Genomic DNA, 288,358 nt, shown 5'->3' with positions numbered 1-288,358 from the left:
CAAATACTTCATGAAAATTTTCAACTTTTTTGAATCCGAAATACTTCATGAAAATTTTCAACTTTTTTGAAGCCGAATTCTTTTCATGAAAATGTTCAACTTTTTTGAAGCCGAAATACTTCATGAAAATTTTCAACTTTTTTGAAGCCGAATTCTTTTCATGAAAATGTTCAACTTTCTTGAAGCCCAAATACTTCATGAAAATGTTCAACTTTTTTAAAGCCGAAATCCTGTCATGAAAATTTTCAACTTTTTTGAAGCCTAAATCTTTTCATGAAAATGTTCAACTTTTTTGAAGCTGAAATACTTCATGAAAATGTTCGAATTTTTTAAAGCCGTAATCCTGTCGTGAAAATTTTCAACTTTTTTGAAGCCCAAAGACTTCATGAAACTTTTCAATTTTTTTAAAGCCGAAATCCTGTCGTGAAAATTTTCAACTTTTTTGAAGCCGAATTTCTAAATGAAAATTTTCAACTTTTTTGAAGCCGAATTTCTAAATGAAAATTTTCCACTTTCTTGAAGCCCAAATACTTCATGAAACTTTTAAACTTCTTTAAAGCCGAAATCCTGTCGTGAAAATTTTCAACTTTTTTGAAGCCCAAATCTTTTCATGAAAATGTTCAACTTTTTTGAAGCCGAAATACTTCATGAAAATGTTCGACTTTTTTAAAGCCGAAATCCTGTCGTGAAAATTTTCAACTTTTTTGAATCCGAAATCTTTTCATGAAAATTTCCAACTTTTTTGAAGCCCAAATACTTCATGAAAATTTTCAACTTTTTTGAAGCCGAATTTCTTCATGAAAATTTTCAACTTTTTTGAAGTCGAATTTCTTCATGAAAATTTTCAACTTTTTTGAAGCCCAAATACTTCATGAAAATTTTCAACTTTTTTGAATCCGAAATACTTCATGAAAATTTTCAACTTTTTTGAAGCCGAATTCTTTTCATGAAAATGTTCAACTTTTTTGAAGCCGAAATACTTCATGAAAATTTTCAACTTTTTTGAAGCCGAATTCTTTTCATGAAAATGTTCAACTTTCTTGAAGCCCAAATACTTCATGAAAATGTTCAACTTTTATAAAGCCGAAATCCTGTCGTGAAAATTTTCAACTTTTTTGAAGCCTAAATCTTTTCATGAAAATGTTCAACTTTTTTGAAGCTGAAATACTTCATGAAAATGTTCGAATTTTTTAAAGCCGAAATCCTGTCGTGAAAATTCTCAACTTTTTTGAAGCCCAAAGACTTCATGAAACTTTTCAATTTTTTTAAAGCCGAAATTCTGTCGTGAAAATTTTCAACTTTTTTGAAGCCGAATTTCTAAATGAAAATTTTCAACTTTTTTGAAGCCGAATTTCTAAATGAAAATTTTCCACTTTCTTGAAGCCCAAATACTTCATGAAACTTTTAAACTTTTTTAAAGCCGAAATCCTGTCGTGAAAATTTTCAACTTTTTTGAAGCCCAAATCTTTTCATGAAAATGTTCAACTTTTTTGAAGCCGAAATACTTCATGAAAATGTTCGACTTTTTTAAAGCCGAAATCCTGTCGTGAAAATTTTCAACTTTTTTGAATCCGAAATCTTTTCATGAAAATTTCCAACTTTTTTGAAGCCCAAATACTTCATGAAAATTTTCAACTTTTTTGAAGCCGAATTTCTTCATGAAAATTTTCAACTTTTTTGAAGCCCAAATACTTCATGAAAATTTTCAACTTTTTTGAAGCCGAAATACTTCATGAAAATTTTCAACTTTTTTGAAGCCGAATTCTTTTCATGAAAATGTTCAACTTTTTTGAAGCCGAAATACTTCATGAAAATGTTCGACTTTTTTAAAGCCGAAATCCTGTCGTGAAAATTTTCAACTTTTTTGAAGCCCAAAGACTTCATGAAACTTTTCAATTTTTTTAAAGCCGAAATCCTTTCGTGAAAATTTTCAACTTTTTTGAAGCCGAATTTCTAAATGAAAATGTTATACTTTTTTGAAGCCGAATTTCTAAATGAAAATTTTCCACTTTCTTGAAGCCCAAATACTTCATGAAACTTTTAAACTTTTTTAAAGCCGAAATCCTGTCGTGAAAATTTTCAACTTTTTTGAAGCCCAAATCTTTTCATGAAAATGTTCAACTTTTTTGAAGCTGAAATACTTCATGAAAATGTTCGATTTTTTAAAGCCGAAATCCTGTCGTGAAAATTTTCAACTTTTTTGAATCCGAAATCTTTATATGAAAATTTCCAACTTTTTTGAAACCCAAATACTTCATGAAAATTTTCAACTTTTTTGAAGCCGAATTTCTTCATGAAAATTTTCAACTTTTTTGAAGCCGAATTTCTTCATGAAAATTTTCAACTTTTTTGAATCCGAAATACTTCATGAAAATTTTCAACTTTTTTGAAGCCGAATTCTTTTCATGAAATTGTTCGACTTTTTTAAAGCCGAAATCCTGTCGTGAAAATTTTCAACTTTTTTGAATCCGAAATCTTTTCATGAAAATTTCCAACTTTTTTGAAGCCCAAATACTTCATGAAAATTTTCAACTTTTTTGAAGTCGAATTTCTTCATGAAAATTTTCAACTTTTTTGAAGCCCAAATACTTCATGAAAATTTTCAACTTTTTTGAAGCCGAATTTCTTCATGAAAATTTTCAACTTTTTTGAAGTCGAATTTCTTCATGAAAATTTTCAACTTTTTTGAAGCCCAAATACTTCATGAAAATTTTCAACTTTTTTGAATCCGAAATACTTCATGAAAATTTTCAACTTTTTTGAAGCCGAATTCTTTTCATGAAAATGTTCAACTTTTTTGAAGCCGAAATACTTCATGAAAATTTTCAACTTTTTTGAAGCCGAATTCTTTTCATGAAAATGTTCAACTTTCTTGAAGCCCAAATACTTCATGAAAATGTTCAACTTTTATAAAGCCGAAATCCTGTCGTGAAAATTTTCAACTTTTTTGAAGCCTAAATCTTTTCATGAAAATGTTCAACTTTTTTGAAGCTGAAATACTTCATGAAAATGTTCGAATTTTTTAAAGCCGAAATCCTGTCGTGAAAATTCTCAACTTTTTTGAAGCCCAAAGACTTCATGAAACTTTTCAATTTTTTTAAAGCCGAAATTCTGTCGTGAAAATTTTCAACTTTTTTGAAGCCGAATTTCTAAATGAAAATTTTCAACTTTTTTGAAGCCGAATTTCTAAATGAAAATTTTCCACTTTCTTGAAGCCCAAATACTTCATGAAACTTTTAAACTTTTTTAAAGCCGAAATCCTGTCGTGAAAATTTTCAACTTTTTTGAAGCCCAAATCTTTTCATGAAAATGTTCAACTTTTTTGAAGCCGAAATACTTCATGAAAATGTTCGACTTTTTTAAAGCCGAAATCCTGTCGTGAAAATTTTCAACTTTTTTGAATCCGAAATCTTTTCATGAAAATTTCCAACTTTTTTGAAGCCCAAATACTTCATGAAAATTTTCAACTTTTTTGAAGCCGAATTTCTTCATGAAAATTTTCAACTTTTTTGAAGCCCAAATACTTCATGAAAATTTTCAACTTTTTTGAAGCCGAAATACTTCATGAAAATTTTCAACTTTTTTGAAGCCGAATTCTTTTCATGAAAATGTTCAACTTTTTTGAAGCCGAAATACTTCATGAAAATGTTCGACTTTTTTAAAGCCGAAATCCTGTCGTGAAAATTTTCAACTTTTTTGAAGCCCAAAGACTTCATGAAACTTTTCAATTTTTTTAAAGCCGAAATCCTTTCGTGAAAATTTTCAACTTTTTTGAAGCCGAATTTCTAAATGAAAATGTTATACTTTTTTGAAGCCGAATTTCTAAATGAAAATTTTCCACTTTCTTGAAGCCCAAATACTTCATGAAACTTTTAAACTTTTTTAAAGCCGAAATCCTGTCGTGAAAATTTTCAACTTTTTTGAAGCCCAAATCTTTTCATGAAAATGTTCAACTTTTTTGAAGCTGAAATACTTCATGAAAATGTTCGATTTTTTAAAGCCGAAATCCTGTCGTGAAAATTTTCAACTTTTTTGAATCCGAAATCTTTATATGAAAATTTCCAACTTTTTTGAAACCCAAATACTTCATGAAAATTTTCAACTTTTTTGAAGCCGAATTTCTTCATGAAAATTTTCAACTTTTTTGAAGCCGAATTTCTTCATGAAAATTTTCAACTTTTTTGAATCCGAAATACTTCATGAAAATTTTCAACTTTTTTGAAGCCGAATTCTTTTCATGAAATTGTTCGACTTTTTTAAAGCCGAAATCCTGTCGTGAAAATTTTCAACTTTTTTGAATCCGAAATCTTTTCATGAAAATTTCCAACTTTTTTGAAGCCCAAATACTTCATGAAAATTTTCAACTTTTTTGAAGCCGAATTTCTTCATGAAAATTTTCAACTTTTTTGAAGCCCAAATACTTCATGAAAATTTTCAACTTTTTTGAAGCCGAAATACTTCATGAAAATTTTCAACTTTTTTGAAGCCGAATTCTTTTCATGAAAATGTTCAACTTTTTTGAAGCCGAAATACTTCATGAAAATGTTCGACTTTTTTAAAGCCGAAATCCTGTCGTGAAAATTTTCAACTTTTTTGAAGCCCAAAGACTTCATGAAACTTTTCAATTTTTTTAAAGCCGAAATCCTTTCGTGAAAATTTTCAACTTTTTTGAAGCCGAATTTCTAAATGAAAATGTTATACTTTTTTGAAGCCGAATTTCTAAATGAAAATTTTCCACTTTCTTGAAGCCCAAATACTTCATGAAACTTTTAAACTTTTTTAAAGCCGAAATCCTGTCGTGAAAATTTTCAACTTTTTTGAAGCCCAAATCTTTTCATGAAAATGTTCAACTTTTTTGAAGCTGAAATACTTCATGAAAATGTTCGATTTTTTAAAGCCGAAATCCTGTCGTGAAAATTTTCAACTTTTTTGAATCCGAAATCTTTATATGAAAATTTCCAACTTTTTTGAAACCCAAATACTTCATGAAAATTTTCAACTTTTTTGAAGCCGAATTTCTTCATGAAAATTTTCAACTTTTTTGAAGCCCAAATACTTCATGAAAATTTTCAACTTTTTTGAATCCGAAATACTTCATGAAAATTTTCAACTTTTTTGAAGCCGAATTCTTTTCATGAAAATGTTCGACTTTTTTAAAGCCGAAATCCTGTCGTGAAAATTTTCAACTTTTTTGAATCCGAAATCTTTTCATGAAAATTTCCAGCTTTTTTGAAGCTGAAATACTTCATGAAAATATTTGACGTTTTTAAAACCGAAATCCTGTCGTGAAAATTTTCAACTTTTTTGAAGCCGAATTTCTTCATGAAAATGTTCAACTTTTTTAAAGCCGAAATCCTGTCATGAAAATTTTCAACTTTTTTGAAGCCTAAATCTTTTCATGAAAATGTTCAACTTTTTTGAAGCTGAAATACTTCATGAAAATGTTCGACTTTTTTAAAGCCGAAATCCTGTCGTGAAAATGTTCAACTTTTTTGAATCCGAAATCTTTATATGAAAATTTCCAACTTTTTTGAAACCCAAATACTTCATGAAAATTTTCAACTTTTTTGAATCCGAAATACTTCATGAAAATTTTCAACTTTTTTGAAGCCGAATTCTTTTCATGAAAATGTTCGACTTTTTTAAAGCCGAAATCCTGTCGTGAAAATTTTCAACTTTTTTGAATCCGAAATCTTTTCATGAAAATTTCCAACTTTTTTGAAGCCCAAATACTTCATGAAAATTTTCAACTTTTTTGAAGCCGAATTTCTTCATGAAAATTTTCAACTTTTTTGAAGCCCAAATACTTCATGAAAATTTTCAACTTTTTTGAATCCGAAATACTTCATGAAAATTTTCAACTTTTTTGAAGCCGAATTCTTTTCATGAAAATGTTCAACTTTTTTGAAGCCGAAATACTTCCTGAAAATGTTCGACTTTTTTAAAGCCGAAATCCTGTCGTGAAAATTTTCAACTTTTTTGAAGCCCAAAGACTTCATGAAACTTTTCAATTTTTTTAAAGCCGAAATTCTGTCGTGAAAATGTTATACTTTTTTGAAGCCGAATTTCTAAATGAAAATTTTCCACTTTCTTGAAGCCCAAATACTTCATGAAACTTTTAAACTTTTTTAAAGCCGAAATCCTGTCGTGAAAATTTTCAACTTTTTTGAAGCCCAAAGACTTCATGAAACTTTTCAATTTTTTTAAAGCCGAAATCCTTTCGTGAAAATTTTCAACTTTTTTGAAGCCGAATTTCTAAATGAAAATGTTATACTTTTTTGAAGCCGAATTTCTAAATGAAAATTTTCCACTTTCTTGAAGCCCAAATACTTCATGAAACTTTTAAACTTTTTTAAAGCCGAAATCCTGTCGTGAAAATTTTCAACTTTTTTGAATCCGAAATCTTTTCATAAAAATTTCCAACTTTTTTGAAGCCCAAATACTTCATGAAAATTTTCACCTTTTTTGAAGCCGAATTTCTTCATGAAAATTTTCAACTTTTTTGAAGCCCAAATACTTCATGAAAATTTTCAACTTTTTTGAATCCGAAATACTTCATGAAAATGTTCGACTTTTTTAAAGCCGAAATCCTGTCGTGAAAATTTTCAACTTTTTTGAAGCCCAAAGACTTCATGAAACTTTTAAATTTTTTTAAAGCCGAAATCCTGTCGTGAAAATTTTCAACTTTTTTGAAGCCGAATTTCTAAATGAAAATGTTATACTTTTTTGAAGCCGAATTTCTAAATGAAAATTTTCCACTTTCTTGAAGCCCAAATACTTCATGAAACTTTTAAACTTTTTTAAAGCCGAAATCCTGTCGTGAAAATTTTCAACTTTTTTGAAGCCCAAATCTTTTCATGAAAATGTTCAACTTTTTTGAAGCTGAAATACTTCATGAAAATGTTCGATTTTTTAAAGCCGAAATCCTGTCGTGAAAATTTTCAACTTTTTGGAATCCGAAATCTTTATATGAAAATTTCCAACTTTTTTGAAGCCCAAATACTTCATGAAAATTTTCAACTTTTTTGAAACCGAATTTCTTCATGAAAATTTTCAACTTTTTTGAAGCCCAAATACTTCATGAAAATTTTCAACTTTTTTGAATCCGAAATACTTCATGAAAATTTTCAACTTTTTTGAAGCCGAATTCTTTTCATGAAAATGTTCAACTTTTTTGAAGCCGAAATACTTCCTGAAAATGTTCGACTTTTTTAAAGCCGAAATCCTGTCGTGAAAATTTTCAACTTTTTTGAAGCCCAAAGACTTCATGAAACTTTTCAATTTTTTTAAAGCCGAAATTCTGTCGTGAAAATGTTATACTTTTTTGAATCCGAATTTCTAAATGAAAATTTTCCACTTTCTTGAAGCCCAAATACTTCATGAAACTTTTAAACTTTTTTAAAGCCGAAATCCTGTCGTGAAAATTTTCAACTTTTTTGAAGCCCAAAGACTTCATGAAACTTTTCAATTTTTTTAAAGCCGAAATCCTTTCGTGAAAATTTTCAACTTTTTTGAAGCCGAATTTCTAAATGAAAATGTTATACTTTTTTGAAGCCGAATTTCTAAATGAAAATTTTCCACTTTCTTGAAGCCCAAATACTTCATGAAACTTTTAAACTTTTTTAAAGCCGAAATCCTGTCGTGAAAATTTTCAACTTTTTTGAATCCGAAATCTTTTCATGAAAATTTCCAACTTTTTTGAAGCCCAAATACTTCATGAAAATTTTCACCTTTTTTGAAGCCGAATTTCTTCATGAAAATTTTCAACTTTTTTGAAGCCCAAATACTTCATGAAAATTTTCAACTTTTTTGAATCCGAAATACTTCATGAAAATGTTCGACTTTTTTAAAGCCGAAATCCTGTCGTGAAAATTTTCAACTTTTTTGAAGCCCAAAGACTTCATGAAACTTTTAAACTTTTTTAAAGCCGAAATCCTGTCGTGAAAATTTTCAACTTTTTTGAAGCCGAATTTCTAAATGAAATTGTTATACTTTTTTGAAGCCGAATTTCTAAATAAAAATTTTCCACTTTCTTGAAGCCCAAATACTTCATGAAACTTTTAAACTTTTTTAAAGCCGAAATCCTGTCGTGAAAATTTTCAACTTTTTTGAAGCCCAAATCTTTTCATGAAAATGTTCAACTTTTTTGAAGCTGAAATACTTCATGAAAATTTTCAACTTTTTTGAAACCGAATTTCTTCATGAAAATTTTCAACTTTTTTGAAGCCCAAATACTTCGTGAAAATTTTCAACTTTTTTGAATCCGAAATACTTCATGAAAATTTTCAACTTTTTTGAAGCCGAATTCTTTTCATGAAAATGTTCAACTTTTTTGAAGCCGAAATACTTCATGAAAATGTTCGACTTTTTTAAAGCCGAAATCCTGTCGTGAAAATTTTCAACTTTTTTTAATCCGAAATCTTTTCATAAAAAATTTCCAGCTTTTTTGAAGCTGAAATACTTCATGAAAATATTTGACTTTTTTAAAACCGAAATCCTGTCGTGAAAATTTTCAACTTTTTTGAAGCCGAATTTCTTCATGAAAATGTTCAACTTTTTTAAAGCCGAAATCCTGTCATGAAAATTTTCAACTTTTTTGAAGCCTAAATATTTTCATGAAAATGTTCAACTTTTTTGAAGCTGAAATACTTCATGAAAATGTTCGAATTTTTTAAAGCCGAAATCCTGTCGTGAAAATTTTCAACTTTTTTGAAGCCCAAAGACTTCATGAAACTTTTCAATTTTTTTAAAGCCGAAATTCTGTCGTGAAAATTTTCAACTTTTTTGAAGCCGAATTTCTAAATGAAAATTTTCAACTTTTTTGAAGCCGAATTTCTAAATGAAAATTTTCCACTTTCTTGAAGCCCAAATACTTCATGAAACTTTTAAACTTTTTTAAAGCCGAAATCCTGTCGTGAAAATTTTCAACTTTTTTGAAGCCCAAATCTTTTCATGAAAATGTTCAACTTTTTTGAAGCCGAAATACTTCATGAAAATGTTCGACTTTTTTAAAGCCGAAATCCTGTCGTGAAAATTTTCAACTTTTTTGAATCCGAAATCTTTTCATGAAAATTTCCAACTTTTTTGAAGCCCAAATACTTCATAAAAATTTTCAACTTTTTTGAAACCGAATTTCTTCATGAAAATTTTCAACTTTTTTGAAGCCCAAATACTTCATGAAAATTTTCAACTTTTTTAAAGCCGAAATACTTCATGAAAATTTTCAACTTTTTTGAATCCGAAATCTTTTCATGAAAATTTCCAACTTTTTTGAAGCCCAAATACTTCATAAAAATTTTCAAGTTTTTTGAAGCCGAATTTCTTCATGAAAATTTTCAACTTTTTTGAAGCCCAAATACTTCATGAAACTTTTCAACTTTTTTAAAGCCGAAATCCTGTCGTGAAAATTTTCAACTTTTTTGAATCCGAAATACTTCATGAAAATTTTCAACTTTTTTGAAGCCGAATTCTTTTCATGAAAATGTTCAACTTTCTTGAAGCCCAAATACTTCATGAAAATGTTCAACTTTTTTAAAGCCGAAATCCTGTCATGAAAATTTTCAACTTTTTTAAAGCCTAAATCTTTTCATGAAAATGTTCAACTTTTTTGAAGCTGAAATACTTCATGAAAATGTTCGACTTTTTTAAAGCCGAAATCCTATCGTGAAAATTTTCAACTTTTTTGAATCCGAAATCTTTTCATGAAAATTTCCAGCTTTTTTGAAGCTGAAATACTTCATGAAAATATTTGACTTTTTTAAAACCGAAATCCTGTCGTGAAAATTTTCAACTTTTTTGAAGCCGAATTTCTTCATGAAAATTTTCAACTTTTTTGAAGCCGAATTTCTAAATGAAAATTTTCCACTTTCTTGAAGCCCAAATACTTCATGAAACTTTTCAACTTTTTTAAAGCCGAAATCCTGTCGTGAAAATTTTCAACTTTTTTGAATCCGAAATCTTTTCATGAAAATTTCCAACTTTTTTGAAGCCCAAATACTTCATGAAAATTTTCAACTTTTTTGAAGCCGAATTCTTTTCATGAAAATTTTCAACTTTTTTAAAGCCTAAATCTTTTCATGAAAATGTTCAACTTTTTTGAAGCTGAAATACTTCATGAAAATATTTGACTTTTTTAAAACCGAAATCCTGTCGTGAAAATTTTCAACTTTTTTGAAGCCGAATTTCTTCATGAAAATTTTCAACTTTTTTGAAGCCGAATTTCTAAATGAAAATTTTCCACTTTCTTGAAGCCCAAATACTTCATGAAACTTTTAAACTTTTTTAAAGCCGAAATCCTGTCGTGAAAATTTTCAACTTTTTTGAAGCCCAAATCTTTTCATGAAAATGTTCAACTTTTTTGAAGCTGAAATACTTCATGAAAATGTTCGATTTTTTAAAGCCGAAATCCTGTCGTGAAAATTTTCAACTTTTTTGAATCCGAAATCTTTTCATGAAAATTTCCAACTTTTTTGAAGCCCAAATACTTCATGAAAATTTTCAACTTTTTTGAAGCCGAATTTCTTCATGAAAATTTTCAACTTTTTTGAATCCGAAATCTTTTCATGAAAATTTCCAACTTTTTTGAAGCCCAAATACTTCATGAAAATTTTCAACTTTTTTGAAGCCGAATTTCTTCATGAAACTTTTCAACTTTTTTAAAGCCGAAATCCTGTCGTGAAAATTTTCAACTTTTTTGAATCCGAAATACTTCATGAAAATTTTCAACTTTTTGAAGCCCAAATACTTCATGAAAATGTTCGATTTTTTAAAGCCGAAATCCTGTCGTGAAAATTTTCAACTTTTTTGAATCCGAAATCTTTATATGAAAATTTCCAACTTTTTTGAAGCCCAAATACTTCATGAAAATTTTCAACTTTTTTGAAGCCGAATTCTTTTCATGAAAATGTTCAACCTTTTTGAAGCCGAAATACTTCATGAAAATGTTCGACTTTTTTAGAGCCGAAATCCTATCGTGAAAATTTTCAACTTTTTTGAATCCGAAATCTTTTCATGAAAATTTCCAGCTTTTTTGAAGCAGAAATACTTCATGAAAATATTTGACTTTTTTAAAACCGAAATCCTGTCGTGAAAATTTTCAACTTTTTTGAAGCCGAATTTCTTCATGAAAATTTTCAACTTTTATGAAGCCGAATTTCTAAATGAAAATTTTCCACTTTCTTGAAGCCCAAATACTTCATGAAACTTTTAAACTTTTTTAAAGCCGAAATCCTGTCGTGAAAATTTTCAACTTTTTTGAAGCCCAAATCTTTTCATGAAAATGTTCAACTTTTTTGAAGCTGAAATACTTCATGAAAATGTTCGATTTTTTAAAGCCGAAATCCTGTCGTGAAAATTTTCCACTTTTTTGAAGCCCAAATACTTCATGAAAATTTTCAACTTTTTTGAATCCGAATTTCTTCATGAAAATTTTAAACTTTTTTGAAGCCCAAATACTTCATGAAACTTTTCAACTTTTTTAAAGCCGAAATCCTGTCGTGAAAATTTTCAACTTTTTTGAATCCGAAATCTTTTCATGAAAATTTCCAGCTTTTTTGAAGCTGAAATACTTCATGAAAATATTTGACTTTTTTAAAACCGAAATCCTGTCGTGAAAATTTTCAACTTTTTTGAAGCCGAATTTCTTCATGAAAATTTTCAACTTTTTTGAAGCCGAATTTCTAAATGAAAATTTTCCACTTTCTTGAAGCCCAAATACTTCATGAAACTTTTAAACTTTTTTAAAGCCGAAATCCTGTCGTGAAAATTTTCAACTTTTTTGAAGCCCAAATCTTTTCATGAAAATGTTCATCTTTTTTGAAGCTGAAATACTTCATGAAAATGTTAGATTTTTTAAAGCCGAAATCCTGTTGTGAAAATTTTCCACTTTTTTGAAGCCCAAATACTTCATGAAAATTTTCAACTTTTTTGAAGCCGAAATCTTTTCATGAATATTTCCAACTTTTTTGAAGCCCAAATACTTCATGAAAATTTTCAACTTTTTTGAAGCCGAATTTCTTCATGAAACTTTTCAACTTTTTTAAAGCCGAAATCCTGTCGTGAAAATTTTCAACTTTTTTGAATCCGAAATACTTCATGAAAATTTTCAACTTTTTGAAGCCCAAATACTTCATGAAAATGTTCAACTTTTTTGAAGCCGAATTTCTTCATGAAAATGTTCAACTTTTTTGAAGCCCAAATACTTCATGAAAATGTTCAAGTTTTTTGAAGCCCAAATACTTCATGAAACTTTTCAACTTTTTTGAAACCGAAATCCTGTCGTGAAAATTTTCAACTTTTTTGAATCCGAAATACTTCATGAAAATTTTCAACTTTTTTGAAGCCGAATTCTTTTCATGAAAATGTTCAACTTTCTTGAAGCCCAAATACTTCATGAAAATGTTCAACTTTTTTAAAGCCGAAATCCTGTCATGAAAATTTTCAACTTTTTTAAAGCCTAAATCTTTTCATGAAAATGTTCAACTTTTTTAAAGCTGAAATACTTCATGAAAATATTTGACTTTTTTAAAACCGAAATCCTGTCGTGAAACTTTTCAACTTTTTTAAAGCCGAATTTCTTCATGAAAATTTTCAACTTTTTTGAAGCCGAATTTCTAAATGAAAATTTTCCACTTTCTTGAAGCCCAAATACTTCATGAAACTTTTAAACTTTTTTAAAGCCGAAATCCTGTCGTGAAAATTTTCAACTTTTTTGAAGCCCAAATCTTTTCATGAAAATGTTCAACTTTTTTGAAGCTGAAATACTTCATGAAAATGTTCGATTTTTTAAAGCCGAAATCCTGTCGTGAAAATTTTCAACTTTTTTGAATCCGAAATCTTTTCATGAAAATTTCCAACTTTTTTGAAGCCCAAATACTTCATGAAAATTTTCAACTTTTTTGAAGCCGAATTTCTTCATGAAACTTTTCAACTTTTTTAAAGCCGAAATCCTGTCGTGAAAATTTTCAACTTTTTTGAATCCGAAATACTTCATGAAAATTTTCAACTTTTTTGAAGCCGAATTCTTTTCATGAAAATGTTCAACTTTCTTGAAGCCCAAATACTTCATGAAAATGTTAAACTTTTTTAAAGCCGAAATCCTGTCATGAAAATTTTCAACCTTTTTAAAGCCTAAATCTTTTCATGAAAATGTTCAACTTTTTTGAAGCTGAAATACTTCATGAAAATGTTCGACTTTTTTAAAGCCGAAATCCTATCGTGAAAATTTTCAACTTTTTTGAATCCGAAATCTTTTCATGAAAATTTCCAGCTTTTTTGAAGCTGAAGTACTTCATGAAAATATTTGACTTTTTTAAAACCGAAATCCTGTCGTGAAAATTTTCAACTTTTTTGAAGCCGAATTTCTTCATGAAAATGTTCAACTTTTTTGAAGCCGAATTTCTTCATGAAAATTTTCAACTTTTTTGAAGCCCAAATACTTCATGAAACTTTTCAACTTTTTTAAAGCCGAAATCCTGTCGTGAAAATTTTCAACTTTTTTGAATCCGAAATACTTCATGAAAATTTTCAACTTTTTTGAAGCCGAATTTCTTCATGAAAATTTTCAACTTTTTTGAAGCCCAAAGACTTCATGAAAATTTTCAATTTTTTTAAAGCCGAAATCCTGTCGTGAAAATTTTCAACTTTTTTGAAGCCGAATTTCTAAATGAAAATTTTATACTTTTTTGAAGCCGAATTTCTAAATGAAAATTTTCCACTTTCTTGAAGCCCAAATACTTCATGAAACTTTTAAACTTTTTTAAAGCTGAAATCCTGTCGTGAAAATTTTCAACTTTTTTGAAGCCCAAATCTTTTCATGAAAATGTTCAACTTTTTTGAAGCTGAAATACTTCATGAAAATGTTCGATTTTTTAAAGCCGAAATCCTGTCGTGAAAATTTTCAACTTTTTTGAATCCGAAATCTTTATATGAAAATTTCCAACTTTTTTGAAGCCCAAATACTTCATGAAACTTTTAAACTTTTTTAAAGCCGAAATCCTGTCGTGAAAATTTTCAACTTTTTTGAAGCCCAAATCTTTTCATGAAAATGTTCAACTTTTTTGAAGCTGAAATACTTCATGAAAATGTTCGATTTTTTAAAGCCGAATTTCTTCATGAAAATTTTCAACTTTTTTGAATCCGAAATCTTTTCATGAAAATTTCCAACTTTTTTAAAACCGAAATCCTGTCGTGAAAATTTTCAACTTTTTTGAAGCCGAATTTCTTCATGAAAATTTTCAACTTTTATGAAGCCGAATTTCTAAATGAAAATTTTCCACTTTCTTGAAGCCCAAATACTTCATGAAACTTTTAAACTTTTTTAAAGCCGAAATCCTGTCGTGAAAATTTTCAACTTTTTTGAAGCCCAAATCTTTTCATGAAAATGTTCAACTTTTTTGAAGCTGAAATACTTCATGAAAATGTTCGATTTTTTAAAGCCGAAATCCTGTCGTGAAAATTTTCCACTTTTTTGAAGCCCAAATACTTCATGAAAATTTTCAACTTTTTTGAATCCGAATTTCTTCATGAAAATTTTCAACTTTTTTGAAGCCGAAATACTTCATGAAAATGTTCGACTTTTTTAAAGCCGAAATCCTATCGTGAAAATTTTCAACTTTTTTGAATCCGAAATACTTCATGAAAATTTCCAGCTTTTTTGAAGCTGAAATACTTCATGAAAATATTTGACTTTTTTAAAACCGAAATCCTGTCGTGAAAATTTTCAACTTTTTTGAAGCCGAATTTCTTCATGAAAATTTTCAACTTTTATGAAGCCGAATTTCTAAATGAAAATTTTCCACTTTCTTGAAGCCCAAATACTTCATGAAACTTTTAAACTTTTTTAAAGCCGAAATCCTGTCGTGAAAATTTTCAACTTTTTTGAAGCCCAAATCTTTTCATGAAAATGTTCATCTTTTTTGAAGCTGAAATACTTCATGAAAATGTTCGATTTTTTAAAGCCGAAATCCTGTCGTGAAAATTTTCCACTTTTTTGAAGCCCAAATACTTCATGAAAATTTTCAACTTCTTTGAAGCCGAATTTCTTCATGAAAATTTTAAACTTTTTTGAATCCGAAATCTTTTCATGAAAATTTCCAACTTTTTTGAAGCCCAAATACTTCATGAAAATTTTCAACTTTTTTGAAGCCGAATTTCTTCATGAAACTTTTCAACTTTTTTAAAGCCGAAATCCTGTCGTGAAAATTTTCAACTTTTTTGAATCCGAAATACTTCATGAAAATTTTCAACTTTTTGAAGCCCAAATACTTCATGAAAATGTTCAACTTTTTTGAAGCCGAATTTCTTCATGAAAATGTTCAACTTTTTTGAAGCCCAAATACTTCATGAAAATTTTCAACTTTTTTGTAGCCCAAATACTTCATGAAACTTTTCAACTTTTTTGAAGCCGAAATCCTATCGTGAAAATGTTCAACTTTTTTGAATCCGAAATACTTCATGAAAATTTTCAACTTTTTTGAAGCCGAATTCTTTTCATGAAAATGTTCAACTTTCTTGAAGCCCAAATACTTCATGAAAATGTTCAACTTTTTAAAAGCCGAAATCCTGTCATGAAAATTTTCAACTTTTTTAAAGCCTAAATCTTTTCATGAAAATGTTCAACTTTTTTGAAGCTGAAATACTTCATGAAAATATTTGACTTTTTTAAAACCGAAATCCTGTCGTGAAAATTTTCAACTTTTTTGAAGCCGAATTTCTTCATGAAAATTTTCAACTTTTTTGAAGCCGAATTTCTAAATGAAAATTTTCCACTTTTTTGAATCCGAAATCTTTTCATGAAAATTTCCAACTTTTTTGAAGCCCAAATACTTCATGAAAATTTTCAACTTTTTTGAAGCCGAATTTCTTCATGAAACTTTTCAACTTTTTTAAAGCCGAAATCCTGTCGTGAAAATTTTCAACTTTTTTGAATCCGAAATACTTCATGAAAATTTTCAACTTTTTTGAAGCCGAATTTCTTCATGAAAATTTTCAACTTTTTTGAAGCCCAAAGACTTCATGAAAATTTTCAATTTTTTTAAAGCCGAAATCCTGTCGTGAAAATTTTCAACTTTTTTGAAGCCGAATTTCTAAATGAAAATTTTATACTTTTTTGAAGCCGAATTTCTAAATGAAAATTTTCCACTTTCTTGAAGCCCAAATACTTCATGAAACTTTTAAACTTTTTTAAAGCTGAAATCCTGTCGTGAAAATTTTCAACTTTTTTGAAGCCCAAATCTTTTCATGAAAATGTTCAACTTTTTTGAAGCTGAAATACTTCATGAAAATGTTCGATTTTTTAAAGCCGAAATCCTGTCGTGAAAATTTTCAACTTTTTTGAATCCGAAATCTTTATATGAAAATTTCCAACTTTTTTGAAGCCCAAATACTTCATGAAACTTTTAAACTTTTTTAAAGCCGAAATCCTGTCGTGAAAATTTTCAACTTTTTTGAAGCCCAAATCTTTTCATGAAAATGTTCAACTTTTTTGAAGCTGAAATACTTCATGAAAATGTTCGATTTTTTAAAGCCGAATTTCTTCATGAAAATTTTCAACTTTTTTGAATCCGAAATCTTTTCATGAAAATTTCCAACTTTTTTAAAACCGAAATCCTGTCGTGAAAATTTTCAACTTTTTTGAAGCCGAATTTCTTCATGAAAATTTTCAACTTTTATGAAGCCGAATTTCTAAATGAAAATTTTCCACTTTCTTGAAGCCCAAATACTTCATGAAACTTTTAAACTTTTTTAAAGCCGAAATCCTGTCGTGAAAATTTTCAACTTTTTTGAAGCCCAAATCTTTTCATGAAAATGTTCAACTTTTTTGAAGCTGAAATACTTCATGAAAATGTTCGATTTTTTAAAGCCGAAATCCTGTCGTGAAAATTTTCCACTTTTTTGAAGCCCAAATACTTCATGAAAATTTTCAACTTTTTTGAATCCGAATTTCTTCATGAAAATTTTCAACTTTTTTGAAGCCGAAATACTTCATGAAAATGTTCGACTTTTTTAAAGCCGAAATCCTATCGTGAAAATTTTCAACTTTTTTGAATCCGAAATACTTCATGAAAATTTCCAGCTTTTTTGAAGCTGAAATACTTCATGAAAATATTTGACTTTTTTAAAACCGAAATCCTGTCGTGAAAATTTTCAACTTTTTTGAAGCCGAATTTCTTCATGAAAATTTTCAACTTTTATGAAGCCGAATTTCTAAATGAAAATTTTCCACTTTCTTGAAGCCCAAATACTTCATGAAACTTTTAAACTTTTTTAAAGCCGAAATCCTGTCGTGAAAATTTTCAACTTTTTTGAAGCCCAAATCTTTTCATGAAAATGTTCATCTTTTTTGAAGCTGAAATACTTCATGAAAATGTTCGATTTTTTAAAGCCGAAATCCTGTCGTGAAAATTTTCCACTTTTTTGAAGCCCAAATACTTCATGAAAATTTTCAACTTCTTTGAAGCCGAATTTCTTCATGAAAATTTTAAACTTTTTTGAATCCGAAATCTTTTCATGAAAATTTCCAACTTTTTTGAAGCCCAAATACTTCATGAAAATTTTCAACTTTTTTGAAGCCGAATTTCTTCATGAAACTTTTCAACTTTTTTAAAGCCGAAATCCTGTCGTGAAAATTTTCAACTTTTTTGAATCCGAAATACTTCATGAAAATTTTCAACTTTTTGAAGCCCAAATACTTCATGAAAATGTTCAACTTTTTTGAAGCCGAATTTCTTCATGAAAATGTTCAACTTTTTTGAAGCCCAAATACTTCATGAAACTTTTCAACTTTTTTGAAGCCGAAATCCTATCGTGAAAATTTTCAACTTTTTTGAATCCGAAATACTTCATGAAAATTTTCAACTTTTTTGAAGCCGAATTCTTTTCATGAAAATGTTCAACTTTCTTGAAGCCCAAATACTTCATGAAAATGTTCAACTTTTTAAAAGCCGAAATCCTGTCATGAAAATTTTCAACTTTTTTAAAGCCTAAATCTTTTCATGAAAATGTTCAACTTTTTTGAAGCTGAAATACTTCATGAAAATATTTGACTTTTTTAAAACCGAAATCCTGTCGTGAAAATTTTCAACTTTTTTGAAGCCGAATTTCTTCATGAAAATTTTCAACTTTTTTGAAGCCGAATTTCTAAATGAAAATTTTCCACTTTTTTGAATCCGAAATCTTTTCATGAAAATTTCCAACTTTTTTGAAGCCCAAATACTTCATGAAAATTTTCAACTTTTTTGAAGCCGAATTTCTTCATGAAACTTTTCAACTTTTTTAAAGCCGAAATCCTGTCGTGAAAATTTTCAACTTTTTTGAATCCGAAATACTTCATGAAAATTTTCAACTTTTTTGAAGCCGAATTTCTTCATGAAAATTTTCAACTTTTTTGAAGCCCAAAGACTTCATGAAAATTTTCAATTTTTTTAAAGCCGAAATCCTGTCGTGAAAATTTTCAACTTTTTTGAAGCCGAATTTCTAAATGAAAATTTTATACTTTTTTGAAGCCGAATTTCTAAATGAAAATTTTCCACTTTCTTGAAGCCCAAATACTTCATGAAACTTTTAAACTTTTTTAAAGCTGAAATCCTGTCGTGAAAATTTTCAACTTTTTTGAAGCCCAAATCTTTTCATGAAAATGTTCAACTTTTTTGAAGCTGAAATACTTCATGAAAATGTTCGATTTTTTAAAGCCGAAATCCTGTCGTGAAAATTTTCAACTTTTTTGAATCCGAAATCTTTATATGAAAATTTCCAACTTTTTTGAAGCCCAAATACTTCATGAAACTTTTAAACTTTTTTAAAGCCGAAATCCTGTCGTGAAAATTTTCAACTTTTTTGAAGCCCAAATCTTTTCATGAAAATGTTCAACTTTTTTGAAGCTGAAATACTTCATGAAAATGTTCGATTTTTTAAAGCCGAATTTCTTCATGAAAATTTTCAACTTTTTTGAATCCGAAATCTTTTCATGAAAATTTCCAACTTTTTTAAAACCGAAATCCTGTCGTGAAAATTTTCAACTTTTTTGAAGCCGAATTTCTTCATGAAAATTTTCAACTTTTATGAAGCCGAATTTCTAAATGAAAATTTTCCACTTTCTTGAAGCCCAAATACTTCATGAAACTTTTAAACTTTTTTAAAGCCGAAATCCTGTCGTGAAAATTTTCAACTTTTTTGAAGCCCAAATCTTTTCATGAAAATGTTCAACTTTTTTGAAGCTGAAATACTTCATGAAAATGTTCGATTTTTTAAAGCCGAAATCCTGTCGTGAAAATTTTCCACTTTTTTGAAGCCCAAATACTTCATGAAAATTTTCAACTTTTTTGAATCCGAATTTCTTCATGAAAATTTTCAACTTTTTTGAAGCCGAAATACTTCATGAAAATGTTCGACTTTTTTAAAGCCGAAATCCTATCGTGAAAATTTTCAACTTTTTTGAATCCGAAATACTTCATGAAAATTTCCAGCTTTTTTGAAGCTGAAATACTTCATGAAAATATTTGACTTTTTTAAAACCGAAATCCTGTCGTGAAAATTTTCAACTTTTTTGAAGCCGAATTTCTTCATGAAAATTTTCAACTTTTATGAAGCCGAATTTCTAAATGAAAATTTTCCACTTTCTTGAAGCCCAAATACTTCATGAAACTTTTAAACTTTTTTAAAGCCGAAATCCTGTCGTGAAAATTTTCAACTTTTTTGAAGCCCAAATCTTTTCATGAAAATGTTCATCTTTTTTGAAGCTGAAATACTTCATGAAAATGTTCGATTTTTTAAAGCCGAAATCCTGTCGTGAAAATTTTCCACTTTTTTGAAGCCCAAATACTTCATGAAAATTTTCAACTTCTTTGAAGCCGAATTTCTTCATGAAAATTTTAAACTTTTTTGAATCCGAAATCTTTTCATGAAAATTTCCAACTTTTTTGAAGCCCAAATACTTCATGAAAATTTTCAACTTTTTTGAAGCCGAATTTCTTCATGAAACTTTTCAACTTTTTTAAAGCCGAAATCCTGTCGTGAAAATTTTCAACTTTTTTGAATCCGAAATACTTCATGAAAATTTTCAACTTTTTGAAGCCCAAATACTTCATGAAAATGTTCAACTTTTTTGAAGCCGAATTTCTTCATGAAAATGTTCAACTTTTTTGAAGCCCAAATACTTCATGAAAATTTTCAACTTTTTTGTAGCCCAAATACTTCATGAAACTTTTCAACTTTTTTGAAGCCGAAATCCTATCGTGAAAATTTTCAACTTTTTTGAATCCGAAATACTTCATGAAAATTTTCAACTTTTTTGAAGCCGAATTCTTTTCATGAAAATGTTCAACTTTCTTGAAGCCCAAATACTTCATGAAAATGTTCAACTTTTTAAAAGCCGAAATCCTGTCATGAAAATTTTCAACTTTTTTAAAGCCTAAATCTTTTCATGAAAATGTTCAACTTTTTTGAAGCTGAAATACTTCATGAAAATATTTGACTTTTTTAAAACCGAAATCCTGTCGTGAAAATTTTCAACTTTTTTGAAGCCGAATTTCTTCATGAAAATTTTCAACTTTTTTGAAGCCGAATTTCTAAATGAAAATTTTCCACTTTTTTGAATCCGAAATCTTTTCATGAAAATTTCCAACTTTTTTGAAGCCCAAATACTTCATGAAAATTTTCAACTTTTTTGAAGCCGAATTTCTTCATGAAACTTTTCAACTTTTTTAAAGCCGAAATCCTGTCGTGAAAATTTTCAACTTTTTTGAATCCGAAATACTTCATGAAAATTTTCAACTTTTTTGAAGCCGAATTCTTTTCATGAAAATGTTCAACTTTCTTGAAGCCCAAATACTTCATGAAAATGTTCAACTTTTTTAAAGCCGGAATCCTGTCATGAAAATTTTCAACTTTTTTAAAGCCTAAATCTTTTCATGAAAATGTTCAACTTTTTTGAAGCTGAAATACTTCATGAAAATGTTCGACTTTTTTAAAGCCGAAATCCTATCGTGAAAATTTTCAACTTTTTTGAATCCGAAATCTTTTCATGAAAATTTCCAGCTTTTTTGAAGCTGAAATACTTCATGAAAATATTTGACTTCTTTAAAACCGAAATCCTGCCGTGAAAATTTTCAACTTTTTTGAAGCCGAAATCCTGTCATGAAAATTTTCAACTTTTTTAAAGCCTAAATCTTTTCATGAAAATGTTCAACTTTTTTGAAGCTGAAATACTTCATGAAAATGTTCGACTTTTTTAAAGCCGAAATCCTATCGTGAAAATTTTCAACTTTTTTGAATCCGAAATCTTTTCATGAAAATTTCCAGCTTTTTTGAAGCTGAAATACTTCATGAAAATATTTGACTTTTTTAAAACCGAAATCCTGCCGTGAAAATTTTCAACTTTTATGAAGCCGAATTTCTTCATGAAAATTTTCAACTTTTATGAAGCCGAATTTCTAAATGAAAATTTTCCACTTTTTTGAAGCCTAAATACTTCATGAAAATTTTCAACTTTTTTGAAGCCGAATTTCTTCATGAAAATTTTAAACTTTTTTGAAGCCCAAATACTTCATGAAACTTTTCAACTTTTTTAAAGCCGAAATCCTGTCGTGAAAATTTTCAACTTTTTTGAATCCGAAATCTTTTCATGAAAATTTCCAGCTTTTTTGAAGCTGAAATACTTCATGAAAATATTTGACTTTTTTAAAACCGAAATCCTGTCGTGAAAATTTTCAACTTTTTTGAAGCCGAATTTCTTCATGAAAATTTTCAACTTTTTTGAAGCCTAAATCTTTTCATGAAAATGTTCAACTTTTTTGAAGCTGAAATACTTCATGAAAATGTTCGACTTTTTTAAAGCCGAAATCCTATCGTGAAAATTTTCAACTTTTTTGAATCCGAAATCTTTTCATGAAAATTTCCAGCTTTTTTGAAGCTGAAATACTTCATGAAAATATTTGACTTTTTTAAAACCGAAATCCTGCCGTGAAAATTTTCAACTTTTATGAAGCCGAATTTCTTCATGAAAATTTTCAACTTTTATGAAGCCGAATTTCTAAATGAAAATTTTCCACTTTTTTGAAGCCTAAATACTTCATGAAAATTTTCAACTTTTTTGAAGCCGAATTTCTTCATGAAAATTTTAAACTTTTTTGAAGCCCAAATACTTCATGAAACTTTTCAACTTTTTTAAAGCCGAAATCCTGTCGTGAAAATTTTCAACTTTTTTGAATCCGAAATCTTTTCATGAAAATTTCCAGCTTTTTTGAAGCTGAAATACTTCATGAAAATATTTGACTTTTTTAAAACCGAAATCCTGTCGTGAAAATTTTCAACTTTTTTGAAGCCGAATTTCTTCATGAAAATTTTCAACTTTTTTGAAGCCGAATTTCTAAATGAAAATTTTCCACTTTCTTGAAGCCCAAATACTTCATGAACCTTTTAAACTTTTTTAAAGCCGAAATCCTGTCGTGAAAATTTTCAACTTTTTTGAAGCCCAAATCTTTTCATGAAAATGTTCAACTTTTTTGAAGCTGAAATCTTTTCATGAAAATTTCCAACTTTTTTGAAGCCCAAATACTTCATGAAAATTTTCAACTTTTTTGAAGCCGAATTTCTTCATGAAAATTTTCAACTTTTTTGAAGCCCAAATACTTCATGAAAATTTTCAACTTTTTTAAAGCCGAAATCCTGTCGTGAAAATTTTCAACTTTTTTGAATCCGAAATACTTCATGAAAATTTTCAACTTTTTTGAAGCCGAATTCTTTTCATGAAAATTTTCAACTTTTTTGAAGCCGAATTCTTTTCATGAAAATTTTCAACTTTTTTGAAGCCTAAATCTTTTCATGAAAATGTTCAACTTTTTTGAAGCTGAAATACTTCATGAAAATGTTCGACTTTTTTAAATCCGAAATCCTGTCGTGAAAATTTTCAACTTTTTTGAATCGGAAATCTTTTCATGAAAATTTCCAGCTTTTTTGAAGCTGAAATACTTCATGAAAATATTTGACTTTTTTAAAACCGAAATCCTGTCGTGAAAATTTTCAACTTTTTTGAAGCCGAATTTCTTCATGAAAATGTTAAACTTTTTTGAAGCCCATATACTTCATGAAAATTTTCAACTTTTTTGAAGCCGAATTTCTTCATGAAAATTTTCAACTTTTTTGAAGCCGAATTTCTTCATGAAAATTTTCAACTTTTTGAAGCCCAAATACTTCATGAAAATGTTCAACTTTTTTGAATCGGAAATCTTTTCATGAAAATTTCCAGCTTTTTTGAAGCTGAAATACTTCATGAAAATATTTGACTTTTTTAATACCGAAATCCTGTCGTGAAAATTTTCAACTTTTTTGAAGCCGAATTTCTTCATGAAAATGTTCAACTTTTTTGAAGCCCATATACTTCATGAAAATTTTCAACTTTTTTGAAGCCGAATTTCTTCATGAAAATTTTCAACTTTTTTGAAGCCGAATTTCTTCATGAAAATTTTCAACTTTTTGAAGCCCAAATACTTCATGAAAATGTTCAACTTTTTTGAAGCCGAATTTCTTCATGAAAATGTTCAACTTTTTTGAAGCCCAAATACTTCATGAAAATTTTCAAGTTTTTTGAAGCCCAAATACTTCATGAAAATTTTCAACTTTTTTGAAGCCGAATTTCTTCATGAAACTTTTCAACTTTTTTGAAACCGAAATCCTGTCGTGAAAATTTTCAACTTTTTTGAATCCGAAATACTTCATGAAAATTTTCAACTTTTTTGAAGCCGAATTCTTTTCATGAACATTTTCAACTTTCTTGAAGCCCAAATACTTCATGAAAATGTTCATCTTTTTTAAAGCAGAAATCCTGTCATGAAAATTTTCAACTTTTTTAAAGCCTAAATCTTTTCATGAAAATGTTAAACTTTTTTGAAGCTGAAATACTTCATGAAAATATTTGACTTTTTTAAAACCGAAATCCTGTCGTGAAAATTTTCAACTTTTTTGAAGCCGAATTTCTTCATGAAAATTTTCAACTTTTTTGAAGCCGAATTTCTAAATGAAAATTTTCCACTTTTTTGAATCCGAAATCTTTTCATGAAAATTTCCAACTTTTTTGAAGCCCAAATACTTCATGAAAATTTTCAACTTTTTTGAAGCCGAATTTCTTCATGAAACTTTTCAACTTTTTTAAAGCCGAAATCCTGTCGTGAAAATTTTCAACTTTTTTGAATCCGAAATACTTCATGAAAATTTTCAACTTTTTTGAAGCCGAATTCTTTTCATGAAAATGTTCAACTTTCTTGAAGCCCAAATACTTCATGAAAATGTTCAACTTTTTTAAAGCCGGAATCCTGTCATGAAAATTTTCAACTTTTTTAAAGCCTAAATCTTTTCATGAAAATGTTCAACTTTTTTGAAGCTGAAATACTTCATGAAAATGTTCTACTTTTTTAAAGCCGAAATCCTATCGTGAAAATTTTCAACTTTTTTGAATCCGAAATCTTTTCATGAAAATTTCCAGCTTTTTTGAAGCTGAAATACTTCATGAAAATATTTGACTTTTTTAAAACCGAAATCCTGCCGTGAAAATTTTCAACTTTTTTGAAGCCGAAATCCTGTCATGAAAATTTTCAACTTTTTTAAAGCCTAAATCTTTTCATGAAAATGTTCAACTTTTTTGAAGCTGAAATACTTCATGAAAATGTTCGACTTTTTTAAAGCCGAAATCCTATCGTGAAAATTTTCAACTTTTTTGAATCCGAAATCTTTTCATGAAAATTTCCAGCTTTTTTGAAGCTGAAATACTTCATGAAAATATTTGACTTTTTTAAAACCGAAATCCTGCCGTGAAAATTTTCAACTTTTATGAAGCCGAATTTCTTCATGAAAATTTTCAACTTTTATGAAGCCGAATTTCTAAATGAAAATTTTCCACTTTTTTGAAGCCTAAATACTTCATGAAAATTTTCAACTTTTTTGAAGCCGAATTTCTTCATGAAAATTTTAAACTTTTTTGAAGCCCAAATACTTCATGAAACTTTTCAACTTTTTTAAAGCCGAAATCCTGTCGTGAAAATTTTCAACTTTTTTGAATCCGAAATCTTTTCATGAAAATTTCCAGCTTTTTTGAAGCTGAAATACTTCATGAAAATATTTGACTTTTTTAAAACCGAAATCCTGTCGTGAAAATTTTCAACTTTTTTGAAGCCGAATTTCTTCATGAAAATTTTCAACTTTTTTGAAGCCGAATTTCTAAATGAAAATTTTCCACTTTCTTGAAGCCCAAATCTTTTCATGAAAATGTTCAACTTTTTTGAAGCTGAAATCTTTTCATGAAAATTTCCAACTTTTTTGAAGCCCAAATACTTCATGAAAATTTTCAACTTTTTTGAAGCCGAATTTCTTCATGAAAATTTTCAACTTTTTTGAAGCCCAAATACTTCATGAAACTTTTCAACTTTTTTAAAGCCGAAATCCTGTCGTGAAAATTTTCAACTTTTTTGAATCCGAAATACTTCATGAAAATTTTCAACTTTTTTGAAGCCGAATTCTTTTCATGAAAATTTTCAACTTTTTTGAAGCCGAATTCTTTTCATGAAAATTTTCAACTTTTTTGAAGCCTAAATCTTTTCATGAAAATGTTCAACTTTTTTGAAGCTGAAATACTTCATGAAAATGTTCGACTTTTTTAAAGCCGAAATCCTGTCGTGAAAATTTTCAACTTTTTTGAATCGGAAATCTTTTCATGAAAATTTCCAGCTTTTTTGAAGCTGAAATACTTCATGAAAATATTTGACTTTTTTAAAACCGAAATCCTGTCGTGAAAATTTTCAACTTTTTTGAAGCCGAATTTCTTCATGAAAATGTTCAACTTTTTTGAAGCCCATATACTTCATGAAAATTTTCAACTTTTTTGAAGCCGAATTTCTTCATGAAAATTTTCAACTTTTTTGAAGCCGAATTTCTTCATGAAAATTTTCAACTTTTTGAAGCCCAAATACTTCATGAAAATGTTCAACTTTTTTGAATCGGATATCTTTTCATGAAAATTTCCAGCTTTTTTGAAGCTGAAATACTTCATGAAAATATTTGACTTTTTTAATACCGAAATCCTGTCGTGAAAATTTTCAACTTTTTTGAAGCCGAAATTCTTCATGAAAATGTTCAACTTTTTTGAAGCCCATATACTTCATGAAAATTTTCAACTTTTTTGAAGCCGAATTTCTTCATGAAAATTTTCAACTTTTTTGAAGCCGAATTTCTTCATGAAAATTTTCAACTTTTTGAAGCCCAAATACTTCATGAAAATGTTCAACTTTTTTGAAGCCGAATTTCTTCATGAAAATGTTCAACTTTTTTGAAGCCCAAATACTTCATGAAAATTTTCAAGTTTTTTGAAGCCCAAATACTTCATGAAAATTTTCAACTTTTTTGAAGCCGAATTTCTTCATGAAACTTTTCAACTTTTTTGAAACCGAAATCCTGTCGTGAAAATTTTCAACTTTTTTGAATCCGAAATACTTCATGAAAATTTTCAACTTTTTTGAAGCCGAATTCTTTTCATGAACATTTTCAACTTTCTTGAAGCCCAAATACTTCATGAAAATGTTCATCTTTTTTAAAGCAAAAATCCTGTCGTGAAAATTTTCAACTTTTTTAAAGCCTAAATCTTTTCATGAAAATGTTAAACTTTTTTGAAGCTGAAATACTTCATGAAAATATTTGACTTTTTTAAAACCGAAATCCTGTCGTGAAAATTTTCAACTTTTTTGAAGCCGAATTTCTTCATGAAAATTTTCAACTTTTTTGAAGCCGAATTTCTAAATGAAAATTTTCCACTTTTTTGAATCCGAAATCTTTTCATGAAAATTTCCAACTTTTTTGAAGCCCAAATACTTCATGAAAATTTTCAACTTTTTTGAAGCCGAATTTCTTCATGAAACTTTTCAACTTTTTTAAAGCCGAAATCCTGTCGTGAAAATTTTCAACTTTTTTGAATCCGAAATACTTCATGAAAATTTTCAACTTTTTTGAAGCCGAATTCTTTTCATGAAAATGTTCAACTTTCTTGAAGCCCAAATACTTCATGAAAATGTTCAACTTTTTTAAAGCCGGAATCCTGTCATGAAAATTTTCAACTTTTTTAAAGCCTAAATCTTTTCATGAAAATGTTCAACTTTTTTGAAGCTGAAATACTTCATGAAAATGTTCGACTTTTTTAAAGCCGAAATCCTATCGTGAAAATTTTCAACTTTTTTGAATCCGAAATCTTTTCATGAAAATTTCCAGCTTTTTTGAAGCTGAAATACTTCATGAAAATATTTGACTTTTTTAAAACCGAAATCCTGCCGTGAAAATTTTCAACTTTTTTGAAGCCGAAATCCTGTCATGAAAATTTTCAACTTTTTTAAAGCCTAAATCTTTTCATGAAAATGTTCAACTTTTTTGAAGCTGAAATACTTCATGAAAATGTTCGACTTTTTTAAAGCCGAAATCCTATCGTGAAAATTTTCAACTTTTTTGAATCCGAAATCTTTTCATGAAAATTTCCAGCTTTTTTGAAGCTGAAATACTTCATGAAAATATTTGACTTTTTTAAAACCGAAATCCTGCCGTGAAAATTTTCAACTTTTATGAAGCCGAATTTCTTCATGAAAATTTTCAACTTTTATGAAGCCGAATTTCTAAATGAAAATTTTCCACTTTTTTGAAGCCTAAATACTTCATGAAAATTTTCAACTTTTTTGAAGCCGAATTTCTTCATGAAAATTTTAAACTTTTTTGAAGCCCAAATACTTCATGAAACTTTTCAACTTTTTTAAAGCCGAAATCCTGTCGTGAAAATTTTCAACTTTTTTGAATCCGAAATCTTTTCATGAAAATTTCCAGCTTTTTTGAAGCTGAAATACTTCATGAAAATATTTGACTTTTTTAAAACCGAAATCCTGTCGTGAAAATTTTCAACTTTTTTGAAGCCGAATTTCTTCATGAAAATTTTCAACTTTTTTGAAGCCGAATTTCTAAATGAAAATTTTCCACTTTCTTGAAGCCCAAATCTTTTCATGAAAATGTTCAACTTTTTTGAAGCTGAAATCTTTTCATGAAAATTTCCAACTTTTTTGAAGCCCAAATACTTCATGAAAATTTTCAACTTTTTTGAAGCCGAATTTCTTCATGAAAATTTTCAACTTTTTTGAAGCCCAAATACTTCATGAAACTTTTCAACTTTTTTAAAGCCGAAATCCTGTCGTGAAAATTTTCAACTTTTTTGAATCCGAAATACTTCATGAAAATTTTCAACTTTTTTGAAGCCGAATTCTTTTCATGAAAATTTTCAACTTTTTTGAAGCCGAATTCTTTTCATGAAAATTTTCAACTTTTTTGAAGCCTAAATCTTTTCATGAAAATGTTCAACTTTTTTGAAGCTGAAATACTTCATGAAAATGTTCGACTTTTTTAAAGCCGAAATCCTGTCGTGAAAATTTTCAACTTTTTTGAATCGGAAATCTTTTCATGAAAATTTCCAGCTTTTTTGAAGCTGAAATACTTCATGAAAATATTTGACTTTTTTAAAACCGAAATCCTGTCGTGAAAATTTTCAACTTTTTTGAAGCCGAATTTCTTCATGAAAATGTTCAACTTTTTTGAAGCCCATATACTTCATGAAAATTTTCAACTTTTTTGAAGCCGAATTTCTTCATGAAAATTTTCAACTTTTTTGAAGCCGAATTTCTTCATGAAAATTTTCAACTTTTTGAAGCCCAAATACTTCATGAAAATGTTCAACTTTTTTGAATCGGAAATCTTTTCATGAAAATTTCCAGCTTTTTTGAAGCTGAAATACTTCATGAAAATATTTGACTTTTTTAATACCGAAATCCTGTCGTGAAAATTTTCAACTTTTTTGAAGCCGAATTTCTTCATGAAAATGTTCAACTTTTTTGAAGCCCATATACTTCATGAAAATTTTCAACTTTTTTGAAGCCGAATTTCTTCATGAAAATTTTCAACTTTTTTGAAGCCGAATTTCTTCATGAAAATGTTCAACTTTTTTGAAGCCCAAATACTTCATGAAAATTTTCAAGTTTTTTGAAGCCCAAATACTTCATGAAAATTTTCAACTTTTTTGAAGCCGAATTTCTTCATGAAACTTTTCAACTTTTTTGAAACCGAAATCCTGTCGTGAAAATTTTCAACTTTTTTGAATCCGAAATACTTCATGAAAATTTTCAACTTTTTTGAAGCCGAATTCTTTTCATGAACATTTTCAACTTTCTTGAAGCCCAAATACTTCATGAAAATGTTCATCTTTTTTAAAGCAGAAATCCTGTCATGAAAATTTTCAACTTTTTTAAAGCCTAAATCTTTTCATGAAAATGTTAAACTTTTTTGAAGCTGAAATACTTCATGAAAATATTTGACTTTTTTAAAACCGAAATCCTGTCGTGAAAATTTTCAACTTTTTTGAAGCCGAATTTCTTCATGAAAATTTTCAACTTTTTTGAAGCCGAATTTCTAAATGAAAATTTTCCACTTTTTTGAATCCGAAATCTTTTCATGAAAATTTCCAACTTTTTTGAAGCCCAAATACTTCATGAAAATTTTCAACTTTTTTGAAGCCGAATTTCTTCATGAAACTTTTCAACTTTTTTAAAGCCGAAATCCTGTCGTGAAAATTTTCAACTTTTTTGAATCCGAAATACTTCATGAAAATTTTCAACTTTTTTGAAGCCGAATTCTTTTCATGAAAATGTTCAACTTTCTTGAAGCCCAAATACTTCATGAAAATGTTCAACTTTTTTAAAGCCGGAATCCTGTCATGAAAATTTTCAACTTTTTTAAAGCCTAAATCTTTTCATGAAAATGTTCAACTTTTTTGAAGCTGAAATACTTCATGAAAATGTTCGACTTTTTTAAAGCCGAAATCCTATCGTGAAAATTTTCAACTTTTTTGAATCCGAAATCTTTTCATGAAAATTTCCAGCTTTTTTGAAGCTGAAATACTTCATGAAAATATTTGACTTTTTTAAAACCGAAATCCTGCCGTGAAAATTTTCAACTTTTTTGAAGCCGAAATCCTGTCATGAAAATTTTCAACTTTTTTAAAGCCTAAATCTTTTCATGAAAATGTTCAACTTTTTTGAAGCTGAAATACTTCATGAAAATGTTCGACTTTTTTAAAGCCGAAATCCTATCGTGAAAATTTTCAACTTTTTTGAATCCGAAATCTTTTCATGAAAATTTCCAGCTTTTTTGAAGCTGAAATACTTCATGAAAATATTTGACTTTTTTAAAACCGAAATCCTGCCGTGAAAATTTTCAACTTTTATGAAGCCGAATTTCTTCATGAAAATTTTCAACTTTTATGAAGCCGAATTTCTAAATGAAAATTTTCCACTTTTTTGAAGCCTAAATACTTCATGAAAATTTTCAACTTTTTTGAAGCCGAATTTCTTCATGAAAATTTTAAACTTTTTTGAAGCCCAAATACTTCATGAAACTTTTCAACTTTTTTAAAGCCGAAATCCTGTCGTGAAAATTTTCAACTTTTTTGAATCCGAAATCTTTTCATGAAAATTTCCAGCTTTTTTGAAGCTGAAATACTTCATGAAAATATTTGACTTTTTTAAAACCGAAATCCTGTCGTGAAATTTTTTAACTTTTTTGAAGCCGAATTTCTTCATGAAAATTTTCAACTTTTTTGAAGCCGAATTTCTAAATGAAAATTTTCCACTTTCTTGAAGCCCAAATACTTCATGAAACTTTTAAACTTTTTTAAAGCCGAAATCCTGTCGTGAAAATTTTCAACTTTTTTGAAGCCCAAATCTTTTCATGAAAATGTTCAACTTTTTTGAAGCTGAAATACTTCATGAAAATGTTCGATTTTTTAAAGCCGAAATCCTGTCGTGAAAATTTTCAACTTTTTTGAATCCGAAATACTTCATGAAAATTTTCAACTTTTTTGAAGCCGAATTCTTTTCATGAAAATTTTCAACTTTTTTGAAGCCGAATTCTTTTCATGAAAATTTTCAACTTTTTTGAACCCTAAATCTTTTCATGAAAATGTTCAACTTTTTTGAAGCTGAAATACTTCATGAAAATGTTCGACTTTTTTAAAGCCGAAATCCTGTCGTGAAAATTTTCAACTTTTTTGAATCGGAAATCTTTTCATGAAAATTTCCAGCTTTTTTGAAGCTGAAATACTTCATGAAAATATTTGACTTTTTTAAAACCGAAATCCTGTCGTGAAAATTTTCAACTTTTTTGAAGCCGAATTTCTTCATGAAAATGTTCAACTTTTTTGAAGCCCATATACTTCATGAAAATTTTCAACTTTTTTGAAGCCGAATTTCTTCATGAAACTTTTCAACTTTTTTGAAACCGAAATCCTGTCGTGAAAATTTTCAACTTTTTTGAATCCGAAATACTTCATGAAAATTTTCAACTTTTTTGAAGCCGAATTCTTTTCATGAACATTTTCAACTTTCTTGAAGCCCAAATACTTCATGAAAATGTTCATCTTTTTTAAAGCAGAAATCCTGTCATGAAAATTTTCAACTTTTTTAAAGCCTAAATCTTTTCATGAAAATTTTCAACTTTTTTGAAGCTGAAATACTTCATGAAAATGTTCAACTTTTTTAAAGCCGAAATCCTATCGTGAAAATTTTCAACTTTTTTGAATCCGAAATCTTTTCATGAAAATTTCCAGCTTTTTTGAAGCTGAAATACTTCATGAAAATATTTGACTTTTTTAAAACCGAAATCCTGTCGTGAAAATTTTCAACTTTTTTGAAGCCGAATTTCTTCATGAAAATTTTCAACTTTTTTGAAGCCGAATTTCTAAATGAAAATTTTCCACTTTCTTGAAGCCCAAATACTTCATGAAACTTTTAAACTTTTTTAAAGCCGAAATCCTGTCGTGAAAATTTTCAACTTTTTTGAAGCCCAAATCTTTTCATGAAAATGTTCAACTTTTTTGAAGCTGAAATACTTCATGAAAATGTTCGATTTTTTAAAGCCGAAATCCTGTCGTGAAAATATTCAACTTTTTTGAATCCGAAATCTTTTCATGAAAATTTCCAACTTTTTTGAAGCCCAAATACTTCATGAAAATTTTCAACTTTTTGAAGCCGAATTCTTTTCATGAAAATGTTCAACTTTCTTGAAGCCCAAATACTTCATGAAAATGTTCAACTTTTTTAAAGCCGAAATCCTGTCATGAAAATTTTCAACTTTTTTAAACCTAAATCTTTTCATGAAAATGTTCAACTTTTTTGAAGCTGAAATACTTCATGAAAATGTTCGACTTTTTTAAAGCCGAAATCCTATCGTGAAAATTTTCAACTTTTTTGAATCCGAAATCTTTTCATGAAAATTTCCAGCTTTTTTGAAGCTGAAATACTTCATGAAAATATTTGACTTTTTTAAAACCGAAATCCTGTCGTGAAAATTTTCAACTTTTTTGAAGCCGAATTTCTTCATGAACATTTTCAACTTTTTTGAAGCCGAATTTCTTCATGAAAATTTTCAACTTTTTTGAAGCCGAATTTCTTCATGAAAATTTTCAACTTTTTTGAAGCCCAAATACTTCATGAAACTTTTCAACTTTTTTAAAGCCGAAATCCTGTCGTGAAAATTTTCAACTTTTTTGAACCCGAAATACTTCATGAAACTTTTCAACTTTTTTAAAGCCGAAATCCTGTCGTGAAAATTTTCAACTTTTTTGAATCCGAAATACTTCATGAAAATTTTCAACTTTTTTGAAGCCGAATTCTTTTCATGAAAATTTTCAACTTTTTTGAAGCCGAATTCTTTTCATGAAAATTTTCAACTTTTTTGAAGCCTAAATCTTTTCATGAAAATGTCCAACTTTTTTGAAGCTGAAATACTTCATGAAAATGTTCGACTTTTTTAAAGCCGAAATCCTGTCGTGAAAATTTTCAACTTTTTTGAATCGGAAATCTTTTCATGAAAATTTCCAGCTTTTTTGAAGCTGAAATACTTCATGAAAATATTTGACTTTTTTAAAACCGAAATCCTGTCGTGAAAATTTTCAACTTTTTTGAAGCCGAATTTCTTCATGAAAATGTTCAACTTTTTTGAAGCCCATATACTTCATGAAAATTTTCAACTTTTTTGAAGCCGAATTTCTTCATGAAAATGTTCAACTTTTTTGAAGCCCAAATACTTCATGAAAATTTTCAAGTTTTTTGAAGCCCAAATACTTAATGAAAATTTTCAACTTTTTTGAAGCCGAATTTCTTCATGAAAATTTTCAACTTTTTTGAAGCCGAATTTCTTCATAAAAATTTTCAACTTTTTGAAGCCCAAATACTTCATGAAAATGTTCAACTTTTTTGAAGCCGAATTTCTTCATGAAAATGTTCAACTTTTTTGAAGCCCAAATACTTCATGAAAATTTTCAACTTTTTTGAAGCCGAATTCTTTTCATGAAAATGTTCAACTTGCTTGAAGCCGAATTCTTTTCATGAAAATTTTCAACTTTTTTGAAGCCTAAATCTTTTCATGAAAATGTTCAACTTTTTTGAAGCTGAAATACTTCATGAAAATGTTCGACTTTTTTAAAGCCGAAATCCTGTCGTGAAAATTTTCAACTTTTTTGAATCGGAAATCTTTTCATGAAAATTTCCAGCTTTTTTGAAGCTGAAATACTTCATGAAAATATTTGACTTTTTTAAAACCGAAATCCTGTCGTGAAAATTTTCAACTTTTTTGAAGCCGAATTTCTTCATGAAAATTTTCAACTTTTTTGAAGCCGAATTTCTTCATGAAAATTTTCAACTTTTTTGTAGCCGAATTTCTTCATGAAGATTTTCAACTTTTTTGAAGCCCAAATACTTCATTAAACTTTTCAACTTTTTTAAAGCCGAAATCCTGTCGTGAAAATGTTCAACTTTTTTGAATCCGAAATACTTCATGAAAATTTTCAACTTTTTTGAAGCCGAATTCTTTTCATGAAAATGTTCAACTTTCTTGAAGCCCAAATACTTCATGAAAATGTTCGAATTTTTTAAAGCCGAAATCCTGTCGTGAAAATTTTCAACTTTTTTGAAGCCCAAAGACTTCATGAAACTTTTCAATTTTTTTAAAGCCGAAATCCTGTCGTGAAAATTTTCAACTTTTTTGACGCCGAATTTCTAAATGAAAATTTTATACTTTTTTGAAGCCGAATTTCTAAATGAAAATTTTCCACTTTCTTGATGCCCAAATACTTCATGAAACTTTTCAACTTTTTTGAATCCGAAATCTTTTCATGAAAATTTTCAACTTTTTTGAAGCCCAAATACTTCATGAAAATGTTCAACTTTTTTGAAGCCGAATTTCTTCATGAAAATTTTCAACTTTTTTGAAGCCGAATTCTTTTCATGAAAATGTTCAACTTTTTTGAAGCCGAATTTCTTCATGAAAATTTTCAACTTTTTTGAAGCCCAAAGACTTCATGAAACTTTTCAATTTTTTTAAAGCCGAAATCCTGTCGTGAAAATTTTCAACTTTTTTGACGCCGAATTTCTAAATGAATATTTTATACTTTTTTGAAGCCGAATTTCTAAATGAAAATTTTCCACTTTCTTGAAGCCCAAATACTTCATGAAACTTTTAAACTTTTTTAAAGCCGAAATCCTGTCGTGAAAATTTTCAACTTTTTTGAAGCCGAATTTCTTCATGAAAATTTTCAACTTTTTTGAAGCCCAAATACTTCATGAAAATTTTCAACTTTTTTGAATCTGAAATACTTCATGAAAATTTTCAACTTTTTTGAAGCCGAATTCTTTTCATAAAAATGTTCGACTTTTTTAAAGCCGAAATCCTGTCGTGAAAATTTTCAACTTTTTTGAATCCGAAATCTTTTCATGAAAATTTCCAACTTTTTTGAAGCCCAAATACTTCATGAAAATTTTCAACTTTTTTGAAGCCGAATTTCTTCATGAAAATTTTCAACTTTTTTGAAGCCCAAATACTTCATGAAAATTTTCAACTTTTTTGAATCCGAAATACTTCTTGAAAATTTTCAACTTTTTTGAAGCCGAATTCTTTTCATGAAAATGTTCAACTTTTTTGAAGCCGAAATACTTCATGAAAATTTTCAACTTTTTTGAAGCCGAATTCTTTTCATGAAAATGTTCAACTTTCTTGAAGCCCAAATACTTCATGAAAATGTTCAACTTTTTTAAAGCCGAAATCCTGTCATGAAAATTTTCAACTTTTTTAAACCTAAATCTTTTCATGAAAATGTTCAACTTTTTTGAAGCTGAAATACTTCATGAAAATGTTCGACTTTTTTAAAGCCGAAATCCTATCGTGAAAATTTTCAACTTTTTTGAATCCGAAATCTTTTCATGAAAATTTCCAGCTTTTTTGAAGCTGAAATACTTCATGAAAATATTTGACTTTTTTAAAACCGAAATCCTGTCGTGAAAATTTTCAACTTTTTTGAAGCCGAATTTCTTCATGAACATTTTCAACTTTTTTGAAGCCGAATTTCTTCATGAAAATTTTCAACTTTTTTGAAGCCGAATTTCTTCATGAAAATTTTCAACTTTTTTGAAGCCCAAATACTTCATGAAACTTTTCAACTTTTTTAAAGCCGAAATCCTGTCGTGAAAATTTTCAACTTTTTTGAACCCGAAATACTTCATGAAAATTTTCAACTTTTTTGAAGCCGAATTTCTTCATGAAAATTTTCAACTTTTTTGAAGCCGAATTCTTTTCATGAAAATGTTCAACTTTTTTGAAGCCGAATTTCTTCATGAAAATTTTCAACTTTTTTGAAGCCCAAATACTTCATGAAACTTTTCAACTTTTTTAAAGCCGAAATCCTGTCGTGAAAATTTTCAACTTTTTTGAATCCGAAATACTTCATGAAAATTTTCAACTTTTTTGAAGCCGAATTCTTTTCATGAAAATTTTCAACTTTTTTGAAGCCGAATTCTTTTCATGAAAATTTTCAACTTTTTTGAAGCCTAAATCTTTTCATGAAAATGTCCAACTTTTTTGAAGCTGAAATACTTCATGAAAATGTTCGACTTTTTTAAAGCCGAAATCCTGTCGTGAAAATTTTCAACTTTTTTGAATCGGAAATCTTTTCATGAAAATTTCCAGCTTTTTTGAAGCTGAAATACTTCATGAAAATATTTGACTTTTTTAAAACCGAAATCCTGTCGTGAAAATTTTCAACTTTTTTGAAGCCGAATTTCTTCATGAAAATGTTCAACTTTTTTGAAGCCCATATACTTCATGAAAATTTTCAACTTTTTTGAAGCCGAATTTCTTCATGAAAATGTTCAACTTTTTTGAAGCCCAAATACTTCATGAAAATTTTCAAGTTTTTTGAAGCCCAAATACTTAATGAAAATTTTCAACTTTTTTGAAGCCGAATTTCTTCATGAAAATTTTCAACTTTTTTGAAGCCGAATTTCTTCATAAAAATTTTCAACTTTTTGAAGCCCAAATACTTCATGAAAATGTTCAACTTTTTTGAAGCCGAATTTCTTCATGAAAATGTTCAACTTTTTTGAAGCCCAAATACTTCATGAAAATTTTCAACTTTTTTGAAGCCGAATTTCTTCATGAAACTTTTCAACTTTTTTGAAACCGAAATCCTGTCGTGAAAATTTTCAACTTTTTTGAATCCGAAATACTTCATGAAAATTTTCAACTTTTTTGAAACCGAATTCTTTTCATGAAAATGTTCAACTTGCTTGAAGCCGAATTCTTTTCATGAAAATTTTCAACTTTTTTGAAGCCTAAATCTTTTCATGAAAATGTTCAACTTTTTTGAAGCTGAAATACTTCATGAAAATGTTCGACTTTTTTAAAGCCGAAATCCTGTCGTGAAAATTTTCAACTTTTTTGAATCGGAAATCTTTTCATGAAAATTTCCAGCTTTTTTGAAGCTGAAATACTTCATGAAAATATTTGACTTTTTTAAAACCGAAATCCTGTCGTGAAAATTTTCAACTTTTTTGAAGCCGAATTTCTTCATGAAAATTTTCAACTTTTTTGAAGCCGAATTTCTTCATGAAAATTTTCAACTTTTTTGTAGCCGAATTTCTTCATGAAGATTTTCAACTTTTTTGAAGCCCAAATACTTCATGAAACTTTTCAACTTTTTTAAAGCCGAAATCCTGTCGTGAAAATGTTCAACTTTTTTGAATCCGAAATACTTCATGAAAATTTTCAACTTTTTTGAAGCCGAATTCTTTTCATGAAAATGTTCAACTTTCTTGAAGCCCAAATACTTCATGAAAATGTTCGAATTTTTTAAAGCCGAAATCCTGTCGTGAAAATTTTCAACTTTTTTGAAGCCCAAAGACTTCATGAAACTTTTCAATTTTTTTAAAGCCGAAATCCTGTCGTGAAAATTTTCAACTTTTTTGACGCCGAATTTCTAAATGAAAATTTTATACTTTTTTGAAGCCGAATTTCTAAATGAAAATTTTCCACTTTCTTGATGCCCAAATACTTCATGAAACTTTTCAACTTTTTTGAATCCGAAATCTTTTCATGAAAATTTTCAACTTTTTTGAAGCCCAAATACTTCATGAAAATGTTCAACTTTTTTGAAGCCGAATTTCTTCATGAAAATTTTCAACTTTTTTGAAGCCGAATTCTTTTCATGAAAATGTTCAACTTTTTTGAAGCCGAATTTCTTCATGAAAATTTTCAACTTTTTTGAAGCCCAAAGACTTCATGAAACTTTTCAATTTTTTTAAAGCCGAAATCCTGTCGTGAAAATTTTCAACTTTTTTGACGCCGAATTTCTAAATGAATATTTTATACTTTTTTGAAGCCGAATTTCTAAATGAAAATTTTCCACTTTCTTGAAGCCCAAATACTTCATGAAACTTTTAAACTTTTTTAAAGCCGAAATCCTGTCGTGAAAATTTTCAACTTTTTTGAAGCCGAATTTCTTCATGAAAATTTTCAACTTTTTTGAAGCCCAAATACTTCATGAAAATTTTCAACTTTTTTGAATCTGAAATACTTCATGAAAATTTTCAACTTTTTTGAAGCCGAATTCTTTTCATAAAAATGTTCGACTTTTTTAAAGCCGAAATCCTGTCGTGAAAATTTTCAACTTTTTTGAATCCGAAATCTTTTCATGAAAATTTCCAACTTTTTTGAAGCCCAAATACTTCATGAAAATTTTCAACTTTTTTGAAGCCGAATTTCTTCATGAAAATTTTCAACTTTTTTGAAGCCCAAATACTTCATGAAAATTTTCAACTTTTTTGAATCCGAAATACTTCTTGAAAATTTTCAACTTTTTTGAAGCCGAATTCTTTTCATGAAAATGTTCAACTTTTTTGAAGCCGAAATACTTCATGAAAATTTTCAACTTTTTTGAAGCCGAATTCTTTTCATGAAAATGTTCAACTTTCTTGAAGCCCAAATACTTCATGAAAATGTTCAACTTTTTTAAAGCCGAAATCCTGTCATGAAAATTTTCAACTTTTTTAAACCTAAATCTTTTCATGAAAATGTTCAACTTTTTTGAAGCTGAAATACTTCATGAAAATGTTCGACTTTTTTAAAGCCGAAATCCTATCGTGAAAATTTTCAACTTTTTTGAATCCGAAATCTTTTCATGAAAATTTCCAGCTTTTTTGAAGCTGAAATACTTCATGAAAATATTTGACTTTTTTAAAACCGAAATCCTGTCGTGAAAATTTTCAACTTTTTTGAAGCCGAATTTCTTCATGAACATTTTCAACTTTTTTGAAGCCGAATTTCTTCATGAAAATTTTCAACTTTTTTGAAGCCGAATTTCTTCATGAAAATTTTCAACTTTTTTGAAGCCCAAATACTTCATGAAACTTTTCAACTTTTTTAAAGCCGAAATCCTGTCGTGAAAATTTTCAACTTTTTTGAACCCGAAATACTTCATGAAAATTTTCAACTTTTTTGAAGCCGAATTTCTTCATGAAAATTTTCAACTTTTTTGAAGCCGAATTCTTTTCATGAAAATGTTCAACTTTTTTGAAGCCGAATTTCTTCATGAAAATTTTCAACTTTTTTGAAGCCCAAATACTTCATGAAACTTTTCAACTTTTTTAAAGCCGAAATCCTGTCGTGAAAATTTTCAACTTTTTTGAATCCGAAATACTTCATGAAAATTTTCAACTTTTTTGAAGCCGAATTCTTTTCATGAAAATTTTCAACTTTTTTGAAGCCGAATTCTTTTCATGAAAATTTTCAACTTTTTTGAAGCCTAAATCTTTTCATGAAAATGTCCAACTTTTTTGAAGCTGAAATACTTCATGAAAATGTTCGACTTTTTTAAAGCCGAAATCCTGTCGTGAAAATTTTCAACTTTTTTGAATCGGAAATCTTTTCATGAAAATTTCCAGCTTTTTTGAAGCTGAAATACTTCATGAAAATATTTGACTTTTTTAAAACCGAAATCCTGTCGTGAAAATTTTCAACTTTTTTGAAGCCGAATTTCTTCATGAAAATGTTCAACTTTTTTGAAGCCCAAATACTTAATGAAAATTTTCAACTTTTTTGAAGCCGAATTTCTTCATGAAAATTTTCAACTTTTTTGAAGCCGAATTTCTTCATAAAAATTTTCAACTTTTTGAAGCCCAAATACTTCATGAAAATGTTCAACTTTTTTGAAGCCGAATTTCTTCATGAAAATGTTCAACTTTTTTGAAGCCCAAATACTTCATGAAAATTTTCAACTTTTTTGAAGCCGAATTTCTTCATGAAACTTTTCAACTTTTTTGAAACCGAAATCCTGTCGTGAAAATTTTCAACTTTTTTGAATCCGAAATACTTCATGAAAATTTTCAACTTTTTTGAAACCGAATTCTTTTCATGAAAATGTTCAACTTGCTTGAAGCCGAATTCTTTTCATGAAAATTTTCAACTTTTTTGAAGCCTAAATCTTTTCATGAAAATGTTCAACTTTTTTGAAGCTGAAATACTTCATGAAAATGTTCGACTTTTTTAAAGCCGAAATCCTGTCGTGAAAATTTTCAACTTTTTTGAATCGGAAATCTTTTCATGAAAATTTCCAGCTTTTTTGAAGCTGAAATACTTCATGAAAATATTTGACTTTTTTAAAACCGAAATCCTGTCGTGAAAATTTTCAACTTTTTTGAAGCCGAATTTCTTCATGAAAATTTTCAACTTTTTTGAAGCCGAATTTCTTCATGAAAATTTTCAACTTTTTTGTAGCCGAATTTCTTCATGAAGATTTTCAACTTTTTTGAAGCCCAAATACTTCATGAAACTTTTCAACTTTTTTAAAGCCGAAATCCTGTCGTGAAAATGTTCAACTTTTTTGAATCCGAAATACTTCATGAAAATTTTCAACTTTTTTGAAGCCGAATTCTTTTCATGAAAATGTTCAACTTTCTTGAAGCCCAAATACTTCATGAAAATGTTCGAATTTTTTAAAGCCGAAATCCTGTCGTGAAAATTTTCAACTTTTTTGAAGCCCAAAGACTTCATGAAACTTTTCAATTTTTTTAAAGCCGAAATCCTGTCGTGAAAATTTTCAACTTTTTTGACGCCGAATTTCTAAATGAAAATTTTATACTTTTTTGAAGCCGAATTTCTAAATGAAAATTTTCCACTTTCTTGATGCCCAAATACTTCATGAAACTTTTCAACTTTTTTGAATCCGAAATCTTTTCATGAAAATTTTCAACTTTTTTGAAGCCCAAATACTTCATGAAAATGTTCAACTTTTTTGAAGCCGAATTTCTTCATGAAAATTTTCAACTTTTTTGAAGCCGAATTCTTTTCATGAAAATGTTCAACTTTTTTGAAGCCGAATTTCTTCATGAAAATTTTCAACTTTTTTGAAGCCCAAAGACTTCATGAAACTTTTCAATTTTTTTAAAGCCGAAATCCTGTCGTGAAAATTTTCAACTTTTTTGACGCCGAATTTCTAAATGAATATTTTATACTTTTTTGAAGCCGAATTTCTAAATGAAAATTTTCCACTTTCTTGAAGCCCAAATACTTCATGAAACTTTTAAACTTTTTTAAAGCCGAAATCCTGTCGTGAAAATTTTCAACTTTTTTGAAGCCGAATTTCTTCATGAAAATTTTCAACTTTTTTGAAGCCCAAATACTTCATGAAAATTTTCAACTTTTTTGAATCTGAAATACTTCATGAAAATTTTCAACTTTTTTGAAGCCGAATTCTTTTCATAAAAATGTTCGACTTTTTTAAAGCCGAAATCCTGTCGTGAAAATTTTCAACTTTTTTGAATCCGAAATCTTTTCATGAAAATTTCCAACTTTTTTGAAGCCCAAATACTTCATGAAAATTTTCAACTTTTTTGAAGCCGAATTTCTTCATGAAAATTTTCAACTTTTTTGAAGCCCAAATACTTCATGAAAATTTTCAACTTTTTTGAATCCGAAATACTTCTTGAAAATTTTCAACTTTTTTGAAGCCGAATTCTTTTCATGAAAATGTTCAACTTTTTTGAAGCCGAAATACTTCATGAAAATTTTCAACTTTTTTGAAGCCGAATTCTTTTCATGAAAATGTTCAACTTTCTTGAAGCCCAAATACTTCATGAAAATGTTCAACTTTTTTAAAGCCGAAATCCTGTCATGAAAATTTTCAACTTTTTTGAAGCTGAAATACTTCATGAAAATGTTCGATTTTTTAAAGCCGAAATCCTGTCGTGAAAATTTTCAACTTTTTTGAATCCGAAATCTTTATATGAAAATTTCCAACTTTTTTGAAGCCGAATTTCTTCATGAAAATGTTCAACTTTTTTAAAGCCGAAATCCTGTCATGAAAATTTTCAACTTTTTTGAAGCCTAAATCTTTTCATGAAAATGTTCAACTTTTTTGAAGCTGAAATACTTCATGAAAATGTTCGAATTTTTTAAAGCCGAAATCCTGTCGTGAAAATTTTCAACTTTTTTGAAGCCCAAAGACTTCATGAAACTTTACAATTTTTTTAAAGCCGAAATTCTGTCGTGAAAATTTTCAACTTTTTTGAAGCCGAATTTCTAAATGAAAATTTTCAACTTTTTTGAAGCCGAATTTCTAAATGAAAATTTTCCACTTTCTTGAAGCCCAAATACTTCATGAAACTTTTAAACTTTTTTAAAGCCGAAATCCTGTCGTGAAAATTTTCAACTTTTTTGAAGCCTAAATCTTTTCATGAAAATGTTCAACTTTTTTGAAGCCGAAATACTTCATGAAAATGTTCGACTTTTTTAAAGCCGAAATCCTGTCGTGAAAATTTTCAACTTTTTTGAATCCGAAATCTTTTCATGAAAATTTCCAACTTTTTTGAAGCCCAAATACTTCATGAAAATTTTCAACTTTTTTGAAGCCGAATTTCTTCATGAAAATTTTCAACTTTTTTGAAGCCCAAATACTTCATGAAAATTTTCAACTTTTTTGAATCCGAAATACTTCATGAAAATTTTCAACTTTTTTGAAGCCGAATTCTTTTCATGAAAATGTTCAACTTTTTTGAAGCCGAAATACGTCATGAAAATTTTCAACTTTTTTGAAGCCGAATTCTTTTCATGAAAATGTTCAACTTTCTTGAAGCCCAAATACTTCATGAAAATGTTCAACTTTTTTAAAGCCGAAATCCTGTCATGAAAATTTTCAACTTTTTTGAAGCTGAAATACTTCATGAAAATGTTCGATTTTTTAAAGCCGAAATCCTGTCGTGAAAATTTTCAACTTTTTTGAATCCGAAATCTTTATATGAAAATTTCCAACTTTTTTGAAGCCGAATTTCTTCATGAAAATGTTCAACTTTTTAAAAGCCTAAATCCTGTCATGAAAATTTTCAACTTTTTTGAAGCCTAAATCTTTTCATGAAAATGTTCAACTTTTTTGAACCTGAAATACTTCATGAAAATGTTCGAATTTTTTAAAGCCGAAATCCTGTCGTGAAAATTTTCAACTTTTTTGAAGCCCAAAGACTTCATGAAACTTTACAATTTTTTTAAAGCCGAAATTCTGTCGTGAAAATTTTCAACTTTTTTGAAGCCGAATTTCTAAATGAAAATTTTCAACTTTTTTGAAGCCGAATTTCTAAATGAAAATTTTCCACTTTCTTGAAGCCCAAATACTTCATGAAACTTTTAAACTTTTTTAAAGCCGAAATCCTGTCGTGAAAATTTTCAACTTTTTTGAAGCCCAAATCTTTTCATGAAAATGTTCAACTTTTTTGAAGCTGAAATACTTCATGAAAATGTTCGACTTTTTTAAAGCCGAAATCCTGTCGTGAAAATTTTCAACTTTTTTGAATCGGAAATCTTTTCATGAAAATTTCCAGCTTTTTTGAAGCTGAAATACTTCATGAAAATATTTGACTTTTTTAAAACCGAAATCCTGTCGTGAAAATTTTCAACTTTTTTGAAGCCGAATTTCTTCATGAAAATTTTCAACTTTTTTGAAGCCGAATTTCTTCATGAAAATTTTCAACTTTTTTGAAGCCGAATTTCTTCATGAAGATTTTCAACTTTTTTGAAGCCCAAATACTTCATGAAACTTTTCAACTTTTTTAAAGCCGAAATCCTGTCGTGAAAATGTTCAACTTTTTTGAATCCGAAATACTTCATGAAAATTTTCAACTTTTTTGAAGCCGAATTCTTTTCATGAAAATGTTCAACTTTCTTGAAGCCCAAATACTTCATGAAAATGTTCGAATTTTTTAAAGCCGAAATCCTGTCGTGAAAATTTTCAACTTTTTTGAAGCCCAAAGACTTCATGAAACTTTTCAATTTTTTTAAAGCTGAAATCCTGTCGTGAAAATTTTCAACTTTTTTGACGCCGAATTTCTAAATGAAAATTTTATACTTTTTTGAAGCCGAATTTCTAAATGAAAATTTTCCACTTTCTTGATGCCCAAATACTTCATGAAACTTTTCAACTTTTTTGAATCCGAAATCTTTTCATGAAAATTTTCAACTTTTTTGAAGCCCAAATACTTCATGAAAATGTTCAACTTTTTTGAAGCCGAATTTCTTCATGAAAATTTTCAACTTTTTTGAAGCCGAATTCTTTTCATGAAAATGTTCAACTTTTTTGAAGCCGAATTTCTTCATGAAAATTTTCAACTTTTTTGAAGCCCAAAGACTTCATGAAACTTTTCAATTTTTTAAAAGCCTAAATCCTGTCATGAAAATTTTCAACTTTTTTGAAGCCTAAATCTTTTCATGAAAATGTTCAACTTTTTTGAACCTGAAATACTTCATGAAAATGTTCGAATTTTTTAAAGCCGAAATCCTGTCGTGAAAATTTTCAACTTTTTTGAAGCCCAAAGACTTCATGAAACTTTACAATTTTTTTAAAGCCGAAATTCTGTCGTGAAAATTTTCAACTTTTTTGAAGCCGAATTTCTAAATGAAAATTTTCAACTTTTTTGAAGCCGAATTTCTAAATGAAAATTTTCCACTTTCTTGAAGCCCAAATACTTCATGAAACTTTTAAACTTTTTTAAAGCCGAAATCCTGTCGTGAAAATTTTCAACTTTTTTGAAGCCCAAATCTTTTCATGAAAATGTTCAACTTTTTTGAAGCTGAAATACTTCATGAAAATGTTCGACTTTTTTAAAGCCGAAATCCTGTCGTGAAAATTTTCAACTTTTTTGAATCGGAAATCTTTTCATGAAAATTTCCAGCTTTTTTGAAGCTGAAATACTTCATGAAAATATTTGACTTTTTTAAAACCGAAATCCTGTCGTGAAAATTTTCAACTTTTTTGAAGCCGAATTTCTTCATGAAAATTTTCAACTTTTTTGAAGCCGAATTCTTTTCATGAAAATGTTCAACTTTTTTGAAGCCGAATTTCTTCATGAAAATTTTCAACTTTTTTGAAGCCCAAATACTTCATGAAACTTTTCAACTTTTTTAAAGCCGAAATCCTGTCGTGAAAATTTTCAACTTTTTTGAATCCGAAATACTTCATGAAAATTTTCAACTTTTTTGAAGCCGAATTCTTTTCATGAAAATTTTCAACTTTTTTGAAGCCGAATTCTTTTCATGAAAATTTTCAACTTTTTTGAAGCCTAAATCTTTTCATGAAAATGTCCAACTTTTTTGAAGCTGAAATACTTCATGAAAATGTTCGACTTTTTTAAAGCCGAAATCCTGTCGTGAAAATTTTCAACTTTTTTGAATCGGAAATCTTTTCATGAAAATTTCCAGCTTTTTTGAAGCTGAAATACTTCATGAAAATATTTGACTTTTTTAAAACCGAAATCCTGTCGTGAAAATTTTCAACTTTTTTGAAGCCGAATTTCTTCATGAAAATGTTCAACTTTTTTGAAGCCCATATACTTCATGAAAATTTTCAACTTTTTTGAAGCCGAATTTCTTCATGAAAATGTTCAACTTTTTTGAAGCCCAAATACTTCATGAAAATTTTCAAGTTTTTTGAAGCCCAAATACTTAATGAAAATTTTCAACTTTTTTGAAGCCGAATTTCTTCATGAAAATTTTCAACTTTTTTGAAGCCGAATTTCTTCATAAAAATTTTCAACTTTTTGAAGCCCAAATACTTCATGAAAATGTTCAACTTTTTTGAAGCCGAATTTCTTCATGAAAATGTTCAACTTTTTTGAAGCCCAAATACTTCATGAAAATTTTCAACTTTTTTGAAGCCGAATTTCTTCATGAAACTTTTCAACTTTTTTGAAACCGAAATCCTGTCGTGAAAATTTTCAACTTTTTTGAATCCGAAATACTTCATGAAAATTTTCAACTTTTTTGAAACCGAATTCTTTTCATGAAAATGTTCAACTTGCTTGAAGCCGAATTCTTTTCATGAAAATTTTCAACTTTTTTGAAGCCTAAATCTTTTCATGAAAATGTTCAACTTTTTTGAAGCTGAAATACTTCATGAAAATGTTCGACTTTTTTAAAGCCGAAATCCTGTCGTGAAAATTTTCAACTTTTTTGAATCGGAAATCTTTTCATGAAAATTTCCAGCTTTTTTGAAGCTGAAATACTTCATGAAAATATTTGACTTTTTTAAAACCGAAATCCTGTCGTGAAAATTTTCAACTTTTTTGAAGCCGAATTTCTTCATGAAAATTTTCAACTTTTTTGAAGCCGAATTTCTTCATGAAAATTTTCAACTTTTTTGTAGCCGAATTTCTTCATGAAGATTTTCAACTTTTTTGAAGCCCAAATACTTCATGAAACTTTTCAACTTTTTTAAAGCCGAAATCCTGTCGTGAAAATGTTCAACTTTTTTGAATCCGAAATACTTCATGAAAATTTTCAACTTTTTTGAAGCCGAATTCTTTTCATGAAAATGTTCAACTTTCTTGAAGCCCAAATACTTCATGAAAATGTTCGAATTTTTTAAAGCCGAAATCCTGTCGTGAAAATTTTCAACTTTTTTGAAGCCCAAAGACTTCATGAAACTTTTCAATTTTTTTAAAGCCGAAATCCTGTCGTGAAAATTTTCAACTTTTTTGACGCCGAATTTCTAAATGAAAATTTTATACTTTTTTGAAGCCGAATTTCTAAATGAAAATTTTCCACTTTCTTGATGCCCAAATACTTCATGAAACTTTTCAACTTTTTTGAATCCGAAATCTTTTCATGAAAATTTTCAACTTTTTTGAAGCCCAAATACTTCATGAAAATGTTCAACTTTTTTGAAGCCGAATTTCTTCATGAAAATTTTCAACTTTTTTGAAGCCGAATTCTTTTCATGAAAATGTTCAACTTTTTTGAAGCCGAATTTCTTCATGAAAATTTTCAACTTTTTTGAAGCCCAAATACTTCATGAAAATGTTCAACTTTTTTGAAGCCGAATTTCTTCATGAAAATTTTCAACTTTTTTGAAGCCGAATTCTTTTCATGAAAATGTTCAACTTTTTTGAAGCCGAATTTCTTCATGAAAATTTTCAACTTTTTTGAAGCCCAAAGACTTCATGAAACTTTTCAATTTTTTTAAAGCCGAAATCCTGTCGTGAAAATTTTCAACTTTTTTGACGCCGAATTTCTAAATGAATATTTTATACTTTTTTGAAGCCGAATTTCTAAATGAAAATTTTCAACTTTTTTGAAGCCGAATTTCTTCATGAAGATTTTCAACTTTTTTGAAGCCCAAATACTTCATGAAACTTTTCAACTTTTTTAAAGCCGAAATCCTGTCGTGAAAATGTTCAACTTTTTTGAATCCGAAATACTTCATGAAAATTTTCAACTTTTTTGAAGCCGAATTCTTTTCATGAAAATGTTCAACTTTCTTGAAGCCCAAATACTTCATGAAAATGTTCGAATTTTTTAAAGCCGAAATCCTGTCGTGAAAATTTTCAACTTTTTTGAAGCCCAAAGACTTCATGAAACTTTTCAATTTTTTTAAAGCCGAAATCCTGTCGTGAAAATTTTCAACTTTTTTGACGCCGAATTTCTAAATGAAAATTTTATACTTTTTTGAAGCCGAATTTCTAAATGAAAATTTTCCACTTTCTTGATGCCCAAATACTTCATGAAACTTTTCAACTTTTTTGAATCCGAAATCTTTTCATGAAAATTTTCAACTTTTTTGAAGCCCAAATACTTCATGAAAATGTTCAACTTTTTTGAAGCCGAATTTCTTCATGAAAATTTTCAACTTTTTTGAAGCCGAATTCTTTTCATGAAAATGTTCAACTTTTTTGAAGCCGAATTTCTTCATGAAAATTTTCAACTTTTTTGAAGCCCAAAGACTTCATGAAACTTTTCAATTTTTTTAAAGCCGAAATCCTGTCGTGAAAATTTTCAACTTTTTTGACGCCGGATTTCTAAATGAAAATTTTATACTTTTTTGAAGCCGAATTTCTAAATGAAAATTTTCCACTTTCTTGAAGCCCAAATACTTCATGAAACTTTTAAACTTTTTTAAAGCCGAAATCCTGTCGTGAAAATTTTCAACTTTTTTGAAGCCGAATTTCTTCATGAAAATTTTCAACTTTTTTGAAGCCCAAATACTTCATGAAAATTTTCAACTTTTTTGAATCTGAAATACTTCATGAAAATTTTCAACTTTTTTGAAGCCGAATTCTTTTCATGAAAATGTTCGACTTTTTTAAAGCCGAAATCCTGTCGTGAAAATTTTCAACTTTTTTGAAGCCGAATTCTTTTCATGAAAATGTTCAACTTTCTTGAAGCCCAAATACTTCATGAAAATGTTCGATTTTTTAAAGCCGAAATCCTGTCGTGAAAATTTTCAACTTTTTTGAATCCTAAATCTTTATATGAAAATTTCCAACTTTTTTGAAGCCGAATTTCTTCATGAAAATGTTCAACTTTTTTAAAGCCGAAATCCTGTCATGAAAATTTTCAACTTTTTTGAAGCCTAAATCTTTTCATGAAAATGTTCAACTTTTTTGAAGCTGAAATACTTCATGAAAATGTTCGAATTTTTTAAAGCCGAAATCCTGTCGTGAAAATTTTCAACTTTTTTGAAGCCCAAAGACTTCATGAAACTTTACAATTTTTTTAAAGCCGAAATTCTGTCGTGAAAATTTTCAACTTTTTTGAAGCCGAATTTCTAAATGAAAATTTTCAACTTTTTTGAAGCCGAATTTCTAAATGAAAATTTTCCACTTTCTTGAAGCCCAAATACTTCATGAAACTTTTAAACTTTTTTAAAGCCGAAATCCTGTCGTGAAAATTTTCAACTTTTTTGAAGCCTAAATCTTTTCATGAAAATGTTCAACTTTTTTGAAGCCGAAATACTTCATGAAAATGTTCGACTTTTTTAAAGCCGAAATCCTGTCGTGAAAATTTTCAACTTTTTTGAATCCGAAATCTTTTCATGAAAATTTCCAACTTTTTTGAAGCCCAAATACTTCATGAAAATTTTCAACTTTTTTGAAGCCGAATTTCTTCATGAAAATTTTCAACTTTTTTGAAGCCCAAATACTTCATGAAAATTTTCAACTTTTTTGAATCTGAAATACTTCATGAAAATTTTCAACTTTTTTGAAGCCGAATTCTTTTCATGAAAATGTTCAACTTTTTTGAAGCCGAAATACTTCATGAAAATTTTCAACTTTTTTGAAGCCGAATTCTTTTCATGAAAATGTTCAACTTTCTTGAAGCCCAAATACTTCATGAAAATGTTCAACTTTTTTAAAGCCGAAATCCTGTCATGAAAATTTTCAACTTTTTTGAAGCCCAAAGACTTCATGAAACTTTTCAATTTTTTTAAAGCCGAAATCCTGTCGTGAAAATTTTCAACTTTTTTGACGCCGAATTTCTAAATGAAAATTTTATACTTTTTTGAAGCCGAATTTCTAAATGAAAATTTTCCACTTTCTTGATGCCCAAATACTTCATGAAACTTTTCAACTTTTTTGAATCCGAAATCTTTTCATGAAAATTTTCAACTTTTTTGAAGCCCAAATACTTCATGAAAATGTTCAACTTTTTTGAAGCCGAATTTCTTCATGAAAATTTTCAACTTTTTTGAAGCCGAATTCTTTTCATGAAAATGTTCAACTTTTTTGAAGCCGAATTTCTTCATGAAAATTTTCAACTTTTTTGAAGCCCAAAGACTTCATGAAACTTTTCAATTTTTTTAAAGCCGAAATCCTGTCGTGAAAATTTTCAACTTTTTTGACGCCGAATTTCTAAATGAAAATTTTATACTTTTTTGAAGCCGAATTTCTAAATGAAAATTTTCCACTTTCTTGAAGCCCAAATACTTCATGAAACTTTTAAACTTTTTTAAAGCCGAAATCCTGTCGTGAAAATTTTCAACTTTTTTGAAGCCGAATTTCTTCATGAAAATTTTCAACTTTTTTGAAGCCCAAATACTTCATGAAAATTTTCAACTTTTTTGAATCTGAAATACTTCATGAAAATTTTCAACTTTTTTGAAGCCGAATTCTTTTCATGAAAATGTTCGACTTTTTTAAAGCCGAAATCCTGTCGTGAAAATTTTCAACTTTTTTGAATCCGAAATCTTTTCATGAAAATTTCCAACTTTTTTGAAGCCCAAATACTTCATGAAAATTTTCAACTTTTTTGAAGCCGAATTTCTTCATGAAAATTTTCAACTTTTTTGAAGCCCAAATACTTCATGAAAATTTTCAACTTTTTTGAATCCGAAATACTTCTTGAAAATTTTCAACTTTTTTGAAGCCGAATTCTTTTCATGAAAATGTTCAACTTTTTTGAAGCCGAAATACTTCATGAAAATTTTCAACTTTTTTGAAGCCGAATTCTTTTCATGAAAATGTTCAACTTTCTTGAAGCCCAAATACTTCATGAAAATGTTCAACTTTTTTAAAGCCGAAATCTTTTCATGAAAACTTTCAACTTTTTTGAAGCCCAAATACTTCATGAAAATTTTCAACTTTTTTAAAGCCGAATTTCTTCATGAAAATTTTCAACTTTTTTGAAGCCCAAATACTTCATGAAAATTTTCAACTTTTTTGAATCTGAAATACTTCATGAAAATTTTCAACTTTTTTAAAGCCGAAATCCTGTCGTGAAAATGTTCAACTTTTTTGAATCCGAAATACTTCATGAAAATTTTCAACTTTTTTGAAGCCGAATTCTTTTCATGAAAATGTTCAACTTTCTTGAAGCCCAAATACTTCATGAAAATGTTCGAATTTTTTAAAGCCGAAATCCTGTCGTGAAAATTTTCAACTTTTTTGAAGCCCAAAGACTTCATGAAACTTTTCAATTTTTTTAAAGCTGAAATCCTGTCGTGAAAATTTTCAACTTTTTTGACGCCGAATTTCTAAATGAAAATTTTATACTTTTTTGAAGCCGAATTTCTAAATGAAAATTTTCCACTTTCTTGATGCCCAAATACTTCATGAAACTTTTCAACTTTTTTGAATCCGAAATCTTTTCATGAAAATTTTCAACTTTTTTGAAGCCCAAATACTTCATGAAAATGTTCAACTTTTTTGAAGCCGAATTTCTTCATGAAAATTTTCAACTTTTTTGAAGCCGAATTCTTTTCATGAAAATGTTCAACTTTTTTGAAGCCGAATTTCTTCATGAAAATTTTCAACTTTTTTGAAGCCCAAAGACTTCATGAAACTTTTCAATTTTTTAAAAGCCTAAATCCTGTCATGAAAATTTTCAACTTTTTTGAAGCCTAAATCTTTTCATGAAAATGTTCAACTTTTTTGAACCTGAAATACTTCATGAAAATGTTCGAATTTTTTAAAGCCGAAATCCTGTCGTGAAAATTTTCAACTTTTTTGAAGCCCAAAGACTTCATGAAACTTTACAATTTTTTTAAAGCCGAAATTCTGTCGTGAAAATTTTCAACTTTTTTGAAGCCGAATTTCTAAATGAAAATTTTCAACTTTTTTGAAGCCGAATTTCTAAATGAAAATTTTCCACTTTCTTGAAGCCCAAATACTTCATGAAACTTTTAAACTTTTTTAAAGCCGAAATCCTGTCGTGAAAATTTTCAACTTTTTTGAAGCCCAAATCTTTTCATGAAAATGTTCAACTTTTTTGAAGCTGAAATACTTCATGAAAATGTTCGACTTTTTTAAAGCCGAAATCCTGTCGTGAAAATTTTCAACTTTTTTGAATCGGAAATCTTTTCATGAAAATTTCCAGCTTTTTTGAAGCTGAAATACTTCATGAAAATATTTGACTTTTTTAAAACCGAAATCCTGTCGTGAAAATTTTCAACTTTTTTGAAGCCGAATTTCTTCATGAAAATTTTCAACTTTTTTGAAGCCGAATTCTTTTCATGAAAATGTTCAACTTTTTTGAAGCCGAATTTCTTCAAGAAAATTTTCAACTTTTTTGAAGCCCAAATACTTCATGAAACTTTTCAACTTTTTTAAAGCCGAAATCCTGTCGTGAAAATTTTCAACTTTTTTGAATCCGAAATACTTCATGAAAATTTTCAACTTTTTTGAAGCCGAATTCTTTTCATGAAAATTTTCAACTTTTTTGAAGCCGAATTCTTTTCATGAAAATTTTCAACTTTTTTGAAGCCTAAATCTTTTCATGAAAATGTCCAACTTTTTTGAAGCTGAAATACTTCATGAAAATGTTCGACTTTTTTAAAGCCGAAATCCTGTCGTGAAAATTTTCAACTTTTTTGAATCGGAAATCTTTTCATGAAAATTTCCAGCTTTTTTGAAGCTGAAATACTTCATGAAAATATTTGACTTTTTTAAAACCGAAATCCTGTCGTGAAAATTTTCAACTTTTTTGAAGCCGAATTTCTTCATGAAAATGTTCAACTTTTTTGAAGCCCATATACTTCATGAAAATTTTCAACTTTTTTGAAGCCGAATTTCTTCATGAAAATGTTCAACTTTTTTGAAGCCCAAATACTTCATGAAAATTTTCAAGTTTTTTGAAGCCCAAATACTTAATGAAAATTTTCAACTTTTTTGAAGCCGAATTTCTTCATGAAAATTTTCAACTTTTTTGAAGCCGAATTTCTTCATAAAAATTTTCAACTTTTTGAAGCCCAAATACTTCATGAAAATGTTCAACTTTTTTGAAGCCGAATTTCTTCATGAAAATGTTCAACTTTTTTGAAGCCCAAATACTTCATGAAAATTTTCAACTTTTTTGAAGCCGAATTTCTTCATGAAACTTTTCAACTTTTTTGAAACCGAAATCCTGTCGTGAAAATTTTCAACTTTTTTGAATCCGAAATACTTCATGAAAATTTTCAACTTTTTTGAAACCGAATTCTTTTCATGAAAATGTTCAACTTGCTTGAAGCCGAATTCTTTTCATGAAAATTTTCAACTTTTTTGAAGCCTAAATCTTTTCATGAAAATGTTCAACTTTTTTGAAGCTGAAATACTTCATGAAAATGTTCGACTTTTTTAAAGCCGAAATCCTGTCGTGAAAATTTTCAACTTTTTTGAATCGGAAATCTTTTCATGAAAATTTCCAGCTTTTTTGAAGCTGAAATACTTCATGAAAATATTTGACTTTTTTAAAACCGAAATCCTGTCGTGAAAATTTTCAACTTTTTTGAAGCCGAATTTCTTCATGAAAATTTTCAACTTTTTTGAAGCCGAATTTCTTCATGAAAATTTTCAACTTTTTTGTAGCCGAATTTCTTCATGAAGATTTTCAACTTTTTTGAAGCCCAAATACTTCATGAAACTTTTCAACTTTTTTAAAGCCGAAATCCTGTCGTGAAAATGTTCAACTTTTTTGAATCCGAAATACTTCATGAAAATTTTCAACTTTTTTGAAGCCGAATTCTTTTCATGAAAATGTTCAACTTTCTTGAAGCCCAAATACTTCATGAAAATGTTCGAATTTTTTAAAGCCGAAATCCTGTCGTGAAAATTTTCAACTTTTTTGAAGCCCAAAGACTTCATGAAACTTTTCAATTTTTTTAAAGCCGAAATCCTGTCGTGAAAATTTTCAACTTTTTTGACGCCGAATTTCTAAATGAAAATTTTATACTTTTTTGAAGCCGAATTTCTAAATGAAAATTTTCCACTTTCTTGATGCCCAAATACTTCATGAAACTTTTCAACTTTTTTGAATCCGAAATCTTTTCATGAAAATTTTCAACTTTTTTGAAGCCCAAATACTTCATGAAAATGTTCAACTTTTTTGAAGCCGAATTTCTTCATGAAAATTTTCAACTTTTTTGAAGCCGAATTCTTTTCATGAAAATGTTCAACTTTTTTGAAGCCGAATTTCTTCATGAAAATTTTCAACTTTTTTGAAGCCCAAATACTTCATGAAAATGTTCAACTTTTTTGAAGCCGAATTTCTTCATGAAAATTTTCAACTTTTTTGAAGCCGAATTCTTTTCATGAAAATGTTCAACTTTTTTGAAGCCGAATTTCTTCATGAAAATTTTCAACTTTTTTGAAGCCCAAAGACTTCATGAAACTTTTCAATTTTTTTAAAGCCGAAATCCTGTCGTGAAAATTTTCAACTTTTTTGACGCCGAATTTCTAAATGAATATTTTATACTTTTTTGAAGCCGAATTTCTAAATGAAAATTTTCAACTTTTTTGAAGCCGAATTTCTTCATGAAGATTTTCAACTTTTTTGAAGCCCAAATACTTCATGAAACTTTTCAACTTTTTTAAAGCCGAAATCCTGTCGTGAAAATGTTCAACTTTTTTGAATCCGAAATACTTCATGAAAATTTTCAACTTTTTTGAAGCCGAATTCTTTTCATGAAAATGTTCAACTTTCTTGAAGCCCAAATACTTCATGAAAATGTTCGAATTTTTTAAAGCCGAAATCCTGTCGTGAAAATTTTCAACTTTTTTGAAGCCCAAAGACTTCATGAAACTTTTCAATTTTTTTAAAGCCGAAATCCTGTCGTGAAAATTTTCAACTTTTTTGACGCCGAATTTCTAAATGAAAATTTTATACTTTTTTGAAGCCGAATTTCTAAATGAAAATTTTCCACTTTCTTGATGCCCAAATACTTCATGAAACTTTTCAACTTTTTTGAATCCGAAATCTTTTCATGAAAATTTTCAACTTTTTTGAAGCCCAAATACTTCATGAAAATGTTCAACTTTTTTGAAGCCGAATTTCTTCATGAAAATTTTCAACTTTTTTGAAGCCGAATTCTTTTCATGAAAATGTTCAACTTTTTTGAAGCCGAATTTCTTCATGAAAATTTTCAACTTTTTTGAAGCCCAAAGACTTCATGAAACTTTTCAATTTTTTTAAAGCCGAAATCCTGTCGTGAAAATTTTCAACTTTTTTGACGCCGGATTTCTAAATGAAAATTTTATACTATTTTGAAGCCGAATTTCTAAATGAAAATTTTCCACTTTCTTGAAGCCCAAATACTTCATGAAACTTTTAAACTTTTTTAAAGCCGAAATCCTGTCGTGAAAATTTTCAACTTTTTTGAAGCCGAATTTCTTCATGAAAATTTTCAACTTTTTTGAAGCCCAAATACTTCATGAAAATTTTCAACTTTTTTGAATCTGAAATACTTCATGAAAATTTTCAACTTTTTTGAAGCCGAATTCTTTTCATGAAAATGTTCGACTTTTTTAAAGCCGAAATCCTGTCGTGAAAATTTTCAACTTTTTTGAAGCCGAATTCTTTTCATGAAAATGTTCAACTTTCTTGAAGCCCAAATACTTCATGAAAATGTTCAACTTTTTTAAAGCCGAAATCCTGTCATGAAAATTTTCAACTTTTTTGAAGCTGAAATACTTCATGAAAATGTTCGATTTTTTAAAGCCGAAATCCTGTCGTGAAAATTTTCAACTTTTTTGAATCCTAAATCTTTATATGAAAATTTCCAACTTTTTTGAAGCCGAATTTCTTCATGAAAATGTTCAACTTTTTTAAAGCCGAAATCCTGTCATGAAAATTTTCAACTTTTTTGAAGCCTAAATCTTTTCATGAAAATGTTCAACTTTTTTGAAGCTGAAATACTTCATGAAAATGTTCGAATTTTTTAAAGCCGAAATCCTGTCGTGAAAATTTTCAACTTTTTTGAAGCCCAAAGACTTCATGAAACTTTACAATTTTTTTAAAGCCGAAATTCTGTCGTGAAAATTTTCAACTTTTTTGAAGCCGAATTTCTAAATGAAAATTTTCAACTTTTTTGAAGCCGAATTTCTAAATGAAAATTTTCCACTTTCTTGAAGCCCAAATACTTCATGAAACTTTTAAACTTTTTTAAAGCCGAAATCCTGTCGTGAAAATTTTCAACTTTTTTGAAGCCTAAATCTTTTCATGAAAATGTTCAACTTTTTTGAAGCCGAAATACTTCATGAAAATGTTCGACTTTTTTAAAGCCGAAATCCTGTCGTGAAAATTTTCAACTTTTTTGAATCCGAAATCTTTTCATGAAAATTTCCAACTTTTTTGAAGCCCAAATACTTCATGAAAATTTTCAACTTTTTTGAAGCCGAATTTCTTCATGAAAATTTTCAACTTTTTTGAAGCCCAAATACTTCATGAAAATTTTCAACTTTTTTGAATCTGAAATACTTCATGAAAATTTTCAACTTTTTTGAAGCCGAATTCTTTTCATGAAAATGTTCAACTTTTTTGAAGCCGAAATACTTCATGAAAATTTTCAACTTTTTTGAAGCCGAATTCTTTTCATGAAAATGTTCAACTTTCTTGAAGCCCAAATACTTCATGAAAATGTTCAACTTTTTTAAAGCCGAAATCCTGTCATGAAAATTTTCAACTTTTTTGAAGCCCAAAGACTTCATGAAACTTTTCAATTTTTTTAAAGCCGAAATCCTGTCGTGAAAATTTTCAACTTTTTTGACGCCGAATTTCTAAATGAAAATTTTATACTTTTTTGAAGCCGAATTTCTAAATGAAAATTTTCCACTTTCTTGATGCCCAAATACTTCATGAAACTTTTCAACTTTTTTGAATCCGAAATCTTTTCATGAAAATTTTCAACTTTTTTGAAGCCCAAATACTTCATGAAAATGTTCAACTTTTTTGAAGCCGAATTTCTTCATGAAAATTTTCAACTTTTTTGAAGCCGAATTCTTTTCATGAAAATGTTCAACTTTTTTGAAGCCGAAATACTTCATGAAAATTTTCAACTTTTTTGAAGCCGAATTCTTTTCATGAAAATGTTCAACTTTCTTGAAGCCCAAATACTTCATGAAAATGTTCAACTTTTTAAAAGCCGAAATCCTGTCATGAAAATTTTCAACTTTTTTGAAGCCTAAATGTTTTCATGAAAATGTTCAACTTTTTTGAACCTGAAATACTTCATGAAAATGTTCGAATTTTTTAAAGCCGAAATCCTGTCGTGAAAATTTTCAACTTTTTTGAAGCCCAAAGACTTCATGAAACTTTACAATTTTTTTAAAGCCGAAATTCTGTCGTGAAAATTTTCAACTTTTTTGAAGCCGAATTTCTAAATGAAAATTTTCAACTTTTTTGAAGCCGAATTTCTAAATGAAAATTTTCCACTTTCTTGAAGCCCAAATACTTCATGAAACTTTTAAACTTTTTTAAAGCCGAAATCCTGTCGTGAAAATTTTCAACTTTTTTGAAGCCCAAATCTTTTCATGAAAATGTTCAACTTTTTTGAAGCCGAAATACTTCATGAAAATGTTCGACTTTTTTAAAGCCGCAATCCTGTCGTGAAAATTTTCAACTTTTTTGAAGCCCAAATACTTCATGAAAATTTTCAACTTTTTTGAATCCGAAATACTTCATGAAAATTTTCAACTTTTTTGAAGCCGAATTCTTTTCATGAATATGTTCGACTTTTTTAAAGCCGAAATCCTGTCGTGAAAATTTTCAACTTTTTTGAATCCGAAATCTTTTCATGAAAATTTCCAACTTTTTTGAAGCCCAAATACTTCATGAAAATTTTCAACTTTTTTGAAGCCGAATTTCTTCATGAAAGTTTTCAACTTTTTTGAAGCCCAAATACTTCATGAAAATTTTCAACTTTTTTGAAGCCGAAATACTTCATGAAAATTTTCAACTTTTTTGAAGCCGAAATACTTCATGAAAATGTTGGACTTTTTTAAAGCCGAAATCCTGTCGTGAAAATTTTCAACTTTTTTGAAGCCCAAAGACTTCATGAAACTTTTCAATTTTTTTAAAGCCGAAATCCTGTCGTGAAAATTTTCAACTTTTTTGAAGCCGAATTTCTAAATGAAAATGTTATACTTTTTTGAAGCCGAATTTCTAAATGAAAATTTTCCACTTTCTTGAAGCCCAAATACTTCATGAAACTTTTAAACTTTTTTAAAGCCGAAATCCTGTCGTGAAAATTTTCAACTTTTTTGAAGCCCAAATCTTTTCATGAAAATGTTCAACTTTTTTGAATCCGAAATACTTCATGAAAATTTTCAACTTTTTTGAAGCCGAATTCTTTTCATGAAAATGTTCAACTTTTTTGAAGCCGAAATACTTCATGAAAATTTTCAACTTTTTTGAAGCTGAATTCTTTTCATGAAAATGTTCAACTTTCTTGAAGCCCAAATACTTCATGAAAATGTTCAACTTTTTTAAAGCCGAAATCCTGTCATGAAAATTTTCAAATTTTTTGAAGCTGAAATACTTCATGAAAATGTTCGATTTTTTAAAGCCGAAATCCTGTCGTGAAAATTTTCAACTTTTTTGAATCCGAAATCTTTATATGAAAATTTCCAACTTTTTTGAAGCCCAAATACTTCATGAAAATTTTCAACTTTTTTGAAGCCGAATTTCTTCATGAAAATTTTCAACTTTTTTGAAGCCGAATTCTTTTCATGAAAATGTTCAACTTTTTTGAAGCCGAAATACTTCATGAAAATTTTCAACTTTTTTGAATCCGAAATACTTCTTGAAAATTTTCAACTTTTTTGAAGCCGAATTCTTTTCATGAAAATGTTCAACTTTTTTGAAGCCGAAATACTTCATGAAAATTTTCAACTTTTTTGAAGCCGAATTCTTTTCATGAAAATGTTCAACTTTCTTGAAGCCCAAATACTTCATGAAAATGTTCAACTTTTTTAAAGCCGAAATCTTTTCATGAAAATTTTCAACTTTTTTGAAGCCCAAATACTTCATGAAAATTTTCAACTTTTTTAAAGCCGAATTTCTTCATGAAAATTTTCAACTTTTTTGAAGCCCAAATACTTCATGAAAATTTTCAACTTTTTTGAATCTGAAATACTTCATGAAAATTTTCAACTTTTTTGAAGCCGAATTCTTTTCATGAAAATGTTCAACTTTTTTGAAGCCGAAATACTTCATGAAAATTTTCAACTTTTTTGAAGCCGAATTCTTTTCATGAAAATGTTCAACTTTCTTGAAGCCCAAATACTTCATGAAAATGTTCAACTTTTTAAAAGCCGAAATCCTGTGATGAAAATTTTCAACTTTTTTGAAGCCTAAATGTTTTCATGAAAATGTTCAACTTTTTTGAACCTGAAATACTTCATGAAAATGTTCGAATTTTTTAAAGCCGAAATCCTGTCGTGAAAATTTTCAACTTTTTTGAAGCCCAAAGACTTCATGAAACTTTACAATTTTTTTAAAGCCGAAATTCTGTCGTGAAAATTTTCAACTTTTTTGAAGCCGAATTTCTAAATGAAAATTTTCAACTTTTTTGAAGCCGAATTTCTAAATGAAAATTTTCCACTTTCTTGAAGCCCAAATACTTCATGAAACTTTTAAACTTTTTTAAAGCCGAAATCCTGTCGTGAAAATTTTCAACTTTTTTGAAGCCCAAATCTTTTCATGAAAATGTTCAACTTTTTTGAAGCCGAAATACTTCATGAAAATGTTCGACTTTTTTAAAGCCGCAATCCTGTCGTGAAAATTTTCAACTTTTTTGAAGCCCAAATACTTCATGAAAATTTTCAACTTTTTTGAATCCGAAATACTTCATGAAAATTTTCAACTTTTTTGAAGCCGAATTCTTTTCATGAATATGTTCGACTTTTTTAAAGCCGAAATCCTGTCGTGAAAATTTTCAACTTTTTTGAATCCGAAATCTTTTCATGAAAATTTCCAACTTTTTTGAAGCCCAAATACTTCATGAAAATTTTCAACTTTTTTGAAGCCGAATTTCTTCATGAAAGTTTTCAACTTTTTTGAAGCCCAAATACTTCATGAAAATTTTCAACTTTTTTGAAGCCGAAATACTTCATGAAAATTTTCAACTTTTTTGAAGCCGAAATACTTCATGAAAATGTTGGACTTTTTTAAAGCCGAAATCCTGTCGTGAAAATTTTCAACTTTTTTGAAGCCCAAAGACTTCATGAAACTTTTCAATTTTTTTAAAGCCGAAATCCTGTCGTGAAAATTTTCAACTTTTTTGAAGCCGAATTTCTAAATGAAAATGTTATACTTTTTTGAAGCCGAATTTCTAAATGAAAATTTTCCACTTTCTTGAAGCCCAAATACTTCATGAAACTTTTAAACTTTTTTAAAGCCGAAATCCTGTCGTGAAAATTTTCAACTTTTTTGAAGCCCAAATCTTTTCATGAAAATGTTCAACTTTTTTGAATCCGAAATACTTCATGAAAATTTTCAACTTTTTTGAAGCCGAATTCTTTTCATGAAAATGTTCAACTTTTTTGAAGCCGAAATACTTCATGAAAATTTTCAACTTTTTTGAAGCTGAATTCTTTTCATGAAAATGTTCAACTTTCTTGAAGCCCAAATACTTCATGAAAATGTTCAACTTTTTTAAAGCCGAAATCCTGTCATGAAAATTTTCAAATTTTTTGAAGCTGAAATACTTCATGAAAATGTTCGATTTTTTAAAGCCGAAATCCTGTCGTGAAAATTTTCAACTTTTTTGAATCCGAAATCTTTATATGAAAATTTCCAACTTTTTTGAAGCCCAAATACTTCATGAAAATTTTCAACTTTTTTGAAGCCGAATTTCTTCATGAAAATTTTCAACTTTTTTGAAGCCGAATTCTTTTCATGAAAATGTTCAACTTTTTTGAAGCCGAAATACTTCATGAAAATTTTCAACTTTTTTGAATCCGAAATACTTCTTGAAAATTTTCAACTTTTTTGAAGCCGAATTCTTTTCATGAAAATGTTCAACTTTTTTGAAGCCGAAATACTTCATGAAAATTTTCAACTTTTTTGAAGCCGAATTCTTTTCATGAAAATGTTCAACTTTCTTGAAGCCCAAATACTTCATGAAAATGTTCAACTTTTTTAAAGCCGAAATCTTTTCATGAAAATTTTCAACTTTTTTGAAGCCCAAATACTTCATGAAAATTTTCAACTTTTTTAAAGCCGAATTTCTTCATGAAAATTTTCAACTTTTTTGAAGCCCAAATACTTCATGAAAATTTTCAACTTTTTTGAATCTGAAATACTTCATGAAAATTTTCAACTTTTTTGAAGCCGAATTCTTTTCATGAAAATGTTCAACTTTTTTGAAGCCGAAATACTTCATGAAAATTTTCAACTTTTTTGAAGCCGAATTCTTTTCATGAAAATGTTCAACTTTCTTGAAGCCCAAATACTTCATGAAAATGTTCAACTTTTTAAAAGCCGAAATCCTGTCATGAAAATTTTCAACTTTTTTGAAGCCTAAATGTTTTCATGAAAATGTTCAACTTTTTTGAACCTGAAATACTTCATGAAAATGTTCGAATTTTTTAAAGCCGAAATCCTGTCGTGAAAATTTTCAACTTTTTTGAAGCCCAAAGACTTCATGAAACTTTACAATTTTTTTAAAGCCGAAATTCTGTCGTGAAAATTTTCAACTTTTTTGAAGCCGAATTTCTAAATGAAAATTTTCAACTTTTTTGAAGCCGAATTTCTAAATGAAAATTTTCCACTTTCTTGAAGCCCAAATACTTCATGAAACTTTTAAACTTTTTTAAAGCCGAAATCCTGTCGTGAAAATTTTCAACTTTTTTGAAGCCCAAATCTTTTCATGAAAATGTTCAACTTTTTTGAAGCCGAAATACTTCATGAAAATGTTCGACTTTTTTAAAGCCGCAATCCTGTCGTGAAAATTTTCAACTTTTTTGAAGCCCAAATACTTCATGAAAATTTTCAACTTTTTTGAATCCGAAATACTTCATGAAAATTTTCAACTTTTTTGAAGCCGAATTCTTTTCATGAATATGTTCGACTTTTTTAAAGCCGAAATCCTGTCGTGAAAATTTTCAACTTTTTTGAATCCGAAATCTTTTCATGAAAATTTCCAACTTTTTTGAAGCCCAAATACTTCATGAAAATTTTCAACTTTTTTGAAGCCGAATTTCTTCATGAAAGTTTTCAACTTTTTTGAAGCCCAAATACTTCATGAAAATTTTCAACTTTTTTGAAGCCGAAATACTTCATGAAAATTTTCAACTTTTTTGAAGCCGAAATACTTCATGAAAATGTTGGACTTTTTTAAAGCCGAAATCCTGTCGTGAAAATTTTCAACTTTTTTGAAGCCCAAAGACTTCATGAAACTTTTCAATTTTTTTAAAGCCGAAATCCTGTCGTGTAAATTTTCAACTTTTTTGAAGCCGAATTTCTAAATGAAAATGTTATACTTTTTTGAAGCCGAATTTCTAAATGAAAATTTTCCACTTTCTTGAAGCCCAAATACTTCATGAAACTTTTAAACTTTTTTAAAGCCGAAATCCTGTCGTGAAAATTTTCAACTTTTTTGAAGCCCAAATCTTTTCATGAAAATGTTCAACTTTTTTGAATCCGAAATACTTCATGAAAATTTTCAACTTTTTTGAAGCCGAATTCTTTTCATGAAAATGTTCAACTTTTTTGAAGCCGAAATACTTCATGAAAATTTTCAACTTTTTTGAAGCTGAATTCTTTTCATGAAAATGTTCAACTTTCTTGAAGCCCAAATACTTCATGAAAATGTTCAACTTTTTTAAAGCCGAAATCCTGTCATGAAAATTTTCAAATTTTTTGAAGCTGAAATACTTCATGAAAATGTTCGATTTTTTAAAGCCGAAATCCTGTCGTGAAAATTTTCAACTTTTTTGAATCCGAAATCTTTATATGAAAATTTCCAACTTTTTTGAAGCCCAAATACTTCATGAAAATTTTCAACTTTTTTGAAGCCGAATTTCTTCATGAAAATTTTCAACTTTTTTGAAGCCCAAATACTTCATGAAAATTTCAACTTTTTTGAATCCGAAATACTTCATGAAAATTTTCAACTTTTTTGAATCCGAAATCTTTTCATGAAAATTTCCAACTTTTTTGAAGCCCAAATACTTCATGAAAATTTTCAACTTTTTTGAATCCGAAATACTTCATGAAAATTTTCAACTTTTTTGAAGCCGAATTCTTTTCATGAATATGTTCGACTTTTTTAAAGCCGAAATCCTGTCGTGAAAATTTTCAACTTTTTTGAATCCGAAATCTTTTCATGAAAATTTCCAACTTTTTTGAAGCCCAAATACTTCATGAAAATTTTCAACTTTTTTGAAGCCGAATTTCTTCATGAAAATTTTCAACTTTTTTGAAGCCCAAATACTTCATGAAAATTTTCAACTTTTTTGAAGCCGAAATACTTCATGAAAATTTTCAACTTTTTTGAAGCCGAATTCTTTTCATGAAAATGTTCAACTTTTTTGAAGCCGAAATACTTCATGAAAATGTTCGACTTTTTTAAAGCCGAAATCCTGTCGTGAAAATTTTCAACTTTTTTGAAGCCCAAAGACTTCATGAAACTTTTCAATTTTTTTAAAGCCGAAATCCTGTCGTGAAAATTTTCAACTTTTTTGAAGCCGAATTTCTAAATGAAAATGTTATACTTTTTTGAAGCCGAATTTCTAAATGAAAATTTTCCACTTTCTTGAAGCCCAAATACTTCATGAAACTTTTAAACTTTTTTAAAGCCGAAATCCTGTCGTGAAAATTTTCAACTTTTTTGAAGCCCAAATCTTTTCATGAAAATGTTCAACTTTTTTGAAGCTGAAATACTTCATGAAAATGTTCGATTTTTTAAAGCCGAAATCCTGTCGTTAAAATTTTCAACTTTTTTGAATCCGAAATCTTTATATGAAAATTTCCAACTTTTTTGAAACCCAAATACTTCATGAAAATTTTCAACTTTTTTGAAGCCGAATTTCTTCATGAAAATTTTCAACTTTTTTGAAGCCCAAATACTTCATGAAAATTTTCAACTTTTTTGAATCCGAAATACTTCATGAAAATTTTCAACTTTTTTGAAGCCGAATTCTTTTCATGAAAATGTTCGACTTTTTTAAAGCCGAAATCCTGTCGTGAAAATTTTCAACTTTTTTGAATCCGAAATCTTTTCATGAAAATTTCCAACTTTTTTGAAGCCCAAATACTTCATGAAAATTTTCAACTTTTTTGAAGCCGAATTTCTTCATGAAAATTTTCAACTTTTTTGAAGCCCAAATACTTCATGAAAATTTCAACTTTTTTGAATCCGAAATACTTCATGAAAATTTTCAACTTTTTTGAATCCGAAATCTTTTCATGAAAATTTCCAACTTTTTTGAAGCCCAAATACTTCATGAAAATTTTCAACTTTTTTGAATCCGAAATACTTCATGAAAATTTTCAACTTTTTTGAAGCCGAATTCTTTTCATGAATATGTTCGACTTTTTTAAAGCCGAAATCCTGTCGTGAAAATTTTCAACTTTTTTGAATCCGAAATCTTTTCATGAAAATTTCCAACTTTTTTGAAGCCCAAATACTTCATGAAAATTTTCAACTTTTTTGAAGCCGAATTTCTTCATGAAAATTTTCAACTTTTTTGAAGCCCAAATACTTCATGAAAATTTTCAACTTTTTTGAAGCCGAAATACTTCATGAAAATTTTCAACTTTTTTGAAGCCGAATTCTTTTCATGAAAATGTTCAACTTTTTTGAAGCCGAAATACTTCATGAAAATGTTCGACTTTTTTAAAGCCGAAATCCTGTCGTGAAAATTTTCAACTTTTTTGAAGCCCAAAGACTTCATGAAACTTTTCAATTTTTTTAAAGCCGAAATCCTGTCGTGAAAATTTTCAACTTTTTTGAAGCCGAATTTCTAAATGAAAATGTTATACTTTTTTGAAGCCGAATTTCTAAATGAAAATTTTCCACTTTCTTGAAGCCCAAATACTTCATGAAACTTTTAAACTTTTTTAAAGCCGAAATCCTGTCGTGAAAATTTTCAACTTTTTTGAAGCCCAAATCTTTTCATGAAAATGTTCAACTTTTTTGAAGCTGAAATACTTCATGAAAATGTTCGATTTTTTAAAGCCGAAATCCTGTCGTTAAAATTTTCAACTTTTTTGAATCCGAAATCTTTATATGAAAATTTCCAACTTTTTTGAAACCCAAATACTTCATGAAAATTTTCAACTTTTTTGAAGCCGAATTTCTTCATGAAAATTTTCAACTTTTTTGAAGCCCAAATACTTCATGAAAATTTTCAACTTTTTTGAATCCGAAATACTTCATGAAAATTTTCAACTTTTTTGAAGCCGAATTCTTTTCATGAAAATGTTCGACTTTTTTAAAGCCGAAATCCTGTCGTGAAAATTTTCAACTTTTTTGAATCCGAAATCTTTTCATGAAAATTTCCAACTTTTTTGAAGCCCAAATACTTCATGAAAATTTTCAACTTTTTTGAAGCCGAATTTCTTCATGAAAATTTTCAACTTTTTTGAAGCCCAAATACTTCATGAAAATTTTCAACTTTTTTGAAGCCGAATTCTTTTCATGAAAATGTTCAACTTTTTTGAAGCCGAAATACTTCATGAAAATTTTCAACTTTTTTGAATCCGAAATACTTCTTGAAAATTTTCAACTTTTTTGAAGCCGAATTCTTTTCATGAAAATGTTCAACTTTTTTGAAGCCGAAATACTTCATGAAAATTTTCAACTTTTTTGAAGCCGAATTCTTTTCATGAAAATGTTCAACTTTCTTGAAGCCCAAATACTTCATGAAAATGTTCAACTTTTTTAAAGCCGAAATCTTTTCATGAAAATTTTCAACTTTTTTGAAGCCCAAATACTTCATGAAAATTTTCAACTTTTTTAAAGCCGAATTTCTTCATGAAAATTTTCAACTTTTTTGAAGCCCAAATACTTCATGAAAATTTTCAACTTTTTTGAATCTGAAATACTTCATGAAAATTTTCAACTTTTTTGAAGCCGAATTCTTTTCATGAAAATGTTCAACTTTTTTGAAGCCGAAATACTTCATGAAAATTTTCAACTTTTTTGAAGCCGAATTCTTTTCATGAAAATGTTCAACTTTCTTGAAGCCCAAATACTTCATGAAAATGTTCAACTTTTTAAAAGCCGAAATCCTGTCATGAAAATTTTCAACTTTTTTGAAGCCTAAATGTTTTCATGAAAATGTTCAACTTTTTTGAACCTGAAATACTTCATGAAAATGTTCGAATTTTTTAAAGCCGAAATCCTGTCGTGAAAATTTTCAACTTTTTTGAAGCCCAAAGACTTCATGAAACTTTACAATTTTTTTAAAGCCGAAATTCTGTCGTGAAAATTTTCAACTTTTTTGAAGCCGAATTTCTAAATGAAAATTTTCAACTTTTTTGAAGCCGAATTTCTAAATGAAAATTTTCCACTTTCTTGAAGCCCAAATACTTCATGAAACTTTTAAACTTTTTTAAAGCCGAAATCCTGTCGTGAAAATTTTCAACTTTTTTGAAGCCCAAATCTTTTCATGAAAATGTTCAACTTTTTTGAAGCCGAAATACTTCATGAAAATGTTCGACTTTTTTAAAGCCGCAATCCTGTCGTGAAAATTTTCAACTTTTTTGAAGCCCAAATACTTCATGAAAATTTTCAACTTTTTTGAATCCGAAATACTTCATGAAAATTTTCAACTTTTTTGAAGCCGAATTCTTTTCATGAATATGTTCGACTTTTTTAAAGCCGAAATCCTGTCGTGAAAATTTTCAACTTTTTTGAATCCGAAATCTTTTCATGAAAATTTCCAACTTTTTTGAAGCCCAAATACTTCATGAAAATTTTCAACTTTTTTGAAGCCGAATTTCTTCATGAAAGTTTTCAACTTTTTTGAAGCCCAAATACTTCATGAAAATTTTCAACTTTTTTGAAGCCGAAATACTTCATGAAAATTTTCAACTTTTTTGAAGCCGAAATACTTCATGAAAATGTTGGACTTTTTTAAAGCCGAAATCCTGTCGTGAAAATTTTCAACTTTTTTGAAGCCCAAAGACTTCATGAAACTTTTCAATTTTTTTAAAGCCGAAATCCTGTCGTGAAAATTTTCAACTTTTTTGAAGCCGAATTTCTAAATGAAAATGTTATACTTTTTTGAAGCCGAATTTCTAAATGAAAATTTTCCACTTTCTTGAAGCCCAAATACTTCATGAAACTTTTAAACTTTTTTAAAGCCGAAATCCTGTCGTGAAAATTTTCAACTTTTTTGAAGCCCAAATCTTTTCATGAAAATGTTCAACTTTTTTGAATCCGAAATACTTCATGAAAATTTTCAACTTTTTTGAAGCCGAATTCTTTTCATGAAAATGTTCAACTTTTTTGAAGCCGAAATACTTCATGAAAATTTTCAACTTTTTTGAAGCTGAATTCTTTTCATGAAAATGTTCAACTTTCTTGAAGCCCAAATACTTCATGAAAATGTTCAACTTTTTTAAAGCCGAAATCCTGTCATGAAAATTTTCAAATTTTTTGAAGCTGAAATACTTCATGAAAATGTTCGATTTTTTAAAGCCGAAATCCTGTCGTGAAAATTTTCAACTTTTTTGAATCCGAAATCTTTATATGAAAATTTCCAACTTTTTTGAAGCCCAAATACTTCATGAAAATTTTCAACTTTTTTGAAGCCGAATTTCTTCATGAAAATTTTCAACTTTTTTGAAGCCCAAATACTTCATGAAAATTTCAACTTTTTTGAATCCGAAATACTTCATGAAAATTTTCAACTTTTTTGAATCCGAAATCTTTTCATGAAAATTTCCAACTTTTTTGAAGCCCAAATACTTCATGAAAATTTTCAACTTTTTTGAATCCGAAATACTTCATGAAAATTTTCAACTTTTTTGAAGCCGAATTCTTTTCATGAATATGTTCGACTTTTTTAAAGCCGAAATCCTGTCGTGAAAATTTTCAACTTTTTTGAATCCGAAATCTTTTCATGAAAATTTCCAACTTTTTTGAAGCCCAAATACTTCATGAAAATTTTCAACTTTTTTGAAGCCGAATTTCTTCATGAAAATTTTCAACTTTTTTGAAGCCCAAATACTTCATGAAAATTTTCAACTTTTTTGAAGCCGAAATACTTCATGAAAATTTTCAACTTTTTTGAAGCCGAATTCTTTTCATGAAAATGTTCAACTTTTTTGAAGCCGAAATACTTCATGAAAATGTTCGACTTTTTTAAAGCCGAAATCCTGTCGTGAAAATTTTCAACTTTTTTGAAGCCCAAAGACTTCATGAAACTTTTCAATTTTTTTAAAGCCGAAATCCTGTCGTGAAAATTTTCAACTTTTTTGAAGCCGAATTTCTAAATGAAAATGTTATACTTTTTTGAAGCCGAATTTCTAAATGAAAATTTTCCACTTTCTTGAAGCCCAAATACTTCATGAAACTTTTAAACTTTTTTAAAGCCGAAATCCTGTCGTGAAAATTTTCAACTTTTTTGAAGCCCAAATCTTTTCATGAAAATGTTCAACTTTTTTGAAGCTGAAATACTTCATGAAAATGTTCGATTTTTTAAAGCCGAAATCCTGTCGTTAAAATTTTCAACTTTTTTGAATCCGAAATCTTTATATGAAAATTTCCAACTTTTTTGAAACCCAAATACTTCATGAAAATTTTCAACTTTTTTGAAGCCGAATTTCTTCATGAAAATTTTCAACTTTTTTGAAGCCCAAATACTTCATGAAAATTTTCAACTTTTTTGAATCCGAAATACTTCATGAAAATTTTCAACTTTTTTGAAGCCGAATTCTTTTCATGAAAATGTTCGACTTTTTTAAAGCCGAAATCCTGTCGTGAAAATTTTCAACTTTTTTGAATCCGAAATCTTTTCATGAAAATTTCCAACTTTTTTGAAGCCCAAATACTTCATGAAAATTTTCAACTTTTTTGAAGCCGAATTTCTTCATGAAAATTTTCAACTTTTTTGAAGCCCAAATACTTCATGAAAATTTCAACTTTTTTGAATCCGAAATACTTCATGAAAATTTTCAACTTTTTTGAATCCGAAATCTTTTCATGAAAATTTCCAACTTTTTTGAAGCCCAAATACTTCATGAAAATTTTCAACTTTTTTGAATCCGAAATACTTCATGAAAATTTTCAACTTTTTTGAAGCCGAATTCTTTTCATGAATATGTTCGACTTTTTTAAAGCCGAAATCCTGTCGTGAAAATTTTCAACTTTTTTGAATCCGAAATCTTTTCATGAAAATTTCCAACTTTTTTGAAGCCCAAATACTTCATGAAAATTTTCAACTTTTTTGAAGCCGAATTTCTTCATGAAAATTTTCAACTTTTTTGAAGCCCAAATACTTCATGAAAATTTTCAACTTTTTTGAAGCCGAAATACTTCATGAAAATTTTCAACTTTTTTGAAGCCGAATTCTTTTCATGAAAATGTTCAACTTTTTTGAAGCCGAAATACTTCATGAAAATGTTCGACTTTTTTAAAGCCGAAATCCTGTCGTGAAAATTTTCAACTTTTTTGAAGCCCAAAGACTTCATGAAACTTTTCAATTTTTTTAAAGCCGAAATCCTGTCGTGAAAATTTTCAACTTTTTTGAAGCCGAATTTCTAAATGAAAATGTTATACTTTTTTGAAGCCGAATTTCTAAATGAAAATTTTCCACTTTCTTGAAGCCCAAATACTTCATGAAACTTTTAAACTTTTTTAAAGCCGAAATCCTGTCGTGAAAATTTTCAACTTTTTTGAAGCCCAAATCTTTTCATGAAAATGTTCAACTTTTTTGAAGCTGAAATACTTCATGAAAATGTTCGATTTTTTAAAGCCGAAATCCTGTCGTTAAAATTTTCAACTTTTTTGAATCCGAAATCTTTATATGAAAATTTCCAACTTTTTTGAAACCCAAATACTTCATGAAAATTTTCAACTTTTTTGAAGCCGAATTTCTTCATGAAAATTTTCAACTTTTTTGAAGCCCAAATACTTCATGAAAATTTTCAACTTTTTTGAATCCGAAATACTTCATGAAAATTTTCAACTTTTTTGAAGCCGAATTCTTTTCATGAAAATGTTCGACTTTTTTAAAGCCGAAATCCTGTCGTGAAAATTTTCAACTTTTTTGAATCCGAAATCTTTTCATGAAAATTTCCAACTTTTTTGAAGCCCAAATACTTCATGAAAATTTTCAACTTTTTTGAAGCCGAATTTCTTCATGAAAATTTTCAACTTTTTTGAAGCCCAAATACTTCATGAAAATTTTCAACTTTTTTGAAGCCGAATTCTTTTCATGAAAATGTTCAACTTTCTTGAAGCCCAAATACTTCATGAAAATGTTCAACTTTTTTAAAGCCGAAATCCTGTCATGAAAATGTTCAACTTTTTTGAAGCCTAAATCTTTTCATGAAAATGTTCAACTTTTTTGAAGCTGAAATACTTCATGAAAATGTTCGAATTTTTTAAAGCCGAAATCCTGTCGTGAAAATTTTCAACTTTTTTGAAGCCCAAAGACTTCATGAAACTTTTCAATTTTTTTAAAGCCGAAATCCTGTCGTGAAAATTTTCAACTTTTTTGAAGCCGAATTTCTAAATGAAAATGTTATACTTTTTTGAAGCCGAATTTCTAAATGAAAATTTTCCACTTTCTTGAAGCCCAAATACTTCATGAAACTTTTAAACTTTTTTAAAGCCGAAATCCTGTCGTGAAAATTTTCAACTTTTTTGAAGCCCAAATCTTTTCATGAAAATGTTCAACTTTTTTGAAGCTGAAATACTTCATGAAAATGTTCGATTTTTTAAAGCCGAAATCCTGTCGTTAAAATTTTCAACTTTTTTGAATCCGAAATCTTTATATGAAAATTTCCAACTTTTTTGAAACCCAAATACTTCATGAAAATTTTCAACTTTTTTGAAGCCGAATTTCTTCATGAAAATTTTCAACTTTTTTGAAGCCCAAATACTTCATGAAAATTTTCAACTTTTTTGAATCCGAAATACTTCATGAAAATTTTCAACTTTTTTGAAGCCGAATTCTTTTCATGAAAATGTTCGACTTTTTTAAAGCCGAAATCCTGTCGTGAAAATTTTCAACTTTTTTGAATCCGAAATCTTTTCATGAAAATTTCCAACTTTTTTGAAGCCCAAATACTTCATGAAAATTTTCAACTTTTTTGAAGCCGAATTTCTTCATGAAAATTTTCAACTTTTTTGAAGCCCAAATACTTCATGAAAATTTCAACTTTTTTGAATCCGAAATACTTCATGAAAATTTTCAACTTTTTTGAATCCGAAATCTTTTCATGAAAATTTCCAACTTTTTTGAAGCCCAAATACTTCATGAAAATTTTCAACTTTTTTGAATCCGAAATACTTCATGAAAATTTTCAACTTTTTTGAAGCCGAATTCTTTTCATGAATATGTTCGACTTTTTTAAAGCCGAAATCCTGTCGTGAAAATTTTCAACTTTTTTGAATCCGAAATCTTTTCATGAAAATTTCCAACTTTTTTGAAGCCCAAATACTTCATGAAAATTTTCAACTTTTTTGAAGCCGAATTTCTTCATGAAAATTTTCAACTTTTTTGAAGCCCAAATACTTCATGAAAATTTTCAACTTTTTTGAAGCCGAAATACTTCATGAAAATTTTCAACTTTTTTGAAGCCGAATTCTTTTCATGAAAATGTTCAACTTTTTTGAAGCCGAAATACTTCATGAAAATGTTCGACTTTTTTAAAGCCGAAATCCTGTCGTGAAAATTTTCAACTTTTTTGAAGCCCAAAGACTTCATGAAACTTTTCAATTTTTTTAAAGCCGAAATCCTGTCGTGAAAATTTTCAACTTTTTTGAAGCCGAATTTCTAAATGAAAATGTTATACTTTTTTGAAGCCGAATTTCTAAATGAAAATTTTCCACTTTCTTGAAGCCCAAATACTTCATGAAACTTTTAAACTTTTTTAAAGCCGAAATCCTGTCGTGAAAATTTTCAACTTTTTTGAAGCCCAAATCTTTTCATGAAAATGTTCAACTTTTTTGAAGCTGAAATACTTCATGAAAATGTTCGATTTTTTAAAGCCGAAATCCTGTCGTTAAAATTTTCAACTTTTTTGAATCCGAAATCTTTATATGAAAATTTCCAACTTTTTTGAAACCCAAATACTTCATGAAAATTTTCAACTTTTTTGAAGCCGAATTTCTTCATGAAAATTTTCAACTTTTTTGAAGCCCAAATACTTCATGAAAATTTTCAACTTTTTTGAATCCGAAATACTTCATGAAAATTTTCAACTTTTTTGAAGCCGAATTCTTTTCATGAAAATGTTCGACTTTTTTAAAGCCGAAATCCTGTCGTGAAAATTTTCAACTTTTTTGAATCCGAAATCTTTTCATGAAAATTTCCAACTTTTTTGAAGCCCAAATACTTCATGAAAATTTTCAACTTTTTTGAAGCCGAATTTCTTCATGAAAATTTTCAACTTTTTTGAAGCCCAAATACTTCATGAAAATTTTCAACTTTTTTGAAGCCGAATTCTTTTCATGAAAATGTTCAACTTTCTTGAAGCCCAAATACTTCATGAAAATGTTCAACTTTTTTAAAGCCGAAATCCTGTCATGAAAATGTTCAACTTTTTTGAAGCCTAAATCTTTTCATGAAAATGTTCAACTTTTTTGAAGCTGAAATACTTCATGAAAATGTTCGAATTTTTTAAAGCCGAAATCCTGTCGTGAAAATTTTCAACTTTTTTGAAGCCCAAAGACTTCATGAAACTTTTCAATTTTTTTAAAGCCGAAATCCTGTCGTGAAAATTTTCAACTTTTTTGAAGCCGAATTTCTAAATGAAAATGTTATACTTTTTTGAAGCCGAATTTCTAAATGAAAATTTTCCACTTTCTTGAAGCCCAAATACTTCATGAAACTTTTAAACTTTTTTAAAGCCGAAATCCTGTCGTGAAAATTTTCAACTTTTTTGAAGCCCAAATCTTTTCATGAAAATGTTCAACTTTTTTGAAGCTGAAATACTTCATGAAAATGTTCGATTTTTTAAAGCCGAAATCCTGTCGTTAAAATTTTCAACTTTTTTGAATCCGAAATCTTTATATGAAAATTTCCAACTTTTTTGAAACCCAAATACTTCATGAAAATTTTCAACTTTTTTGAAGCCGAATTTCTTCATGAAAATTTTCAACTTTTTTGAAGCCCAAATACTTCATGAAAATTTTAAACTTTTTTGAATCCGAAATACTTCATGAAAATTTTCAACTTTTTTGAAGCCGAATTCTTTTCATGAAAATGTTCGACTTTTTTAAAGCCGAAATCCTGTCGTGAAAATTTTCAACTTTTTTGAATCCGAAATCTTTTCATGAAAATTTCCAACTTTTTTGAAGCCCAAATACTTCATGAAAATTTTCAACTTTTTTGAAGCCGAATTTCTTCATGAAAATTTTCAACTTTTTTGAAGCCCAAATACTTCATGAAAATTTCAACTTTTTTGAATCCGAAATACTTCATGAAAATTTTCAACTTTTTTGAATCCGAAATCTTTTCATGAAAATTTCCAACTTTTTTGAAGCCCAAATACTTCATGAAAATTTTCAACTTTTTTGAATCCGAAATACTTCATGAAAATTTTCAACTTTTTTGAAGCCGAATTCTTTTCATGAATATGTTCGACTTTTTTAAAGCCGAAATCCTGTCGTGAAAATTTTCAACTTTTTTGAATCCGAAATCTTTTCATGAAAATTTCCAACTTTTTTGAAGCCCAAATACTTCATGAAAATTTTCAACTTTTTTGAAGCCGAATTTCTTCATGAAAATTTTCAACTTTTTTGAAGCCCAAATACTTCATGAAAATTTTCAACTTTTTTGAAGCCGAAATACTTCATGAAAATTTTCAACTTTTTTGAAGCCGAATTCTTTTCATGAAAATGTTCAACTTTTTTGAAGCCGAAATACTTCATGAAAATGTTCGACTTTTTTAAAGCCGAAATCCTGTCGTGAAAATTTTCAACTTTTTTGAAGCCCAAAGACTTCATGAAACTTTTCAATTTTTTTAAAGCCGAAATCCTGTCGTGAAAATTTTCAACTTTTTTGAAGCCGAATTTCTAAATGAAAATGTTATACTTTTTTGAAGCCGAATTTCTAAATGAAAATTTTCCACTTTCTTGAAGCCCAAATACTTCATGAAACTTTTAAACTTTTTTAAAGCCGAAATCCTGTCGTGAAAATTTTCAACTTTTTTGAAGCCCAAATCTTTTCATGAAAATGTTCAACTTTTTTGAAGCTGAAATACTTCATGAAAATGTTCGATTTTTTAAAGCCGAAATCCTGTCGTTAAAATTTTCAACTTTTTTGAATCCGAAATCTTTATATGAAAATTTCCAACTTTTTTGAAACCCAAATACTTCATGAAAATTTTCAACTTTTTTGAAGCCGAATTTCTTCATGAAAATTTTCAACTTTTTTGAAGCCCAAATACTTCATGAAAATTTTCAACTTTTTTGAATCCGAAATACTTCATGAAAATTTTCAACTTTTTTGAAGCCGAATTCTTTTCATGAAAATGTTCGACTTTTTTAAAGCCGAAATCCTGTCGTGAAAATTTTCAACTTTTTTGAATCCGAAATCTTTTCATGAAAATTTCCAACTTTTTTGAAGCCCAAATACTTCATGAAAATTTTCAACTTTTTTGAAGCCGAATTTCTTCATGAAAATGTTCAACTTTTTTGAAGCCCAAATACTTCATGAAAATGTTCGAATTTTTTAAAGCCGAAATCCTGTCGTGAAAATTCTCAACTTTTTTGAAGCCCAAAGACTTCATGAAACTTTTCAATTTTTTTAAAGCCGAAATTCTGTCGTGAAAATTTTCAACTTTTTTGAAGCCGAATTTCTAAATGAAAATTTTCAACTTTTTTGAAGCCGAATTTCTAAATGAAAATTTTCCACTTTCTTGAAGCCCAAATACTTCATGAAACTTTTAAACTTTTTTAAAGCCGAAATCCTGTCGTGAAAATTTTCAACTTTTTTGAAGCCCAAATCTTTTCATGAAAATGTTCAACTTTTTTGAAGCCGAAATACTTCATGAAAATGTTCGACTTTTTTAAAGCCGAAATCCTGTCGTGAAAATTTTCAACTTTTTTGAATCCGAAATCTTTTCATGAAAATTTCCAACTTTTTTGAAGCCCAAATACTTCATGAAAATTTTCAACTTTTTTGAAGCCGAATTTCTTCATGAAAATTTTCAACTTTTTTGAAGCCGAATTCTTTTCATGAAAATGTTCAACTTTTTTGAAGCCGAAATACTTCATGAAAATGTTCGACTTTTTTAAAGCCGAATTTCTTCATGAAAATTTTCAACTTTTTTGAAGCCGAAATACTTCATGAAAATTTTCAACTCTTTTGAAGCCGAATTCTTTTCATGAAAATGTTCAACTTTTTTGAAGCCGAAATACTTCATGAAAATGTTCGACTTTTTTAAAGCCGAAATCCTGTCGTGAAAATTTTCAACTTTTTTGAAGCCCAAAGACTTCATGAAACTTTTCAATTTTTTTAAAGCCGAAATCCTTTCGTGAAAATTTTCAACTTTTTTGAAGCCGAATTTCTAAATGAAAATGTTATACTTTTTTGAAGCCGAATTTCTAAATGAAAATTTTCCACTTTCTTGAAGCCCAAATACTTCATGAAACTTTTAAACTTTTTTAAAGCCGAAATCCTGTCGTGAAAATTTTCAACTTTTTTGAAGCCCAAATCTTTTCATGAAAATGTTCAACTTTTTTGAAGCTGAAATACTTCATGAAAATGTTCGATTTTTTAAAGCCGAAATCCTGTCGTGAAAATTTTCAACTTTTTTGAATCCGAAATCTTTATATGAAAATTTCCAACTTTTTTGAAACCCAAATACTTCATGAAAATTTTCAACTTTTTTGAAGCCGAATTTCTTCATGAAAATTTTCAACTTTTTTGAAGCCCAAAGACTTCATGAAACTTTTCAATTTTTTTAAAGCCGAAATCCTTTCGTGAAAATTTTCAACTTTTTTGAAGCCCAAAGACTTCATGAAACTTTTCAATTTTTTTAAAGCCGAAATTCTGTCGTGAAAATGTTATACTTTTTTGAAGCCGAATTTCTAAATGAAAATTTTCCACTTTCTTGAAGCCCAAATACTTCATGAAACTTTTAAACTTTTTTAAAGCCGAAATCCTGTCGTGAAAATTTTCAACTTTTTTGAAGCCCAAATCTTTTCATGAAAATGTTCAACTTTTTTGAAGCTGAAATACTTCATGAAAATGTTCGATTTTTTAAAGCCGAAATCCTGTCGTGAAAATTTTCAACTTTTTTGAATCCGAAATCTTTATATGAAAATTTCCAACTTTTTTGAAGCCCAAATACTTCATGAAAATTTTCAACTTTTTTGAAACCGAATTTCTTCATGAAAATTTTCAACTTTTTTGAAGCCCAAATACTTCATGAAAATTTTCAACTTTTTTGAAGCCGAATTCTTTTCATGAAAATGTTCGACTTTTTTAAAGCCGAAATCCTGTCGTGAAAATTTTCAACTTTTTTTAATCCGAAATCTTTTCATGAAAATTTCCAGCTTTTTTGAAGCTGAAATACTTCATGAAAATATTTGACTTTTTTAAAACCGAAATCCTGTCGTGAAAATTTTCAACTTTTTTGAAGCCGAATTTCTTCATGAAAATGTTCAACTTTTTTAAAGCCGAAATCCTGTCATGAAAATTTTCAACTTTTTTGAAGCCTAAATCTTTTCATGAAAATGTTCAACTTTTTTGAAGCTGAAATACTTCATGAAAATGTTCGACTTTTTTAAAGCCGAAATCCTGTCGTGAAAATTTTCAACTTTTTTGAAGCCCAAAGACTTCATGAAACTTTTCAATTTTTTTAAAGCCGAAATCCTTTCGTGAAAATTTTCAACTTTTTTGAAGCCGAATTTCTAAATGAAAATGTTATACTTTTTTGAAGCCGAATTTCTAAATGAAAATTTTCCACTTTCTTGAAGCCCAAATACTTCATGAAACTTTTAAACTTTTTTAAAGCCGAAATCCTGTCGTGAAAATTTTCAACTTTTTTGAAGCCCAAATCTTTTCATGAAAATGTTCAACTTTTTTGAAGCTGAAATACTTCATGAAAATGTTCGATTTTTTAAAGCCGAAATCCTGTCGTGAAAATGTTCAACTTTTTTGAATCCGAAATCTTTATATGAAAATTTCCAACTTTTTTGAAACCCAAATACTTCATGAAAATTTTCAACTTTTTTGAATCCGAAATACTTCATGAAAATTTTCAACTTTTTTGAAGCCGAATTCTTTTCATGAAAATGTTCGACTTTTTTAAAGCCGAAATCCTGTCGTGAAAATTTTCAACTTTTTTGAATCCGAAATCTTTTCATGAAAATTTCCAACTTTTTTGAAGCCCAAATACTTCATGAAAATTTTCAACTTTTTTGAAGCCGAATTTCTTCATGAAAATTTTCAACTTTTTTGAAGCCCAAATACTTCATGAAAATTTTCAACTTTTTTGAATCCGAAATACTTCATGAAAATTTTCAACTTTTTTGAAGCCGAATTCTTTTCATGAAAATGTTCAACTTTTTTGAAGCCGAAATACTTCCTGAAAATGTTCGACTTTTTTAAAGCCGAAATCCTGTCGTGAAAATTTTCAACTTTTTTGAAGCCCAAAGACTTCATGAAACTTTTCAATTTTTTTAAAGCCGAAATTCTGTCGTGAAAATGTTGTACTTTTTTGAAGCCGAATTTCTAAATGAAAATTTTCCACTTTCTTGAAGCCCAAATACTTCATGAAACTTTTAAACTTTTTTAAAGCCGAAATCCTGTCGTGAAAATTTTCAACTTTTTTGAAGCCCAAATCTTTTCATGAAAATGTTCAACTTTTTTGAAGCTGAAATACTTCATGAAAATGTTCGATTTTTTAAAGCCGAAATCCTGTCGTGAAAATTTTCAACTTTTTTGAATCCGAAATCTTTATATGAAATTTTCCACTTTCTTGAAGCCCAAATACTTCATGAAACTTTTAAACTTTTTTAAAGCCGAAATCCTGTCGTGAAAATTTTCAACTTTTTTGAAGCCCAAATCTTTTCATGAAAATGTTCAACTTTTTTGAAGCTGAAATACTTCATGAAAATGTTCGATTTTTTAAAGCCGAAATCCTGTCGTGAAAATTTTCAACTTTTTTGAATCCGAAATCTTTATATGAAAATTTCCAACTTTTTTGAAGCCCAAATACTTCATGAAAATTTTCAACTTTTTTGAAACCGAATTTCTTCATGAAAATTTTCAACTTTTTTGAAGCCCAAATACTTCATGAAAATTTTCAACTTTTTTGAAGCCGAATTCTTTTCATGAAAATGTTCGACTTTTTTAAAGCCGAAATCCTGTCGTGAAAATTTTCAACTTTTTTTAATCCGAAATCTTTTCATGAAAATTTCCAGCTTTTTTGAAGCTGAAATACTTCATGAAAATATTTGACTTTTTTAAAACCGAAATCCTGTCGTGAAAATTTTCAACTTTTTTGAAGCCGAATTTCTTCATGAAAATGTTCAACTTTTTTAAAGCCGAAATCCTGTCATGAAAATTTTCAACTTTTTTGAAGCCTAAATCTTTTCATGAAAATGTTCAACTTTTTTGAAGCTGAAATACTTCATGAAAATGTTCGACTTTTTTAAAGCCGAAATCCTGTCGTGAAAATTTTCAACTTTTTTGAAGCCCAAAGACTTCATGAAACTTTTCAATTTTTTTAAAGCCGAAATCCTTTCGTGAAAATTTTCAACTTTTTTGAAGCCGAATTTCTAAATGAAAATGTTATACTTTTTTGAAGCCGAATTTCTAAATGAAAATTTTCCACTTTCTTGAAGCCCAAATACTTCATGAAACTTTTAAACTTTTTTAAAGCCGAAATCCTGTCGTGAAAATTTTCAACTTTTTTGAAGCCCAAATCTTTTCATGAAAATGTTCAACTTTTTTGAAGCTGAAATACTTCATGAAAATGTTCGATTTTTTAAAGCCGAAATCCTGTCGTGAAAATTTTCAACTTTTTTGAAACCGAATTTCTTCATGAAAATTTTCAACTTTTTTGAAGCCCAAATACTTCATGAAAATTTTCAACTTTTTTGAAGCCGAATTCTTTTCATGAAAATGTTCGACTTTTTTAAAGCCGAAATCCTGTCGTGAAAATTTTCAACTTTTTTTAATCCGAAATCTTTTCATGAAAATTTCCAGCTTTTTTGAAGCTGAAATACTTCATGAAAATATTTGACTTTTTTAAAACCGAAATCCTGTCGTGAAAATTTTCAACTTTTTTGAAGCCGAATTTCTTCATGAAAATGTTCAACTTTTTTAAAGCCGAAATCCTGTCATGAAAATTTTCAACTTTTTTGAAGCCTAAATCTTTTCATGAAAATGTTCAACTTTTTTGAAGCTGAAATACTTCATGAAAATGTTCGACTTTTTTAAAGCCGAAATCCTGTCGTGAAAATTTTCAACTTTTTTGAAGCCCAAAGACTTCATGAAACTTTTCAATTTTTTTAAATCCGAAATCCTTTCGTGAAAATTTTCAACTTTTTTGAAGCCGAATTTCTAAATGAAAATGTTATACTTTTTTGAAGCCGAATTTCTAAATGAAAATTTTCCACTTTCTTGAAGCCCAAATACTTCATGAAACTTTTAAACTTTTTTAAAGCCGAAATCCTGTCGTGAAAATTTTCAACTTTTTTGAAGCCCAAATCTTTTCATGAAAATGTTCAACTTTTTTGAAGCTGAAATACTTCATGAAAATGTTCGATTTTTTAAAGCCGAAATCCTGTCGTGAAAATGTTCAACTTTTTTGAATCCGAAATCTTTATATGAAAATTTCCAACTTTTTTGAAACCCAAATACTTCATGAAAATTTTCAACTTTTTTGAATCCGAAATACTTCATGAAAATTTTCAACTTTTTTGAAGCCGAATTCTTTTCATGAAAATGTTCGACTTTTTTAAAGCCGAAATCCTGTCGTGAAAATTTTCAACTTTTTTGAATCCGAAATCTTTTCATGAAAATTTCCAACTTTTTTGAAGCCCAAATACTTCATGAAAATTTTCAACTTTTTTGAAGCCGAATTTCTTCATGAAAATTTTCAACTTTTTTGAAGCCCAAATACTTCATGAAAATTTTCAACTTTTTTGAATCCGAAACACTTCATGAAAATTTTCAACTTTTTTGAAGCCGAATTCTTTTCATGAAAATGTTCAACTTTTTTGAAGCCGAAATACTTCCTGAAAATGTTCGACTTTTTTAAAGCCGAAATCCTGTCGTGAAAATTTTCAACTTTTTTGAAGCCCAAAGACTTCATGAAACTTTTCAATTTTTTTAAAGCCGAAATTCTGTCGTGAAAATGTTATACTTTTTTGAAGCCGAATTTCTAAATGAAAATTTTCCACTTTCTTGAAGCCCAAATACTTCATGAAACTTTTAAACTTTTTTAAAGCCGAAATCCTGTCGTGAAAATTTTCAACTTTTTTGAAGCCCAAATCTTTTCATGAAAATGTTCAACTTTTTTGAAGCTGAAATACTTCATGAAAATGTTCGATTTTTTAAAGCCGAAATCCTGTCGTGAAAATTTTCAACTTTTTTGAAGCCCAAAGACTTCATGAAACTTTTCAATTTTTTTAAAGCCGAAATTCTGTCGTGAAAATGTTATACTTTTTTGAAGCCGAATTTCTAAATGAAAATTTTCCACTTTCTTGAAGCCCAAATACTTCATCAAACTTTTAAACTTTTTTAAAGCCGAAATCCTGTCGTGAAAATTTTCAACTTTTTTGAAGCCCAAAGACTTCATGAAACTTTTCAATTTTTTTAAAGCCGAAATCCTTTCGTGAAAATTTTCAACTTTTTTGAAGCCGAATTTCTAAATGAAAATGTTATACTTTTTTGAAGCCGAATTTCTAAATGAAAATTTTCCACTTTCTTGAAGCCCAAATACTTCATGAAACTTTTAAACTTTTTTAAAGCCGAAATCCTGTCGTGAAAATTTTCAACTTTTTTGAAGCCCAAATCTTTTCATGAAAATGTTCAACTTTTTTGAAGCTGAAATACTTCATGAAAATGTTCGATTTTTTAAAGCCGAAATCCTGTCGTGAAAATTTTCAACTTTTTTGAATCCGAAATCTTTATATGAAAATTTCCAACTTTTTTGAAGCCCAAATACTTCATGAAAATTTTCAACTTTTTTGAAACCGAATTTCTTCATGAAAATTTTCAACTTTTTTGAAGCCCAAATACTTCATGAAAATTTTCAACTTTTTTGAAGCCGAATTCTTTTCATGAAAATGTTCGACTTTTTTAAAGCCGAAATCCTGTCGTGAAAATTTTCAACTTTTTTTAATCCGAAATCTTTTCATGAAAATTTCCAGCTTTTTTGAAGCTGAAATACTTCATGAAAATATTTGACTTTTTTAAAACCGAAATCCTGTCGTGAAAATTTTCAACTTTTTTGAAGCCGAATTTCTTCATGAAAATGTTCAACTTTTTTAAAGCCGAAATCCTGTCATGAAAATTTTCAACTTTTTTGAAGCCTAAATCTTTTCATGAAAATGTTCAACTTTTTTGAAGCTGAAATACTTCATGAAAATGTTCGACTTTTTTAAAGCCGAAATCCTGTCGTGAAAATTTTCAACTTTTTTGAAGCCCAAATACTTCATGAAACTTTTAAACTTTTTTAAAGCCGAAATCCTGTCGTGAAAATTTTCAACTTTTTTGAAGCCCAAATCTTTTCATGAAAATGTTCAACTTTTTTGAAGCTGAAATACTTCATGAAAATGTTCGATTTTTTAAAGCCGAAATCCTGTCGTGAAAATTTTCAACTTTTTTGAATCCGAAATCTTTATATGAAATTTTCCACTTTCTTGAAGCCCAAATACTTCATGAAACTTTTAAACTTTTTTAAAGCCGAAATCCTGTCGTGAAAATTTTCAACTTTTTTGAAGCCCAAATCTTTTCATGAAAATGTTCAACTTTTTTGAAGCTGAAATACTTCATGAAAATGTTCGATTTTTTAAAGCCGAAATCCTGTCGTGAAAATTTTCAACTTTTTTGAATCCGAAATCTTTATATGAAAATTTCCAACTTTTTTGAAGCCCAAATACTTCATGAAAATTTTCAACTTTTTTGAAACCGAATTTCTTCATGAAAATTTTCAACTTTTTTGAAGCCCAAATACTTCATGAAAATTTTCAACTTTTTTGAAGCCGAATTCTTTTCATGAAAATGTTCGACTTTTTTAAAGCCGAAATCCTGTCGTGAAAATTTTCAACTTTTTTTAATCCGAAATCTTTTCATGAAAATTTCCAGCATTTTTGAAGCTGAAATACTTCATGAAAATATTTGACTTTTTTAAAACCGAAATCCTGTCGTGAAAATTTTCAACTTTTTTGAAGCCGAATTTCTTCATGAAAATGTTCAACTTTTTTAAAGCCGAAATCCTGTCATGAAAATTTTCAACTTTTTTGAAGCCTAAATCTTTTCATGAAAATGTTCAACTTTTTTGAAGCTGAAATACTTCATGAAAATGTTCGACTTTTTTAAAGCCGAAATCCTGTCGTGAAAATTTTCAACTTTTTTGAAGCCCAAAGACTTCATGAAACTTTTCAATTTTTTTAAAGCCGAAATCCTTTCGTGAAAATTTTCAACTTTTTTGAAGCCGAATTTCTAAATGAAAATGTTATACTTTTTTGAAGCCGAATTTCTAAATGAAAATTTTCCACTTTCTTGAAGCCCAAATACTTCATGAAACTTTTAAACTTTTTTAAAGCCGAAATCCTGTCGTGAAAATTTTCAACTTTTTTGAAGCCCAAATCTTTTCATGAAAATGTTCAACTTTTTTGAAGCTGAAATACTTCATGAAAATGTTCGATTTTTTAAAGCCGAAATCCTGTCGTGAAAATGTTCAACTTTTTTGAATCCGAAATCTTTATATGAAAATTTCCAACTTTTTTGAAACCCAAATACTTCATGAAAATTTTCAACTTTTTTGAATCCGAAATACTTCATGAAAATTTTCAACTTTTTTGAAGCCGAATTCTTTTCATGAAAATGTTCGACTTTTTTAAAGCCGAAATCCTGTCGTGAAAATTTTCAACTTTTTTGAATCCGAAATCTTTTCATGAAAATTTCCAACTTTTTTGAAGCCCAAATACTTCATGAAAATTTTCAACTTTTTTGAAGCCGAATTTCTTCATGAAAATTTTCAACTTTTTTGAAGCCCAAATACTTCATGAAAATTTTCAACTTTTTTGAATCCGAAATACTTCATGAAAATTTTCAACTTTTTTGAAGCCGAATTCTTTTCATGAAAATGTTCAACTTTTTTGAAGCCGAAATACTTCCTGAAAATGTTCGACTTTTTTAAAGCCGAAATCCTGTCGTGAAAATTTTCAACTTTTTTGAAGCCCAAAGACTTCATGAAACTTTTCAATTTTTTTAAAGCCGAAATTCTGTCGTGAAAATGTTATACTTTTTTGAAGCCGAATTTCTAAATGAAAATTTTCCACTTTCTTGAAGCCCAAATACTTCATGAAACTTTTAAACTTTTTTAAAGCCGAAATCCTGTCGTGAAAATTTTCAACTTTTTTGAAGCCCAAATCTTTTCATGAAAATGTTCAACTTTTTTGAAGCTGAAATACTTCATGAAAATGTTCGATTTTTTAAAGCCGAAATCCTGTCGTGAAAATTTTCAACTTTTTTGAATCCGAAATCTTCATATGAAAATTTCCAACTTTTTTGAAGCCCAAATACTTCATGAAAATTTTCAACTTTTTCGAAACCGAATTTCTTCATGAAAATTTTCAACTTTTTTGAAGCCCAAATACTTCATGAAAATTTTCAACTTTTTTGAAGCCGAATTCTTTTCATGAAAATGTTCGACTTTTTTAAAGCCGAAATCCTGTCGTGAAAATTTTCAACTTTTTTTAATCCGAAATCTTTTCATGAAAATTTCCAGCTTTTTTGAAGCTGAAATACTTCATGAAAATATTTGACTTTTTTAAAACCGAAATCCTGTCGTGAAAATTTTCAACTTTTTTGAAGCCGAATTTCTTCATGAAAATGTTCAACTTTTTTAAAGCCGAAATCCTGTCATGAAAATTTTCAACTTTTTTGAAGCCTAAATCTTTTCATGAAAATGTTCAACTTTTTTGAAGCTGAAATACTTCATGAAAATGTTCGACTTTTTTAAAGCCGAAATCCTGTCGTGAAAATTTTCAACTTTTTTGAAGCCCAAAGACTTCATGAAACTTTTCAATTTTTTTAAAGCCGAAATCCTTTCGTGAAAATTTTCAACTTTTTTGAAGCCGAATTTCTAAATGAAAATGTTATACTTTTTTGAAGCCGAATTTCTAAATGAAAATTTTCCACTTTCTTGAAGCCCAAATACTTCATGAAACTTTTAAACTTTTTTAAAGCCGAAATCCTGTCGTGAAAATTTTCAACTTTTTTGAAGCCCAAATCTTTTCATGAAAATGTTCAACTTTTTTGAAGCTGAAATACTTCATGAAAATGTTCGATTTTTTAAAGCCGAAATCCTGTCGTGAAAATGTTCAACTTTTTTGAATCCGAAATCTTTATATGAAAATTTCCAACTTTTTTGAAACCCAAATACTTCATGAAAATTTTCAACTTTTTTGAATCCGAAATACTTCATGAAAATTTTCAACTTTTTTGAAGCCGAATTCTTTTCATGAAAATGTTCGACTTTTTTAAAGCCGAAATCCTGTCGTGAAAATTTTCAACTTTTTTGAATCCGAAATCTTTTCATGAAAATTTCCAACTTTTTTGAAGCCCAAATACTTCATGAAAATTTTCAACTTTTTTGAAGCCGAATTTCTTCATGAAAATTTTCAACTTTTTTGAAGCCCAAATACTTCATGAAAATTTTCAACTTTTTTGAATCCGAAATACTTCATGAAAATTTTCAACTTTTTTGAAGCCGAATTCTTTTCATGAAAATGTTCAACTTTTTTGAAGCCGAAATACTTCCAGAAAATGTTCGACTTTTTTAAAGCCGAAATCCTGTCGTGAAAATTTTCAACTTTTTTGAAGCCCAAAGACTTCATGAAACTTTTCAATTTTTTTAAAGCCGGAATTCTGTCGTGAAAATGTTATACTTTTTTGAAGCCGAATTTCTAAATGAAAATTTTCCACTTTCTTGAAGCCCAAATACTTCATGAAACTTTTAAACTTTTTTAAAGCCGAAATCCTGTCGTGAAAATTTTCAACTTTTTTGAAGCCCAAAGACTTCATGAAACTTTTCAATTTTTTTAAAGCCGAAATCCTTTCGTGAAAATTTTCAACTTTTTGAAGCCGAATTTCTAAATGAAAATGTTATACTTTTTTGAAGCCGAATTTCTAAATGAAAATTTTCCACTTTCTTGAAGCCCAAATACTTCATGAAACTTTTAAACTTTTTTAAAGCCGAAATCCTGTCGTGAAAATTTTCAACTTTTTGGAAGCCCAAATCTTTTCATGAAAATGTTCAACTTTTTTGAAGCTGAAATACTTCATGAAAATGTTCGATTTTTTAAAGCCGAAATCCTGTCGTGAAAATTTTCAACTTTTTTGAATCCGAAATCTTTATATGAAAATTTCCAACTTTTTTGAAGCCCAAATACTTCATGAAAATTTTCAACTTTTTTGAAACCGAATTTCTTCATGAAAATTTTCAACTTTTTTGAAGCCCAAATACTTCATGAAAATTTTCAACTTTTTTGAAGCCGAATTCTTTTCATGAAAATGTTCGACTTTTTTAAAGCCGAAATCCTGTCGTGAAAATTTTCAACTTTTTTTAATCCGAAATCTTTTCATGAAAATTTCCAGCTTTTTTGAAGCTGAAATACTTCATGAAAATATTTGACTTTTTTAAAACCGAAATCCTGTCGTGAAAATTTTCAACTTTTTTGAAGCCGAATTTCTTCATGAAAATGTTCAACTTTTTTAAAGCCGAAATCCTGTCATGAAAATTTTCAACTTTTTTGAAGCCTAAATCTTTTCATGAAAATGTTCAACTTTTTTGAAGCTGAAATACTTCATGAAAATGTTCGACTTTTTTAAAGCCGAAATCCTGTCGTGAAAATTTTCAACTTTTTTGAAGCCCAAAGACTTCATGAAACTTTTCAATTTTTTTAAAGCCGAAATCCTTTCGTGAAAATTTTCAACTTTTTTGAAGCCGAATTTCTAAATGAAAATGTTATACTTTTTTGAAGCCGAATTTCTAAATGAAAATTTTCCACTTTCTTGAAGCCCAAATACTTCATGAAACTTTTAAACTTTTTTAAAGCCGAAATCCTGTCGTGAAAATTTTCAACTTTTTTGAAGCCCAAATCTTTTCATGAAAATGTTCAACTTTTTTGAAGCTGAAATACTTCATGAAAATGTTCGATTTTTTAAAGCCGAAATCCTGTCGTGAAAATGTTCAACTTTTTTGAATCCGAAATCTTTATATGAAAATTTCCAACTTTTTTGAAACCCAAATACTTCATGAAAATTTTCAACTTTTTTGAATCCGAAATACTTCATGAAAATTTTCAACTTTTTTGAAGCCGAATTCTTTTCATGAAAATGTTCGACTTTTTTAAAGCCGAAATCCTGTCGTGAAAATTTTCAACTTTTTTGAATCCGAAATCTTTTCATGAAAATTTCCAACTTTTTTGAAGCCCAAATACTTCATGAAAATTTTCAACTTTTTTGAAACCGAATTTCTTCATGAAAATTTTCAACTTTTTTGAAGCCCAAATACTTCATGAAAATTTTCAACTTTTTTGAAGCCGAATTCTTTTCATGAAAATGTTCGACTTTTTTAAAGCCGAAATCCTGTCGTGAAAATTTTCAACTTTTTTTAATCCGAAATCTTTTCATGAAAATTTCCAGCTTTTTTGAAGCTGAAATACTTCATGAAAATATTTGACTTTTTTAAAACCGAAATCCTGTCGTGAAAATTTTCAACTTTTTTGAAGCCGAATTTCTTCATGAAAATGTTCAACTTTTTTAAAGCCGAAATCCTGTCATGAAAATTTTCAACTTTTTTGAAGCCTAAATCTTTTCATGAAAATGTTCAACTTTTTTGAAGCTGAAATACTTCATGAAAATGTTCGACTTTTTTAAAGCCGAAATCCTGTCGTGAAAATTTTCAACTTTTTTGAAGCCCAAAGACTTCATGAAACTTTTCAATTTTTTTAAAGCCGAAATCCTTTCGTGAAAATTTTCAACTTTTTTGAAGCCGAATTTCTAAATGAAAATGTTATACTTTTTTGAAGCCGAATTTCTAAATGAAAATTTTCCACTTTCTTGAAGCCCAAATACTTCATGAAACTTTTAAACTTTTTTAAAGCCGAAATCCTGTCGTGAAAATTTTCAACTTTTTTGAAGCCCAAATCTTTTCATGAAAATGTTCAACTTTTTTGAAGCTGAAATACTTCATGAAAATGTTCGATTTTTTAAAGCCGAAATCCTGTCGTGAAAATGTTCAACTTTTTTGAATCCGAAATCTTTATATGAAAATTTCCAACTTTTTTGAAACCCAAATACTTCATGAAAATTTTCAACTTTTTTGAATCCGAAATACTTCATGAAAATTTTCAACTTTTTTGAAGCCGAATTCTTTTCATGAAAATGTTCGACTTTTTTAAAGCCGAAATCCTGTCGTGAAAATTTTCAACTTTTTTGAATCCGAAATCTTTTCATGAAAATTTCCAACTTTTTTGAAGCCCAAATACTTCATGAAAATTTTCAACTTTTTTGAAGCCGAATTTCTTCATGAAAATTTTCAACTTTTTTGAAGCCCAAATACTTCATGAAAATTTTCAACTTTTTTGAATCCGAAATACTTCATGAAAATTTTCAACTTTTTTGAAGCCGAATTCTTTTCATGAAAATGTTCAACTTTTTTGAAGCCGAAATACTTCCAGAAAATGTTCGACTTTTTTAAAGCCGAAATCCTGTCGTGAAAATTTTCAACTTTTTTGAAGCCCAAAGACTTCATGAAACTTTTCAATTTTTTTAAAGCCGGAATTCTGTCGTGAAAATGTTATACTTTTTTGAAGCCGAATTTCTAAATGAAAATTTTCCACTTTCTTGAAGCCCAAATACTTCATGAAACTTTTAAACTTTTTTAAAGCCGAAATCCTGTCGTGAAAATTTTCAACTTTTTTGAAGCCCAAAGACTTCATGAAACTTTTCAATTTTTTTAAAGCCGAAATCCTTTCGTGAAAATTTTCAACTTTTTGAAGCCGAATTTCTAAATGAAAATGTTATACTTTTTTGAAGCCGAATTTCTAAATGAAAATTTTCCACTTTCTTGAAGCCCAAATACTTCATGAAACTTTTAAACTTTTTTAAAGCCGAAATCCTGTCGTGAAAATTTTCAACTTTTTGGAAGCCCAAATCTTTTCATGAAAATGTTCAACTTTTTTGAAGCTGAAATACTTCATGAAAATGTTCGATTTTTTAAAGCCGAAATCCTGTCGTGAAAATTTTCAACTTTTTTGAATCCGAAATCTTTATATGAAAATTTCCAACTTTTTTGAAGCCCAAATACTTCATGAAAATTTTCAACTTTTTTGAAACCGAATTTCTTCATGAAAATTTTCAACTTTTTTGAAGCCCAAATACTTCATGAAAATTTTCAACTTTTTTGAAGCCGAATTCTTTTCATGAAAATGTTCGACTTTTTTAAAGCCGAAATCCTGTCGTGAAAATTTTCAACTTTTTTTAATCCGAAATCTTTTCATGAAAATTTCCAGCTTTTTTGAAGCTGAAATACTTCATGAAAATATTTGACTTTTTTAAAACCGAAATCCTGTCGTGAAAATTTTCAACTTTTTTGAAGCCGAATTTCTTCATGAAAATGTTCAACTTTTTTAAAGCCGAAATCCTGTCATGAAAATTTTCAACTTTTTTGAAGCCTAAATCTTTTCATGAAAATGTTCAACTTTTTTGAAGCTGAAATACTTCATGAAAATGTTCGACTTTTTTAAAGCCGAAATCCTGTCGTGAAAATTTTCAACTTTTTTGAAGCCCAAAGACTTCATGAAACTTTTCAATTTTTTTAAAGCCGAAATCCTTTCGTGAAAATTTTCAACTTTTTTGAAGCCGAATTTCTAAATGAAAATGTTATACTTTTTTGAAGCCGAATTTCTAAATGAAAATTTTCCACTTTCTTGAAGCCCAAATACTTCATGAAACTTTTAAACTTTTTTAAAGCCGAAATCCTGTCGTGAAAATTTTCAACTTTTTTGAAGCCCAAATCTTTTCATGAAAATGTTCAACTTTTTTGAAGCTGAAATACTTCATGAAAATGTTCGTTTTTTTAAAGCCGAAATCCTGTCGTGAAAATGTTCAACTTTTTTGAATCCGAAATCTTTATATGAAAATTTCCAACTTTTTTGAAACCCAAATACTTCATGAAAATTTTCAACTTTTTTGAATCCGAAATACTTCATGAAAATTTTCAACTTTTTTGAAGCCGAATTCTTTTCATGAAAATGTTCGACTTTTTTAAAGCCGAAATCCTGTCGTGAAAATTTTCAACTTTTTTGAATCCGAAATCTTTTCATGAAAATTTCCAACTTTTTTGAAGCCCAAATACTTCATGAAAATTTTCAACTTTTTTGAAGCCGAATTTCTTCATGAAAATTTTCAACTTTTTTGAAGCCCAAATACTTCATGAAAATTTTCAACTTTTTTGAATCCGAAATACTTCATGAAAATTTTCAACTTTTTTGAAGCCGAATTCTTTTCATGAAAATGTTCAACTTTTTTGAAGCCGAAATACTTCCAGAAAATGTTCGACTTTTTTAAAGCCGAAATCCTGTCGTGAAAATTTTCAACTTTTTTGAAGCCCAAAGACTTCATGAAACTTTTCAATTTTTTTAAAGCCGGAATTCTGTCGTGAAAATGTTATACTTTTTTGAAGCCGAATTTCTAAATGAAAATTTTCCACTTTCTTGAAGCCCAAATACTTCATGAAACTTTTAAACTTTTTTAAAGCCGAAATCCTGTCGTGAAAATTTTCAACTTTTTGGAAGCCCAAATCTTTTCATGAAAATGTTCAACTTTTTTGAAGCTGAAATACTTCATGAAAATGTTCGATTTTTTAAAGCCGAAATCCTGTCGTGAAAATTTTCAACTTTTTTGAATCCGAAATCTTTATATGAAAATTTCCAACTTTTTTGAAGCCCAAATACTTCATGAAAATTTTCAACTTTTTTGAAACCGAATTTCTTCATGAAAATTTTCAACTTTTTTGAAGCCCAAATACTTCATGAAAATTTTCAACTTTTTTGAAGCCGAATTCTTTTCATGAAAATGTTCGACTTTTTTAAAGCCGAAATCCTGTCGTGAAAATTTTCAACTTTTTTTAATCCGAAATCTTTTCATGAAAATTTCCAGCTTTTTTGAAGCCCATATACTTCATGAAAATATTTGACTTTTTTAAAACCGAAATCCTGTCGTGAAAATTTTCAACTTTTTTGAAGCCGAATTTCTTCATGAAAATGTTCAACTTTTTTAAAGCCGAAATCCTGTCATGAAAATTTTCAACTTTTTTGAAGCCTAAATCTTTTCATGAAAATGTTCAACTTTTTTGAAGCTGAAATACTTCATGAAAATGTTCGACTTTTTTAAAGCCGAAATCCTGTCGTGAAAATTTTCAACTTTTTTGAAGCCCAAAGACTTCATGAAACTTTTCAATTTTTTTAAAGCCGAAATCCTTTCGTGAAAATTTTCAACTTTTTTGAAGCCGAATTTCTAAATGAAAATGTTATACTTTTTTGAAGCCGAATTTCTAAATGAAAATTTTCCACTTTCTTGAAGCCCAAATACTTCATGAAACTTTTAAACTTTTTTAAAGCCGAAATCCTGTCGTGAAAATTTTCAACTTTTTTGAAGCCCAAATCTTTTCATGAAAATGTTCAACTTTTTTGAAGCTGAAATACTTCATGAAAATGTTCGATTTTTTAAAGCCGAAATCCTGTCGTGAAAATGTTCAACTTTTTTGAATCCGAAATCTTTATATGAAAATTTCCAACTTTTTTGAAACCCAAATACTTCATGAAAATTTTCAACTTTTTTGAATCCGAAATACTTCATGAAAATTTTCAACTTTTTTGAAGCCGAATTCTTTTCATGAAAATGTTCGACTTTTTTAAAGCCGAAATCCTGTCGTGAAAATTTTCAACTTTTTTGAATCCGAAATCTTTTCATGAAAATTTCCAACTTTTTTGAAGCCCAAATACTTCATGAAAATTTTCAACTTTTTTGAAGCCGAATTTCTTCATGAAAATTTTCAACTTTTTTGAAGCCCAAATACTTCATGAAAATTTTCAACTTTTTTGAATCCGAAATACTTCATGAAAATTTTCAACTTTTTTGAAGCCGAATTCTTTTCATGAAAATGTTCAACTTTTTTGAAGCCGAAATACTTCCAGAAAATGTTCGACTTTTTTAAAGCCGAAATCCTGTCGTGAAAATTTTCAACTTTTTTGAAGCCCAAAGACTTCATGAAACTTTTCAATTTTTTTAAAGCCGGAATTCTGTCGTGAAAAAGTTATACTTTTTTGAAGCCGAATTTCTAAATGAAAATTTTCCACTTTCTTGAAGCCCAAATACTTCATGAAACTTTTAAACTTTTTTAAAGCCGAAATCCTGTCGTGAAAATTTTCAACTTTTTGGAAGCCCAAATCTTTTCATGAAAATGTTCAACTTTTTTGAAGCTGAAATACTTCATGAAAATGTTCGATTTTTTAAAGCCGAAATCCTGTCGTGAAAATTTTCAACTTTTTTGAATCCGAAATCTTTATATGAAAATTTCCAACTTTTTTGAAGCCCAAATACTTCATGAAAATTTTCAACTTTTTTGAAACCGAATTTCTTCATGAAAATTTTCAACTTTTTTGAAGCCCAAATACTTCATGAAAATTTTCAACTTTTTTGAAGCCGAATTCTTTTCATGAAAATGTTCGACTTTTTTAAAGCCGAAATCCTGTCGTGAAAATTTTCAACTTTTTTTAATCCGAAATCTTTTCATGAAAATTTCCAGCTTTTTTGAAGCTGAAATACTTCATGAAAATATTTGACTTTTTTAAAACCGAAATCCTGTCGTGAAAATTTTCAACTTTTTTGAAGCCGAATTTCTTCATGAAAATGTTCAACTTTTTTAAAGCCGAAATCCTGTCATGAAAATTTTCAACTTTTTTGAAGCCTAAATCTTTTCATGAAAATGTTCAACTTTTTTGAAGCTGAAATACTTCATGAAAATGTTCGACTTTTTTAAAGCCGAAATCCTGTCGTGAAAATTTTCAACTTTTTTGAAGCCCAAAGACTTCATGAAACTTTTCAATTTTTTTAAAGCCGAAATCCTTTCGTGAAAATTTTCAACTTTTTTGAAGCCGAATTTCTAAATGAAAATGTTATACTTTTTTGAAGCCGAATTTCTAAATGAAAATTTTCCACTTTCTTGAAGCCCAAATACTTCATGAAACTTTTAAACTTTTTTAAAGCCGAAATCCTGTCGTGAAAATTTTCAACTTTTTTGAAGCCCAAATCTTTTCATGAAAATGTTCAACTTTTTTGAAGCTGAAATACTTCATGAAAATGTTCGATTTTTTAAAGCCGAAATCCTGTCGTGAAAATGTTCAACTTTTTTGAATCCGAAATCTTTATATGAAAATTTCCAACTTTTTTGAAACCCAAATACTTCATGAAAATTTTCAACTTTTTTGAATCCGAAATACTTCATGAAAATTTTCAACTTTTTTGAAGCCGAATTCTTTTCATGAAAATGTTCGACTTTTTTAAAGCCGAAATCCTGTCGTGAAAATTTTCAACTTTTTTGAATCCGAAATCTTTTCATGAAAATTTCCAACTTTTTTGAAGCCCAAATACTTCATGAAAATTTTCAACTTTTTTGAAGCCGAATTTCTTCATGAAAATTTTCAACTTTTTTGAAGCCCAAATACTTCATGAAAATTTTCAACTTTTTTGAATCCGAAATACTTCATGAAAATTTTCAACTTTTTTGAAGCCGAATTCTTTTCATGAAAATGTTCAACTTTTTTGAAGCCGAAATACTTCCAGAAAATGTTCGACTTTTTTAAAGCCGAAATCCTGTCGTGAAAATTTTCAACTTTTTTGAAGCCCAAAGACTTCATGAAACTTTTCAATTTTTTTAAAGCCGGAATTCTGTCGTGAAAATGTTATACTTTTTTGAAGCCGAATTTCTAAATGAAAATTTTCCACTTTCTTGAAGCCCAAATACTTCATGAAACTTTTAAACTTTTTTAAAGCCGAAATCCTGTCGTGAAAATTTTCAACTTTTTGGAAGCCCAAATCTTTTCATGAAAATGTTCAACTTTTTTGAAGCTGAAATACTTCATGAAAATGTTCGATTTTTTAAAGCCGAAATCCTGTCGTGAAAATTTTCAACTTTTTTGAATCCGAAATCTTTATATGAAAATTTCCAACTTTTTTGAAGCCCAAATACTTCATGAAAATTTTCAACTTTTTTGAAACCGAATTTCTTCATGAAAATTTTCAACTTTTTTGAAGCCCAAATACTTCATGAAAATTTTCAACTTTTTTGAAGCCGAATTCTTTTCATGAAAATGTTCGACTTTTTTAAAGCCGAAATCCTGTCGTGAAAATTTTCAACTTTTTTTAATCCGAAATCTTTTCATGAAAATTTCCAGCTTTTTTGAAGCTGAAATACTTCATGAAAATATTTGACTTTTTTAAAACCGAAATCCTGTCGTGAAAATTTTCAACTTTTTTGAAGCCGAATTTCTTCATGAAAATGTTCAACTTTTTTAAAGCCGAAATCCTGTCATGAAAATTTTCAACTTTTTTGAAGCCTAAATCTTTTCATGAAAATGTTCAACTTTTTTGAAGCTGAAATACTTCATGAAAATGTTCGACTTTTTTAAAGCCGAAATCCTGTCGTGAAAATTTTCAACTTTTTTGAAGCCCAAAGACTTCATGAAACTTTTCAATTTTTTTAAAGCCGAAATCCTTTCGTGAAAATTTTCAACTTTTTTGAAGCCGAATTTCTAAATGAAAATGTTATACTTTTTTGAAGCCGAATTTCTAAATGAAAATTTTCCACTTTCTTGAAGCCCAAATACTTCATGAAACTTTTAAACTTTTTTAAAGCCGAAATCCTGTCGTGAAAATTTTCAACTTTTTTGAAGCCCAAATCTTTTCATGAAAATGTTCAACTTTTTTGAAGCTGAAATACTTCATGAAAATGTTCGATTTTTTAAAGCCGAAATCCTGTCGTGAAAATGTTCAACTTTTTTGAATCCGAAATCTTTATATGAAAATTTCCAACTTTTTTGAAACCCAAATACTTCATGAAAATTTTCAACTTTTTTGAATCCGAAATACTTCATGAAAATTTTCAACTTTTTTGAAGCCGAATTCTTTTCATGAAAATGTTCGACTTTTTTAAAGCCGAAATCCTGTCGTGAAAATTTTCAACTTTTTTGAATCCGAAATCTTTTCATGAAAATTTCCAACTTTTTTGAAGCCCAAATACTTCATGAAAATTTTCAACTTTTTTGAAGCCGAATTTCTTCATGAAAATTTTCAACTTTTTTGAAGCCCAAATACTTCATGAAAATTTTCAACTTTTTTGAATCCGAAATACTTCATGAAAATTTTCAACTTTTTTGAAGCCGAATTCTTTTCATGAAAATGTTCAACTTTTTTGAAGCCGAAATACTTCCTGAAAATGTTCGACTTTTTTAAAGCCGAAATCCTGTCGTGAAAATTTTCAACTTTTTTGAAGCCCAAAGACTTCATGAAACTTTTCAATTTTTTTAAAGCCGAAATTCTGTCGTGAAAATGTTATACTTTTTTGAAGCCGAATTTCTAAATGAAAATTTTCCACTTTCTTGAAGCCCAAATACTTCATGAAACTTTTAAACTTTTTTAAAGCCGAAATCCTGTCGTGAAAATTTTCAACTTTTTTGAATCCGAAATCTTTATATGAAAATTTCCAACTTTTTTGAAGCCCAAATACTTCATGAAAATTTTCAACTTTTTTGAAACCGAATTTCTTCATGAAAATTTTCAACTTTTTTGAAGCCCAAATACTTCATGAAAATTTTCAACTTTTTTAAAGCCGAAATCCTGTCGTGAAAATTTTCAACTTTTTTGAAGCCCAAATCTTTTCATGAAAATGTTCAACTTTTTTGAAGCTGAAATACTTCATGAAAATGTTCGATTTTTTAAAGCCGAAATCCTGTCGTGAAAATGTTCAACTTTTTTGAATCCGAAATCTTTATATGAAAATTTCCAACTTTTTTGAAACCCAAATACTTCATGAAAATTTTCAACTTTTTTGAATCCGAAATACTTCATGAAAATTTTCAACTTTTTTGAAGCCGAATTCTTTTCATGAAAATGTTCGACTTTTTTAAAGCCGAAATCCTGTCGTGAAAATTTTCAACTTTTTTGAATCCGAAATCTTTTCATGAAAATTTCCAACTTTTTTGAAGCCCAAATACTTCATGAAAATTTTCAACTTTTTTGAAGCCGAATTTCTTCATGAAAATTTTCAACTTTTTTGAAGCCCAAATACTTCATGAAAATTTTCAACTTTTTTGAATCCGAAATACTTCATGAAAATTTTCAACTTTTTTGAAGCCGAATTCTTTTCATGAAAATGTTCAACTTTTTTGAAGCCGAAATACTTCCTGAAAATGTTCGACTTTTTTAAAGCCGAAATCCTGTCGTGAAAATTTTCAACTTTTTTGAAGCCCAAAGACTTCATGAAACTTTTCAATTTTTTTAAAGCCGAAATTCTGTCGTGAAAATGTTATACTTTTTTGAAGCCGAATTTCTAAATGAAAATTTTCCACTTTCTTGAAGCCCAAATACTTCATGAAACTTTTAAACTTTTTTAAAGCCGAAATCCTGTCGTGAAAATTTTCAACTTTTTTGAAGCCCAAATCTTTTCATGAAAATGTTCAACTTTTTTGAAGCTGAAATACTTCATGAAAATGTTCGATTTTTTAAAGCCGAAATCCTGTCGTGAAAATTTTCAACTTTTTTGAATCCGAAATCTTTATATGAAAATTTCCAACTTTTTTGAAGCCCAAATACTTCATGAAAATTTTCAACTTTTTTGAAACCGAATTTCTTCATGAAAATTTTCAACTTTTTTGAAGCCCAAATACTTCATGAAAATTTTCAACTTTTTTGAAGCCGAATTCTTTTCATGAAAATGTTCGACTTTTTTAAAGCCGAAATCCTGTCGTGAAAATTTTCAACTTTTTTTAATCCGAAATCTATTCATGAAAATTTCCAGCTTTTTTGAAGCTGAAATACTTCATGAAAATATTTGACGTTTTTAAAACCGAAATCCTGTCGTGAAAATTTTCAACTTTTTTGAAGCCGAATTTCTTCATGAAAATGTTCAACTTTTTTAAAGCCGAAATCCTGTCATGAAAATTTTCAACTTTTTTGAAGCCTAAATCTTTTCATGAAAATGTTCAACTTTTTTGAAGCTGAAATACTTCATGAAAATGTTCGACTTTTTTAAAGCCGAAATCCTGTCGTGAAAATTTTCAACTTTTTTGAAGCCCAAAGACTTCATGAAACTTTTCAATTTTTTTAAAGCCGAAATCCTTTCGTGAAAATTTTCAACTTTTTTGAAGCCGAATTTCTAAATGAAAATGTTATACTTTTTTGAAGCCGAATTTCTAAATGAAAATTTTCCACTTTCTTGAAGCCCAAATACTTCATGAAACTTTTAAACTTTTTTAAAGCCGAAATCCTGTAGTGAAAATTTTCAACTTTTTTGAAGCCCAAATCTTTTCATGAAAATGTTCAACTTTTTTGAAGCTGAAATACTTCATGAAAATGTTCGATTTTTTAAAGCCGAAATCCTGTCGTGAAAATGTTCAACTTTTTTGAATCCGAAATCTTTATATGAAAATTTCCAACTTTTTTGAAACCCAAATACTTCATGAAAATTTTCAACTTTTTTGAATCCGAAATACTTCATGAAAATTTTCAACTTTTTTGAAGCCGAATTCTTTTCATGAAAATGTTCGACTTTTTTAAAGCCGAAATCCTGTCGTGAAAATTTTCAACTTTTTTGAATCCGAAATCTTTTCATGAAAATTTTCAACTTTTTTGAATCCGAAATACTTCATGAAAATTTTCAACTTTTTTGAAGCCGAATTCTTTTCATGAAAATGTTCAACTTTTTTGAAGCCGAAATACTTCCTGAAAATGTTCGACTTTTTTAAAGCCGAAATCCTGTCGTGAAAATTTTCAACTTTTTTGAAGCCCAAAGACTTCATGAAACTTTTCAATTTTTTTAAAGCCGAAATTCTGTCGTGAAAATGTTATACTTTTTTGAAGCCGAATTTCTAAATGAAAATTTTCCACTTTCTTGAAGCCCAAATACTTCATGAAACTTTTAAACTTTTTTAAAGCCGAAATCCTGTCGTGAAAATTTTCAACTTTTTTGAAGCCCAAAGACTTCATGAAACTTTTCAATTTTTTTAAAGCCGAAATCCTTTCGTGAAAATTTTCAACTTTTTTGAAGCCGAATTTCTAAATGAAAATGTTATACTTTTTTGAAGCCGAATTTCTAAATGAAAATTTTCCACTTTCTTGAAGCCCAAATACTTCATGAAACTTTTAAACTTTTTTAAAGCCGAAATCCTGTCGTGAAAATTTTCAACTTTTTTGAATCCGAAATCTTTTCATGACCAGTGATGACATGTATAGCCGCATGTCATCACTCAACCGCTGGCTGTCGAGGTGGTGTCCAGCACACGATGTGGGCTTCATAGATAACTGGCAGTCTTTTTGGGGAAAACCTGGTCTGCTAGCTAGAGATGGCATCCATCCCACTTTGGACGGTGCAGCTCTATTATCTAGAAACATAGCAGAGGTTATTAGTCCAAAACCCTGACAACAACTCAGAGTTCAGACCAGGAGGCAGAGCTGCAGTCTTACACACTTCTCTGCGCCTCCCTTAGATTTGTCTCCCAGTCACTATAGCTGTAATTCTGAATCGAACTGTAGTTATACTATAGGTACTGTGTCTGTCCCCCGGCCCAGACCCATTTTTATAAGTCATCCAAACGGCGTGAATCATCAGAATCTGATTAGAATCAAAACTACGAATACGATTTTGCTACAAGATCGGAGGATTCACTGCGGACTTTTGAACATTAGGTCCTTAGCATCCAAGTCTCTTTTAGTGAATGATCTGATATCAGATCAGCACATTGATTTACTTTTTTTGACTGAAACCTGGCTGTGTCGAGATGAATATGTTAGTTTGAATGAATCCACTCCTCCCAGTCATTTTAATACTCATATACCTCGAGACACCGGACGAGGTGGTGGAGTAGCAGCTATTTTTAATTCCAGTCTTTTAGTTAACCCTCGACCAAAGCTGAATTTTTCTTCTTTTGAAAGCCTTGTTCTTAGTCTTCCACATCCAGTCTCAAGAACCTTTCAGCCAGTTCTAGTTGCTGTAGTTTACCGCCCTCCTGGCCCATATTCTGAGTTTTTATCTGAGTTTGCAGAATTTTTATCAGACTTAGTCCTTAGCAGTGATAGAATAATTGTTGTAGGTGACTTCAATATCCATGTGGATGTTGAAAATGATAGCCTGAGCACAGCTTTCATGTCACTATTAGACTCTATTGGTTTCACCCAGGGTGTAAACGAACCTACTCATCATTTTAACCACACCCTGGATCTTGTTTTAGCTTATGGAATTGAAATCCATAACCTTACAGTTTTCCTAGAAAATCCTCTGCTATCAGACCATTTTTTTATTACATTTGATTTTGTCCTACTAGAATTACCTCTGCCTGGAAGAGGTGTGCTTTCTAGAAGTTTGTCGGATAGTGCTGTGGCTAGATTTAAGGAAGCTATTTCAGCTGTTTTTGATTCAGTACCGTGTTTCAACCCAGTTGGAAACTCTTACGATAGCTTTAGTCCCTCTCAGCTAGATCAGTTTGTTGATAGTGCAGTGGATTCACTGAGAGTTACTCTGGATTCGATTGCTCCCCTGAAACAGAAGGTTGTCAAGCGGCGGAGAGTGGCTCCATGGTTTAACTCAGAAACCCGTACTCTGAAACAATCATCACGGAATTTTGAAAGAATATGGCGTTCGACCAAAACGGTAGAATCTCGTTTTTTCTGGCAGGATAGTCATAGAAGATATATGAAGGCTCTACGTCACGCCCGAGCTGCCTACTACTCCTCTCTAATCGAGGAAAACAAAGGCAATCCTAGATACCTTTTCAGCACTGTAGCCAGGCTGACAGAGAGTCATGGCTCCATTGAGCCTTGTATTCCTCTAGCCCTCAGCAGTAATGATTTCCTTAGCTTTTTCAACAACAAAGTTCTAGACATCAGAGACAAAATTGGTAACCTCCTGCCCTTACCTGGTGCAGATACGTCTGTTACGGCAGAGACAGTTCCTGGACCAGATATTAGTCTCGACTGTTTTTCTCCAATCGACCTTTCAGAGCTACATTCCATTTTTTCTGCATCGAAACCGTCAACCTGTATTTTGGACCCAATCCCAACCAAGCTGTTTAAGGAAGTCTTTCCCTTAGTTAGCAACTCCATATTAGATATGATCAATATGTCTTTACTGGCAGGCTATGTACCACAGACATTTAAAGTAGCGGTAATCAAACCTCTACTTAAAAAGCCTACTCTGGACTCAGGAACTCTGGCTAACTACAGACCTATATCCAACCTTCCTTTTATCTCGAAGATCCTGGAGAAGGTGGTAGCTAAACAGCTGTGTGACTTTCTCCATGACAACAGTTTATTTGAAGAGTTCCAGTCAGGATTTAGAGTCCACCATAGCACTGAGACTGCACTAGTTAGAGTTACAAACGATCTACTTCTAGCCTCAGACAGGGGACTTCTGTCTGTGCTCGTCTTGTTAGATCTTAGTGCTGCTTTTGACACCATTGACCATCGGATCCTGTTGTACAGACTGGAGCATTTGCTTGGAATTACAGGGACTGCTTTAAGTTGGTTTGAATCCTACTTATCAGACCGATCTCAGTTTGTACATGTTAATGATGAGTCCTCTATGCACACTAAAGTTTGCCATGGAGTCCCACAAGGTTCAGTGCTTGGACCAATTCTTTTTACATTATATATGCTTCCTCTGGGAAATATTATGAGGAAACACTCCATACAGTTTCATTGTTATGCAGATGATACTCAGCTTTATGTATCAATGAAGCCCGATGGTACCAGTCAGTTATGTCAGCTAGAAACATGCCTTAAGGACGTTAGGACCTGGATGACCAGAAATTTTTTGCTACTTAACTCAGACAAGACTGAAGTTATTGTGCTAGGCCCTAAGAACCTCAGAGAGACTTTTTCTAGTGATGTGACTGTCCTTAATGACATCAGCCTGGCATCTAGCACCACTGTTAGGAATCTAGGAGTTATTTTTGATCAAGATATGTCTTTTAGCTCTCACATCAGTCAAGTTTCAAGAACAGCCTACTTTCACCTTCGTAATATATCCAAGATCAGGAATATCCTGTCGCAAAGTGATGCAGAAAAACTAGTTCATGCATTTGTTACCTCCAGACTGGATTATTGTAACTCTCTTTTGTCAGGGTGCTCTGGCAAATCTCTAAAGACTCTTCAACGGGTCCAGAATGCTGCAGCTCGTGTACTGACCAGAACCAGGAAATGGGACCACATTACTCCTGTCCTGGCTTCTCTGCACTGGCTCCCTATACAGTCTAGAATAGAATTCAAGATCCTTCTTCTCACCTACAAAGCTCTAAATGGCCAGGCACCATCTTATCTTAAGGAGCTACTAGTGCCGTACTGTCCCTTGAGAGCGTTGCGGTCCCGGAGTGCAGGCCTGCTGGTGGTACCTACAGTCTCCAAGTGTACTATGGGGGGTAAAGCCTTCAGTTATCGGGCTCCTCTCCTCTGGAACCGCCTTCCAGCCGGGGTCCGGGAGGCAGACACAGTCTGTATTTTTAAGATTAGACTTAAAACTTTCCTTTTTGATAAATCTTATAGTTAGGGCTGGTGCTGGTGTAGACCAGCTCTTAGTTATGCTGCTATAGGCTTAGACTACCGGGGGAACTGGCACCTTGAGCTCCTCTCTCTCTCTCTCTCTGTCTCTCTCTCTCTGCATATACAGTACATCATATTACTGCATGTATCTATCTATAAATCTCAGTCACTAACCACCTACTTTCCTGGGAGCTCTTGAGCTCCCCTAGGCTCCTCAAGATCATCGGTTGACGGCTTGCCAGAACAACCCCCACCCCACCACTACCCCCTCCCCACCGGATCGTGGGTTGGCGGCCTGCCAGAACAACCCCCCACACCCCCTCCCCTCCCCACCGGATTGCTGATGGACGGTCTACCTCCCCCCACCCCCTTGCTCTCTATCCCTCTTCCTGCATCTTATCCCATCTCTCCCCCTATCCCTTTCCAAGCCCGGCGCAGTCTAGGCCTGTGAAGACTGTTTCGTCATGAGCCGGGGATCCGGCCGAAGATTTCTGCCTTTTAATAAGGCAGTTTTTTCTTACCACTGTAACTTTTGCTGCTTTGCTAAAGTGCTCATGATGGATAGGCCGGATCTTTGTAACATAGCAATAAGTAAGGTCCTTTACCTGCTTTTTGTAACATAACAATGAGTAAGGTCTTTTACCTGCTCTTTTGTAATGTTAACAGACAATGAGTAAGGTATTTTACCTGCTTCTTGTAAAGTGTCTCGAGATAACACTTGTTATGAGTTGACGCTATACAAATAAAAGTTGATTGATTGATAAAGTTGATCATGAAAATTTCCAACTTTTTTGAAGCCCAAATACTTCATGAAAATTTTCACCTTTTTTGAAGCCGAATTTCTTCATGAAAATTTTCAACTTTTTTGAAGCCCAAATACTTCATGAAAATTTTCAACTTTTTTGAATCCGAAATACTTCATGAAAATGTTCGACTTTTTTAAAGCCGAAATCCTGTCGTGAAAATTTTCAACTTTTTTGAAGCCCAAAGACTTCATGAAACTTTTAAATTTTTTTAAAGCCGAAATCCTGTCGTGAAAATTTTCAACTTTTTTGAAGCCGAATTTCTAAATGAAAATGTTATACTTTTTTGAAGCCGAATTTCTAAATGAAAATTTTCCACTTTCTTGAAGCCCAAATACTTCATGAAACTTTTAAACTTTTTTAAAGCCGAAATCCTGTCGTGAAAATTTTCAACTTTTTTGAAGCCCAAATCTTTTCATGAAAATGTTCAACTTTTTTGAAGCTGAAATACTTCATGAAAATGTTCGATTTTTTAAAGCCGAAATCCTGTCGTGAAAATTTTCAACTTTTTGGAATCCGAAATCTTTATATGAAAATTTCCAACTTTTTTGAAGCCCAAATACTTCATGAAAATTTTCAACTTTTTTGAAACCGAATTTCTTCATGAAAATTTTCAACTTTTTTGAAGCCCAAATACTTCATGAAAATTTTCAACTTTTTTGAATCCGAAATACTTCATGAAAATTTTCAACTTTTTTGAAGCCGAATTCTTTTCATGAAAATGTTCAACTTTTTTGAAGCCGAAATACTTCCTGAAAATGTTCGACTTTTTTAAAGCCGAAATCCTGTCGTGAAAATTTTCAACTTTTTTGAAGCCCAAATACTTCATGAAACTTTTCAATTTTTTTAAAGCCTAAATTCTGTCGTGAAAATGTTATACTTTTTTAAAGCCGAATTTCTAAATGAAAATTTTCCACTTTCTTGAAGCCCAAATACTTCATGAAACTTTTAAACTTTTTTAAAGCCGAAATCCTGTCGTGAAAATTTTCAACTTTTTTGAAGCCCAAATCTTTTCATGAAAATGTTCAACTTTTTTGAAGCTGAAATACTTCATGAAAATGTTCGATTTTTTAAAGCCGAAATCCTGTCGTGAAAATTTTCAACTTTTTTGAATCCGAAATCTTCATATGAAAATGTCCAACTTTTTTGAAGCCCAAATACTTCATGAAAATTTTCAACTTTTTTGAAACCGAATTTCTTCATGAAAATTTTCAACTTTTTTGAATCCGAAATACTTCATGAAAATTTTCAACTTTTTTGAAGCCGAATTCTTTTCATGAAAATGTTCGACTTTTTTAAAGCCGAAATCCTGTCGTGAAAATTTTCAACTTTTTTTAATCCGAAATCTTTTCATGAAAATTTCCAGCTTTTTTGAAGCTGAAATACTTCATGAAAATATTTGACTTTTTTAAAACCGAAATCCTGTCGTGAAAATTTTCAACTTTTTTGAAGCCGAATTTCTTCATGAAAATGTTCAACTTTTTTAAAGCCGAAATCCTGTCATGAAAATTTTCAACTTTTTTGAAGCCTAAATCTTTTCATGAAAATGTTCAACTTTTTTGAAGCTGAAATACTTCATGAAAATGTTCGATTTTTTAAAGCCGAAATCCTGTCGTGAAAATTTTCAACTTTTTGGAATCCGAAATCTTCATATGAAAATTTCCAACTTTTTTGAAGCCCAAATACTTCATGAAAATTTTCAACTTTTTTGAATCCGAAATACTTCATGAAAATTTTCAACTTTTTTGAAGCCGAATTCTTTTCATGAAAATGTTCAACTTTTTTGAAGCCGAAATACTTCATGAAAATGTTCGACTTTTTTAAAGCCGAAATCCTGTCGTGAAAATTTTCAACTTTTTTTAATCCGAAATCTTTTCATGAAAATTTCCAGCTTTTTTGAAGCTGAAATACTTCATGAAAATGTTCAACTTTTTTAAAGCCGAAATCCTGTCATGAAAATTTTCAACTTTTTTGAAGCCTAAATCTTTTCATGAAAATGTTCAACTTTTTTGAAGCTGAAATACTTCCTGAAAATGTTCGACTTTTTTAAAGCCGAAATCCTGTCGTGAAAATTTTCAACTTTTTTGAAGCCCAACGACTTCATGAAACTTTTCAATTTTTTTAAAGCCGAAATTCTGTCGTGAAAATTTTCAACTTTTTTGAAGCCGAATTTCTAAATGAAAATTTTCAACTTTTTTGAAGCCGAATTTCTAAATGAAAATTTTCCACTTTCTTGAAGCCCAAATACTTCATGAAACTTTTAAACTTTTTTAAAGCCTAAATCCTGTCGTGAAAATTTTCAACTTTTTTGAATCCGAAATCTTTTCATGAAAATTTCCAACTTTTTTGAAGCCCAAATACTTCATGAAAATTTTCACCTTTTTTGAAGCCGAATTTCTTCATGAAAATTTTCAACTTTTTTGAAGCCCAAATACTTCATGAAAATTTTCAACTTTTTTGAATCCGAAATACTTCATGAAAATGTTCGACTTTTTTAAAGCCGAAATCCTGTCGTGAAAATTTTCAACTTTTTTTAATCCGAAATCTTTTCATGAAAATTTCCAGCTTTTTTGAAGCTGAAATACTTCATGAAAATGTTCAACTTTTTTAAAGCCGAAATCCTGTCGTGAAAATTTTCAACTTTTTTGATGCCGAATTTCTAAATGAAAATTTTATACTTTTTTGAAGCCGAATTTCTAAATGAAAATTTTCCACTTTCTTGAAGCCCAAATACTTCATGAAACTTTTAAACTTTTTTAAAGCCGAAATCCTGTCGTGAAAATTTTCAACTTTTTTGAAGCCCAAATCTTTTCATGAAAATGTTCAACTTTTTTGAAGCTGAAATACTTCATGAAAATGTTCGATTTTTTAAAGCCGAAATCCTGTCGTGAAAATTTTCAACTTTTTTGAATCCGAAATCTTCATATGAAAATGTCCAACTTTTTTGAAGCCCAAATACTTCATGAAAATTTTCAACTTTTTTGAAGCCGAATTTCTTCATGAAAATTTTGAACTTTTTTGAAGCCCAAATACTTCATGAAAATTTTCAACTTTTTTGAATCCGAAATACTTCATGAAAATTTTCAACTTTTTTGAAGCCGAATTCTTTTCATGAAAATGTTCAACTTTTTTAAAGCCGAAATCCTGTCGTGAAAATTTTCAACTTTTTTGAAGCCGAATTTCTAAATGAAAATTTTATACTTTTTTGAAGCCGAATTTCTAAATGAAAATTTTCCACTTTCTTGAAGCCCAAATACTTCATGAAACTTTTACACTTTTTTAAAGCCGAAATCCTGTCGTGAAAATTTTCAACTTTTTTGAAGCCCAACTCTTTTCATGAAAATTTTATACTTTTTTGAAGCCGAATTTCTAAATGAAAATTTTCCACTTTCTTGAAGCCCAAATACTTCATGAAACTTTTACACTTTTTTAAAGCCGAAATCCTGTCGTGAAAATTTTCAACTTTTTTGAAGCCCAAATCTTTTCATGAAAATGTTCAACTTTTTTGAAGCTGAAATACTTCATGAAAATGTTCGATTTTTTAAAGCCGAAATCCTGTCGTGAAAATTTTCAACTTTTTTGAATCCGAAATCTTTATATGAAAATTTCCAACTTTTTTGAAGCCCAAATACTTCATGAAAATGTTCAACTTTTTTGAAGCCGAAATACTTCATGAAAATGTTCGACTTTTTTAAAGCCGAAATCCTGTCGTGAAAATTTTCAACTTTTTTTAATCCGAAATCTTTTCATGAAAATTTCCAGCTTTTTTGAAGCTGAAATACTTCATGAAAATATTTGACTTTTTTAAAACCGAAATCCTGTCGTGAAAATTTTCAACTTTTTTGAAGCTGAATTCTTTTCATGAAAATGTTCAACTTTTTTGAAGCCGAAATACTTCATGAAAATTTTCAACTTTTTTGAAGCCGAATTCTTTTCATGAAAATGTTCAACTTTCTTGAAGCCCAAATACTTCATGAAAATGTTCAACTTTTTTAAAGCCGAAATCCTGTCATGAAAATTTTCAACTTTTTTGAAGCCTAAATCTTTTCATGAAAATGTTCAACTTTTTTGAAGCTGAAATACTTCATGAAAATGTTCGAATTTTTTAAAGCCGAAATCCTGTCGTGAAAATTTTCAACTTTTTTGAAGCCCAACTCTTTTCATGAAAATTTTATACTTTTTTGAAGCCGAATTTCTAAATGAAAATTTTCCACTTTCTTGAAGCCCAAATACTTCATGAAACTTTTACACTTTTTTAAAGCCGAAATCCTGTCGTGAAAATTTTCAACTTTTTTGAAGCCCAAATCTTTTCATGAAAATGTTCAACTTTTTTGAAGCTGAAATACTTCATGAAAATGTTCGATTTTTTAAAGCCGAAATCCTGTCGTGAAAATTTTCAACTTTTTTGAATCCGAAATCTTTATATGAAAATTTCCAACTTTTTTGAAGCCCGAATACTTCATGAAAATTGTTCAACTTTTTTGAAGCCGAATTTCTTCATGAAAATTTTCAACTTTTTTGAAGCCCAAATACTTCATGAAAATGTTCAACTTTTTTGAAGCCGAAATACTTCATGAAAATGTTCGACTTTTTTAAAGCCGAAATCCTGTCGTGAAAATTTTCAACTTTTTTTAATCCGAAATCTTTTCATGAAAATTTCCAGCTTTTTTGAAGCTGAAATACTTCATGAAAATATTTGACTTTTTTAAAACCGAAATCCTGTCGTGAAAATTTTCAACTTTTTTGAAGCTGAATTCTTTTCATGAAAATGTTCAACTTTTTTGAAGCCGAAATACTTCATGAAAATTTTCAACTTTTTTGAAGCCGAATTCTTTTCATGAAAATGTTCAACTTTCTTGAAGCCCAAATACTTCATGAAAATGTTCAACTTTTTTAAAGCCGAAATCCTGTCATGAAAATTTTCAACTTTTTTGAAGCCTAAATCTTTTCATGAAAATGTTCAACTTTTTTGAAGCTGAAATACTTCATGAAAATGTTCGAATTTTTTAAAGCCGAAATCCTGTCGTGAAAATTTTCAACTTTTTTGAAGCCCAAAGACTTCATGAAACTTTTCAATTTTTTTAAAGCCGAAATCCTGTCGTGAAAATTTTCAACTTTTTTGAAGCCGAATTTCTAAATGAAAATTTTATACTTTTTTGAAGCCGAATTTCTAAATGAAAATTTTCCACTTTCTTGAAGCCCAAATACTTCATGAAACTTTTAAACTTTTTTAAAGCCGAAATCCTGTCGTGAAAATTTTCAACTTTTTTGAAGCCCAAATCTTTTCATGAAAATGTTCAACTTTTTTGAATCCGAAATACTTCATGAAAATGTTCAACTTTTTTGAAGCCGAATTCTTTTCATGAAAATGTTCAACTTTTTTAAAGCCGAAATCCTGTCGTGAAAATTTTCAACTTTTTTGAAGCCGAATTTCTAAATGAAAATTTTATACTTTTTTGAAGCCGAATTTCTAAATGAAAATTTTCCACTTTCTTGAAGCCCAAATACTTCATGAAACTTTTAAACTTTTTTAAAGCCGAAATCCTGTCGTGAAAATTTTCAACTTTTTTGAAGCCCAAATCTTTTCATGAAAATGTTCAACTTTTTTGAAGCTGAAATACTTCATGAAAATGTTCGATTTTTTAAAGCCGAAATCCTGTCGTGAAAATTTTCAACTTTTTTGAATCCGAAATCTTTATATGAAAATTTCCAACTTTTTTGAAGCCCAAATACTTCATGAAAATTTTCAACTTTTTTGAAGCCGAATTTCTTCATGAAAATTTTGAACTTTTTTGAAGCCCAAATACTTCATGAAAATGTTCAACTTTTTTGAATCCGAAATACTTCATGAAAATGTTCAACTTTTTTGAAGCCGAATTCTTTTCATTAAAATGTTCAACTTTTTTAAAGCCGAAATCCTGTCGTGAAAATTTTCAACTTTTTTGAAGCCGAATTTCTAAATGAAAATTTTATACTTTTTTGAAGCCGAATTTCTAAATGAAAATTTTCCACTTTCTTGAAGCCCAAATACTTCATGAAACTTTTACACTTTTTTAAAGCCGAAATCCTGTCGTGAAAATTTTCAACTTTTTTGAAGCCCAAATCTTTTCATGAAAATGTTCAACTTTTTTGAAGCTGAAATACTTCATGAAAATGTTCGATTTTTTAAAGCCGAAATCCTGTCGTGAAAATTTTCAACTTTTTTGAATCCGAAATCTTTATAGGAAAATTTCCAACTTTTTTGAAGCCCAAATACTTCATGAAAATTTTCAACTTTTTTGAAGCCGAATTTCTTCATGAAAATTTTCAACTTTTTGAAGCCCAAATACTTCATGAAAATTTTCAACTTTTTTGAATCCGAAATACTTCATGAAAATTTTCAACTTTTTTGAAGCCGAATTCTTTTCATGAAAATGTTCAACTTTTTTGAAGCCGAAATACTTCATGAAAATGTTCGACTTTTTTAAAGCCGAAATCCTGTAGTGAAAATTTTCAACTTTTTTTAATCCGAAATCTTTTCATGAAAATTTCCAGCTTTTTTGAAGCTGAAATACTTCATGAAAATATTTGACTTTTTTAAAACCGAAATCCTGTCGTGAAAATTTTCAACTTTTTTGAAGCTGAATTCTTTTCATGAAAATATTCAACTTTTTTGAAGCCGAAATACTTCATGAAAATTTTCAACTTTTTTGAAGCCGAATTCTTTTCATGAAAATGTTCAACTTTTTTGAAGCCCAAATACTTCATGAAAATGTTCAACTTTTTTAAAGCCGAAATCCTGTCATGAAAATTTTCAACTTTTTTGAAGCCTAAATCTTTTCATGAAAATGTTCAACTTTTTTGAAGCTGAAATAATTCATGAAAATGTTCGAATTTTTTAAAGCCGAAATCCTGTCGTGAAAATTTTCAACTTTTTTGAAGCCCAAAGACTTCATGAAACTTTTCAATTTTTTTAAAGCCGAAATCCTGTCGTGAAAATTTTCAACTTTTTTGAAGCCGAATTTCTAAATGAAAATTTTATACTTTTTTGAAGCCGAATTTCTAAATGAAAATTTTCCACTTTCTTGAAGCCCAAATACTTCATGAAACTTTTAAACTTTTTTAAAGCCGAAATCCTGTCGTGAAAATTTTCAACTTTTTTGAAGCCCAAATCTTTTCATGAAAATGTTCAACTTTTTTGAAGCCGAAATACTTCATGAAAATGTTCGACTTTTTTAAAGCCGAAATCCTGTCGTGAAAATTTTCAACTTTTTTGAATCCGAAATCTTTTCATGAAAATTTCCAACTTTTTTGAAGCCCAAATACTTCATGAAAAATTTCAACTTTTTTGAAGCCGAATTTCTTCATGAAAATTTTCAACTTTTTTGAAGCCCAAATACTTCATGAAAATTTTCAACTTTTTTGAAGCCGAATTCTTTTCATGAAAATGTTCAACTTTTTTGAAGCCGAAATACTTCATGAAAATGTTCGACTTTTTTAAAGCCGAAATCCTGTCGTGAAAATTTTCAACTTTTTTTAATCCGAAATCTTTTCATGAAAATTTCCAGCTTTTTTGAAGCTGAAATACTTCATGAAAATAATTGACTTTTTTAAAACCGAAATCCTGTCGTGAAAATTTTCAACTTTTTTGAAGCTGAATTCTTTTCATGAAAATGTTCAACTTTTTTGAAGCCGAAATACTTCATGAAAATTTTCAACTTTTTTGAAGCCGAATTCTTTTCATGAAAATGTTCAACTTTCTTGAAGCCCAAATACTTCATGAAAATGTTCAACTTTTTTAAAGCCGAAATCCTGTCATGAAAATTTTCAACTTTTTTGAAGCCTAAATCTTTTCATGAAAATGTTCAACTTTTTTGAAGCTGAAATACTTCATGAAAATGTTCGAATTTTTTAAAGCCGAAATCCTGTCGTGAAAATTTTCAACTTTTTTGAAGCCCAAAGACTTCATGAAACTTTTCAATTTTTTTAAAGCCGAAATCCTGTCGTGAAAATTTTCAACTTTTTTGAAGCCGAATTTCTAAATGAAAATTTTATACTTTTTTGAAGCCGAATTTCTAAATGAAAATTTTCCACTTTCTTGAAGCCCAAATACTTCATGAAACTTTTAAACTTTTTTAAAGCCGAAATCCTGTCGTGAAAATTTTCAACTTTTTTGAAGCCCAAATCTTTTCATGAAAATGTTCAACTTTTTTGAAGCCGAAATACTTCATGAAAATGTTCGACTTTTTTAAAGCCGAAATCCTGTCGTGAAAATTTTCAACTTTTTTGAATCCGAAATCTTTTCATGAAAATTTCCAACTTTTTTGAAGCCCAAATACTTCATGAAAATTTTCAAATTTTTTGAAGCCGAATTTCTTCATGAAAATTTTCAACTTTTTTGAAGCCCAAATACTTCATGAAAATTTTCAACTTTTTTGAATCCGAAATACTTCATGAAAATTTTCAACTTTTTTGAAGCCGAATTCTTTTCATGAAAATGTTCAACTTTTTTGAAGCCGAAATACTTCATGAAAATGTTCGACTTTTTTAAAGCCGAAATCCTGTCGTGAAAATTTTCAACTTTTTTTAATCCGAAATCTTTTCATGAAAATTTCCAGCTTTTTTTAAGCTTAAATACTTCATGAAAATATTTGACTTTTTTAAAACCGAAATCCTGTCGTGAAAATTTTCAACTTTTTTGAAGCCGAATTTCTTCATGAAAATTTTCAACTTTTTTGAAGCCGAATTTCTAAACGAAAATTTTCCACTTTCTTGAAGCCCAAATACTTCATGAAACTTTTAAACTTTTTTAAAGCCGAAATCCTGTCGTGAAAATTTTCAACTTTTTTGAAGCCCAAATCTTTTCATGAAAATGTTCAACTTTTTTGAAGCTGAAATACTTCATGAAAATGTTCGATTTTTTAAAGCCGAAATCCTGTCGTGAAAATTTTCAACTTTTTTGAATCCGAGATCTTTTCATTAAAATTTCGAACTTTTTTGAAGCCCAAATACTTCACGAAAATTTTCAACTTTTTTGAAGCCGAATTTCTTCATGAAAATTTTCAACTTTTTTGAAGCCGAATTTCTTCATGAAAATTTTCAACTTTTTTGAAGACCAAATACTTCATGAAAATTTTCAACTTTTTTGAATCCGAAATACTTCATGAAAATTTTCAACTTTTTTGAAGCCGAATTCTTTTCATGAAAATGTTCAACTTTTTTGAAGCCGAAATACTTCATGAAAATGTTCAACTTTCTTGAAGCCCAAATACTTCATGAAAATGTTCAACTTTTTTAAAGCCGAAATCCTGTCATGAAAATTTTCAACTTTTTTGAAGCCTAAATCTTTTCATGAAAATGTTCAACTTTTTTGAAGCTGAAATACTTCATGAAAATGATCAAATTTTTTAAAGCCGAAATCCTATCCTGAAAATTTTCAACTTTTTTGAATCCGAAATCTTTTCATGAAAATTTTCAACTTTTTTGAAGCCCAAATACTTCATGAAAATTTTCAACTTTTTTGAAGCCGAATTTCTTCATGAAAATTTTCAACTTTTTTGAAGCCCAAATACTTCATGAAACTTTTCAACTTTTTTAAAGCCGAAATCCTGTCGTGAAAATTTTCAACTTTTTTGAATCCGAAATACTTCATGAAAATTTTCAACTTTTTTGAAGCCGAATTCTTTTCATGAAAATGTTCAACTTTTTTGAAGCCCAAATCTTTTCATGAAAATGTTCAACTTTTTTGAAGCTGAAATACTTCATGAAAATGTTCGATTTTTTAAAGCCGAAATCCTGTCGTGAAAATTTTCAACTTTTTTGAATCCGAAATCTTTTCATGAAAATTTCCAACTTTTTTGAAGCCCAAATACTTCATGAAAATGTTCGACTTTTTTAAAGCCGAAATCCTGTCGTGAAAATTTTCAACTTTTTTGAATCCGAAATCTTTTCATGAAAATTTCCAGCTTTTTTGAAGCTGAAATACTTCATGAAAATATTTGACTTTTTTAAAACCGAAATCCTGTCGTGAAAATTTTCAACTTTTTTGAAGCCGAATTTCTTCATGAAAATTTTCAACTTTTTTGAAGCCGAATTTCTTCATGAAAATTTTCAACTTTTTGAAGCCCAAATACTTCATGAAAATGTTCAACTTTTTTGAAGCCGAATTTCTTCATGAAAATTTTCAACTTTTTTGAAGCCCAAATACTTCATGAAAATTTTCAAGTTTTTTGAAGCCGAATTTCTTCATGAAAATTTTCAACTTTTTTGAAGCCCAAATACTTCATGAAAATTTTCAACTTTTTTAAAGCCGAAATCCTGTCGTGAAAATTTTCAACTTTTTTGAATCCGAAATACTTCATGAAAATTTTCAACTTTTTTGAAGCCGAATTCTTTTCATGAAAATGTTCAACTTTCTTGAAGCCCAAATACTTCATGAAAATGTTCAACTTTTTTAAAGCCGAAATCCTGTCATGAAAATTTTCAACTTTTTTAAAGCCTAAATCTTTTCATGAAAATGTTCAACTTTTTTGTAGCTGAAATACTTCATGAAAATGTTCGACTTTTTTAAAGCCGAAATCCTATCGTGAAAATTTTCAACTTTTTTGAATCCGAAATCTTTTCATGAAAATTTCCAGCTTTTTTGAAGCTGAAATACTTCATGAAAATATTTGACTTTTTTAAAACCGAAATCCTGTCGTGAAAATTTTCAACTTTTTTGAAGCCGAATTTCTTCATGAAAATTTTCAACTTTTTTGAAGCTGAATTTCTAAATGAAAATTTTCAACTTTCTTGAAGCCCAAATACTTCATGAAAATGTTCAACTTTTTTGAAGCTGAAATACTTCATGAAAATGTTCGATTTTTTAAAGCCGAAATCCTGTCGTGAAAATTTTGAACTTTTTTGAATCCGAAATCTTTTCATGAAAATTTCCAACTTTTTTGAAGCCCAAATACTTCATGAAATTTTTCAACTTTTTTGAAGCCGAATTTCTTCATGAAAATTTTCAACTTTTTTGAAGACCAAATACTTCATGAAAATTTTCAACTTTTTTGAATCCGAAATACTTCATGAAAATTTTCAACTTTTTTGAAGCCGAATTCTTTTCATGAAAATGTTCAACTTTTTTGAAGCCGAAATACTTCATGAAAATGTTCAACTTTCTTGAAGCCCAAATACTTCATGAAAATGTTCAACTTTTTTAAAGCCGAAATCCTGTCATGAAAATTTTCAACTTTTTTGAAGCCTAAATCTTTTCATGAAAATGTTCAACTTTTTTGAAGCTGAAATACTTCATGAAAATGATCAAATTTTTTAAAGCCGAAATCCTATCCTGAAAATTTTCAACTTTTTTGAATCCGAAATCTTTTCATGAAAATTTTCAACTTTTTTGAAGCCCAAATACTTCATGAAAATTTTCAACTTTTTTGAAGCCGAATTTCTTCATGAAAATTTTCAACTTTTTTGAAGCCCAAATACTTCATGAAACTTTTCAACTTTTTTAAAGCCGAAATCCTGTCGTGAAAATTTTCAACTTTTTTGAATCCGAAATACTTCATGAAAATTTTCAACTTTTTTGAAGCCGAATTCTTTTCATGAAAATGTTCAACTTTTTTGAAGCCCAAATCTTTTCATGAAAATGTTCAACTTTTTTGAAGCTGAAATACTTCATGAAAATGTTCGATTTTTTAAAGCCGAAATCCTGTCGTGAAAATTTTCAACTTTTTTGAATCCGAAATCTTTTCATGAAAATTTCCAACTTTTTTGAAGCCCAAATACTTCATGAAAATGTTCGACTTTTTTAAAGCCGAAATCCTGTCGTGAAAATTTTCAACTTTTTTGAATCCGAAATCTTTTCATGAAAATTTCCAGCTTTTTTGAAGCTGAAATACTTCATGAAAATATTTGACTTTTTTAAAACCGAAATCCTGTCGTGAAAATTTTCAACTTTTTTGAAGCCGAATTTCTTCATGAAAATTTTCAACTTTTTTGAAGCCGAATTTCTTCATGAAAATTTTCAACTTTTTGAAGCCCAAATACTTCATGAAAATGTTCAACTTTTTTGAAGCCGAATTTCTTCATGAAAATTTTCAACTTTTTTGAAGCCCAAATACTTCATGAAAATTTTCAAGTTTTTTGAAGCCGAATTTCTTCATGAAAATTTTCAACTTTTTTGAAGCCCAAATACTTCATGAAAATTTTCAACTTTTTTAAAGCCGAAATCCTGTCGTGAAAATTTTCAACTTTTTTGAATCCGAAATACTTCATGAAAATTTTCAACTTTTTTGAAGCCGAATTCTTTTCATGAAAATGTTCAACTTTCTTGAAGCCCAAATACTTCATGAAAATGTTCAACTTTTTTAAAGCCGAAATCCTGTCATGAAAATTTTCAACTTTTTTAAAGCCTAAATCTTTTCATGAAAATGTTCAACTTTTTTGTAGCTGAAATACTTCATGAAAATGTTCGACTTTTTTAAAGCCGAAATCCTATCGTGAAAATTTTCAACTTTTTTGAATCCGAAATCTTTTCATGAAAATTTCCAGCTTTTTTGAAGCTGAAATACTTCATGAAAATATTTGACTTTTTTAAAACCGAAATCCTGTCGTGAAAATTTTCAACTTTTTTGAAGCCGAATTTCTTCATGAAAATTTTCAACTTTTTTGAAGCTGAATTTCTAAATGAAAATTTTCAACTTTCTTGAAGCCCAAATACTTCATGAAAATGTTCAACTTTTTTGAAGCTGAAATACTTCATGAAAATGTTCGATTTTTTAAAGCCGAAATCCTGTCGTGAAAATTTTGAACTTTTTTGAATCCGAAATCTTTTCATGAAAATTTCCAACTTTTTTGAAGCCCAAATACTTCATGAAATTTTTCAACTTTTTTGAAGCCGAATTTCTTCATGAAAATTTTCAACTTTTTTGAAGCCCAAAGACTTCATGAAACTTTTCAACTTTTTTAAAGCCGAAATCCTGTCGTGAAAATGTTCAACTTTTTTGAATCCGAAATACTTCATGAAAATTTTCAACTTTTTTGAAGCCGAATTCTTTTCATGAAAATGTTCAACTTTTTTGAAGCCGAAATACTTCATGAAAATGTTCGACTTTTTTAAAGCCGAAATCCTGTCGTGAAAATTTTCAACTTTTTTGAATCCCAAATACTTCATGAAACTTTTCAACTTTTTTAAAGCCGAAATCCTGTCGTGAAAATTTTCGACTTTTTTTAAAACCGAAATCCTGTCGTGAAAATTTTCAACTTTTTTGAAGCCGAATTTCTTCATGAAAATTTTCAACTTTTTTGAAGCCGAATTTCTAAATGAAAATTTTCCACTTTCTTGAAGCCCAAATCTTTTCATGAAAATGTTCAACTTTTTTGAAGCTGAAATACTTCAAGAAAATGTTCGATTTTTTAAAGCCGAAATCCTGTCGTGAAAATTTTCAACTTTTTTGAATCCGAAATCTTTTCATGAAAATTTTCAACTTTTTTGAAGCCCAAATCTTTTCATGAAAATGTTCAACTTTTTTGAAGCTGAAATACTTCATGAAAATGTTCGATTTTTTAAAGCCGAAATCCTGTCGTGAAAATTTTCAACTTTTTTGAATCCGAAATCTTTTCATGAAAATTTTCAACTTTTTTGAAGCCCAAATACTTCATGAAAATTTTCAACTTTTTTGAAGCCGAATTTCTTCATGAAAATTTTCAACTTTTTTGAAGCCCAAATACTTCATGAAAATTTTCAACTTTTTTAAAGCCGAAATCCTGTCGTGAAAATGTTCAACTTTTTTGAATCCGAAATACTTCATGAAAATTTTCAACTTTTTTGAAGCCGAATTCTTTTCATGAAAATGTTCAACTTTCTTGAAGCCCAAATACTTCATGAAAATGTTCAACTTTTTTAAAGCCGAAATCCTGTCATGAAAATTTTCAACTTTTTTAAAGCCTAAATCTTTTCATGAAAATGTTCAACTTTTTTGAAGCTGAAATACTTCATGAAAATGTTCGACTTTTTTAAAGCCGAAATCCTATCGTGAAAATTTTCAACTTTTTTGAATCCGAAATCTTTTCATGAAAATTTCCAGCTTTTTTGAAGCTGAAATACTTCATGAAAATATTTGACTTTTTTAAAACCGAAATCCTGTCGTGAAAATTTTCAACTTTTTTGAAGCCGAATTTCTTCATGAAAATTTTCAACTTTTTTGAAGCTGAATTTCTAAATGAAAATTTTCAACTTTCTTGAAGCCCAAATACTTCATGAAAATGTTCAACTTTTTTGAAGCTGAAATACTTCATGAAAATGTTCGATTTTTTAAAGCCGAAATCCTGTCGTGAAAATTTTCAACTTTTTTGAATCCGAAATCTTTTCATGAAAATTTCCAACTTTTTTGAAGCCCAAATACTTCATGAAATTTTTCAACTTTTTTGAAGCCGAATTTCTTCATGAAAATTTTCAACTTTTTTGAAGCCCAAAGACTTCATGAAACTTTTCAACTTTTTTAAAGCCGAAATCCTGTCGTGAAAATGTTCAACTTTTTTGAATCCGAAATACTTCATGAAAATTTTCAACTTTTTTGAAGCCGAATTCTTTTCATGAAAATGTTCAACTTTTTTGAAGCCGAAATACTTCATGAAAATGTTCGACTTTTTTAAAGCCGAAATCCTGTCGTGAAAATTTTCAACTTTTTTGAATCCCAAATACTTCATGAAACTTTTCAACTTTTTTAAAGCCGAAATCCTGTCGTGAAAATTTTCAACTTTTTTGAATCCGAAATACTTCATGAAAATTTTCAACTTTTTTGAAGCCGAATTCTTTTCATGAAAATGTTCAACTTTTTTGAAGCCCAAATCTTTTCATGAAAATGTTCAACTTTTTTGAAGCTGAAATACTTCATGAAAATGTTCGATTTTTTAAAGCCGAAATCCTGTCGTGAAAATTTTCAACTTTTTTGAATCCGAAATCTTTTCATGAAAATTTCCAACTTTTTTGAAGCCCAAATACTTCATGAAAATGTTCGACTTTTTTAAAGCCGAAATCCTGTCGTGAAAATTTTCAACTTTTTTGAATCCGAAATCTTTTCATGAAAATTTCCAGCTTTTTTGAAGCTGAAATACTTCATGAAAATATTTGACTTTTTTAAAACCGAAATCCTGTCGTGAAAATTTTCAACTTTTTTGAAGCCGAATTTCTTCATGAAAATTTTCAACTTTTTTGAAGCCGAATTTCTTCATGAAAATTTTCAACTTTTTGAAGCCCAAATACTTCATGAAAATGTTCAACTTTTTTGAAGCCGAATTTCTTCATGAAAATTTTCAACTTTTTTGAAGCCCAAATACTTCATGAAAATTTTCAAGTTTTTTGAAGCCGAATTTCTTCATGAAAATTTTCAACTTTTTTGAAGCCCAAATACTTCATGAAAATTTTCAACTTTTTTAAAGCCGAAATCCTGTCGTGAAAATTTTCAACTTTTTTGAATCCGAAATACTTCATGAAAATTTTCAACTTTTTTGAAGCCGAATTCTTTTCATGAAAATGTTCAACTTTCTTGAAGCCCAAATACTTCATGAAAATGTTCAACTTTTTTAAAGCCGAAATCCTGTCATGAAAATTTTCAACTTTTTTAAAGCCTAAATCTTTTCATGAAAATGTTCAACTTTTTTGTAGCTGAAATACTTCATGAAAATGTTCGACTTTTTTAAAGCCGAAATCCTATCGTGAAAATTTTCAACTTTTTTGAATCCGAAATCTTTTCATGAAAATTTCCAGCTTTTTTGAAGCTGAAATACTTCATGAAAATATTTGACTTTTTTAAAACCGAAATCCTGTCGTGAAAATTTTCAACTTTTTTGAAGCCGAATTTCTTCATGAAAATTTTCAACTTTTTTGAAGCTGAATTTCTAAATGAAAATTTTCAACTTTCTTGAAGCCCAAATACTTCATGAAAATGTTCAACTTTTTTGAAGCTGAAATACTTCATGAAAATGTTCGATTTTTTAAAGCCGAAATCCTGTCGTGAAAATTTTCAACTTTTTTGAATCCGAAATCTTTTCATGAAAATTTCCAACTTTTTTGAAGCCCAAATACTTCATGAAATTTTTCAACTTTTTTGAAGCCGAATTTCTTCATGAAAATTTTCAACTTTTTTGAAGCCCAAAGACTTCATGAAACTTTTCAACTTTTTTAAAGCCGAAATCCTGTCGTGAAAATGTTCAACTTTTTTTAATCCGAAATACTTCATGAAAATTTTCAACTTTTTTGAAGCCGAATTCTTTTCATGAAAATGTTCAACTTTTTTGAAGCCGAAATACTTCATGAAAATGTTCGACTTTTTTAAAGCCGAAATCCTGTCGTGAAAATTTTCAACTTTTTTGAATCCCAAATACTTCATGAAACTTTTCAACTTTTTTAAAGCCGAAATCCTGTCGTGAAAATTTTCGACTTTTTTTAAAACCGAAATCCTGTCGTGAAAATTTTCAACTTTTTTGAAGCCGAATTTCTTCATGAAAATTTTCAACTTTTTTGAAGCCGAATTTCTAAATGAAAATTTTCCACTTTCTTGAAGCCCAAATCTTTTCATGAAAATGTTCAACTTTTTTGAAGCTGAAATACTTCAAGAAAATGTTCGATTTTTTAAAGCCGAAATCCTGTTGTGAAAATTTTCAACTTTTTTGAATCCGAAATCTTTTCATGAAAATTTTCAACTTTTTTGAAGCCCAAATCTTTTCATGAAAATGTTCAACTTTTTTGAAGCTGAAATACTTCATGAAAATGTTCGATTTTTTAAAGCCGAAATCCTGTCGTGAAAATTTTCAACTTTTTTGAATCCGAAATCTTTTCATGAAAATTTTCAACTTTTTTGAAGCCCAAATACTTCATGAAAATTTTCAACTTTTTTGAAGCCGAATTTCTTCATGAAAATTTTCAACTTTTTTGAAGCCCAAATACTTCATGAAAATTTTCAAATTTTTTAAAGCCGAAATCCTGTCGTGAAAATGTTCAACTTTTTTGAATCCGAAATACTTCATGAAAATTTTCAACTTTTTTGAAGCCGAATTCTTTTCATGAAAATGTTCAACTTTCTTGAAGCCCAAATACTTCATGAAAATGTTCAACTTTTTTAAAGCCGAAATCCTGTCATGAAAATTTTCAACTTTTTTAAAGCCTAAATCTTTTCATGAAAATGTTCAACTTTTTTGAAGCTGAAATACTTCATGAAAATGTTCGACTTTTTTAAAGCCGAAATCCTATCGTGAAAATTTTCAACTTTTTTGAATCCGAAATCTTTTCATGAAAATTTCCAGCTTTTTTGAAGCTGAAATACTTCATGAAAATATTTGACTTTTTTAAAACCGAAATCCTGTCGTGAAAATTTTCAACTTTTTTGAAGCCGAATTTCTTCATGAAAATTTTCAACTTTTTTGAAGCTGAATTTCTAAATGAAAATTTTCAACTTTCTTGAAGCCCAAATACTTCATGAAAATGTTCAACTTTTTTGAAGCTGAAATACTTCATGAAAATGTTCGATTTTTTAAAGCCGAAATCCTGTCGTGAAAATTTTCAACTTTTTTGAATCCGAAATCTTTTCATGAAAATTTCCAACTTTTTTGAAGCCCAAATACTTCATGAAATTTTTCAACTTTTTTGAAGCCGAATTTCTTCATGAAAATTTTCAACTTTTTTGAAGCCCAAAGACTTCATGAAACTTTTCAACTTTTTTAAAGCCGAAATCCTGTCGTGAAAATTTTCAACTTTTTTGAATCCGAAATACTTCATGAAAATTTTCAACTTTTTTGAAGCCGAATTCTTTTCATGAAAATGTTCAACTTTTTTGAAGCCGAAATACTTCATGAAAATGTTCGACTTTTTTAAAGCCGAAATCCTGTCGTGAAAATTTTCAACTTTTTTGAATCCCAAATACTTCATGAAACTTTTCAACTTTTTTAAAGCCGAAATCCTGTCGTGAAAATTTTCGACTTTTTTAAAACCGAAATCCTGTCGTGAAAATTTTCAATTGTTTTGAAGACGAATTTCTTCATGAAAATTTTCAACTTTTTTGAAGCCGAATTTCTAAATGAAAATTTTCCACTTTCTTGAAGCCCAAATCTTTTCATGAAAATGTTCAACTTTTTTGAAGCTGAAATACTTCATGAAAATGTTCGATTTTTTAAAGCCGAAATCCTGTCGTGAAAATTTTCAACTTTTTTGAATCCGAAATCTTTTCATGAAAATTTCCAACTTTTTTGAAGCCCAAATACTTCATGAAAATTTTCAACTTTTTTGAAGCCGAATTTCTTCATGAAAATTTTCAACTTTTTTGAAGCCCAAATACTTCATGAAACTTTTCAACTTTTTTGAATCCGAAATACTTCATGAAAATTTTTTACTTTTTTGAAGCCGAATTCTTTTCATGAAAATGTTCAACTTTCTTGAAGCCCAAATACTTCATGAAAATGTTCAACTTTTTTAAAGCCTAAATCTTTTCATGAAAATGTTCAACTTTTTTGAAGCTGAAATACTACATGAAAATGTTCGACTTTTTTAAAGCCGAAATCCTATCGTGAAAATTTTCAACTTTTTTGAATCCGAAATCTTTTCATGAAAATTTCCAGCTTTTTTGAAGCTGAAATACTTCATGAAAATATTTGACTTTTTTATAATCCGAAATCCTGTCGTCAAAATTTTCAACTTTTTTGAAGCCGAATTTCTTCATGAAAATTTTCAACTTTTTTGAAGCCGAATTTCTAAATGAAAATTTTCCACTTTCTTGAAGCCCAAATACTTCATGAAACTTTTAAACTTTTTTAAAGCCGAAATCCTGTCGTGAAAATTTTCAACGTTTTTGAAGCCCAAATCTTTTCATGAAAATGTTCAACTTTTTTGAAGCTGAAATACTTCATGAAAATGTTCGATTTTTTAAAGCCGAAATCCTGTCGTGAAAATTTTCAACTTTTTTGAATCCGAAATCTTTTCATGAAAATTTCCAACTTTTTTGAAGCCCAAATACTTCATGAAAATTTTCAACTTTTTTGAAGCCCAAATACTTCAAAAAACTTTTCAATTTTTTTGAAGCTGAAATACTTAATGAAAATGTTCGATTTTTTAAAGCCGAAATCCTGTCGTGAAAATTTTCAACTTTTTTGAATCCGAAATCTTTTCACAAAAGCCCAAATACTTCATGAAAATTTTCAACTTCTTTTGAAGCCGAATTCTTTTCATGAAAATGTTCAACTTTTTTAAAGCTGAAATCCTGTCGTGAAAATCTTCAACTTTTTTGAATCCGAATTTCTTCATGAAAATTTTCAACTTTTTTGAAGCCCAAATACTTCATGAAACTTTTCAATTTTTTTGAAGCTGAAATACTTAATGAAAATGTTCGATTTTTTAAAGCCGAAATCCTGTCGTGAAAATTTTCAACTTTTTTGAATCCGAAATCTTTTCACAAAAGCCCAAATACTTCATGAAAATTTTCAACTTCTTTTGAAGCCGAATTCTTTTCATGAAAATGTTCAACTTTTTTGAAGCCGAAATACTTCATGAAAATGTTCGACTTTTTTAAAGCCGAAATCCTGTCTTGAAAATTTTCAACTTTTTTGAAGCCGAATTTCTAAATGAAAATTTTCCACTTTCTTGAAGCCCAAATACTTCATGAAACTTTTAAACTTTTTTAAAGCTGAAATCCTGTCGTGAAAATGTTCAACTTTTTTGAAGCTGAAATACTTCATGAAAATGTTCGATTTTTTAAAGCCGAAATCCTGTCGTGAAAATTTTCAACTTTTTTGAATCAGAAATCTTTTCATGAAAATTTCCAACTTTTTTGAAGCCCAAATACTTCATGAAAATTTTCAACTTTTTTGAAGCCGAATTTCTTAATGAAAATTTTCAACTTTTTTCAAGCCCAAATGCTTCATGAAAATATTCAACTTTTTTGAAGCCCAAATACTTCATGAAATTTTTCAACTTTTTTGAAGCCGAATTTCTTCATGAAAATTTTCAACTTTTTTGAAGCCCAAAGACTTCATGAAACTTTTCAACTTTTTTAAAGCCGAAATCCTGTCGTGAAAATTTTCAACTTTTTTGAATCCGAAATACTTCATGAAAATTTTCAACTTTTTTGAAGCCGAATTCTTTTCATGAAAATGTTCAACTTTTTTGAAGCCGAAATACTTCATGAAAATGTTCGACTTTTTTAAAGCCGAAATCCTGTCGTGAAAATTTTCAACTTTTTTGAATCCCAAATACTTCATGAAACTTTTCAACTTTTTTAAAGCCGAAATCCTGTCGTGAAAATTTTCGACTTTTTTAAAACCGAAATCCTGTCGTGAAAATTTTCAATTGTTTTGAAGACGAATTTCTTCATGAAAATTTTCAACTTTTTTGAAGCCGAATTTCTAAATGAAAATTTTCCACTTTCTTGAAGCCCAAATCTTTTCATGAAAATGTTCAACTTTTTTGAAGCTGAAATACTTCATGAAAATGTTCGATTTTTTAAAGCCGAAATCCTGTCGTGAAAATTTTCAACTTTTTTGAATCCGAAATCTTTTCATGAAAATTTCCAACTTTTTTGAAGCCCAAATACTTCATGAAAATTTTCAACTTTTTTGAAGCCGAATTTCTTCATGAAAATTTTCAACTTTTTTGAAGCCCAAATACTTCATGAAACTTTTCAACTTTTTTGAATCCGAAATACTTCATGAAAATTTTTTACTTTTTTGAAGCCGAATTCTTTTCATGAAAATGTTCAACTTTCTTGAAGCCCAAATACTTCATGAAAATGTTCAACTTTTTTAAAGCCTAAATCTTTTCATGAAAATGTTCAACTTTTTTGAAGCTGAAATACTACATGAAAATGTTCGACTTTTTTAAAGCCGAAATCCTATCGTGAAAATTTTCAACTTTTTTGAATCCGAAATCTTTTCATGAAAATTTCCAGCTTTTTTGAAGCTGAAATACTTCATGAAAATATTTGACTTTTTTATAATCCGAAATCCTGTCGTCAAAATTTTCAACTTTTTTGAAGCCGAATTTCTTCATGAAAATTTTCAACTTTTTTGAAGCCGAATTTCTAAATGAAAATTTTCCACTTTCTTGAAGCCCAAATACTTCATGAAACTTTTAAACTTTTTTAAAGCCGAAATCCTGTCGTGAAAATTTTCAACGTTTTTGAAGCCCAAATCTTTTCATGAAAATGTTCAACTTTTTTGAAGCTGAAATACTTCATGAAAATGTTCGATTTTTTAAAGCCGAAATCCTGTCGTGAAAATTTTCAACTTTTTTGAATCCGAAATCTTTTCATGAAAATTTCCAACTTTTTTGAAGCCCAAATACTTCATGAAAATTTTCAACTTTTTTGAAGCCCAAATACTTCAAAAAACTTTTCAATTTTTTTGAAGCTGAAATACTTAATGAAAATGTTCGATTTTTTAAAGCCGAAATCCTGTCGTGAAAATTTTCAACTTTTTTGAATCCGAAATCTTTTCACAAAAGCCCAAATACTTCATGAAAATTTTCAACTTCTTTTGAAGCCGAATTCTTTTCATGAAAATGTTCAACTTTTTTAAAGCTGAAATCCTGTCGTGAAAATCTTCAACTTTTTTGAATCCGAATTTCTTCATGAAAATTTTCAACTTTTTTGAAGCCCAAATACTTCATGAAACTTTTCAATTTTTTTGAAGCTGAAATACTTAATGAAAATGTTCGATTTTTTAAAGCCGAAATCCTGTCGTGAAAATTTTCAACTTTTTTGAATCCGAAATCTTTTCACAAAAGCCCAAATACTTCATGAAAATTTTCAACTTCTTTTGAAGCCGAATTCTTTTCATGAAAATGTTCAACTTTTTTGAAGCCGAAATACTTCATGAAAATGTTCGACTTTTTTAAAGCCGAAATCCTGTCGTGAAAATTTTCAACTTTTTTGAAGCCGAATTTCTAAATGAAAATTTTCCACTTTCTTGAAGCCCAAATACTTCATGAAACTTTTAAACTTTTTTAAAGCTGAAATCCTGTCGTGAAAATGTTCAACTTTTTTGAAGCTGAAATACTTCATGAAAATGTTCGATTTTTTAAAGCCGAAATCCTGTCGTGAAAATTTTCAACTTTTTTGAATCAGAAATCTTTTCATGAAAATTTCCAACTTTTTTGAAGCCCAAATACTTCATGAAAATTTTCAACTTTTTTGAAGCCGAATTTCTTAATGAAAATTTTCAACTTTTTTCAAGCCCAAATGCTTCATGAAAATATTCAACTTTTTTGAAGCCCAAATACTTCATGAAATTTTTCAACTTTTTTGAAGCCGAATTTCTTCATGAAAATTTTCAACTTTTTTGAAGCCCAAAGACTTCATGAAACTTTTCAACTTTTTTAAAGCCGAAATCCTGTCGTGAAAATTTTCAACTTTTTTGAATCCGAAATACTTCATGAAAATTTTCAACTTTTTTGAAGCCGAATTCTTTTCATGAAAATGTTCAACTTTTTTGAAGCCGAAATACTTCATGAAAATGTTCGACTTTTTTAAAGCCGAAATCCTGTCGTGAAAATTTTCAACTTTTTTGAATCCCAAATACTTCATGAAACTTTTCAACTTTTTTAAAGCCGAAATCCTGTCGTGAAAATTTTCGACTTTTTTAAAACCGAAATCCTGTCGTGAAAATTTTCAACTTTTTTGAAGCCGAATTTCTTCATGAAAATTTTCAACTTTTTTGAAGCCGAATTTCTAAATGAAAATTTTCCACTTTCTTGAAGCCCAAATCTTTTCATGAAAATGTTCAACTTTTTTGAAGCTGAAATACTTCATGAAAATGTTCGATTTTTTAAAGCCGAAATCCTGTCGTGAAAATTTTCAACTTTTTTGAATCCGAAATCTTTTCATGAAAATTTTCAACTTTTTTGAAGCCCAAATCTTTTCATGAAAATGTTCAACTTTTTTGAAGCCGAAATCCTGTCGTGAAAATTTTCGACTTTTTTAAAACCGAAATCCTGTCGTGAAAATTTTCAACTTTTTTGAAGCCGAATTTCTTCATGAAAATTTTCAACTTTTTTGAAGCCGAATTTCTAAATGAAAATTTTCCACTTTCTTGAAGCCCAAATCTTTTCATGAAAATGTTCAACTTTTTTGAAGCTGAAATACTTCATGAAAATGTTCGATTTTTTAAAGCCGAAATCCTGTCGTGAAAATTTTCAACTTTTTTGAATCCGAAATCTTTTCATGAAAATTTTCAACTTTTTTGAATCCCAAATACTTCATGAAACTTTTCAACTTTTTTAAAGCCGAAATCCTGTCGTGAAAATTTTCGACTTTTTTAAAACCGAAATCCTGTCGTGAAAATTTTCAACTTTTTTGAAGTCGAATTTCTTCATGAAAATTTTCAACTTTTTTGAAGCCGAATTTCTAAATGAAAATTTTCCACGTTCTTGAAGCCCAAATCTTTTCATGAAAATGTTCAACTTTTTTGAAGCTGAAATACTTCATGAAAATGTTCGATTTTTTAAAGCCGAAATCCTGTCGTGAAAATTTTCAACTTTTTTGAATCCGAAATCTTTTCATGAAAATTTTCAACTTTTTTGAAGCCCAAATACTTCATGAAAATTTTCAACTTTTTTGAAGCCGAATTTCTTCATGAAAATTTTCAACTTTTTTGAAGCCCAAATACTTCATGAAACTTTTCAACTTTTTTAAAGCCGAAATCCTGTCGTGAAAATTTTCAACTTTTTTGAATCCGAAATCTTTTCATGAAAATTTCCAGCTTTTTTGAAGCTGAAATACTTCATGAAAATATTTGACTTTTTTAAAACCGAAATCCTGTCGTGAAAATTTTCAACTTTTTTGAAGCCGAATTTCTTCATGAAAATTTTCAACTTTTTTGAAGCCGAATTTCTTCATGAAAATTTTCAACTTTTTGAAGCCCAAATACTTCATGAAAATGTTCAACTTTTTTGAAGCCGAATTTCTTCATGAAAATTTTCAAGTTTTTTGAAGCCCAAATACTTCATGAAAATTTTCAAGTTTTTTGAAGCCGAATTTCTTCATGAAAATTTTCAACTTTTTTGAAGCCCAAATACTTCATGAAAATTTTCAACTTTTTTAAAGCCGAAATCCTGTCGTGAAAATTTTCAACTTTTTTGAATCCGAAATACTTCATGAAAATTTTCCACTTTTTTGAAGCCGAATTCTTTTCATGAAAATGTTCAACTTTCTTGAAGCCCAAATACTTCATGAAAATGTTCAACTTTTTTAAAGCCGAAATCCTGTCATGAAAATTTTCAACTTTTTTAAAGCCTAAATCTTTTCATGAAAATGTTCAACTTTTTTGAAGCTGAAATACTTCATGAAAATGTTCGACTTTTTTAAAGCCGAAATCCTATCGTGAAAATTTTCAACTTTTTTGAATCCGAAATCTTTTCATGAAAATTTCCAGCTTTTTTGAAGCTGAAATACTTCATGAAAATATTTGACTTTTTTAAAACCGAAATCCTGTCGTGAAAATTTTCAACTTTTTTGAAGCCGAATTTCTTCATGAAAATTTTCAACTTTTTTGAAGCTGAATTTCTAAATGAAAATTTTCAACTTTCTTGAAGCCCAAATACTTCATGAAAATGTTCAACTTTGTTGAAGCTGAAATACTTCATGAAAATGTTCGATTTTTTAAAGCCGAAATCCTGTCGTGAAATTTTTCAACTTTTTTGAATCCGAAATCTTTTCATGAAAATTTCCAACTTTTTTGAAGCCCAAATACTTCATGAAATTTTTCAACTTTTTTGAAGCCGAATTTCTTCATGAAAATTTTCAACTTTTTTGAAGCCCAAAGACTTCATGAAACTTTTCAACTTTTTTAAAGCCGAAATCCTGTCGTGAAAATTTTCAACTTTTTTGAATCCGAAATACTTCATGAAAATTTTAAACTTTTTTGAAGCCGAATTCTTTTCATGAAAATGTTCAACTTTTTTGAAGCCGAAATACTTCATGAAAATGTTCGACTTTTTTAAAGCCGAAATCCTGTCGTGAAAATTTTCAACTTTTTTGAATCCCAAATACTTCATGAAACTTTTCAACTTTTTTAAAGCCGAAATCCTGTCGTGAAAATTTTCGACTTTTTTAAAACCGAAATCCTGTCGTGAAAATTTTCAACTTTTTTGAAGCCGAATTTCTAAATGAAAATTTTCCACTTTCTTGAAGCCCAAATCTTTTCATGAAAATGTTCAACTTTTTTGAAGCTGAAATACTTCAAGAAAATGTTCGATTTTTTAAAGCCGAAATCCTGTCGTGAAAATTTTCAACTTTTTTGAATCCGAAATCTTTTCATGAAAATTTTCAACTTTTTTGAAGCCCAAATCTTTTCATGAAAATGTTCAACTTTTTTGAAGCTGAAATACTTCATGAAAATGTTCGATTTTTTAAAGCCGAAATCCTGTCGTGAAAATTTTCAACTTTTTTGAATCCGAAATCTTTTCATGAAAATTTCCAACTTTTTTGAAGCCCAAATACTTCATGAAAATTTTCAACTTTTTTGAAGCCGAATTTCTTCATGAAAATTTTCAACTTTTTTGAAGCCCAAATACTTCATGAAACTTTTCAACTTTTTTAAAGCCGAAATCCTGTCGTGAAAATTTTCAACTTTTTTGAATCCGAAATACTTCATGAAAATTTTCAACTTTTTTGAAGCCGAATTTCTTCATGAAAATTTTCAACTTTTTTGAAGCCCAAATACTTCATGAAACTTTTCAACTTTTTTAAAGCCGAAATCCTGTCGTGAAAATTTTCAACTTTTTTGAATCCGAAATACTTCATGAAAATTTTTTACTTTTTTGAAGCCGAATTCTTTTCATGAAAATGTTCAACTTTCTTGAAGCCCAAATACTTCATGAAAATGTTCAACTTTTTTAAAGCCTAAGTCTTTTCATGAAAATGTTCAACTTTTTTGAAGCTGAAATACTACATGAAAATGTTCGACTTTTTTAAAGCCGAAATCCTATCGTGAAAATTTTCAACTTTTTTGAATCCGCAATCTTTTCATGAAAATTTCCAGCTTTTTTGAAGCTGAAATACTTCTTGAAAATATTTGACTTTTTTATAATCCAAAATCCTGTCGTCAAAATTTTCAACTTTTTTGAAGCCGAATTTCTTCATGAAAATTTTCAACTTTTTTGAAGCCGAATTTCTAAATGAAAATTTTCCACTTTCTTGAAGCCCAAATACTTCATGAAACTTTTAAACTTTTTTAAAGCCCAAATACTTCATGAAACTTTTCAATTTTTTTGAAGCTGAAATACTTAATGAAAATGTTCGATTTTTTAAAGCCGAAATCCTGTCGTGAAAATTTTCAACTTTTTTGAATCAGAAATCTTTTCATGAAAATTTCCAACTTTTTTGAAGCCTAAATAATTCATGAAAATTTTCAACTTTTTTGAAGCCGAATTCTTTTCATGAAAATGTTCAACTTTTTTGAAGCTGAAATACTTCATGAAAATTTTCAACTTTTTTGAAGCCGAATTCTTTTCATGAAAATGTTCAACTTTCTTGAAGCCCAAATACTTCATGAAAATGTTCAACTTTTTTAAAGCCGAAATCCTGTCATGAAAATTTTCAACTTTTTTAAAGCCTAAATCTTTTCATGAAAATGTTCAACTTTTTTGAAGCTGAAATACTTCATGAAAATGTTCGACTTTTTTAAAGCCGAAATCCTATCGTGAAAATTTTCAACTTTTTTGAATCCGAAATCTTTTCATGAAAATTTCCAGCTTTTTTGAAGCTGAAATACTTCATGAAAATATTTGACTTTTTTAAAACCGAAATCCTGTCGTGAAAATTTTCAACTTTTTTGAAGCCGAATTTCTTCATGAAAATTTTCAACTTTTTTGAAGCTGAATTTCTAAATGAAAATTTTCCACTTTCTTGAAGCCCAAATACTTCATGAAAATGTTCAACTTTTTTGAAGCTGAAATACTTCATGAAAATGTTCGATTTTTTAAAGCCGAAATCCTGTCGTGAAAATTTTCAACTTTTTTGAATCCGAAATCTTTTCATGAAAATTTCCAACTTTTTTGAAGCCCAAATACTTCATGAAAATTTTCAACTTTTTTGAAGCCGAATTTCTTCATGAAAATTTTCAACTTTTTTGAAGCCCAAATACTTCATGAAACTTTTCAACTTTTTTAAAGCCGAAATCCTGTCGTGAAAATTTTCAACTTTTTTGAATCCGAAATACTTCATGAAAATTTTCAACTTTTTTGAAGCCGAATTTCTTCATGAAAATTTTCAACTTTTTTGAAGCCCAAATACTTCATGAAACTTTTCAACTTTTTTAAAGCCGAAATCCTGTCGTGAAAATTTTCAACTTTTTTGAATCCGAAATACTTCATGAAAATTTTTTACTTTTTTGAAGCCGAATTCTTTTCATGAAAATGTTCAACTTTCTTGAAGCCCAAATACTTCATGAAAATGTTCAACTTTTTTAAAGCCTAAATCTTTTCATGAAAATGTTCAACTTTTTTGAAGCTGAAATACTACATGAAAATGTTCGACTTTTTTAAAGCCGAAATCCTATCGTGAAAATTTTCAACTTTTTTGAATCCGAAATCTTTTCATGAAAATTTCCAGCTTTTTTGAAGCTGAAATACTTCATGAAAATATTTGACTTTTTTATAATCCGAAATCCTGTCGTCAAAATTTTCAACTTTTTTGAAGCCGAATTTCTAAATGAAAATTTTCCACTTTCTTGAAGCCCAAATACTTCATGAAACTTTTAAACTTTTTTAAAGCCGAAATCCTGTCGTGAAAATTTTCAACTTTTTTGAAGCCCAAATCTTTTCATGAAAATGTTCAACTTTTTTGAAGCTGAAATACTTCATGAAAATGTTCGATTTTTTAAAGCCGAAATCCTGTCGTGAAAATTTTCAACTTTTTTGAATCCGAAATCTTTTCATGAAAATTTCCAACTTTTTTGAAGCCCAAATACTTCATGAAAATTTTCAACTTTTTTGAAGCCGAATTTCTTCATGAAAATTTTCAACTTTTTTGAAGCCCAAATACTTCATGAAACTTTTCAACTTTTTTAAAGCCGAAATCCTGTCGTGAAAATTTTCAACTTTTTTGAATCCGAAATACTTCATGAAAATTTTCAACTTTTTTGAAGCCGAATTTCTTCATGAAAATTTTCAACTTTTTTGAAGCCCAAATACTTCATGAAACTTTTCAACTTTTTTAAAGCCGAAATCCTGTCGTGAAAATTTTCAACTTTTTTGAATCCGAAATACTTCATGAAAATTTTCAACTTTTTTGAAGCCGAATTTCTTCATGAAAATTTTCAACTTTTTTGAAGCCCAAATACTTCATGAAACTTTTCAACTTTTTTAAAGCCGAAATCCTGTCGTGAAAATTTTCAACTTTTTTGAATCCGAAATACTTCATGAAAATTTTTTACTTTTTTGAAGCCGAATTCTTTTCATGAAAATGTTCAACTTTCTTGAAGCCCAAATACTTCATGAAAATGTTCAACTTTTTTAAAGCCTAAATCTTTTCATGAAAATGTTCAACTTTTTTGAAGCTGAAATACTACATGAAAATGTTCGACTTTTTTAAAGCCGAAATCCTATCGTGAAAAATTTTAAACTTTTTTGAATCCGAAATCTTTTCATGAAAATTTCCAGCTTTTTTGAAGCTGAAATACTTCATGAAAATATTTGACTTTTTTATAATCCGAAATCCTGTCGTCAAAATTTTCAACTTTTTTGAAGCCGAATTTCTTCATGAAAATTTTCCACTTTTTTGAAGCCGAATTTCTAAATGAAAATTTTCCACTTTCTTGAAGCCCAAATACTTCATGAAACTTTTAAACTTTTTTAAAGCCGAAATCCTGTCGTGAAAATTTTCAACTTTTTTGAAGCCCAAATCTTTTCATGAAAATGTTCAACTTTTTTGAAGCTGAAATACTTCATGAAAATGTTCGATTTTTTAAAGCCGAAATCCTGTCGTGAAAATTTTCAACTTTTTTGAATCCGAAATCTTTTCATGAAAATTTCCAACTTTTTTGAAGCCCAAATACTTCATGAAAATTTTCAACTTTTTTGAAGCCGAATTTCTTCATGAAAATTTTCAACTTTTTTGAAGCCCAAATACTTCATGAAACTTTTCAATTTTTTAAAGCCGAAATCCTGTCGTGAAAATTTTCAACTTTTTTGAATCCGAAATTTTTTCATGAAAATTTCCAACTTTTTTGAAGCCGAAATCCTGTCGTGAAAATTTTCAACTTTTTTGAATCCGAAATCTTTTCACAAAAGCCCAAATACTTCATGAAAATTTTCAACTTCTTTTGAAGCCGAATTCTTTTCATGAAAATGTTCAACTTTTTTAAAGCTGAAATCCTGTCGTGAAAATTTTCAACTTTTTTGAATCCGAATTTCTTCATGAAAATTTTCAACTTTTTTGAAGCCCAAATACTTCATGAAACTTTTCAATTTTTTTGAAGCTGAAATACTTAATGAAAATGTTCGATTTTTTAAAGCCGAAATCCTGTCGTGAAAATTTTCAACTTTTTTGAATCCGAAATCTTTTCACAAAAGCCCAAATACTTCATGAAAATTTTCAACTTCTTTTGAAGCCGAATTCTTTTCATGAAAATGTTCAACTTTTTTGAAGCCGAAATACTTCATGAAAATGTTCGACTTTTTTAAAGCCGAAATCCTGTCGTGAAAATTTTCAACTTTTTTGAAGCCGAATTTCTAAATGAAAATTTTCCACTTTCTTGAAGCCCAAATACTTCATGAAACTTTTAAACTTTTTTAAAGCCGAAATCCTGTCGTGAAAATTTTCAACGTTTTTGAAGCCCAAATCTTTTCATGAAAATGTTCAACTTTTTTGAAGCTGAAATACTTCATGAAAATTTTCAACTTTTTTGAAGCCGAATTTCTTCATGAAAATTTTCAACTTTTTTGAAGCCCAAATACTTCATGAAACTTTTCAATTTTTTTGAAGCTGAAATACTTAATGAAAATGTTCGATTTTTTAAAGCCGAAATCCTGTCGTGAAAATTTTCAACTTTTTTGAATCCGAAATCTTTTCACAAAAGCCCAAATACTTCATGAAAATTTTCAACTTCTTTTGAAGCCGAATTCTTTTCATGAAAATGTTCAACTTTTTTGAATCCGAAATACTTCATGAAAATGTTCGACTTTTTTAAAGCCGAAATCCTGTCGTGAAAATTTTCAACTTTTTTGAAGCCGAATTTCTAAATGAAAATTTTCCACTTTCTTGAAGCCCAAATACTTCATGAAACTTTTAAACTTTTTTAAAGCCGAAATCCTGTCGTGAAAATTTTCAACGTTTTTGAAGCCCAAATCTTTTCATGAAAATGTTCAACTTTTTTGAAGCCCAAATACTTCATGAAAATTTTCAACTTTTTTGAAGCCGAATTTCTTCATGAAAATTTTCAACTTTTTTGAAGCCGAATATCTTCATGAAAATATTTGACTTTTTTAAAACCGAAATCCTGTCGTGAAAATTTTCAACTTTTTTGAAGCCGAATTTCTTCATGAAAATTTTCAACTTTTTTGAATCCGAATTTCTTCATGAAAATTTTCAACTTTTTGAAGCCCAAATACTTCATGAAAATGTTCAACTTTTTTGAAGCCGAATTTCTTCATGAAAATTTTCAACTTTTTTGAAGCCCAAATACTTCATGAAAATTTTCAAGTTTTTTGGAGCCCAAATACTTCATGAAAATTTTCAACTTTTTTAAAGCCGAATTTCTTCATGAAAATTTTCAACTTTTTTGAAGCCCAAATACTTCATGAAACTTTTCAATTTTTTTGAAGCTGAAATACTTAATGAAAATGTTCGATTTTTTAAAGCCGAAATCCTGTCGTGAAAATTTTCAACTTTTTTGAATCCGAAATCTTTTCACAAAAGCCCAAATACTTCATGAAAATTTTCAACTTCTTTTGAAGCCGAATTCTTTTCATGAAAATGTTCAACTTTTTTGAAGCCGAAATACTTCATGAAAATGTTCGACTTTTTTAAAGCCGAAATCCTGTCGTGAAAATTTTCAACTTTTTTGAAGCCGAATTTCTAAATGAAAATTTTCCACTTTCTTGAAGCCCAAATACTTCATGAAACTTTTAAACTTTTTTAAAGCCGAAATCCTGTCGTGAAAATTTTCAACGTTTTTGAAGCCCAAATCTTTTCATGAAAATGTTCAACTTTTTTGAAGCTGAAATACTTCATGAAAATGTTCGATTTTTTAAAGCCGAAATCCTGTCGTGAAAATTTTCAACTTTTTTGAATCAGAAATCTTTTCATGAAAATTTCCAACTTTTTTGAAGCCTAAATAATTCATGAAAATTTTCAACTTTTTTGAAGCCGAATTCTTTTCATGAAAATGTTCAACTTTCTTGAAGCCCAAATACTTCATGAAAATGTTCAACTTTTTTAAAGCCGAAATCCTGTCATGAAAATTTTCAACTTTTTTAAAGCCTAAATCTTTTCATGAAAATGTTCAACTTTTTTGAAGCTGAAATACTTCATGAAAATTTTCAACTTTTTTGAAGCCGAATTTCTTCATGAAAATTTTCAACTTTTTTGAAGCCCAAATACTTCATGAAAATTTTCAACTTCTTTTGAAGCCGAATTCTTTTCATGAAAATGTTCAACTTTTTTGAATCCGAAATACTCCATGAAAATGTTCGACTTTTTTAAAGCCGAAATCCTGTCGTGAAAATTTTCAACTTTTTTGAAGCCGAATTTCTAAATGAAAATTTTCCACTTTCTTGAAGCCCAAATACTTCATGAAACTTTTAAACTTTTTTAAAGCCGAAATCCTGTCGTGAAAATTTTCAACGTTTTTGAAGCCCAAATCTTTTCATGAAAATGTTCAACTTTTTTGAAGCCCAAATACTTCATGAAAATTTTCAACTTTTTTGAAGCCGAATTTCTTCATGAAAATTTTCAACTTTTTTGAAGCCGAATATCTTCATGAAAATATTTGACTTTTTTAAAACCGAAATCCTGTCGTGAAAATTTTCAACTTTTTTGAAGCCGAATTTCTTCATGAAAATTTTCAACTTTTTTGAATCCGAATTTCTTCATGAAAATTTTCAACTTTTTGAAGCCCAAATACTTCATGAAAATGTTCAACTTTTTTGAAGCCGAATTTCTTCATGAAAATTTTCAACTTTTTTGAAGCCCAAATACTTCATGAAAATTTTCAAGTTTTTTGGAGCCCAAATACTTCATGAAAATTTTCAACTTTTTTAAAGCCGAATTTCTTCATGAAAATTTTCAACTTTTTTGAAGCCCAAATACTTCATGAAACTTTTCAATTTTTTTGAAGCTGAAATACTTAATGAAAATGTTCGATTTTTTAAAGCCGAAATCCTTTCGTGAAAATTTTCAACTTTTTTGAATCCGAAATCTTTTCACAAAAGCCCAAATACTTCATGAAAATTTTCAACTTCTTTTGAAGCCGAATTCTTTTCATGAAAATGTTCAACTTTTTTGAAGCCGAAATACTTCATGAAAATGTTCGACTTTTTTAAAGCCGAAATCCTGTCGTGAAAATTTTCAACTTTTTTGAAGCCGAATTTCTAAATGAAAATTTTCCACTTTCTTGAAGCCCAAATACTTCATGAAACTTTTAAACTTTTTTAAAGCCGAAATCCTGTCGTGAAAATTTTCAACGTTTTTGAAGCCCAAATCTTTTCATGAAAATGTTCAACTTTTTTGAAGCTGAAATACTTCATGAAAATGTTCGATTTTTTAAAGCCGAAATCCTGTCGTGAAAATTTTCAACTTTTTTGAATCAGAAATCTTTTCATGAAAATTTCCAACTTTTTTGAAGCCTAAATAATTCATGAAAATTTTCAACTTTTTTGAAGCCGAATTCTTTTCATGAAAATGTTCAACTTTCTTGAAGCCCAAATACTTCATGAAAATGTTCAACTTTTTTAAAGCCGAAATCCTGTCATGAAAATTTTCAACTTTTTTAAAGCCTAAATCTTTTCATGAAAATGTTCAACTTTTTTGAAGCTGAAATACTTCATGAAAATGTTCGACTTTTTTAAAGCCAAAATCCTATCGTGAAAATTTTCAACTTTTTTGAATCCGAAATCTTTTCATGAAAATTTCCAGCTTTTTTGAAGCTGAAATAATTCATGAAAATATTTGACTTTTTTAAAACCGAAATCCTGTCGTGAAAATTTTCAACTTTTTTGAAGCCGAATTTCTTCATGAAAATTTTCAACTTTTTTGAAGCTGAATTTCTAAATGAAAATTTTCCACTTTCTTGAAGCCCAAATACTTCATGAAAATGTTCAACTTTTTTGAAGCTGAAATACTTCATGAAAATATTTGACTTTTTTAAAACCGAAATCCTGTCGTGAAAATTTTCAACTTTTTTGAAGCCGAATTTCTTCATGAAAATTTTCAACTTTTTTGAAGCTGAATTTCTAAATGAAAATTTTCCACTTTCTTGAAGCCCAAATACTTCATGAAAATGTTCAACTTTTTTGAAGCTGAAATACTTCATGAAAATGTTCGATTTTTTAAAGCCGAAATCCTGTCGTGAAAATTTTCAACTTTTTTGAATCCGAAATCTTTTCATGAAAATTTCCAACTTTTTTGAAGCCCAAATACTTCATGAAAATTTTCAACTTTTTTGAAGCCGAATTTCTTCATGAAAATTTTCAACTTTTTTGAAGCCCAAATACTTCATGAAACTTTTCAACTTTTTTAAAGCCGAAATCCTGTCGTGAAAATTTTCAACTTTTTTGAATCCGAAATACTTCATGAAAATTTTCAACTTTTTTGAAGCCGAATTTCTTCATGAAAATTTTCAACTTTTTTGAAGCCCAAATACTTCATGAAACTTTTCAACTTTTTTAAAGCCGAAATCCTGTCGTGAAAATTTTCAACTTTTTTGAATCCGAAATACTTCATGAAAATTTTTTACTTTTTTGAAGCCGAATTCTTTTCATGAAAATGTTCAACTTTCTTGAAGCCCAAATACTTCATGAAAATGTTCAACTTTTTTAAAGCCTAAATCTTTTCATGAAAATGTTCAACTTTTTTGAAGCTGAAATACTACATGAAAATGTTCGACTTTTTTAAAGCCGAAATCCTATCGTGAAAATTTTCAACTTTTTTGAATCCGAAATCTTTTCATGAAAATTTCCAGCTTTTTTGAAGCTGAAATACTTCATGAAAATATTTGACTTTTTTATAATCCGAAATCCTGTCGTCAAAATTTTCAACTTTTTTGAAGCCGAATTTCTTCATGAAAATTTTCAACTTTTTTGAAGCCGAATTTCTAAATGAAAATTTTCCACTTTCTTGAAGCCCAAATACTTCATGAAACTTTTAAACTTTTTTAAAGCCGAAATCCTGTCGTGAAAATTTTCAACTTTTTTGAAGCCCAAATCTTTTCATGAAAATGTTCAACTTTTTTGAAGCTGAAATACTTCATGAAAATGTTCGATTTTTTAAAGCCGAAATCCTGTCGTGAAAATTTTCAACTTTTTTGAATCCGAAATCTTTTCATGAAAATTTCCAACTTTTTTGAAGCCCAAATCCTGTCGTGAAAATTTTCAACTTTTTTGAATCCGAATTTCTTCATGAAAATTTTCAACTTTTTTGAAGCCCAAATACTTCATGAAACTTTTCAATTTTTTTGAAGCTGAAATACTTAATGAAAATGTTCGATTTTTTAAAGCCGAAATCCTGTCGTGAAAATTTTCAACTTTTTTGAATCCGAAATCTTTTCACAAAAGCCCAAATACTTCATGAAAATTTTCAACTTCTTTTGAAGCCGAATTCTTTTCATGAAAATGTTCAACTTTTTTGAAGCCGAAATACTTCATGAAAATGTTCGACTTTTTTAAAGCCGAAATCCTGTCGTGAAAATTTTCAACTTTTTTGAAGCCGAATTTCTAAATGAAAATTTTCCACTTTCTTGAAGCCCAAATACTTCATGAAACTTTTAAACTTTTTTAAAGCCGAAATCCTGTCGTGAAAATTTTCAACGTTTTTGAAGCCCAAATCTTTTCATGAAAATGTTCAACTTTTTTGAAGCTGAAATACTTCATGAAAATTTTCAACTTTTTTGAATCCGAATTTCTTCATGAAAATTTTCAACTTTTTTGAAGCCCAAATACTTCATGAAACTTTTCAATTTTTTTGAAGCTGAAATACTTAATGAAAATGTTCGATTTTTTAAAGCCGAAATCCTGTCGTGAAAATTTTCAACTTTTTTGAATCCGAAATCTTTTCACAAAAGCCCAAATACTTCATGAAAATTTTCAACTTCTTTTGAAGCCGAATTCTTTTCATGAAAATGTTCAACTTTTTTGAAGCCGAAATACTTCATGAAAATGTTCGACTTTTTTAAAGCCGAAATCCTGTCGTGAAAATTTTCAACTTTTTTGAAGCCGAATTTCTAAATGAAAATTTTCCACTTTCTTGAAGCCCAAATACTTCATGAAACTTTTACACTTTTTTAAAGCCGAAATCCTGTCGTGAAAATTTTCAACGTTTTTGAAGCCCAAATCTTTTCATGAAAATGTTCAACTTTTTTGAAGCTGAAATACTTCATGAAAATGTTCGATTTTTTAAAGCCGAAATCCTGTCGTGAAAATTTTCAACTTTTTTGAATCAGAAATCTTTTCATGAAAATTTCCAACTTTTTTGAAGCCTAAATAATTCATGAAAATTTTCAACTTTTTTGAAGCCGAATTCTTTTCATGAAAATGTTCAACTTTTTTGAAGCTGAAATACTTCATGAAAATTTTCAACTTTTTTGAAGCCGAATTCTTTTCATGAAAATGTTCAACTTTCTTGAAGCCCAAATACTTCATGAAAATGTTCAACTTTTTTAAAGCCGAAATCCTGTCATGAAAATTTTCAACTTTTTTAAAGCCTAAATCTTTTCATGAAAATGTTCAACTTTTTTGAAGCTGAAATACTTCATGAAAATGTTCGACTTTTTTAAAGCCGAAATCCTATCGTGAAAATTTTCAACTTTTTTGAATCCGAAATCTTTTCATGAAAATTTCCAGCTTTTTTGAAGCTGAAATACTTCATGAAAATATTTGACTTTTTTAAAACCGAAATCCTGTCGTGAAAATTTTCAACTTTTTTGAAGCCGAATTTCTTCATGAAAATTTTCAACTTTTTTGAAGCTGAATTTCTAAATGAAAATTTTCCACTTTCTTGAAGCCCAAATACTTCATGAAAATGTTCAACTTTTTTGAAGCTGAAATACTTCATGAAAATGTTCGATTTTTTAAAGCCGAAATCCTGTCGTGAAAATTTTCAACTTTTTTGAATCCGAAATCTTTTCATGAAAATTTCCAACTTTTTTGAAGCCCAAATACTTCATGAAAATTTTCAACTTTTTTGAAGCCGAATTTCTTCATGAAAATTTTCAACTTTTTTGAAGCCCAAATACTTCATGAAACTTTTCAACTTTTTTAAAGCCGAAATCCTGTCGTGAAAATTTTCAACTTTTTTGAATCCGAAATACTTCATGAAAATTTTCAACTTTTTTGAAGCCGAATTTCTTCATGAAAATTTTCAACTTTTTTGAAGCCCAAATACTTCATGAAACTTTTCAACTTTTTTAAAGCCGAAATCCTGTCGTGAAAATTTTCAACTTTTTTGAATCCGAAATACTTCATGAAAATTTTTTACTTTTTTGAAGCCGAATTCTTTTCATGAAAATGTTCAACTTTCTTGAAGCCCAAATACTTCATGAAAATGTTCAACTTTTTTAAAGCCTAAATTTCTTCATGAAAATTTTCAACTTTTTTGAAGCCGAATTTCTAAATGAAAATTTTCCACTTTCTTGAAGCCCAAATACTTCATGAAACTTTTAAACTTTTTTAAAGCCGAAATCCTGTCGTGAAAATTTTCAACTTTTTTGAAGCCCAAATCTTTTCATGAAAATGTTCAACTTTTTTGAAGCTGAAATACTTCATGAAAATGTTCGATTTTTTAAAGCCGAAATCCTGTCGTGAAAATTTTCAACTTTTTTGAATCCGAAATCTTTTCATGAAAATTTCCAACTTTTTTGAAGCCCAAATACTTCATGAAAATTTTCAACTTTTTTGAAGCCGAATTTCTTCATGAAAATTTTCAACTTTTTTGAAGCCGAATTTCTAAATGAAAATTTTCCACTTTCTTGAAGCCCAAATACTTCATGAAACTTTTAAACTTTTTTAAAGCCGAAATCCTGTCGTGAAAATTTTCAACGTTTTTGAAGCCCAAATCTTTTCATGAAAATGTTCAACTTTTTTGAAGCTGAAATACTTCATGAAAATTTTCAACTTTTTTGAATCCGAATTTCTTCATGAAAATTTTCAACTTTTTTGAAGCCCAAATACTTCATGAAACTTTTCAATTTTTTTGAAGCTGAAATACTTAATGAAAATGTTCGATTTTTTAAAGCCGAAATCCTGTCGTGAAAATTTTCAACTTTTTTGAATCCGAAATCTTTTCACAAAAGCCCAAATACTTCATGAAAATTTTCAACTTCTTTTGAAGCCGAATTCTTTTCATGAAAATGTTCAACTTTTTTGAAGCCGAAATACTTCATGAAAATGTTCGACTTTTTTAAAGCCGAAATCCTGTCGTGAAAATTTTCAACTTTTTTGAAGCCGAATTTCTAAATGAAAATTTTCCACTTTCTTGAAGCCCAAATACTTCATGAAACTTTTAAACTTTTTTAAAGCCGAAATCCTGTCGTGAAAATTTTCAACGTTTTTGAAGCCCAAATCTTTTCATGAAAATGTTCAACTTTTTTGAAGCTGAAATACTTCATGAAAATGTTCGATTTTTTAAAGCCGAAATCCTGTCGTGAAAATTTTCAACTTTTTTGAATCAGAAATCTTTTCATGAAAATTTCCAACTTTTTTGAAGCCTAAATAATTCATGAAAATTTTCAACTTTTTTGAAGCCGAATTCTTTTCATGAAAATGTTCAACTTTTTTGAAGCTGAAATACTTCATGAAAATTTTCAACTTTTTTGAAGCCGAATTCTTTTCATGAAAATGTTCAACTTTCTTGAAGCCCAAATACTTCATGAAAATGTTCAACTTTTTTAAAGCCGAAATCCTGTCATGAAAATTTTCAACTTTTTTAAAGCCTAAATCTTTTCATGAAAATGTTCAACTTTTTTGAAGCTGAAATACTTCATGAAAATGTTCGACTTTTTTAAAGCCGAAATCCTATCGTGAAAATTTTCAACTTTTTTGAATCCGAAATCTTTTCATGAAAATTTCCAGCTTTTTTGAAGCTGAAATACTTCATGAAAATATTTGACTTTTTTAAAACCGAAATCCTGTCGTGAAAATTTTCAACTTTTTTGAAGCCGAATTTCTTCATGAAAATTTTCAACTTTTTTGAAGCTGAATTTCTAAATGAAAATTTTCCACTTTCTTGAAGCCCAAATACTTCATGAAAATGTTCAACTTTTTTGAAGCTGAAATACTTCATGAAAATGTTCGATTTTTTAAAGCCGAAATCCTGTCGTGAAAATTTTCAACTTTTTTGAATCCGAAATCTTTTCATGAAAATTTCCAACTTTTTTGAAGCCCAAATACTTCATGAAAATTTTCAACTTTTTTGAAGCCGAATTTCTTCATGAAAATTTTCAACTTTTTTGAAGCCCAAATACTTCATGAAACTTTTCAACTTTTTTAAAGCCGAAATCCTGTCGTGAAAATTTTCAACTTTTTTGAATCCGAAATACTTCATGAAAATTTTCAACTTTTTTGAAGCCGAATTTCTTCATGAAAATTTTCAACTTTTTTGAAGCCCAAATACTTCATGAAACTTTTCAACTTTTTTAAAGCCGAAATCCTGTCGTGAAAATTTTCAACTTTTTTGAATCCGAAATACTTCATGAAAATTTTTTACTTTTTTGAAGCCGAATTCTTTTCATGAAAATGTTCAACTTTCTTGAAGCCCAAATACTTCATGAAAATGTTCAACTTTTTTAAAGCCTAAATTTCTTCATGAAAATTTTCAACTTTTTTGAAGCCGAATTTCTAAATGAAAATTTTCCACTTTCTTGAAGCCCAAATACTTCATGAAACTTTTAAACTTTTTTAAAGCCGAAATCCTGTCGTGAAAATTTTCAACTTTTTTGAAGCCCAAATCTTTTCATGAAAATGTTCAACTTTTTTGAAGCTGAAATACTTCATGAAAATGTTCGATTTTTTAAAGCCGAAATCCTGTCGTGAAAATTTTCAACTTTTTTGAATCCGAAATCTTTTCATGAAAATTTCCAACTTTTTTGAAGCCCAAATACTTCATGAAAATTTTCAACTTTTTTGAAGCCGAATTTCTTCATGAAAATTTTCAACTTTTTTGAAGCCCAAATACTTCATGAAACTTTTCAATTTTTTAAAGCCGAAATCCTGTCGTGAAAATTTTCAACTTTTTTGAATCCGAAATCTTTTCATGAAAATTTCCAACTTTTTTGAAGCCGAAATCCTGTCGTGAAAATTTTCAACTTTTTTGAATCCGAAATCTTTTCACAAAAGCCCAAATACTTCATGAAAATTTTCAACTTCTTTTGAAGCCGAATTCTTTTCATGAAAATGTTCAACTTTTTTAAAGCTGAAATCCTGTCGTGAAAATTTTCAACTTTTTTGAATCCGAATTTCTTCATGAAAATTTTCAACTTTTTTGAAGCCCAAATACTTCATGAAACTTTTCAATTTTTTTGAAGCTGAAATACTTAATGAAAATGTTCGATTTTTTAAAGCCGAAATCTTGTCGTGAAAATTTTCAACTTTTTTGAATCCGAAATCTTTTCACAAAAGCCCAAATACTTCATGAAAATTTTCAACTTCTTTTGAAGCCGAATTCTTTTCATGAAAATGTTCAACTTTTTTGAAGCCGAAATACTTCATGAAAATGTTCGACTTTTTTAAAGCCGAAATCCTGTCGTGAAAATTTTCAACTTTTTTGAAGCCGAATTTCTAAATGAAAATTTTCCACTTTCTTGAAGCCCAAATACTTCATGAAACTTTTAAACTTTTTTAAAGCCGAAATCCTGTCGTGAAAATTTTCAACGTTTTTGAAGCCCAAATCTTTTCATGAAAATGTTCAACTTTTTTGAAGCTGAAATACTTCATGAAAATGTTCGATTTTTTAAAGCCGAAATCCTGTCGTGAAAATTTTCAACTTTTTTGAAGCCCAAATACTTCATGAAACTTTTCAATTTTTTTGAAGCTGAAATACTTAATGAAAATGTTCGATTTTTTAAAGCCGAAATCCTGTCGTGAAAATTTTCAACTTTTTTGAATCCGAAATCTTTTCACAAAAGCCCAAATACTTCATGAAAATTTTCAACTTCTTTTGAAGCCGAATTCTTTTCATGAAAATGTTCAACTTTTTTGAATCCGAAATACTTCATGAAAATGTTCGACTTTTTTAAAGCCGAAATCCTGTCGTGAAAATTTTCAACTTTTTTGAAGCCGAATTTCTAAATGAAAATTTTCCACTTTCTTGAAGCCCAAATACTTCATGAAACTTTTAAACTTTTTTAAAGCCGAAATCCTGTCGTGAAAATTTTCAACGTTTTTGAAGCCCAAATCTTTTCATGAAAATGTTCAACTTTTTTGAAGCCCAAATACTTCATGAAAATTTTCAACTTTTTTGAAGCCGAATTTCTTCATGAAAATTTTCAACTTTTTTGAAGCCGAATATCTTCATGAAAATATTTGACTTTTTTAAAACCGAAATCCTGTCGTGAAAATTTTCAACTTTTTTGAAGCCGAATTTCTTCATGAAAATTTTCAACTTTTTTGAATCCGAATTTCTTCATGAAAATTTTCAACTTTTTGAAGCCCAAATACTTCATGAAAATGTTCAACTTTTTTGAAGCCGAATTTCTTCATGAAAATTTTCAACTTTTTTGAAGCCCAAATACTTAATGAAAATGTTCGATTTTTTAAAGCCGAAATCCTGTCGTGAAAATTTTCAACTTTTTTGAATCCGAAATCTTTTCACAAAAGCCCAAATACTTCATGAAAATTTTCAACTTCTTTTGAAGCCGAATTCTTTTCATGAAAATGTTCAACTTTTTTGAAGCCGAAATACTTCATGAAAATGTTCGACTTTTTTAAAGCCGAAATCCTGTCGTGAAAATTTTCAACTTTTTTGAAGCCGAATTTCTAAATGAAAATTTTCCACTTTCTTGAAGCCCAAATACTTCATGAAACTTTTAAACTTTTTTAAAGCCGAAATCCTGTCGTGAAAATTTTCAACGTTTTTGAAGCCCAAATCTTTTCATGAAAATGTTCAACTTTTTTGAAGCTGAAATACTTCATGAAAATGTTCGATTTTTTAAAGCCGAAATCCTGTCGTGAAAATTTTCAACTTTTTTGAATCAGAAATCTTTTCATGAAAATTTCCAACTTTTTTGAAGCCTAAATAATTCATGAAAATTTTCAACTTTTTTGAAGCCGAATTCTTTTCATGAAAATGTTCAACTTTCTTGAAGCCCAAATACTTCATGAAAATGTTCAACTTTTTTAAAGCCTAAATCTTTTCATGAAAATGTTCAACTTTTTTGAAGCTGAAATACTTCATGAAAATTTTCAACTTTTTTGAAGCCGAATTTCTTCATGAAAATTTTCAACTTTTTTGAAGCCCAAATACTTCATGAAAATTTTCAACTTCTTTTGAAGCCGAATTCTTTTCATGAAAATGTTCAACTTTTTTGAATCCGAAATACTTCATGAAAATGTTCGACTTTTTTAAAGCCGAAATCCTGTCGTGAAAATTTTCAACTTTTTTGAAGCCGAATTTCTAAATGAAAATTTTCCACTTTCTTGAAGCCCAAATACTTCATGAAACTTTTAAACTTTTTTAAAGCCGAAATCCTGTCGTGAAAATTTTCAACGTTTTTGAAGCCCAAATCTTTTCATGAAAATTTTCAACTTTTTTGAAGCCCAAATACTTCATGAAAATTTTCAACTTCTTTTGAAGCCGAATTCTTTTCATGAAAATGTTCAACTTTTTTGAAGCCGAAATACTTCATGAAAATGTTCGACTTTTTTAAAGCCGAAATCCTGTCGTGAAAATTTTCAACTTTTTTGAAGCCGAATTTCTAAATGAAAATTTTCCACTTTCTTGAAGCCCAAATACTTCATGAAACTTTTAAACTTTTTTAAAGCCGAAATCCTGTCGTGAAAATTTTCAACGTTTTTGAAGCCCAAATCTTTTCATGAAAATGTTCAACTTTTTTGAAGCTGAAATACTTCATGAAAATGTTCGATTTTTTAAAGCCGAAATCCTGTCGTGAAAATTTTCAACTTTTTTGAATCAGAAATCTTTTCATGAAAATTTCCAACTTTTTTGAAGCCTAAATAATTCATGAAAATTTTCAACTTTTTTGAAGCCGAATTCTTTTCATGAAAATGTTCAACTTTCTTGAAGCCCAAATACTTCATGAAAATGTTCAACTTTTTTAAAGCCTAAATCTTTTCATGAAAATGTTCAACTTTTTTGAAGCTGAAATACTTCATGAAAATTTTCAACTTTTTTGAAGCCGAATTTCTTCATGAAAATTTTCAACTTTTTTGAAGCCCAAATACTTCATGAAAATTTTCAACTTCTTTTGAAGCCGAATTCTTTTCATGAAAATGTTCAACTTTTTTGAATCCGAAATACTTCATGAAAATGTTCGACTTTTTTAAAGCCGAAATCCTGTCGTGAAAATTTTCAACTTTTTTGAAGCCGAATTTCTAAATGAAAATTTTCCACTTTCTTGAAGCCCAAATACTTCATGAAACTTTTAAACTTTTTTAAAGCCGAAATCCTGTCGTGAAAATTTTCAACGTTTTTGAAGCCCAAATCTTTTCATGAAAATTTTCAACTTTTTTGAAGCCCAAATACTTCATGAAAATTTTCAACTTCTTTTGAAGCCGAATTCTTTTCATGAAAATGTTCAACTTTTTTGAATCCGAAATACTTCATGAAAATGTTCGACTTTTTTAAAGCCGAAATCCTGTCGTGAAAATTTTCAACTTTTTTGAAGCCGAATTTCTAAATGAAAATTTTCCACTTTCTTGAAGCCCAAATACTTCATGAAACTTTTAAACTTTTTTAAAGCCGAAATCCTGTCGTGAAAATTTTCAACGTTTTTGAAGCCCAAATCTTTTCATGAAAATGTTCAACTTTTTTGAAGCCCAAATACTTCATGAAAATTTTCAACTTTTTTGAAGCCGAATTTCTTCATGAAAATTTTCAACTTTTTTGAAGCCGAATATCTTCATGAAAATATTTGACTTTTTTAAAACCGAAATCCTGTCGTGAAAATTTTCAACTTTTTTGAAGCCGAATTTCTTCATGAAAATTTTCAACTTTTTTGAATCCGAATTTCTTCATGAAAATTTTCAACTTTTTGAAGCCCAAATACTTCATGAAAATGTTCAACTTTTTTGAAGCCGAATTTCTTCATGAAAATTTTCAACTTTTTTGAAGCCCAAATACTTCATGAAAATTTTCAAGTTTTTTGGAGCCCAAATACTTCATGAAAATTTTCAACTTTTTTAAAGCCGAATTTCTTCATGAAAATTTTCAACTTTTTTGAAGCCCAAATACTTCATGAAACTTTTCAATTTTTTTGAAGCTGAAATACTTAATGAAAATGTTCGATTTTTTAAAGCCGAAATCCTTTCGTGAAAATTTTCAACTTTTTTGAATCCGAAATCTTTTCACAAAAGCCCAAATACTTCATGAAAATTTTCAACTTCTTTTGAAGCCGAATTCTTTTCATGAAAATGTTCAACTTTTTTGAAGCCGAAATACTTCATGAAAATGTTCGACTTTTTTAAAGCCGAAATCCTGTCGTGAAAATTTTCAACTTTTTTGAAGCCGAATTTCTAAATGAAAATTTTCCACTTTCTTGAAGCCCAAATACTTCATGAAACTTTTAAACTTTTTTAAAGCCGAAATCCTGTCGTGAAAATTTTCAACGTTTTTGAAGCCCAAATCTTTTCATGAAAATGTTCAACTTTTTTGAAGCTGAAATACTTCATGAAAATGTTCGATTTTTTAAAGCCGAAATCCTGTCGTGAAAATTTTCAACTTTTTTGAATCAGAAATCTTTTCATGAAAATTTCCAACTTTTTTGAAGCCTAAATAATTCATGAAAATTTTCAACTTTTTTGAAGCCGAATTCTTTTCATGAAAATGTTCAACTTTCTTGAAGCCCAAATACTTCATGAAAATGTTCAACTTTTTTAAAGCCGAAATCCTGTCATGAAAATTTTCAACTTTTTTAAAGCCTAAATCTTTTCATGAAAATGTTCAACTTTTTTGAAGCTGAAATACTTCATGAAAATTTTCAACTTTTTTGAATCCGAATTTCTTCATGAAAATTTTCAACTTTTTTGAAGCCCAAATACTTCATGAAAATTTTCAACTTCTTTTGAAGCCGAATTCTTTTCATGAAAATGTTCAACTTTTTTGAATCCGAAATACTTCATGAAAATGTTCGACTTTTTTAAAGCCGAAATCCTGTCGTGAAAATTTTCAACTTTTTTGAAGCCGAATTTCTAAATGAAAATTTTCCACTTTCTTGAAGCCCAAATACTTCATGAAACTTTTAAACTTTTTTAAAGCCGAAATCCTGTCGTGAAAATTTTCAACGTTTTTGAAGCCCAAATCTTTTCATGAAAATGTTCAACTTTTTTGAAGCCCAAATACTTCATGAAAATTTTCAACTTTTTTGAAGCCGAATTTCTTCATGAAAATTTTCAACTTTTTTGAAGCCGAATATCTTCATGAAAATATTTGACTTTTTTAAAACCGAAATCCTGTCGTGAAAATTTTCAACTTTTTTGAAGCCGAATTTCTTCATGAAAATTTTCAACTTTTTTGAATCCGAATTTCTTCATGAAAATTTTCAACTTTTTGAAGCCCAAATACTTCATGAAAATGTTCAACTTTTTTGAAGCCGAATTTCTTCATGAAAATTTTCAACTTTTTTGAAGCCCAAATACTTCATGAAAATTTTCAAGTTTTTTGGAGCCCAAATACTTCATGAAAATTTTCAACTTTTTTAAAGCCGAATTTCTTCATGAAAATTTTCAACTTTTTTGAAGCCCAAATACTTCATGAAACTTTTCAATTTTTTTGAAGCTGAAATACTTAATGAAAATGTTCGATTTTTTAAAGCCGAAATCCTTTCGTGAAAATTTTCAACTTTTTTGAATCCGAAATCTTTTCACAAAAGCCCAAATACTTCATGAAAATTTTCAACTTCTTTTGAAGCCGAATTCTTTTCATGAAAATGTTCAACTTTTTTGAAGCCGAAATACTTCATGAAAATGTTCGACTTTTTTAAAGCCGAAATCCTGTCGTGAAAATTTTCAACTGTTTTCAAGCCGAATTTCTAAATGAAAATTTTCCACTTTCTTGAAGCCCAAATACTTCATGAAACTTTTAAACTTTTTTAAAGCCGAAATCCTGTCGTGAAAATTTTCAAAGTTTTTGAAGCCCAAATCTTTTCATGAAAATGTTCAACTTTTTTGAAGCTGAAATACTTCATGAAAATGTTCGATTTTTTAAAGCCGAAATCCTGTCGTGAAAATTTTCAACTTTTTTGAATCAGAAATCTTTTCATGAAAATTTCCAACTTTTTTGAAGCCTAAATAATTCATGAAAATTTTCAACTTTTTTGAAGCCGAATTCTTTTCATGAAAATGTTCAACTTTCTTGAAGCCCAAATACTTCATGAAAATGTTCAACTTTTTTAAAGCCGAAATCCTGTCATGAAAATTTTCAACTTTTTTAAAGCCTAAATCTTTTCATGAAAATGTTCAACTTTTTTGAAGCTGAAATACTTCATGAAAATGTTCGACTTTTTTAAAGCCGAAATCCTATCGTGAAAATTTTCAACTTTTTTGAATCCGAAATCTTTTCATGAAAATTTCCAGCTTTTTTGAAGCTGAAATACTTCATGAAAATATTTGACTTTTTTAAAACCGAAATCCTGTCGTGAAAATTTTCAACTTTTTTGAAGCCGAATTTCTTCATGAAAATTTTCAACTTTTTTGAAGCTGAATTTCTAAATGAAAATTTTCCACTTTCTTGAAGCCCAAATACTTCATGAAAATGTTCAACTTTTTTGAAGCTGAAATACTTCATGAAAATATTTGACTTTTTTAAAACCGAAATCCTGTCGTGAAAATTTTCAACTTTTTTGAAGCCGAATTTCTTCATGAAAATTTTCAACTTTTTTGAAGCTGAATTTCTAAATGAAAATTTTCCACTTTCTTGAAGCCCAAATACTTCATGAAAATGTTCAACTTTTTTGAAGCTGAAATACTTCATGAAAATGTTCGATTTTTTAAAGCCGAAATCCTGTCGTGAAAATTTTCAACTTTTTTGAATCCGAAATCTTTTCATGAAAATTTCCAACTTTTTTGAAGCCCAAATACTTCATGAAAATTTTCAACTTTTTTGAAGCCGAATTTCTTCATGAAAATTTTCAACTTTTTTGAAGCCCAAATACTTCATGAAACTTTTCAACTTTTTTGAATCCGAAATACTTCATGAAAATTTTTTACTTTTTTGAAGCCGAATTCTTTTCATGAAAATGTTCAACTTTCTTGAAGCCCAAATACTTCATGAAAATGTTCAACTTTTTTAAAGCCTAAATCTTTTCATGAAAATGTTCAACTTTTTTGAAGCTGAAATACTACATGAAAATGTTCGACTTTTTTAAAGCCGAAATCCTATCGTGAAAATTTTCAACTTTTTTGAATCCGAAATCTTTTCATGAAAATTTCCAGCTTTTTTGAAGCTGAAATACTTCATGAAAATATTTGACTTTTTTATAATCCGAAATCCTGTCGTCAAAATTTTCAACTTTTTTGAAGCCGAATTTCTTCATGAAAATTTTCAACTTTTTTGAAGCCGAATTTCTAAATGAAAATTTTCCACTTTCTTGAAGCCCAAATACTTCATGAAACTTTTAAACTTTTTTAAAGCCGAAATCCTGTCGTGAAAATTTTCAACGTTTTTGAAGCCCAAATCTTTTCATGAAAATGTTCAACTTTTTTGAAGCTGAAATACTTCATGAAAATGTTCGATTTTTTAAAGCCGAAATCCTGTCGTGAAAATTTTCAACTTTTTTGAATCCGAAATCTTTTCATGAAAATTTCCAACTTTTTTGAAGCCCAAATACTTCATGAAAATTTTCAACTTTTTTGAAGCCCAAATACTTCAAAAAACTTTTCAATTTTTTTGAAGCTGAAATACTTAATGAAAATGTTCGATTTTTTAAAGCCGAAATCCTGTCGTGAAAATTTTCAACTTTTTTGAATCCGAAATCTTTTCACAAAAGCCCAAATACTTCATGAAAATTTTCAACTTCTTTTGAAGCCGAATTCTTTTCATGAAAATGTTCAACTTTTTTAAAGCTGAAATCCTGTCGTGAAAATCTTCAACTTTTTTGAATCCGAATTTCTTCATGAAAATTTTCAACTTTTTTGAAGCCCAAATACTTCATGAAACTTTTCAATTTTTTTGAAGCTGAAATACTTAATGAAAATGTTCGATTTTTTAAAGCCGAAATCCTGTCGTGAAAATTTTCAACTTTTTTGAATCCGAAATCTTTTCACAAAAGCCCAAATACTTCATGAAAATTTTCAACTTCTTTTGAAGCCGAATTCTTTTCATGAAAATGTTCAACTTTTTTGAAGCCGAAATACTTCATGAAAATGTTCGACTTTTTTAAAGCCGAAATCCTGTCGTGAAAATTTTCAACTTTTTTGAAGCCGAATTTCTAAATGAAAATTTTCCACTTTCTTGAAGCCCAAATACTTCATGAAACTTTTAAACTTTTTTAAAGCTGAAATCCTGTCGTGAAAATGTTCAACTTTTTTGAAGCTGAAATACTTCATGAAAATGTTCGATTTTTTAAAGCCGAAATCCTGTCGTGAAAATTTTCAACTTTTTTGAATCAGAAATCTTTTCATGAAAATTTCCAACTTTTTTGAAGCCCAAATGCTTCATGAAAATTTTCAACTTTTTTGAAGCCGAATTTCTTAATGAAAATTTTCAACTTTTTTCAAGCCCAAATGCTTCATGAAAATATTCAACTTTTTTGAAGCCCAAATACTTCATGAAATTTTTCAACTTTTTTGAAGCCGAATTTCTTCATGAAAATTTTCAACTTTTTTGAAGCCCAAAGACTTCATGAAACTTTTCAACTTTTTTAAAGCCGAAATCCTGTCGTGAAAATTTTCAACTTTTTTGAATCCGAAATACTTCATGAAAATTTTCAACTTTTTTGAAGCCGAATTCTTTTCATGAAAATGTTCAACTTTTTTGAAGCCGAAATACTTCATGAAAATGTTCGACTTTTTTAAAGCCGAAATCCTGTCGTGAAAATTTTCAACTTTTTTGAATCCCAAATACTTCATGAAACTTTTCAACTTTTTTAAAGCCGAAATCCTGTCGTGAAAATTTTCGACTTTTTTAAAACCGAAATCCTGTCGTGAAAATTTTCAACTTTTTTGAAGCCGAATTTCTTCATGAAAATGTTCAACTTTCTTGAAGCCCAAATACTTCATGAAAATGTTCAACTTTTTTAAAGCCGAAATCCTGTCATGAAAATTTTCAACTTTTTTAAAGCCTAAATCTTTTCATGAAAATGTTCAACTTTTTTGAAGCTGAAATACTTCATGAAAATGTTCGACTTTTTTAAAGCCGAAATCCTATCGTGAAAATTTTCAACTTTTTTGAATCCGAAATCTTTTCATGAAAATTTCCAGCTTTTTTGAAGCTGAAATACTTCATGAAAATATTTGACTTTTTTAAAACCGAAATCCTGTCGTGAAAATTTTCAACTTTTTTGAAGCCGAATTTCTTCATGAAAATTTTCAACTTTTTTGAAGCTGAATTTCTAAATGAAAATTTTCCACTTTCTTGAAGCCCAAATACTTCATGAAAATGTTCAACTTTTTTGAAGCTGAAATACTTCATGAAAATATTTGACTTTTTTAAAACCGAAATCCTGTCGTGAAAATTTTCAACTTTTTTGAAGCCGAATTTCTTCATGAAAATTTTCAACTTTTTTGAAGCTGAATTTCTAAATGAAAATTTTCCACTTTCTTGAAGCCCAAATACTTCATGAAAATGTTCAACTTTTTTGAAGCTGAAATACTTCATGAAAATGTTCGATTTTTTAAAGCCGAAATCCTGTCGTGAAAATTTTCAACTTTTTTGAATCCGAAATCTTTTCATGAAAATTTCCAACTTTTTTGAAGCCCAAATACTTCATGAAAATTTTCAACTTTTTTGAAGCCGAATTTCTTCATGAAAATTTTCAACTTTTTTGAAGCCCAAATACTTCATGAAACTTTTCAACTTTTTTAAAGCCGAAATCCTGTCGTGAAAATTTTCAACTTTTTTGAATCCGAAATACTTCATGAAAATTTTCAACTTTTTTGAAGCCGAATTTCTTCATGAAAATTTTCAACTTTTTTGAAGCCCAAATACTTCATGAAACTTTTCAACTTTTTTAAAGCCGAAATCCTGTCGTGAAAATTTTCAACTTTTTTGAATCCGAAATACTTCATGAAAATTTTTTACTTTTTTGAAGCCGAATTCTTTTCATGAAAATGTTCAACTTTCTTGAAGCCCAAATACTTCATGAAAATGTTCAACTTTTTTAAAGCCTAAATCTTTTCATGAAAATGTTCAACTTTTTTGAAGCTGAAATACTACATGAAAATGTTCGACTTTTTTAAAGCCGAAATCCTATCGTGAAAATTTTCAACTTTTTTGAATCCGAAATCTTTTCATGAAAATTTCCAGCTTTTTTGAAGCTGAAATACTTCATGAAAATATTTGACTTTTTTATAATCCGAAATCCTGTCGTCAAAATTTTCAACTTTTTTGAAGCCGAATTTCTTCATGAAAATTTTCAACTTTTTTGAAGCCGAATTTCTAAATGAAAATTTTCCACTTTCTTGAAGCCCAAATACTTCATGAAACTTTTAAACTTTTTTAAAGCCGAAATCCTGTCGTGAAAATTTTCAACTTTTTTGAAGCCCAAATCTTTTCATGAAAATGTTCAACTTTTTTGAAGCTGAAATACTTCATGAAAATGTTCGATTTTTTAAAGCCGAAATCCTGTCGTGAAAATTTTCAACTTTTTTGAATCCGAAATCTTTTCATGAAAATTTCCAACTTTTTTGAAGCCCAAATCCTGTCGTGAAAATTTTCAACTTTTTTGAATCCGAATTTCTTCATGAAAATTTTCAACTTTTTTGAAGCCCAAATACTTCATGAAACTTTTCAATTTTTTTGAAGCTGAAATACTTAATGAAAATGTTCGATTTTTTAAAGCCGAAATCCTGTCGTGAAAATTTTCAACTTTTTTGAATCCGAAATCTTTTCACAAAAGCCCAAATACTTCATGAAAATTTTCAACTTCTTTTGAAGCCGAATTCTTTTCATGAAAATGTTCAACTTTTTTGAAGCCGAAATACTTCATGAAAATGTTCGACTTTTTTAAAGCCGAAATCCTGTCGTGAAAATTTTCAACTTTTTTGAAGCCGAATTTCTAAATGAAAATTTTCCACTTTCTTGAAGCCCAAATACTTCATGAAACTTTTAAACTTTTTTAAAGCCGAAATCCTGTCGTGAAAATTTTCAACGTTTTTGAAGCCCAAATCTTTTCATGAAAATGTTCAACTTTTTTGAAGCTGAAATACTTCATGAAAATTTTCAACTTTTTTGAATCCGAATTTCTTCATGAAAATTTTCAACTTTTTTGAAGCCCAAATACTTCATGAAACTTTTCAATTTTTTTGAAGCTGAAATACTTAATGAAAATGTTCGATTTTTTAAAGCCGAAATCCTGTCGTGAAAATTTTCAACTTTTTTGAATCCGAAATCTTTTCACAAAAGCCCAAATACTTCATGAAAATTTTCAACTTCTTTTGAAGCCGAATTCTTTTCATGAAAATGTTCAACTTTTTTGAAGCCGAAATACTTCATGAAAATGTTCGACTTTTTTAAAGCCGAAATCCTGTCGTGAAAATTTTCAACTTTTTTGAAGCCGAATTTCTAAATGAAAATTTTCCACTTTCTTGAAGCCCAAATACTTCATGAAACTTTTAAACTTTTTTAAAGCCGAAATCCTGTCGTGAAAATTTTCAACGTTTTTGAAGCCCAAATCTTTTCATGAAAATGTTCAACTTTTTTGAAGCTGAAATACTTCATGAAAATGTTCGATTTTTTAAAGCCGAAATCCTGTCGTGAAAATTTTCAACTTTTTTGAATCAGAAATCTTTTCATGAAAATTTCCAACTTTTTTGAAGCCTAAATAATTCATGAAAATTTTCAACTTTTTTGAAGCCGAATTCTTTTCATGAAAATGTTCAACTTTCTTGAAGCCCAAATACTTCATGAAAATGTTCAACTTTTTTAAAGCCGAAATCCTGTCATGAAAATTTTCAACTTTTTTAAAGCCTAAATCTTTTCATGAAAATGTTCAACTTTTTTGAAGCTGAAATACTTCATGAAAATTTTCAACTTTTTTGAATCCGAATTTCTTCATGAAAATTTTCAACTTTTTTGAAGCCCAAATACTTCATGAAAATTTTCAACTTCTTTTGAAGCCGAATTCTTTTCATGAAAATGTTCAACTTTTTTGAATCCGAAATACTTCATGAAAATGTTCGACTTTTTTAAAGCCGAAATCCTGTCGTGAAAATTTTCAACTTTTTTGAAGCCGAATTTCTAAATGAAAATTTTCCACTTTCTTGAAGCCCAAATACTTCATGAAACTTTTAAACTTTTTTAAAGCCGAAATCCTGTCGTGAAAATTTTCAACGTTTTTGAAGCCCAAATCTTTTCATGAAAATGTTCAACTTTTTTGAAGCCCAAATACTTCATGAAAATTTTCAACTTTTTTGAAGCCGAATTTCTTCATGAAAATTTTCAACTTTTTTGAAGCCGAATATCTTCATGAAAATATTTGACTTTTTTAAAACCGAAATCCTGTCGTGAAAATTTTCAACTTTTTTGAAGCCGAATTTCTTCATGAAAATTTTCAACTTTTTTGAATCCGAATTTCTTCATGAAAATTTTCAACTTTTTGAAGCCCAAATACTTCATGAAAATGTTCAACTTTTTTGAAGCCGAATTTCTTCATGAAAATTTTCAACTTTTTTGAAGCCCAAATACTTCATGAAAATTTTCAAGTTTTTTGGAGCCCAAATACTTCATGAAAATTTTCAACTTTTTTAAAGCCGAATTTCTTCATGAAAATTTTCAACTTTTTTGAAGCCCAAATACTTCATGAAACTTTTCAATTTTTTTGAAGCTGAAATACTTAATGAAAATGTTCGATTTTTTAAAGCCGAAATCCTTTCGTGAAAATTTTCAACTTTTTTGAATCCGAAATCTTTTCACAAAAGCCCAAATACTTCATGAAAATTTTCAACTTCTTTTGAAGCCGAATTCTTTTCATGAAAATGTTCAACTTTTTTGAAGCCGAAATACTTCATGAAAATGTTCGACTTTTTTAAAGCCGAAATCCTGTCGTGAAAATTTTCAACTGTTTTCAAGCCGAATTTCTAAATGAAAATTTTCCACTTTCTTGAAGCCCAAATACTTCATGAAACTTTTAAACTTTTTTAAAGCCGAAATCCTGTCGTGAAAATTTTCAACGTTTTTGAAGCCCAAATCTTTTCATGAAAATGTTCAACTTTTTTGAAGCTGAAATACTTCATGAAAATGTTCGATTTTTTAAAGCCGAAATCCTGTCGTGAAAATTTTCAACTTTTTTGAATCAGAAATCTTTTCATGAAAATTTCCAACTTTTTTGAAGCCTAAATAATTCATGAAAATTTTCAACTTTTTTGAAGCCGAATTCTTTTCATGAAAATGTTCAACTTTCTTGAAGCCCAAATACTTCATGAAAATGTTCAACTTTTTTAAAGCCGAAATCCTGTCATGAAAATTTTCAACTTTTTTAAAGCCTAAATCTTTTCATGAAAATGTTCAACTTTTTTGAAGCTGAAATACTTCATGAAAATGTTCGACTTTTTTAAAGCCGAAATCCTATCGTGAAAATTTTCAACTTTTTTGAATCCGAAATCTTTTCATGAAAATTTCCAGCTTTTTTGAAGCTGAAATACTTCATGAAAATATTTGACTTTTTTAAAACCGAAATCCTGTCGTGAAAATTTTCAACTTTTTTGAAGCCGAATTTCTTCATGAAAATTTTCAACTTTTTTGAAGCTGAATTTCTAAATGAAAATTTTCCACTTTCTTGAAGCCCAAATACTTCATGAAAATGTTCAACTTTTTTGAAGCTGAAATACTTCATGAAAATATTTGACTTTTTTAAAACCGAAATCCTGTCGTGAAAATTTTCAACTTTTTTGAAGCCGAATTTCTTCATGAAAATTTTCAACTTTTTTGAAGCTGAATTTCTAAATGAAAATTTTCCACTTTCTTGAAGCCCAAATACTTCATGAAAATGTTCAACTTTTTTGAAGCTGAAATACTTCATGAAAATGTTCGATTTTTTAAAGCCGAAATCCTGTCGTGAAAATTTTCAACTTTTTTGAATCCGAAATCTTTTCATGAAAATTTCCAACTTTTTTGAAGCCCAAATACTTCATGAAAATTTTCAACTTTTTTGAAGCCGAATTTCTTCATGAAAATTTTCAACTTTTTTGAAGCCCAAATACTTCATGAAACTTTTCAACTTTTTTAAAGCCGAAATCCTGTCGTGAAAATTTTCAACTTTTTTGAATCCGAAATACTTCATGAAAATTTTCAACTTTTTTGAAGCCGAATTTCTTCATGAAAATTTTCAACTTTTTTGAAGCCCAAATACTTCATGAAACTTTTCAACTTTTTTAAAGCCGAAATCCTGTCGTGAAAATTTTCAACGTTTTTGAAGCCCAAATCTTTTCATGAAAATGTTCAACTTTTTTGAAGCTGAAATACTTCATGAAAATGTTCGATTTTTTAAAGCCGAAATCCTGTCGTGAAAATTTTCAACTTTTTTGAATCAGAAATCTTTTCATGAAAATTTCCAACTTTTTTGAAGCCTAAATAATTCATGAAAATTTTCAACTTTTTTGAAGCCGAATTCTTTTCATGAAAATGTTCAACTTTCTTGAAGCCCAAATACTTCATGAAAATGTTCAACTTTTTTAAAGCCGAAATCCTGTCATGAAAATTTTCAACTTTTTTAAAGCCTAAATCTTTTCATGAAAATGTTCAACTTTTTTGAAGCTGAAATACTTCATGAAAATTTTCAACTTTTTTGAATCCGAATTTCTTCATGAAAATTTTCAACTTTTTTGAAGCCCAAATACTTCATGAAAATTTTCAACTTCTTTTGAAGCCGAATTCTTTTCATGAAAATGTTCAACTTTTTTGAATCCGAAATACTTCATGAAAATGTTCGACTTTTTTAAAGCCGAAATCCTGTCGTGAAAATTTTCAACTTTTTTGAAGCCGAATTTCTAAATGAAAATTTTCCACTTTCTTGAAGCCCAAATACTTCATGAAACTTTTAAACTTTTTTAAAGCCGAAATCCTGTCGTGAAAATTTTCAACGTTTTTGAAGCCCAAATCTTTTCATGAAAATGTTCAACTTTTTTGAAGCCCAAATACTTCATGAAAATTTTCAACTTTTTTGAAGCCGAATTTCTTCATGAAAATTTTCAACTTTTTTGAAGCCGAATATCTTCATGAAAATATTTGACTTTTTTAAAACCGAAATCCTGTCGTGAAAATTTTCAACTTTTTTGAAGCCGAATTTCTTCATGAAAATTTTCAACTTTTTTGAATCCGAATTTCTTCATGAAAATTTTCAACTTTTTGAAGCCCAAATACTTCATGAAAATGTTCAACTTTTTTGAAGCCGAATTTCTTCATGAAAATTTTCAACTTTTTTGAAGCCCAAATACTTCATGAAAATTTTCAAGTTTTTTGGAGCCCAAATACTTCATGAAAATTTTCAACTTTTTTAAAGCCGAATTTCTTCATGAAAATTTTCAACTTTTTTGAAGCCCAAATACTTCATGAAACTTTTCAATTTTTTTGAAGCTGAAATACTTAATGAAAATGTTCGATTTTTTAAAGCCGAAATCCTTTCGTGAAAATTTTCAACTTTTTTGAATCCGAAATCTTTTCACAAAAGCCCAAATACTTCATGAAAATTTTCAACTTCTTTTGAAGCCGAATTCTTTTCATGAAAATGTTCAACTTTTTTGAAGCCGAAATACTTCATGAAAATGTTCGACTTTTTTAAAGCCGAAATCCTGTCGTGAAAATTTTCAACTGTTTTCAAGCCGAATTTCTAAATGAAAATTTTCCACTTTCTTGAAGCCCAAATACTTCATGAAACTTTTAAACTTTTTTAAAGCCGAAATCCTGTCGTGAAAATTTTCAACGTTTTTGAAGCCCAAATCTTTTCATGAAAATGTTCAACTTTTTTGAAGCTGAAATACTTCATGAAAATGTTCGATTTTTTAAAGCCGAAATCCTGTCGTGAAAATTTTCAACTTTTTTGAATCAGAAATCTTTTCATGAAAATTTCCAACTTTTTTGAAGCCTAAATAATTCATGAAAATTTTCAACTTTTTTGAAGCCGAATTCTTTTCATGAAAATGTTCAACTTTCTTGAAGCCCAAATACTTCATGAAAATGTTCAACTTTTTTAAAGCCGAAATCCTGTCATGAAAATTTTCAACTTTTTTAAAGCCTAAATCTTTTCATGAAAATGTTCAACTTTTTTGAAGCTGAAATACTTCATGAAAATGTTCGACTTTTTTAAAGCCGAAATCCTATCGTGAAAATTTTCAACTTTTTTGAATCCGAAATCTTTTCATGAAAATTTCCAGCTTTTTTGAAGCTGAAATACTTCATGAAAATATTTGACTTTTTTAAAACCGAAATCCTGTCGTGAAAATTTTCAACTTTTTTGAAGCCGAATTTCTTCATGAAAATTTTCAACTTTTTTGAAGCTGAATTTCTAAATGAAAATTTTCCACTTTCTTGAAGCCCAAATACTTCATGAAAATGTTCAACTTTTTTGAAGCTGAAATACTTCATGAAAATATTTGACTTTTTTAAAACCGAAATCCTGTCGTGAAAATTTTCAACTTTTTTGAAGCCGAATTTCTTCATGAAAATTTTCAACTTTTTTGAAGCTGAATTTCTAAATGAAAATTTTCCACTTTCTTGAAGCCCAAATACTTCATGAAAATGTTCAACTTTTTTGAAGCTGAAATACTTCATGAAAATGTTCGATTTTTTAAAGCCGAAATCCTGTCGTGAAAATTTTCAACTTTTTTGAATCCGAAATCTTTTCATGAAAATTTCCAACTTTTTTGAAGCCCAAATACTTCATGAAAATTTTCAACTTTTTTGAAGCCGAATTTCTTCATGAAAATTTTCAACTTTTTTGAAGCCCAAATACTTCATGAAACTTTTCAACTTTTTTAAAGCCGAAATCCTGTCGTGAAAATTTTCAACTTTTTTGAATCCGAAATACTTCATGAAAATTTTCAACTTTTTTGAAGCCGAATTTCTTCATGAAAATTTTCAACTTTTTTGAAGCCCAAATACTTCATGAAACTTTTCAACTTTTTTAAAGCCGAAATCCTGTCGTGAAAATTTTCAACTTTTTTGAATCCGAAATACTTCATGAAAATTTTTTACTTTTTTGAAGCCGAATTCTTTTCATGAAAATGTTCAACTTTCTTGAAGCCCAAATACTTCATGAAAATGTTCAACTTTTTTAAAGCCTAAATCTTTTCATGAAAATGTTCAACTTTTTTGAAGCTGAAATACTACATGAAAATGTTCGACTTTTTTAAAGCCGAAATCCTATCGTGAAAATTTTCAACTTTTTTGAATCCGAAATCTTTTCATGAAAATTTCCAGCTTTTTTGAAGCTGAAATACTTCATGAAAATATTTGACTTTTTTATAATCCGAAATCCTGTCGTCAAAATTTTCAACTTTTTTGAAGCCGAATTTCTTCATGAAAATTTTCAACTTTTTTGAAGCCGAATTTCTAAATGAAAATTTTCCACTTTCTTGAAGCCCAAATACTTCATGAAACTTTTAAACTTTTTTAAAGCCGAAATCCTGTCGTGAAAATTTTCAACTTTTTTGAAGCCCAAATCTTTTCATGAAAATGTTCAACTTTTTTGAAGCTGAAATACTTCATGAAAATGTTCGATTTTTTAAAGCCGAAATCCTGTCGTGAAAATTTTCAACTTTTTTGAATCCGAAATCTTTTCATGAAAATTTCCAACTTTTTTGAAGCCCAAATCCTGTCGTGAAAATTTTCAACTTTTTTGAATCCGAATTTCTTCATGAAAATTTTCAACTTTTTTGAAGCCCAAATACTTCATGAAACTTTTCAATTTTTTTGAAGCTGAAATACTTAATGAAAATGTTCGATTTTTTAAAGCCGAAATCCTGTCGTGAAAATTTTCAACTTTTTTGAATCCGAAATCTTTTCACAAAAGCCCAAATACTTCATGAAAATTTTCAACTTCTTTTGAAGCCGAATTCTTTTCATGAAAATGTTCAACTTTTTTGAAGCCGAAATACTTCATGAAAATGTTCGACTTTTTTAAAGCCGAAATCCTGTCGTGAAAATTTTCAACTTTTTTGAAGCCGAATTTCTAAATGAAAATTTTCCACTTTCTTGAAGCCCAAATACTTCATGAAACTTTTAAACTTTTTTAAAGCCGAAATCCTGTCGTGAAAATTTTCAACGTTTTTGAAGCCCAAATCTTTTCATGAAAATGTTCAACTTTTTTGAAGCTGAAATACTTCATGAAAATTTTCAACTTTTTTGAATCCGAATTTCTTCATGAAAATTTTCAACTTTTTTGAAGCCCAAATACTTCATGAAACTTTTCAATTTTTTTGAAGCTGAAATACTTAATGAAAATGTTCGATTTTTTAAAGCCGAAATCCTGTCGTGAAAATTTTCAACTTTTTTGAATCCGAAATCTTTTCACAAAAGCCCAAATACTTCATGAAAATTTTCAACTTCTTTTGAAGCCGAATTCTTTTCATGAAAATGTTCAACTTTTTTGAAGCCGAAATACTTCATGAAAATGTTCGACTTTTTTAAAGCCGAAAACCTGTCGTGAAAATTTTCAACTTTTTTGAAGCCGAATTTCTAAATGAAAATTTTCCACTTTCTTGAAGCCCAAATACTTCATGAAACTTTTAAACTTTTTTAAAGCCGAAATCCTGTCGTGAAAATTTTCAACGTTTTTGAAGCCCAAATCTTTTCATGAAAATGTTCAACTTTTTTGAAGCTGAAATACTTCATGAAAATGTTCGATTTTTTAAAGCCGAAATCCTGTCGTGAAAATTTTCAACTTTTTTGAATCAGAAATCTTTTCATGAAAATTTCCAACTTTTTTGAAGCCTAAATAATTCATGAAAATTTTCAACTTTTTTGAAGCCGAATTCTTTTCATGAAAATGTTCAACTTTTTTGAAGCTGAAATACTTCATGAAAATTTTCAACTTTTTTGAAGCCGAATTCTTTTCATGAAAATGTTCAACTTTCTTGAAGCCCAAATACTTCATGAAAATGTTCAACTTTTTTAAAGCCGAAATCCTGTCATGAAAATTTTCAACTTTTTTAAAGCCTAAATCTTTTCATGAAAATGTTCAACTTTTTTGAAGCTGAAATACTTCATGAAAATGTTCGACTTTTTTAAAGCCGAAATCCTATCGTGAAAATTTTCAACTTTTTTGAATCCGAAATCTTTTCATGAAAATTTCCAGCTTTTTTGAAGCTGAAATACTTCATGAAAATATTTGACTTTTTTAAAACCGAAATCCTGTCGTGAAAATTTTCAACTTTTTTGAAGCCGAATTTCTTCATGAAAATTTTCAACTTTTTTGAAGCTGAATTTCTAAATGAAAATTTTCCACTTTCTTGAAGCCCAAATACTTCATGAAAATGTTCAACTTTTTTGAAGCTGAAATACTTCATGAAAATGTTCGATTTTTTAAAGCCGAAATCCTGTCGTGAAAATTTTCAACTTTTTTGAATCCGAAATCTTTTCATGAAAATTTCCAACTTTTTTGAAGCCCAAATACTTCATGAAAATTTTCAACTTTTTTGAAGCCGAATTTCTTCATGAAAATTTTCAACTTTTTTGAAGCCCAAATACTTCATGAAACTTTTCAACTTTTTTAAAGCCGAAATCCTGTCGTGAAAATTTTCAACTTTTTTGAATCCGAAATACTTCATGAAAATTTTCAACTTTTTTGAAGCCGAATTTCTTCATGAAAATTTTCAACTTTTTTGAAGCCCAAATACTTCATGAAACTTTTCAACTTTTTTAAAGCCGAAATCCTGTCGTGAAAATTTTCAACTTTTTTGAATCCGAAATACTTCATGAAAATTTTTTACTTTTTTGAAGCCGAATTCTTTTCATGAAAATGTTCAACTTTCTTGAAGCCCAAATACTTCATGAAAATGTTCAACTTTTTTAAAGCCTAAATCTTTTCATGAAAATGTTCAACTTTTTTGAAGCTGAAATACTACATGAAAATGTTCGACTTTTTTAAAGCCGAAATCCTATCGTGAAAATTTTCAACTTTTTTGAATCCGAAATCTTTTCATGAAAATTTCCAGCTTTTTTGAAGCTGAAATACTTCATGAAAATATTTGACTTTTTTATAATCCGAAATCCTGTCGTCAAAATTTTCAACTTTTTTGAAGCCGAATTTCTTCATGAAAATTTTCAACTTTTTTGAAGCCGAATTTCTAAATGAAAATTTTCCACTTTCTTGAAGCCCAAATACTTCATGAAACTTTTAAACTTTTTTAAAGCCGAAATCCTGTCGTGAAAATTTTCAACTTTTTTGAAGCCCAAATCTTTTCATGAAAATGTTCAACTTTTTTGAAGCTGAAATACTTCATGAAAATTTTCAACTTTTTTGAAGCCGAATTTCTTCATGAAAATTTTCAACTTTTTTGAAGCCCAAATACTTCATGAAACTTTTCAATTTTTTTGAAGCTGAAATACTTAATGAAAATGTTCGATTTTTTAAAGCCGAAATCCTTTCGTGAAAATTTTCAACTTTTTTGAATCCGAAATACTTCATGAAAATTTTTTACTTTTTTGAAGCCGAATTCTTTTCATGAAAATGTTCAACTTTCTTGAAGCCCAAATACTTCATGAAAATGTTCAACTTTTTTAAAGCCTAAATCTTTTCATGAAAATGTTCAACTTTTTTGAAGCTGAAATACTACATGAAAATGTTCGACTTTTTTAAAGCCGAAATCCTATCGTGAAAATTTTCAACTTTTTTGAATCCGAAATCTTTTCATGAAAATTTCCAGCTTTTTTGAAGCTGAAATACTTCATGAAAATATTTGACTTTTTTATAATCCGAAATCCTGTCGTCAAAATTTTCAACTTTTTTGAAGCCGAATTTCTTCATGAAAATTTTCAACTTTTTTGAAGCCGAATTTCTAAATGAAAATTTTCCACTTTCTTGAAGCCCAAATACTTCATGAAACTTTTAAACTTTTTTAAAGCCGAAATCCTGTCGTGAAAATTTTCAACTTTTTTGAAGCCCAAATCTTTTCATGAAAATGTTCAACTTTTTTGAAGCTGAAATACTTCATGAAAATGTTCGATTTTTTAAAGCCGAAATCCTGTCGTGAAAATTTTCAACTTTTTTGAATCCGAAATCTTTTCATGAAAATTTCCAACTTTTTTGAAGCCCAAATACTTCATGAAAATTTTCAACTTTTTTGAAGCCGAATTTCTTCATGAAAATTTTCAACTTTTTTGAAGCCCAAATACTTCATGAAACTTTTCAATTTTTTAAAGCCGAAATCCTGTCGTGAAAATTTTCAACTTTTTTGAATCCGAAATCTTTTCATGAAAATTTCCAACTTTTTTGAAGCCGAAATCCTGTCGTGAAAATTTTCAACTTTTTTGAATCCGAAATCTTTTCACAAAAGCCCAAATACTTCATGAAAATTTTCAACTTCTTTTGAAGCCGAATTCTTTTCATGAAAATGTTCAACTTTTTTAAAGCTGAAATCCTGTCGTGAAAATTTTCAACTTTTTTGAATCCGAATTTCTTCATGAAAATTTTCAACTTTTTTGAAGCCCAAATACTTCATGAAACTTTTCAATTTTTTTGAAGCTGAAATACTTAATGAAAATGTTCGATTTTTTAAAGCCGAAATCCTGTCGTGAAAATTTTCAACTTTTTTGAATCCGAAATCTTTTCACAAAAGCCCAAATACTTCATGAAAATTTTCAACTTCTTTTGAAGCCGAATTCTTTTCATGAAAATGTTCAACTTTTTTGAAGCCGAAATACTTCATGAAAATGTTCGACTTTTTTAAAGCCGAAATCCTGTCGTGAAAATTTTCAACTTTTTTGAAGCCGAATTTCTAAATGAAAATTTTCCACTTTCTTGAAGCCCAAATACTTCATGAAACTTTTAAACTTTTTTAAAGCCGAAATCCTGTCGTGAAAATTTTCAACGTTTTTGAAGCCCAAATCTTTTCATGAAAATGTTCAACTTTTTTGAAGCTGAAATACTTCATGAAAATTTTCAACTTTTTTGAAGCCGAATTTCTTCATGAAAATTTTCAACTTTTTTGAAGCCCAAATACTTCATGAAACTTTTCAATTTTTTTGAAGCTGAAATACTTAATGAAAATGTTCGATTTTTTAAAGCCGAAATCCTGTCGTGAAAATTTTCAACTTTTTTGAATCCGAAATCTTTTCACAAAAGCCCAAATACTTCATGAAAATTTTCAACTTCTTTTGAAGCCGAATTCTTTTCATTAAAATGTTCAACTTTTTTGAATCCGAAATACTTCATGAAAATGTTCGACTTTTTTAAAGCCGAAATCCTGTCGTGAAAATTTTCAACTTTTTTGAAGCCGAATTTCTAAATGAAAATTTTCCACTTTCTTGAAGCCCAAATACTTCATGAAACTTTTAAACTTTTTTAAAGCCGAAATCCTGTCGTGAAAATTTTCAACTTTTTTGAATCAGAAATCTTTTCATGAAAATTTCCAACTTTTTTGAAGCCTAAATAATTCATGAAAATTTTCAACTTTTTTGAAGCCGAATTCTTTTCATGAAAATGTTCAACTTTCTTGAAGCCCAAATACTTCATGAAAATGTTCAACTTTTTTAAAGCCGAAATCCTGTCATGAAAATTTTCAACTTTTTTAAAGCCTAAATCTTTTCATGAAAATGTTCAACTTTTTTGAAGCTGAAATACTTCATGAAAATGTTCGACTTTTTTAAAGCCGAAATCCTATCGTGAAAATTTTCAACTTTTTTGAATCCGAAATCTTTTCATGAAAATTTCCAGCTTTTTTGAAGCTGAAATACTTCATGAAAATATTTGACTTTTTTAAAACCGAAATCCTGTCGTGAAAATTTTCAACTTTTTTGAAGCCGAATTTCTTCATGAAAATTTTCAACTTTTTTGAAGCTGAATTTCTAAATGAAAATTTTCCACTTTCTTGAAGCCCAAATACTTCATGAAAATGTTCAACTTTTTTGAAGCTGAAATACTTCATGAAAATATTTGACTTTTTTAAAACCGAAATCCTGTCGTGAAAATTTTCAACTTTTTTGAAGCCGAATTTCTTCATGAAAATTTTCAACTTTTTTGAAGCTGAATTTCTAAATGAAAATTTTCCACTTTCTTGAAGCCCAAATACTTCATGAAAATGTTCAACTTTTTTGAAGCTGAAATACTTCATGAAAATGTTCGATTTTTTAAAGCCGAAATCCTGTCGTGAAAATTTTCAACTTTTTTGAATCCGAAATCTTTTCATGAAAATTTCCAACTTTTTTGAAGCCCAAATACTTCATGAAAATTTTCAACTTTTTTGAAGCCGAATTTCTTCATGAAAATTTTCAACTTTTTTGAAGCCCAAATACTTCATGAAACTTTTCAACTTTTTTAAAGCCGAATTTCTTCATGAAAATTTTCAACTTTTTTGAAGCCCAAATCCTGTCGTGAAAATTTTCAACTTTTTTGAATCCGAAATACTTCATGAAAATTTTTTACTTTTTTGAAGCCGAATTCTTTTCATGAAAATGTTCAACTTTCTTGAAGCCCAAATACTTCATGAAAATGTTCAACTTTTTTAAAGCCTAAATCTTTTCATGAAAATGTTCAACTTTTTTGAAGCTGAAATACTACATGAAAATGTTCGACTTTTTTAAAGCCGAAATCCTATCGTGAAAATTTTTAACTTTTTTGAATCCGAAATCTTTTCATGAAAATTTCCAGCTTTTTTGAAGCTGAAATACTTCATGAAAATATTTGACTTTTTTATAATCCGAAATCCTGTCGTCAAAATTTTCAACTTTTTTGAAGCCGAATTTCTTCATGAAAATTTTCAACTTTTTTGAAGCCGAATTTCTAAATGAAAATTTTCCACTTTCTTGAAGCCCAAATACTTCATGAAACTTTTAAACTTTTTTAAAGCCGAAATCCTGTCGTGAAAATTTTCAACTTTTTTGAAGCCCAAATCTTTTCATGAAAATGTTCAACTTTTTTGAAGCTGAAATACTTCATGAAAATGTTCGATTTTTTAAAGCCGAAATCCTGTCGTGAAAATTTTCAACTTTTTTGAATCCGAAATCTTTTCATGAAAATTTCCAACTTTTTTGAAGCCCAAATCCTGTCGTGAAAATTTTCAACTTTTTTGAATACGAATTTCTTCATGAAAATTTTCAACTTTTTTGAAGCCCAAATACTTCATGAAACTTTTCAATTTTTTTGAAGCTGAAATACTTAATGAAAATGTTCGATTTTTTAAAGCCGAAATCCTGTCGTGAAAATTTTCAACTTTTTTGAATCCGAAATCTTTTCACAAAAGCCCAAATACTTCATGAAAATTTTCAACTTCTTTTGAAGCCGAATTCTTTTCATGAAAATGTTCAACTTTTTTGAAGCCGAAATACTTCATGAAAATGTTCGACTTTTTTAAAGCCGAAATCCTGTCGTGAAAATTTTCAACTTTTTTGAAGCCGAATTTCTAAATGAAAATTTTCCACTTTCTTGAAGCCCAAATACTTCATGAAACTTTTAAACTTTTTTAAAGCCGAAATCCTGTCGTGAAAATTTTCAACGTTTTTGAAGCCCAAATCTTTTCATGAAAATGTTCAACTTTTTTGAAGCTGAAATACTTCATGAAAATTTTCAACTTTTTTGAAGCCGAATTTCTTCATGAAAATTTTCAACTTTTTTGAAGCCCAAATACTTCATGAAACTTTTCAATTTTTTTGAAGCTGAAATACTTAATGAAAATGTTCGATTTTTTAAAGCCGAAATCCTGTCGTGAAAATTTTCAACTTTTTTGAATCCGAAATCTTTTCACAAAAGCCCAAATACTTCATGAAAATTTTCAACTTCTTTTGAAGCCGAATTCTTTTCATGAAAATGTTCAACTTTTTTGAAGCCGAAATACTTCATGAAAATGTTCGACTTTTTTAAAGCCGAAATCCTGTCGTGAAAATTTTCAAATTTTTTGAAGCCGAATTTCTAAATGAAAATTTTCCACTTTCTTGAAGCCCAAATACTTCATGAAACTTTTAAACTTTTTTAAAGCCGAAATCCTGTCGTGAAAATTTTCAACGTTTTTGAAGCCCAAATCTTTTCATGAAAATGTTCAACTTTTTTGAAGCCCAAATACTTCATGAAAATTTTCAACTTTTTTGAAGCCGAATATCTTCATGAAAATTTTCAACTTTTTTGAAGCCGAATATCTTCATGAAAATATTTGACTTTTTTAAAACCGAAATCCTGTCGTGAAAATTTTCAACTTTTTTGAAGCCGAATTTCTTCATGAAAATGTTCAACTTTTTTGAAGCCGAATTTCTTCATGAAAATTTTCAACTTTTTTGAAGCCCAAATACTTCATGAAAATTTTCAAGTTTTTTGGAGCCCAAATACTTCATGAAAATTTTCAACTTTTTTAAAGCCGAATTTCTTCATGAAAATTTTCAACTTTTTTGAAGCCCAAATACTTCATGAAACTTTTCAACTTTTTTAAAGCCGAAATCCTGTCGTGAAAATTTTCAACTTTTTTGAATCCGAAATACTTCATGAAAATTTTCAACTTTTTTGAAGCCGAATTCTTTTCATGAAAATGTTCAACTTTCTTGAAGCCCAAATACTTCATGAAAATGTTCAACTTTTTTAAAGCCGAAATCCTGTCATGAAAATTTTCAACTTTTTTAAAGCCTAAATCTTTTCATGAAAATGTTCAACTTTTTTGAAGCCGAATTTCTTCATGAAAATTTTAAACTTTTTTGAAGCCCAAATACTTCATGAATCTTTTCAACTTTTTTAAAGCCGAAATCCTGTCGTGAAAATTTTCAACTTTTTTGAAGCCGAATTTCTTCATGAAAATTTTCAACTTTTTTGAAGCCGAATATCTTCATGAAAATATTTGACTTTTTTAAAACCGAAATCCTGTCGTGAAAATTTTCAACTTTTTTGAAGCCGAATTTCTTCATGAAAATTTTCAACTTTTTTGAATCCGAATTTCTTCATGAAAATTTTCAACTTTTTGAAGCCCAAATACTTCATGAAAATGTTCAACTTTTTTGAAGCCGAATTTCTTCATGAAAATTTTCAACTTTTTTGAAGCCCAAATACTTCATGAAAATTTTCAAGTTTTTTGGAGCCCAAATACTTCATGAAAATTTTCAACTTTTTTAAAGCCGAATTTCTTCATGAAAATTTTCAACTTTTTTGAAGCCCAAATACTTCATGAAACTTTTCAACTTTTTTAAAGCCGAAATCCTGTCGTGAAAATTTTCAACTTTTTTGAATCCGAAATACTTCATGAAAATTTTCAACTTTTTTGAAGCCGAATTCTTTTCATGAAAATGTTCAACTTTCTTGAAGCCCAAATACTTCATGAAACTTTTCAACTTTTTTAAAGCCGAAATCCTGTCGTGAAAATTTTCAACTTTTTTGAATCCGAAATACTTCATGAAAATTTTCAACTTTTTTGAAGCCGAATTCTTTTCATGAAAATGTTCAACTTTCTTGAAGCCCAAATACTTCATGAAAATGTTCAACTTTTTTAAAGCCGAAATCCTGTCATGAAAATTTTCAACTTTTTTAAAGCCTAAATCTTTTCATGAAAATGTTCATCTTTTTTGAAGCCGAATTTCTTCATGAAAATTTTAAACTTTTTTGAAGCCCAAATACTTCATGAAAATGTTCGACTTTTTTAAAGCCGAAATCCTGTCGTGAAAATTTTCAACTTTTTTGAAACGGAAATCTTTTCATGAAAATTTCCAGCTTTTTTGAAGCTGAAATACTTCATGAAAATATTTGACTTTTTTAAAACCGAAATCCTGTCGTGAAAATTTTCAACTTTTTTGAAGCCGAATTTCTTCATGAAAATTTTCAACTTTTTTGAAGCCGAATTTCTTCATGAAAATTTTAAACTTTTTGAAGCCCAAATACATCATGAAAATGTTCAACTTTTTTGAAGCCGAATTTCTTCATGAAAATTTTCAACTTTTTTGAAGCCCAAATACTTCATGAAAATTTTCAAGTTTTTTGGAGCCCAAATACTTCATGAAAATTTTCAACTTTTTTGAAGCCGAATTTCTTCATGAAAATTTTCAACTTTTTTGAAGCCCAAATACTTCATGAAACTTTTCAACTTTTTTAAAGCCGAAATCCTGTCGTGAAAATTTTCAACTTTTTTGAATCCGAAATACTTCATGAAAATTTTCAACTTTTTTGAAGCCGAATTCTTTTCATGAAAATGTTCAACTTTCTTGAAGCCCAAATACTTCATGAAAATGTTCAACTTTTTTAAAGCCGAAATCCTGTCATGAATATTTTCAACTTTTTTAAAGCCTAAATCTTTTCATGAAAATGTTCAACTTTTTTGAAGCCGAATTTCTTCATGAAAATTTTAAACTTTTTTGAAGCCCAAATACTTCATGAATCTTTTCAACTTTTTTAAAGCCGAAATACTTCATGAAAATGTTCGATTTTTTAAAGCCGAAATCCTGTCGTGAAAATTTTCAACTTTTTTGAATCCGAAATCTTTTCACAAAAGCCCAAATACTTCATGAAAATTTTCAACTTCTTTTGAAGCCGAATTCTTTTCATGAAAATGTTCAACTTTTTTAAAGCTGAAATCCTGTCGTGAAAATTTTCAACTTTTTTGAATCCGAATTTCTTCATGAAAATTTTCAACTTTTTTGAAGCCGAAATACTTCATGAAACTTTTCAATTTTTTTGAAGCTGAAATACTTAATGAAAATGTTCGATTTTTTAAAGCCGAAATCCTGTCGTGAAAATTTTCAACTTTTTTGAATCCGAAATCTTTTCACAAAAGCCCAAATACTTCATGAAAATTTTCAACTTCTTTTGAAGCCGAATTCTTTTCATGAAAATGTTCAACTTTTTTGAAGCCGAAATACTTCATGAAAATGTTCGACTTTTTTAAAGCCGAAATCCTGTCGTGAAAATTTTCAACGTTTTTGAAGCCCAAATCTTTTCATGAAAATGTTCAACTTTTTTGAAGCTGAAATACTTCATGAAAATGTTCGATTTTTTAAAGCCGAAATCCTGTCTTGAAAATTTTCAACTTTTTTGAATCAGAAATCTTTTCATGAAAATTTCCAACTTTTTTGAAGCCTAAATAATTCATGAAAATTTTCAACTTTTTTGAAGCCGAATTCTTTTCATGAAAATGTTCAACTTTTTTGAAGCTGAAATACTTCATGAAAATTTTAAAAAAAATTTAAGCCGAATTTCTTCATGAAAATTTTCAACTTTTTTGAAGCCCAAATACTTCATGAAACTTTTCAACTTTTTTAAAGCCGAAATCCTGTCGTGAAAATTTTCAACTTTTTTGAATCCGAAATACTTCATGAAAATTTTCAACTTTTTTGAAGCCAAATTCTTTTCATGAAAATGTTCAACTTTTTTGAAGCCGAAATCCTTCATGAAAATGTTCGACTTTTTTAAAGCCGAAATCCTGTCATGAAAATTTTCAACTTTTTTGAATCCGAATTTCTAAATGAAAATTTTCCACTTTCTTGAAGCCCAAATACTTCATGAAACTTTTAAACTTTTTTAAAGCCGAAATCCTGTCGTGAAAATTTTCAACTTTTTTGAAGCCCAAATCTTTTCATGAAAATGTTCAACTTTTTTGAAGCTGAAATACTTCATGAAAATGTTCGATTTTTTAAAGCCGAAATCCTGTCGTGAAAATTTTCAACTTTTTTGAAACAGAAATCTTTTCATGAAAATTTCCAACTTTTTTGAAGCCCAAATACTTCATGAAAATTTTCAACTTTTTTGAAGCCGAATTTCTTAATGAAAATTTTCAACTTTTTTCAAGCCCAAATGCTTCATGAAAATATTCAACTTTTTTGAAGCCCAAATACTTCATGAAATTTTTCAACTTTTTTGAAGCCGAATTTCTTCATGAAAATTTTCAACTTTTTTGAAGCCCAAAGACTTCATGAAACTTTTCAACTTTTTTAAAGCCGAAATCCTGTCGTGAAAATTTTCAACTTTTTTGAATCCGAAATACTTCATGAAAATTTTCAACTTTTTTGAAGCCAAATTTTTTTCATGAAAATGTTCAACTTTTTTGAATCCGAAATCCTTCATGAAAATGTTCGACTTTTTTAAAGCCGAAATCCTGTCATGAAAATTTTCAACTTTTTTGAATCCGAATTTCTAAATGAAAATTTTCCACTTTCTTGAAGCCCAAATACTTCATGAAACTTTTAAACTTTTTTAAAGCCGAAATCCTGTCGTGAAAATTTTCAACTTTTTTGAAGCCTAAATCTTTTCATGAAAATGTTCAACTTTTTTGAAGCTGAAATACTTCATGAAAATGTTCGATTTTTTAAAGCCGAAATCCTGTCGTGAAAATTTTCAACTTTTTTGAATCAGAAATCTTTTCATGAAAATTTCCAACTTTTTTGAAGCCCAAATACTTCATGAAAATTTTCAACTTTTTTGAAGCCGAATTTCTTCATGAAAATTTTCAACTTTTTTCAAGCCCAAACGCTTCATGAAAATATTCAACTTTTTTGAAGCCCAAATACTTCATGAAAATTTTCAACTTTTTTGAAGCCCAAAGACTTCATGAAACTTTTCAACTTTTTTAAAGCCGAAATCCTGTCGTGAAAATTTTCAACTTTTTTGAATCCGAAATACTTCATGAAAATTTTCAACTTTTTTGAAGCCGAATTCTTTTCATGAAAATGTTCAACTTTTTTGAAGCCGAAATACTTCATGAAAATGTTCGACTTTTTTAAAGCCGAAATCCTGTCGTGAAAATTTTCAACTTTTTTGAATCCCAAATACTTCATGAAACTTTTCAACTTTTTTAAAGCCGAAATCCTGTCGTGAAAATTTTCGACTTTTTTAAAACGGAAATCCTGTCGTGAAAATTTTCAACTTTTTTGAAGCCGAATTTCTTCATGAAAATTTTCAACTTTTTTGAAGCCGAATTTCTAAATGAAAATTTTCCACTTTCTTGAAGCCCAAATCTTTTCATGAAAATGTTCAACTTTTTTGAAGCTGAAATACTTCATGAAAATGTTCGATTTTTTAAAGCCGAAATCCTGTCGTGAAAATTTTCAACTTTTTTGAATCCGAAATCTTTTCATGAAAATTTTCAACTTTTTTGAAGCCCAAATCTTTTCATGAAAATGTTCAACTTTTTTGAAGCTGAAATACTTCATGAAAATGTTCGATTTTTTAAAGCCGAAATCCTGTCGTGAAAATTTTCAACTTTTTTGAATCCGAAATCTTTTCATGAAAATTTTCAACTTTTTTGAAGCCCAAATACTTCATGAAAATTTTAAACTTTTTTGAAGCCGAATTTCTTCATGAAAATTTCAACTTTTTTGAAGCCCAAATACTTCATGAAACTTTTCAACTTTTTTAAAGCCGAAATCCTGTCGTGAAAATTTTCAACTTTTTTGAATCCGAAATACTTCATGAAAATTTTCAACTTTTTTGAAGCCGAATTCTTTTCATGAAAATGTTCAACTTTTTTGAAGCCCAAATCTTTTCATGAAAATGTTCAACTTTTTTGAAGCTGAAATACTTCATGAAAATGTTCGATTTTTTAAAGCCGAAATCCTGTCGTGAAAATTTTCAACTTTTTTGAATCCGAAATCTTTTCATGAAAATTTCCAACTTTTTTGAAGCCCAAATACTTCATGAAAATGTTCGACTTTTTTAAAGCCGAAATCCTGTCGTGAAAATTTTCAACTTTTTTGAATCCGAAATCTTTTCATGAAAATTTCCAGCTTTTTTGAAGCTGAAATACTTCATGAAAATATTTGACTTTTTTAAAACCGAAATCCTGTCGTGAAAATTTTCAACTTTTTTGAAGCCGAATTTCTTCATGAAAATTTTCAACTTTTTTGAAGCCGAATTTCTTCATGAAAATTTTCAACTTTTTGAAGCCCAAATACTTCATGAAAATGTTCAACTTTTTTGAAGCCGAATTTCTTCATGAAAATTTTCAACTTTTTTGAAGCCCAAATACTTCATGAAAATTTTCAAGTTTTTTGAAGCCGAATTTCTTCATGAAAATTTTCAACTTTTTTGAAGCCCAAATACTTCATGAAAATTTTCAACTTTTTTAAAGCCGAAATCCTGTCGTGAAAATGTTCAACTTTTTTGAATCCGAAATACTTCATGAAAATTTTCAACTTTTTTGAAGCCGAATTCTTTTCATGAAAATGTTCAACTTTCTTGAAGCCCAAATACTTCATGAAAATGTTCAATTTTTTAAAGCCGAAATCCTGTCTTGAAAATTTTCAACTTTTTTAAAGCCTAAATCTTTTCATGAAAATGTTCAACTTTTTTGAAGCTGAAATACTTCATGAAAATGTTCGACTTTTTTAAAGCCGAAATCCTATCGTGAAAATTTTCAACTTTTTTGAATCCGAAATCTTTTCATGAAAATTTCCAGCTTTTTTGAAGCTGAAATACTTCATGAAAATATTTGACTTTTTTAAAACCGAAATCCTGTCGTGAAAATTTTCAACTTTTTTGAAGCCGAATTTCTTCATGAAAATTTTCAACTTTTTTGAAGCTGAATTTCTAAATGAAAATTTTCAACTTTCTTGAAGCCCAAATACTTCATGAAAATGTTCAACTTTTTTGAAGCTGAAATACTTCATGAAAATGTTCGATTTTTTAAAGCCGAAATCCTGTCGTGAAAATTTTCAACTTTTTTGAATCCGAAATCTTTTCATGAAAATTTCCAACTTTTTTGAAGCCCAAATACTTCATGAAATTTTTCAACTTTTTTGAAGCTGAATTTCTTCATGAAAATTTTCAACTTTTTTGAAGCCCAAAGACTTCATGAAACTTTTCAACTTTTTTAAAGCCGAAATCCTGTCGTGAAAATTTTCAACTTTTTTGAATCTGAAATCTTTTCATGAAAATTTCCAACTTTTTTGAAGCCCAAATACTTCATGAAAATGTTCGACTTTTTTAAAGCCGAAATCCTGTCGTGAAAATTTTCAACTTTTTTGAATCCGAAATCTTTTCATGAAAATTTCCAGCTTTTTTGAAGCTGAAATACTTCATGAAAATATTTGACTTTTTTAAAACCGAAATCCTGTCGTGAAAATTTTCAACTTTTTTGAAGCCGAATTTCTTCATGAAAATTTTCAACTTTTTTGAAGCCGAATTTCTTCATGAAAATTTTCAACTTTTTGAAGCCCAAATACTTCATGAAAATGTTCAACTTTTTTGAAGCCGAATTTCTTCATGAAAATTTTCAACTTTTTTGAAGCCCAAATACTTCATGAAAATTTTCAAGTTTTTTGAAGCCGAATTTCTTCATGAAAATTTTCAACTTTTTTGAAGCCCAAATACTTCATGAAAATTTTCAACTTTTTTAAAGCCGAAATCCTGTCGTGAAAATTTTCAACTTTTTTGAATCCGAAATCTTTTCATGAAAATTTTCAACTTTTTTGAAGCCCAAATACTTCATGAAAATTTTCAACTTTTTTAAAGCCGAAATCCTGTCATGAAAATTTTCAACTTTTTTAAAGCCTAAATCTTTTCATGAAAATGTTCAACTTTTTTGAAGCTGAAATACTTCATGAAAATGTTCGACTTTTTTAAAGCCGAAATCCTATCGTGAAAATTTTCAACTTTTTTGAATCCGAAATCTTTTCATGAAAATTTCCAGCTTTTTTGAAGCTGAAATACTTCATGAAAATATTTGACTTTTTTAAAACCGAAATCCTGTCGTGAAAATTTTCAACTTTTTTGAAGCCGAATTTCTTCATGAAAATTTTCAACTTTTTTGAAGCCGAATTTCTTCATGAAAATTTTAAACTTTTTGAAGCCCAAATACATCATGAAAATGTTCAACTTTTTTGAAGCCGAATTTCTTCATGAAAATTTTCAACTTTTTTGAAGCCCAAATACTTCATGAAAATTTTCAAGTTTTTTGGAGCCCAAATACTTCATGAAAATTTTCAACTTTTTTGAAGCCGAATTTCTTCATGAAAATTTTCAACTTTTTTGAAGCCCAAATACTTCATGAAACTTTTCAACTTTTTTAAAGCCGAAATCCTGTCGTGAAAATTTTCAACTTTTTTGAATCCGAAATACTTCATGAAAATTTTCAACTTTTTTGAAGCCGAATTCTTTTCATGAAAATGTTCAACTTTCTTGAAGCCCAAATACTTCATGAAAATGTTCAACTTTTTTAAAGCCGAAATCCTGTCATGAATATTTTCAACTTTTTTAAAGCCTAAATCTTTTCATGAAAATGTTCAACTTTTTTGAAGCCGAATTTCTTCATGAAAATTTTAAACTTTTTTGAAGCCCAAATACTTCATGAATCTTTTCAACTTTTTTAAAGCCGAAATCCTGTCATGAAAATTTTCAACTTTTTTGAATCCGAAATACTTCATGAAAATTTTCAACTTTTTTGAAGCCGAATTTCTTCATGAAAATTTTCAACTTTTTTGAAGCCGAATTTCTTCATGAAAATTTTCAACTTTTTGAAGCCCAAATACTTCATGAAAATGTTCAACTTTTTTGAATCCGAATTTCTTCATGAAAATTTTCAACTTTTTTGAAGCCCAAATACTTCATGAAAATTTTCAAGTTTTTTGAAGCCGAATTTCTTCATGAAAATTTTCAACTTTTTTGAAGCCCAAATACTTCATGAAAATTTTCAACTTTTTTAAAGCCGAAATCCTGTCGTGAAAATTTTCAACTTTTTTGAAGCCGAATTTCTTCATGAAAATTTTCAACTTTTTTGAAGCCGAATTTCTTCATGAAAATTTTCAACTTTTTGAAGCCCAAATACTTCATGAAAATGTTCAACTTTTTTGAAGCCGAATTTCTTCATGAAAATTTTCAACTTTTTTGAAGCCCAAATACTTCATGAAAATTTTCAAGTTTTTTGAAGCCGAATTTCTTCATGAAAATTTTCAACTTTTTTGAAGCCCAAATACTTCATGAAAATTTTCAACTTTTTTAAAGCCGAAATCCTGTCGTGAAAATTTTCAACTTTTTTGAATCCGAAATACTTCATGAAAATTTTCAACTTTTTTGAAGCCGAATTCTTTTCATGAAAATGTTCAACTTTCTTGAAGCCCAAATACTTCATGAAAATGTTCAATTTTTTAAAGCCGAAATCCTGTCATGAAAATTTTCAACTTTTTTAAAGCCTAAATCTTTTCATGAAAATGTTCAACTTTTTTGAAGCTGAAATACTTCATGAAAATGTTCGACTTTTTTAAAGCCGAAATCCTATCGTGAAAATTTTCAACTTTTTTGAATCCGAAATCTTTTCATGAAAATTTCCAGCTTTTTTGAAGCTGAAATACTTCATGAAAATATTTGACTTTTTTAAAACCGAAATCCTGTCGTGAAAATTTTCAACTTTTTTGAAGCCGAATTTCTTCATGAAAATTTTCAACTTTTTTGAAGCTGAATTTCTAAATGAAAATTTTCAACTTTCTTGAAGCCCAAATACTTCATGAAAATGTTCAACTTTTTTGAAGCTGAAATACTTCATGAAAATGTTCGATTTTTTAAAGCCGAAATCCTGTCGTGAAAATTTTCAACTTTTTTGAATCCGAAATCTTTTCATGAAAATTTCCAACTTTTTTGAAGCCCAAATACTTCATGAAATTTTTCAACTTTTTTGAAGCTGAATTTCTTCATGAAAATTTTCAACTTTTTTGAAGCCCAAAGACTTCATGAAACTTTTCAACTTTTTTAAAGCCGAAATCCTGTCGTGAAAATTTTCAACTTTTTTGAATCCGAAATCTTTTCATGAAAATTTCCAACTTTTTTGAAGCCCAAATACTTCATGAAAATGTTCGACTTTTTTAAAGCCGAAATCCTGTCGTGAAAATTTTCAACTTTTTTGAATCCGAAATCTTTTCATGAAAATTTCCAGCTTTTTTGAAGCTGAAATACTTCATGAAAATATTTGACTTTTTTAAAACCGAAATCCTGTCGTGAAAATTTTCAACTTTTTTGAAGCCGAATTTCTTCATGAAAATTTTCAACTTTTTTGAAGCCGAATTTCTTCATGAAAATTTTCAACTTTTTGAAGCCCAAATACTTCATGAAAATGTTCAACTTTTTTGAAGCCGAATTTCTTCATGAAAATTTTCAACTTTTTTGAAGCCCAAATACTTCATGAAAATTTTCAACTTTTTTGAAGCCGAATTTCTTCATGAAAATTTTCAACTTTTTGAAGCCCAAATACTTCATGAAAATGTTCAACTTTTTTGAAGCCGAATTTCTTCATGAAAATTTTCAACTTTTTTGAAGCCCAAATACTTCATGAAAATTTTCAACTTTTTTAAAGCCGAAATCCTGTCGTGAAAATTTTCAACTTTTTTGAATCCGAAATCTTTTCATGAAAATTTCCAACTTTTTTGAAGCCCAAATACTTCATGAAAATTTTAAACTTTTTTGAAGCCGAATTTCTTCATGAAAATTTTCAACTTTTTTGAAGCCCAAATACTTCATGAAACTTTTCAAGTTTTTTGAAGCCGAATTTCTTCATGAAAATTTTCAACTTTTTTGAAGCCCAAATACTTCATGAAAATTTTCAACTTTTTTAAAGCCGAAATCCTGTCGTGAAAATTTTCAACTTTTTTGAATCCGAAATCTTTTCATGAAAATTTCCAACTTTTTTGAAGCCCAAATACTTCATGAAAATTTTAAACTTTTTTGAAGCCGAATTTCTTCATGAAAATTTTCAACTTTTTTGAAGCCCAAATACTTCATGAAACTTTTCAACTTTTTTAAAGCCGAAATCCTGTCGTGAAAATTTTCAACTTTTTTGAATCCGAAATACTTCATGAAAATTTTCAACTTTTTTGAAGCCGAATTCTTTTCATGAAAATGTTCAACTTTTTTGAAGCCCAAATCTTTTCATGAAAATGTTCAACTTTTTTGAAGCTGAAATACTTCATGAAAATGTTCGATTTTTTAAAGCCGAAATCCTGTCGTGAAAATTTTCAACTTTTTTGAATCCGAAATCTTTTCATGAAAATTTCCAACTTTTTTGAAGCCCAAATACTTCATGAAAATGTTCGACTTTTTTAAAGCCGAAATCCTGTCGTGAAAATTTTCAACTTTTTTGAATCCGAAATCTTTTCATGAAAATTTCCAGCTTTTTTGAAGCTGAAATACTTCATGAAAATATTTGACTTTTTTAAAACCGAAATCCTGTCGTGAAAATTTTCAACTTTTTTGAAGCCGAATTTCTTCATGAAAATTTTCAACTTTTTTGAAGCCGAATTTCTTCATGAAAATTTTCAACTTTTTGAAGCCCAAATACTTCATGAAAATGTTCAACTTTTTTGAAGCCGAATTTCTTCATGAAAATTTTCAACTTTTTTGAAGCCCAAATACTTCATGAAAATTTTCAAGTTTTTTGAAGCCGAATTTCTTCATGAAAATTTTCAACTTTTTTGAAGCCCAAATACTTCATGAAAATTTTCAACTTTTTTAAAGCCGAAATCCTGTCGTGAAAATTTTCAACTTTTTTGAATCCGAAATACTTCATGAAAATTTTCAACTTTTTTGAAGACGAATTCTTTTCATGAAAATGTTCAACTTTCTTGAAGCCCAAATACTTCATGAAAATGTTCAATTTTTTAAAGCCGAAATCCTGTCATGAAAATTTTCAACTTTTTTAAAGCCTAAATCTTTTCATGAAAATGTTCAACTTTTTTGAAGCTGAAATACTTCATGAAAATGTTCGACTTTTTTAAAGCCGAAATCCTATCGTGAAAATTTTCAACTTTTTTGAATCCGAAATCTTTTCATGAAAATTTTCAACTTTTTTGAAGCTGAATTTCTAAATGAAAATTTTCAACTTTCTTGAAGCCCAAATACTTCATGAAAATGTTCAACTTTTTTGAAGCTGAAATACTTCATGAAAATGTTCGATTTTTTAAAGCCGAAATCCTGTCGTGAAAATTTTCAACTTTTTTGAATCCGAAATCTTTTCATGAAAATTTCCAACTTTTTTGAAGCCCAAATACTTCATGAAATTTTTCAACTTTTTTGAAGCTGAATTTCTTCATGAAAATTTTCAACTTTTTTGAAGCCCAAAGACTTCATGAAACTTTTCAACTTTTTTAAAGCCGAAATCCTGTCGTGAAAATTTTCAACTTTTTTGAATCCGAAATCTTTTCATGAAAATTTCCAACTTTTTTGAAGCCCAAATACTTCATGAAAATGTTCGACTTTTTTAAAGCCGAAATCCTGTCGTGAAAATTTTCAACTTTTTTGAATCCGAAATCTTTTCATGAAAATTTCCAGCTTTTTTGAAGCTGAAATACTTCATGAAAATATTTGACTTTTTTAAAACCGAAATCCTCTCGTGAAAATTTTCAACTTTTTTGAAGCCGAATTTCTTCATGAAAATTTTCAACTTTTTTGAAGCCGAATTTCTTCATGAAAATTTTCAACTTTTTGAAGCCCAAATACTTCATGAAAATGTTCAACTTTTTTGAAGCCGAATTTCTTCATGAAAATTTTCAACTTTTTTGAAGCCCAAATACTTCATGAAAATTTTCAAGTTTTTTGAAGCCGAATTTCTTCATGAAAATTTTCAACTTTTTTGAAGCCCAAATACTTCATGAAAATTTTCAACTTTTTTAAAGCCGAAATCCTGTCGTGAAAATTTTCAACTTTTTTGAATCCGAAATACTTCATGAAAATTTTCAACTTTTTTGAAGCCGAATTCTTTTCATGAAAATGTTCAACTTTCTTGAAGCCCAAATACTTCATGAAAATGTTCAACTTTTTTAAAGCCGAAATCCTGTCATGAAAATTTTCAACTTTTTTAAAGCCTAAATCTTTTCATGAAAATGTTCAACTTTTTTGAAGCTGAAATACTTCATGAAAATGTTCGATTTTTTAAAGCCGAAATCCTGTCGTGAAAATTTTCAACTTTTTTGAATCCGAAATCTTTTCATGAACATTTCCAACTTTTTTGAAGCCCAAATACTTCATGAAATTTTTCAACTTTTTTGAAGCCGAATTTCTTCATGAAAATTTTCAACTTTTTTGAAGCCCAAAGACTTCATGAAACTTTTCAACTTTTTTAAAGCCGAAATCCTGTCGTGAAAATTTTCAACTTTTTTGAATCCGAAATACTTCATGAAAACTTTCAACTTTTTTGAAGCCGAATTCTTTTCATGAAAATGTTCAACTTTTTTGAAGCCGAAATACTTCATGAAAATGTTCGACTTTTTTAAAGACGAAATCCTGTCGTGAAAATTTTCAACTTTTTTGAATCCCAAATACTTCATGAAACTTTTCAACTTTTTTAAAGCCGAAATCCTGTCGTGAAAATTTTCGACTTTTTTAAAACCGAAATCCTGTCGTGAAAATTTTCAACTTTTTTGAAGCCGAATTTCTTCATGAAAATTTTCAACTTTTTTGAAGCCGAATTTCTAAATGAAAATTTTCCACTTTCTTGAAGCCCAAATCTTTTCATGAAAATGTTCAACTTTTTTGAAGCTGAAATACTTCAAGAAAATGTTCGATTTTTTAAAGCCGAAATCCTGTCGTGAAAATTTTCAACTTTTTTGAATCCGAAATCTTTTCATGAAAATTTTCAACTTTTTTGAAGCCCAAATCTTTTCATGAAAATGTTCAACTTTTTTGAAGCTGAAATACTTCATGAAAATGTTCGTTTTTTTAAAGCCGAAATCCTGTCGTGAAAATTTTCAACTTTTTTGAATCCGAAATCTTTTCATGAAAATTTTCAACTTTTTTGAAGCCCAAATACTTCATGAAAATTTTCAACTTTTTTGAAGCCGAATTTCTTCATGAAAATTTTCAACTTTTTTGAAGCCCAAAGACTTCATGAAAATTTTCAACTTTTTTAAAGCCGAAATCCTGTCGTGAAAATTTTCAACTTTTTTGAATCCGAAATACTTCATGAAAATTTTCAACTTTTTTGAAGCCAAATTCTTTTCATGAAAATGTTCAACTTTTTTGAAGCCGAAATCCTTCATGAAAATGTTCGACTTTTTTAAAGCCGAAATCCTGTCATGAAAATTTTCAACTTTTTTGAATCCGAATTTCTAAATGAAAATTTTCCACTTTCTTGAAGCCCAAATACTTCATGAAACTTTTAAACTTTTTTAAAGCCGAAATCCTGTCGTGAAAATTTTCAACTTTTTTGAAGCCCAAATCTTTTCATGAAAATGTTCAACTTTTTTGAAGCTGAAATACTTCATGAAAATGTTCGATTTTTTAAAGCCGAAATCCTGTCGTGAAAATTTTCAACTTTTTTGAATCAGAAATCTTTTCATGAAAATTTCCAACTTTTTTGAAGCCCAAATACTTCATGAAAATTTTCAACTTTTTTGAAGCCGAATTTCTTAATGAAAATTTTCAACTTTTTTCAAGCCCAAATGCTTCATGAAAATATTCAACTTTTTTGAAGCCCAAATACTTCATGAAATTTTTCAACTTTTTTGAAGCCGAATTTCTTCATGAAAATTTTCAACTTTTTTGAAGCTGAATTTCTAAATGAAAATTTTCCACTTTCTTGAAGCCCAAATACTTCATGAAAATGTTCAACTTTTTTGAAGCTGAAATACTTCATGAAAATGTTCGATTTTTTAAAGCCGAAATCCTGTCGTGAAAATTTTCAACTTTTTTGAATCCGAAATCTTTTCATGAAAATTTCCAACTTTTTTGAAGCCCAAATACTTCATGAAAATTTTCAACTTTTTTGAAGCCGAATTTCTTCATGAAAATTTTCAACTTTTTTGAAGCCCAAATACTTCATGAAACTTTTCAACTTTTTTAAAGCCGAAATCCTGTCGTGAAAATTTTCAACTTTTTTGAATCCGAAATACTTCATGAAAATTTTCAACTTTTTTGAAGCCGAATTTCTTCATGAAAATTTTCAACTTTTTTGAAGCCCAAATACTTCATGAAACTTTTCAACTTTTTTAAAGCCGAAATCCTGTCGTGAAAATTTTCAACTTTTTTGAATCCGAAATACTTCATGAAAATGTTTTACTTTTTTGAAGCCGAATTCTTTTCATGAAAATGTTCAACTTTCTTGAAGCCCAAATACTTCATGAAAATGTTCAACTTTTTTAAAGCCTAAATCTTTTCATGAAAATGTTCAACTTTTTTGAAGCTGTAATACTACATGAAAATGTTCGACTTTTTTAAAGCCGAAATCCTATCGTGAAAATTTTCAACTTTTTTGAATCCGAAATCTTTTCATGAAAATTTCCAGCTTTTTTGAAGCTGAAATACTTCATGAAAATATTTGACTTTTTTATAATCCGAAATCCTGTCGTCAAAATTTTCAACTTTTTTGAAGCCGAATTTCTTCATGAAAATTTTCAACTTTTTTGAAGCCGAATTTCTAATTGAAAATTTTCCACTTTCTTGAAGCCCAAATACTTCATGAAACTTTTAAACTTTTTTAAAGCCGAAATCCTGTCGTGAAAATTTTCAACTTTTTTGAAGCCCAAATCTTTTCATGAAAATGTTCAACTTTTTTGAAGCTGAAATACTTCATGAAAATGTTCGATTTTTTAAAGCCGAAATCCTGTCGTGAAAATTTTCAACTTTTTTGAATCAGAAATCTTTTCATGAAAATTTCCAACTTTTTTGAAGCCTAAATAATTCATGAAAATTTTCAACTTTTTTGAAGCCGAATTCTTTTCATGAAAATGTTCAACTTTTTTGAAGCTGAAATACTTCATGAAAATTTTCAACTTTTTTGAAGCCGAATTCTTTTCATGAAAATGTTCAACTTTCTTGAAGCCCAAATACTTCATGAAAATGTTCAACTTTTTTAAAGCCGAAATCCTGTCATGAAAATTTTCAACTTTTTTAAAGCCTAAATCTTTTCATGAAAATGTTCAACTTTTTTGAAGCTGAAATACTTCATGAAAATGTTCGACTTTTTTAAAGCCGAAATCCTATCGTGAAAATTTTCAACTTTTTTGAATCCGAAATCTTTTCATGAAAATTTCCAGCTTTTTTGAAGCTGAAATACTTCATGAAAATATTTTACTTTTTTAAAACCGAAATCCTGTCGTGAAAATTTTCAACTTTTTTGAAGCCGAATTTCTTCATGAAAATTTTCAACTTTTTTGAAGCTGAATTTCTAAATGAAAATTTTCCACTTTCTTGAAGCCCAAATACTTCATGAAAATGTTCAACTTTTTTGAAGCTGAAATACTTCATGAAAATGTTCGATTTTTTAAAGCCGAAATCCTGTCGTGAAAATTTTCAACTTTTTTGAATCCGAAATCTTTTCATGAAAATTTCCAACTTTTTTGAAGCCCAAATACTTCATGAAAATTTTCAGCTTTTTTGAAGCCGAATTTCTTCATGAAAATTTTCAACTTTTTTGAAGCCCAAATACTTCATGAAACTTTTCAACTTTTTTAAAGCCGAAATCCTGTCGTGAAAATTTTCAACTTTTTTGAATCCGAAATACTTCATGAAAATTTTCAACTTTTTTGAAGCCGAATTTCTTCATGAAAATTTTCAACTTTTTTGAAGCCCAAATACTTCATGAAACTTTTCAACTTTTTTAAAGCCGAAATCCTGTCGTGAAAATTTTCAACTTTTTTGAATCCGAAATACTTCATGAAAATTTTTTACTTTTTTGAAGCCGAATTCTTTTCATGAAAATGTTCAACTTTCTTGAAGCCCAAATACTTCATGAAAATGTTCAACTTTTTTAAAGCCTAAATCTTTTCATGAAAATGTTCAACTTTTTTGAAGCTGAAATACTACATGAAAATGTTCGACTTTTTTAAAGCCGAAATCCTATCGTGAAAATTTTCAACTTTTTTGAATCCGAAATCTTTTCATGAAAATTTCCAGCTTTTTTGAAGCTGAAATACTTCATGAAAATATTTGACTTTTTTATAATCCGAAATCCTGTCGTCAAAATTTTCAACTTTTTTGAAGCCGAATTTCTTCATGAAAATTTTCAACTTTTTTGAAGCCGAATTTCTAAATGAAAATTTTCCACTTTCTTGAAGCCCAAATACTTCATGAAACTTTTAAACTTTTTTAAAGCCGAAATCCTGTCGTGAAAATTTTCAACTTTTTTGAAGCCCAAATCTTTTCATGAAAATGTTCAACTTTTTTGAAGCTGAAATACTTCATGAAAATGTTCGATTTTTTAAAGCCGAAATCCTGTCGTGAAAATTTTCAACTTTTTTGAATCCGAAATCTTTTCACAAAAGCCCAAATACTTCATGAAAATTTTCAACTTCTTTTGAAGCCGAATTCTTTTCATGAAAATGTTCAACTTTTTTAAAGCTGAAATCCTGTCGTGAAAATTTTCAACTTTTTTGAATCCGAATTTCTTCATGAAAATTTTCAACTTTTTTGAAGCCCAAATACTTCATGAAACTTTTCAATTTTTTTGAAGCTGAAATACTTAATGAAAATGTTCGATTTTTTAAAGCCGAAATCCTGTCGTGAAAATTTTCAACTTTTTTGAATCCGAAATCTTTTCACAAATTCCCAAATACTTCATGAAAATTTTCAACTTCTTTTGAAGCCGAATTCTTTTCATGAAAATGTTCAACTTTTTTGAAGCCGAAATACTTCATGAAAATGTTCGACTTTTTTAAAGCCGAAATCCTGTCGTGAAAATTTTCAACTTTTTTGAAGCCGAATTTCTAAATGAAAATTTTCCACTTTCTTGAAGCCCAAATACTTCATGAAACTTTTAAACTTTTTTAAAGCCGAAATCCTGTCGTGAAAATTTTCAACGTTTTTGAAGCCCAAATCTTTTCATGAAAATGTTCAACTTTTTTGAAGCTGAAATACTTCATGAAAATGTTCGATTTTTTAAAGCCGAAATCCTGTCGTGAAAATTTTCAACTTTTTTGAATCAGAAATCTTTTCATGAAAATTTTCAACTTTTTTGAAGCCTAAATAATTCATGAAAATTTTCAACTTTTTTGAAGCCGAATTCTTTTCATGAAAATGTTCAACTTTTTTGAAGCTGAAATACTTCATGAAAATTTTAAAAAAAATTTAAGCCGAATTTCTTCATGAAAATTTTCCAATTTTTTGAAACTGAATTTCTTCATGAAAATTTTCAACTTTTTGAAGCCCAAATACTTCATGAAAATGTTCAACTTTTTTGAAGCCGAATTTCTTCATGAAAATTTTCAACTTTTTTGAAGCCCAAATACTTCATGAAACTTTTCAACTTTTTTAAAGCCGAAATCCTGTCGTGAAAATTTTCAACTTTTTTGAATCCGAAATACTTCATGAAAATTTTTTACTTTTTTGAAGCCGAATTCTTTTCATGAAAATGTTCAACTTTCTTGAATCCCAAATACTTCATGAAAATGTTCAACTTTTTTAAAGCCTAAATCTTTTCATGAAAATGTTCAACTTTTTTGAAGCTGAAATACTACATGAAAATGTTCGACTTTTTTAAAGCCGAAATCCTATCGTGAAAATTTTCAACTTTTTTGAATCCGAAATCTTTTCATGAAAATTTCCAGCTTTTTTGAAGCTGAAATACTTCATGAAAATATTTGACTTTTTTATAATCCGAAATCCTGTCGTCAAAATTTTCAACTTTTTTGAAGCCGAATTTCTTCATGAAAATTTTCCACTTTCTTGAAGCCCAAATACTTCATGAAACTTTTAAACTTTTTTAAAGCCGAAATCCTGTCGTGAAAATTTTCAACTTTTTTGAAACCCAAATCTTTTCATGAAAATGTTCAACTTTTTTGAAGCTGAAATACTTCATGAAAATGTTCGATTTTTTAAAGCCGAAATCCTGTCGTGAAAATTTTCAACTTTTTTGAATCCGAAATCTTTTCATGAAAATTTCCAACTTTTTTGAAGCCCAAATACTTCATGAAAATTTTCAACTTTTTTGAAGCCGAATTTCTTCATGAAAATTTTCAACTTTTTTGAAGCCCAAATACTTCATGAAACTTTTCAATTTTTTTGAAGCTGAAATACTTAATGAAAATGTTCGATTTTTTAAAGCCGAAATCCTGTCGTGAAAATTTTCAACTTTTTTGAATCCGAAATCTTTTCACAAAAGCCCAAATACTTCATGAAAATTTTCAACTTCTTTTGAAGCCGAATTCTTTTCATGAAAATGTTCAACTTTTTTAAAGCTGAAATCCTGTCGTGAAAATTTTCAACTTTTTTGAATCCGAATTTCTTCATGAAAATTTTCAACTTTTTTGAAGCCCAAATACTTCATGAAACTTTTCAATTTTTTTGAAGCTGAAATACTTAATGAAAATGTTCGATTTTTTAAAGCCGAAATACTTCATGAAAATGTTCGACTTTTTTAAAGCCGAAATCCTGTCGTGAAAATTTTCAACTTTTTTGAAGCCGAATTTCTAAATGAAAATTTTCCACTTTCTTGAAGCCCAAATACTTCATGAAACTTTTAAACTTTTTTAAAGCCGAAATCCTGTCGTGAAAATTTTCAACGTTTTTGAAGCCCAAATCTTTTCATGAAAATGTTCAACTTTTTTGAAGCTGAAATACTTCATGAAAATGTTCGATTTTTTAAAGCCGAAATCCTGTCGTGAAAATTTTCAACTTTTTTGAATCAGAAATCTTTTCATGAAAATTTCCAACTTTTTTGAAGCCTAAATAATTCATGAAAATTTTCAACTTTTTTGAAGCCGAATTCTTTTCATGAAAATGTTCAACTTTTTTGAAGCTGAAATACTTCATGAAAATTTAAAAAAAAATTTAAGCCGAATTTCTTCATGAAAATTTTCCAATTTTTTGAAACTGAATTTCTTCATGAAAATTTTCAGCTTTTTGAAGCCCAAATACTTCATGAAAATGTTCAACTTTTTTGAAGCCGAATTTCTTCATGAAAATTTTCAACTTTTTTGAAGCCCAAATACTTCATGAAACTTTTCAACTTTTTTAAAGCCGAAATCCTGTCGTGAAAATTTTCAACTTTTTTGAATCCGAAATACTTCATGAAAATTTTCAACTTTTTTGAAGCCAAATTCTTTTCATGAAAATGTTCAACTTTTTTGAAGCCGAAATCCTTCATGAAAATGTTCGACTTTTTTAAAGCCGAAATCCTGTCATGAAGATTTTCAACTTTTTTGAATCCGAATTTCTAAATGAAAATTTTCCACTTTCTTGAAGCCCAAATACTTCATGAAACTTTTAAACTTTTTTAAAGCCCAAATCTTTTCATGAAAATGTTCAACTTTTTTGAAGTTGAAATACTTCATGAAAATGTTCGATTTTTTAAAGCCGAAATCCTGTCGTGAAAATTTTCAACTTTTTTGAATCAGAAATCTTTTCATGAAAATTTTCAACTTTTTTGAAGCCGAATTTCTTAATGAAAATTTTCAACTTTTTTCAAGCCCAAATGCTTCATGAAAATATTCAACTTTTTTGAAGTCCAAATACTTCATGAAATTTTTCAACTTTTTTGAAGCCGAATTTCTTCATGAAAAATTTAAACTTTTTTGAAGCCGAATTCTTTTCATGAAAATGTTCAACTTTTTTGAAGCCGAAATACTTCATGAAAATGTTCGACTTTTTTAAAGCCGAAATCCTGTCATGAAAATTTTCAACTTTTTTGAATCCGAAATCTTTTCATGAAAATTTCCAGCTTTTTTGAAGCTGAAATACTTCATGAAAATATTTGACTTTTTTAAAACCGAAATCCTGTTGTGAAAATTTTCAACTTTTTTGAATCCGAATTTCTTCATGAAAATTTTCAACTTTTTTGAAGCCCAAAGACTTCATGAAACTTTTCAACTTTTTTAAAGCCGAAATCCTGTCGTGAAAATTTTCAACTTTTTTGAATCCGAAATACTTCATGAAAATTTTCAACTTTTTTGAAGCCGAATTCTTTTCATGAAAATGTTCAACTTTTTTGAAGCCGAAATACTTCATGAAAATGTTCGACTTTTTTAAAGCCGAAATCCTGTCGTGAAAATTTTCAACTTTTTTGAATCCCAAATACTTCATGAAACTTTTCAACTTTTTTAAAGCCGAAATCCTGTCGTGAAAATTTTCGACTTTTTTAAAACCGAAATCCTGTCGTGAAAATTTTCAACTTTTTTGAAGCCGAATTTCTTCATGAAAATTTTCAACTTTTTTGAAGCCGAATTTCTAAATGAAAATTTTCCACTTTCTTGAAGCCCAAATCTTTTCATGAAAATTTTCAACTTTTTTGAAGCTGAAATACTTCATGAAAATGTTCGATTTTTTAAAGCCGAAATCCTGTCGTGAAAATTTTCAACTTTTTTGAAGCCCAAATCTTTTCATGAAAATGTTCAACTTTTTTGAAGCTGAAATACTTCATGAAAATGTTCGATTTTTTAAAGCCGAAATCCTGTCGTGAAAATTTTCAACTTTTTTGAATCCGAAATCTTTTCATGAAAATTTTCAACTTTTTTGAAGGCCAAATACTTCATGAAAATTTTCAACTTTTTTGAAGCCGAATTTCTTCATGAAAATTTTCAACTTTTTTGAAGCCCAAATACTTCATGAAACTTTTCAACTTTTTTAAAGCCGAAATCCTGTCGTGAAAATTTTCAACTTTTTTGAATCCGAAATACTTCATGAAAATTTTCAACTTTTTAGAAGCCGAATTCTTTTCATGAAAATGTTCAACTTTTTTGAAGCCCAAATACTTCATGAAAATGTTCAACTTTTTTGGAGCCGAATTTCTTCATGAAAATTTTCAACTTTTTTGAAGCTGAATTTCTTCATGAAAATTTTCAACTTTTTGAAGCCCAAATACTTCATGAAAATGTTCAACTTTTTTGAAGCCGAATTTCTTCATGAAAATTTTCAACTTTTTTGAAGCCCAAATACTTCATGAAACTTTTCAACTTTTTTAAAGCCGAAATCCTGTCGTGAAAATTTTCAACTTTTTTGAATCCGAAATACGTCATGAAAATTTTCAACTTTTTTGAAGCCGAATTCTTTTCATGAAAATGTTCAACTTTTTTGAAGCCGAAATACTTCATGAAAATGTTCGACTTTTTTAAAGCCGAAATCCTGTCATGAAAATTTTCAACTTTTTTGAATCCGAAATACTTCATGAAAATTTTCAACTTTTTTGAAGCAGAATTCTTTTCATGAAAATGTTCAACTTTTTTGAATCCGAAATCTTTTCATGAAAATTTCCAGCTTTTTTGAAGCTGAAATACTTCATGAAAATATTTGACTTTTTTAAAACCGAAATCCTGTTGTGAAAATGTTCAACTTTTTTGAAGCCGAATTTCTTCATGAAAATTTTCAACTTTTTTGAAGCCCAAATACTTCATGAAACTTTTCAACTTTTTTAAAGCCGAAATTCTGTCGTGAAAATTTTCAACTTTTTTGAATCCGAAATACTTCATGAAAATTCTCAACTTTTTTGAAGCCGAATTCTTTTCATGAAAATGTTCAACTTTTTTGAAGCCGAAATACTTCATGAAAATGTTCGACTTTTTTAAAGCCGAAATCCTGTCATGAAAATTTTCAACTTTTTTGAATCCGAAATACTTCATGAAAATGTTAAACTTTTTTGAAGCCGAATTTCTTCATGAATATTTTCAACTTTTTTGAAGCCCAAATACTTCATGAAAATGTTCAACTTTTTTGAAGCCGAATTTCTTCATGAATATTTTCAACTTTTTTGAAGCCCAAATACTTCATGAAAATGTTCAACTTTTTTGAATCCGAAATCTTTTCATGAAAATTTCCAGCTTTTTTGAAGCTGAAATACTTCATGAAAATATTTGACTTTTTTAAAACCGAAATCCTGTCGTGAAAATTTTCAACTTTTTTGAATCCGAAATACTTCATGAAAATTTTCAACTTTTTTGAAGCCGAATTCTTTTCATGAAAATGTTCAACTTTTTTGAAGCCGAAATACTTCATGAAAATGTTCGACTTTTTTAAAGCCGAAATCCTGTCGTGAAAATTTTCAACTTTTTTGAATCCCAAATACTTCATGAAACTTTTCAACTTTTTTAAAGCCGAAATCCTGTCGTGAAAATTTTCGACTTTTTTAAAACCGAAATCCTGTCGTGAAAATTTTCAACTTTTTTGAAGCCGAATTTCTTCATGAAAATTTTCAACTTTTTTGAAGCCGAATTTCTAAATGAAAATTTTCCACTTTCTTGAAGCCCAAATCTTTTCATGAAAATGTTCAACTTTTTTGAAGCTGAAATACTTCATGAAAATGTTCGATTTTTTAAAGCCGAAATCCTGTCGTGAAAATTTTCAACTTTTTTGAATCCGAAATCTTTTCATGAAAATTTTCAACTTTTTTGAAGGCCAAATACTTCATGAAAATTTTCAACTTTTTTGAATCCGAAATACTTCATGAAAATGTTCAACTTTTTTGAAGCCGAATTTCTTCATGAATATTTTCAACTTTTTTGAAGCCCAAATACTTCATGAAAATGTTCAACTTTTTTGAATCCGAAATCTTTTCATGAAAATTTCCAGCTTTTTTGAAGCTGAAATACTTCATGAAAATATTTGACTTTTTTAAAACCGAAATCCTGTTGTGAAAATTTTCAACTTTTTTGAAGACGAATTTCTTCATGAAAATTTTCAACTTTTTTGAAGCCGAATTCTTTTCATGAAAATGTTCAACTTTTTTGAAGCCCAAATACTTCATGAAAATTTTCAACTTTTTTGAAGCCGAATTTCTTCATGAATATTTTCAACTTTTTTGAAGCCCAAATACTTCATGAAAATGTTCAACTTTTTTGAAGCCCAAATAATTCATGAAAATTTTCAACTTTTTTGAAGCCGAATTCTTTTCATGAAAATGTTCAACTTTTTTGGAGCTGAAATACTTCATGAAAATTTTCAAATTTTTTTAAGCCGAATTTCTTCATGAAAATTTTCAAATTTTATGAAGCTGAATTTCTAAATGAAAATTTTCAACTTTTTGAAGCCCAAATACTTCATGAAAATGTTCAACTTTTTTGAAGCCGAATTTCTTCATGAAAATTTTCAACTTTTTTGAAGCCCAAATACTTCATGAAACTTTTCAACTTTTTTAAAGTCGAAATCCTGTCATGAAAATTTTCAACTTTTTTGAATCCGAAATACTTCATGAAAATTTTCAACTTTTTTGAAGCCGAATTCTTTTCATGAAAATGTTCAACTTTTTTGAAGCCGAAATACTTCATGAAAATGTTCGACTTTTTTAAAGCCGAAATCCTGTCATGAAAATTTTCAACTTTTTTGAATCCGAAATCTTTTCATGAAAATTTCCAGCTTTTTTGAAGCTGAAATACTTCATGAAAATATTTGACTTTTTTAAAACCGAAATCCTGTTGTGAAAATGTTCAACTTTTTTGAAGTCGAATTTCTTCATGAAAATTTTCAACTTTTTTGAAGCCCAAATACTTCATGAAACTTTTCAACTTTTTTAAAGCCGAAATTCTGTCGTGAAAATTTTCAACTTTTTTGAATCCGAAATACTTCATGAAAATTTTCAACTTTTTTGAAGCCGAATTCTTTTCATGAAAATGTTCAACATTTTTGAAGCCGAAATACTTCATGAAAATGTTCGACTTTTTTAAAGCCGAAATCCTGTCATGAAAATTTTCAACTTTTTTGAATCCGAAATACTTCATGAAAATTTTCAACTTTTTTGAAGCCGAATTCTTTTCATGAAAATGTTCAACTTTTTTGAAGCCCAAATACTTCATGAAAATGTTCAACTTTTTTGAAGCCGAATTTCTTCATGAATATTTTCAACTTTTTTGAAGCCCAAATACTTCATGAAAATGTTCAACTTTTTTGAAGCCTAAATAATTCATGAAAATTTTCAACTTTTGTGAAGCCGAATTCTTTTCATGAAAATGTTCAACTTTTTTGAAGCTGAAATACTTCATGAAAATTTTCAAATTTTTTTAAGCCGAATTTCTTCAAGAAAATTTTCAACTTTTTTGAAGCCCAAATACTTCATGAAAATGTTCAACTTTTTTGAAGCCGAATTTCTTCATGAAAATTTTCAACTTTTTTGAAGCCCAAATACTTCATGAAACTTTTCAACTTTTTTAAAGTCGAAATCCTGTCATGAAAATTTTCAACTTTTTTGAATCCGAAATACTTCATGAAAATTTTCAACTTTTTTGAAGCCGAATTCTTTTCATGAAAATGTTCAACTTTTTTGAAGCCGAAATACTTCATGAAAATGTTCGACTTTTTTAAAGCCGAAATCCTGTCATGAAAATTTTCAACTTTTTTGAATCCGAAATCTTTTCATGAAAATTTCCAGCTTTTTTGAAGCTGAAATACTTCATGAAAATATTTGACTTTTTTAAAACCGAAATCCTGTTGTGAAAATGTTCAACTTTTTTGAAGCCGAATTCTTTTCATGAAAATGTTCAACTTTTTTGAAGCCCAAATACTTCATGAAAATGTTCAACTTTTTTAAAGCCGAAATTCTGTCGTGAAAATTTTCAACTTTTTTGAATCCGAAATACTTCATGAAAATTTTCAACTTTTTTGAAGCCGAATTCTTTTCATGAAAATGTTCAACTTTTTTGAAGCCGAAATACTTCATGAAAATGTTCGACTTTTTTAAAGCCGAATTCTTTTCATGAAAATGTTCAACTTTTTTGAAGCCCAAATACTTCATGAAAATGTTCAACTTTTTTGAAGCCCAAATAATTCATGAAAATTTTCAACTTTTTTCAAGCCGAATTCTTTTCATGAAAATGTTCAACTTTTTTGAAGCTGAAATACTTCATGAAAATTTTCAAATTTTTTTAAGCCGAATTTCTTCATGAAAATTTTCAACTTTTTTGAAGCTGAATTTCTTCATGAAAATTTTCAACTTTTTGAAGCCCAAAGACTTCATGAAAATGTTCAACTTTTTTGAAGCCGAAATACTTCATGAAAATGTTCGACTTTTTTAAAGCCGAATTCTTTTCATGAAAATGTTCAACTTTTTTGAAGCCCAAATACTTCATGAAAATGTTCAACTTTTTTGAAGCCGAATTTCTTCATGAATATTTTCAACTTTTTTGAACCCCAAATAATTCATGAAAATTTTCAACTTTTTTCAAGCCGAATTCTTTTCATGAAAATGTTCAACTTTTTTGAAGCTGAAATACTTCATGAAAATTTTCAAATTTTTTTAAGCCGAATTTCTTCATGAAAATTTTCAACTTTTTTGAAGCTGAATTTCTTCATGAAAATTTTCAACTTTTTGAAGCCCAAAGACTTCATGAAAATGTTCAACTTTTTGAAGCCCAAAGACTTCATGAAAATGTTCAACTTTTTTGAAGCCGAATTTCTTCATGAAAATTTTCAACTTTTTTGAAGCCGAATTCTTTTCATGAAAATGTTCAACTTTTTTGAAGCCGAAATACTTCATGAAAATGTTTGACTTTTTTAAAGCCGAAATCCTGTCATGAAAATTTTCAAATTTTTTGAATCCGAATTCTTTTCATGAAAATGTTCAACTTTTTTGAAGCTGAAATACTTCATGAAAATGTTCAACTTTTTTGAAGCAGAATTTCTTCATGAAAATTTTCAACTTTTTTGAAGCCCAAATACTTCATGAAACTTTTCAACTTTTTTAAAGCCGAAATACTTCATGAAAATTTTCAACTTTTTTGAAGCCGAATTCTTTTCATGAAAATGTTCAACTTTTTTGAAGCCGAAATACTTCATGAAAATGTTCGACTTTTTTAAAGCCGAATTCTTTTCATGAAAATGTTCAACTTTTTTGAAGCCCAAATACTTCATGAAAATGTTCAACTTTTTTGAAGCCGAATTTCTTCATGAATATTTTCAACTTTTTTGAAGCCCAAATACTTCATGAAAATGTTTAACTTTTTTGAAGCCCAAATAATTCATGAAAATTTTCAACTTTTTTCAAGCCGAATTCTTTTCATGAAAATGTTCAACTTTTTTGAAGCTGAAATACTTCATGAAAATTTTCAAATTTTTTTAAGCCGAATTTCTTCATGAAAATTTTCAACTTTTTTGAAGCTGAATTTCTTCATGAAAATTTTCAACTTTTTGAAGCCCAAAGACTTCATGAAAATGTTCAACTTTTTTGAAGCCGAATTTCTTCATGAAAATTTTCAACTTTTTTAAAGCCGAAATCCTGTCATGAAAATTTTCAACTTTTTTGAATCCGAAATACTTCATGAAAATTTTCAACTTTTTTGAAGCCGAATTCTTTTCATGAAAATGTTCAACTTTTTTGAAGCCGAAATACTTCATGAAAATGTTCGACTTTTTTAAAGCCGAAATCCTGTCATGAAAATTTTCAACTTTTTTGAATCCGAAATACTTCATGAAAATTTTCAACTTTTTTGAAGCCGAATTCTTTTCATGAAAATGTTCAACTTTTTTGAAGCCGAAATACTTCATGAAAATGTTCGACTTTTTTAAAGCCGAAATCCTGTCATGAAAATTTTCAACTTTTTTGAATCCGAAATACTTCATGAAAATTTTGAACTTTTTTGAAGCCGAATTCTTTTCATGAAAATGTTCAACTTTTTTGAAGCCCAAATACTTCATGAAAATGTTCAACTTTTTTGAAGCCGAATTTCTTCATGAATATTTTCAACTTTTTTGAAGCCCAAATACTTCATGAAAATGTTCAACTTTTTTGAAGCCCAAATAATTCATGAAAATTTTCAACTTTTTTCAAGCCGAATTCTTTTCATGAAAATGTTCAAATTTTTTGAAGCTGAATTTCTTCATGAAAATTTTCAACTTTTTGAAGCCCAAAGACTTCATGAAAATGTTCAACTTTTTGAAGCCCAAAGACTTCATGAAAATGTTCAACTTTTTTGAAGCCGAATTTCTTCATGAAAATTTTCAACTTTTTTAAAGCCGAAATCCTGTCGTGAAAATTTTCAACTTTTTTGAATCCGAAATACTTCATGAAAATTTTCAACTTTTTTGAAGCCGAATTCTTTTCATGAAAATGTTCAACTTTTTTGAAGCCGAAATACTTCATGAAAATGTTTGACTTTTTTAAAGCCGAAATCCTGTCATGAAAATTTTCAACTTTTTTGAATCCGAATTCTTTTCATGAAAATGTTCAACTTTTTTGAAGCTGAAATACTTCATGAAAATGTTCAACTTTTTTGAAGCTGAATTTCTTCATGAAAATTTTCAACTTTTTGAAGCCCAAAGACTTCATGAAAATGTTCAACTTTTTTGAAGCCGAATTTCTTCATGAAAATTTTCAACTTTTTTAAAGCCGAAATCCTGTCATGAAAATTTTCAACTTTTTTGAATCCGAAATACTTCATGAAAATTTTCAACTTTTTTGAAGCCGAATTCTTTTCATGAAAATGTTCAACTTTTTTGAAGCCGAAATACTTCATGAAAATGTTCGACTTTTTTAAAGCCGAAATCCTGTCATGAAAATTTTCAACTTTTTTGAATCCGAAATACTTCATGAAAATTTTCAACTTTTTTGAAGCCGAATTCTTTTCATGAAAATGTTCAACTTTTTTGAAGCCGAAATACTTCATGAAAATGTTCGACTTTTTTAAAGCCGAAATCCTGTCATGAAAATTTTCAACTTTTTTGAATCCGAAATACTTCATGAAAATTTTGAACTTTTTTGAAGCCGAATTCTTTTCATGAAAATGTTCAACTTTTTTGAAGCCCAAATACTTCATGAAAATGTTCAACTTTTTTGAAGCCGAATTTCTTCCTGAATATTTTCAACTTTTTTGAAGCCCAAATACTTCATGAAAATGTTCAACTTTTTTGAAGCCCAAATACTTCATGAAAATTTTCAACTTTTTTCAAGCCGAATTCTTTTCATGAAAATGTTCAACTTTTTTGAAGCTGAAATACTTCATGAAAATTTTCAACTTTTTGAAGCCCAAAGACTTCATGAAAATGTTCAACTTTTTTGAAGCCGAATTTCTTCATGAATTTTTTCAACTTTTTTGAAGCCCAAATACTTCATGAAAATGTTCAACTTTTTTGAAGCCCAAATAATTCATGAAAATTTTGAACTTTTTTGAAGCCGAATTCTTTTCATGAAAATGTTCAACTTTTTTGAAGCCCAAATACTTCATGAAAATGTTCAACTTTTTTGAAGCCGAATTTCTTCCTGAATATTTTCAACTTTTTTGAAGCCCAAATACTTCATGAAAATGTTCAACTTTTTTGAAGCCCAAATACTTCATGAAAATTTTCAACTTTTTTCAAGCCGAATTCTTTTCATGAAAATGTTCAACTTTTTTGAAGCTGAAATACTTCATGAAAATTTTCAACTTTTTGAAGCCCAAAGACTTCATGAAAATGTTCAACTTTTTTGAAGCCGAATTTCTTCATGAATTTTTTCAACTTTTTTGAAGCCCAAATACTTCATGAAAATGTTCAACTTTTTTGAAGCCCAAATAATTCATGAAAATTTTCAACTTTTTTGAAGCCGAATTCTTTTCATGAAAATGTTCAACTTTTTTGAAGCTGAAATACTTCATGAAAATGTTCAACTTTTTTGAAGCCGAATTTCTTCATGAAAATTTTCAACTTTTTTGAAGCCCAAATACTTCATGAAACTTTTCAACTTTTTTAAAGCCGAAATTCTGTCGTGAAAATTTTCAACTTTTTTGAATCCGAAATACTTCATGAAAATTTTCAACTTTTTTGAAGCCGAATTCTTTTCATGAAAATGTTCAACTTTTTTGAAGCCGAAATACTTCATGAAAATGTTCGACTTTTTTAAAGCCCAATTCTTTTCATGAAAATGTTCAACTTTTTTGAAGCCCAAATACTTCATGAAAATGTTCAACTTTTTTGAAGCCGAATTTCTTCATGAATATTTTCAACTTTTTTGAAGCCCAAATACTTCATGAAAATGTTCAACTTTTTTGAAGCCCAAATAATTCATGAAAATTTTCAACTTTTTTCAAGCCGAATTCTTTTCATGAAAATGTTCAACTTTTTTGAAGCTGAAATACTTCATGAAAATTTTAAAAAAATTTTAAGCCGAATTTCTTCATGAAAATTTTCAACTTTTTTGAAGCTGAATTTCTTCATGAAAATTTTCAACTTTTTGAAGCCCAAAGACTTCATGAAAATGTTCAACTTTTTTGAAGCCGAATTTCTTCATGAAAATTTTCAACTTTTTTAAAGCCGAAATCCTGTCATGAAAATTTTCAACTTTTTTGAATCCGAAATACTTCATGAAAATTTTCAACTTTTTTGAAGCCGAATTCTTTTCATGAAAATGTTCAACTTTTTTGAAGCCGAAATACTTCATGAAAATGTTCGACTTTTTTAAAGCCGAAATTCTGTCATGAAAATTTTCAACTTTTTTGAATCCGAAATACTTCATGAAAATTTTCAACTTTTTTGAAGCCGAATTCTTTTCATGAAAATGTTCAACTTTTTTGAAGCCGAAATACTTCATGAAAATGTTCGACTTTTTTAAAGCCGAAATCCTGTCATGAAAATGTTCAACTTTTTTGAATCCGAAATACTTCATGAAAATTTTCAACTTTTTTGAAGCCGAATTCTTTTCATGAAAATGTTCAACTTTTTTGAAGCCCAAATACTTCATGAAAATGTTCAACTTTTTTGAAGCCGAATTTCTTCATGAATATTTTCAACTTTTTTGAAGCCCAAATACTTCATGAAAATGTTCAACTTTTTTGAAGCCCAAATAATTCATGAAAATTTTCAACTTTTTTCAAGCCGAATTCTTTTCATGAAAATGTTCAACTTTTTTGAAGCTGAAATACTTCATGAAAATTTTCAACTTTTTGAAGCCCAAAGACTTCATGAAAATGTTCAACTTTTTTGAAGCCGAATTTCTTCATGAATTTTTTCAACTTTTTTGAAGCCCAAATACTTCATGAAAATGTTCAACTTTTTTGAAGCCCAAATAATTCATGAAAATTTTCAACTTTTTTGAAGCCGAATTCTTTTCATGAAAATGTTCAACTTTTTTGAAGCTGAAATACTTCATGAAAATGTTCAACTTTTTTGAAGCCGAATTTCTTCATGAAAATTTTCAACTTTTTTGAAGCCCAAATACTTCATGAAACTTTTCAACTTTTTTAAAGCCGAAATTCTGTCGTGAAAATTTTCAACTTTTTTGAATCCGAAATACTTCATGAAAATTTTCAACTTTTTTGAAGCCGAATTCTTTTCATGAAAATGTTCAACTTTTTTGAAGCCGAAATACTTCATGAAATGTTCGACTTTTTTAAAGCCGAATTCTTTTCATGAAAATGTTCAACTTTTTTGAAGCCCAAATACTTCATGAAAATGTTCAACTTTTTTGAAGCCGAATTTCTTCATGAATATTTTCAACTTTTTTGAAGCCCAAATACTTCATGAAAATGTTCAACTTTTTTGAAGCCCAAATAATTCATGAAAATTTTCAACTTTTTTCAAGCCGAATTCTTTTCATGAAAATGTTCAACTTTTTTGAAGCTGAAATACTTCATGAAAATTTTCAAATTTTTTTAAGCCGAATTTCTTCATGAAAATTTTCAAATTTTTTGAAGCTGAATTTCTTCATGAAAATTTTCAACTTTTTTAAAGCCGAAATCCTGTCGTGAAAATTTTCAACTTTTTTGAATCCGAAATACTTCATGAAAATTTTCAACTTTTTTGAAGCCGAATTCTTTTCATGAAAATGTTCAACTTTTTTGAAGCCCAAATACTTCATGAAAATGTTCAACTTTTTTGAAGCCCAAATAATTCATGAAAAATTTCAACTTTTTTGAAGCCGAATTCTTTTCATGAAAATGTTCAACTTTTTTGAAGCTGAAATACTTCATGAAAATGTTCAACTTTTTTGAAGCCGAATTTCTTCATGAAAATTTTCAACTTTTTTGAAGCTGAAATACTTCATGAAAATGTTCAACTTTTTTGAAGCCGAATTTCTTCATGAAAATTTTCAACTTTTTTGAAGCCCAAATACTTCATGAAACTTTTCAACTTTTTTAAAGCCGAAATTCTGTCGTGAAAATTTTCAACTTTTTTGAATCCGAAATACTTCATGAAAATTTTCAACTTTTTTGAAGCCGAATTCTTTTCATGAAAATGTTCAACTTTTTTGAAGCCGAAATACTTCATGAAATGTTCGACTTTTTTAAAGCCGAATTCTTTTCATGAAAATGTTCAACTTTTTTGAAGCCCAAATACTTCATGAAAATGTTCAACTTTTTTGAAGCCGAATTTCTTCATGAATATTTTCAACTTTTTTGAAGCCCAAATACTTCATGAAAATGTTCAACTTTTTTGAAGCCCAAATAATTCATGAAAATTTTCAACTTTTTTCAAGCCGAATTCTTTTCATGAAAATGTTCAACTTTTTTGAAGCTGAAATACTTCATGAAAATTTTCAAATTTTTTTAAGCCGAATTTCTTCATGAAAATTTTCAAATTTTTTGAAGCTGAATTTCTTCATGAAAATTTTCAACTTTTTTAAAGCCGAAATCCTGTCGTGAAAATTTTCAACTTTTTTGAATCCGAAATACTTCATGAAAATTTTCAACTTTTTTGAAGCCGAATTCTTTTCATGAAAATGTTCAACTTTTTTGAAGCCCAAATACTTCATGAAAATGTTCAACTTTTTTGAAGCCCAAATAATTCATGAAAAATTTCAACTTTTTTGAAGCCGAATTCTTTTCATGAAAATGTTCAACTTTTTTGAAGCTGAAATACTTCATGAAAATGTTCAACTTTTTTGAAGCCGAATTTCTTCATGAAAATTTTCAACTTTTTTGAAGCCCTAATACTTCATGAAACTTTTCAACTTTTTTAAAGCCGAAATTCTGTCGTGAAAATTTTCAACTTTTTTGAATCCGAAATACTTCATGAAAATTTTCAACTTTTTTGAAGCCGAATTCTTTTCATGAAAATGTTCAACTTTTTTGAAGCCGAAATACTTCATGAAAATGTTCGACTTTTTTAAAGCCGAATTCTTTTCATGAAAATGTTCAACTTTTTTGAAGCCCAAATACTTCATGAAAATGTTCAACTTTTTTGAAGCCGAATTTCTTCATGAATATTTTAAACTTTTTTGAAGCCCAAATACTTCATGAAAATGTTCAACTTTTTTGAAGCCCAAATAATTCATGAAAATTTTCAACTTTTTTGAAGCCGAATTCTTTTCATGAAAATGTTCAACTTTTTTGAAGCTGAAATACTTCATGAAAATTTTCAAAATTTTTTAAGCCGAATTTCTTCATGAAAATTTTCAAATTTTTTGAAGCTGAATTTCTTCATGAAAATTTTCAACTTTTTGAAGCCCAAAGACTTCATGAAAATGTTCAACTTTTTTGAAGCCGAATTTCTTCATGAAAATTTTCAACTTTTTTAAAGCCGAAATTCTGTCGTGAAAATTTTCAACTTTTTTGAATCCGAAATACTTCATGAAAATGTTCGACTTTTTTAAAGCCGAATTCTTTTCATGAAAATGTTCAACTTTTTTGAAGCCCAAATACTTCATGAAAATGTTCAACTTTTTTGAAGCCGAATTTCTTCATGAATATTTTCAACTTTTTTGAAGCCCAAATACTTCATGAAAATGTTCAACTTTTTTGAAGCCCAAATAATTCATGAAAATTTTCAACTTTTTTCAAGCCGAATTCTTTTCATGAAAATGTTCAACTTTTTTGAAGCTGAAATACTTCATGAAAATTTTCAAATTTTTTTAAGCCGAATTTCTTCATGAAAATTTTCAAATTTTTTGAAGCTGAATTTCTTCATGAAAATTTTCAACTTTTTGAAGCCCAAAGACTTCATGAAAATGTTCAACTTTTTTGAAGCCGAATTTCTTCATGAAAATTTTCAACTTTTTTAAAGCCGAAATTCTGTCGTGAAAATTTTCAACTTTTTTGAATCCGAAATACTTCATGAAAATTTTCAACTTTTTTGAAGCCGAATTCTTTTCATGAAAATGTTCAACTTTTTTGAAGCCGAAATACTTCATGAAAATGTTCAACTTTTTTAAAGCCGAATTCTTTTCATGAAAATGTTCAACTTTTTTGAAGCCCAAATACTTCATGAAAATGTTCAACTTTTTTGAAGCCGAATTTCTTCATGAATATTTTCAACTTTTTTGAAGCCCAAATACTTCATGAAAATGTTCAACTTTTTTGAAGCCCAAATAATTCATGAAAATTTTCAACTTTTTTGAATCCGAATTCTTTTCATGAAAATGTTCAACTTTTTTGAAGCTGAAATACTTCATGAAAATTTTCAAATTTTTTTAAGCCGAATTTCTTCATGAAAATTTTCAAATTTTTTGAAGCTGAATTTCTTCATGAAAATTTTCAACTTTTTGAAGCCCAAAGACTTCATGAAAATGTTCAACTTTTTTGAAGCCGAATTTCTTCATGAAAATTTTCAACTTTTTTAAAGCCGAAATCCTGTCTTGAAAATTTTCAACTTTTTTGAATCCGAAATACTTCATGAAAATTTTCAATTTTTTTGAAGCCGAATTCTTTTCATGAAAATGTTCAACTTTTTTGAAGCCGAAATACTTCATGAAAATGTTCGACTTTTTTAAAGCCGAAATCCTGTCATGAAAATTTTCAACTTTTTTGAATCCGAAATACTTCATGAAAATTTTGAACTTTTTTGAAGCCGAATTCTTTTCATGAAAATTTTCAACTTTTTTGAAGCCGAAATCTTTACATGAAAATTTTCAACTTTTTTGAAGCTGAAATACTTCATGAAAATGTTCGACTTTTTTGAAGCCCAAATACTTCATGAAAATGTTCTACTTTTTAAAGCCGAAATCCTGTCGTGAAAATTTTCAACTTTTTTTAATCTGAAATACTTCATGAAAATGTTCGACTTTTTTGAAGCCGAAATCCTGTCGTGAAAATTTTCAACTTTTTTGAAGCCGAAATACTTCATGAAAATGTTTGACTTTTTTAAAGCCGAAATCCTGTCGTGAAAATTTTAAACTTTTTTGAAGCCGAAATCTTTTCATGAAAATTTTCAACTTTTTTGAAGCCAAATCTTTTCATGAAAATTTTCAACTTTTTTGAAGCCGAAATCTTTACATGAATATTTTCAACTTTTTTGAAGCTGAAATACTTCATGAAAATGTTCGACTTTTTTGAAGCCCAAATACTTCATGAAAATGTTCGACTTTTTTAAAGCCGAAATCCTGTCGTGAAAATTTTCAACTTTTTTGAAGCCGAAATCTTTTCATGAAAATTTTCAACTTTTTTGAAGCTGAAATATTTTCATGAAAATTTTCAAATTTTTTGAATCCGAAATCCTGTCGTGAAAATTTTCAACTTTTTTGAATCCGAAATACTTCATGAAAATTTTCAACTTTTTTGAAGCCGAAATCTTTTCATGAAAATTTTCAACTTTTTTGAAGCTGAAATACTTCATGAAAATGTTCAACTTTTTTAACGCCGAAATCCTGTCGTGAAAATTTTCAAATTTTTTGAATCCGAAATCCTGTCGTGAAAATTTTCAACTTTTTTGAATCCGAAATACTTCATGAAAATTTTCAACTTTTTTGAAGCCGAAATCTTTTCATGAAAATATTCAACTTTTTTGAAGCTGAAATACTTCATGAAAATGTTCGACTTTTTTGAAGCCGAAATACTTCATGAAAATTTTCGACTTTTTTAAAGCCGAAATCCTGTCGAGAAAATGTTCTACTTTTTAAAGCCGAAATCCTGTCGTGAAAATTTTCAACTTTTTTGAAGCCGAAATACTTCATGAAAATGTTCGACTTTTTTAAAGCCGAAATCCTGTCGTGAAAATTTTCAACCTTTTTGAAGCCGAAATACTTCATGAAAATTTTCAACTTTTTTGAAGCTGAAATACTTCATGAAAATGTTCGACTTTTTTAAAGCCGAAATCCTGTCGTGAAAATTTTCAACTTTTTTGAAGCCGAAATCTTTTCATGAAAATTTTCAACTTTTTTGAAGCCGAAATCTTTTCATGAAAATTTACAACTTTTTTGAAGCCGAAATCTTTTCATGAAAATTTTCAACTTTTTTGAAGCTGAAATACTTCATGAAAATGTTTGACTTTTTTAACGCCGAAATCCTGTCGTGAAAATTTTCAACTTTTTTGAAGCCGAAATCTTTTCATGAAAATTTTAAACTTTTTTGAAGCCGAAATATTTTCATGAAAATTTTCAAATTTTTTGAATCCGAAATCCTGTCGTGAAAATCTTCAAATTTTTTGAATCCGAAATACTTCATGAAAATTTTCAACTTTTTTGAAGCCGAAATCTTTTCATGAAAATTTTCAACTTTTTTGAAGCTGAAACACTTCATGAAAATGTTCAACTTTTTTAACGCCGAAATCCTGTCGTGAAAATTTTCAACTTTTTTGAATCCGAAATCTTTTCATGAAAATTTTAAACTTTTTTGAAGCCGAAATATTTTCATGAAAATTTTCAAATTTTTTGAATCCGAAATCCTGTCGTGAAAATTTTCAAATTTTTTGAATCCGAAATACTTCATGAAAATTTTCAACTTTTTTGAAGCCGAAATCTTTTCATGAAAATTTTCAACTTTTTTGAAGCTGAAACACTTCATGAAAATGTTCAACTTTTTTAACGCCGAAATCCTGTCGTGAAAATTTTCAACTTTTTTGAATCCGAAATACTTCATGAAAATTTTCAATTTTTTTGAAGCCGAAATCTTTTCATGAAAATTTTCAACTTTTTTGAAGCTGAAATACTTCATGAAAATGTTCAACTTTTTTGAAGCTGAAATACTTCATCAAAATTTTCAAATTTTTTGAATCCGAAATCCTGTCGTGAAAATTTTCAACTTTTTTGAATCCGAAATACTTCATGAAAATTTTCAACTTTTTTGAAGCCAAAATCTTTTCATGAAAATTTTCAACTTTTTTAACGCCGAAATCCTGTCGTGAAAATTTTAAATTTTTTTGAATCCGAAATCCTGTCGTGAAAATTTTCAACTTTTTTGAATCCGAAATACTTCATGAAAATTTTCAACTTTTTTGAATCCGAAATACTTCATGAAAATGTTCTACTTTTTAAAGCCGAAATCCTGTCGTGAAAATTTTCAACTTTTTTGAAGCCGAAATACTTCATGAAAATGTTCGACTTTTTTAAAGCCGAAATCCTGTCGTGAAAATTTTCAACCTTTTTGAAGCCGAAATACTTCATGAAAATGTTCGACTTTTTTAAAGCCGAAATCTTTTCATGAAAATTTTCAACTTTTTTGAAGCCGAAATCTTTTCATGAAAATTTTCAACTTTTTTGAAGCTGAAATACTTCATGAAAATGTTCGACTTTTTTAAAGCCGAAATCCTGTCGTGAAAATTTTAAATTTTTTTGAATCCGAAATACTTCATGAAAATGTTCTACTTTTTAAAGCCGAAATCCTGTCGTGAAAATTTTCAACTTTTTTGAAGCCGAAATACTTCATGAAAATGTTCGACTTTTTTAAAGCCGAAATCCTGTCGTGAAAATTTTCAACCTTTTTGAAGCCGAAATACTTCATGAAAATTTTCAACTTTTTTGAAGCTGAAATACTTCATGAAAATGTTCGACTTTTTTAAAGCCGAAATCCTGTCGTGAAAATTTTCAACTTTTTTGAAGCTGAAATACTTCATGAAATTGTTTGACTTTTTTAAAGCCGAAATCCTGTCGTGAAAATTTTAAACTTTTTAAAGCCGAAATCTTTTCATGAAAACTTTCAACTTTTTTGAAGCCCAAATCTTTTCATGAAAATTTTCAACTTTTTTGAAGCCGAAATCTTTACATGAAAATTTTCAACTTTTTTGAAGCCGAAATATTTTCATGAAAATTTTCAAATTTTTTGAATCCGAAATCCTGTCGTGAAAATTTTCAACTTTTTTGAATCCGAAATACTTCATGAAAATTTTCAACTTTTTTGAAGCCGAAATCTTTTCATGAAAATTTTCAACTTTTTTGAAGCTGAAATACTTCATGAAAATGTTCAACTTTTTTAACGCCGAAATCCTGTCGTGAAAATTTTCAAATTTTTTGAAGCCGAAATCTTTTCATGAAAATTTTCAACTTTTTTGAAGCCGAAATCTTTTCATGAAAATTTTCAACTTTTTTGAAGCCGAAATCTTTTCATGAAAATTTTCAACTTTTTTGAAGCTGAAATACTTCATGAAAATGCTTGACTTTTTTAACGCCGAAATCCTGTCGTGAAAATTTTCAACTTTTTTGAATCCGAAATACTTCATGAAAATTTTCAACTTTTTTGAAGCCGAAATACTTCATGAAAATGTTCGACTTTTTTAAAGCCGAAATCCTGTCGTGAAAATTTTCAACTTTTTTGAAGCCGAAATCTTTTCATGAAAATTTTCAACTTTTTTGAAGCCGAAATCTTTTCATGAAAATTTTCAACTTTTTTGAAGCCGAAATCTTTTCATGAAAATTTTCAACTTTTTTGAAGCTGAAATACTTCATGAAAATGTTCGACTTTTATAACGCCGAAATCCTGTCTTGAAAATTTTCAACCTTTTTGAAGCCGAAATCTTTTCATGAAAATTTTAAACTTTTTTGAATCTGAAAAACTTCATGAAAATTTTCAACTTTTTTGAAGCCAAAATACTTCATGAAAATGTTCGACTTTTTTAAAGCTGAAATCCTGTCGTGAAAATTTTCAACTTTTTTGAAGCCGAAATCTTTTCATGAAAAATTTCAACTTTTTTGAAGCCGAAATCTTTTCATGAAAATTTTCAACTTTTTTGAAGCTGAAATACTTCATGAAAATGTTCGACTTTTTTAAAGCTGAAATCCTGTCGTGAAAATTTTCAACTTTTTTGAATCCGAAATACTTCATGAAAATGTTGTACTTTTTAAAGCCGAAATCCTGTCGTGAAAATTTTCAACTTTTTTGAAGCCGAAATACTTCATGAAAATGTTCGACTTTTTTAAAGCCGAAATCCTGTCGTGAAAATTTTCAACTTTTTTGAATCCGAAATACTTCATGAAAATGTTCTACTTTTTAAAGCCGAAATCCTGTCGTGAAAATTTTCAACTTTTTTGAAGCTGAAATATTTCATGAAAATGTTCTACTTTTTAAAGCCGAAATCCTGTCGTTAAAATTTTCAACTTTTTTGAAGCTGAAATACTTCATGAAAATGTTCGACTTTTTTAAAGCCGAAATCCTGTCGTGAAAATTTTCAACTTTTTTGAAGCCGAAATCTTTTCATGAAAATTTTCAATTTTTTTGAAGCCGAAATCTTTTCATGAAAATTTTCAACTTTTTTGAATCCGAAATACTTCATGAAAATGTTTGACTTTTTTAAAGCCGAAATCCTGTCGTGAAAATTTTCAACTTTTTTGAAGCCGAAATACTTCATGAAAATGTTCGACTTTTTTAAAGCCGAAATCCTGTCGTGAAAATTTTCAACTTTTTTGAATCCGAAATACTTCATGAAAATGTTCTACTTTTTAAAGCCGAAATCCTGTCGTGAAAATTTTCAACTTTTTTGAAGCTGAAATACTTCATGAAAATGTTCTACTTTTTAAAGCCGAAATCCTGTCGTTAAAATTTTCAACTTTTTTGAAGCTGAAATACTTCATGAAAATGTTCGACTTTTTTAAAGCCGAAATCCTGTCGTGAAAATTTTCAACTTTTTTGAAGCCGAAATCTTTTCATGAAAATTTTCAATTTTTTTGAAGCCGAAATCTTTTCATGAAAATTTTCAACTTTTTTGAATCCGAAATACTTCATGAAAATGTTTGACTTTTTTAAAGCCGAAATCCTGTCGTGAAAATTTTCAACTTTTTTGAAGCCGAAATCTTTTCATGAAAATTTTCAACTTTTTTGAAGCCCAAATCTTTTCATGAAAATTTTCAACTTTTTTGAAACCGAAATCTTTCCATGAAAATTTTCAACTTTTTTGAAGCTGAAATACTTCATGAAAATGTTCGACTTTTTTGAAGCCCAAATACTTCATGAAAATGTTCTACTTTTTAAAGCCGAAATCCTGTCGTGAAAATTTTCAACTTTTTTTAATCTGAAATACTTCATGAAAATGTTCGACTTTTTTGAAGCCGAAATCCTGTCGTGAAAATTTTCAACTTTTTTGAAGCCGAAATCCTGTCGTGAAAATTTTCAACTTTTTTGAAGCTGAAATACTTCATGAAATTGTTTGACTTTTTTAAAGCCGAAATCCTGTCGTGAAAATTTTAAACTTTTTAAAGCCGAAATCTTTTCATGAAAACTTTCAACTTTTTTGAAGCCCAAATCTTTTCATGAAAATTTTCAACTTTTTTGAAGCCGAAATCTTTACATGAAAATTTTCAACTTTTTTGAAGCCGAAATATTTTCATGAAAATTTTCAAATTTTTTGAATCCGAAATCCTGTCGTGAAAATTTTCAACTTTTTTGAATCCGAAATACTTCATGAAAATTTTCAACTTTTTTGAAGCCGAAATCTTTTCATGAAAATTTTCAACTTTTTTGAAGCTGAAATACTTCATGAAAATGTTCGACTTTTTTAACGCCGAAATCCTGTCGTGAAAATTTTCAAATTTTTTGAAGCCGAAATCTTTTCATGAAAATTTTCAACTTTTTTGAAGCCGAAATCTTTTCATGAAAATTTTCAACTTTTTTGAAGCCGAAATCTTTTCATGAAAATTTTCAACTTTTTTGAAGCTGAAATACTTCATGAAAATTTTTGACTTTTTTAACGCCGAAATCCTGTCGTGAAAATTTTCAACTTTTTTGAATCCGAAATACTTCATGAAAATTTTCAACTTTTTTGAAGCCGAAATACTTCATGAAAATGTTCGACTTTTTTAAAGCCGAAATCCTGTCGTGAAAATTTTCAACTTTTTTGAAGCCGAAATCTTTTCATGAAAATTTTCAACTTTTTTGAAGCCGAAATCTTTTCATGAAAATGTTCAACTTTTTTGAAGCCGAAATCTTTTCATGAAAATTTTCAACTTTTTTGAAGCTGAAATACTTCATGAAAATGTTCGACTTTTATAACGCCGAAATCCTGTCTTGAAAATTTTCAACCTTTTTGAAGCCGAAATCTTTTCATGAAAATTTTAAACTTTTTTGAATCTGAAAAACTTCATGAAAATTTTCAACTTTTTTGAAGCCAAAATACTTCATGAAAATGTTCGACTTTTTTAAAGCCGAAATCCTGTCGTGAAAATTTTCAACTTTTTTGAAGCCGAAATCTTTTCATGAAAAATTTCAACTTTTTTGAAGCCGAAATCTTTTCATGAAAATTTTCAACTTTTTTGAAGCTGAAATACTTCATGAAAATGTTCGACTTTTTTAAAGCCGAAATCCTGTCGTGAAAATTTTCAACTTTTTTGAAGCCGAAATCTTTTCATGAAAATTTTCAATTTTTTTGAAGCCGGATTCTTTTCATGAAAATTTTCAACTTTTTTGAATCCGAAATACTTCATGAAAATGTTTGACTTTTTTAAAGCCGAAATCCTGTCGTGAAAATTTTCAACTTTTTTGAAGCCGAAATCTTTTCATGAAAATTTTCAACTTTTTTGAAGCCCAAATCTTTTCATGAAAATTTTCAACTTTTTTGAAACCGAAATCTTTCCATGAAAATTTTCAACTTTTTTGAAGCTGAAATACTTCATGAAAATGTTCGACTTTTTTGAAGCCCAAATACTTCATGAAAATGTTCTACTTTTTAAAGCCGAAATCCTGTCGTGAAAATTTTCAACTTTTTTTAATCTGAAATACTTCATGAAAATGTTCGACTTTTTTGAAGCCGAAATCCTGTCGTGAAAATTTTCAACTTTTTTGAAGCCGAAATCCTGTCGTGAAAATTTTCAACTTTTTTGAAGCTGAAATACTTCATGAAATTGTTTGACTTTTTTAAAGCCGAAATCCTGTCGTGAAAATTTTAAACTTTTTAAAGCCGAAATCTTTTCATGAAAACTTTCAACTTTTTTGAAGCCCAAATCTTTTCATGAAAATTTTCAACTTTTTTGAAGCCGAAATCTTTACATGAAAATTTTCAACTTTTTTGAAGCCGAAATATTTTCATGAAAATTTTCAAATTTTTTGAATCCGAAATCCTGTCGTGAAAATTTTCAACTTTTTTGAATCCGAAATACTTCATGAAAATTTTCAACTTTTTTGAAGCCGAAATCTTTTCATGAAAATTTTCAACTTTTTTGAAGCTGAAATACTTCATGAAAATGTTCGACTTTTTTAACGCCGAAATCCTGTCGTGAAAATTTTCAAATTTTTTGAAGCCGAAATCTTTTCATGAAAATTTTCAACTTTTTTGAAGCCGAAATCTTTTCATGAAAATTTTCAACTTTTTTGAAGCCGAAATCTTTTCATGAAAATTTTCAACTTTTTTGAAGCTGAAATACTTCATGAAAATTTTTGACTTTTTTAACGCCGAAATCCTGTCGTGAAAATTTTCAACTTTTTTGAATCCGAAATACTTCATGAAAATTTTCAACTTTTTTGAAGCCGAAATACTTCATGAAAATGTTCGACTTTTTTAAAGCCGAAATCCTGTCGTGAAAATTTTCAACTTTTTTGAAGCCGAAATCTTTTCATGAAAATTTTCAACTTTTTTGAAGCCGAAATCTTTTCATGAAAATGTTCAACTTTTTTGAAGCCGAAATCTTTTCATGAAAATTTTCAACTTTTTTGAAGCTGAAATACTTCATGAAAATGTTCGACTTTTATAACGCCGAAATCCTGTCTTGAAAATTTTCAACCTTTTTGAAGCCGAAATCTTTTCATGAAAATTTTAAACTTTTTTGAATCTGAAAAACTTCATGAAAATTTTCAACTTTTTTGAAGCCAAAATACTTCATGAAAATGTTCGACTTTTTTAAAGCCGAAATCCTGTCGTGAAAATTTTCAACTTTTTTGAAGCCGAAATCTTTTCATGAAAAATTTCAACTTTTTTGAAGCCGAAATCTTTTCATGAAAATTTTCAACTTTTTTGAAGCTGAAATACTTCATGAAAATGTTCGACTTTTTTAAAGCTGAAATCCTGTCGTGAAAATTTTCAACTTTTTTGAATCCGAAATACTTCATGAAAATGTTGTACTTTTTAAAGCCGAAATCCTGTCGTGAAAATTTTCAACTTTTTTGAAGCCGAAATACTTCATGAAAATGTTCGACTTTTTTAAAGCCGAAATCCTGTCGTGAAAATTTTCAACTTTTTTGAATCCGAAATACTTCATGAAAATGTTCTACTTTTTAAAGCCGAAATCCTGTCGTGAAAATTTTCAACTTTTTTGAATCCGAAATACTTCATGAAAATGTTTGACTTTTTTAAAGCCGAAATCCTGTCATGAAAATTTTCAACTTTTTTGAAGCCGAAATCTTTTCATGAAAATTTTCAACTTTTTTGAAGCCCAAATCTTTTCATGAAAATTTTCAACTTTTTTGAAGCCGAAATCTTTCCATGAAAATTTTCAACTTTTTTGAAGCTGAAATACTTCATGAAAATGTTCGACTTTTTTGAAGCCCAAATACTTCATGAAAATGTTCGACTTTTTTAAAACCGAAATCCTGTCTTCAAAATATTCAACTTTTTTGAAGCCGAAATCTTTTCATGAAAATTTTCAACTTTTTTGAAGCAGAAATCTTTTCATGAAAATTTTCAACTTTTTTGAAGCCCAAATCTTTTCATGAAAATTTTCAACTTTTTTGAATCCGAAATCTTTTCATGAAAATTTTCAACTTTTTTGAAGCTGAAATACTTCATGAAAATGTTCAACTTTTTTAACGCCGAAATCCTGTCGTGAAAATTTTCAACTTTTTTGAAGCCGAAATCCTGTCGTGAAAATTTTCAACTTTTTTGAAGCTGAAATACTTCATGAAAATGTTTGACTTTTTTAAAGCCGAAATCCTGTCGTGAAAATTTTAAACTTTTTTGAAGCCCAAATCTTTTCATGAAAATTTTCAACTTTTTTGAAGCCGAAATCTTTACATGAATATTTTCAACTTTTTTGAAGCTGAAATACTTCATGAAAATGTTCGACTTTTTTGAAGCCCAAATACTTCATGAAAATGTTCGACTTTTTTAAAGCCGAAATCCTGTCGTGAAAATTTTCAACTTTTTTGAAGCCGAAATCTTTTCATGAAAATTTTCAACTTTTTTGAAGCCGAAATATTTTCATGAAAATTTTCAAATTTTTTGAATCCGAAATCCTGTCGTGAAAATTTTCAACTTTTTTGGATCCGAAATACTTCATGAAAATTTTCAACTTTTTTGAAGTCGAAATCTTTTCATGAAAATTTTCAACTTTTTTGAAGCTGAAATACTTCATGAAAATGTTCAACTTTTTTAACGCCGAAATCCTGTCGTGAAAATTTTCAAATTTTTTGAATCCGAAATCCTGTCGTGAAAATTTTCAACTTTTTTGAATAAGAAATACTTCATGAAAATTTTCAACTTTTTTGAAGCCGAAATCTTTTCATGAAAATTTTCAACTTTTTTGAAGCTGAAATACTTCATGAAAATGTTCAACTTTTTTAACGCCGAAATCCTGTCGTGAAAATTTTCAAATTTTTTGAATCCGAAATCCTGTCGTGAAAATTTTCAACTTTTTTGAATCCGAAATACTTCATGAAAATTTTCAACTTTTTTGAAGCCGAAATATTTTCATGAAAATTTTCAAATTTTTTGAATCCGAAATCCTGTCGTGAAAATTTTCAACTTTTTTGAAGCCAAAATCTTTACATGAAAATTTTCAACTTTTTTGAAGCTGAAATACTTCATGAAAATGTTCGACTTTTTTGAAGCCCAAATACTTCATGAAAATGTTCGACTTTTTTAAAGCCGAAATCCTGTCGTGAAAATTTTCAACTTTTTTGAAGCCGAAATCTTTTCATGAAAATTTTCAACTTTTTTGAATCCGAAATACTTCATGAAAATTTTCAACTTTTTTGAAGCCGAAATCTTTTCATGAAAATTTTCAACTTTTTTGAAGCTGAAATACTTCATGAAAATGTTCAACTTTTTTAACGCCGAAATCCTGTCGTGAAAATTTTCAAATTTTTTGAATCCGAAATCCTGTCGTGAAAATTTTCAACTTTTTTGAATAAGAAATACTTCATGAAAATTTTCAACTTTTTTGAAGCCGAAATCTTTTCATGAAAATTTTCAACTTTTTTGAAGCTGAAATACTTCATGAAAATGTTCGACTTTTATGAAGCCGAAATACTTCATGAAAATTTTCGACTTTTTTAAAGCCGAAATCCTGTCGTGAAAATTTTCAACTTTTTTGATGCCCAAATACTTCATGAAAATGTTCGACTTTTTTAAAACCAAAATCCTGTCGTGAAAATTTTCAACTTTTTTTGAAGCCGAAATCCTAGCGTGAAAATTTTCAACTTTTTTGAAGCTGAAATACATCATGAAAATGTTTGACTTTTTTAAAGCCGAAATCCTGTCGTGAAAATTTTAAACTTTTTTGAAGCCGAAATCTTTTCATGAAAATTTTCAACTTTTTTGAAGCCCAAATCTTTTCATGAAAATTTTCAACTTTTTTGAAGCCAAAATCTTTACATGAAAATTTTCAACTTTTTTGAAGCTGAAATACTTCATGAAAATGTTCGACTTTTTTGAAGCCCAAATACTTCATGAAAATGTTCGACTTTTTTAAAGCCGAAATCCTGTCGTGAAAATTTTCAACTTTTTTGAAGCCGAAATCTTTTCATGAAAATTCTCAACTTTTTTGAAGCCGAAATCTTTTCATGAAAATTTTCAACTTTTTTGAAGCTGAAATACTTCATGAAAATGTTCAACTTTTTTAAAGCCGAAATCCTGTCGTGAAAATTTTCAAATTTTTTGAATCCGAAATCCTGTCGTGAAAATTTTCAACTTTTTTGAATCCGAAATACTTCATGAAAATTTTCAACTTTTTTGAAGCCGAAATCTTTTCATGAAAATTTTCAACTTTTTTGAAGCTGAAATACTTCATGAAAATGTTCAACTTTTTTAACGCCGAAATCCTGTCGTGAAAATTTTCAAATTTTTTGAATCCAAAATCCTGTCGTGAAAATTTTCAACTTTTTTGAATCCGAAATACTTCATGAAAATTTTCAACTTTTTTGAAGCCGAAATCTTTTCATGAAAATATTCAACTTTTTTGAAGCTGAAATACTTCATGAAAATGTTCGACTTTTTTGAAGCCGAAATACTTCATGAAAATTTTCGACTTTTTTAAAGCCGAAATCCTGTCGAGAAAATTTTCAACTTTTTTGAAGCCAAAATCCTGTCGTGAAAATTTTCAACTTTTTTGAATCCGAAATACTTCATGAAAATTTTTAACTTTTTTGAAGCCGAAATACTTCATGAAAATGTTCGACTTTTTTAAAGCCGAAATCCTGTCGTGAAAATTTTCAACTTTTTTGAAGCCCAAATACTTCATGAAAATGTTCGACTTTTTTAAAACCAAAATCCTGTCGTGAAAATTTTCAACTTTTTTGAATCCGAAATACTTCATGAAAATTTTCAACTTTTTTGAAGCCAAAATACTTCATGAACATGTTCGACTTTTTTAAAGCCGAAATACTTCATGAAAATGTTCGACTTTTTTAAAGCCGAAATCCTGTCGTGAAAATTTTCAACTTTTTTGAAGCCAAAATCTTTTCATGAAAATTTTCAACTTTTTTGAAGCCGAAATCTTTTCATGAAAATTTTCAACTTTTTTGAAGCCGAAATCCTGTCGTGAAAATGTTCAACTTTTTTGAATCCGAAATACTTCATGAAAATTTTTAACTTTTTTGAAGCCGAAATACTTCATGAAAATGTTCGACTTTTTTAAAGCCAAAATCTTTTCATGAAAATTTTCAACTTTTTTGAAGCCGAAATCTTTTCATGAAAATTTTCAACTTTTTTGAAGCCGAAATACTTCATGAAAATGTTCGACTTTTTTAAAGCCGAAATCCTGTCGTGAAAATTTTAAACTTTTTTGAATCCGAAATACTTCATGAAAATGTTCGACTTTTTTAAAGCCGAAATCCTGTCGTGAAAATTTTCAAGCTTTTTGAAGCCGAAATACTTTCATGAAAATTTTCAAATTTTTTGAATCCGAAATCCTGTCGTGAAAATTTTCAACTTTTTTGAATCCGAAATACTTCATGAAAATTTTCAACTTTTTTGAAGCCGAAATCTTTTCATGAAAATTTTCAACTTTTTTGAAGCCGAAATACTTCATGAAAATGTTCAACTTTTTTAAAGCCGAAATCCTGTCGTGAAAATTTTAAACTTTTTTGAAGCCGAAATCTTTTCATGAAAATTTTCAACTTTTTTGAAGCCCAAATCTTTTCATGAAAATTTTCAACTTTTTTGAAGCCAAAATCTTTACATGAAAATTTTCAACTTTTTTGAAGCTGAAATACTTCATGAAAATGTTCGACTTTTTTGAAGCCCAAATACTTCATGAAAATGTTCGACTTTTTTAAAGCCGAAATCCTGTCGTGAAAATTTTCAACTTTTTTGAAGCCGAAATCTTTTCATGAAAATTTTCAACTTTTTTGAAGCCCAAATCTTTTCATGAAAATTTTCAACTTTTTTGAAGCTGAAATACTTCATGAAAATGTTCAACTTTTTTAAAGCCGAAATCCTGTCGTGAAAATTTTCAAATTTTTTGAATCCGAAATCCTGTCGTGAAAATTTTCAACTTTTTTGAATCCGAAATACTTCATGAAAATTTTCAACTTTTTTGAAGCCGAAATCTTTTCATGAAAATTTTCAACTTTTTTGAAGCTGAAATACTTCATGAAAATGTTCAACTTTTTTAACGCCGAAATCCTGTCGTGAAAATTTTCAAATTTGTTGAATCCGAAATGCTGTCGTGAAAATTTTCAACTTTTTTTAATCCGAAATACTTCATGAAAATTTTCAACTTTTTTGAAGCCGAAATCTTTTCATGAAAATATTCAACTTTTTTGAAGCTGAAATACTTCATGAAAATGTTCGACTTTTTTGAAGCCGAAATACTTCATGAAAATGTTCGACTTTTTTAAAGCCGAAATCCTGTCGAGAAAATTTTCAACTTTTTTGAAGCCAAAATCCTGTCGTGAAAATTTTCAACTTTTTTGAATCCGAAATACTTCATGAAAATTTTTAACTTTTTTGAAGCCGAAATACTTCATGAAAATGTTCGACTTTTTTAAAGCCGAAATCCTGTCGTGAAAATTTTCAACTTTTTTGAAGCCCAAATACTTCATGAAAATGTTCGACTTTTTTAAAACCAAAATCCTGTCGTGAAAATTTTCAACTTTTTTGAATCCGAAATACTTCATGAAAATTTTCAACTTTTTTGAAGCCAAAATACTTCATGAACATGTTCGACTTTTTTAAAGCCGAAATACTTCATGAAAATGTTCGACTTTTTAAAGCCGAAATCCTATCGTGAAAATTTTCAACTTTTTTGAAGCCAAAATCTTTTCATGAAAATGTTCAACTTTTTTGAAGCCGAAATCTTTTCATGAAAATTTTCAACTTTTTTGAAGCCGAAATCCTGTCGTGAAAATGTTCAACTTTTTTGAATCCGAAATACTTCATGAAAATTTTTAACTTTTTTGAAGCCGAAATACTTCATGAAAATGTTCGACTTTTTTAAAGCCGAAATCCTGTCGTGAAAATTTTCAACTTTTTTGAAGCCCAAATACTTCATGAAAATGTTCGACTTTTTTAAAGCCATAATCTTTTCATGAAAATTTTCAACTTTTTTGAAGCCGAAATCTTTTCATGAAAATTTTCAACTTTTTTGAAGCCGAAATCCTGTCGTGAAAATGTTCAACTTTTTTGAATCCGAAATACTTCATGAAAATTTTTAACTTTTTTGAAGCCGAAATACTTCATGAAAATGTTCGACTTTTTTAAAGCCGAAATCCTGTCGTGAAAATTTTCAACTTTTTTGAAGCCCAAATACTTCATGAAAATGTTCGACTTTTTTAAAGCCAAAATCTTTTCATGAAAATTTTCAACTTTTTTGGAGCCGAAATCTTTTCATGAAAATTTTCAACTTTTTTGAAGCCCAAATACTTCATGAAAATGTTCGACTTTTTTAAAGCCGAAATCCTGTCGTGAAAATTTTCAACTTTTTTGAAGCCGAAATCTTTTCATGAAAATTTTCAACTTTTTTGAAGCCGAAATCTTTTCATGAAAATTTTCAACTTTTTTGAAGCTGAAATACTTCATGAAAATGTTCAACTTTTTTAAAGCCGAAATCCTGTCGTGAAAATTTTCAAATTTTTTGAATCCGAAATCCTGTCGTGAAAATTTTCAACTTTTTTGAATCCGAAATACTTCATGAAAATTTTCAACTTTTTTGAAGCCGAAATCTTTTCATGAAAATTTTCAACTTTTTTGAAGCTGAAATACTTCATGAAAATGTTCAACTTTTTTAAAGCCGAAATCCTGTCGTGAAAATTTTCAAATTTTTTGAAGCCGAAATCTTTTCATGAAAATTTTCAACTTTTTTGAAGCCGAAATCTTTTCATGAAAATTTTCAACTTTTTTGAAGCTGAAATACTTCATGAAAATGTTCAACTTTTTTAAAGCCGAAATCCTGTCGTGAAAATTTTCAAATTTTTTGAATCCGAAATCCTGTCGTGAAAATTTTCAACTTTTTTGAATCCGAAATACTTCATGAAAATTTTCAACTTTTTTGAAGCCGAAATCTTTTCATGAATATTTTCAACTTTTTTGAAGCTGAAATACTTCATGAAAATGTTCAACTTTTTTAACGCCGAAATCCTGTCGTGAAAATTTTCAAATTTTTTGAATCCGAAATGCTGTCGTGAAAATTTTCAACTTTTTTTAATCCGAAATACTTCATGAAAATTTTCAACTTTTTTGAAGCCGAAATCTTTTCATGAAAATATTCAACTTTTTTGAAGCTGAAATACTTCATGAAAATGTTCGACTTTTTTGAAGCCGCAATACTTCATGAAAATTTTCGACTTTTTTAAAGCCGAAATCCTGTCGAGAAAATTTTCAACTTTTTTGAAGCCAAAATCCTGTCGTGAAAATTTTCAACTTTTTTGAATCCGAAATACTTCATGAAAATTTTTAACTTTTTTGAAGCCGAAATACTTCATGAAAATGTTCGACTTTTTTAAAGCCGAAATCCTGTCGTGAAAATTTTCAACTTTTTTGAAGCCCAAATACTTCATGAAAATGTTCGACTTTTTTAAAACCAAAATCCTGTCGTGAAAATTTTCAAATTTTTTGAATCCGAAATCCTGTCGTGAAAATTTTCAACTTTTTTGAATCCGAAATACTTCATGAAAATTTTCAACTTTTTTGAAGCCGAAATCTTTTCATGAAAATTTTCAACTTTTTTGAAGCTGAAATACTTCATGAAAATGTTCAACTTTTTTAAAGCCGAAATCCTGTCGTGAAAATTTTCAAATTTTTTGAAGCCGAAATCTTTTCATGAAAATTTTCAACTTTTTTGAAGCCGAAATCTTTTCATGAAAATTTTCAACTTTTTTGAAGCTGAAATACTTCATGAAAATGTTCAACTTTTTTAAAGCCGAAATCCTGTCGTGAAAATTTTCAAATTTTTTGAATCCGAAATCCTGTCGTGAAAATTTTCAACTTTTTTGAATCCGAAATACTTCATGAAAATTTTCAACTTTTTTGAAGCCGAAATCTTTTCATGAATATTTTCAACTTTTTTGAAGCTGAAATACTTCATGAAAATGTTCAACTTTTTTAACGCCGAAATCCTGTCGTGAAAATTTTCAAATTTTTTGAATCCGAAATGCTGTCGTGAAAATTTTCAACTTTTTTTAATCCGAAATACTTCATGAAAATTTTCAACTTTTTTGAAGCCGAAATCTTTTCATGAAAATATTCAACTTTTTTGAAGCTGAAATACTTCATGAAAATGTTCGACTTTTTTGAAGCCGCAATACTTCATGAAAATTTTCGACTTTTTTAAAGCCGAAATCCTGTCGAGAAAATTTTCAACTTTTTTGAAGCCAAAATCCTGTCGTGAAAATTTTCAACTTTTTTGAATCCGAAATACTTCATGAAAATTTTTAACTTTTTTGAAGCCGAAATACTTCATGAAAATGTTCGACTTTTTTAAAGCCGAAATCCTGTCGTGAAAATTTTCAACTTTTTTGAAGCCCAAATACTTCATGAAAATGTTCGACTTTTTTAAAACCAAAATCCTGTCGTGAAAATTTTCAACTTTTTTGAATCCGAAATACTTCATGAAAATTTTCAACTTTTTTGAAGCCAAAATACTTCATGAACATGTTCGACTTTTTTAAAGCCGAAATCTTTTCATGAATATTTTCAACTTTTTTGAAGCTGAAATACTTCATGAAAATGTTCAACTTTTTTAACGCCGAAATCCTGTCGTGAAAATTTTCAAATTTTTTGAATCCGAAATGCTGTCGTGAAAATTTTCAACTTTTTTTAATCCGAAATACTTCATGAAAATTTTCAACTTTTTTGAAGCCGAAATCTTTTCATGAAAATATTCAACTTTTTTGAAGCTGAAATACTTCATGAAAATGTTCGACTTTTTTGAATCCGCAATACTTCATGAAAATTTTCGACTTTTTTAAAGCCGAAATCCTGTCGAGAAAATTTTCAACTTTTTTGAAGCCAAAATCCTGTCGTGAAAATTTTCAACTTTTTTGAATCCGAAATACTTCATGAAAATTTTTAACTTTTTTGAAGCCGAAATACTTCATGAAAATGTTCGACTTTTTTAAAGCCGAAATCCTGTCGTGAAAATTTTCAACTTTTTTGAAGCCCAAATACTTCATGAAAATGTTCGACTTTTTTAAAACCAAAATCCTGTCGTGAAAATTTTCAACTTTTTTGAATCCGAAATACTTCATGAAAATTTTCAACTTTTTTGAAGCCAAAATACTTCATGAACATGTTCGACTTTTTTAAAGCCGAAATACTTCATGAAAATGTTCGACTTTTTTAAAGCCGAAATCCTATCGTGAAAATTTTCAACTTTTTTGAAGCCAAAATCTTTTCATGAAAATTTTCAACTTTTTTGAAGCCCAAATCTTTTCATGAAAATTTTCAACTTTTTTGAAGCCGAAATCCTGTCGTGAAAATGTTCAACTTTTTTGAATCCGAAATACTTCATGAAAATTTTTAACTTTTTTGAAGCCGAAATACTTCATGAAAATGTTCGACTTTTTTAAAGCCGAAATCCTGTCGTGAAAATTTTCAACTTTTTTGAAGCCCAAATACTTCATGAAAATGTTCGACTTTTTTAAAGCCAAAATCTTTTCATGAAAATTTTCAACTTTTTTGAAGCCGAAATCTTTTCATGAAAATTTTCAACTTTTTTGAAGCCGAAATCTTTTCATGAAAATGTTCGACTTTTTTAACGCCGAAATCCTGTCGTGAAAATTTTCAACTTTTTTGAATCCGAAATACTTCATGAAAATGTTCGACTTTTTTAAAGCCGAAATCCTGTCGTGAAAATTTTCAACCTTTTTGAAGCCGAAATACTTTCATGAAAATTTTCAAATTTTTTGAATCCGAAATCCTGTCGTGAAAATTTTCAACTTTTTTGAATCCGAAATACTTCATGAAAATTTTCAACTTTTTTGAAGCCGAAATCTTTTCATGAAAATTTTCAACTTTTTTGAATCCGAAATACTTCATGAAAATTTTCAACTTTTTTGAAGCCGAAATCTTTTCATGAATATTTTCAACTTTTTTGAAGCTGAAATACTTCATGAAAATGTTCAACTTTTTTAACGCCGAAATCCTGTCGTGAAAATTTTCAAATTTTTTGAATCCGAAATGCTGTCGTGAAAATTTTCAACTTTTTTTAATCCGAAATACTTCATGAAAATTTTCAACTTTTTTGAAGCCGAAATCTTTTCATGAAAATATTCAACTTTTTTGAAGCTGAAATACTTCATGAAAATGTTCGACTTTTTTGAAGCCGAAATACTTCATGAAAATGTTCGACTTTTTTAAAGCCGAAATCCTGTCGTGAAAATTTTCAACTTTTTTGAAGCCGAAATACTTCATGAAAATGTTCGACTTTTTTAAAGCCGAAATCCTGTCGTGAAAATTTTCAACTTTTTTAAAGCCGAAATCCTGTCGTGAAAATTTTCAACTTTTTTGAATCCGAAATACTTCATGAAAATGTTCTACTTTTTAAAGCCGAAATCCTGTCGTGAAAATTTTCAACTTTTTTGAATCTGAAATACTTCATGAAAATGTTCGACTTTTTTGAAGCCGAAATACTTCATGAAAATGTTCGACTTTTTTAAAGCCGAAATCCTGTCGTGAAAATTTTCAACTTTTTTGAATCCGAAATACTTCATGAAAATTTTTAACTTTTTTGAAGCCGAAATACTTCATGAAAATGTTCGACTTTTTTAAAGCCGAAATCCTGTCGTGAAAATTTTCAAATTTTTTGAAGCCCAAATACTTCATGAAAATGTTCGACTTTTTTAAAGCCAAAATCCTGTCGTGAAAATTTTCAACTTTTTTGAATCCGAAATACTTCATGAAAATTTTCAACTTTTTTGAAGCCCAAATACTTCATGAAAATGTTCGACTTTTTTAAAGCCGAAATCCTGTCGTGAAAATTTTCAACTTTTTTGAATCCGAAATACTTCATGAAAATGTTCTACTTTTTAAAGCCGAAATCCTGTCGTGAAAATTTTCAACTTTTTTGAATCTGAAATACTTCATGAAAATGTTCGACTTTTTTAAAGCCGAAATCCTGTCGTGAAAATTTTCAACGTTTTTGAAGCTGAAATACTTCATGAAAATGTTCGACTTTTTTAAAGCCGACATCCTGTCGTGAAAATTTTCAACTTTTTTGAAGCCGAAATCTTTTCATGAAAATTTTCAACTTTTTTGAAGCCGAAATTTTTTCATGAAAACTTTCAACTTTTTTGAAGCTGAAATACTTCATGAAAATGTTCGACTTTTTTAAAGCTGAAATCCTGTCGTGAAAATTTTCAACTTTTTTGAAGCCGAAATACTTCATGAAAATGTTCGACTTTTTTAAAGCCGAAATCCTGTCGTGAAAATTTTCAACTTTTTTGAATCCGAAATACTTCATGAAAATGTTCTACTTTTTAAAGCCGAAATCCTGTCGTGAAAATTTTCAACTTTTTTGAATCTGAAATACTTCATGAAAATGTTCGACTTTTTTGAAGCCGAAATACTTCATGAAAATGTTCGACTTTTTTAAAGCCGAAATCCTGTGGTGAAAATTTTCAACTTTTTTGAATCCGAAATACTTCATGAAAATTTTTAACTTTTTTGAAGCCGAAATACTTCATGAAAATGTTCGACTTTTTTAAAGCCGAAATCCTGTCGTGAAAATTTTCAAATTTTTTGAAGCCCAAATACTTCATGAAAATGTTCGACTTTTTTAAAGCCAAAATCCTGTCGTGAAAATTTTCAACTTTTTTGAATCCGAAATACTTCATGAAAATTTTCAACTTTTTTGAAGCCCAAATACTTCATGAAAATGTTCGACTTTTTTAAAGCCGAAATCCTGTCGTGAAAATTTTCAACTTTTTTGAATCCGAAATACTTCATGAAAATGTTCTACTTTTTAAAGCCGAAATCCTGTCGTGAAAATTTTCAACTTTTTTGAATCTGAAATACTTCATGAAAATGTTCGACTTTTTTAAAGCCGAAATCCTGTCGTGAAAATTTTCAACTTTTTTGAAGCTGAAATACTTCATGAAAATGTTCGACTTTTTTAAAGCCGACATCCTGTCGTGAAAATTTTCAACTTTTTTGAAGCCGAAATCTTTTCATGAAAATTTTCAACTTTTTTGAAGCCGAAATTTTTTCATGAAAACTTTCAACTTTTTTGAAGCTGAAATACTTCATGAAAATGTTCGACTTTTTTAAAGCTGAAATCCTGTCGTGAAAATTTTCAACTTTTTTGAAGCCGAAATACTTCATGAAAATGTTCGACTTTTTTAAAGCCGAAATCCTGTCGTGAAAATTTTCAACTTTTTTGAAGCCGAAATCTTTTCATGAAAATTTTCAACTTTTTTGAAGCCCAAATCTTTTCATGAAAATTTTCAACTTTTTTGAAGCCGAAATCTTTACATGAAAATTTTCAACTTTTTTGAAGCTGAAATACTTCATGAAAATGTTCGACTTTTTTGAAGCCGAAATACTTCATGAAAATGTTCGACTTTTTTAAAGCCGAAATCCTGTCGTGAAAATTTTCAACTTTTTTGAATCCGAAATACTTCATGAAAATGTTCTACTTTTTAAAGCCGAAATCCTGTCGTGAAAATTTTCAACTTTTTTGAATCTGAAATACTTCATGAAAATGTTCGACTTTTTTGAAGCCGAAATACTTCATGAAAATGTTCGACTTTTTTAAAGCCGAAATCCTGTCGTGAAAATGTTCGACTTTTTTAAAGCCGAAATCCTGTCGTGAAAATTTTCAACTTTTTTGAAGCTGAAATACTTCATGAAAATGTTCGACTTTTTTAAAGCCGACATCCTGTCGTGAAAATTTTCAACTTTTTTGAATCCGAAATCTTTTCATGAAAATTTTCAACTTTTTTGAAGCCGAAATCTTTTCATGAAAACTTTCAATTTTTTTGAAGCTGAAATACTTCATGAAAATGTTCGACTTTTTTAAAGCTGAAATCCTGTCGTGAAAATTTTCAACTTTTTTGAAGCCGAAATACTTCATGAAAATGTTCGACTTTTTTAAAGCCGAAATCCTGTCTTGAAAATTTTCAACTTTTTTGAATCCGAAATACTTCATGAAAATGTTCTACTTTTTAAAGCCGAAATCCTGTCGTGAAAATTTTCAACTTTTTTGAATCCGAAATACTTCATGAAAATGTTCTACTTTTTAAAGCCAAAATCCTGTCGTGAAAATTTTCAACTTTTTTGAAGCCGAAATACTTCATGAAAATGTTCGACTTTTTAAAAGCCGAAATCCTGTAGTGAAAATTTTCAACTTTTTTGAAGCCGAAATCTTTTCATGAAAATGTTCAACTTTTTTGAAGCCCAAATCTTTTCATGAAAATTTTCAACTTTTTTGAAGCCGAAATCTTTACATGAAAATTTTCAACTTTTTTGAAGCTGAAATACTTCATGAAAATGTTCTACTTTTTTGAAGCCCAAATACTTCATGAAAATGTTCGACCTTTTTAAAGCCGAAATCCTGTCGTGAAAATTTTCAACTTTTTTTAATCCGAAATACTTCATGAAAATGTTCTACTTATAAAGCCGAAATCCTGTCGTGAAAATTTTCAACTTTTTTGAATCTGAAATACTTCATGAAAATGTTCGACTTTTTTGAAGCCGAAATACTTCATGAAAATGTTCGACTTTTTTAAAGCCGAAATCCTGTCGTGAAAATTTTCAACTTTTTTGAAGCCGAAATCCTGTCGTGAAAATTTTCAACTTTTTTGAATCCGAAATACTTCATGAAAATTTTTAACTTTTTTGAAGCCGAAATACTTCATGAAAATGTTCGACTTTTTTAAAGCCGAAATCCTGTCGTGAAAATTTTCAACTTTTTTGAAGCCCAAATACTTCATGAAAATGTTCGACTTTTTTAAAGCCAAAATCCTGTCGTGAAAATTTTCAACTTTTTTGAATCCGAAATACTTCATGAAAATTTTCAACTTTTTTGAAGCCAAAATACTTCATGAAAATGTTCGACTTTTTTAAAGCCGAAATACTTCATGAAAATGTTCGACTTTTTTAAAGCCGAAATCCTGTCGTGAAAATATTCGACTTTTTTGAAGCCAAAATCTTTTCATGAAAATTTTCAACTTTTTTGAAGCCGAAATCTTTACATGAAAATTTTCAACTTTTTTGAAGCTGAAATACTTCATGAAAATGTTCGACTTTTTTGAAGCCCAAATACTTCATGAAAATGTTCGACTTTTTTAAAGCCGAAATCCTGTCGTGAAAATTTTCAACTTTTTTGAATCCGAAATACTTAATGAAAATGTTCTACTTTTTAAAGCCGAAATCCTGTCGTGAAAATTTTCAACTTTTTTGAATCTGAAATACTTCATGAAAATGTTCGACTTTTTTAAAGCCGAAATCCTGTCGTGAAAATTTTCAACTTTTTTGAAGCCGAAATCTTTACATGAAAATTTTCAACTTTTTTGAAGCTGAAATACTTCATGAAAATGTTCGACTTTTTTGAAGCCCAAATACTTCATGAAAATGTTCGACTTTTTTAAAGCCGAAATCCTGTCGTGAAAATTTTCAACTTTTTTGAATCCGAAATACTTCATGAAAATGTTCTACTTTTTAAAGCCGAAATCCTGTCGTGAAAACTTTCAACTTTTTTGAATCCGAAATCCTGTCGTGAAAATTTTCAACTTTTTTGAAGCCGAAATACTTCATGAAAATGTTCGACTTTTTTAAAGCCGAAATCCTGTCGTGAAAATTTTCAACTTTTTTGAAGCCGAAATACTTCATGAAAATGTTCGACTTTTTTAAAGCCGAAATCCTGTCGTGAAAATTTTCAACTTTTTTAAAGCCGAAATCCTGTCGTGAAAATTTTCAACTTTTTTGAATCCGAAATACTTCATGAAAATGTTCTACTTTTTAAAGCCGAAATCCTGTCGTGAAAATTTTCAACTTTTTTGAATCTGAAATACTTCATGAAAATGTTCGACTTTTTTGAAGCCGAAATACTTCATGAAAATGTTCGACTTTTTTAAAGCCGAAATCCTGTCGTGAAAATTTTCAACTTTTTTGAATCCGAAATACTTCATGAAAATTTTTAACTTTTTTGAAGCCGAAATACTTCATGAAAATGTTCGACTTTTTTAAAGCCGAAATCCTGTCGTGAAAATTTTCAAATTTTTTGAAGCCCAAATACTTCATGAAAATGTTCGACTTTTTTAAAGCCAAAATCCTGTCGTGAAAATTTTCAACTTTTTTGAATCCGAAATACTTCATGAAAATTTTCAACTTTTTTGAAGCCCAAATACTTCATGAAAATGTTCGACTTTTTTAAAGCCAAAATACTTCATGAAAATGTTCGACTTTTTTAAAGCCGAAATCCTGTCGTGAAAATGTTCGACTTTTTTGAAGCCAAAATCTTTTCATGAAAATTTTCAACTTTTTTGAAGTCGAAATCTTTACATGAAAATTTTCAACTTTTTTGAAGCTGAAATACTTCATGAAAATGTTCGACTTTTTTGAAGCCCAAATACTTCATGAAAATGTTCGACTTTTTTAAAGCCGAAATCCTGTCGTGAAAATTTTCAACTTTTTTTAATCCGAAATACTTCATGAAAATGTTCTACTTTTTAAAGCCGAAATCCTGTCGTGAAAATTTTCAACTTTTTTGAATCTGAAATACTTCATGAAAATGTTCGACTTTTTTAAAGCCGAAATCCTGTCGTGAAAATTTTCAACTTTTTTGAAGCTGAAATACTTCATGAAAATGTTCGACTTTTTTAAAGCCGACATCCTGTCGTGAAAATTTTCAACTTTTTTGAAGCCGAAGTCTTTTCATGAAAATTTTCAACTTTTTTGAAGCCGAAATTTTTTCATGAAAACTTTCAACTTTTTTGAAGCTGAAATACTTCATGAAAATGTTCGACTTTTTTAAAGCTGAAATCCTGTCGTGAAAATTTTCAACTTTTTTGAAGCCGAAATACTTCATGAAAATGTTCGACTTTTTTAAAGCCGAAATCCTGTCGTGAAAATTTTCAACTTTTTTGAAGCCGAAATCTTTTCATGAAAATTTTCAACTTTTTTGAAGCCCAAATCTTTTCATGAAAATTTTCAACTTTTTTGAAGCCGAAATCTTTACATGAAAATTTTCAACTTTTTTGAAGCTGAAATACTTCATGAAAATGTTCGACTTTTTTGAAGCCGAAATACTTCATGAAAATGTTCGACTTTTTTAAAGCCGAAATCCTGTCGTGAAAATTTTCAACTTTTTTGAATCCGAAATACTTCATGAAAATGTTCTACTTTTTAAAGCCGAAATCCTGTCGTGAAAATTTTCAACTTTTTTGAAGCCGAAATCTTTACATGAAAATTTTCAACTTTTTTGAAGCTGAAATACTTCATGAAAATGTTCGACTTTTTTGAAGCCCAAATACTTCATGAAAATGTTCGACTTTTTTAAAGCCGAAATCCTGTCGTGAAAATTTTCAACTTTTTTGAATCCGAAATACTTCATGAAAATGTTCTACTTTTTAAAGCCGAAATCCTGTCGTGAAAACTTTCAACTTTTTTGAATCCGAAATCCTGTCGTGAAAATTTTCAACTTTTTTGAAGCCGAAATACTTCATGAAAATGTTCGACTTTTTTAAAGCCGAAATCCTGTCGTGAAAATTTTCAACTTTTTTGAAGCCGAAATACTTCATGAAAATGTTCGACTTTTTTAAAGCCGAAATCCTGTCGTGAAAATTTTCAACTTTTTTAAAGCCGAAATCCTGTCGTGAAAATTTTCAACTTTTTTGAATCCGAAATACTTCATGAAAATGTTCTACTTTTTAAAGCCGAAATCCTGTCGTGAAAATTTTCAACTTTTTTGAATCTGAAATACTTCATGAAAATGTTCGACTTTTTTGAAGCCGAAATACTTCATGAAAATGTTCGACTTTTTTAAAGCCGAAATCCTGTCGTGAAAATTTTCAACTTTTTTGAATCCGAAATACTTCATGAAAATTTTTAACTTTTTTGAAGCCGAAATACTTCATGAAAATGTTCGACTTTTTTAAAGCCGAAATCCTGTCGTGAAAATTTTCAAATTTTTTGAAGCCCAAATACTTCATGAAAATGTTCGACTTTTTTAAAGCCAAAATCCTGTCGTGAAAATTTTCAACTTTTTTGAATCCGAAATACTTCATGAAAATTTTCAACTTTTTTGAAGCCCAAATACTTCATGAAAATGTTCGACTTTTTTAAAGCCAAAATACTTCATGAAAATGTTCGACTTTTTTAAAGCCGAAATCCTGTCGTGAAAATGTTCGACTTTTTTGAAGCCAAAATCTTTTCATGAAAATTTTCAACTTTTTTGAAGCCGAAATCTTTACATGAAAATTTTCAACTTTTTTGAAGCTGAAATACTTCATGAAAATGTTCGACTTTTTTGAAGCCCAAATACTTCATGAAAATGTTCGACTTTTTTAAAGCCGAAATCCTGTCGTGAAAATTTTCAACTTTTTTTAATCCGAAATACTTCATGAAAATGTTCTACTTTTTAAAGCCGAAATCCTGTCGTGAAAATTTTCAACTTTTTTGAATCTGAAATACTTCATGAAAATGTTCGACTTTTTTAAAGCCGAAATCCTGTCGTGAAAATTTTCAACTTTTTTGAAGCTGAAATACTTCATGAAAATGTTCGACTTTTTTAAAGCCGACATCCTGTCGTGAAAATTTTCAACTTTTTTGAAGCCGAAATCTTTTCATGAAAATTTTCAACTTTTTTGAAGCCGAAATTTTTTCATGAAAACTTTCAACTTTTTTGAAGCTGAAATACTTCATGAAAATGTTCGACTTTTTTGAAGCCGAAATACTTCATGAAAATGTTCGACTTTTTTAAAGCCGAAATCCTGTCGTGAAAATTTTCAACTTTTTTGAATCCGAAATACTTCATGAAAATGTTCTACTTTTTAAAGCCGAAATCCTGTCGTGAAAATTTTCAACTTTTTTGAATCTGAAATACTTCATGAAAATGTTCGACTTTTTTGAAGCCGAAATACTTCATGAAAATGTTCGACTTTTTTAAAGCCGAAATCCTGTCGTGAAAATTTTCAACTTTTTTGAAGCCGAAATCCTGTCGTGAAAATTTTCAACTTTTTTGAAGCCCAAATACTTCATGAAAATGTTCGACTTTTTTAAAGCCAAAATCCTGTCGTGAAAATTTTCAACTTTTTTGAATCCGAAATACTTCATGAAAATTTTCAACTTTTTTGAAGCCAAAATACTTCATGAAAATGTTCGACTTTTTTAAAGCCGAAATACTTCATGAAAATGTTCGACTTTTTTAAAGCCGAAATCCTGTCGTGAAAATGTTCGACTTTTTTGAAGCCAAAATCTTTTCATGAAAATTTTCAACTTTTTTGAAGCCGAAATCTTTACATGAAAATTTTCAACTTTTTTGAAGCTGAAATACTTCATGAAAATGTTCGACTTTTTTGAAGCCCAAATACTTCATGAAAATGTTCGACTTTTTTAAAGCCGAAATCCTGTCGTGAAAATTTTCAACTTTTTTGAATCCGAAATACTTCATGAAAATGTTCTACTTTTTAAAGCCGAAATCCTGTCGTGAAAATTTTCAACTTTTTTGAATCTGAAATACTTCATGAAAATGTTCGACTTTTTTGAATCCGAAATACTTCATGAAAATGTTCTACTTTTTAAAGCCGAAATCCTGTCGTGAAAATTTTCAACTTTTTTGAATCTGAAATACTTCATGAAAATGTTCGACTTTTTTGAAGCCGAAATACTTCATGAAAATGTTCGACTTTTTTAAAGCCGAAATCCTGTCGTGAAAATTTTCAACTTTTTTGAATCCGAAATACTTCATGAAAATTTTTAACTTTTTTGAAGCCGAAATACTTCATGAAAATGTTCGACTTTTTTAAAGCCGAAATCCTGTCGTGAAAATTTTCGACTTTTTTGAAGCCCAAATACTTCATGAAAATGTTCGACTTTTTTAAAGCCAAAATCCTGTCGTGAAAATTTTCAACTTTTTTGAATCCGAAATACTTCATGAAAATTTTCAACTTTTTTGAAGCCCAAATACTTCATGAAAATGTTCGACTTTTTTAAAGCCAAAATACTTCATGAAAATGTTCGACTTTTTTAAAGCCGAAATCCTGTCGTGAAAATGTTCGACTTTTTTGAAGCCAAAATCTTTTCATGAAAATTTTCAACTTTTTTGAAGCCGAAATCTTTACATGAAAATTTTCAACTTTTTTGAAGCTGAAATACTTCATGAAAATGTTCGACTTTTTTGAAGCCGAAATACTTCATGAAAATGTTCGACTTTTTTAAAGCCGAAATCCTGTCGTGAAAATTTTCAACTTTTTTGAATCCGAAATACTTCATGAAAATGTTCTACTTTTTAAAGCCGAAATCCTGTCGTGAAAATTTTCAACTTTTTTGAATCTGAAATACTTCATGAAAATGTTCGACTTTTTTAAAGCCGAAATCCTGTCGTGAAAATTTTCAACTTTTTTGAAGCCGAAATCTTTTCATGAAAATTTTCAACTTTTTTGAATCCCAAATCTTTTCATGAAAATTTTCAACTTTTTTGAAGCCGAAATCTTTACATGAAAATTTTCAACTTTTTTGAAGCTGAAATACTTCATGAAAATGTTCGACTTTTTTGAAGCCGAAATACTTCATGAAAATGTTCGACTTTTTTAAAGCCGAAATCCTGTCGTGAAAATTTTCAACTTTTTTGAATCCGAAATACTTCATGAAAATGTTCTACTTTTTAAAGCCGAAATCCTGTCGTGAAAATTTTCAACTTTTTTGAATCTGAAATACTTCATGAAAATGTTCGACTTTTTTGAAGCCGAAATACTTCATGAAAATGTTCGACTTTTTTAAAGCCGAAATCCTGTCGTGAAAATGTTCGACTTTTTTAAAGCCGAAATCCTGTCGTGAAAATTTTCAACTTTTTTGAAGCTGAAATACTTCATGAAAATGTTCGACTTTTTTAAAGCCGACATCCTGTCGTGAAAATTTTCAACTTTTTTGAATCCGAAATCTTTTCATGAAAATTTTCAACTTTTTTGAAGCCGAAATCTTTTCATGAAAACTTTCAATTTTTTTGAAGCTGAAATACTTCATGAAAATGTTCGACTTTTTTAAAGCTGAAATCCTGTCGTGAAAATTTTCAACTTTTTTGAAGCCCAAATACTTCATGAAAATGTTCGACCTTTTTAAAGCCGAAATCCTGTCGTGAAAATTTTCAACTTTTTTTAATCCGAAATACTTCATGAAAATGTTCTACTTATAAAGCCGAAATCCTGTCGTGAAAATTTTCAACTTTTTTGAATCTGAAATACTTCATGAAAATGTTCGACTTTTTTGAAGCCGAAATACTTCATGAAAATGTTCGACTTTTTTAAAGCCGAAATCCTGTCGTGAAAATTTTCAACTTTTTTGAAGCCGAAATCCTGTCGTGAAAATTTTCAACTTTTTTGAATCCGAAATACTTCATGAAAATTTTTAACTTTTTTGAAGCCGAAATACTTCATGAAAATGTTCGACTTTTTTAAAGCCGAAATCCTGTCGTGAAAATTTTCAACTTTTTTGAAGCCCAAATACTTCATGAAAATGTTCGACTTTTTTAAAGCCAAAATCCTGTCGTGAAAATTTTCAACTTTTTTGAATCCGAAATACTTCATGAAAATTTTCAACTTTTTTGAAGCCAAAATACTTCATGAAAATGTTCGACTTTTTTAAAGCCGAAATACTTCATGAAAATGTTCGACTTTTTTAAAGCCGAAATCCTGTCGTGAAAATATTCGACTTTTTTGAAGCCAAAATCTTTTCATGAAAATTTTCAACTTTTTTGAAGCCGAAATCTTTACATGAAAATTTTCAACTTTTTTGAAGCTGAAATACTTCATGAAAATGTTCGACTTTTTTGAAGCCCAAATACTTCATGAAAATGTTCGACTTTTTTAAAGCCGAAATCCTGTCGTGAAAATTTTCAACTTTTTTGAATCCGAAATACTTAATGAAAATGTTCTACTTTTTAAAGCCGAAATCCTGTCGTGAAAATTTTCAACTTTTTTGAATCTGAAATACTTCATGAAAATGTTCGACTTTTTTAAAGCCGAAATCCTGTCGTGAAAATTTTCAACTTTTTTGAAGCCGAAATCTTTACATGAAAATTTTCAACTTTTTTGAAGCTGAAATACTTCATGAAAATGTTCGACTTTTTTGAAGCCCAAATACTTCATGAAAATGTTCGACTTTTTTAAAGCCGAAATCCTGTCGTGAAAATTTTCAACTTTTTTGAATCCGAAATACTTCATGAAAATGTTCTACTTTTTAAAGCCGAAATCCTGTCGTGAAAACTTTCAACTTTTTTGAATCCGAAATCCTGTCGTGAAAATTTTCAACTTTTTTGAAGCCGAAATACTTCATGAAAATGTTCGACTTTTTTAAAGCCGAAATCCTGTCGTGAAAATTTTCAACTTTTTTGAAGCCGAAATACTTCATGAAAATGTTCGACTTTTTTAAAGCCGAAATCCTGTCGTGAAAATTTTCAACTTTTTTAAAGCCGAAATCCTGTCGTGAAAATTTTCAACTTTTTTGAATCCGAAATACTTCATGAAAATGTTCTACTTTTTAAAGCCGAAATCCTGTCGTGAAAATTTTCAACTTTTTTGAATCTGAAATACTTCATGAAAATGTTCGACTTTTTTGAAGCCGAAATACTTCATGAAAATGTTCGACTTTTTTAAAGCCGAAATCCTGTCGTGAAAATTTTCAACTTTTTTGAAGCCGAAATACTTCATGAAAATGTTCGACTTTTTTAAAGCCGAAATCCTGTCGTGAAAATTTTCAACTTTTTTAAAGCCGAAATCCTGTCGTGAAAATTTTCAACTTTTTTGAATCCGAAATACTTCATGAAAATGTTCTACTTTTTAAAGCCGAAATCCTGTCGTGAAAATTTTCAACTTTTTTGAATCTGAAATACTTCATGAAAATGTTCGACTTTTTTGAAGCCGAAATACTTCATGAAAATGTTCGACTTTTTTAAAGCCGAAATCCTGTCGTGAAAATTTTCAACTTTTTTGAATCCGAAATACTTCATGAAAATTTTTAACTTTTTTGAAGCCGAAATACTTCATGAAAATGTTCGACTTTTTTAAAGCCGAAATCCTGTCGTGAAAATTTTCAAATTTTTTGAAGCCCAAATACTTCATGAAAATGTTCGACTTTTTTAAAGCCAAAATCCTGTCGTGAAAATTTTCAACTTTTTTGAATCCGAAATACTTCATGAAAATTTTCAACTTTTTTGAAGCCCAAATACTTCATGAAAATGTTCGACTTTTTTAAAGCCAAAATACTTCATGAAAATGTTCGACTTTTTTAAAGCCGAAATCCTGTCGTGAAAATGTTCGACTTTTTTGAAGCCAAAATCTTTTCATGAAAATTTTCAACTTTTTTGAAGCCGAAATCTTTACATGAAAATTTTCAACTTTTTTGAAGCTGAAATACTTCATGAAAATATTCGACTTTTTTGAAGCCCAAATACTTCATGAAAATGTTCGACTTTTTTAAAGCCGAAATCCTGTCGTGAAAATTTTCAACTTTTTTGAATCCGAAATACTTCATGAAAATGTTCTACTTTTTAAAGCCGAAATCCTGTCGTGAAAATTTTCAACTTTTTTGAATCTGAAATACTTCATGAAAATGTTCGACTTTTTTAAAGCCGAAATCCTGTCGTGAAAATTTTCAACTTTTTTGAAGCTGAAATACTTCATGAAAATGTTCGACTTTTTTAAAGCCGACATCCTGTCGTGAAAATTTTCAACTTTTTTGAAGCCGAAATCTTTTCATGAAAATTTTCAACTTTTTTGAAGCCGAAATTTTTTCATGAAAACTTTCAACTTTTTTGAAGCTGAAATACTTCATGAAAATGTTCGACTTTTTTAAAGCTGAAATCCTGTCGTGAAAATTTTCAACTTTTTTGAAGCCGAAATACTTCATGAAAATGTTCGACTTTTTTAAAGCCGAAATCCTGTCGTGAAAATTTTCAACTTTTTTGAAGCCGAAATCTTTTCATGAAAATTTTCAACTTTTTTGAAGCCCAAATCTTTTCATGAAAATTTTCAACTTTTTTGAAGCCGAAATCTTTACATGAAAATTTTCAACTTTTTTGAAGCTGAAATACTTCATGAAAATGTTCGACTTTTTTGAAGCCGAAATACTTCATGAAAATGTTCGACTTTTTTAAAGCCGAAATCCTGTCGTGAAAATTTTCAACTTTTTTGAATCCGAAATACTTCATGAAAATGTTCTACTTTTTAAAGCCGAAATCCTGTCGTGAAAATTTTCAACTTTTTTGAATCTGAAATACTTCATGAAAATGTTCGACTTTTTTGAAGCCGAAATACTTCATGAAAATGTTCGACTTTTTTAAAGCCGAAATCCTGTCGTGAAAATTTTCAACTTTTTTGAAGCCGAAATCCTGTCGTGAAAATTTTCAACTTTTTTGAAGCCCAAATACTTCATGAAAATGTTCGACTTTTTTAAAGCCAAAATCCTGTCGTGAAAATTTTCAACTTTTTTGAATCCGAAATACTTCATGAAAATTTTCAACTTTTTTGAAGCCAAAATACTTCATGAAAATGTTCGACTTTTTTAAAGCCAAAATACTTCATGAAAATGTTCGACTGTTTTAAAGCCGAAATCCTGTCGTGAAAATGTTCGACTTTTTTGAAGCCAAAATCTTTTCATGAAAATTTTCAACTTTTTTGAAGCCGAAATCTTTACATGAAAATTTTCAACTTTTTTGAAGCTGAAATACTTCATGAAAATGTTCGACTTTTTTGAAGCCCAAATACTTCATGAAAATGTTCGACTTTTTTAAAGCCGAAATCCTGTCGTGAAAATTTTCAACTTTTTTGAATCCGAAATACTTCATGAAAATGTTCTACTTTTTAAAGCCGAAATCATGTCGTGAAAATTTTCAACTTTTTTGAATCTGAAATACTTCATGAAAATGTTCGACTTTTTTAAAGCCGAAATCCTGTCGTGAAAATTTTCAACTTTTTTGAAGCTGAAATACTTCATGAAAATGTTCGACTTTTTTAAAGCCGACATCCTGTCGTGAAAATTTTCAACTTTTTTGAAGCCGAAATCTTTTCATGAAAATTTTCAACTTTTTTGAAGCCGAAATTTTTTCATGAAAACTTTCAACTTTTTTGAAGCTGAAATACTTCATGAAAATGTTCGACTTTTTTAAAGCTGAAATCCTGTCGTGAAAATTTTCAACTTTTTTGAAGCCGAAATACTTCATGAAAATGTTCGACTTTTTTAAAGCCGAAATGCTGTCGTGAAAATTTTCAACTTTTTTGAAGCCGAAATCTTTTCATGAAAATTTTCAACTTTTTTGAAGCCCAAATCTTTTCATGAAAATTTTCAACTTTTTTGAAGCCGAAATCTTTACATGAAAATTTTCAACTTTTTTGAAGCTGAAATACTTCATGAAAATGTTCGACTTTTTTGAAGCCGAAATACTTCATGAAAATGTTCGACTTTTTTAAAGCCGAAATCCTGTCGTGAAAATTTTCAACTTTTTTGAATCCGAAATACTTCATGAAAATGTTCTACTTTTTAAAGCCGAAATCCTGTCGTGAAAATTTTCAACTTTTTTGAATCTGAAATACTTCATGAAAATGTTCGACTTTTTTGAAGCCGAAATACTTCATGAAAATGTTCGACTTTTTTAAAGCCGAAATCCTGTCGTGAAAATTTTCAACTTTTTTGAAGCCGAAATCCTGTCGTGAAAATTTTCAACTTTTTTGAAGCCCAAATACTTCATGAAAATGTTCGACTTTTTTAAAGCCAAAATCCTGTCGTGAAAATTTTCAACTTTTTTGAATCCGAAATACTTCATGAAAATTTTCAACTTTTTTGAAGCCAAAATACTTCATGAAAATGTTCGACTTTTTTAAAGCCGAAATACTTCATGAAAATGTTCGACTTTTTTAAAGCCGAAATCCTGTCGTGAAAATGTTCGACTTTTTTGAAGCCAAAATCTTTTCATGAAAATTTTCAACTTTTTTGAAGCCGAAATCTTTACATGAAAATTTTCAACTTTTTTGAAGCTGAAATACTTCATGAAAATGTTCGACTTTTTTGAAGCCCAAATACTTCATGAAAATGTTCGACTTTTTTAAAGCCGAAATCCTGTCGTGAAAATTTTCAACTTTTTTGAATCCGAAATACTTCATGAAAATGTTCTACTTTTTAAAGCCGAAATCCTGTCGTGAAAATTTTAAACTTTTTTGAATCTGAAATACTTCATGAAAATGTTCGACTTTTTTGAATCCGAAATACTTCATGAAAATGTTCTACTTTTTAAAGCCGAAATCCTGTCGTGAAAATTTTCAACTTTTTTGAATCCGAAATACTTCATGAAAATGTTCGACTTTTTTGAAGCCGAAATACTTCATGAAAATGTTCGACTTTTTTAAAGCCGAAATCCTGTCGTGAAAATTTTCAACTTTTTTGAATCCGAAATACTTCATGAAAATTTTTAACTTTTTTGAAGCCGAAATACTTCATGAAAATGTTCGACTTTTTTAAAGCCGAAATCCTGTCGTGAAAATTTTCGACTTTTTTGAAGCCCAAATACTTCATGAAAATGTTCGACTTTTTTAAAGCCAAAATCCTGTCGTGAAAATTTTCAACTTTTTTGAATCCGAAATACTTCATGAAAATTTTCAACTTTTTTGAAGCCCAAATACTTCATGAAAATGTTCGACTTTTTTAAAGCCAAAATACTTCATGAAAATGTTCGACTTTTTTAAAGCCGAAATCCTGTCGTGAAAATGTTCGACTTTTTTGAAGCCAAAATCTTTTCATGAAAATTTTCAACTTTTTTGAAGCCGAAATCTTTACATGAAAATTTTCAACTTTTTTGAAGCTGAAATACTTCATGAAAATGTTCGACTTTTTTGAAGCCGAAATACTTCATGAAAATGTTCGACTTTTTTAAAGCCGAAATCCTGTCGTGAAAATTTTCAACTTTTTTGAATCCGAAATACTTCATGAAAATGTTCTACTTTTTAAAGCCGAAATCCTGTCGTGAAAATTTTCAACTTTTTTGAATCTGAAATACTTCATGAAAATGTTCGACTTTTTTAAAGCCGAAATCCTGTCGTGAAAATTTTCAACTTTTTTGAAGCTGAAATACTTCATGAAAATGTTCGACTTTTTTAAAGCCGACATCCTGTCGTGAAAATTTTCAACTTTTTTGAAGCCGAAATCTTTTCATGAAAATTTTCAACTTTTTTGAAGCCGAAATTTTTTCATGAAAACTTTCAACTTTTTTGAAGCTGAAATACTTCATGAAAATGTTCGACTTTTTTAAAGCTGAAATCCTGTCGTGAAAATTTTCAACTTTTTTGAAGCCGAAATACTTCATGAAAATGTTCGACTTTTTTAAAGCCGAAATCCTGTCGTGAAAATTTTCAACTTTTTTGAAGCCGAAATCTTTTCATGAAAATTTTCAACTTTTTTGAATCCCAAATCTTTTCATGAAAATTTTCAACTTTTTTGAAGCCGAAATCTTTACATGAAAATTTTCAACTTTTTTGAAGCTGAAATACTTCATGAAAATGTTCGACTTTTTTGAAGCCGAAATACTTCATGAAAATGTTCGACTTTTTTAAAGCCGAAATCCTGTCGTGAAAATTTTCAACTTTTTTGAATCCGAAATACTTCATGAAAATGTTCTACTTTTTAAAGCCGAAATCCTGTCGTGAAAATTTTCAACTTTTTTGAAGCCCAAATACTTCATGAAAATGTTCGACTTTTTTAAAGCCAAAATCCTGTCGTGAAAATTTTCAACTTTTTTGAATCCGAAATACTTCATGAAAATTTTCAACTTTTTTGAAGCCAAAATACTTCATGAAAATGTTCGACTTTTTTAAAGCCGAAATACTTCATGAAAATGTTCGACTTTTTTAAAGCCGAAATCCTGTCGTGAAAATGTTCGACTTTTTTGAAGCCAAAATCTTTTCATGAAAATTTTCAACTTTTTTGAAGCCGAAATCTTTACATGAAAATTTTCAACTTTTTTGAAGCTGAAATACTTCATGAAAATGTTCGACTTTTTTAAAGCCGAAATCCTGTCGTGAAAATTTTCAACTTTTTTGAATCCGAAATACTTCATGAAAATTTTTAACTTTTTTGAAGCCGAAATACTTCATGAAAATGTTCGACTTTTTTAAAGCCGAAATCCTGTCGTGAAAATTTTCGACTTTTTTGAAGCCCAAATACTTCATGAAAATGTTCGACTTTTTTAAAGCCAAAATCCTGTCGTGAAAATTTTCAACTTTTTTGAATCCGAAATACTTCATGAAAATTTTCAACTTTTTTGAAGCCCAAATACTTCATGAAAATGTTCGACTTTTTTAAAGCCAAAATACTTCATGAAAATGTTCGACTTTTTTAAAGCCGAAATCCTGTCGTGAAAATGTTCGACTTTTTTGAAGCCGAAATACTTCATGAAAATGTTCGACTTTTTTAAAGCCGAAATCCTGTCGTGAAAATTTTCAACTTTTTTGAAGCCGAAATCCTGTCGTGAAAATTTTCAACTTTTTTGAAGCCCAAATACTTCATGAAAATGTTCGACTTTTTTAAAGCCAAAATCCTGTCGTGAAAATTTTCAACTTTTTTGAATCCGAAATACTTCATGAAAATTTTCAACTTTTTTGAAGCCAAAATACTTCATGAAAATGTTCGACTTTTTTAAAGCCAAAATACTTCATGAAAATGTTCGACTGTTTTAAAGCCGAAATCCTGTCGTGAAAATGTTCGACTTTTTTGAAGCCAAAATCTTTTCATGAAAATTTTCAACTTTTTTGAAGCCGAAATCTTTACATGAAAATTTTCAACTTTTTTGAAGCTGAAATACTTCATGAAAATGTTCGACTTTTTTGAAGCCCAAATACTTCATGAAAATGTTCGACTTTTTTAAAGCCGAAATCCTGTCGTGAAAATTTTCAACTTTTTTGAATCCGAAATACTTCATGAAAATGTTCTACTTTTTAAAGCCGAAATCATGTCGTGAAAATTTTCAACTTTTTTGAATCTGAAATACTTCATGAAAATGTTCGACTTTTTTAAAGCCGAAATCCTGTCGTGAAAATTTTCAACTTTTTTGAAGCTGAAATACTTCATGAAAATGTTCGACTTTTTTAAAGCCGACATCCTGTCGTGAAAATTTTCAACTTTTTTGAAGCCGAAATCTTTTCATGAAAATTTTCAACTTTTTTGAAGCCGAAATTTTTTCATGAAAACTTTCAACTTTTTTGAAGCTGAAATACTTCATGAAAATGTTCGACTTTTTTAAAGCTGAAATCCTGTCGTGAAAATTTTCAACTTTTTTGAAGCCGAAATACTTCATGAAAATGTTCGACTTTTTTAAAGCCGAAATGCTGTCGTGAAAATTTTCAACTTTTTTGAAGCCGAAATCTTTTCATGAAAATTTTCAACTTTTTTGAAGCCCAAATCTTTTCATGAAAATTTTCAACTTTTTTGAAGCCGAAATCTTTACATGAAAATTTTCAACTTTTTTGAAGCTGAAATACTTCATGAAAATGTTCGACTTTTTTGAAGCCGAAATACTTCATGAAAATGTTCGACTTTTTTAAAGCCGAAATCCTGTCGTGAAAATTTTCAACTTTTTTGAATCCGAAATACTTCATGAAAATGTTCTACTTTTTAAAGCCGAAATCCTGTCGTGAAAATTTTCAACTTTTTTGAATCTGAAATACTTCATGAAAATGTTCGACTTTTTTGAAGCCGAAATACTTCATGAAAATGTTCGACTTTTTTAAAGCCGAAATCCTGTCGTGAAAATTTTCAACTTTTTTGAAGCCGAAATCCTGTCGTGAAAATTTTCAACTTTTTTGAAGCCCAAATACTTCATGAAAATGTTCGACTTTTTTAAAGCCAAAATCCTGTCGTGAAAATTTTCAACTTTTTTGAATCCGAAATACTTCATGAAAATTTTCAACTTTTTTGAAGCCAAAATACTTCATGAAAATGTTCGACTTTTTTAAAGCCGAAATACTTCATGAAAATGTTCGACTTTTTTAAAGCCGAAATCCTGTCGTGAAAATGTTCGACTTTTTTGAAGCCAAAATCTTTTCATGAAAATTTTCAACTTTTTTGAAGCCGAAATCTTTACATGAAAATTTTCAACTTTTTTGAAGCTGAAATACTTCATGAAAATGTTCGACTTTTTTGAAGCCCAAATACTTCATGAAAATGTTCGACTTTTTTAAAGCCGAAATCCTGTCGTGAAAATTTTCAACTTTTTTGAATCCGAAATACTTCATGAAAATGTTCTACTTTTTAAAGCCGAAATCCTGTCGTGAAAATTTTAAACTTTTTTGAATCTGAAATACTTCATGAAAATGTTCGACTTTTTTGAATCCGAAATACTTCATGAAAATGTTCTACTTTTTAAAGCCGAAATCCTGTCGTGAAAATTTTCAACTTTTTTGAATCCGAAATACTTCATGAAAATGTTCGACTTTTTTGAAGCCGAAATACTTCATGAAAATGTTCGACTTTTTTAAAGCCGAAATCCTGTCGTGAAAATTTTCAACTTTTTTGAATCCGAAATACTTCATGAAAATTTTTAACTTTTTTGAAGCCGAAATACTTCATGAAAATGTTCGACTTTTTTAAAGCCGAAATCCTGTCGTGAAAATTTTCGACTTTTTTGAAGCCCAAATACTTCATGAAAATGTTCGACTTTTTTAAAGCCAAAATCCTGTCGTGAAAATTTTCAACTTTTTTGAATCCGAAATACTTCATGAAAATTTTCAACTTTTTTGAAGCCCAAATACTTCATGAAAATGTTCGACTTTTTTAAAGCCAAAATACTTCATGAAAATGTTCGACTTTTTTAAAGCCGAAATCCTGTCGTGAAAATGTTCGACTTTTTTGAAGCCAAAATCTTTTCATGAAAATTTTCAACTTTTTTGAAGCCGAAATCTTTACATGAAAATTTTCAACTTTTTTGAAGCTGAAATACTTCATGAAAATGTTCGACTTTTTTGAAGCCGAAATACTTCATGAAAATGTTCGACTTTTTTAAAGCCGAAATCCTGTCGTGAAAATTTTCAACTTTTTTGAATCCGAAATACTTCATGAAAATGTTCTACTTTTTAAAGCCGAAATCCTGTCGTGAAAATTTTCAACTTTTTTGAATCTGAAATACTTCATGAAAATGTTCGACTTTTTTAAAGCCGAAATCCTGTCGTGAAAATTTTCAACTTTTTTGAAGCTGAAATACTTCATGAAAATGTTCGACTTTTTTAAAGCCGACATCCTGTCGTGAAAATTTTCAACTTTTTTGAAGCCGAAATCTTTTCATGAAAATTTTCAACTTTTTTGAAGCCGAAATTTTTTCATGAAAACTTTCAACTTTTTTGAAGCTGAAATACTTCATGAAAATGTTCGACTTTTTTAAAGCTGAAATCCTGTCGTGAAAATTTTCAACTTTTTTGAAGCCGAAATACTTCATGAAAATGTTCGACTTTTTTAAAGCCGAAATCCTGTCGTGAAAATTTTCAACTTTTTTGAAGCCGAAATCTTTTCATGAAAATTTTCAACTTTTTTGAATCCCAAATCTTTTCATGAAAATTTTCAACTTTTTTGAAGCCGAAATCTTTACATGAAAATTTTCAACTTTTTTGAAGCTGAAATACTTCATGAAAATGTTCGACTTTTTTGAAGCCGAAATACTTCATGAAAATGTTCGACTTTTTTAAAGCCGAAATCCTGTCGTGAAAATTTTCAACTTTTTTGAATCCGAAATACTTCATGAAAATGTTCTACTTTTTAAAGCCGAAATCCTGTCGTGAAAATTTTCAACTTTTTTGAAGCCCAAATACTTCATGAAAATGTTCGACTTTTTTAAAGCCAAAATCCTGTCGTGAAAATTTTCAACTTTTTTGAATCCGAAATACTTCATGAAAATTTTCAACTTTTTTGAAGCCAAAATACTTCATGAAAATGTTCGACTTTTTTAAAGCCGAAATACTTCATGAAAATGTTCGACTTTTTTAAAGCCGAAATCCTGTCGTGAAAATGTTCGACTTTTTTGAAGCCAAAATCTTTTCATGAAAATTTTCAACTTTTTTGAAGCCGAAATCTTTACATGAAAATTTTCAACTTTTTTGAAGCTGAAATACTTCATGAAAATGTTCGACTTTTTTAAAGCCGAAATCCTGTCGTGAAAATTTTCAACTTTTTTGAATCCGAAATACTTCATGAAAATTTTTAACTTTTTTGAAGCCGAAATACTTCATGAAAATGTTCGACTTTTTTAAAGCCGAAATCCTGTCGTGAAAATTTTCGACTTTTTTGAAGCCCAAATACTTCATGAAAATGTTCGACTTTTTTAAAGCCAAAATCCTGTCGTGAAAATTTTCAACTTTTTTGAATCCGAAATACTTCATGAAAATTTTCAACTTTTTTGAAGCCCAAATACTTCATGAAAATGTTCGACTTTTTTAAAGCCAAAATACTTCATGAAAATGTTCGACTTTTTTAAAGCCGAAATCCTGTCGTGAAAATGTTCGACTTTTTTGAAGCCGAAATACTTCATGAAAATGTTCGACTTTTTTAAAGCCGAAATCCTGTCGTGAAAATTTTCAACTTTTTTGAATCCGAAATACTTCATGAAAATGTTCTACTTTTTAAAGCCGAAATCCTGTCGTGAAAATTTTCAACTTTTTTGAAGCCCAAATACTTCATGAAAATGTTCGACTTTTTTAAAGCCAAAATCCTGTCGTGAAAATTTTCAACTTTTTTGAATCCGAAATACTTCATGAAAATTTTCAACTTTTTTGAAGCCAAAATACTTCATGAAAATGTTCGACTTTTTTAAAGCCGAAATACTTCATGAAAATGTTCGACTTTTTTAAAGCCGAAATCCTGTCGTGAAAATGTTCGACTTTTTTGAAGCCAAAATCTTTTCATGAAAATTTTCAACTTTTTTGAAGCCGAAATCTTTACATGAAAATTTTCAACTTTTTTGAAGCTGAAATACTTCATGAAAATGTTCGACTTTTTTAAAGCCGAAATCCTGTCGTGAAAATTTTCAACTTTTTTGAATCCGAAATACTTCATGAAAATGTTCTACTTTTTAAAGCCGAAATCCTGTCGTGAAAATTTTCAACTTTTTTGAATCTGAAATACTTCATGAAAATGTTCGACTTTTTTGAAGCCGAAATACTTCATGAAAATGTTCGACTTTTTTAAACCTGAAATCCTGTCGTGAAAATTTTCGACTTTTTTGAAGCCCAAATACTTCATGAAAATGTTCGACTTTTTTAAAGCCAAAATCCTGTCGTGAAAATTTTCAACTTTTTTGAATCCGAAATACTTCATGAAAATTTTCAACTTTTTTGAAGCCCAAATACTTCATGAAAATGTTCGACTTTTTTAAAGCCAAAATACTTCATGAAAATGTTCGACTTTTTTAAAGCCGAAATCCTGTCGTGAAAATGTTCGACTTTTTTGAAGCCAAAATCTTTTCATGAAAATGTTCAACTTTTTTGAAGCCGAAATCTTTACATGAAAATTTTCAACTTTTTTGAAGCTGAAATACTTCATGAAAATGTTCGACTTTTTTGAAGCCCAAATACTTCATGAAAATGTTCGACTTTTTTAAAGCCGAAATCCTGTCGTGAAAATTTTCAACTTTTTTGAATCCGAAATACTTCATGAAAATGTTCTACTTTTTAAAGCCGAAATCCTGTCGTGAAAATTTTCAACTTTTTTGAATCTGAAATACTTCATGAAAATGTTCGACTTTTTTAAAGCCGAAATCCTGTCGTGAAAATTTTCAACTTTTTTGAAGCTGAAATACTTCATGAAAATGTTCGACTTTTTTAAAGCCGACATCCTGTCGTGAAAATTTTCAACTTTTTTGAAGCCGAAATCTTTTCATGAAAATTTTCAACTTTTTTGAAGCCGAAATTTTTTCATGAAAACTTTCAACTTTTTTGAAGCTGAAATACTTCATGAAAATGTTCGACTTTTTTAAAGCTGAAATCCTGTCGTGAAAATTTTCAACTTTTTTGAAGCCGAAATACTTCATGAAAATGTTCGACTTTTTTAAAGCCGAAATCCTGTCGTGAAAATTTTCAACTTTTTTGAAGCCGAAATCTTTTCATGAAAATTTTCAACTTTTTTGAAGCCCAAATCTTTTCATGAAAATTTTCAACTTTTTTGAAGCCGAAATCTTTACATGAAAATTTTCAACTTTTTTGAAGCTGAAATACTTCATGAAAATGTTCGACTTTTTTGAAGCCGAAATACTTCATGAAAATGTTCGACTTTTTTAAAGCCGAAATCCTGTCGTGAAAATTTTCAACTTTTTTGAATCCGAAATACTTCATGAAAATGTTCTACTTTTTAAAGCCGAAATCCTGTCGTGAAAATTTTCAACTTTTTTGAATCTGAAATACTTCATGAAAATGTTCGACTTTTTTGAAGCCGAAATACTTCATGAAAATGTTCGACTTTTTTAAAGCCGAAATCCTGTCGTGAAAATTTTCAACTTTTTTGAAGCCGAAATCCTGTCGTGAAAATTTTCAACTTTTTTGAAGCCCAAATACTTCATGAAAATGTTCGACTTTTTTAAAGCCAAAATCCTGTCGTGAAAATTTTCAACTTTTTTGAATCCGAAATACTTCATGAAAATTTTCAACTTTTTTGAAGCCAAAATACTTCATGAAAATGTTCGACTTTTTTAAAGCCGAAATACTTCATGAAAATGTTCGACTTTTTTAAAGCCGAAATCCTGTCGTGAAAATGTTCGACTTTTTTGAAGCCAAAATCTTTTCATGAAAATTTTCAACTTTTTTGAAGCCGAAATCTTTACATGAAAATTTTCAACTTTTTAGAAGCTGAAATACTTCATGAAAATGTTCGACTTTTTTGAAGCCCAAATACTTCATGAAAATGTTCGACTTTTTTAATGCCGAAATCCTGTCGTGAAAATTTTCAACTTTTTTGAATCCGAAATACTTCATGAAAATGTTCTACTTTTTAAAGCCGAAATCCTGTCGTGAAAATTTTCAACTTTTTTGAATCTGAAATACTTCATGAAAATGTTCGACTTTTTTGAAGCCGAAATACTTCATGAAAATGTTCGACTTTTTTAAAGCCGAAATCCTGTCGTGAAAATTTTCAACTTTTTTGAATCCGAAATACTTCATGAAAATTTTTAACTTTTTTGAAGCCGAAATACTTCATGAAAATGTTCGACTTTTTTAAAGCCGAAATCCTGTCGTGAAAATTTTCGACTTTTTTGAAGCCCAAATACTTCATGAAAATGTTCGACTTTTTTAAAGCCAAAATCCTGTCGTGAAAATTTTCAACTTTTTTGAATCCGAAATACTTCATGAAAATTTTCAACTTTTTTGAAGCCCAAATACTTCATGAAAATGTTCGACTTTTTTAAAGCCAAAATACTTCATGAAAATGTTCGACTTTTTTAAAGCCGAAATCCTGTCGTGAAAATGTTCGACTTTTTTGAAGCCAAAATCTTTTCATGAAAATTTTCAACTTTTTTGAAGCCGAAATCTTTACATGAAAATTTTCAACTTTTTTGAAGCTGAAATACTTCATGAAAATGTTCGACTTTTTTGAAGCCCAAATACTTCATGAAAATGTTCGACTTTTTTAAAGCCGAAATCCTGTCGTGAAAATTTTCAACTTTTTTGAATCCGAAATACTTCATGAAAATGTTCTACTTTTTAAAGCCGAAATCCTGTCGTGAAAATTTTCAACTTTTTTGAATCTGAAATACTTCATGAAAATGTTCGACTTTTTTAAAGCCGAAATCCTGTCGTGAAAATTTTCAACTTTTTTGAAGCTGAAATACTTCATGAAAATGTTCGACTTTTTTAAAGCCGACATCCTGTCGTGAAAATTTTCAACTTTTTTGAAGCCGAAATCTTTTCATGAAAATTTTCAACTTTTTTGAAGCCGAAATTTTTTCATGAAAACTTTCAACTTTTTTGAAGCTGAAATACTTCATGAAAATGTTCGACTTTTTTAAAGCTGAAATCCTGTCGTGAAAATTTTCAACTTTTTTGAAGCCGAAATACTTCATGAAAATGTTCTACTTTTTAAAGCCGAAATCCTGTCGTGAAAATTTTCAACTTTTTTGAATCTGAAATACTTCATGAAAATGTTCGACTTTTTTGAAGCCGAAATACTTCATGAAAATGTTCGACTTTTTTAAAGCCGAAATCCTGTCGTGAAAATTTTCAACTTTTTTGAAGCCGAAATCCTGTCGTGAAAATTTTCAACTTTTTTGAAGCCCAAATACTTCATGAAAATGTTCGACTTTTTTGAAGCCCAAATACTTCATGAAAATGTTCGACTTTTTTAATGCCGAAATCCTGTCGTGAAAATTTTCAACTTTTTTGAATCCGAAATACTTCATGAAAATGTTCTACTTTTTAAAGCCGAAATCCTGTCGTGAAAATTTTCAACTTTTTTGAATCTGAAATACTTCATGAAAATGTTCGACTTTTTTGAAGCCGAAATACTTCATGAAAATGTTCGACTTTTTTAAAGCCGAAATCCTGTCGTGAAAATTTTCAACTTTTTTGAATCCGAAATACTTCATGAAAATTTTTAACTTTTTTGAAGCCGAAATACTTCATGAAAATGTTCGACTTTTTTAAAGCCGAAATCCTGTCGTGAAAATTTTCGACTTTTTTGAAGCCCAAATACTTCATGAAAATGTTCGACTTTTTTAAAGCCAAAATCCTGTCGTGAAAATTTTCAACTTTTTTGAATCCGAAATACTTCATGAAAATTTTCAACTTTTTTGAAGCCCAAATACTTCATGAAAATGTTCGACTTTTTTAAAGCCAAAATACTTCATGAAAATGTTCGACTTTTTTAAAGCCGAAATCCTGTCGTGAAAATGTTCGACTTTTTTGAAGCCAAAATCTTTTCATGAAAATTTTCAACTTTTTTGAAGCCGAAATCTTTACATGAAAATTTTCAACTTTTTTGAAGCTGAAATACTTCATGAAAATGTTCGACTTTTTTGAAGCCCAAATACTTCATGAAAATGTTCGACTTTTTTAAAGCCGAAATCCTGTCGTGAAAATTTTCAACTTTTTTGAATCCGAAATACTTCATGAAAATGTTCTACTTTTTAAAGCCGAAATCCTGTCGTGAAAATTTTCAACTTTTTTGAATCTGAAATACTTCATGAAAATGTTCGACTTTTTTAAAGCCGAAATCCTGTCGTGAAAATTTTCAACTTTTTTGAAGCTGAAATACTTCATGAAAATGTTCGACTTTTTTAAAGCCGACATCCTGTCGTGAAAATTTTCAACTTTTTTGAAGCCGAAATCTTTTCATGAAAATTTTCAACTTTTTTTAAGCCGAAATTTTTTCATGAAAACTTTCAACTTTTTTGAAGCTGAAATACTTCATGAAAATGTTCGACTTTTTTAAAGCTGAAATCCTGTCGTGAAAATTTTCAACTTTTTTGAAGCCGAAATACTTCATGAAAATGTTCTACTTTTTAAAGCCGAAATCCTGTCGTGAAAATTTTCAACTTTTTTGAATCTGAAATACTTCATGAAAATGTTCGACTTTTTTGAAGCCGAAATACTTCATGAAAATGTTCGACTTTTTTAAAGCCGAAATCCTGTCGTGAAAATTTTCAACTTTTTTGAAGCCGAAATCCTGTCGTGAAAATTTTCAACTTTTTTGAAGCCCAAATACTTCATGAAAATGTTCGACTTTTTTAAAGCCAAAATCCTGTCGTGAAAATTTTCAACTTTTTTGAATCCGAAATACTTCAGGAAAATTTTCAACTTTTTTGAAGCCAAAATACTTCATGAAAATGTTCGACTTTTTTAAAGCCGAAATACTTCATGAAAATGTTCGACTTTTTTAAAGCCGAAATCCTGTCGTGAAAATGTTCGACTTTTTTGAAGCCAAAATCTTTTCATGAAAATTTTCAACTTTTTTGAAGCCGAAATCTTTACATGAAAATTTTCAACTTTTTTGAAGCTGAAATACTTAATGAAAATGTTCGACTTTTTTGAAGCCCAAATACTTCATGAAAATGTTCGACTTTTTTAAAGCCGAAATCGTGTCGTGAAAATTTTCAACTTTTTTGAATCCGAAATACTTCATGAAAATGTTCTACTTTTTAAAGCCGAAATCCTGTCGTGAAAATTTTCAACTTTTTTGAATCTGAAATACTTCATGAAAATGTTCGACTTTTTTAAAGCCGTAATCCTGTCGTGAAAATTTTCAACTTTTTTGAAGCCGAAATCTTTTCATGAAAATTTTCAACTTTTTTGAAGCCCAAATCTTTTCATGAAAATTTTCAACTTTTTTGAAGCCGAAATCTTTACATGAAAATTTTCAACTTTTTTGAAGCTGAAATACTTCATGAAAATGTTCGACTTTTTTGAAGCCGAAATACTTCATGAAAATGTTCGACTTTTTTAAAGCCGAAATCCTGTCGTGAAAATTTTCAACTTTTTTGAATCCGAAATACTTCATGAAAATGTTCTACTTTTTAAAGCCGAAATCCTGTCGTGAAAATTTTCAACTTTTTTGAATCTGAAATACTTCATGAAAATGTTCGACTTTTTTGAAGCCGAAATACTTCATGAAAATGTTCGACTTTTTTAAAGCCGAAATCCTGTCGTGAAAATTTTCAACTTTTTTGAAGCCGAAATCCTGTCGTGAAAATTTTCAACTTTTTTGAAGCCCAAATACTTCATGAAAATGTTCGACTTTTTTAAAGCCAAAATCCTGTCGTGAAAATTTTCAACTTTTTTGAATCCGAAATACTTCATGAAAATTTTCAACTTTTTTGAAGCCAAAATACTTCATGAAAATGTTCGACTTTTTTAAAGCCGAAATACTTCATGAAAATGTTCGACTTTTTTAAAGCCGAAATCCTGTCGTGAAAATGTTCGACTTTTTTGAATTCAAAATCTTTTCATGAAAATTTTCAACTTTTTTGAAGCCGAAATCTTTACATGAAAATTTTCAACTTTTTTGAAGCTGAAATACTTCATGAAAATGTTCGACTTTTTTGAAGCCCAAATACTTCATGAAAATGTTCGACTTTTTTAAAGCCGAAATCCTGTCGTGAAAATTTTCAACTTTTTTGAATCCGAAATACTTCATGAAAATGTTCTACTTTTTAAAGCCGAAATCCTGTCGTGAAAATTTTCAACTTTTTTGAATCTGAAATACTTCATGAAAATGTTCGACTTTTTTGAAGCCGAAATACTTCATGAAAATGTTCGACTTTTTTAAAGCCGAAATCCTGTCGTGAAAATTTTCAACTTTTTTGAATCCGAAATACTTCATGAAAATTTTTAACTTTTTTGAAGCCGAAATACTTCATGAAAATGATCGACTTTTTTAAAGCCGAAATCCTGTCGTGAAAATTTTCGACTTTTTTGAAGCCCAAATACTTCATGAAAATGTTCGACTTTTTTAAAGCCAAAATCCTGTCGTGAAAATTTTCAACTTTTTTGAATCCGAAATACTTCATGAAAATTTTCAACTTTTTTGAAGCCCAAATACTTCATGAAAATGTTCGACTTTTTTAAAGCCAAAATACTTCATGAAAATTTTCAACTTTTTTGAAGCCGAAATCTTTACATGAAAATTTTCAACTTTTTTGAAGCCCAAATACTTCATGAAAATGTTCGACTTTTTTGAAGCCAAAATCTTTTCATGAAAATTTTCAACTTTTTTGAAGCCGAAATCTTTACATGAAAATTTTCAACTTTTATGAAGCTGAAATACTTCATGAAAATGTTCGACTTTTTTGAAGCCCAAATACTTCATGAAAATGTTCGACTTTTTTAAAGCCGAAATCCTGTCGTGAAAATTTTCAACTTTTTTGAATCCGAAATACTTCATGAAAATGTTCTACTTTTTAAAGCCGAAATCCTGTCGTGAAAATTTTCAACTTTTTTGAATCTGAAATACTTCATGAAAATGTTCGACTTTTTTAAAGCCGAAATCCTGTCGTGAAAATTTTCAACTTTTTTGAAGCCGAAATCTTTTCATGAAAATTTTCAACTTTTTTGAAGCCGAAATTGTTTCATGAAAACTTTCAACTTTTTTGAAGCTGAAATACTTCATGAAAATGTTCGACTTTTTTAAAGCTGAAATCCTGTCGTGAAAATTTTCAACTTTTTTGAAGCCGAAATACTTCATGAAAATGTTCGACTTTTTTAAAGCCGAAATCCTGTCGTGAAAATTTTCAACTTTTTTGAAGCCGAAATCTTTTCATGAAAATTTTCAACTTTTTTGAAGCCCAAATCTTTTCATGAAAATTTTCAACTTTTTTGAAGCCGAAATCTTTGCATGAAAATTTTCAACTTTTTTGAAGCTGAAATACTTCATGAAAATGTTCGACTTTTTTGAAGCCGAAATACTTCATGAAAATGTTCGACTTTTTTAAAGCCGAAATCCTGTCGTGAAAATTTTCAACTTTTTTGAAGCCGAAATCCTGTCGTGAAAATTTTCAACTTTTTTGAAGCCCAAATACTTCATGAAAATGTTCGACTTTTTTAAAGCCAAAATCCTGTCGTGAAAATTTTCAACTTTTTTGAATCCGAAATACTTCATGAAAATTTTCAACTTTTTTGAAGCCAAAATACTTCATGAAAATGTTCGACTTTTTTAAAGCCGAAATACTTCATGAAAATGTTCGACTTTTTTAAAGCCGAAATCCTGTCGTGAAAATGTTCGACTTTTTTGAAGCCAAAATCTTTTCATGAAAATTTTCAACTTTTTTGAAGCCGAAATCTTTACATGAAAATTTTCAACTTTTTTGAAGCTGAAATACTTCATGAAAATGTTCGACTTTTTTGAAGCCGAAATACTTCATGAAAATGTTCGACTTTTTTAAAGCCGAAATCCTGTCGTGAAAATTTCCAACTTTTTTGAAGCCGAAATCCTGTCGTGAAAATTTTCAACTTTTTTGAAGCCCAAATACTTCATGAAAATGTTCGACTTTTTTAAAGCCAAAATCCTGTCGTGAAAATTTTCAACTTTTTTGAATCCGAAATACTTCATGAAAATTTTCAACTTTTTTGAAGCCAAAATACTTCATGAAAATGTTCGACTTTTTTAAAGCCGAAATAATTCATGAAAATGTTCGACTTTTTTAAAGCCGAAATCCTGTCGTGAAAATGTTCGACTTTTTTGAAGCCAAAATCTTTTCATGAAAATTTTCAACTTTTTTGAAGCCGAAATCTTTACATGAAAATTTTCAACTTTTTTGAAGCTGAAATACTTCATGAAAATGTTCGACTTTTTTGAAGCCCAAATACTTCATGAAAATGTTCGACTTTTTTAAAGCCGAAATCCTGTCGTGAAAATTTTCAACTTTTTTGAATCCGAAATACTTCATGAAAATGTTCTACTTTTTAAAGCCGAAATCCTGTCGTGAAAATTTTCAACTTTTTTGAATCTGAAATACTTCATGAAAATTTTCAACTTTTTTGAATCCGAAATACTTCATGAAAATTTTTAACTTTTTTGAAGCCGAAATACTTCATGAAAATGATCGACTTTTTTAAAGCCGAAATCCTGTCGTGAAAATTTTCGACTTTTTTGAAGCCCAAATACTTCATGAAAATGTTCGACTTTTTTAAAGCCAAAATCCTGTCGTGAAAATTTTCAACTTTTTTGAATCCGAAATACTTCATGAAAATTTTCAACTTTTTTGAAGCCCAAATACTTCATGAAAATGTTCGACTTTTTTAAAGCCAAAATACTTCATGAAAATGTTCGACTTTTTTAAAGCCGAAATCCTGTCGTGAAAATGTTCGACTTTTTTGAAGCCAAAATCTTTTCATGAAAATTTTCAACTTTTTTGAAGCCGAAATCTTTACATGAAAATTTTCAACTTTTTTGAAGCTGAAATACTTCATGAAAATGTTCGACTTTTTTGAAGCCCAAATACTTCATGAAAATGTTCGACTTTTTTAAAGCCGAAATCCTGTCGTGAAAATTTTCAACTTTTTTGAATGCGAAATACTTCATGAAAATGTTCTACTTTTTAAAGCCGAAATCCTGTCGTGAAAATTTTCAACTTTTTTGAATCTGAAATACTTCATGAAAATGTTCGACTTTTTTAAAGCCGAAATCCTGTCGTGAAAATTTTCAACTTTTTTGAAGCTGAAATACTTCATGAAAATGTTCGACTTTTTTAAAGCCGACATCCTGTCGTGAAAATTTTCAACTTTTTTGAAGCCGAAATCTTTTCATGAAAATTTTCAACTTTTTTGAAGCCGAAATTTTTTCATGAAAACTTTCAACTTTTTTGAAGCTGAAATACTTCATGAAAATGTTCGACTTTTTTAAAGCTGAAATCCTGTCGTGAAAATTTTCAACTTTTTTGAAGCCGAAATACTTCATGAAAATGTTCGACTTTTTTAAAGCCGAAATCCTGTCGTGAAAATTTTCAACTTTTTTGAAGCCGAAATCTTTTCATGAAAATTTTCAACTTTTTTGACGCCCAAATCTTTTCATGAAAATTTTCAACTTTTTTGAAGCCGAAATCTTTGCATGAAAATTTTCAACTTTTTTGAAGCTGAAATACTTCATGAAAATGTTCGACTTTTTTGAAGCCGAAATACTTCATGAAAATGTTCGACTTTTTTAAAGCCGAAATCCTGTCGTGAAAATTTTCAACTTTTTTGAATCCGAAATACTTCATGAAAATTTTTAACTTTTTTGAAGCCGAAATACTTCATGAAAATGATCGACTTTTTTAAAGCCGAAATCCTGTCGTGAAAATTTTCGACTTTTTTGAAGCCCAAATACTTCATGAAAATGTTCGACTTTTTTAAAGCCAAAATCCTGTCGTGAAAATTTTCAACTTTTTTGAATCCGAAATACTTCATGAAAATTTTCAACTTTTTTGAAGCCCAAATACTTCATGAAAATGTTCGACTTTTTTAAAGCCAAAATACTTCATGAAAATGTTTGACTTTTTTAAAGCCGAAATCCTGTCGTGAAAATGTTCGACTTTTTTGAAGCCAAAATCTTTTCATGAAAATTTTCAACTTTTTTGAAGCCGAAATCTTTACATGAAAATTTTCAACTTTTTTGAAGCTGAAATACTTCATGAAAATGTTCGACTTTTTTGAAGCCCAAATACTTCATGAAAATGTTCAACTTTTTTAAAGCCGAAATCCTGTCGTGAAAATTTTCAACTTTTTTGAATCCGAAATACTTCATGAAAATGTTCTACTTTTTAAAGCCGAAATCCTGTCGTGAAAATTTTCAACTTTTTTGAATCTGAAATACTTCATGAAAATGTTCGACTTTTTTAAAGCCGAAATCCTGTCGTGAAAATTTTCAACTTTTTTGAAGCTGAAATACTTCATGAAAATGTTCGACTTTTTTAAAGCCGAAATCCTGTCGTGAAAATTTTCAACTTTTTTAAAGCCGAAATCCTGTCGTGAAAATTTTAAACTTTTTTGAAGCCGAAATCTTTTCATGAAAATTTTCAACTTTTTTGAAGCCGAAATCCTGTCGTGAAAATTTTCAACTTTTTTGAATCCGAAATACTTCATGAAAATTTTTAACTTTTTTGAAGCCGAAATACTTCATGAAAATGTTCGACTTTTTTAAAGCCGAAATCCTGTCGTGAAAATTTTCAACTTTTTTGAAGCCCAAATAATTCATTAAAATGTTCGACTTTTTTAAAGCCAAAATCCTGTCGTGAAAATTTTCAACTTTTTTGAATCCGAAATACTTCATGAAAATTTTCAACTTTTTTGAAGCCAAAATACTTCATGAAAATGTTCGACTTTTTTAAAGCCGAAATACTTCATGAAAATGTTCGACTTTTTTAAAGCCGAAATCCTGTCGTGAAAATTTTCAACTTTTTTGAAGCCGAAATCTTTTCATGAAAATTTTCAACTTTTTTGAAGCCGAAATCTTTTCATGAAAATGTTCGACTTTTTTAACGCCGAAATACTGTCGTGAAAATTTTCAACTTTTTTGAATCCGAAATACTTCATGAAAATGTTCGACTTTTTTAAAGCCGAAATCCTGTCGTGAAAATTTTCAACCTTTTTGAAGCCGAAATACTTCATGAAAATGTTCAACTTTTTTGAAGCCAAAATACTTCATGAAAATGTTCGACTTTTTTAAAGCCGAAATACTTCATGAAAATGTTCGACTTTTTTAAAGCCGAAATCCTGTCGTGAAAATTTTCAACTTTTTTGAAGCCAAAATCTTTTCATGAAAATTTTCAACTTTTTTGAAGCTGAAATCTTTTCATGAAAATTTTCAACTTTTTTGAAGCCGAAATCCTGTCGTGAAAATTTTCAACTTTTTTGAATCCGAAATACTTCATGAAAATTTTTAACTTTTTTGAAGCCGAAATACTTCATGAAAATGTTCGACTTTTTTAAAGCCGAAATCCTGTCGTGAAAATTTTCAACTTTTTTGAATCCGAAATACTTCATGAAAATTTTCAACTTTTTTGAAGCCAAAATACTTCATGAAAATGTTCGACTTTTTTAAAGCCGAAATACTTCATGAAAATGTTCGACTTTTTTAAAACCGAAATCCTGTCGTGAAAATTTTCAACTTTTTTGAAGCCAAAATCTTTTCATGAAAATTTTCAACTTTTTTGAAGCCAAAATCTTTTCATGAAAATTTTCAACGTTTTTGAAGCCGAAATCCTGTCGTGAAAATTTTCAACTTTTTTGAAGCCGAAATCCTGTCGTGAAAATTTTCAACTTTTTTGAATCCGAAATCTTTTCATGAAAATTTTCAACTTTTTTGAAGCCGAAATCCTGTCGTGAAAATTTTCAACTTTTTTGAATCCGAAATACTTCATGAAAATTTTTAACTTTTTTGAATCCGAAATACTTCATGAAAATTTTCAACTTTTTTGAAGCCAAAATACTTCATGAAAATGTTCGACTTTTTTAAAGCCGAAATACTTCATGAAAATGTTCGACTTTTTTAAAGCCGAAATCCTGTCCGAAATACTTCATGAAAATTTTTAACTTTTTTGAAGCCGAAATACTTCATGAAAATTTTCAACTTTTTTGAAGCCGAAATCCTGTCGTGAAAATTTTCAACTTTTTTGAATCTGAAATACTTCATGAAAATTTTTTACTTTTTTAAAGCCGAAATACTTCATGAAAATGTTCGACTTTTTTAAAGCCGAAATCCTGTCGTGAAAATTTTCAACTTTTTTGAAGCCCAAATACTTCATTAAAATGTTCGACTTTTTTAAAGCCAAAATCCTGTCGTGAAAATTTTCAACTTTTTTGAATCCGAAATACTTCATGAAAATTTTCAACTTTTTTGAATCCGAAATACTTCATGAAAATTTTTAACTTTTTTGAAGCCGAAATACTTCATGAAAATGTTCGACTTTTTTGAAGCCCAAATACTTCATGAAAATGTTCGACTTTTTTAAAGCCGAAATCCTGTCGTGAAAATTTTCAACTTTTTTGAATCCGAAATACTTCATGAAAATGTTCTACTTTTTAAAGCCGAAATCCTGTCGTGAAAATTTTTAACTTTTTTGAAGCCGAAATACTTCATGAAAATGTTCGACTTTTTTAAAGCCGAAATCCTGTCGTGAAAATTTTCAACTTTTTTGAATCCGAAATACTACATGAAAATGTTCGACTTTTTTGAAGCCGAAATACTTCATGAAAATGTTCGACTTTTTTAAAGCCGAAATACTTCATGAAAATGTTCGACTTTTTTAAAGCCGAAATCCTGTCGTGAAAATTTTCAACTTTTTTGAAGCCGAAATCTTTTCATGAAAATGTTCGACTTTTTTAACGCCGAAATACTGTCGTGAAAATTTTCAACTTTTTTGAATCCGAAATACTTCATGAAAATGTTCGACTTTTTTAAAGCCGAAATCCTGTCGTGAAAATTTTCAACCTTTTTGAAGCCGAAATACTTCATGAAAATGTTCAACTTTTTTGAAGCCAAAATACTTCATGAAAATGTTCGACTTTTTTAAAGCCGAAATACTTCATGAAAATGTTCGACTTTTTTAAAGCCGAAATCCTGTCGTGAAAATTTTCAACTTTTTTGAAGCCAAAATCTTTTCATGAAAATTTTCAACTTTTTTGAAGCTGAAATCTTTTCATGAAAATTTTCAACTTTTTTGAAGCCGAAATCCTGTCGTGAAAATTTTCAACTTTTTTGAATCCGAAATACTTCATGAAAATTTTTAACTTTTTTGAAGCCGAAATACTTCATGAAAATGTTCGACTTTTTTAAAGCCGAAATCCTGTCGTGAAAATTTTCAATTTTTTTGAATCCGAAATACTTCATGAAAATTTTCAACTTTTTTGAAGCCAAAATACTTCATGAAAATGTTCGACTTTTTTAAAGCCGAAATACTTCATGAAAATGTTCGACTTTTTTAAAACCGAAATCCTGTCGTGAAAATTTTCAACTTTTTTGAAGCCAAAATCTTTTCATGAAAATTTTCAACTTTTTTGAAGCCAAAATCTTTTCATGAAAATTTTCAACGTTTTTGAAGCCGAAATCCTGTCGTGAAAATTTTCAACTTTTTTGAAGCCGAAATCCTGTCGTGAAAATTTTCAACTTTTTTGAATCCGAAATCTTTTCATGAAAATTTTCAACTTTTTTGAAGCCGAAATCCTGTCGTGAAAATTTTCAACTTTTTTGAATCCGAAATACTTCATGAAAATTTTTAACTTTTTTGAATCCGAAATACTTCATGAAAATTTTCAACTTTTTTGAAGCCAAAATACTTCATGAAAATGTTCGACTTTTTTAAAGCCGAAATACTTCATGAAAATGTTCGACTTTTTTAAAGCCGAAATCCTGTCCGAAATACTTCATGAAAATTTTTAACTTTTTTGAAGCCGAAATACTTCATGAAAATTTTCAACTTTTTTGAAGCCGAAATCCTGTCGTGAAAATTTTCAACTTTTTTGAATCTGAAATACTTCATGAAAATTTTTTACTTTTTTAAAGCCGAAATACTTCATGAAAATGTTCGACTTTTTTAAAGCCGAAATCCTGTCGTGAAAATTTTCAACTTTTTTGAAGCCCAAATACTTCATTAAAATGTTCGACTTTTTTAAAGCCAAAATCCTGTCGTGAAAATTTTCAACTTTTTTGAATCCGAAATACTTCATGAAAATTTTCAACTTTTTTGAATCCGAAATACTTCATGAAAATTTTTAACTTTTTTGAAGCCGAAATACTTCATGAAAATGTTCGACTTTTTTGAAGCCCAAATACTTCATGAAAATGTTCGACTTTTTTAAAGCCGAAATCCTGTCGTGAAAATTTTCAACTTTTTTGAATCCGAAATACTTCATGAAAATGTTCTACTTTTTAAAGCCGAAATCCTGTCGTGAAAATTTTTAACTTTTTTGAATCCGAAATACTTCATGAAAATTTTTAACTTTTTTGAAGCCGAAATACTTCATGAAAATGTTCGACTTTTTTAAAGCCGAAATCCTGTCGTGAAAATTTTCAACTTTTTTGAAGCCCAAATACTTCATTAAAATGTTCGACTTTTTTAAAGCCAAAATCCTGTCGTGAAAATTTTCAACTTTTTTGAATCCGAAATACTTCATGAAAATTTTCAACCTTTTTGAAGCCGAAATACTTCATGAAAATGTTCGATTTTTTTGAAGCCGAAATCCTGTCGTGAAAATTTTCAACTTTTTTGAAGCCCAAATACTTCATGAAAATGTTCGACTTCTTTAAAGCCGAAATCCTGTCGTGAAAATTTTCAACTTTTTTGAAGCCGAAATACTTCATGAAAATGTTCTACTTTTTAAAGCCGAAATCCTGTCGTGAAAATTTTCAACTTTTTTGAAGCCGAAATACTTCATGAAAATGTTCGACTTTTTTAAAGCCGAAATCCTGTCGTGAAAATTTTCAACTTTTTTGAATCCGAAATACTACATGAAAATGTTCGACTTTTTTGAAGCCAAAATACTTCATGAAAATGTTCGACTTTTTTAAAGCCGAAATACTTCATGAAAATGTTCGACTTTTTTAAAGCCGAAATCCTGTCGTGAAAATTTTCAACTTTTTTGAAGCCGAAATCTTTTCATGAAAATTTTCAACTTTTTTGAAGCCGAAATCCTGTCGTGAAAATTTTCAACTTTTTTGAATCCCAAATACTTCATGAAAATGTTCGACTTCTTTAAAGCCAAAATCCTGTCGTGAAAATTTTCAACTTTTTTGAATCCGAAATACTTCATGAAAATTTTCAACTTTTTTGAAGCCAAAATACTTCATGAAAATGTTCGACTTTTTTAAAGCCGAAATACTTCATGAAAATGTTCGACTTTTTTAAAGCCGAAATCCTGTCGTGAAAATTTTCAACTTTTTTGAAGCCGAAATCCTGTCGTGAAAATTTTCAACTTTTTTGAATCCGAAATGTTTTCATGAAAATTTTCAACTTTTTTGAAGCCGAAATCCTGTCGTGAAAATTTTCAACTTTTTTGAATCCGAAATACTTCATGAAAATTTTTAACTTTTTTGAAGCCGAAATACTTCATGAAAATGTTCGACTTTTTTAAAGCCGAAATCCTGTCGTGAAAATTTTCAACTTTTTTGAAGCCCAAATACTTCATTAAAATGTTCGACTTTTTTAAAGCCAAAATCCTGTCGTGAAAATTTTCAACTTTTTTGAATCCGAAATACTTCATGAAAATGTTCTACTTTTTAAAGCCGAAATCCTGTCGTGAAAATTTTCAACTTTTTTGAATCCGAAATACTTCATGAAAATTTTTAACTTTTTTGAAGCCGAAATACTTCATGAAAATGTTCGACTTTTTTAAAGCCGAAATCCTGTCGTGAAAATTTTCAACTTTTTTGAAGCCCAAATACTTCATTAAAATGTTCGACTTTTTTAAAGCCAAAATCCTGTCGTGAAAATTTTCAACTTTTTTGAATCCGAAATACTTCATGAAAATTTTCAACCTTTTTGAAGCCGAAATACTTCATGAAAATGTTCGATTTTTTTGAAGCCGAAATCCTGTCGTGAAAATTTTCAACTTTTTTGAAGCCCAAATACTTCATGAAAATGTTCGACTTCTTTAAAGCCGAAATCCTGTCGTGAAAATTTTCAACTTTTTTGAAGCCGAAATACTTCATGAAAATGTTCTACTTTTTAAAGCCGAAATCCTGTCGTGAAAATTTTCAACTTTTTTGAATCCGAAATACTACATGAAAATGTTCGACTTTTTTGAAGCCGAAATACTTCATGAAAATGTTCGACTTTTTTAAAGCCGAAATACTTCATGAAAATGTTCGACTTTTTTAAAGCCGAAATCCTGTCGTGAAAATTTTCAACTTTTTTGAAGCCGAAATCTTTTCATGAAAATTTTCAACTTTTTTGAAGCCGAAATCCTGTCGTGAAAATTTTCAACTTTTTTGAATCCCAAATACTTCATGAAAATGTTCGACTTCTTTAAAGCCAAAATCCTGTCGTGAAAATTTTCAACTTTTTTGAATCCGAAATACTTCATGAAAATTTTCAACTTTTTTGAAGCCAAAATACTTCATGAAAATGTTCGACTTTTTTAAAGCCGAAATACTTCATGAAAATGTTCGACTTTTTTAAAGCCGAAATCCTGTCGTGAAAATGTTCAACTTTTTTGAAGCCGAAATCCTGTCGTGAAAATTTTCAACTTTTTTGAATCCGAAATCTTTTCATGAAAATTTTCAACTTTTTTGAAGCCGAAATCCTGTCGTGAAAATTTTCAACTTTTTTGAATCCGAAATACTTCATGAAAATTTTTAACTTTTTTGAAGCCGAAATACTTCATGAAAATGTTCGACTTTTTTAAAGCCGATATCCTGTCGTGAAAATTTTCAACTTTTTTGAAGCCCAAATACTTCATTAAAATGTTCGACTTTTTTAAAGCCAAAATCCTGTCGTGAAAATTTTCAACTTTTTTGAATCCGAAATACTTCATGAAAATTTTCAACTTTTTTGAAGCCAAAATACTTCATTAAAATGTTCGACTTTTTTAAAGCCAAAATCCTGTCGTGAAAATTTTCAACTTTTTTGAAGCCGAAATACTTCATGAAAATGTTCGATTTTTTTGAAGCCGAAATCCTGTCGTGAAAATTTTCAACTTTTTTGAAGCCCAAATACTTCATGAAAATGTTCGACTTCTTTAAAGCCAAAATCCTGTCGTGAAAATTTTCAACTTTTTTGAATCCGAAATACTTCATGAAAATTTTCAACTTTTTTGAAGCCAAAATACTTCATGAAAATGTTCGACTTTTTTAAAGCCGAAATACTTCATGAAAATGTTCGACTTTTTTAAAGCCGAAATCCTGTCGTGAAAATTTTCAACTTTTTTGAAGCCGAAATCCTGTCGTGAAAATTTTCAACTTTTTTGAATCCGAAATCTTTTCATGAAAATTTTCAACTTTTTTGAAGCCGAAATCTTGTCGTGAAAATTTTCAACTTTTTTGAATCCGAAATACTTCATGAAAATTTTCAACTTTTTTGAATCCGAAATACTTCATGAAAATTTTTAACTTTTTTGAAGCCGAAATACTTCATGAAAATGTTCGACTTTTTTAAAGCCGAAATCCTGACGTGAAAATTTTCAACTTTTTTGAAGCCCAAATACTTCATTAAAATGTTCGACTTTTTTAAAGCCAAAATCCTGTCGTGAAAATTTTCAACTTTTTTGAAGCCAAAATACTTCATGAAAATGTTCGACTTTTTTAAAGCCGAAATACTTCATGAAAATGTTCGACTTTTTTAAAGCCGAAATCCTGTCGTGAAAATTTTCAACTTTTTTGAAGCCCAAATACTTCATTAAAATGTTCGACTTTTTTAAAGCCAAAATCCTGTCGTGAAAATTTTCAACTTTTTTGAATCCGAAATACTTCATGAAAATTTTCAACTTTTTTGAAGCCAAAATACTTCATTAAAATGTTCGACTTTTTTAAAGCCAAAATCCTGTCGTGAAAATTTTCAACTTTTTTGAATCCGAAATACTTCATGAAAATTTTCAACTTTTTTGAAGCCGAAATACTTCATGAAAATGTTCGATTTTTTTGAAGCCGAAATCCTGTCGTGAAAATTTTCAACTTTTTTGAAGCCCAAATACTTCATGAAAATGTTCGACTTCTTTAAAGCCAAAATCCTGTCGTGAAAATTTTCAACTTTTTTGAATCCGAAATACTTCATGAAAATTTTCAACTTTTTTGAAGCCAAAATACTTCATGAAAATGTTCGACTTTTTTAAAGCCGAAATACTTCATGAAAATGTTCGACTTTTTTAAAGCCGAAATCCTGTCGTGAAAATTTTCAACTTTTTTGAAGCCGAAATCCTGTCGTGAAAATTTTCAACTTTTTTGAATCCGAAATCTTTTCATGAAAATTTTCAACTTTTTTGAAGCCGAAATCCTGTCGTGAAAATTTTCAACTTTTTTGAATCCGAAATACTTCATGAAAATTTTCAACTTTTTTGAATCCGAAATACTTCATGAAAATTTTTAACTTTTTTGAAGCCGAAATACTTCATGAAAATGTTCGACTTTTTTAAAGCCGAAATCCTGACGTGAAAATTTTCAACTTTTTTGAAGCCCAAATACTTCATTAAAATGTTCGACTTTTTTAAAGCCAAAATCCTGTCGTGAAAATTTTCAACTTTTTTGAAGCCAAAATACTTCATGAAAATGTTCGACTTTTTTAAAGCCGAAATACTTCATGAAAATGTTCGACTTTTTTAAAGCCGAAATCCTGTCGTGAAAATTTTCAACTTTTTTGAAGCCCAAATACTTCATTAAAATGTTCGACTTTTTTAAAGCCAAAATCCTGTCGTGAAAATTTTCAACTTTTTTGAATCCGAAATACTTCATGAAAATTTTCAACTTTTTTGAAGCCAAAATACTTCATTAAAATGTTCGACTTTTTTAAAGCCAAAATCCTGTCGTGAAAATTTTCAACTTTTTTGAATCCGAAATACTTCATGAAAATTTTCAACTTTTTTGAAGCCGAAATACTTCATGAAAATGTTCGATTTTTTTGAAGCCGAAATCCTGTCGTGAAAATTTTCAACTTTTTTGAAGCCCAAATACTTCATGAAAATGTTCGACTTCTTTAAAGCCAAAATCCTGTCGTGAAAATTTTCAACTTTTTTGAATCCGAAATACTTCATGAAAATTTTCAACTTTTTTGAAGCCAAAATACTTCATGAAAATGTTCGACTTTTTTAAAGCCGAAATACTTCATGAAAATGTTCGACTTTTTTAAAGCCGAAATCCTGTCGTGAAAATTTTCAACTTTTTTGAAGCCGAAATCCTGTCGTGAAAATTTTCAACTTTTTTGAATCCGAAATCTTTTCATGAAAATTTTCAACTTTTTTGAAGCCGAAATCCTGTCGTGAAAATTTTCAACTTTTTTGAATCCGAAATACTTCATGAAAATTTTCAACTTTTTTGAATCCGAAATACTTCATGAAAATTTTTAACTTTTTTGAAGCCGAAATACTTCATGAAAATGTTCGACTTTTTTAAAGCCGAAATCCTGTCGTGAAAATTTTCAACTTTTTTGAAGCCCAAATACTTCATTAAAATGTTCGACTTTTTTAAAGCCAAAATCCTGTCGTGAAAATTTTCAACTTTTTTGAAGCCAAAATACTTCATGAAAATGTTCGACTTTTTTAAAGCCGAAATACTTCATGAAAATGTTCGATTTTTTTGAAGCCGAAATCCTGTCGTGAAAATTTTCAACTTTTTTGAAGCCCAAATACTTCATGAAAATGTTCAACTTTTTTGAAGCCGAAATCCTGTCGTGAAAATTTTCAACTTTTTTGAATCCGAAATACTTCATGAAAATTTTCAACTTTTTTGAATCCGAAATACTTCATGAAAATTTTTAACTTTTTTGAAGCCGAAATACTTCATGAAAATGTTCGACTTTTTTAAAGCCGAAATCCTTTCGTGAAAATTTTCAACTTTTTTGAAGCCCAAATACTTCATTAAAATGTTCAACTTTTTTAAAGCCAAAATCCTGTCGTGAAAATTTTCAACTTTTTTGAAGCCAAAATACTTCATGAAAATGTTCGACTTTTTTAAAGCCGAAATACTTCATGAAAATGTTCGACTTTTTTAAAGCCGAAATCCTGTCGTGAAAATTTTCAACTTTTTTGAATCCGAAATCTTTTCATGAAAATTTTCAACTTTTTTGAAGCCGAAATCCTGTCGTGAAAATTTTCAACTTTTTTGAATCCCAAATACTTCATGAAAATGTTCGACTTCTTTAAAGCCAAAATCCTGTCGTGAAAATTTTCAACTTTTTTGAATCCGAAATACTTCATGAAAATTTTCAACTTTTTTGAAGCCAAAATACTTCATGAAAATGTTCGACTTTTTTAAAGCCGAAATACTTCATGAAAATGTTCGACTTTTTTAAAGCCGAAATCCTGTCGTGAAAATTTTCAACTTTTTTGAAGCCGAAATCCTGTCGTGAAAATTTTCAACTTTTTTGAATCCGAAATCTTTTCATGAAAATTTTCAACTTTTTTGAAGCCGAAATCCTGTCGTGAAAATTTTCAACTTTTTTGAATCCGAAATACTTCATGAAAATTTTTAACTTTTTTGAAGCCGAAATACTTCATGAAAATGTTCGACTTTTTTAAAGCCGAAATCCTGTCGTGAAAATTTTCAACTTTTTTGAAGCCCAAATACTTCATTAAAATGTTCGACTTTTTTAAAGCCAAAATCCTGTCGTGAAAATTTTCAACTTTTTTGAATCCGAAATACTTCATGAAAATGTTCTACTTTTTAAAGCCGAAATCCTGTCGTGAAAATTTTCAACTTTTTTGAATCCGAAATACTTCATGAAAATTTTTAACTTTTTTGAAGCCGAAATACTTCATGAAAATGTTCGACTTTTTTAAAGCCGAAATCCTGTCGTGAAAATTTTCAACTTTTTTGAAGCCCAAATACTTCATTAAAATGTTCGACTTTTTTAAAGCCAAAATCCTGTCGTGAAAATTTTCAACTTTTTTGAATCCGAAATACTTCATGAAAATTTTCAACCTTTTTGAAGCCGAAATACTTCATGAAAATGTTCGATTTTTTTGAAGCCGAAATCCTGTCGTGAAAATTTTCAACTTTTTTGAAGCCCAAATACTTCATGAAAATGTTCGACTTCTTTAAAGCCGAAATCCTGTCGTGAAAATTTTCAACTTTTTTGAAGCCGAAATACTTCATGAAAATGTTCTACTTTTTAAAGCCGAAATCCTGTCGTGAAAATTTTCAACTTTTTTGAATCCGAAATACTACATGAAAATGTTCGACTTTTTTGAAGCCGAAATACTTCATGAAAATGTTCGACTTTTTTAAAGCCGAAATCCTGTCGTGAAAATTTTCAACTTTTTTGAAGCCGAAATCTTTTCATGAAAATTTTCAACTTTTTTGAAGCCGAAATCCTGTCGTGAAAATTTTCAACTTTTTTGAATCCCAAATACTTCATGAAAATGTTCGACTTCTTTAAAGCCAAAATCCTGTCGTGAAAATTTTCAACTTTTTTGAATCCGAAATACTTCATGAAAATTTTCAACTTTTTTGAAGCCAAAATACTTCATGAAAATGTTCGACTTTTTTAAAGCCGAAATACTTCATGAAAATGTTCGACTTTTTTAAAGCCGAAATCCTGTCGTGAAAATGTTCAACTTTTTTGAAGCCGAAATCCTGTCGTGAAAATTTTCAACTTTTTTGAATCCGAAATCTTTTCATGAAAATTTTCAACTTTTTTGAAGCCGAAATCCTGTCGTGAAAATTTTCAACTTTTTTGAATCCGAAATACTTCATGAAAATTTTTAACTTTTTTGAAGCCGAAATACTTCATGAAAATGTTCGACTTTTTTAAAGCCGATATCCTGTCGTGAAAATTTTCAACTTTTTTGAAGCCCAAATACTTCATTAAAATGTTCGACTTTTTTAAAGCCAAAATCCTGTCGTGAAAATTTTCAACTTTTTTGAATCCGAAATACTTCATGAAAATTTTCAACTTTTTTGAAGCCAAAATACTTCATTAAAATGTTCGACTTTTTTAAAGCCAAAATCCTGTCGTGAAAATTTTCAACTTTTTTGAAGCCGAAATACTTCATGAAAATGTTCGATTTTTTTGAAGCCGAAATCCTGTCGTGAAAATTTTCAACTTTTTTGAAGCCCAAATACTTCATGAAAATGTTCGACTTCTTTAAAGCCAAAATCCTGTCGTGAAAATTTTCAACTTTTTTGAATCCGAAATACTTCATGAAAATTTTCAACTTTTTTGAAGCCAAAATACTTCATGAAAATGTTCGACTTTTTTAAAGCCGAAATACTTCATGAAAATGTTCGACTTTTTTAAAGCCGAAATCCTGTCGTGAAAATTTTCAACTTTTTTGAAGCCGAAATCCTGTCGTGAAAATTTTCAACTTTTTTGAATCCGAAATCTTTTCATGAAAATTTTCAACTTTTTTGAAGCCGAAATCTTGTCGTGAAAATTTTCAACTTTTTTGAATCCGAAATACTTCATGAAAATTTTCAACTTTTTTGAATCCGAAATACTTCATGAAAATTTTTAACTTTTTTGAAGCCGAAATACTTCATGAAAATGTTCGACTTTTTTAAAGCCGAAATCCTGACGTGAAAATTTTCAACTTTTTTGAAGCCCAAATACTTCATTAAAATGTTCGACTTTTTTAAAGCCAAAATCCTGTCGTGAAATTTTTCAACTTTTTTGAAGCCAAAATACTTCATGAAAATGTTCGACTTTTTTAAAGCCGAAATACTTCATGAAAATGTTCGACTTTTTTAAAGCCGAAATCCTGTCGTGAAAATTTTCAACTTTTTTGAAGCCCAAATACTTCATTAAAATGTTCGACTTTTTTAAAGCCAAAATCCTGTCGTGAAAATTTTCAACTTTTTTGAATCCGAAATACTTCATGAAAATTTTCAACTTTTTTGAAGCCAAAATACTTCATTAAAATGTTCGACTTTTTTAAAGCCAAAATCCTGTCGTGAAAATTTTCAACTTTTTTGAATCCGAAATACTTCATGAAAATTTTCAACTTTTTTGAAGCCGAAATACTTCATGAAAATGTTCGATTTTTTTGAAGCCGAAATCCTGTCGTGAAAATTTTCAACTTTTTTGAAGCCCAAATACTTCATGAAAATGTTCGACTTCTTTAAAGCCAAAATCCTGTCGTGAAAATTTTCAACTTTTTTGAATCCGAAATACTTCATGAAAATTTTCAACTTTTTTGAAGCCAAAATACTTCATGAAAATGTTCGACTTTTTTAAAGCCGAAATACTTCATGAAAATGTTCGACTTTTTTAAAGCCGAAATCCTGTCGTGAAAATTTTCAACTTTTTTGAAGCCGAAATCCTGTCGTGAAAATTTTCAACTTTTTTGAATCCGAAATCTTTTCATGAAAATTTTCAACTTTTTTGAAGCCGAAATCCTGTCGTGAAAATTTTCAACTTTTTTGAATCCGAAATACTTCATGAAAATTTTCAACTTTTTTGAATCCGAAATACTTCATGAAAATTTTTAACTTTTTTGAAGCCGAAATACTTCATGAAAATGTTCGACTTTTTTAAAGCCGAAATCCTGACGTGAAAATTTTCAACTTTTTTGAAGCCCAAATACTTCATTAAAATGTTCGACTTTTTTAAAGCCAAAATCCTGTCGTGAAAATTTTCAACTTTTTTGAAGCCAAAATACTTCATGAAAATGTTCGACTTTTTTAAAGCCGAAATACTTCATGAAAATGTTCGACTTTTTTAAAGCCGAAATCCTGTCGTGAAAATTTTCAACTTTTTTGAAGCCCAAATACTTCATTAAAATGTTCGACTTTTTTAAAGCCAAAATCCTGTCGTGAAAATTTTCAACTTTTTTGAATCCGAAATACTTCGTGAAAATTTTCAACTTTTTTGAAGCCAAAATACTTCATTAAAATGTTCGACTTTTTTAAAGCCAAAATCCTGTCGTGAAAATTTTCAACTTTTTTGAATCCGAAATACTTCATGAAAATTTTCAACTTTTTTGAAGCCGAAATACTTCATGAAAATGTTCGATTTTTTTGAAGCCGAAATCCTGTCGTGAAAATTTTCAACTTTTTTGAAGCCCAAATACTTCATGAAAATGTTCGACTTCTTTAAAGCCAAAATCCTGTCGTGAAAATTTTCAACTTTTTTGAATCCGAAATACTTCATGAAAATTTTCAACTTTTTTGAAGCCAAAATACTTCATGAAAATGTTCGACTTTTTTAAAGCCGAAATACTTCATGAAAATGTTCGACTTTTTTAAAGCCGAAATCCTGTCGTGAAAATTTTCAACTTTTTTGAAGCCGAAATCCTGTCGTGAAAATTTTCAACTTTTTTGAATCCGAAATCTTTTCATGAAAATTTTCAACTTTTTTGAAGCCGAAATCCTGTCGTGAAAATTTTCAACTTTTTTGAATCCGAAATACTTCATGAAAATTTTCAACTTTTTTGAATCCGAAATACTTCATGAAAATTTTTAACTTTTTTGAAGCCGAAATACTTCATGAAAATGTTCGACTTTTTTAAAGCCGAAATCCTGTCGTGAAAATTTTCAACTTTTTTGAAGCCCAAATACTTCATTAAAATGTTCGACTTTTTTAAAGCCAAAATCCTGTCGTGAAAATTTTCAACTTTTTTGAAGCCAAAATACTTCATGAAAATGTTCGACTTTTTTAAAGCCGAAATACTTCATGAAAATGTTCGATTTTTTTGAAGCCGAAATCCTGTCGTGAAAATTTTCAACTTTTTTGAAGCCCAAATACTTCATGAAAATGTTCAACTTTTTTGAAGCCGAAATCCTGTCGTGAAAATTTTCAACTTTTTTGAATCCGAAATACTTCATGAAAATTTTCAACTTTTTTGAATCCGAAATACTTCATGAAAATTTTTAACTTTTTTGAAGCCGAAATACTTCATGAAAATGTTCGACTTTTTTAAAGCCGAAATCCTTTCGTGAAAATTTTCAACTTTTTTGAAGCCCAAATACTTCATTAAAATGTTCAACTTTTTTAAAGCCAAAATCCTGTCGTGAAAATTTTCAACTTTTTTGAAGCCAAAATACTTCATGAAAATGTTCGACTTTTTTAAAGCCGAAATACTTCATGAAAATGTTCGACTTTTTTAAAGCCGAAATCCTGTCGTGAAAATTTTCAACTTTTTTGAAGCCGAAATCCTGTCGTGAAAATTTTCAACTTTTTTGAATCCGAAATCTTTTCATGAAAATTTTCAACTTTTTTGAAGCCGAAATCCTGTCGTGAAAATTTTCAACTTTTTTGAATCCGAAATACTTCATGAAAATTTTCAACTTTTTTGAATCCGAAATACTTCATGAAAATTTTTAACTTTTTTGAAGCCGAAATACTTCATGAAAATGTTCGACTTTTTTAAAGCCGAAATCCTGTCGTGAAAATTTTCAACTTTTTTGAAGCCCAAATACTTCATTAAAATGTTCGACTTTTTTAAAGCCAAAATCCTGTCGTGAAAATTTTCAACTTTTTTGAAGCCAAAATACTTCATGAAAATGTTCGACTTTTTTAAAGCCGAAATACTTCATGAAAATGTTCGATTTTTTTGAAGCCGAAATCCTGTCGTGAAAATTTTCAACTTTTTTGAAGCCCAAATACTTCATGAAAATGTTCAACTTTTTTGAAGCCGAAATCCTGTCGTGAAAATTTTCAACTTTTTTGAATCCGAAATACTTCATGAAAATTTTCAACTTTTTTGAATCCGAAATACTTCATGAAAATTTTTAACTTTTTTGAAGCCGAAATACTTCATGAAAATGTTCGACTTTTTTAAAGCCGAAATCCTTTCGTGAAAATTTTCAACTTTTTTGAAGCCCAAATACTTCATTAAAATGTTCGACTTTTTTAAAGCCAAAATCCTGTCGTGAAAATTTTCAACTTTTTTGAGCCGAAATCTTTTCATGAAAATGTTCGACTTTTTTAACGCCGAAATCCTGTCGTGAAAATTTTTAACTTTTTTGAAGCCGAAATACTTCATGAAAATGTTCGACTTTTTTAAAGCCGAAATCCTGTCGTGAAAATTTTCAACTTTTTTGAAGCCGAAATACTTCATGAAAATGTTCGACTTTTTTAAAGCCGAAATCCTGTCGTGAAAATTTTCAACCTTTTTGAAGCCGAAATACTTCATGAAAATTTTCAACTTTTTTGAAGCCAAAATACTTCATGAAAATGTTCGACTTTTTTAAAGCCGAAATACTTCATGAAAATGTTCGACTTTTTTAAAGCCGAAATCCTGTCGTGAAAATTTTCAACTTTTTTGAAGCCAAAATCTTTTCATGAAAATTTTCAACTTTTGTGAAGCTGAAATCTTTTCATGAAAATTTTCAACTTTTTTGAAGCCGAAATCCTGTCGTGAAAATTTTCAACTTTTTTGAATCCGAAATACTTCATGAAAATTTTTAACTTTTTTGAAGCCGAAATACTGTCGTGAAAATGTTCGACTTTTTTAAAGCCGAAATACTTCATGAAAATGTTCGACTTTTTTAAAACCGAAATCCTGTCGTGAAAATTTTCAACTTTTTTGAAGCCAAAATCTTTTCATGAAAATTTTCAACTTTTTTGAAGCCAAAATCTTTTCATGAAAATTTTCAACTTTTTTGAAGCCGAAATCCTGTCGTGAAAATTTTCAACTTTTTTGAATCCGAAATACTTCATGAAAATGTTCGATTTTTTTGAAGCCGAAATCCTGTCGTGAAAATTTTTAACTTTTTTGAAGCCCAAATACTTCATGAAAATGTTCGACTTTTTTAAAGCCAAAATCCTGTCGTGAAAATTTTCAACTTTTTTGAATCCGAAATACTTCATGAAAATTTTCAACTTTTTTGAAGCCAAAATACTTCATGAAAATGTTCGACTTTTTTAAAGCCGAAATACTTCATGAAAATGTTCGACTTTTTTAAAGCCGAAATCCTGTCGTGAAAATTTTCAACTTTTTTGAAGCCAAAATCTTTTCATGAAAATTTTCAACTTTTTTGAAGCCGAAATCTTTTCATGAAAATTTTCAACTTTTTTGAAGCCGAAATCCTGTCGTGAAAATTTTCAACTTTTTTGAATCCGAAATACTTCATGAAAATTTTTAACTTTTTTGAAGCCGAAATACTTCATGAAAATGTTCGACTTTTTTAAAGCCGAAATCCTGTCGTGAAAATTTTCAACTTTTTTGAAGCCCAAATACTTCATTAAAATGTTCGACTTTTTTAAAGCCAAAATCCTGTCGTGAAAATTTTCAACTTTTTTGAAGCCCAAATACTTCATTAAAATGTTCGACTTTTTTAAAGCCAAAATCCTGTCGTGAAAATTTTCAACTTTTTTGAATCCGAAATACTTCATGAAAATTTTCAACTTTTTTGAAGCCAAAATACTTCATGAAAATGTTCGACTTTTTTAAAGCCGAAATACTTCATGAAAATGTTCGACTTTTTTAAAGCCGAAATCCTGTCGTGAAAATGTTCAACTTTTTTGAAGCCGAAATCTTTTCATGAAAATGTTCGACTTTTTTAACGCCGAAATCCTGTCGTGAAAATTTTTAACTTTTTTGAATCCGAAATACTTCATGAAAATTTTTAACTTTTTTGAAGCCGAAATACTTCATGAAAATGTTAGATTTTTTTGAAGCCGAAATCCTGTCGTGAAAATTTTCAACTTTTTTGAAGCCCAAATACTTCATGAAAATGTTCGACTTCTTTAAAGCCAAAGTCCTGTCGTGAAAATTTTCAACTTTTTTGAATCCGAAATACTTCATGAAAATGTTCGATTTTTTTGAAGCCGAAATCCTGTCGTGAAAATTTTCAACTTTTTTGAAGCCCAAATACTTCATGAAAATGTTCGACTTTTTTAAAGCCAAAATCCTGTCGTGAAAATTTTCAACTTTTTTGAATCCGAAATACTTCATGAAAATGTTCGATTTTTTTGAAGCCGAAATCCTGTCGTGAAAATTTTCAACTTTTTTGAAGCCCAAATACTTCATGAAAATGTTCGACTTTTTTAAAGCCAAAATCCTGTCGTGAAAATTTTCAACTTTTTTGAATCCGAAATACTTCATGAAAATTTTCAACTTTTTTGAAGCCAAAATACTTCATGAAAATGTTCGACTTTTTTAAAGCCGAAATACTTCATGAAAATGTTCGACTTTTTTAAAGCCGAAATCCTGTCGTGAAAATTTTCAACTTTTTTGAAGCCAAAATCTTTTCATGAAAATTTTCAACTTTTTTGAAGCCGAAATCTTTTCATGAAAATTTTCAACTTTTTTGAAGCCGAAATCCTGTCGTGAAAATTTTCAACTTTTTTGAATCCGAAATACTTCATGAAAATTTTTAACTTTTTTGAAGCCGAAATACTTCATGAAAATGTTCGACTTTTTTGAAGCCGAAATCCTGTCGTGAAAATTTTCAACTTTTTTGAATCCGAAATACTTCATGAAAATTTTCAACTTTTTTGAAGCCCAAATACTTCATTAAAATGTTCGACTTTTTTAAAGCCAAAATCCTGTCGTGAAAATTTTCAACTTTTTTGAAGCCCAAATACTTCATTAAAATGTTCGACTTTTTTAAAGCCAAAATCCTGTCGTGAAAATTTTCAACTTTTTTGAATCCGAAATACTTCATGAAAATTTTCAACTTTTTTGAAGCCAAAATACTTCATGAAAATGTTCGACTTTTTTAAAGCCGAAATACTTCATGAAAATGTTCGACTTTTTTAAAGCCGAAATCCTGTCGTGAAAATTTTCAACTTTTTTGAAGCCGAAATCTTTTCATGAAAATGTTCGACTTTTTTAACGCCGAAATCCTGTCGTGAAAATTTTTAACTTTTTTGAATCCGAAATACTTCATGAAAATTTTTAACTTTTTTGAAGCCGAAATACTTCATGAAAATGTTCGATTTTTTTGAAGCCGAAATCCTGTCGTGAAAATTTTCAACTTTTTTGAAGCCCAAATACTTCATGAAAATGTTCGACTTCTTTAAAGCCAAAATCCTGTCGTGAAAATTTTCAACTTTTTTGAATCCGAAATACTTCATGAAAATTTTCAACTTTTTTGAAGCCAAAATACTTCATGAAAATGTTCGAATTTTTTAAAGCCGAAATACTTCATGAAAATGTTCGACTTTTTTAAAGCCGAAATCCTGTCGTGAAAATTTTCAACTTTTTTGAAGCCGAAATCCTGTCGTGAAAATTTTCAACTTTTTTGAATCCGAAATCTTTTCATGAAAATTTTCAACTTTTTTGAAGCCGAAATCCTGTCGTGAAAATTTTCAACTTTTTTGAATCCGAAATACTTCATGAAAATTTTTAACTTTTTTGAAGCCGAAATACTTCATGAAAATGTTCGACTTTTTTAAAGCCGAAATCCTGTCGTGAAAATTTTCAACTTTTTTGAAGCCCAAATACTTCATTAAAATGTTCGACTTTTTTAAAGCCAAAATCCTGTCGTGAAAATTTTCAACTTTTTTGAATCCGAAATACTTCATGAAAATTTTCAACTTTTTTGAAGCCGAAATACTTCATGAAAATGTTCGATTTTTTTGAAGCCGAAATCCTGTCGTGAAAATTTTCAACTTTTTTGAAGCCCAAATACTTCATGAAAATGTTCGACTTCTTTAAAGCCAAAATCCTGTCGTGAAAATTTTCAACTTTTTTGAATCCGAAATACTTCATGAAAATTTTCAACTTTTTTGAAGCCAAAATACTTCATGAAAATGTTCGACTTTTTTAAAGCCGAAATACTTCATGAAAATGTTCGACTTTTTTAAAGCCGAAATCCTGTCGTGAAAATTTTCAACTTTTTTGAAGCCGAAATCCTGTCGTGAAAATTTTCAACTTTTTTGAATCCGAAATCTTTTCATGAAAATTTTCAACTTTTTTAAAGCCGAAATCCTGTCGTGAAAATTTTCAACTTTTTTGAAGCCGAAATCTTTTCATGAAAATGTTCGACTTTTTTAACGCCGAAATCCTGTCGTGAAAATTTTTAACTTTTTTGAATCCGAAATACTTCATGAAAATTTTTAACTTTTTTGAAGCCGAAATACTTCATGAAAATGTTCGATTTTTTTGAAGCCGAAATCCTGTCGTGAAAATTTTCAACTTTTTTGAAGCCCAAATACTTCATGAAAATGTTCGACTTCTTTAAAGCCAAAATCCTGTCGTGAAAATTTTCAACTTTTTTGAATCCGAAATACTTCATGAAAATTTTCAACTTTTTTGAAGCCAAAATACTTCATGAAAATGTTCGAATTTTTTAAAGCCGAAATACTTCATGAAAATGTTCGACTTTTTTAAAGCCGAAATCCTGTCGTGAAAATTTTCAACTTTTTTGAAGCCGAAATCCTGTCGTGAAAATTTTCAACTTTTTTGAATCCGAAATCTTTTCATGAAAATTTTCAACTTTTTTGAAGCCGAAATCCTGTCGTGAAAATTTTCAACTTTTTTGAATCCGAAATACTTCATGAAAATTTTTAACTTTTTTGAAGCCGAAATACTTCATGAAAATGTTCGACTTTTTTAAAGCCGAAATCCTGTCGTGAAAATTTTCAACTTTTTTGAAGCCCAAATACTTCATTAAAATGTTCGACTTTTTTAAAGCCAAAATCCTGTCGTGAAAATTTTCAACTTTTTTGAATCCGAAATACTTCATGAAAATTTTCAACTTTTTTGAAGCCGAAATACTTCATGAAAATGTTCGATTTTTTTGAAGCCGAAATCCTGTCGTGAAAATTTTCAACTTTTTTGAAGCCCAAATACTTCATGAAAATGTTCGACTTCTTTAAAGCCAAAATCCTGTCGTGAAAATTTTCAACTTTTTTGAATCCGAAATACTTCATGAAAATTTTCAACTTTTTTGAAGCCAAAATACTTCATGAAAATGTTCGACTTTTTTAAAGCCGAAATACTTCATGAAAATGTTCGACTTTTTTAAAGCCGAAATCCTGTCGTGAAAATTTTCAACTTTTTTGAAGCCGAAATCCTGTCGTGAAAATTTTCAACTTTTTTGAATCCGAAATCTTTTCATGAAAATTTTCAACTTTTTTGAAGCCGAAATCCTGTCGTGAAAATTTTCAACTTTTTTGAATCCGAAATACTTCATGAAAATTTTTAACTTTTTTGAAGCCAAAATACTTCATGAAAATGTTCGACTTTTTTAAACCCGAAATACTTCATGAAAATGTTCGACTTTTTTAAAGCCGAAATCCTGTCGTAAAAATTTTCAACTTTTTTGAAGCCAAAATCTTTTCATGAAAATTTTCAACTTTTTTGAAGCCGAAATCTTTTCATGAAAATTTTCAACTTTTTTGAAGCCGAAATCCTGTCGTGAAAATTTTCAACTTTTTTGAATCCGAAATACTTCATGAAAATTTTTAACTTTTTTGAAGCCGAAATACTTCATGAAAATGTTCGACTTTTTTAAAGCCGAAATCCTGTCGTGAAAATTTTCAACTTTTTTGAAGCCCAAATACTTCATTAAAATGTTCGACTTTTTTAAAGCCAAAATCCTGTCGTGAAAATTTTCAACTTTTTTGAAGCCCAAATACTTCATTAAAATGTTCGACTTTTTTAAAGCCAAAATCCTGTCGTGAAAATTTTCAACTTTTTTGAATCCGAAATACTTCATGAAAATTTTCAACTTTTTTGAAGCCAAAATACTTCATGAAAATGTTCGACTTTTTTAAAGCCGAAATACTTCATGAAAATGTTCGACTTTTTTAAAGCCGAAATCCTGTCGTGAAAATTTTCAACTTTTTTGAAGCCGAAATCTTTTCATGAAAATGTTCGACTTTTTTAACGCCGAAATCCTGTCGTGAAAATTTTTAACTTTTTTGAATCCGAAATACTTCATGAAAATTTTTAACTTTTTTGAAGCCGAAATACTTCATGAAAATGTTCGATTTTTTTGAAGCCGAAATCCTGTCGTGAAAATTTTCAACTTTTTTGAAGCCCAAATACTTCATGAAAATGTTCGACTTCTTTAAAGCCAAAATCCTGTCGTGAAAATTTTCAACTTTTTTGAATCCGAAATACTTCATGAAAATTTTCAACTTTTTTGAAGCCAAAATACTTCATGAAAATGTTCGAATTTTTTAAAGCCGAAATACTTCATGAAAATGTTCGACTTTTTTAAAGCCGAAATCCTGTCGTGAAAATTTTCAACTTTTTTGAAGCCGAAATCCTGTCGTGAAAATTTTCAACTTTTTTGAATCCGAAATCTTTTCATGAAAATTTTCAACTTTTTTGAAGCCGAAATCCTGTCGTGAAAATTTTCAACTTTTTTGAATCCGAAATACTTCATGAAAATTTTTAACTTTTTTGAAGCCGAAATACTTCATGAAAATGTTCGACTTTTTTAAAGCCGAAATCCTGTCGTGAAAATTTTCAACTTTTTTGAAGCCGAAATCCTGTCGTGAAAATTTTCAACTTTTTTGAATCCGAAATCTTTTCATGAAAATTTTCAACTTTTTTGAAGCCGAAATCCTGTCGTGAAAATTTTCAACTTTTTTGAATCCGAAATACTTCATGAAAATTTTTAACTTTTTTGAAGCCGAAATACTTCATGAAAATGTTCGACTTTTTTAAAGCCGAAATCCTGTCGTGAAAATTTTCAACTTTTTTGAAGCCAAAATCTTTTCATGAAAATTTTCAACTTTTTTGAAGCCGAAATCTTTTCATGAAAATTTTCAACTTTTTTGAAGCCGAAATCCTGTCGTGAAAATTTTCAACTTTTTTGAATCCGAAATACTTCATGAAAATTTTTAACTTTTTTGAAGCCGAAATACTTCATGAAAATGTTCGACTTTTTTAAAGCCGAAATCCTGTCGTGAAAATTTTCAACTTTTTTGAAGCCCAAATACTTCATTAAAATGTTCGACTTTTTTAAAGCCAAAATCCTGTCGTGAAAATTTTCAACTTTTTTGAAGCCCAAATACTTCATTAAAATGTTCGACTTTTTTAAAGCCAAAATCCTGTCGTGAAAATTTTCAACTTTTTTGAATCCGAAATACTTCATGAAAATTTTCAACTTTTTTGAAGCCAAAATACTTCATGAAAATGTTCGACTTTTTTAAAGCCGAAATACTTCATGAAAATGTTCGACTTTTTTAAAGCCGAAATCCTGTCGTGAAAATTTTCAACTTTTTTGAAGCCGAAATCTTTTCATGAAAATGTTCGACTTTTTTAACGCCGAAATCCTGTCGTGAAAATTTTTAACTTTTTTGAATCCGAAATACTTCATGAAAATTTTTAACTTTTTTGAAGCCGAAATACTTCATGAAAATGTTCGATTTTTTTGAAGCCGAAATCCTGTCGTGAAAATTTTCAACTTTTTTGAAGCCCAAATACTTCATGAAAATGTTCGACTTCTTTAAAGCCAAAATCCTGTCGTGAAAATTTTCAACTTTTTTGAATCCGAAATACTTCATGAAAATTTTCAACTTTTTTGAAGCCAAAATACTTCATGAAAATGTTCGAATTTTTTAAAGCCGAAATACTTCATGAAAATGTTCGACTTTTTTAAAGCCGAAATCCTGTCGTGAAAATTTTCAACTTTTTTGAAGCCGAAATCCTGTCGTGAAAATTTTCAACTTTTTTGAATCCGAAATACTTCATGAAAATTTTTAACTTTTTTGAAGCCGAAATACTTCATGAAAATGTTCGACTTTTTTAACGCCGAAATCCTGTCGTGAAAATTTTTAACTTTTTTGAATCCGAAATACTTCATGAAAATGTTCGAATTTTTTAAAGCCGAAATACTTCATGAAAATGTTCGACTTTTTTAAAGCCGAAATCCTGTCGTGAAAATTTTCAACTTTTTTGAAGCCGAAATCCTTTCATGAAAATTTTCAACTTTTTTGAATCCGAAATACTTCATGAAAATTTTTAACTTTTTTGAAGCCGAAATACTTCATGAAAATGTTCGACTTTTTTAAAGCCGAAATCCTGTCGTGAAAATTTTCAACTCTTTTGAAGCCCAAATACTTCATTAAAATGTTCGACTTTTTTAAAGCCAAAATCCTGTCGTGAAAATTTTCAACTTTTTTGAATCCGAAATACTTCATGAAAATTTTCAACTTTTTTGAAGCCGAAATACTTCATGAAAATGTTCGATTTTTTTGAAGCCGAAATCCTGTCGTGAAAATTTTCAACTTTTTTGAAGCCCAAATACTTCATGAAAATGTTCTACTTCTTTAAAGCCAATATCCTGTCGTGAAAATTTTCAACTTTTTTGAATCCGAAATACTTCATGAAAATTTTCAACTTTTTTGAAGCCAAAATACTTCATGAAAATGTTCAACTTTTTTAAAGCCGAAATACTTCATGAAAATGTTCGACTTTTTTAAAGCCGAAATCCTGTCGTGAAAATTTTCAACTTTTTTGAAGCCGAAATCCTGTCGTGAAAATTTTCAACTTTTTTGAATCCGAAATCTTTTCATGAAAATTTTCAACTTTTTTGAAGCCGAAATCCTGTCGTGAAAATTTTCAACTTTTTTGAATCCGAAATACTTCATGAAAATTTTTAACTTTTTTGAAGCCGAGATACTTCATGAAAATGTTCGACTTTTTTAAAGCCGAAATCCTGTCGTGAAAACTTTCAACTTTTTTGAAGCCCAAATACTTCATTAAAATGTTCGACTTTTTTAAAGCCAAAATCCTGTCGTGAAAATTTTCAACTTTTTTGAATCCGAAATGCTTCATGAAAATTTTCAACTTTTTTGAAGCCAAAATACTTCATTAAAATGTTCGACTTTTTTAAAGCCAAAATCCTGTCGTGAAAATTTTCAACTTTTTTGAATCCGAAATACTTCATGAAAATTTTCAACTTTTTTGAAGCCGAAATACTTCATGAAAATGTTCGATTTTTTTGAAGCCGAAATCCTGTCGTGAAAATTTTCAACTTTTTTGAAGCCCAAATACTTCATGAAAATGTTCGACTTCTTTAAAGCCAAAATCCTGTCGTGAAAATTTTCAACTTTTTTGAATCCGAAATACTTCATGAAAATTTTCAACTTTTTTGAAGCCAAAATACTTCATGAAAATGTTCGACTTTTTTAAAGCCGAAATACTTCATGAAAATGTTCGACTTTTTTAAAGCCGAAATCCTGTCGTGAAAATTTTCAACTTTTTTGAAGCCGAAATCCTGTCGTGAAAATTTTCAACTTTTTTGAATCCGAAATCTTTTCATGAAAATTTTCAACTTTTTTGAAGCCGAAATCCTGTCGTGAAAATTTTCAACTTTTTTGAATCCGAAATCTTTTCATGAAAATTTTCAACTTTTTTGAAGCCGAAATCCTGTCGTGAAAATTTTCAACTTTTTTGAATCCGAAATACTTCATGAAAATTTTTAACTTTTTTGAAGCCGAAATACTTCATGAAAATGTTCGACTTTTTTAAAGCCGAAATCCTGTCGTGAAAATTTTCAACTTTTTTGAAGCCCAAATACTTCATTAAAATGTTCGACTTTTTTAAAGCCAAAATCCTGTCGTGAAAATTTTCAACTTTTTTGAATCCGAAATACTTCATGAAAATTTTCAACTTTTTTGAAGCCAAAATACTTCATTAAAATGTTCGACTTTTTTAAAGCCAAAATCCTGTCGTGAAAATTTTCAACTTTTTTGAATCCGAAATACTTCATGAAAATTTTCAACTTTTTTGAAGCCGAAATACTTCATGAAAATGTTCGATTTTTTTGAAGCCGAAATCCTGTCGTGAAAATTTTCAACTTTTTTGAAGCCCAAATACTTCATGAAAATGTTCGACTTCTTTAAAGCCAAAATCCTGTCGTGAAAATTTTCAACTTTTTTGAATCCGAAATACTTCATGAAAATTTTCAACTTTTTTGAAGCCAAAATACTTCATGAAAATGTTCGACTTTTTTAAAGCCGAAATACTTCATGAAAATGTTCGACTTTTTTAAAGCCGAAATCCTGTCGTGAAAATTTTCAACTTTTTTGAAGCCGAAATCCTGTCGTGAAAATTTTCAACTTTTTTGAATCCGAAATCTTTTCATGAAAATTTTCAACTTTTTTGAAGCCGAAATCCTGTCGTGAAAATTTTCAACTTTTTTGAATCCGAAATACTTCATGAAAATTTTTAACTTTTTTGAAGCCGAAATACTTCATGAAAATGTTCGACTTTTTTAAAGCCGAAATCCTGTCGTGAAAATTTTCAACTTTTTTGAAGCCCAAATACTTCATTAAAATGTTCGACTTTTTTAAAGCCAAAATCCTGTCGTGAAAATTTTCAACTTTTTTGAAGCCAAAATACTTCATGAAAATGTTCGACTTTTTTAAAACCGAAATACTTCATGAAAATGTTCGACTTTTTTAAAGCCGAAATCCTGTCGTGAAAATTTTCAACTTTTTTGAAGCCCAAATACTTCATTAAAATGTTCGACTTTTTTAAAGCCAAAATCCTGTCGTGAAAATTTTCAACTTTTTTGAATCCGAAATACTTCATGAAAATTTTCAACTTTTTTGAAGCCAAAATACTTCATTAAAATGTTCGACTTTTTTAAAGCCAAAATCCTGTCGTGAAAATTTTCAACTTTTTTGAATCCGAAATACTTCATGAAAATTTTCAACTTTTTTGAAGCCGAAATACTTCATGAAAATGTTCGACTTTTTTAAAGCCGAAATCCTGTCGTGAAAATTTTCAACTTTTTTGAAGCCGAAATCCTGTCGTGAAAATTTTCAACTTTTTTGAATCCGAAATCTTTTCATGAAAATTTTCAACTTTTTTGAAGCCGAAATCCTGTCGTGAAAATTTTCAACTTTTTTGAATCCGAAATACTTCATGAAAATTTTTAACTTTTTTGAAGCCGAAATACTTCATGAAAATGTTCGACTTTTTTAAAGCCGAAATCCTGTCGTGAAAATTTTCAACTTTTTTGAAGCCCAAATACTTCATTAAAATGTTCGACTTTTTTAAAGCCAAAATCCTGTCGTGAAAATTTTCAACTTTTTTGAATCCGAAATACTTCATGAAAATTTTCAACTTTTTTGAAGCCAAAATACTTCATTAAAATGTTCGACTTTTTTAAAGCCAAAATCCTGTCGTGAAAATTTTCAACTTTTTTGAATCCGAAATACTTCATGAAAATTTTCAACTTTTTTGAAGCCGAAATACTTCATGAAAATGTTCGATTTTTTTGAAGCCGAAATCCTGTCGTGAAAATTTTCAACTTTTTTGAAGCCCAAATACTTCATGAAAATGTTCGACTTCTTTAAAGCCAAAATCCTGTCGTGAAAATTTTCAACTTTTTTGAATCCGAAATACTTCATGAAAATTTTCAACTTTTTTGAAGCCAAAATACTTCATGAAAATGTTCGACTTTTTTAAAGCCGAAATACTTCATGAAAATGTTCGACTTTTTTAAAGCCGAAATCCTGTCGTGAAAATTTTCAACTTTTTTGAAGCCGAAATCCTGTCGTGAAAATTTTCAACTTTTTTGAATCCGAAATCTTTTCATGAAAATTTTCAACTTTTTTGAAGCCGAAATCCTGTCGTGAAAATTTTCAACTTTTTTGAATCCGAAATACTTCATGAAAATTTTCAACTTTTTTGAATCCGAAATACTTCATGAAAATTTTTAACTTTTTTGAAGCCGAAATACTTCATGAAAATGTTCGACTTTTTTAAAGCCGAAATCCTGTCGTGAAAATTTTCAACTTTTTTGAAGCCCAAATACTTCATTAAAATGTTCGACTTTTTTAAAGCCAAAATCCTGTCGTGAAAATTTTCAACTTTTTTGAAGCCAAAATACTTCATGAAAATGTTCGACTTTTTTAAAGCCGAAATACTTCATGAAAATGTTCGACTTTTTTAAAGCCGAAATCCTGTCGTGAAAATTTTCAACTTTTTTGAAGCCCAAATACTTCATTAAAATGTTCGACTTTTTTAAAGCCAAAATCCTGTCGTGAAAATTTTCAACTTTTTTGAATCCGAAATACTTCATGAAAATTTTCAACTTTTTTGAAGCCAAAATACTTCATTAAAATGTTCGACTTTTTTAAAGCCAAAATCCTGTCGTGAAAATTTTCAACTTTTTTGAATCCGAAATACTTCATGAAAATTTTCAACTTTTTTGAAGCCGAAATACTTCATGAAAATGTTCGATTTTTTTGAAGCCGAAATCCTGTCGTGAAAATTTTCAACTTTTTTGAAGCCCAAATACTTCATGAAAATGTTCGACTTCTTTAAAGCCAAAATCCTGTCGTGAAAATTTTCAACTTTTTTGAATCCGAAATACTTCATGAAAATTTTCAACTTTTTTGAAGCCGAAATACTTCATGAAAATGTTCGATTTTTTTGAAGCCGAAATCCTGTCGTGAAAATTTTCAACTTTTTTGAAGCCCAAATACTTCATGAAAATGTTCGACTTCTTTAAAGCCAAAATCCTGTCGTGAAAATTTTCAACTTTTTTGAATCCGAAATACTTCATGAAAATTTTCTACTTTTTTGAAGCCAAAATACTTCATGAAAATGTTCGACTTTTTTAAAGCCGAAATACTTCATGAAAATGTTCGACTTTTTTAAAGCCGAAATCCTGTCTTGAAAATTTTCAACTTTTTTGAAGCCGAAATCCTGTCGTGAAAATTTTCAACTTTTTTGAATCCGAAATCTTTTCATGAAAATTTTCAACTTTTTTGAAGCCGAAATACTTCATGAAAATGTTCGATTTTTTTGAAGCCGAAATCCTGTCGTGAAAATTTTCAACTTTTTTGAAGCCCAAATACTTCATGAAAATGTTCGACTTCTTTAAAGCCAAAATCCTGTCGTGAAAATTTTCAACTTTTTTGAATCCGAAATACTTCATGAAAATTTTCAACTTTTTTGAAGCCAAAATACTTCATGAAAATGTTCGACTTTTTTAAAGCCGAAATACTTCATGAAAATGTTCGACTTTTTTAAAGCCGAAATCCTGTCGTGAAAATTTTCAACTTTTTTGAAGCCCAAATACTTCATTAAAATGTTCGACTTTTTTAAAGCCAAAATCCTGTCGTGAAAATTTTCAACTTTTTTGAATCCGAAATACTTCATGAAAATTTTCAACTTTTTTGAAGCCAAAATACTTCATTAAAATGTTCGACTTTTTTAAAGCCAAAATCCTGTCGTGAAAATTTTCAACTTTTTTGAATCCGAAATACTTCATGAAAATTTTCAACTTTTTTGAAGCCGAAATACTTCATGAAAATGTTCGATTTTTTTGAAGCCGAAATCCTGTCGTGAAAATTTTCAACTTTTTTGAAGCCCAAATACTTCATGAAAATGTTCGACTTCTTTAAAGCCAAAATCCTGTCGTGAAAATTTTCAACTTTTTTGAATCCGAAATACTTCATGAAAATTTTCAACTTTTTTGAAGCCGAAATACTTCATGAAAATGTTCGATTTTTTTGAAGCCGAAATCCTGTCGTGAAAATTTTCAACTTTTTTGAAGCCCAAATACTTCATGAAAATGTTCGACTTCTTTAAAGCCAAAATCCTGTCGTGAAAATTTTCAACTTTTTTGAATCCGAAATACTTCATGAAAATTTTCAACTTTTTTGAAGCCAAAATACTTCATGAAAATGTTCGACTTTTTTAAAGCCGAAATACTTCATGAAAATGTTCGACTTTTTTAAAGCCGAAATCCTGTCGTGAAAATTTTCAACTTTTTTGAAGCCGAAATCCTGTCGTGAAAATTTTCAACTTTTTTGAATCCGAAATCTTTTCATGAAAATTTTCAACTTTTTTGAAGCCGAAATCCTGTCGTGAAAATTTTCAACTTTTTTGAATCCGAAATACTTCATGAAAATTTTTAACTTTTTTGAAGCCGAAATACTTCATGAAAATGTTCGACTTTTTTAAAGCCGAAATCCTGTCGTGAAAATTTTCAACTTTTTTGAAGCCCAAATACTTCATTAAAATGTTCGACTTTTTTAAAGCCAAAATCCTGTCGTGAAAATTTTCAACTTTTTTGAAGCCAAAATACTTCATGAAAATGTTCGACTTTTTTAAAGCCGAAATCCTGTCGTGAAAATTTTCAACTTTTTTGAAGCCCAAATACTTCATGAAAATGTTCGACTTTTTTAAAGCCAAAATCCTGTCGTGAAAATTTTCAACTTTTTTGAATCCGAAATACTTCATGAAAATTTTCAACTTTTTTGAAGCCAAAATACTTCATTAAAATGTTCGACTTTTTTAAAGCCAAAATCCTGTCGTGAAAATTTTCAACTTTTTTGAATCCGAAATACTTCATGAAAATTTTCAACTTTTTTGAAGCCGAAATCCTGTCGTGAAAATTTTCAACTTTTTTGAAGCCCAAATACTTCATGAAAATGTTCGACTTCTTTAAAGCCAAAATCCTGTCGTGAAAATTTTCAACTTTTTTGAATCCGAAATACTTCATGAAAATTTTCAACTTTTTTGAAGCCAAAATACTTCATGAAAATGTTCGACTTTTTTAAAGCCGAAATACTTCATGAAAATGTTCGACTTTTTTAAAGCCGAAATCCTGTCGTGAAAATTTTCAACTTTTTTGAAGCCGAAATCCTGTCGTGAAAATTTTCAACTTTTTTGAATCCGAAATCTTTTCATGAAAATTTTCAACTTTTTTGAATCCGAAATACTTCATGAAAATTTTCAACTTTTTTGAATCCGAAATACTTCATGAAAATTTTTAACTTTTTTGAAGCCGAAATACTTCATGAAAATGTTCGACTTTTTTAAAGCCGAAATCCTGTCGTGAAAATTTTCAACTTTTTTGAAGCCCAAATACTTCATTAAAATGTTCGACTTTTTTAAAGCCAAAATCCTGTCGTGAAAATTTTCAACTTTTTTGAAGCCAAAATACTTCATGAAAATGTTCGACTTTTTTAAAGCCGAAATACTTCATGAAAATGTTCGACTTTTTTAAAGCCGAAATCCTGTCGTGAAAATTTTCAACTTTTTTGAAGCCCAAATACTTCATTAAAATGTTCGACTTTTTTAAAGCCAAAATCCTGTCGTGAAAATTTTCAACTTTTTTGAATCCGAAATACTTCATGAAAATTTTCAACTTTTTTGAAGCCAAAATACTTCATTAAAATGTTCGACTTTTTTAAAGCCGAAATCCTGTCGTGAAAATTTTCAACTTTTTTGAAGCCCAAATACTTCATGAAAATGTTCGACTTCTTTAAAGCCAAAATCCTGTCGTGAAAATTTTCAACTTTTTTGAATCCGAAATACTTCATGAAAATTTTCAACTTTTTTGAAGCCAAAATACTTCATGAAAATGTTCGACTTTTTTAAAGCCGAAATACTTCATGAAAATGTTCGACTTTTTTAAAGCCGAAATCCTGTCTTGAAAATTTTCAACTTTTTTGAAGCCGAAATCCTGTCGTGAAAATTTTCAACTTTTTTGAATCCGAAATCTTTTCATGAAAATTTTCAACTTTTTTGAAGCCGAAATACTTCATGAAAATGTTCGATTTTTTTGAAGCCGAAATCCTGTCGTGAAAATTTTCAACTTTTTTGAAGCCCAAATACTTCATGAAAATGTTCGACTTCTTTAAAGCCAAAATCCTGTCGTGAAAATTTTCAACTTTTTTGAATCCGAAATACTTCATGAAAATTTTCAACTTTTTTGAAGCCAAAATACTTCATGAAAATGTTCGACTTTTTTAAAGCCGAAATACTTCATGAAAATGTTCGACTTTTTTAAAGCCGAAATCCTGTCGTGAAAATTTTCAACTTTTTTGAAGCCCAAATACTTCATTAAAATGTTCGACTTTTTTAAAGCCAAAATCCTGTCGTGAAAATTTTCAACTTTTTTGAATCCGAAATACTTCATGAAAATTTTCAACTTTTTTGAAGCCAAAATACTTCATTAAAATGTTCGACTTTTTTAAAGCCAAAATCCTGTCGTGAAAATTTTCAACTTTTTTGAATCCGAAATACTTCATGAAAATTTTCAACTTTTTTGAAGCCGAAATACTTCATGAAAATGTTCGATTTTTTTGAAGCCGAAATCCTGTCGTGAAAATTTTCAACTTTTTTGAAGCCCAAATACTTCATGAAAATGTTCGACTTCTTTAAAGCCAAAATCCTGTCGTGAAAATTTTCAACTTTTTTGAATCCGAAATACTTCATGAAAATTTTCAACTTTTTTGAAGCCGAAATACTTCATGAAAATGTTCGATTTTTTTGAAGCCGAAATCCTGTCGTGAAAATTTTCAACTTTTTTGAAGCCCAAATACTTCATGAAAATGTTCGACTTCTTTAAAGCCAAAATCCTGTCGTGAAAATTTTCAACTTTTTTGAATCCGAAATACTTCATGAAAATTTTCAACTTTTTTGAAGCCAAAATACTTCATGAAAATGTTCGACTTTTTTAAAGCCGAAATACTTCATGAAAATGTTCGACTTTTTTAAAGCCGAAATCCTGTCGTGAAAATTTTCAACTTTTTTGAAGCCGAAATCCTGTCGTGAAAATTTTCAACTTTTTTGAATCCGAAATCTTTTCATGAAAATTTTCAACTTTTTTGAAGCCGAAATACTTCATGAAAATGTTCGATTTTTTTGAAGCCGAAATACTGTCGTGAAAATTTTCAACTTTTTTGAAGCCCAAATACTTCATGAAAATGTTCGACTTCTTTAAAGCCAAAATCCTGTCGTGAAAATTTTCAACTTTTTTGAATCCGAAATACTTCATGAAAATTTTCAACTTTTTTGAAGCCGAAATACTTCATGAAAATGTTCGATTTTTTTGAAGCCGAAATCCTGTCGTGAAAATTTTCAACTTTTTTGAAGCCCAAATACTTCATGAAAATGTTCGACTTCTTTAAAGCCGAAATACTTCATGAAAATTTTCAACTTTTTTGAATCCGAAATACTTCATGAAAATTTTCAACTTTTTTGAAGCCAAAATACTTCATGAAAATTTTCAACTTTTTTGAAGCCAAAATACTTCATTAAAATGTTCGACTTTTTTAAAGCCAAAATCCTGTCGTGAAAATTTTCAACTTTTTTGAATCCGAAATACTTCATGAAAATTTTCAACTTTTTTGAAGCCGAAATACTTCATGAAAATGTTCGATTTTTTTGAAGCCGAAATCCTGTCGTGAAAATTTTCAACTTTTTTGAAGCCCAAATACTTCATGAAAATGTTCGACTTCTTTAAAGCCAAAATCCTGTCGTGAAAATTTTCAACTTTTTTGAATCCGAAATACTTCATGAAAATTTTCAACTTTTTTGAAGCCGAAATACTTCATGAAAATGTTCGATTTTTTTGAAGCCGAAATCCTGTCGTGAAAATTTTCAACTTTTTTGAAGCCCAAATACTTCATGAAAATGTTCGACTTCTTTAAAGCCAAAATCCTGTCGTGAAAATTTTCAACTTTTTTGAATCCGAAATACTTCATGAAAATTTTCAACTTTTTTGAAGCCAAAATACTTCATGAAAATGTTCGACTTTTTTAAAGCCGAAATACTTCATGAAAATGTTCGACTTTTTTAAAGCCGAAATCCTGTCGTGAAAATTTTCAACTTTTTTGAAGCCGAAATCCTGTCGTGAAAATTTTCAACTTTTTTGAATCCGAAATCTTTTCATGAAAATTTTCAACTTTTTTGAAGCCGAAATCCTGTCGTGAAAATTTTCAACTTTTTTGAATCCGAAATACTTCATGAAAATTTTTAACTTTTTTGAAGGCGAAATACTTCATGAAAATGTTCGACTTTTTTAAAGCCGAAATCCTGTCGTGAAAATTTTCAACTTTTTTGAAGCCCAAATACTTCATTAAAATGTTCGACTTTTTTAAAGCCAAAATCCTGTCGTGAAAATTTTCAACTTTTTTGAAGCCAAAATACTTCATGAAAATGTTCGACTTTTTTAAAGCCGAAATCCTGTCGTGAAAATTTTCAACTTTTTTGAAGCCCAAATACTTCATGAAAATGTTCGACTTTTTTAAAGCCAAAATCCTGTCGTGAAAATTTTCAACTTTTTTGAATCCGAAATACTTCATGAAAATTTTCAACTTTTTTGAAGCCAAAATACTTCATTAAAATGTTCGACTTTTTTAAAGCCAAAATCCTGTCGTGAAAATTTTCAACTTTTTTGAATCCGAAATACTTCATGAAAATTTTCAACTTTTTTGAAGCCGAAATCCTGTCGTGAAAATTTTCAACTTTTTTGAAGCCCAAATACTTCATGAAAATGTTCGACTTCTTTAAAGCCAAAATCCTGTCGTGAAAATTTTCAACTTTTTTGAATCCGAAATACTTCATGAAAATTTTCAACTTTTTTGAAGCCAAAATACTTCATGAAAATGTTCGACTTTTTTAAAGCCGAAATACTTCATGAAAATGTTCGACTTTTTTAAAGCCGAAATCCTGTCGTGAAAATTTTCAACTTTTTTGAAGCCGAAATCCTGTCGTGAAAATTTTCAACTTTTTTGAATCCGAAATCTTTTCATGAAAATTTTCAACTTTTTTGAATCCGAAATACTTCATGAAAATTTTCAACTTTTTTGAATCCGAAATACTTCATGAAAATTTTTAACTTTTTTGAAGCCGAAATACTTCATGAAAATGTTCGACTTTTTTAAAGCCGAAATCCTGTCGTGAAAATTTTCAACTTTTTTGAAGCCCAAATACTTCATTAAAATGTTCGACTTTTTTAAAGCCAAAATCCTGTCGTGAAAATTTTCAACTTTTTTGAAGCCAAAATACTTCATGAAAATGTTCGACTTTTTTAAAGCCGAAATACTTCATGAAAATGTTCGACTTTTTTAAAGCCGAAATCCTGTCGTGAAAATTTTCAACTTTTTTGAAGCCCAAATACTTCATTAAAATGTTCGACTTTTTTAAAGCCAAAATCTTGTCGTGAAAATTTTCAACTTTTTTGAATCCGAAATACTTCATGAAAATTTTCAACTTTTTTGAAGCCAAAATACTTCATTAAAATGTTCGACTTTTTTAAAGCCGAAATCCTGTCGTGAAAATTTTCAACTTTTTTGAAGCCCAAATACTTCATGAAAATGTTCGACTTCTTTAAAGCCAAAATCCTGTCGTGAAAATTTTCAACTTTTTTGAATCCGAAATACTTCATGAAAATTTTCAACTTTTTTGAAGCCAAAATACTTCATGAAAATGTTCGACTTTTTTAAAGCCGAAATACTTCATGAAAATGTTCGACTTTTTTAAAGCCGAAATCCTGTCTTGAAAATTTTCAACTTTTTTGAAGCCGAAATCCTGTCGTGAAAATTTTCAACTTTTTTGAATCCGAAATCTTTTCATGAAAATTTTCAACTTTTTTGAAGCCGAAATACTTCATGAAAATGTTCGATTTTTTTGAAGCCGAAATCCTGTCGTGAAAATTTTCAACTTTTTTGAAGCCCAAATACTTCATGAAAATGTTCGACTTCTTTAAAGCCAAAATCCTGTCGTGAAAATTTTCAACTTTTTTGAATCCGAAATACTTCATGAAAATTTTCAACTTTTTTGAAGCCAAAATACTTCATGAAAATGTTCGACTTTTTTAAAGCCGAAATACTTCATGAAAATGTTCGACTTTTTTAAAGCCGAAATCCTGTCGTGAAAATTTTCAACTTTTTTGAAGCCCAAATACTTCATTAAAATGTTCGACTTTTTTAAAGCCAAAATCCTGTCGTGAAAATTTTCAACTTTTTTGAATCCGAAATACTTCATGAAAATTTTCAACTTTTTTGAAGCCAAAATACTTCATTAAAATGTTCGACTTTTTTAAAGCCAAAATCCTGTCGTGAAAATTTTCAACTTTTTTGAATCCGAAATACTTCATGAAAATTTTCAACTTTTTTGAAGCCGAAATACTTCATGAAAATGTTCGATTTTTTTGAAGCCGAAATCCTGTCGTGAAAATTTTCAACTTTTTTGAAGCCCAAATACTTCATGAAAATGTTCGACTTCTTTAAAGCCAAAATCCTGTCGTGAAAATTTTCAACTTTTTTGAATCCGAAATACTTCATGAAAATTTTCAACTTTTTTGAAGCCGAAATACTTCATGAAAATGTTCGATTTTTTTGAAGCCGAAATCCTGTCGTGAAAATTTTCAACTTTTTTGAAGCCCAAATACTTCATGAAAATGTTCGACTTCTTTAAAGCCAAAATCCTGTCGTGAAAATTTTCAACTTTTTTGAATCCGAAATACTTCATGAAAATTTTCAACTTTTTTGAAGCCAAAATACTTCATGAAAATGTTCGACTTTTTTAAAGCCGAAATACTTCATGAAAATGTTCGACTTTTTTAAAGCCGAAATCCTGTCGTGAAAATTTTCAACTTTTTTGAAGCCGAAATCCTGTCGTGAAAATTTTCAACTTTTTTGAATCCGAAATCTTTTCATGAAAATTTTCAACTTTTTTGAAGCCGAAATACTTCATGAAAATGTTCGATTTTTTTGAAGCCGAAATACTGTCGTGAAAATTTTCAACTTTTTTGAAGCCCAAATACTTCATGAAAATGTTCGACTTCTTTAAAGCCAAAATCCTGTCGTGAAAATTTTCAACTTTTTTGAATCCGAAATACTTCATGAAAATTTTCAACTTTTTTGAAGCCGAAATACTTCATGAAAATGTTCGATTTTTTTGAAGCCGAAATCCTGTCGTGAAAATTTTCAACTTTTTTGAAGCCCAAATACTTCATGAAAATGTTCGACTTCTTTAAAGCCGAAATACTTCATGAAAATTTTCAACTTTTTTGAATCCGAAATACTTCATGAAAATTTTCAACTTTTTTGAAGCCAAAATACTTCATGAAAATTTTCAACTTTTTTGAAGCCAAAATACTTCATTAAAATGTTCGACTTTTTTAAAGCCAAAATCCTGTCGTGAAAATTTTCAACTTTTTTGAATCCGAAATACTTCATGAAAATTTTCAACTTTTTTGAAGCCGAAATACTTCATGAAAATGTTCGATTTTTTTGAAGCCGAAATCCTGTCGTGAAAATTTTCAACTTTTTTGAAGCCCAAATACTTCATGAAAATGTTCGACTTCTTTAAAGCCAAAATCCTGTCGTGAAAATTTTCAACTTTTTTGAATCCGAAATACTTCATGAAAATTTTCAACTTTTTTGAAGCCGAAATACTTCATGAAAATGTTCGATTTTTTTGAAGCCGAAATCCTGTCGTGAAAATTTTCAACTTTTTTGAAGCCCAAATACTTCATGAAAATGTTCGACTTTTTTAAAGCCAAAATCCTGTCGTGAAAATTTTCAACTTTTTTGAATCCGAAATACTTCATGAAAATTTTCAACTTTTTTGAAGCCAAAATACTTCATGAAAATGTTCGACTTTTTTAAAGCCGAAATACTTCATGAAAATGTTCGACTTTTTTAAAGCCGAAATCCTGTCGTGAAAATTTTCAACTTTTTTGAAGCCGAAATCCTGTCGTGAAAATTTTCAACTTTTTTGAATCCGAAATCTTTTCATGAAAATTTTCAACTTTTTTGAAGCCGAAATCCTGTCGTGAAAATTTTCAACTTTTTTGAATCCGAAATACTTCATGAAAATTTTTAACTTTTTTGAAGCCGAAATACTTCATGAAAATGTTCGACTTTTTTAAAGCCGAAATCCTGTCGTGAAAATTTTCAACTTTTTTGAAGCCCAAATACTTCATTAAAATGTTCGACTTTTTTAAAGCCAAAATCCTGTCGTGAAAATTTTCAACTTTTTTGAAGCCAAAATACTTCAAGAAAATGTTCGACTTTTTTAA

The sequence above is a fragment of the Labrus mixtus genome, unplaced genomic scaffold (assembly GCF_963584025.1).
Source record: "Labrus mixtus unplaced genomic scaffold, fLabMix1.1 SCAFFOLD_36, whole genome shotgun sequence".
Taxonomy (NCBI): Eukaryota; Metazoa; Chordata; class Actinopteri; order Labriformes; family Labridae; genus Labrus; species Labrus mixtus.
Note: the sequence above shows the minus strand (reverse complement) of the source record.